Source organism: Salmo salar, chromosome ssa01 (assembly GCF_905237065.1).
Source record: "Salmo salar chromosome ssa01, Ssal_v3.1, whole genome shotgun sequence".
NCBI lineage: Eukaryota > Metazoa > Chordata > Actinopteri > Salmoniformes > Salmonidae > Salmo > Salmo salar.
The window spans coordinates 119,946,528-120,182,551 of NC_059442.1; the positions used below are offsets into that span (position 1 = coordinate 119,946,528).

The 236,024-nt window shown below is 41.6% G+C and overlaps 2 protein-coding genes across 11 annotated transcripts; one reads left to right on the forward strand and one right to left on the reverse strand.

The window, feature by feature from the left end:
* Window positions 1–22,047: 22,047 nt before the first annotated feature.
* On the reverse strand, window positions 22,048–148,347 carry LOC106560362 (mitogen-activated protein kinase 10). Of its 10 annotated transcripts, none has more exons than XR_006756964.1 (15): window positions 148,087–148,347; window positions 112,658–112,729; window positions 99,792–99,961; window positions 88,693–88,822; window positions 88,101–88,159; window positions 86,696–86,834; window positions 86,118–86,283; window positions 84,219–84,290; window positions 74,629–74,811; window positions 50,047–50,171; window positions 38,175–38,201; window positions 36,964–37,027; window positions 33,180–33,257; window positions 31,857–32,030; window positions 23,588–23,726 (listed from the first exon to the last, which is right to left on the reverse strand). XR_006756964.1 is itself a non-coding variant. In XM_045687903.1 (14 exons), exons 1-14 carry the CDS (start codon window positions 148,087–148,089, stop codon window positions 23,584–23,586), a joined length of 1,458 nt encoding a protein of 485 aa, XP_045543859.1. In that variant the 5' UTR covers window positions 148,090–148,347; the 3' UTR covers window positions 22,048–23,583. The 10 variants fall into 10 exon arrangements, 6 of the variants coding, with proteins under 6 accessions (XP_045543859.1, XP_045543838.1, XP_045543846.1 ...); XR_006756962.1 differs by having other exon boundaries at window positions 33,151–33,257; XM_045687903.1 differs by lacking the exons at window positions 31,857–32,030; window positions 84,219–84,290 and adding an exon at window positions 79,180–79,278 and having other exon boundaries at window positions 22,048–23,726.
* Window positions 148,348–184,325: 35,978 nt separating this feature from the next.
* LOC106560722 (kelch-like protein 8) lies at window positions 184,326–214,807 on the forward strand. Its single transcript, XM_045699135.1, has 6 exons — window positions 184,326–184,344; window positions 206,584–206,695; window positions 206,835–207,003; window positions 212,497–212,656; window positions 213,677–213,878; window positions 214,108–214,807. Exons 1-6 carry the CDS (start codon window positions 184,326–184,328, stop codon window positions 214,229–214,231), a joined length of 786 nt encoding a protein of 261 aa, XP_045555091.1. The 3' UTR covers window positions 214,232–214,807.
* Window positions 214,808–236,024: the final 21,217 nt, after the last annotated feature.

Consider the following 236,024-nt stretch of genomic DNA (forward strand, 5'->3'; position numbering starts at 1 on the left):
CTATGGACGACGTAGGAAGTGTCACGTTAGAGCAGAGATCCTTTGTAAAAGATAGAGATGGCAAAGAAGTTCCAGAAATGGTCAGACAGGCCACTTCCTGTAAAGGAATCTCTCAGGTTTTGACCTGCCATTTGAGTTCTGTTATACTCACAGACACCATTCAAACAGTTTTAGAAACTTTAGGGTGTTTTCTATCCATATATAATAAGTATATGCATATTCTAGTTACTGGGTAGGATTAGTAACCAGATTAAATCGGGTACGTTTTTTATCCAGCCGTGAAAATACTGCCCCCTAGCCATAAGAGGTTAAAATAGCTTTTCGGTGAAAGCACATTTTGCAATATTCTGAGTAGATAGCCCGGCATCACAGGGCTAGCTATTTAGACACCCACCAAGTTTAGCCCTCACCAAAGTCAGATTTACTATAAGAAAAATGTTATTACCTTTGCTGTTCTTCGTCAGAATGCACTCCCAGGACTTCTACTTCAATAACAAATGTTGGTTTGGTTCAAAATAATCCATAGTTATGTTCAAATATCCTCTGTTTTGTTCGTGCGTTCAAGACACTATCCGAAGTGTAAAGAAGGGTGACGCGCACGACGCGTTAAGTGACAAAAAAATTCTAAATATTCCATTACCGTACTTCGAAGCATGTCAACCGCTGTTTAAAAGCAATTTTTATGCCATTTTTCTCGTAAAAAAGCGATAATATTCTGACCGGGAAAGCGTGTTTACGTTCAAAGAGAGAGAAAATAAAAACATGGGATCCCCTCGTGCACGAGCCTCAGTCTGATGGTCCTCTGATAGAGCACTTACCAAAGGCGCCAATGTGTTTCAGCCTGGGGCTGGAATTACATCATTCTGTTCCTGGTTCTACATTTTTTGAATGGGGCATGCTTTTTTAATATGGTGAGGAAGGCACTATTAAAGAATATCCAGGAATCCTCTACTGATGGATGAGGTCAATATCCTTCCAGCATAGTGGTAGTGCATTGGGCCAGTAATCGAAAGTTGCTGTATCGAATCCCCAATCTGACAGGATAAAACTCTATTTTTCTGCCCCTCAGCAAGTCAGTTAACCCACTGTTCCCCAAGGCACCGAAGACGTGGATGTCGATTATGGCAGCCCCCCGCACCTCTCTGATTCAGAGGGGTTGGGTTAAGTGCGGAATACACATTTCAGTTGAATGATTTGTTGTAAAATGACTAGGTATCCCCTTTTCCTTTTCTATTTGGATGCCTCCATCTATTTCCCAAGAGCAACAGATCGGTAAGTGAACATTGCTGTCAACTTTGTAATCATCTGTAAAGTTGTTTTACATGCAATCACACTAGCTAGCTAGATACATATTTTGTTAAAAAGCCTGTATCACTAGCTAGCTAGATGGTTAATGTGGTGTACACTAGGGAACATTACCGTTACAGTATTACTGAATGACAACAATATAGCCTTGTCACTACTAGTTGGTAAGTTGGTTGATATGGGGTGCAGTAGGCTACAGTACAACATTATTAAACGATAATAACGTAGCCTAACCCTAACCCTAGCTAGTAGTTGGTTGATGGGTTTGGGTACAGTTGGCTACAATACAGCGACAATAGCCTTCCTACTGTTCTGTTATTCGTTGGGTCTGGAAATTGTTATATTAGCTAATATTATAGAAAGATCACACATTCATGCAGCTGTGGTGGTGTCCCATTGTATTTATCCATACCATAGCTGCTGCTATGGATATGCCTTTTACTTGAGAGCTCTGTCCTCTTTGCCAGGTCTGATGTTATTGATGTTATTTTTGACCTGGTAAAATAAGCGAACGGTTGTGTGCACTGTCACTAGATAGAATTGTGTGGTTCGGTGGCATATTTTTTTAAGAAAATAGACATACAGTATATCATCATGACCATGGTGATTGCCTACGGAGCTGTGAAGGGAACGGCACCTCCATACCTTCAGGCTCTGATCAGGCCCTACACCCAAACAAGGTCACTGCGTTCATCCACCAATGGCCTGCTGGCCCCCCTACCTCTGAGGAAGCACAGTTCCCGCTCAGCCCAGTCAAAACTGTTCGCTGCTCTGGCACCCCAATGGTGGAACAAGCTCCCTCACGACGCCAGGACAGCGGAGTCAATCACCACCTTCCGGAGACACCTGAAACCCCACCTCTTTAAGGAATACCTAGGATAGGATAAAGTAATCCTTCTAACCCCCCCCCTTAAAAGATTTAGATGCACTATTGTAAAGTGGTTGTTCCACTGGATATCATAAGGTGAATGCACCATTTTGTAAGTCGCTCTGGATAAGAGCGTCTGCTAAATGACTTAAATGTAAATGTAAATCATCAGCAATTCTCAATCAGATGAGATACACAGCCAACCCAAATTGAATTTCATTCTTTCATAAATGTGGGCACTAATTATTGTTAATATTCCAATTCTCTAGGCCCTCCATTGCCAAACCTGAAGCTCCCTGTCCCCAGCAGGAAAGACCAGGAAAAAGTGTTGGCTTAAAAGGTACAACTTCCTATTGAGGAAATGTAAGATGTCATATTTAGATTTAGAGTTACTGACATGAATAGAAGCATATATAAGAACTCTATCAAATGTATTTATAAAGCCCCTTTTACATCAGCAGTTGTCACAAAGTGCTTTTACCGATACACAACCTAAAACCCCAACGTGCAAGCAATGCAAATGTAGAAGCACAGTGGCTAGGAAAAACTCCCTAAGAAAGGCAGGAACCTAGGAATAAACCTAGAGAGGAACCAGGCTCTGAGGGGTGGCCAGTCCTCTTCTGGCTGTGCTGGTGGAGATTATAAAAGAGTACAGCCATTCAGGGCAGATCGTTCTTCAAGATTTGAAAAACTTTCATAGAGGGTGCAATAGTTCAGCACCTTAGGAATAAATGCCAGTTGGCTCTTCATAGCTGAGCATTTAGAGGTTGAGACGTGTAGGTCCGGTAGAGAGAGACAGGATCAAACAGCAGGTTTGGGACAAGGTAGCACCTCCGGTGAGCCCTGAGCAGATCAGGGTTCCATAGCTGCAGACAGAAACACTAGAGACTGGATCAGCAGCAAGACCAGGTAGACTGGGGACAGGGACAGCCAGGGAGTCCTGAGGTAGTCCTGAGGCATGGTCCTCATGTCCTGCATCCTTTATTTAACTTGAGTGTAGACAAAGCCTAGATTTAGCCTATTTTTCAATCCAGATCTGAATGTTTAATAACATTTTAACTGTACACTGTTGATAGTCATTTTTTCCAAAGCCAATCACTGAATGTCCTACTAGAAGGATGTGGTCAGGTTGACACTTCTAAGTCATAATAACACAGAACACACACACACACACTTTTTATCATCAATTTCTCTCAGTCAACCATCAGTCATTTGTGCTGTGTGCTGTGCATGTTAAATGTTCTTCCCTATAGGCATGCTGAAAGTCAAAAGTTTACTAAGGGTTGATAACAGGCTGCTTGGTCAGCTATTTGAGCCAGTAAAGGGGGCTTTTGTCACAGATCCCTCTGGAACTTTCATTGCGCACACCTGGCCCCTATTCCCACTGATTGTATTTGTAAAAATGTGACCTTTGTTCAACATGGTGGGGTTGATTATTGTTCCCATGTCCGTTGGTGGTGTGAGTACCTATGCGTTGGTGCAGCTGTTATCCTACGTGCTATATATACTGTGTACTATGGGTATCGTCCCGTGTCGGTTAACAAGATTTACCCTCGCTCTTTTGTTTGGGTACAGCCCAGTGTTTTTGTATACGTGTTTGTTTTGGGTGTATTCCTGCGCCTGTCTCCAAAATCCTTTATACCAGCGTAACAGCTTTACTATTCTTAAGTAGAGGAATGACTTTTGCTTAGCCCCAGGCCTGAGGGCACACACTTTCTAGATCAAATCAAATGTTCTTCGTTACATACACGTGTTTAGCAGATGTTATTGCGGGTGTAGCAGAATGCTTGTGCTTCAACTTTGGTTGCGAGAATACCAAGAGTGTGCAAAGCTGGAAAGGGTGTGTCGTGTCTTTGGGTTACCATTAAACGGAAGATATGTTTATCAATTAGCTCCCTGTAATTATTATCACGCGATTAAGCTGATTAATCGTTTAATTGTAATTAACTAGGAGATCGGGGCACCAAGGAGAATATTCAGATTACAAAGCTATAATTTTCCTAATATAACTTTCCTGTACAATAATATTATATTCTATTATAGTATAGGCAGATTATCTTCTAGTTTAATTGGTGTATTTTACCTCTAGTCCAGTCTCATCCCAAACGTCGTAAATTGTTGTATCTGCACGAACCCAGTCTTTACTAAAATCATCCATACATCAATTGTCTTAAAATCATTTATTTACTACACTAACCTGTTAGGGCTAGGGGGCAGTATTGACACGGCTGGATAAAAAACATACCCGATTTAATCTGGTTACCACTCCTACCCAGTAACTAGAATATGCATATACTTATTACATATGGATAGAAAACACCCTAAAGTTTCTAAAACTGTTTGAATGGTGTCTGTGAGTATAACAGAACTCAAATGGCAGGTCAAAACCTGAGAGATTCCTTTACAGGAAGTGGCCTGTCTGACCATTTCTTGAACTTCTTTTCCATCTCTATCTTTTACTAAGGATCTCTGCTCTAACGTGACACTTCCTACGTCGTCCATAGGCGCTCAGAGCCCGGGAAAAAACAGAATGTCGTCATCCCAGCCCCAGGCTGAAACACATTATCGCCTTTCTCAAGTGGCCGATCAAGGGACACTGGGCTTAGGCGCGTGACCCGACCGCCCCCGCCTTTGGGATTTTTTCCTCTGTTTGCCGAAAAGGAGATTCCCTGTCGGAATATTATCGCTTTTCTACGAGAAAAGTGTCGTAAAAATTTATTTAAAACAGCGGTTGACATGCTTCGAAGTACGGTAATGGAATACTTAGAATTTTATTGTCACGAATTGCGCCATGCGCGCGACACTTCTTTACTATTTCGGATAGTGTCTGGAACGCACGAACAAAACGCCGCTATTCGGATATAACGATGGATTATTTTGGACCAAACCAACATTTGTTATTGAAGTAGCAGTCCTGGGTGTGTATTCTGACGAAGACAACAAAAGGTAATCAAACTTTTATAATAGTAAATATGATTATGGTGAGTGCTAAACTTGCCGGGTGTCTAAATAGCGAGCCCGTGATGCCTGGGCTATGTACTTAGAATATTGCAAAATGTGCTTTCACCAAAAGCTATTTTAAAATCGGACATATCGAAGTGCATAGAGGAGGTCTGTATCTATAATTCTTAAAATAATTGTTATGCTTTTTGTGAACGTTTATCGTGAGTAATTTAGTAAAATGTTAGCGAATTCCCCGGAAGTTTGCGGGGGGTATGCTAGTTCTGAACGTCACATGCTAATGTAAAAAGCTGTTTTTTGATATAAATATGAACTTGATTGAACAAAACATGCATGTATTGTATAACATAATGTCCTAGGGTTGTCATCTGATGAAGATCATCAAAGGTGAGTGCTGCATTTAGCTGTCTTCTGGGTTTTGGTGACATTATATGCTGGCTTGAAAAATGGGTGTCTGATTATTTCTGGCTTGGTACTCTGCTGACATAATCTAATGTTTTGCTTTCGTTGTAAAGCCTTTTTGAAATCGGACAGTGTGGTTAGATTAACGAGAGTCTTGTCTTTAAATGGCTGTAAAATAGTCATATGTTTGAGAAATTGAAGTAATAGGATTTTTAAGGTTTTGAAAATCGCGCCACAGGATAGCAGTGGCTGTTACGTAGGTGGGACGAATTCGTCCCGCCTAGCCTAGAGAGGTTAATACATTCCATACACCCATATGATGCAAGTCTTAAACTGAGTCTATTATATAAACAGTTTTATGGTAATATGGCTATATTGTCTCTTCTGAGTATCACAAAATGGTACCAAGCAGATCAGTTCGTAGCTGGATTCTTCACCAATCTTCCATACCTTCTCCAGAACACAAAATGTCGTTTGGCTCTCCAATTCTATGAGTTGGAAGAATTTCCTGTGTCTCTCTATGGGCCATGTGGCCAGAGACTCTCCTGGAATTTTAGAGTTTTTACGACCCTTTACACACAGGGTGGATTGTGTGCAAAAGGGAGGGGTCAACTGTCCTCCCTGTACCAAAAGAGGCCAACGTCATGACAGGTGGGAAGGGAAAGAGAACAGGTGGCTACTTTGAAGAATCTCAAATATAAAATATATTTTGATTTGTTTAACACCTTTTTGGTTACTACAGGATTCCATATGTGTTATTTCATAGTTTAGATGTCTTCACTCTTATTCTACAATGTAGAAAATAGTAAAAGTAACAAAATCCCTTGAATGAGAAGGTGTGTCCAAACTTTTGACTGGTACTGAAGTTCAGCGTTGCAGCGCGATTGAAATTTAAAGGCCCCATTAGTGGAGACTACATTCAAGGTACTAAGCGTTGCATATGCAGTCTCAGTCAGAAATTACATTTACATTTCTATTGCACAATCTGTAACGCTTCAGCAATACAGATTGAATGGAGCCCCATCACTCCTCGCTTGGCCACATGTTAATGGGTAAAACACTCCAACACTCCTAGGTTGGTTCTATTAAGGATAACAAAGGTTGAAAAGGCTGTGGCAGTATGCCATTTTGTCAGCCTGTTATTGTCATGCAAAAGACTTCTGGTCTCACGGTAATTGACCGTTAATTAACATAACCATGTTCTCTAAGCCTCCAAGCATACAAGTAGTATACAAGCCACTGATGCACGCCTTTGGAACATCTACATTTAAAACATTTTAATAAATCAATTGAATAAACACCATCACAATAAATACATTATTTATTTTAGGCAGGTCTAAAGAAAAATATCTATTTCAGAAGAACAGAATATGAGTTGGCCTACTGCATGTTATCTGGCTATGCGCCATGCCATAGGCTGTAGGCTTGTTCGTTTAGCAAATAAGATATAAGATAAGTCCCGTGCCATTCTTTTAACTTAACTGAATAAAATAGAGAGGATATTTTTCCCATTCCGGAGCGAGGGGGCGCATATGAAGTGGCTATACTGAGCGTTTGAAACAGGTCCTATATGCTAGATTTAGAGTTATTTGGCAACTTTAGTTGTGAATGATACAAACTATAGAATGCCTTAGAAATCAAAAGGTATATGGGCTGCATGATGCATCTATCGGCTATTGATGATTTGGGAAAGTTGCAAATAAAGCTTGCGCTCTGTTCCTTGTCTCAGGTTGTACACACTGTTCTCTCATCAAGTGATCATATGTTCACCCATCAGACTATTCTCAATTTAATCTTGTCTTTAAATCAAATCTTATTGGTCACATACACGTGTTTAGCAGATTTTATTGCGGGTGTAGCGAAATGCTTGTGTTTCTAGCTCCGACAGTGCAGTAATATCTAACAAGTAATTTCTAACAATTTCACAACATATACAGAATACACACAAATCTAAGTAAAGGAATGGAATTAAGAATAAATGAATGTATGGATGAGCAATGTCAGAGCGACATAGACTAAGATACAGTAGAATAGTATGGAATAGTATTGAATACAGTATATACATATGAGATGAGTAATGCAAGATATGTAAACATTATTAAAGTGACTAATGTTCCATTTATAAAAGTGGCCAGTCTATGTATATAGGCAGCAGCCTCTAATGTGCTCGTGATGGCTATTTAACAGTCTGATGGCCTTGCTGTTTTTCAGTCGCTCAGTCCCAGCTTTGATGCACCTGTACTGACCTCGCCTTCTGGATGATAGCGGGGTGAACAGGCAGTGGCTTGGGTGGTTGTTGTCCTTGATTATCTTTTTGGCCTTCCTGTGACATCAGGTGCTGTCGGTGTCCTGGAGGGAAGATAGTTTGTCCCCGGTGATGCGTTTGGCAGACCGCACCACCCTCTGGAAAGCCCTGCAGTTGCGGAGGGTGCAGTTGCTGTACCAGGCGGTGATACAGCCTGACAGGATGCTTACAATTGTGCATCTGTAAAAGTTTGAGGGTTTTAGGTGCCAAGCCACATTTCTTCAGCATCCTATGGTTGAAGAGGCGCGGTTGCGGGTGGACTGTGTGGGTGGACCAACTGGAAGCTTTCCACCTTCTCCACTGCTGTCCCGTCGATGTGGATAGGGGGGTGCTCCCTCTGCTGTTTCCTGAAGTCCACAATCATCTCCTTTGTTTTGTTGACGTTGAGTGAGAGGTTATTTTCCTGGCACCACACTCCCAGAGCCCTTAGCCTACAGGGAGGAGCTGAGGGCTCTGGGAGTGTGGAATATTCCTGGTACCACACTCCCAGAGCCCTCACCTCCTCCATGTAGGCTGAGGGCTCTTTGAGTGTGGTGCCAGGAAAATAACCTCAACATCAAAAAACAAAGGAGATGATTGTGGACTTCAGGAAACAGCAGAGGGAGCACCCCCCTAATATGACCCATTATGAAATGGGCATGAACAAAAAAGACGTTATCCATATGCCCTGGAATAGCGAAAGGATGGCCACTTTCCCACCATTACGTTTTTCACTCATGTCAGGGCTACTCCTGTTATTTCGCTGTGCAACAGATGATATTCTGACCAAACTATGTATGCCATGGGCTCTCCAACCCTGTTCCTGCAGCTACGCAGTGCTTAATTTGGGAAACCAAGTGAAATCTGTATGGGAACATCGCTAGTAACATGTTTTCACAACTAAACATATTTCATTAAACTGTTGACAGACCCGCTGGAGAAAGGAATGGAGAGAGGGGATGAGAAATGCATGATGGTGAGATATTCTGTTGCTAAAGGTAATGTGTCAGCCTATTAATTATGAAAATATACAAAATTCCTTATTTTAGGCTTTTCAAAATTTAGGCTAGACCAATTTGTTTGTTTTTCTGCTGTTTCATTATATTAAGTTTTGAAACAACATCCACAAAAAACATGTTTTCCACTCAGTTTCAACCTGTTGTTGAACATTTTTCATACTGTTTTGATGATGTCAGAGTGGTTAGAGGGACAATAGAGCCCTGAGTACCAGGCCATTAGCAACCTGATGATTGTTAGCCAGTTGGGTACTACTAACGCATGTCCAGAGTGTATAAGAGGAGATTACCGTGACTCAGTGGTCATGTAGAATTTCACTGCAGTCATGACTCATGATAAGGTCTCCGCAACAACACTGGGTGCTATTTGGGACATACCAAACTCAACGAGAAACTTTGTTTCCATGCCAACTCCGCCCTGTTTCTAAGGGAGATTTGGGAGATGGACAGGAGGCAGCACTGTAAGGCCAACGACAATAGTGTGCACACACACACAGATAGAAACATTCTCTTAAAGCAATAATTAAAAAAAACATACTCATTCCCAAGTTCAAAGTTTGTTTATTTTCAATCACATACATATATACATTTTTACATATACTGTGCTTTTAAAATGTTAAGTGTTTTAAACAGGTTTCAGTATTTTTTTTTCTCTTTTTAACCATTTTCTTTGTGTTTGTTTTATTTGATTGGAATGCAAGCCTTGGAGCTTGCATTCCAAATTGTCCAAGTTCAACTTTTCCCCCGATGCCTTGAGATGGATGAAATCATACCTTGAAGGCAGAACTCAGTGTGTCAGAGTGAGCAATGAGCTGTCGCCCACTCTTAGCTATGATGTGGGCGTGCCCCAAGGGTCAATACTGGGGCCCCTCCTGTTCAGCCTGTACATTAATGATCTGCCTTCCGTCTGCACTGGGTCTGAAGTTCAAATGTATGCAGATGATACAGTGATATATGTGCATGCAAAGAGCAAACAACAAGCTGCACAAGAACTCACTACTGTAATGGTCCAGGTTACAAAGTGGCTCAGTGACTCGTGTTTGCATCTCAATGTCAAAAAAACAGTTTGCATGTTCTTCACAAAGATGGCAACAGATGCTACTGAGCTAGATGTCTATGTGTCAGGGGAGAAGCTCCAGGTGGTATCTGATTTTAAGTACCTTGGAATCATACTTGATTCCAACCTCTCTTTTAAAAAGCATGTGAAAAAGGTAATTCAAATAACCAAATTCAACCTAGCTAATTTCCGATTTATACGAAATTGTTTGACCACAGAGGTAGCAAAACTGTATTTCAAATCGATGATACTCCCCCACTTAACATACTGCTTGACTAGTTGGACCCAAGCTTGCTATACAACATTAAAACCTATTCAGTCTGTCTACAAACAGGCTCTCAAAGTGCTCGATAGGAAGCCCAATAGCCATCATCACTGTTACATCCTCAGAAAGCATGAGCTCCTGGTTTGGGAAAATCTTGTGCAATACACCGACGCATGTCTTGTATTCAAGATCCTAAATGGCCTGGCTCCCCCTCCACTCAGTATTTTTGTAAAACAGAAAACCCAAACATATGGCAGCAGATCCACAAGGTCTGCCATGAGAGGTGACTGTATAGTTCCGTAGGAAGTGTCACGTTAGAGCAGAGATCCTTAGTAAAAGATAGAGATGGCAAAGAAGTTCCAGAAATGGTCAGACAGGCCACTTCCTGTAAAGGAATCTCTCAGGTTTTGACCTGCCATTTGAGTTCTGTTATACTCACAGACACCATTCAAACAGTTTTAGAAACTTTAGGGTGTTTTCCATCCATATATAATAAGTATATGCATATTCTAGTTACTGGGTAGGATTAGTAACCAGATTATATCGGGTACGTTTTTTATCCAGCCGTGAAAATACTGCCCCCTAGCCATAAGAGGTTAATGCATTTGAGCCAGTCAGTTGTGTTGTGACAAGGAAGGGGTGGTATACAGAAGATAGCTCTATTTGGGCCAAGTCCATACTGCTATGGAGGATAAGTTCATGAGAGTTAGCTGCACTTCCGATTGCAGCCCAAATAAATTCAGTAACAGACACATCTCAACATCAACTGTTCAGAGGAGACTGCATGAATCAGGCCTTCGTAGTCGAATTGCTGCAAAGAAACCACTACTAAAGGACACCAATAAGAGACTTTCTTGGGCCAAGAAACACGAGCAATGGACATTAAACCCGTGGAAATCTGTCCTTTGGTCTGAGTCCAAATGAGAGATTTTTGGTAACAACCGCCGTGTCGTAGTTAGACGCAGAGTAGGTGAACGGATGATCTCTGCATGTGTGGTTCCCACTGTGAAGCATGGAGGAGGAGGTGTGATGGTGATGGTGCTTTGCTGGTGACACTGTCAGTGATTTATTTAGAATTCAAGGCACACTTAACCTGTTGGGTCTAGGGGGCAGCATTTGCACGTCTGGATAAAAAAAATGTACCCGATTTAATCTGGTTACTAATCCTACCCAGTAACTAGAATATGCATATACTTATTATATATGGATAGAAAACACTCTAAAGTTTCCAAAACTGTTTGAATGGTGTCTGTGAGTATAACAGAACTCATTTGGCAGGCAAAACCCTGAGACATTTTCTGACAGGAAGTGGATACCTGATGTGTTGTATTGACTTTAAACCTATCCCATTGAAAAACACAGGGGTTTAGGAATATTTTGGCACTTCCTATTGCTTCCACTAGATGTCACCAGCCTTTACAAAGTGTTTTGAGTCTTCTGGAGGGAGATCTGACCGAACAAGAGCCATGGAACGGTGATGTCCCATTAGACACCTGGCGCGCTAGTTCATGTTGGGTACCCTCGTTCCAATACGTTATAAAAGAGTATGCATTCGTCCACCTTGAATATTATTCATGTTCTGGTTAAAAAAGGCCCTAATGATTTATGCTATACAACGTTTGACATGTTTGAACGAACGGAAATATATTTTTTCCCCTCGTTCATGACGAGAAGTCCGGCTGGCTTACATCATGTGCTAACGAGACGGAGATTTTTGGACATAAATGATGAGCTTTTTTGAACAAAACTACATTCGTTATGGACCTGTGATACCTGGAAGTGACATCTGATGAAGAGAATCAAAGGTAATGGATTATTTACATAGTATTTTCGATTTTAGATCTCCCCAACATGACGTCTAGTCTGTATCGCAACGCGTATTTTTCTGGGCGCAGTGCTCAGATTATTACAAAGTGTGATTTCCCAGTAAGGTTATTTTTAAATCTGGCAAGTTGATTGCGTTCAAGAGATGTAAATCTATAATTCTTTAAATGACAATATAATATTTTACCAATGTTTTCTAATTTTAATTATTTAATTTCTGACGCTGACTTGACTGCGAGGTTAAGGAAAAGCACCTTTAGTAAATCCGCTTTCTCTGTGAGAGCTTCCCATGTCTGGAATACACTGCCATCAGACACACATAACTGCACCACATATCACACTTTCACAAAATGCATGAAGACATGGCTAAAGGTCAATCAGACTTGTGAACATAATCCCTAGCTGTGTATTGCCGCTTTCCATGTTGTCTGTTGTCTGTAGCTTGTGAGGTGTGGAAACACTTTGTTGTTTTTATGGATTTTGTCTTGTTGCTTTTTGTTCTATGTTGCTCTGTCTGTATGCTACATCTTGCTTGTCCTATGTTGCTCTGTCTGTATGCTATGTCTTGCTTGTCCTATGTTACTCTGCGTGTGCTCACTGTTCAATGATTGTCTATATTGTAATTGTTTTTAATAACCTGCCCAGGGACTGCGGTTGAAAATTAGCCGGCTGGCTAAAACCGGCACTTTTACTGAAACGTTGATTAATGTGCACTGTCCCTGTAAAAATAAAATAAACTCAAGTAAACTCAGATCGATCATCAGTGTGAACCAGATAAATTATTTTCAACGTGATAACCATCATGTCAACTAAATGGTTCACTAACTTACATCAGAAAAACGCCCTGATTCAGACGAACCAAATCACCTGTTTAGATTTCAACTTCACATAACAACTCTCAACATCAACTATAATCTGTTCTGTTCCTAACATTATTAGCTATTCACAACATCAGCCTCTTGGTTTAACTATAATAATTGTTTATTGCGCTGTTATAGTATGATCATCAAGAAGTAATAATGGACACTAGCATTGTTGTTTCAATGACTAGGATAGACTCATTTGATATGAGTCAAAGAGATTTTGGATGAATGTTATGCCAGATATGTTCCTATGACATCTTATGGCATAAAAACAACGGTTGAGCAATACAGACAGGCCTCGTGGACAATTAATTAACTGTAAAGGCAAGATTTAATTTTGTCCAAAAGCATTTGTGTCTTTCACAAAGACTTTCAGATCAAATGCACGTCATATTGAAGGGTCTTTAATAACAGAAATGATCATTCGGTATTGATACCCCTTCCCCAACCATAATGTCCCAACCAAGTCTAATTCTAGTTTTAATGTGACTATACACAAATACACTGTATATACCCCTGATCATTTTTCCAATGACATACTCTACCACGATACTGTTAAATGTACACAACAAGAACACCCAAACAAGGGCACTGCGTTCATCCAAATCTAGCCTGCTCGCCTCCCTACCTCTGAAGAAGCACAGTTCCCGCTCAGCCCAGTCAAAACTGTTCGCTGCTCTGGCACCCCAATGGTGGAACAAGCTCCCTCACGACGCCAGGACAGCGGAGTCAATCAACACCTTCCGGAGACACCTGAAACCCCACCTCTTTAAGGAATACCTAGGATAAAGTAATCCTTCTAACCCCCCCCCGTAAAAGATTTAGATGCACTATTGTAAAGTGGTTGTTCCACTGGATATCATAAGGTGAATGCACCAATTTGTAAGTCGCTCTGGATAAGAGCGTCTGCTAAATGACTTAAATGTAAATGTTAAATGTAAAGAAAACCCTTACATTGACTCCTCTGCCCTGAGGGTCCTCATAAAATAGTGTACAAAGTTAAGGCCCAAAACATCTGAGAACATTGTTAAAAATAACGCCCTTTGTCCACATGCCTTTTCCCATTAAATTCAGCTGACAAATACTGATTTATTTGAAGTCATAGGTGTAGTAGGAAACCACATCGTTTACATTCATGTCTGACACCTACAGTAAATACTGATGTGCTAGCTGTCTAAAATAAGCAGTTGGAATAAAATAGGCCCACTTCCAGCACTTTAGAACATGTACTTTTCTGAAGAAATTTGAAGATGTTTTTGTTATTGTATGCGTAGGATAAAAAGTTCACAAATAAACATTTTTTGCATTTAATGATCATCCCTGTACAGTTTTAGTTGTTAGTGAGAGATTCAGACTTTCAAAACAAGGACCCGCTTCACTTCAGTAATAATAATGACAAACGTATGGGTTCTTATATTTAAAAACATCCAGTGGATAATGTACAACAGCACATCAAGCTTCTGTCTGATTTGTGTGTAGTATGAACTAATTCCCACCATACTGCTCTACAAAGGCAAAATGCAGTATCTACACAATTGTTTTACTGCAAAATCTGACTTCAAAGTAGTTTTCTGTCTAGACAGATGGCAATTTCTGATACTCCATGATATATTCTGATCAACTGGCTTGTTCTTGTGTCAGGAAACGAAATACCACATTAAATCAGATAATATACCTGGCCATTTCAACAGATCAAAGATTTTTGACCAAATTTGTAGTTACTGGGTTTTGCCTTTGTAGGGCAGCATAAACCAGTGGTAAGAAAACTATGTTGTTAATTGATGTAAAATACTATATACATTAAAGTTCTACCCCGTTCTAAAACATTTCTTAGAGCTTGTGAACAGGAAGCCGAGCCCTATCCTGGATAAATCTCAGAACCCCAGTTTTGCACTTTATTAGCTCTTTAAAGTGTATATGACTGCACTGTACTGTATACAGTACTTACAAGTACTTGCCCACTTATTTACAGTATGGAGACATTAGAAATAAGGGTGTAATTCTAATTGAAATGTGACTATCAATATTACTTCTATAGGTTTTTATTAATTATGACATACTATCTATCTATTTACAGTATTTATATGTTATTGTCCATGTAAGCAAGAAAGTTATACATTTTTGCTAATGCACTGGCTTGCAACAAACATGCAGGAATACCTTAACAATTTGAATGTCATAACAAGACAAATACGCACAATGAAACATTGCTGCTATCCCAACCAATCTCCCAATGTTTCCGTAAACTGTGCTTAATCTAGAAGTGTAGTAGATTAAACTACCACGTATGGATCTCATGCTTATATACAGTATACAAACAAAAGTAAAACTGATTATTTCATCCCTTTATTGAAACGTAAGGACACTGATCAAATAAGACATTTACAGATACAAAACAAAACCATACAAATTAGGAGGTATTCTGCTCAGTTGCTAGGTAACTATATAGGTCAGAATAACATTTATATGATGATGACTATCTGATAACAAGTCCATTGTGTTTTAAAAAGTAGGTTTAAATTCTACATTATTTAGTTATTCAAAGATGCAACAATAACATGGTAATGGTCGTAGTATAGTTCCAATAGGGAGGACATGGGCATCGGTCACTAGTGGTGACTATGTGCATCTACAGTATGTGCAGACAATGGGTGTGACATCATGCGGAAACAGATTGAACAGGACACGCTAGACACTCGGGTTTCAACATTTCTGGTAACTTTCCAAAAAATGTCCAGGTTTTCCAGAAAATCCTGGTTGGACAAGGGAATTAGCAGTGAGGGAATCTTCCAACTGGGAATCCTCCAAATAAGATTTACGGAAAAACCCAGAATTTTGGGAAAGTTACCATAAATATTACAATCCTAACAGACACCAACTTCAGATTCTACTTCAAATAATACCTTAATTCAGCATCTCAGTAATGGGATCCATCGATCTTTAGCTTAATTTCAGTGCACGCATCGTTGTTATTACTGTATATCTAAGATGAGGAAACAGCATCATTCCAAACAAGGCACTTCCCATTATTCTGATTGAGTCTATGAAAATAATAAATAAATCAATAATAAATAAACTTCCAGTCAAAAATTATATTTAACATTACTGGTTTTATAGGTAGTCTGTATATCATCAGATTCCCTTTTGACAAAATATGGCATTACAGTTAGAGGTCGACCGATTAATCGGAATGGCCGATTAATTAGGGCCGATTGCAAGTTTTCATAACAATCGGTAATCGGTATTTTTGGCCACCGATTTGCCGAATTGTTTGTTATTTATTTATTAAAAATATATATTTAACACCTTTATTTAACTAGGCAAGTCAGATTAAGAACACATTCTTATTTTCAATGATGGCCTAGGAACGGGGGTTAACCTCTCTGGGCTAGGCGGGACGAATTCGTCCCACCTACGTAACAGCCACTTGAAGCCTGTGGCGCGATTTTCAAAACCTTAAAAATCCTATTACTTCAATTTCTCAAACATATGACTATTTTACAGCTATTTAAAGACAAGACTCTCGTTAATCTAACCACACTGTCCGATTTCAAAAAGGCTTTACAACAAAAGCAAAACATTAGATTATGTCAGCAGAGTACCAAGCCAGAAATAATCAGACACCCATTTTTCAAGCCAGCATATAATGTCACCAAAACCCAGAAGACAGCTAAATGCAGCACTCACCTTTGATGATCTTCATCAGATGACAACCCTAGGACATTATGTTATACAATACATGCATGTTTTGTTCAATCAAGTTCATATTTATATCAAAAAACAGCTTTTTACATTAGCATGTGACGTTCAGAACTAGCATACCCCCCGCAAACTTCCGGGGAATTCGCTAACATTTTACTAAATTACTCACGATAAACGTTCACAAAAAGCATAACAATTATTTTAAGAATTATAGATACAGACCTCCTCTATGCACTCGATATGTCCAATTTTAAAATAGCTTTTTGGTGAAAGCACATTTTGCAATATTCTAAGTACATAGCCCAGGCATCACGGGCTAGCTATTTAGACACCCGGCAAGTTTAGCACTCACCATAATCATATTTACTATTATAAAAGTTTGATTACCTTTTGTTGTCTTCGTCAGAATGCACTCCCAGGACTGCTACTTCAATAACAAATGTTGGTTTGGTCCAAAATAATCCATCGTTATATCCGAATAGCGGCGTTTTGTTCGTGCGTTCCAGACACTATCCGAAATGGTAAAGAAGGGTCGCGCGCATGGCGCAATTCGTGACAAAAAAATTCTAAATATTCCATTACCGTACTTCGAAGCATGTCAACCGCTGTTTAAAATCAATTTTTATGCCATTTTTCTCGTAGAAAAGCGATAATATTCCGACCGGGAATCTCCTTTTCGGCAAACAGAGGAAAAAAATCACAAAGACGGTGGCGGTCAGGTCACGCGCCTAAGCCCAGAGTCTCTTGATCGGCCACTTGAGAAAGGCGATAATGTGTTTCAGCCTGGGGCTGGGATGACGACATTCAGGTTTTTCCCGGGCTCTGAGCGCCTATGGACGACGTAGGAAGTGTCACGTTAGAGCAGAGATCCTTAGTAAAAGATAGAGATGGAAAAGAAGTTCAAGAAATGGTCAGACAGGCCACTTCCTGTAAAGGAATCTCTCAGGTTTTGACCTGCCATTTGAGTTCTGTTATACTCACAGACACCATTCAAACAGTTTTAGAAAATTTAGGGTATTTTCTATCCATATGTAATAAGTATATGCATATTCCAGTTACTGGGTAGGAGTGGTTTTTATCCAGCCGTGTCAATACTGCCCCCTAGCCCTAACAGGTTAACTGCCTTGTTCAGGGGGGATTCGGGGATTCGTTTTTGCAACCTTCTGGTTACTAGTCCAACGCTCTAACCACCTGCCTGACATTGCACTCCACGAGGAGCCCGCATGGCAGGCTGACTACCTGTTACGCGAGGGCAGCAAGAAGCCAAGGTAAGTTGCTAGCTAGCATTAAACTTATCTTATAAAAAACGATCAATCTTAACATAATCACTAGTTAACTACACATTGTTGATGATATTACTAGTTCATCTAACGTGTCTTGTGTTGCATATAATCGATGCGGTGCCTGTTAATTTTTCATCAAATCACACCCTACTTCGACAAACGAGAGATGATTTAACAAGCGCATTTGCGAAAAAAGCACTGTCGTTGCACCAATGTACAGTGGGGGAAAAAAGTATTTGATCCCCTGCTGATTTTGTACGTTTGCCCACTGACAAAGAAATTATCAATCTATAATTTTTATGGTATGTTTATTTGAACTGTGAGAGACAGAATAACAACAAAAAAATCCAGAAAAACGCATGTCAAAAACGTTATAAAATGATTTGCATTTTAATGAGGGAAATAAGTATTTGACCCCCTCTCAATCAGAAAGATTTCTGGCTCCCAGGTGTCCTTTATACAGGTAACAAGCTTAGATTAGGAGCACACTCTTAAAGGGAGTGCTCCTAACCGCAGCTTGTTACCTGTAAAAAAGACACCTGTCCACAGAAGCAATCAATCCATCAGATTCTAAACTCTCCACCATGGCCAAGACCAAAGAGCTCTCCAAGAATGTCAGGGACAAGATTGGAGACCTACACAAGGCTGGAATGGGCTACAAGACCATCGCCAAGCAGCTTGGTGAGAAGGTGACAACATTTGGTGCGATTATTCGCAAATGGAAGGAACACAAAAGAACTGTCAATATCCCTCGGCCTGGGGCTCCATGCAAGATCTCACCTCGTGCGGTTGCAATGATCATGAGAATGGTGAGGAATCAGCCCAGAACTACACAGGAGGATCTTGTCAATGATCTCAAGGCAGCTGGAACCATAGTTCCCAAGAAAACAATTGGTAACACACTACGCCGTGAAGGACTGAAATCCTGCAGCGCCCGCAAGGTCCCCCTGCTCAAGAATACATATACATGCCCTTCTAAAGATTGAATCATTCAGATGTTCATTGGCAGAGGACAACTGGTGAAAGTGTTGTGGTCAGATGAGACAAAAATGGAGCTCTTTGGCACCAACTCAACTTGCCGTGTTTGGAGGAGGAGGAATGCTGCCTATGACGCCAAGAACACCATCTCCACCGTCAAACATGGAGGTGGAAACATTATGCTTTGGGGGTGTTTTTATGCTAAGGGGACAGGACAACTTCACCGCATCATTTGACGGGGCCATGTACTGTCAAATCTTGGGTGAGAACCTCCTTCCCTCAGCCAGGGCATTGAAAATGGGTCGTGGATGGGTATTCCAGCATGACAATGACCCAAAACACACGGCCAAGGCAACAAAGAAGTGGCTCAAGAAGAAGCACATTAACTTGTTATGGATAGGGGGCAGTATTTTCACGGCCAGATAAAAAACGTACCCGATTTTATCTGGTTATTACTCCTGCCCAGAAACTAGAATATGCATATAATTAGTAGCTTTGGATAGAAAACACCCTAAAGTTTCTAAAACTGTTTGAATGGTGTCTGTGAGTATAACAGAACTCAAATGGCAGGCCAAAACCTGAGAAGATTCTGTACAGGAAGTACCCTGTCTGACCATTTCTTGGCCTTCTTTGTCATCTCTATCCAAAACAGAGGATCTCTGCTGTAACGTGACACTTTCTAAGGCTCCCATAGGCTCTCAGAAGGCGCCAGAACGTTGAATGATGACTCTGCAGTCTCTGGCTGAAAAACAGTAGCGCATTTGGATAGTGGTCGATCTGAGAACAATGAGACGGGTGCGTGCGTGCACGTGAAGGGTCCATTTTCAGTCTTTGAATGAAAACAACGACTCCCGGTCGGAATATTATCGCTATTTTACGAGAAAAATCGCATAAAAATTGATTTTAAACAGCGTTTGACATGCTTCGAAGTACGGTAATGGAATATTTTGAATTTTTTTGTCACGAAATGCGCCGGCGCGTCACCCTTCGTTACCCTTCGGATAGTGTCTTGAATGCATGAACAAAACGCTGCTATTTGGATATAACTATGGATTATTTGGAACCAAACCAACATTTGTTTTAGAAGAAGAAGTTCTGTGAGTGTATTCTGATTTAGAACAGCAAAGTTAATCCAAATTTTCTTATTGTAAATCTGAGTTTGGTGAGTACCAAACTTGGTGGGTGTCAAAATAGCTAGCCTGTGATTGCCGGGCTATCTACTCAGAATATTGCAAAATGTGCTTTCACCAAAAAGCTATTTTAAAATCAGACACCGCGATTGCATAAAGGAGTTCTGTATCTATAATTCTTAAAATAATTGTTATGTTTTTTGTGAACGTTTATCGTGAGTAATTTAGTAAATTCACCGGAAGTGTTCGGTGGGAATGCTAGTTCTGAACGTCACATGCTAATGTAAAAAGCTGGTTTTTGATATAAATATGAACTTGATTGAACAAAACATGCATGTATTATATAACATAATGTCCTAGGGTTGTCATCTGATGAAGATCATCAAAGGTTAGTGCTGCATTTAGCTGTGGTTTTGTTTTTTGTGACATTATATGCTAGCTTGAAAAATGGGTGTCTGATTATTTCTGGCTGGGTACTCTCCTGACATAATCTAATGTTTTGCTTTCGTTGTAAAGCCTTTTTGAAATCTGACAGTGTGGTTAGATAAAGGAGAGTCTTGTCTTTAAAATGGTGTAAAATAGTAATATGTTTGAAAAATTGAAGTTTTCGGATTTTCGAGGAGTTTTTATTTCGCGCCACGCCCTATCATTGGATATTGGGGCGGTGTTCTGCTAGCGGAACGTCTAGATGTAAGAGGTTTTTAAGGTCCTGGAGTGGCCTAGCCAGTCTCCAGACCTTAATCCCATAGAAAATCTGTGTAGGGAGCTGAAGGTTCGAGTTGCCAAACGTCAGCCTGTAAACCTTAATGACTTGGAGAAGCTCTGCAAAGAGGAGTGGGACAAAATCCCTCCTGAGATGTGTGCAAACCTGGTGGCCAACTACAAGAAACGTCTGACCTCTGTGATTGCCAACAAGGGTTTTGCCACCAAGTACTAAGTAATGTTTTGCAGAGGGGGTCAAATACTTATTTCCCTCATTAAAATGGAAATCATTTTATAACATTTTTGACATGCGTTTTTCTGGATTTTTTTGTTGTTATTCTGTCTCTCACTGTTCAAATAAACCTACTATTAAAATTATAGACTGATCATTTCTTTGTAAGTGGGCAAACGTACAAAATCAGCAGGGGATCAAATACTTTTTCCCCCCACTGTACCTAACCATAAACATCAATGCCTTTCTTTAAAATCAATACACAAGTATATATTTTTAAATCTGCAAATTTAGTTAATATTGCCTGCTGACATGAAATTGTGTCACTGCTCTTGCGTTCATTGCCTGGCTCGTTGCGAACTAATTTGCCAGAATTTTACGTAATTATGACATACCATTGAAGGTTGTGCAATGTAACAGGAATAATTAGACTTAGGGATGCCACCCGTTAGATAAAATACGGACCGGTTCTGTATTTCACTGAACGAAAAAAAAACGTTTTGTTTTGGAGGTGATAGTTTCCGGATTCGACCATATTAATGACCTAAGGCTCGTATTTCTGTGTGTTTATTATATGATAATTAAGTCTATGATTTGATAGAGCAGTCTGACTGAGCGGTGGAAGGCACCAGCAGGCTCGTAAGCATTCTTTCAAACAGCACTTTCGTGCGTTTTGCCAGCAGCTCTTCGCAATGCATTGCGCTGTTTATGACTTCAAGCCTGTCAACTCCCAAGATTAGGCTGGTGTAACCGATGTGAAATGGCTAGCTAGTTAGCGGGTGCGCGCTAATAGCGTTTCAAACGTCACTCACTCTGAGACTTGGAGTAGTTGTTCCCCTTGCTCTACATGGGTAACGCTGCTTCGAGGGTGGCTGTTGTCGATGTGTTCCTGGTTTGAGCCCAGGTAGGAGCGAGGAGAGGGACGGAAGCTATACTATTACACTGGCAATACTAAAGTGCCTATAAGAACATCCAATAGTCAAAGGTATATGAAATACAAATCGTATAGAGAGAAATAGTCCAATAATTCCTATAATAACTACAACCTAAAACTTCTTACCTGGGAATATTGAAGACTCATGTAAAAAGGAACCACTAGCTTTCATATGTTCCCATGTTCTGAGCAAGGCACTTAAACGTTAGCTTTCTTACATGGCACATATTGCACTTTTACTTTCTTCTCCAACACTTTGTTTTTGCATTATTTAAACCAAATTGAACATGTTTCATTATTTATTTGAGGCTAAATTGATTTTATTGATGTATTATATTAAGTTAAAACAAGTGTTCATTCAGTATTGTTGTAATTGCCATTATTACAAATAAATAAAAACAATCGGCCGATTAATCGGCATCGTCTTTTTTCGAACCTCCAATAATCGGTATCGGCGTTGAAAAATCATAATCGGTCGACCTCTAATTACAGTAGTACTCATTCAATGTAAATTAAAATGGATGCGATTTGAGGAACAAAACTAAAAACTAAACTATGAGGTAAACCCCCCCAAACTGTTCTGTGCTTCCGACAGTAACACACATATAAGGCGACTGTCTCCTGAACTTCTCTCCTTCACACCAAAGTAGTGACACAGAAACAGAATGAGTGACCTCCCTGGTTGGGGTTAGGTGACATTGGGAATGACATGCAAGGCTGTTGGTGGGTCTGTCCACCCACAGTATCTATAGTTGTAATTTATCATATAATTAGTGTTAGCTTTTGTAATCATGCAGCAGGACTAAAAGGCAAGGGGTCAAACTAAGGTGAAAGGTTAGGGGTCAAATGTCAGGGGTCAAGGTGGTGATGTCATGTGGCAAGGTGTGCTATAGAAGAACTTCCATTACTGGCCGTCAGTCCCTGTCTGTCTGTCTGTCTGTCTGTCTGTCTGTCTGTCTGTCTGTCTGTCTGTCTGTCTGTCTGTCTGTCTGTCTGTCTGTCTGTCTGTCTGTCTGTCTGTCTGTCTGTCTGTCTGTCTGTCTGTCTGTGTGTCTGTCTGTGTGTCTGTCTGTCTGTGTGTCTGTCTGTCTGTGTGTCTGTCTGTCTGTGTGTCTGTCTGTCTGTGTGTCTGTGTGTCTGTCTGTGTGTCTGGCTCACAGCTGTACAGAATTACATATTTACAAAGGGCGGGGGTGCTATGCAGTGTCGAGCACTAGCACTAACCCCTTTGGAAATAATTACATGAAAACACACCAATCTGTCAACCACACAGGAGACAACCCCAAGGACCAAACCTAGAGGTTATTAAAACATAGCAATACACTCACATAGGGGAAAGTGAATGGAGGTTTATATATTGCTGTACAGTAATGTATGAAAAGGGCCCACCTTGCCACATCGACTGACGCACAGGCGCTTGCAAGGAATTGGGTTACCAGCAGCCAGTCAATTTACACTTCACAGAAAGATGCCTGTCTCAGTGTTTTTTAAAACATTTTATGGTGCCATATTTTTTGGGGGGGATGGGGTGTATAAGTAAAGTAACTAGAAATTCATAAATGTATTATTTCAGTTTTTTCCTTATACTTTTGTGGTTTCTTTTTAAATGAAAATGCAGGCTTAACTTTCATAACCGTTATTCTTTGCATTTTCTAAAAAATCCCTTTTTTCATTTGAATAATCTTTGTTCTTTTTCAGGTTTCGGTGGGTTGGTTGGTTGTTTGGACATAGCGTTTCACCTTCTGAAGAACATTGGGTTGCGCAGGCAGGCTGCTAGTCACCTGCAACACCCCAGGGGTCCTGCGGAGGTCTCCAGGCTGCTGTCGGTGTCTGAGGCCAGGGTCTGGTCAGTGGACATGGAGGAGATATCGTTGACGGAGGGGGAAGGGAGGCTCTCACCACTGCTGTTCACGGCTGCACCTGTGCTGAGGGAATCAACAGATAACCGGGTTACAACGAACTAAGAGCCCCACAGACCAGAGTTGGGGTCAATTCCATTTAAATTCCAGTCAATTAAGGAAGTACACTGAAATTCAAATTCCAATTTACTTCAATGCTTTTCAATTAGAATAATTTTGAATTGGAATTCCGTTTGCTTTCTGAATTGACTGGAATTTTAATGGAATTGACCCCAGCCCTGCCACAGACACTACTGGGCAGTCTCAGTCAGTCACAACCCGTATTGTGACACATGACCCCACACAGAAACTGGACACTCGGTCACAACACAACCAAATAGTACACCCAGAACCCCACATACAAACACATCACAGTGTGTTACCAGACAGGTGAGAGGCGAGTTAAGGCTGGGGTACTCTGTCGGCTATCTCCTTAAATACAATAATATCATATTAGTGTAATAATAAGAATGTAAGACTTTTATGTTTAAAGATGTGGTTCCCTATCTACCTACCTGTTTTTGGAAACATTACAGACCAGGGTGACATTTCAGCATTCATGTGCAACTTTTTACCACTAGATGGTGTTGAATTTCTGCAAATATACAGACATACTTAGGCTACAGGACAGTATAGTACAGTACAGTATTTTAATGCACTGTAGGTACAGTATGGATAGTAGCCAGACCATTTCTAATACAATATAAATATATTTGAGGCAAATGTCTTTCAATAGGCAGACCTGTTTCAGTCTTAAGTTTCATCTTGGAAGCAAGAGTTTGGTGAGTGGACAGTTATACTTTTAAGATTAATAAACGTTTGCCAGTGTTTGCCGGTGTTCTGGCTTGTTAGGATGTTTAACCGAGGGTTACATTTATACAAATGTTGAATTATACTGAGTTTGTTTTCCAATCATTTTTTGAAATAGATTTTTTTAAGTCATCCCAAGTGGATGGGGTTGGTCATGGGGGATATATGCCTTCTTTTTTTAAATATATTTTTTATCATCCTTCAAATATGCATATTGCATAAGATACATAAGGTAACTGAGGTGGTTCCATCCAGAATCCCTTCCCTATGTGTAAACTTGATTATGTTCACCCTGGATAGAGCTCTACTGAGGTTCAGTTTAACATGGTAGTATTTTGCTCTAGTCTAGGAGAGGTAGATGCAGCCTTCCAACGGGGGGAAGGCCAGCATAGGGGTCCAAGGGGTCACAATCCGTATTGTGGATTTCTGGATGTCTTCTGGGTATTTTGTTGTTTTTAGCAGTTGTTTTTATTTTCTTTATATTTTATTACTCTGACCTTTCAGCACACTGGCCATGTGATTGTACTAACATTCATTTCTAATTATTATGCCTAATTCACATACTCTAAGCTCCACTTGCTTTATCAGCTGGAACTTTAATGGAATTAACCATGCGGTCAAGCGTAGCCGAGTGTATGCTCAAGTCCGGACAGCAACAATGATAAACTAAAGAGAGGATGGGTAGACCAAATATTTCAAATACTTTGGTGCTAAGGCCAGAGGGGCAGCCATCCTTATCAGAAAAGGCACCCCGTTTGTCTCCTCTAAAGTAATTTTAGATACTAATGGCAGAAATATTATAGTGATGGAGAAATATGTTTACACACAGGTTGTTCTGGCTAACCTCTATGGTCCTAATTGGGATGACGCTCAATTTTTCTCAGACCTCATTGCAACACTTCCTGACCTTAACTCTCATCATTTGATACTGAGTGGAGATTTCATGTCACGACTCCTACCGAAGGTGGCTCCCCTTCCTGCTCGGGTGGTGCTCGGCGGTCGTCGTCACCGGCCTACTAGCTGCCACTGATTCACTTTTTCCCACTTTCTGTTGATTGTTTGCACATGTTTTGTGTTGGGCTGATTAGCTGGGTTATTTTATCCAGTAGGCCCGCCTGCTCTGTGTGCGGGATTGTTTTGTGTATTTTGCTTCTGTGCACGCTCATGTTTGAGGTGCTGGTACGTGGTTTTCCTCGGACTGTTTCTGTCCCCAGTGTTTGGGGCAGTTTGTTTTTGTGTGCGCCCTGTATCTCCGTGGGGGTGGCTTGCGTTCGCCGTTGTGTACATTAAAGCACTACCCTGTACTCTCTGCTTCCTGCACCTGACTTCGCACCCACTACGCCCAGACTCTTACATTTCAATTGTGTATTACATTCAAGTCTAGGCAGATCCAGACCAAAGCCCAACAATGTAATTTCAAAATCAGGTGCAGTAATCAACTAATTTCTAGAATCCTATAATTTGTCTTATCCATGAAGCAGGAGCAATCCCACTGGTAAATATTACTCCTTTTTTTATCCAGTCCACCACTCATACAGTACGATTGACTTTTTCCTGCTGGACAATATAATTATTCCTTTTGTAACTAATAGCATCGTTTTCTCAGACCATAGCCCTGTCCAGCTAGATATCTGCTTTCCGGACAGTACAGCGTCCCAACGCGCATGGCGACTTGACCCACTACTGCTATACTGTAGTGCCTTTAAAAAATACATATCAACTCACATTGATGTCTTTTTACAGATCATCAACTGCACCCCTGACGTGTCTCACTCTACTGTGTGGGAGTCGTTAAAAGCATATCTAAGGGGCCAAATTATTTCATACACAGTATATGACAATAAACAGCGCATTAAACGCTTATGGTTGTTATCTCAACTCATTCTAGATGTGGACAACAGATATGCCTCTTCTCCAACTCCTGAACTCTACAAAGAGAGACTGCTACACCAATCGGAATTTCACAATCTTTCCACTGAACACATGGAGCAGCTTCTGTTTAAGTCAAGGCAGACATTTTATGAACACAGAGAGAAAGCTGGCAAGTTGTTACCTCACCAGCTTAAACAATCTGCAGCTAGCAGCACCATACCTGAAATGTGTGTTGCAGCTGATTTAACTTCTACCAATCCCAAAGAAATCAACAATCAATTTAAGCAATTCTACTCTGCTCTTTACTTGTCAGAGTTGTGACGACCCTCCCACTCTGTCTGCCGTATTCTCTCTGTTCTTGTTTCCTTGTTAGGATGCCGGTGGGCGGAGTTGGAAGGGTCGTCAGCTAAATGGGAAGCACCTGGGCCCAGCTGTGTCCCAGGATAAAGAGACCTCTTCCACAGTTATTGAGAGGACTCTCTCCATGCAGACACTTTGTTGATTTTGGTTGTGTAGTTTTGTGGCTTTTTGGTTATTTCCTTTGGCACCTTTCAACACCCTGCATTATTACATTCAGGTATGCAAAACACTCACTTACACTACTGATTACTGATTACACACACGCCATTGTTAATTATTTAGTTATTTTAGTTAATAAATATATATTTTGATACTCCTTGTCTCCACGTTGTCTCCCTTTTGTTGCGAACTCAGAGCCGGTTCATAACAGAGTAAAGAGCAGAATTTCTAGACAATCTGCATGAATGCATGAATTTCTAAACAATCTGGACATCCCCTGTCTCAATTCAGATGAACAAACTAACATGGATGCCTCAATAAGTGATGACGAAGCTACTCTGGCAATCCAGTCCATGCAGAGCAGTAAAGCTCCTGGGCCTGATGGCTTCCCTATTGAATTTTATTAAGCATTCTCCTCTAAACTATCCCCTAGGCTCAGCTCAATATACAATGAAATCCTTTCTAGTCAGAAACTGCCCCAGACATTTACCCAGGAGACCCATTCTGTTTTGCTTAACCTCTCTAGGGTAGGTGGCACCAAATCGTCCCACCTACGCAACAGCCAGTCTAATCCCGTGGCGCGATATTCAAATACCTTAAAAATGCTATTACTTCAATTTCTCAAACATATAACTATTTTACAACATTTTAAAGACAAGACTCTCCTTTATCTAACCACACTGTCCGATTTCAAAAAGGCTTTACAACAAAAGCAAAACATTAGATTATGTCAGCAGAGTACCCAGCCAGAAATAATCAGACACCCATTTTTCAAGCTAGCATATAATGTCACATAAACCCAAACCACAGCTAAATGCAGCACTAACCTTTGATGATCTTCATCAGATGACAACCCTAGGACATTATGTTATACAATACATGCATGTTTTGTTCAATCAAGTTCATATTTATATCAAAAACCAGCTTTTTACATTAGCATGTGACGTTCAGAACTAGCATACCCCCCGCAAACTTCCGGGGAATTTACTAACAATTTACTAAATTACTCACGATAAACGTTCACAAAAACCATAACAATTATTTTAAGAATTATAGATACAGAACTCCTCTATGCACTCGATATGTCCGATTTTAAAATAGCTTTTTTGGTGAAAGCACATTTTGCAATATTCTCAGTACATAGCCCAGCCATCACGGGCTAGCTATTTAGACACCCAACAAGTTTAGCCTTCACCAGAATCAGATTTACTGTAACAAAAATGTTATTACCTTTGTTGTTCTTCATCAGAATGCACTCCCAGGACTTCTACTTCAATAACAAATGTTGGTTTGGTCCCAAATAATCCATCGTTATATCCAAACAGCGGCATTTTGTTCGTGCGTTCTAGACACTATCCGAAATGGTAAATCAGGGTTACGAGCATGGCGCATTTCGTGACAAAGAAATTCTAAATATTCCATTACCGTACTTCGAAGCATGTCAAGCGCTGTTTAAAATCAAGATTTTATGCAATTTATCTCGTAAAAAAGCGATAATATTCCGACCGGGAATCTGCGTTTCGGTAAATAGAGGAAAAAAAATAAAGACGGGGGCGACCTGTGCACACGCCTAAGCCCACTGTCCCCTGATCGGCCACTTGACAAAGGTGATAATGTTTTTCAGCCTGGGGCTGGAATGACGACATTCAGCTTTTTCCCGGGCTCTGAGAGCCTATGGGAGCCGTGGGAAGTGTTACGTTACCGCAGAGACCCTTTGTTTTGGAAAGAGATGTCAAAGAAAGCCAATAAATGGTCAGACAGGACACTTCCTGTAAAGGAATCTCTCAGGTTTTTGCCTGCCATATGAGTTCTGTTATACTCACAGACACCATTCAAACAGTTTTAGAAACTTTAGGGTGTTTTCTATCCATATCTAATAAGTATATGCATATTCTAGTTACTGGGTAGGAGTAGTAACCAGATTAAATCGGGTACGTTTTTTATCCGGCAGTGTAAATACTGCCCCCTAGCCCTAAGAGGTTAAAAAGGACAAGAACCCCCTAGACTGTGGCTCATACCGCCCTATAAGCCTTTTTTGCTGCGATTATAAAATTCTCACTAAGGTCCTCTCGTGCCGTTTAACCTGTTAGGGCTAGGGGGCAGTATTGACACGGCCGGATAAAAAACGTACCCGATTTAATCTGGTTACTACTCCTGCCCAGTAACTAGAATATGCATATAATTATTGGCTTTGGATAGAAAATACCCTAAAGTTTCTAAAACTGTTTGAATGGTGTCTGTGAGTATAACATAACTCAAATGGCAGGCCAAAACCTGAGAAGATTCCATGCAGGAAGTGGGCTGTCTGAGAAGTTGTGTTTCATCTTGGCTCTTTTTATTGAAGACTGAGGATCTTTGCTCTAACGTCACACTTCCTACGGCTCCCATAGGCTCTTAGAGCCCGGGAAAAAGCTGAACGATATCGAGGCAGCCTCTGGCTGAAACACATTATCGCTTTTGGCAAGTGGCCGATCACAGTACTATGGGCTTAGGCGCGTGCCCGAGTCGAACGAATGCTTTATTTTCTTTCATCTGTTTACCTAAACGCAGATTCCCGGTTGGAATATTATCGCTTTTTTATGAGAAAAATGGCATAAAAATTGATTTTAAACAGCGGTTGACATGCTTCGAAGTACGGTAATGGAATATTTAGAATTTTTTTGTCACGAATTGCGCCATGCTCGCCACCCTTATTTACCCTTTTGGATAGTGCATTGAACGCACGAACAAAACGCCGCTGTTTGGATATAACTATGGATTATTTTGAACCAAACCAACATTTGTTATTGAAGTAGAAGTCCTGGGAGTGCATTCTGACGAAGACAGCAAAGGTAATAACATTTTTCTTATAGTAAATCTGACTTTGGTGAGTGCTAAATTTGCTGGGTGTCTAAATAGCTAGCCCTGTGATGCCGGGCTATCTACTGAGAATATTGCAAAATGTGCTTTCACCGAAAAGTTATTTTAAAATCGGACATATCGAGTGCATAGAGGAGTTCTGTATCTATAATTCTTAAAATAATTGTTATGCTTTTTGTGAACGTTTATCGTGAGTAATTTAGTAAATTCACCGGCAGTGTTCGGTGGGAATGCTAGTCACATGCTAGTCACATGCTAATGTAAAAGCTGGTTTTTGATATAAATATGAACTTGATTGAACAAAACATGCATGTATTGTATAACATAATGTCCTAGGGTTGTCATCTGATGAAGATCATCAAAGGTTAGTGCTGCATTTAGCTGTCTTCTGGGTTTTTGTGACATTATATGCTAGCTTGAAAAATGGGTGTCTGATTATTTCTGGCTGGGTACTCTGCTGACATAATCTAATGTTTTGCTTTCGTTGTAAAGCCTTTTTGAAATCGGACAGTGTGGTTAGATTAACGAGAGTCTTGTCTTTAAAATGGTGTAATATAGTCATATGTTTGAAAAATTGAAGTTTTTGCATTTTTGAGGTTTTTGAATAACGCGCCACGGGATTACACTGGCTGTTACGTAGGTGGGACGATTTGGTGCCACCTACCCTAGAGAGGTTTAAGACAGTGATGCCTAATATAATTAACTCTGACCAAACCAGTTTTATCTCAGGTAGAAAATATTTCTATGATATGCGACGGATATTTAAGTTCTTTATTCTGCCCACTCAACTCAACAGCTAGAGGTCGTCATCTCTCTTTATGCTGAGAAGGCTTTCGACCGGGTTGAGTGGGAATATCTTTTACAGTGCTAGAGAGATTTGGGTTTGGCCCGTCATTCCTTTCCTGGATTAAGATTTTGTACTCATTCCCAGTGGCTTCTGTTCGCACCAAGAATGTTAACTCAAGCTACTTCCCTCTCCCACAGGGTTACGAATTGGTTAATTTGAAATGACTCATTCAGACATCTTATTGAAATATGCAGAACTTAATATTTCCTTTAGAGGATTAGATAGAGCCATTTGCTCTGAAGTTAAATGAAATAGCACTATCTGTCATTTCTTGTAGATTAAAATCTGATTGAGCTCGTTCTGTTTTCCCGGGCTGGATTCTACACCAGCATAACATGGTATGGCAGAATGGGTAACCCCTTGCCCCCTATGACATGGTTGTCTAAAAACATTAGCAGAAAACAAATAGATGAGGGGTCACCTAGTTCAGGGTGTCCCACACAGCTGATTCAAATAATCAAAGCTTGATAATGAGTTTGTTATTTGAATCAGCTGTGTAGGCTGGAGCAAAAACCAAGACGTGCACCCATGGAGGCCCCAGGACCGAGTTTGGGAAACTGACCAAGTTAAAGAGCAGAATTTTAAACTAAAGATACAAATATTTAAGCAAGTAGGAACACAAAAGGTGTTTGGTTCTTGTAAAAGCCCTATGCTCGCATAGCAATAGAATAGTTGTATTTCTTTGTATGCTCCTATCTTCCAAGGGGCAGACATTTAAGCTTCCTGTTGAATCTGGGGCGTTAAACTACAGTAGGTAGCTAGCAAACCTCAAGTCTTTGTCCTAGACAAAGCATCAGACAGCGAAGAATTAGAAAGATGACCAGATACAAAAGATCGACTGTACCTGGTCTTGTGTGGCTCACTTGGTAACGCATGACACTTGCAACACCAGAGTTGTGGGTTTGATTCCCAATGGGGGACAAGTATGCAAAATGTATGCACTCACTACTGTAAGTTGCTTTGTATCTGTCTGCTAAATGACTTAAATGTAACAAGCCAGTTAAGAGAAAGTGAGTTTGCAAAGGCTTTGCTAAAACGATCCCTCTTGGTCCAGAGCATGCCAATGGTGCGGTGATATGTAGGCAGCCCATCAATCTCATTTTTATGTGTCTGTAGCAGTGGGAGGCGGGTGATTAAAGGACAGTGGAAGACATTTCATCTGACCTCCAATAAAACAGGGAGAAAAAAAATCACAATTTATGGCTCAAACATAGATTGTATTCAATAACAGAATAACATGCTTACTCTAATGCTATCCATCTATGTAAGCCCTGAGCCAAGTGGTGCTGAAAGGCAGTGCTTTAGAGCCTGGTACTGTTACTGCTGTGAAATATTGCCATCTGGGGCTCTTCAGCTGCACTGCGTCTGTCCTCTGCTCTCCTCAGCAATAGGAATACCCATCTGCTTAATTGCAGAGTTCTAGAGAGGAAGGGAGACAGAGAGAGGGAGAGGTAGAGAGATGAGGGACAGAAAGAGAGGGGGGGGTGAAGGGAGAGAGCTACAGTATCGCACTGCGTATTAAATCAATCCCAAGGAAGCAGTTTAGCCTTATCACTAGATCCCAAGCCATCCCCGAATACAGCATACATAAGGAGACTTTGTACAGTATGAAAACGTTCTCTGCAGAAAATTGCTGAGGAGAACGACCGAGGCAAGTTTTTTTCCTCTCTCAGCAACACTAGACTCTGGACGGACGCCATAATAATATTACCAATACTGTGCATATCATGATTCCACACTGCTCCACAGTGGCCATACAGGTGAATGACACGCAGCTGCCGCTTTGGTAAACACCGCAATATTAAATGTTTTACTGAAAATGAGATTAATTCTCGTGCTATCTAGAAGAGTATGGACCAAGGACCCCAGCCTTAAATCATGATATGTGACAGTGTATACACAGATGTGAAAAAACATATACATAGCCTACATGACCTTTTGCATAGAGTAGGTGGATAGCAACCTTTTTAATCAATACACATTAACACTGCTCTGTTACTCCTATATAGACTGGAGTCACAGATATGTCTTTCTAAACACTTAATTGCATACAGTAATACCATTCAAATAAAGATGAATCACTGCACATACACAAAACATGCAAGTTTGGTGAATAATGACCAAATCTACAGTTTAGATCAGGGGTGGGCAATTCCAGCAACCCGAGGGACTGATTGGTGTCACAGTTTTGCCCCAGCCCCAGCTAACACACCTGACTCCAATAATCACCTATCATGATCTTCAGTTTAGAATGTAATGTGATTAATCATCTGTGTTTGCTAGGGATGGAGAAAAAGTGTGACACTAATCACGCCCCTAGTACTGGAGTTGCCCACCCCTGGTTTAGATGGATACTTTTACATACAGATATAATTACTCATGTACAAATTCCTACAGATATAACACTTATGTAGCCTATCAATTATATTTGTCTCGGGAAAACAAGATGGGAGACAAAGACGCATGGGTCAACGCACAGATGGATTTCTCTGTTATAAGAAGAACACAGTGATTATACAGTATTATTAAATCAACTTACAGAGGGACTAGGTTATGCACTGAGAGTACCTGAGGGAGAGGGTTGTCCCTTCATCACCCCGTTCTTCGTCCTCTCCTCAAAGTTCATCACCTCTTTGTAGATTAGTTCTGAAAAGTGAGAGAAGGAGCGAGCATGAGAGAGAGGAGATAGAGAGAGAAAGAAAAGGGGAGGATAAAACGTTAAAATACCAGCACAGAAATCTATTCTCTGCTCTAGCTGTCTGTTGTAAGTCTAATTACCATGGGAAGGCTACAAGGTCATTGGAAAAGTTAATATAGAAAGTTAGTAAACAGAAACAAATAGAAAACAGATAGGAAAACTTAATTGTTGACAAGCTTCTACAGTAGGTAACTAGATAGAAAAGAGAACAGCAGTGAATGTAAGTTGGGAATTGTCTAAATAGACACCACAAACGTTACAACTTACAAATAATTGAGCCTTTATTAATAGATACTCCAATTGTCACGACACCTAAGGGAAGGTGGCGCCCCTCCTCGCCCGGGCGGCGCTCGGTGGTCATCGTCGCCGGCCTACTAGCTGCCATCGATTTATGTTTCACGTTCTGTTAGTTAGGCCTAGGTTAGTTGCGCACCTGTTTTGTGTTAGTTGTTAGTGGGGAGGGGTATTTAGGCTAGTTAGTTAGGTTTGTTGTTTGTGCGGGATTGTTCGTTTGTCAGGGTGTGTTTCATGTGGTTCTGTATATTTTGGAGTTACGCTATTCCTTTTGGGCTGTGTCCCTGGTTACGTTCTTTTAACCTCTCTATGGTCAGCCAGTTGAATCCCGTGGCGCGTTATTCAAATACCTTAGAAATGCTATTACTTCAATTTCTCAAACATATGACTATTTTACAACATGTTAAAGACAAGACTCTCGTTAATCTAACCACACTGTCCGATTTAAAAAATGCTTTACAACGAAAGCAAAACATTAGATTATGTCAGCAGAGTACCCAGCCAGAAATAATCAGACACCCATTTTTCAAGCTAGCATATAATGTCACATAAACCCAAACCACAGCTAAATGCAGCACTAACCTTTGATGATCTTCATCAGATGACAACCCTAGGACATTATGTTATACAATACATGCATGTTTTGTTCAATCAAGTTCATATTTATATCAAAAACCAGCTTTTTACATTAGCATGTGACGTTCATAACTAGCATCCCCCTGCAAACGTCCGGTGAATTTACTAAATTACTCACGATAAACGTTCACAAAAAAATAACAATTATTTTAAGAATTATAGACACAGAACTCCTCTATGCACTCGCTATGTCCGATTTTAAAATAGCTTTTCGGTGAAAGCACATTTTGCAATATTCTCAGTAGATAGCCCGGCATCACAGGGCTAGCTATTTAGACACCCACCAAGTTTAGCACTCACCAAAATCAGATTTACTATAAGAAAAATGTTATTACCTTTGCTGTCTTTGTCAGAATGCACTCCCAGGACTTCTACTTCAATAACAAATGTTGGTTTGGTTCAAAATAATCCATAATTATATCCAAATATCCTCTGTTTTGTTCGTGCGTTCAAGACACTATCCGAATGGTAAAGAAGGGTGACGCCACGACGCATTTCGTGACAAAAAATTTCTAAATATTCCATTACCGTACTTCGAAGCATGTCAACCGCTGTTTAAAATCCATTTTTATGCAATTTTTCTCGTAAAAAAGCGATAATATTCCGACCGGGAAAGCGTGTTTAGGTTCAAAGACGAAAGAAAATAAAACATGGGGTCGACTCGTGCACGCGCCTCAGCCCATTGTCCTCTGATAGAGCACTTGCCAAAAGCGCTAATGTTTTTCAGCCAGTGGCTGGAATTACATCATTCAGCTTTTTCCCGCCTTCTGAGAGCCTATGGGAGCCGTAGGAAGTGTCACGTTACAGCTAAGATCCTCAGTCTTCAATAAACAGAGTCAAGAAGCTCAAGGAATGGTCAGAGAGGGCACTTCCTGTACAGAATCTTCTCAGGTTTTTGCCTGCCATATGAGTTATGTTATACTCACAGACACCATTCAAACAGTTTTAGAAACTTTAGGGTGTTTTCTATCCAAAGCCAATAATTATATGCATATTCTAGTTTCTGGGCAGTAGTAATAACCAGATTAACCTGTTGGGTCTAGGGGGCAGCATTTGCACGTCTGGATAAAAAAAATTTACCCGATTTAATCTGGTTACTAATCCTACCCAGTAACTAGAATATGCATATACTTATTATATATGGATAGAAAACACTCTAAAGTTTCCAAAACTGTTTGAATGGTGTCTGTGAGTATAACAGAACTCATTTGGCAGGCAAAACCCTGAGACATTTTCTGACAGGAAGTGGATACCTGATGTGTTGTATTGACTTTAAACCTATCCCATTGAAAAACACAGGGGTTTAGGAATATTTTGGCACTTCCTATTGCTTCCACTAGATGTCACCAGCCTTTACAAAGTGTTTTGAGTCTTCTGGAGGGAGATCTGACCGAACAAGAGCCATGGAACGATGATGGCCCATTAGACACCTGGCGCGCTAGTTCATGTTGGGTACCCTCGTTCCAATACGTTATAAAAGAGTATGCATTCGTCCACCTTGAATATTATTCATGTTCTGGTTAAAAAAGGCCCTAATGATTTATGCTATACAACGTTTGACATGTTTGAACGAACGGAAATATATTTTTTCCCCTCGTTCATGACGAGAAGTCCGGCTGGCTTAGATCATGTGCTAACAAGACGGAGATTTTTTGACATAAATGATTAGCTTTTTTGAACAAAACTACATTCGTTATGGACCTGTGATACCTGGAAGTGACATCTGATGAAGAGAATCAAAGGTAATGGATTATTTACATAGTATTTTCGATTTTACATCTCCCCAACATGACGTCTAGTCTGTATCGCAACGCGTATTTTTCTGGGCGCAGTGCTCAGATTATTGCAAAGTGTGATTTCCCAGTAAGGTTATTTTTAAATCTGGCAAGTTGATTGCGTTCAAGAGATGTAAATCTATAATTCTTTAAATGACAATATAATATTTTACCAATGTTTTCTAATTTTAATTATTTAATTTGTTACGCTGACTTGACTGCCGGTTATTGGAGGGAAACGATTTCCTCAACATCAATGCCATAGTAAAACGCTGTTTTTGGATATAAATATGAACTTGATAGAACTAAAAATGCATGCATTGTCTAACATAATGTCCTAGGAGTGTCATCTGATGGAGATTGTAAAAGGTTAGTGCATCATTTTAGCTGGTTTTATGGTTTTGGTGACCCTGTCTTTGACTTGACAAAACATTACACACAACTCTTGTAAATGTACTGTCCTAACATACTCTAAATTTATGCTTTCGCCGTAAAACCTTTTTGAAATCGTAAAACGTGGTTAGATTAAGGAGATGTTTATCTTTCAAATGGTGTAACATAGTTGTATTTTTAAAAAATTTGAATTTTGACATTTATTTGGATTCAAATTTGCCGCTCTTGAAATGCACCTGCTGTTGATGGAGTGCACCACGGGTGGCACGCTAGCGTCCCACCTAGCCCCAAGAGGTTAAATCGGGTACGTTTTTTATCCGGCCATGTAAATACTGCCCCCTACCCCCAACAGGTTAAAGGTGGTGCGTTACTTTTGCACACCTTGCACTCCATACCTTGTATATTTTCCGCGTGGATATTTTTATTAAATTCATTAACGGAATCTTTCTGTCTCCTGCGCCTGACTCTTCGGAATCCACAAGCCACCCATTGTGACACCAATAGAGGCATCCATAGCAATAGAATTAGTAAGTATAAAGGAATATGACATGTTTACCTTTCCATTCATCGATAGAGTGTTCTCTCTCATCCAGCTGTTTGTCGTAGATAGCAGGAGGAGGCTGGAGGAAAATAAATCAGCTGTTTGCTGAACCTGGTTTTAGCAATGTCTAAGACATTGGTGATATCTAAGAACTGCCAGTATCATGACAGCATTTAAATTATCCCTTGAAAACAATACAATTTAAAGTTTCAACTATAAATTAAATGACACAAGCTCTAAATATATGCAACACTAGCCATCTTTACAAAATAAGTAGTAGCCGTACGCACGCACAAAATGAATGAGAGTTCTGTAAATCAGCAGAGGGGACATAACATACACTCTCAGCATCAGTTGCATGAGGTGTTTGAACAGCCAAACCCATTCACTGCACAGAACAAGTGTAAAGGACGAGTAAAAGTAGAACAGAGATAATGATGAGAACAAAGAATGGTAAGATACAGAGGTGGGTTGGGATGACAATAGGCTACCGAATTGAGATGAAGAATGAAAGAAAAGGAAGATATTTCTTACAATAATTTACAATGCCTCTTTCATGACAATGAATCTCTGAACAACTAAGACAATCTACTCTAGTTTTCCTTTATGATTAGAAGATTGACAGGAAGAAGGACAACACCTCCTCTGGGGATGTAGTAATAATAATAATATTTAACTTGTAGAGCCTACAGACCAGGCCCTTCAAATATTTCCATATGATTATGTTGTTTAACATCCTATAGGCATGCCAGCCTATATTGCTTTCCATTAGTGAGGAGAAAGCCACACAGACACAGCACACATACATTCTGCCACATCATCTCTGTAAGAGTTGTTCTAACAACTTAAAGGAAGTGTTATAATGCACCATAAAATGTAATATAACTCATTATAAATTCCCTTAAAGTCATTATGTGTGTGCCTCATAGAACATGTTACTGAGGGGTTTCTTCGGATGGTGTAACTTTGGTCATATTATATTTGTAAAGCTCTATATGCTGTACAGTTTTTATATGCTGTTCTATATACTGTACACTTACAACCAAAAAGGTAGCACCATTTTTCTAAGAGGTCATTGAAAAAGAGCTGAAGATTGGGTTTTGGACAGCCGTCTCAAAATATATGTAGTACAGTTTTGTACAGTCATATCTGGTCATATCATGTTTGCAATGCTCTATATGTTGGATGATATATATTTCTCTTGAGGTAAGACAGTTTTTATTTACCATTGATATTTGGACGGGATCCCTGGCCTTCATCAGCATGAAATGACAATAGAGAGGGGGGAAAAAACAGTACAACATTAGTTTGAGGGAAATTGTAATGCCATAGATGACCAATATAATATATATACTGTATATCACATCTATACATCCTCATATATGCTACATCAACTAACATCATCATGTAGGGTATCACTTTTTGGTAATATTTGCTATGATAAACTAAAATGTATGTTTTAACAAAAGAATGAGGCATGCTACAAATTAAATATATACATTAACACAGTCATATAATACTTTAAAACACATATTCCTATTTTCAAAGAAAGATATTATAGTGAAGGAGTGTGATTCGATCTCAAATAAGGAAGTAGCAATAAACTTGATCAATTTATTAATTGATCTTGTTGAGATGCATTGATACACTTCTTTTTATATAAAGTCGTAGCCTGAAATCCAAACTAATATACACTGCATTCAAAAAGAATTCTATTGTTACAGCCTTATTCTAAAATGGATTAAATATTTTTTTGTCCTCAATCTAAACACAATAATCCATAATGATGAAGAGAAAACAGTTTTTTTGATATTTTTGCTAATGTATTAAAAATAAAAAACATAAATACTTAATTTACATAAGTATTCAGACCCTTTGCTATGAGCATCGAAATTGAGCTCTTGTGCATCCTGTTTCAACTGATCATCCTTGAGATGTTTCTACAACTTGATTGGAGTCCAACTGTGGTAAAATCAATTAATTGGACATGATTTGGAAAGGCACACACCTGTCTATATAAGGTCCCACATTCGAAAACATAATGTTAAATTTCACTGCTATGTGGATGACACACAGCTGTACATTTCATTGAAACATGGTGAAACCCCAAAATTGCCCTCGCTAGAAGCCTGTGTTTCAGACATAAGGAAGTGGATGGCTGCAAACGTTCTACTTTTAAACTCGGACAAAACAGAGATGCTTGTTCTAGGTCCCGAGAAACAAAGAGATCTTCTGTTGAATCTGACAATTAATCTTGATGGTTGTACAGTCATCTCAAATAAAACTGTGAAGGACCTCGGTGTAACTCTGGACCCTGATCTCTCTTTTGTAGAACATATCAAGATTGTTTCAAGGACAGCTTTTTTCCATCTACGTAACATTGCAAAAATCTGAAACTTTCTGTCCAAAAATGATGCAGAAGAATTCATCCATGCATTTGTTACTTCTAGGTTGGACTACTGCTATGCTCTACTTTCCGGCTACCCGGATAAAGCACTAAATAAACTTCAGTTAGTGCTAAATACGGCTGCTAGAATCCTGACTAGAATAAAAAAATGTGATCATATTACTCCAGTGCTAGCCTCCGTACACTGGCTTCCTGTTAAGGCAAGGGCTGATTTCAAGGTTTTACTGCTAACCTACAAAACATTACATGGGCTTGCTCCTACCTATCTTTCCGATTTGGTCCTGCCGTACATACCTACACGTACGCTACGGTCACAAGATGCAGGCCTCCTAATTGTCCCTAGAATTTCTAAGCAAACAGCTGGAGGCAGGGCTTTCTCCTATAGAGCTCAATTTTTATGGAATGGTCTGCCTACCCATGTGAGAGATGCAGACTCGGTCTCAACCTTTAAGTCTTTACTGAAGACTCATCTCTTCAGTAGGTCCTATGATTGAGGTTAGTCTGGCCCAGGAGTGTGAAGGTGAAATGAAAGGCTCTGGAGCAACGAAACGTCCTTGCTGTCTCTGCCTGGCCGGTTCCCCTCACTCCACTGGGATTCTCTGTCTCTAACCCTATTACAGGGGCTGAGTCACTGGCTTACTGGTGCTCTTCCTTGCCGTCCCTAGGAGTGGTGCGTCACTTGAGTGGGTTGAGTCACTGACGTGGTCTTCCTGTCTGGGTTGGCGCCCCCCCTTGGGTTGTGCCGTGGCGGAGATCTTTGTGGGCTATACTCGACCTTGTCTCAGGATGGTAAGTTGGTGGTTGAAGATATCCCTCTAGTGGTGTGGGGGCTGTGCTTTGGCAAAGTGGTGGGGTAATATCCTGCCTGTTTGGCCCTGTCGGGGGGTATCATCGGATGGGGCCACAGTGTCTCCTGACCCCTCCTGTCTCAGCCTCCAGTATTTATACTGCAGTAGTTTATGTGTCGGGGGCTAGGGTCAGTCTGTTATATCTGGAGTATTTTTCCTGTCTTATCCGGTGTCCTGTGTGAATTTAAGTATGCTCTCTCTAATTCCCTCTCTTTCTCTCTTTCTTTCTTTCTTTCTCTCTTGGAGGACCTGAGCTCTAGGACCATGCCTCAGGACTACCTGGCATGATGACTCCTTGCTGTCCCCAGTCCACCTGGCCGTGCTGCTGCTCCTGTTTCAACTGTTCTGCCTGCTGCTATGGAACCCTGACCTGTTCACCGGACGTGCTACCTGTCCCAGACCTGCTGTTTTCAACTCTCTAGAGACAGCAGGAGCTGTAGAGATACTCTCAATGATCGGCTATGAAAAGCCAACTGACATTTACTCTTGAGGTGCTGACTTGTTGCACCCTCGACAACTACTGTGATAATTATTATTTGACCATGCTGGTCATTTATGAACATTTGAACATCTTGGCCATGTTCTGTTATAATCTCCACCCGGCACAGCCAGAAGAGGACTGGCCACCCCTCATAGCCTGGTTCCTCTCTTGGTTTCTTTCTAGGTTTTGGCCTTTCTAGGGAGTTTTTCCTAGCCACCGTGCTTCTACACCTGCATTGCTTGCTGTTTGGGGTTTTAGGCTGGGTTTCTGTACAGCACCTTGAGATATCAGCTGACGTAAGAAGGGCTATATAAATACATTTGATTTGATTTGATTTGAACAGTGCATGTCAGAGAAAAAAACAAGCCATGAGGTCGAAGGAATTGTCCGTAGAGCTCCGAGACAGGGACAGATCTGGGGAAGAGTAACAAAACATTTATGCAGCATTGAAGGTCCCCGAAGAACACAGTGGCCTCAATCATTCTTAAATGGAAGAACATTGGAACCACCAAGACTCTTCCTAGAGTTGGCCGCCCGGCCAAACTGACCAATCAGGAGAGAAGGGCCTTAGTCAGAGAGGTGACCAAGAACCTGATGGTCACTCTGACAGAGCTCCAGAGTTCCTCTGTGGAGATGGGAGAACATTTACATTTTACATTTACGTCATTTAGCAGACGCTCTTATCCAGAGCGACTTACAAATTGGTGCATTCACCTTCTGATATCTAGTGGAACAAACACTTTATAATAGTACATCTATATATTTTTTTGGGGGGGTGGGTAGAAGGATTACTTTATCCTATCCCAGGTATTCGTTAAAGAGGTGGGGTTTCAGGTGTCTCCAGAAGGTGGTGATTGACTCCGCTGTCCTGGCGTCGTGAGGGAGCTTGTTCCACGATTGGGGTGCCAGAGCAGCGAACTATTTTGACTGGGCTGAGCGGGAACTGTGCTTCCGCAGAGGTACGGAGGCGAGCAGGCCAGAGGTGGATGAACGCAGTGCCCTTCTTTGGGTGTAGGGACTGATCAGAGCCTGAAGGTACGGAGGTGCCGTTCCCCGCACAGCAGTGCGGAAAGCCTCCGTGACACAGAGAAGAGCGGTCTCAGTTGAATGGCCTGTCTTGAAACCTGACTGATTTGGATCAAGAAGGTCATTCTGAGAGAGATAGCAAGAGAGCTGGCCAAGGACGGCACGCTCAAGAGTTTTGGAGAGAAAAGAAAGAAGGGATACTGGTCTGTAGTTGTTGACATCGGAGGGATCGAGTGTAGGTTTTTTGAGAACGGGTGCAACTCTTGCTCTCTTGAAGACGGAAGGGACGTAGCCAGCGGTCAAGGATGAGTTGATGAGCGAGGTGAGGTAGGGGAGAACATCTCCGGAAATGGTCTGGAGAAGAGAGGAGGGGTTAGGGTCAAGCGGGCAGGTTGTTTGGCGGCCGGCCATCACAAGTCGCAAGATTTCATCTGGAGAGAGAGGGGAGAAAGAGGTCAAAGCATAGGGTAGGGCAACGTAAGCAGGACCAGCGGTGTCTTTTGACTTAACCTGTTAGGGCTAGGGGGCAGCATTTGCACGTCTGGATAAAAAAAATGTACCCGATTTAATCTGGTTACTAATCCTACCCAGTAACTAGAATATGCATATACTTATTATATATGGATAGAAAACACCCTAAATTTTCTAAAACTGTTTGAATGGTGTCTGTGAGTATAACAGAACTCATTTGGCAGGCAAAACCCTGAGACATTTTCTGACAGGAAGTGGATACCTGATGTGTTGTATTGCCTTTAAACCTATCCCATTGAAAAACACAGGGGCTGAGGAATATTTTGGCACTTCCTATTGCTTCCACTAGATGTCACCAGCCTTTACAAAGTGTTTTGAGTCTTCTGGAGGGAGATCTGACCGAACAAGAGCCATGGAACGATGATGTCCCATTAGACACCTGGCGCGCGAGTTCATGTTGGGTACCCTCGTTCCAATACGTTATAAAAGAGTATGCATTCGTCCACCTTGAATATTATTCATGTTCTGGTTAAAAAAGGCCCTAATGATTTATGCTATACAACGTTTGACATGTTTGAACGAACGGAAATATATTTTTTCCCCTCGTTCATGACGAGAAGTCCGGCTGGCTTAGATCATGTGCTAACAAGACGGAGATTTTTGGACATAAATGATGAGCTTTTTTGAACAAAACTACATTCGTTATGGACCTGTGATACCTGGAAGTGACATCTGATGAAGAGAATCAAAGGTAATGGATTATTTACATAGTATTTTCGATTTTAGATCTCCCCAACATGACGTCTAGTCTGTATCGCAACGCGTATTTTTCTGGGCGCAGTGCTCAGATTATTGCAAAGTGTGATTTCCCAGTAAGGTTATTTTTAAATCTGGCAAGTTGATTGCGTTCAAGAGATGTAAATCTATAATTCTTTAAATGACAATATAATATTTTACCAATGTTTTCTAATTTTAATTATTTAATTTGTGACGCTGACTTGACTGCCGGTTATTGGAGGGAAACGATTTCCTCAACATCAATGCCATAGTAAAACGCTGTTTTTGGATATAAATATGAACTTGATAGAACTAAAAATGCATGCATTGTCTAACATAATGTCCTAGGAGTGTCATCTGATGGAGATTGTAAAAGGTTAGTGCATCATTTTAGCTGGTTTTATGGTTTTGGTGACCCTGTCTTTGACTTGACAAAACATTACACACAACTCTTGTAAATGTACTGTCCTAACATACTCTAAATTTATGCTTTCGCCGTAAAACCTTTTTGAAATCGTAAAACGTGGTTAGATTAAGGAGATGTTTATCTTTCAAAGGGTGTAAAATAGTTGTATGTTTGAAAAATTTGAATTTTGACATTTATTTGGATTCAAATTTGCCGCTCTTGAAATGCACCTGCTGTTGATGGAGTGCACCACGGGTGGCACGCTAGCGTCCCACCTAGCCCATAGAGGTTAACCTGTCTGGGAACCTGGGACGCTTGCACCCTAGTCAACAGCCAGTGGAATCGCGTCGCGCGAAATACAAATACCTCATAAATGCTATAACTTCAATTTCTCAAACATATGACTATTTTACACCATTTTATAGATACACCTCTCCTGAATCGAACCACGTTGTCCGATTTCAAAAAGGCTTTACAGCAAAAGCAAAACATTAGATTATGTTAGGAGAGTACCCAGCCAAAAATAATCACACTGCCATTTTCAAAGCAACTAGCATGCATCACAAATACCCAAAACACAGCTAAATGCAGCACTAACCTTTGACATCTTCATCAGATGACACTCCTAGGACATCATGTTACACAATACATGCATTTTTTGTTCGATAAAGTTCATATTTATATATAAAAACAGCAGTTTACATCGGTGCGTGACGTTCAGAAAATATTTTCCCTCAAATGCTTCCGATGAACCAGCGCTACAATTTACAAAATTACTATTCAAAAACATTTTTAAAATGTAATATTGTCATTCAAAGAATTATAGATTAACATCTCGTGAATGCAACCGCATTGCCAGATTTAAAAATAACTTTACTGGGAAATCGCACTTTGCAATAAACGAGGTGCTATGCTCAGAAATATAGGCTAGGCGATACAGGTTAGCGCCATCTTGGAACCATCTAAAATCAAATACACTATTGTAAATATTCCCTTACCTTTGATTATCTTCATCAGAAGGCACTTCCAGGAATCCCAGGTCCACAACAAATGTAGTTTTGTTTGAAAAAGTTAATAATTTATGTCCCAATAGCTCCTTCTTGTTAGCGCATTCCGAAGGCTACTCATAATGTATGAGGCGCGCCGGACTTGTCATCACAAATGTGCAAAAAATATATATTTACGTTCGTTCAAACATGTCAAAGGTTGTATAACATAAATCTTTAGGGCCTTTTTCAATCAGAGCTTCAATAATATTCAAGGCGGACGATTGCATTGTCTTACTAAACGTTTCGGAACAAAAGGGTACCCATGGGCGCCCGCGTCATAGTAGTAATGGCCCTCCCCATATGACCAACTTTCCAGGGCCTCTCGTTCGGTCAGTTTTTACCGGAGAAGACTCAAACCACTTTGTAAACACTGTTGACATCTAGTGGAAGCCTTAGGAAGTGCTAAATGAATCCTAACTCACGGTGTGTTTCATAGGCAAAGTGTTGAAGGTGGTTCCACAAATCAGATTTCCACTTCCTGCATGGAATCTTCTCAGGTTTTGGCCTGCCATATGAGTTATGTTATACTCACAGACACGATTCAAACAGTTTTAGAAACTTTAGAGTGTTTACTATCCAAATCTACTAATTATATGCATATTCTAGTTACTGGGCAGGAGTAGTAACCAGATTAAATTGGGTACGTTTTTTATCCGGCCGTGCATATATGCACTCTGCTGACATAATCTAATGTTTTTGAAATCGGACAGTGTGGTTAGATAAAGGAGAGTCTTGTCTTTAAAATGCTGTGAAATAGTCATATGTTTGAAAAATGGAAGTTTTTGTATTTTTGAGGAATTTGTAATTTGCGCCACGGCTATCATTGGATATTGGAGCAGGTGTTCCGCTAGCGGAACGTCTAGATGTAAGAGGTTAAAGTCACCCAGAACTGTGAGGGGTGAGCCATCCTCAGGAAAGGAACTTATCAAGGCGTCAAGCTCATTGATGAACTCTCCAAGGGAACCTGGAGGGTGATAAATGATAAGGATGTTAATCAGCGTCTCATCCCGTCAGCGGGATCAAAATCCAGCGAAAAATCATATCGCCAATTAGCATAAAAAAAAATCATAATTTTTCTTTTTTTTTAATTAATAATTTAATTTTTATTTTTTATAGATACACCTCTTCTGAATCGACCCACGTCGTCCGATTTCAAAAAGGTTTTACAGGAAAAGCAAATCATTAGATTATGTTAGATGAGTCCATCGTAAAAAGCAGCAACATAGCCATTTTCCGACCAACCACTTGCATCACAAATAACCAAAAAACATCTAAATGCAGCACTAACCTTTTACAAACTTCATCAGATGACACATCTAAGACATCATAGTTACACAATGCATGCATTCTTTTGTTCAATAAAGGTCATATTTATATATAAAAACAGCATTTTACATCGGCGTCTGACGTTGACTAAATAATTTCCCCTCAAATGCGTCCCGGTAAACAATGCTACAATTCTCTAAATTACTATAACGATTTTTTAAATTTATATTGTCAATCTAACATTTATAGATGAATATCTCTTGAGAACACCTGTCATACCAGATTTTAAATTAACTTTACTGGGTAATCACACTTTGCGATAAAAGGAGATGCGATACTCAGAAAATGAGCTAATATACAGAGCTCGGCGCCATCTTGGAACAATCGCATGTCACATCTCATCTTGTATAATATTGTCAATAATCGCCTACCTTTAGTTGTCTTCATCAGAAAGCACTTCCAGGAATCCCAGGTCCATAACAGATGTATTTTCGGTCGAAAAAGTCCATACTTCACGTTCCATTAGCCTGCTGTTGGTAGCGCGTCCTAGGGCTCTCTCCAAGCGCAGGGCTGAAGTTCCGGAAAAAATGAGATTCTCCCGCCTGTAGGTTCGTTCAAACATGTCAAACGTTGTAAAACATTAATCTTCAGGGCCTGTAACACCAAGAGAGCCAATAAGATTCGAGGGGGATGATTTCATTGCCTTTCAAACCGTTTCCAAAGGTGGGGGTAGACATGGCCGCCGGGCGTCATAATGGTGATGGCCCATCCCCTGTGACCAATTTCCAATGAGTCTCATTCACTGAGTTTCGACTGTATAAGGCTCAAACCACTGTGAAAAGACTGGCGACATCTAGTGGAAGCAATAGGAAGTGCTCACTGAACCATGGTTAACGGTGTGATTTATAGGGAAAGATGAGAAGTCGAGTCCACAATTCTGAATTCCACTTCCTGTTTCAATCGGTCTCGGGGTTTTGACTGCCATTTGAGTTCTGTTATACTCACAGACACCATTCAAACAGTTTTAGAAACTTTAGGGTGTTTTCTATCCATATATAATAAGTATATGCATGCCCTAGCTTCTGAGTTTGATTAGTAGGCCGTTGAAAATGGGAACAATTTTTTTTCAAAATGCGCTGTGGCGCCCCCTATCCTAGGGTATCCTCAAGAGGCTAGTGACTGTGACAGCATGGAATTCAAATGAGGAGATAGACAGATGGGTCAGGGGAGAAAGAGAGAATGTCCACTTGGGAGAGATGAGGATTTTAGTGCCACCACCCCGCTGACCAGATGCTCTCGGGGTATGCGAGAACACGTGGTCAGACGAAGAGAGAGCAGTAGGAGTAGCAGTGTTTTCTGTGGTAATCCATGTTTCCGTCAGCGCCAAGAAGTCGAGGGACTGGAGGGTAGCATAGGCTGAGATGAACTCTGCCTTGTTGGCCGCAGACCGGCAGATCCAGAGGCTGCCGGAGACCTGGAACTCCACGTGGGTCGTGCGCGCTGGGACCACCAGGTTAGAGTGGCAGCGGCCATGCGGTGTGAAAAGTTTGTGTGGCCTGTGCAGAGAGGAGAGAACAGGGATAGGCAGACACATGGTTGACAGGCTACAGGAGAGGCTACGCTAATGCAAAGGAGATTGGAATGAACACTCAATGACACTCAATGACACTCAAATATAACTTTCCAACTTCCACTTTAGAAATTATAATTGATGTAAACTACAGTGGTTCAATGTTACCAGGAATAGGCTCAAACTTAGTTTATTCAGCTAGATAACTTGGTAGAGTATTCTTCCAGCTTCTTCCAGTGCACCGTGTCCTATGACGCTGTTGCTAACTAGCATGCTAGCATCCAATAACACACGGTTAGCCCCAATACTTGGTTACAACAAACTACCAATGGATCATTCGTGTCCGTGTCTGGTACCTTTCATAACACAGAAGTGATTAAACTTTGGCTAGCTAACACAAAGTCAGTCCTGCTAGCTACACAAGTGGACTACACATCTCGAATGTTCAGAAAGTTAAGTAGGATAACCATCTCTGCAGCACTCCATCAATCAAGCCTTTATGGTAGAGTGGCTAAACGGAAGCCACTCCTCAGTAAAAGGCACATGACAGCCCGGCTGAGGTTTGCCAAAAGGCACCTAAAGGACTCTCAGACCATGAGAAACAAGATTCTCTGGTCTGATGAAACCCAAGCATCACTTCTAAAGGAAACCTAGCACCATCCCTACAGTGAAGGATGGTGGTGGCAGCATCATGCTGTGGGGATGGTTTGCAGTGACAGGGACTGGGAGACTAGTCAGGATCGAGGGAAAGATGAACGGAACAAAGTGCAGAGAGATCCTTGATGAACATCTGATCCAGACTGCTCAGTACCTCAGACTGGGGCGAAAGTTCACCTTCCAACAGGACAACAACCCTAAGCACACAGCCAAGAAAACACAGGAGTGGCTTCGGGACAAGTCTCTGAATGTCCGTGAATGGCCTAGGCAGAGCCCGGACTTGAACCCGATCGAACATCTCTGGAGAGACCAGAAAATAGCTGTGCAGCGACACTCCCCATCCAACCTGACAGAGCTTGAGAGGATCTGCAGAGAAGAATGGAAGAAACTTCCCAAATACAGGTGTGCCAAGGTTGTAGCGTCATACCCAAGAAGACTCGAGGCTGTAATCGCTGCCAAAGGTGTTTCAACAAAGTACTGAGTAAAGGGTCTGAATATTTATGTAAATGTGATATATCAATTTTTATTTTTAATACATTTGCAAAAGAATCTCAAAACATGTTTTTGCTTTGTCATTATGGGGTATTGTGTGTAGATTGATGAGGGGGAAAAACAATTTAATTACATTTTTAGGTTGCAGGGATGATCTGAGAACGATTTACTCTGGTTGATTGATTGTTTTCCTTTGAAGTTTTATTAATTGAATAACTTCCGTAAAACATTTATTGAATATTTCAATAAGTTTTGCTGATGCTAAGAACGGAATGTCTTTAAATAATAAGTTCCTTAAATGTGCTGAGAATTTTCCAAAGCCAAACAACTATCCTGTACCATTCCCAGAAAGTTGTGGGAAGGTTGTATGCAAAATACAACCATGCTTTCACAAAGCTCTAAGAAACATATGGTTCTCAGAACATTACAGTACCAGTCAAAAGTTTGGACACACCTACTCACACATATGGAATCATGTAGTAACCAAAAAAGTGTTAAACAAATCAAAATACATTTAATATTTCAGATTCACACTCTTGGCATTCTCTCAAGCAGCTTCATGAGGTAGTCACCTGGAATGCATTTCAATTAACAGGTGTGCCTAGTTAAAAGTTAATTTGTGGAATTTCTTTCCTTCTTAATGCGTTTGAGCCAATCAGTTGTGTTGTGACAAGGGAGGGGGGTATACAGAAGATAGCCCTATTTGGTAAAAGATCAAGTCCATATTATGGCAAGCACAGCTCAAATAAACAAAGAGAAATGACAGCCCATCATTACTTTAAGACATGAAGGTCAGTCAATCAGGAACATTTCAAGAACCTTGAAAGTTTCTTCAAGTGCAGTCGCAAAAACCATCAAGCGCTATGATGAAACTGGCTCTCATGAGGACCACCACAGGAAAGGAAGACCCAGAGTTACCTCTGCTGCAGAGGATAAGTTCATTAGAGTTAACTGCACCTCAGATGTGAACAGATGATTTCTGCATGTGTAGTTACCACTGTGAAGCATGGACAAGGAGGTGTGATGGTGTGGGGGTGATTTCCTGGTGACACCGTCTGTGATTTATTTAGAATTCAAAGCACACTTAACTAGCATGGCTACCACAGCATTCGTCAGTGATATGCCATCCCATCTGGTTTTTCAACAGCCCAATGACCCAAAACACACTGTGTAAGGGCTATTTGACCAAGAAGAGTGATGGAGTGCTGCATCAGATGACCTGGCCTCCACGATCACCCGACCTCAACCCAAGTGAGATGGTTTGGGATGAGTTGGACCGCAGAGTGAAGGAAAAGCAGCCAACAAGTGCTCAGCATATGTGGGAACTCCTTCAAAACTGCTGGAAAAGCATTCCTTATGAAACTGGTTGAGAGAATGCCAAGAGGGTGCAAAGCTATGATCAAGGCAAAGGGTGGCTACTTTGAAGAATCTCAAATATAAAATATATTTTGATTTGTTTAACACTTTTTTGGTTACTACATGATGTATGTTATTTCATAGTTTTGTAGAAAATAGTAAAAATAATGAAAGACCCTGGAATGAGTAGGTGTGTCTAAACTTTTGACTAGTACTGTATGTGCTAGCTGGGTACAGACTCATCCACATAGAATGATGTCATTCTAATTCCTTCATTGCTTTTCCTACTCACCGCCTCCACCTCGGCTGGGTCGTACCAAACGTTGATGTAGGGATGCTGTAAGGCTTCGTCCACTTGTATCCGCTTGGCTGGATCAATAATCAACATCTTAGACAACAGATCTCTGGCCTGGCTAGCTGTGAAGACAGAAATAGAAGCAGATTCAGGTTCCATACCAGGGTCAGAGTCAAGGCAAAGGACATGAGAGAGGAAGAAAATCAATCAGAAATAACACACTGTATCCAACAGATTGCATCTGAAATGGCACCTTATACCCTATGTAGTGCACCACATTCGAATAGGGCTCTGATCAAAAGTAGTATGCAATATAGGGAATCGGATGCCATTTCAGACACAGCCATGGTGTGAGACAATAGTTTACAGTGCCTTTAAGATTCTCCCTCTATTTCCATAGCCACCACAGTCAAGGCTTAAAGGGGAATGGAAACACTTTAGGAAGTAAATCTAACCTGTTGGGGATAGGGGGCAGTATTTACATGGCCGGATAAAAAACGTACCCGATTTAATCTGGTTACTACTCCTGCCCAGTAACTAGAATATGCATATAATTATTGGCTTTGGATAGAAAACACCCTAAAGTTTCTAAAACTGTTTGAATGGTGTCTGTGAGTATAACAGAACTCATATGGCAGGCAAAAACCTGAGAAGATTCTGAACAGGAAGTGGCCTGTCTGACAAGTTCTTGTTCATCTTGGCTCTTTTTATTGAAGACTGAGGATCTTTGCTGTAACGTGACACTTCCTACGGCTCCCATAGTCTCTCAGAACCCGGGAAAAAGCTGAATGATATCGAGGCAGCCCCAGGCTGAAACACATTAGCGCGTTTGGATAGTGGCCTGTCAGAGGACCATTAGACTGGGGCTCGTGCACGAGGGCACGAGATGTTTTTATTTTCCCTCTCTTTGAACGAAAACCACCACTCCCAGTCGGAATATTATCGCTTTTTTACGAGAAAAATGGCATAAAAATTGATTTTAAACAGCGGTTGACATGCTTCGAAGTACGGTAATGGAATATTTAGAAATGTTTTGTCACGAATTGCGCCATGCTCGTCACCCTTATTTAGCCTTTAGGATAGTGTCTAGAACGCACAAACAAAACGCCGCTATTTGGATATAACAATGGATTATTTGGGACCAAACCAACATTTGTTATTGAAGTAGAAGTGCTGGGAGTGCATTCTGATGAAGAACAGCAAAGGTAATAACATTTTTCTTATAGTAAATCTGACTTTGGTGAGTGCTAAACTTGCTGGGTGTCTAAATAGCTAGCCCTGTGATGCCGGGCTATCTACTGAGAATATTACAAAATGTGCTTTCACCGAAAAGCTATTTTAAAATCGGACATAGCGAGTGCATAGAGGAGTTCTGTATCTATAATTCTTAAAATAATTGTTATGTTTTTTGTGAACGTTTATTACATTTACATTACATTTAAGTAATTTAGCAGACGCTCTTATCCAGAGCGACTTACAAATTGGTGCATTCACCTTATGATATCCAGTGGAACAACCACTTTACAATAGTGCATCTAAATCTTTTAAGGGGGGGGGGGGTTAGAAGGATTACTTTATCCTATCCTAGGTATTCCTTAAAGAGGTGGGGTTTCAGGTGTCTCCGGAAGGTGGTGATTGACTCCGCTGTCCTGGCGTCGTGAGGGAGCTTGTTCCACCATTGGGGTGCCAGAGCAGCGAACAGTTTTGACTGGGCTGAGCGGGAACTCTGCTTCCTCAGAGGTAGGGGGGCCAGCAGGCCAGAGGTGGATGAACGCAGTGCCCTTGTTTGGGTGTAGGGCCTGATCAGAGCCTGAAGGTATGGAGGTATGGAGGTGCCGTTCCCTTCACAGCTCCGTAGGCAATCACCATGGTCTTGTAGCGGATGCGAGCTTCAACTGGAAGCCAGTGGAGAGAGCGGAGGAGCGGGGTGACGTGAGAGAACTTGGGAAGGTTGAACACCAGACGGGCTGCGGCGTTCTGGATGAGTTGTAGGGGTTTAATGGCACAGGCAGGGAGCCCAGCCAACAGCGAGTTGCAGTAATCCAGACGGGAGATGACAAGTGCCTGGATTAGGACCTGCGCTGTTTATCGTGAGTAATTTAGTAAATTCACCGGTAGTGTTCGGTGGGAATGCTAGTCACATGCTAGTCACATGCTAATGTAAAAAGCTGGTTTTTGATATAAATATGAACTTGATTGAACAAAACATGCATGTATTGTATAACATCATGTCCTAGGGGTGTCATCTGATGAAGATCATCAAAGGTTAGTGCTGCATTTAGCTGTGGTTTGGGTTTATGTGACATTATATGCTAGCTTGAAAAATGGGTGTCTGATTATTTCTGGCTGGGTACTCTGCTGACATAATCTAATGTTTTGCTTTTGTTGTAAAGCCTTTTTGAAATCGGACAGTGTGGTTAGATTAACGAGAGTCTTGTCTTTAAAATGGTGTAAAATAGTCATATGTTTGAGAAATTGAAGTAATAGCATTTCTAAGGTATTTCAATATCGCGCCACGGGATTACACTGGCTGTTGAGTAGGTGGGACGCAAGTGTCCCACCTAGCCCAGAGAGGCTAAGCAAAGAGATGTATTCAATCCAGAAATACTAAACATGTGCATTTAACATAAAAAACATCTCTATATTCAGCTTTTTTGATTGTCAACAAGGTTTATTTGTGCTATGGTCAGCACCCTTTTTTAATTGTCATAGTAACGACTGACGCCAGTGCGTCACTGGCAGGAATTAGCAAATTGTCTGTGGTATTGAGTTTTCGCGCGGAGAGTGAACCGAAGAGAGTAAGGTTAGGTGTGGACAACGAAGATGACAACAACAAGTAGTAATTCTATATGAATTGGCAACAAAAAAATTCCTTGGTAAACTACCATCCTGCCCAAGGACCCACAACTTTTGAAGAACTGGCTCCATGTCCTGAAGAGGAAGGACGTGCCAGCTCGAGCTAGAAGGATCTGCAGACAGCACTTCGCGGAGGCAGACTTCGTGATGAAGGGCACTTTTGATCCAGCAACCGGGAGTTTCCGAATGGAAAGGAGTCATAGGCCTACGCTGAAGCCCTCTGCTTGCGCCTCCATTTGACATTTTGATGGTTATGGTATTTTTTTTATTCATTTCACCTTTACAGTATTTAAAACCTGTTGGGGATAGGGGGCAGTATTTGCACGGCCGGATAAAAAAACGTACCCGATTTAATCTGGTTACTACTCCTGCCCAGTAACTAGAATATGCATATAATTGTTTGATTTGGATAGAAAACACCCTAACGTTTCTAAAACTGTTTGAATAGTGTCTGTGAGTATAACAGAACTCATATGGCAGTCAAAACCCTGAGACAAATCCTGACAGGAAACTGAAATCTGATGTGTGGATATCACTTCAAACATTTGCCATTGAAACACACAGGGGCTTGTGAATCATTTAGCACTTCCTATGGCTTGCACTAGATGTCCCCAGTCTTTACAAAGTGGTTTGAGTCTCCTACTATTAAAATTGACTGAAAGAGAGGCTGTTTATCTTGGTCACAGGGGATGGGCCATTACCATTGTGACGTCGGCGCCCATGGGTACTCTCCCTTTTCGAAACGTTTTGAAAGACAATGCAACCGTCCCAATGGAATATTATTGAAGCCCTGGTTGAAAAAGCCCCTAAAGATTTATGTTATACAACGTTTGACATGTTTGAACGAACTTAAATATATATTTTTTGCTCATTCCTGACGACAAGTCAGACGCACACGGTACATTTTCACTAGCCTTCGGAGCGCGCTAACACTATTGGGACATAAATTATTAACTTTTTTGAACAAAACTACATTTGTTTATGGACCTGGGATCCCTAGAAGTGCCTTCTGATAAAGATAATCAAAGGTAAGGGATTATTTACAATAGTATTTTTGATGGTTGATCGTTCCAAGATGGCTCCAACATTTATAGCCTAGACTTTTTTTCTGGGCATACCACGTCGTTTATTGTGATTTCCCAGTAAAGTTCTTTTTAAATCTGGCAAAGAGATGGCATTCAAGACATGTTAATCTATAAGTCTTTGAATGACAATATTACATTTTAACAATGTTTTCGAATAGTAATTTTGTAAATTGTAGCGTTAATTCACCGGAAGCATTTGAGGGAAAAGATTTTCTGAACGTCATGCGCCGATGTAAAATGCTGTTTTTATATATAAATATGAACTTTATCGAACAAAAAATGCATGTGTTGTGTAACATGATGTCCTTGGAGTGTCATCTGATGAAGGTTGTCAAAGGTTAGTGCTGCATTTAGCTGTGTTTTGGGTATTTGTGATGCATGCTAGTTGCTTTGAAAATGGCTGTGTGATTATTTCTGGCTGGGTACTCTGCTGACATAATCTAATGTTTTGCTTTTGCTGTAAAGCCTTTTTGAAATCGGACAACGTGGTTCGATTCAGGAGAGGTGTATCTATAAAACGGTGTAAAATAGTCATATGTTTGAGAAATTGAAGTTATAGCATTTATGAGGTTTTGCATTTAGCGCGACGCGATTCCACTGGCTGTTGATTAGGGTGGGACGCAAGCGTCCCACTGGCCCAGACAGGTTAACCAGGTAGGCTAGTTGAGAACAAGTTCTCATTTGCAACTGCGACCTGGCCAAGATAAAGCATAGCAATTCGACACATACAACAACACAGAGTTACACATGGAATAAACAACACATAGAATCAATAATACAGTAGAACAAAAGAAAACAAAAAGTCTATATACAGTGAGTGCAAATGAGGTAAGTTAAGGCAATAAATAGGCCATGGTGGTGAAGTAATTACAATATATCAAATAAACACTGGAATGGTAGATGTGCAGAAGATGAATGTGCAAGTACAGATTCTGGGGTGCAAAAGAGCAAGATAAATAAATAAATACAGTATGGGGATGAGGTAGGTAGATAGATGGGCTGTTTACAGATGGGCTATGTACAGGTGCAGTGATCTGTGAGCTGCTCTGACTGCTGGTGCTTAAAGCTAGTGAGGGAGATATGAGTCTCCAGCTTCAGAGATTTTTGCAGTTCGTTCCAGTCATTGGCAGCAGAGAACTGGAAGGAAAGACGACCAAAGGAGGAATTGGCTTTGGGGGTGACCAGTGAGATATACCTGCTGGAGTGCGTGCTACGAGTGGGTGCTGCTATGGTGACCAGTGAGCTGAGATAAGGCAGGACTTTACCTAGCAGAGACTTGTAGATAACCTGGAGCCAGTGGGTTTGGTGACGAGTATGAAGCGAGGGCCAACCAACAAGAGCGTATAGGTCGCTATGGTGGGTAGTGTATGTGGCTTTGGTGACAAAACGGATGGCACTGTGATAGACTGCATCCAGTTTATTGAGTAGAGTGTTGGAGGCTATTTTCTAGATGACATCACCGAAGTCGAGGATCGGTAGGATGGTCAGTTTTACAAGGGTATGTTTGGCAGCATGAGTGAAGGATGCTTTGTTGCGATATAGGAAGCCGATTCTAGATTTAATTTTGGATTGGAGATGCTTAATGTGGGTCTGGAAGGAGAGTTTACAGTCTAACCAGACACCCAGGTATTTGTAGTTGTCCACGTATTCTAAGTCAGAGCCATCCAGAGTAGTGATGCTGGACGGGCAAGCAGGTGTAGGCAGTGATCGATTGAATAGCATGCATTTAGTTTTACTTGCGTTTAAGAGCAGTTGGAGACCACGGAAGGAGAGTTGTATGGCATTGAAGCTCGTCTGGAGGTTAGTTAACACAGTGTCCAAAGAGGGTCCAGAAGTATACAGAATGGTGTCGTCTGAGTAGAGGTGGATCAGAGAATCACCAGCAGCAAGAACAACATCATTGATGTATAAAGAGAAGAGAGTTGGCCCGAGAATTGAACCCTGTGGCACACCCATAGAGACTGCCAGAGGTCCGGACAACAGGCCCTCCGATTTGACACACTGAACTCTATCAGAGAAGTAGTTGGTAAACCATGCGAGGCAATCATTTGAGAAACCAAGGCTATCGAGTCTGCCAATAAGAATGTGGTGATTGACAGAGTCGAAAGCCTTGGCCAGGTCGATGAATACGGCTGCACAGTAATGTCTCTTATCGATGGCAGTTATGATGTCGTTTAGGACCTTGAGCGTGGCTGAGGTGCACCCATGACCAGCTCTGAAACCAGATTGCATAGCGGAGAAGATACAGTGGGATTCGAAATGGTCGGTAATCTGTTTGTTAACTTGGCTTTCGAAGACCTTAGAAAGACAGGGTAGGATAGATATAGGTCTGTAGCAGTTTGGGTCTAGAATGTCACCCCCTTTGAAGAGGGGTATGACCGCGGCAGCTTTCCAATCTTTGGGAATCTCAGACGATACGAAAGAGAGGTTGAACAGGCTAGTAATAGGGGTTGCAACAATTTCGGCAGATAATTTTAGAAAGAGAGGGTCCAGATTGTCTAGCCCGGCTGATTTGTATGGGTCCAGATTTTCTAGCTCTTTCAGAACATCAGCTATCTGGATTTGGGTGAAGGAGAAATGGTGGGGGCTTTGGCGGGTTGCTGTGGAGGGTGCCGGGCAGTTGACCGGGGTAGTGGTAGCCAGGTGGAAAGCATGGCCAGCCGTAGAGAAATGCTTATTGAAATTCTCAATTATAGTGGATTTATCGGTGGTAACAGTGTTTCCTAGCCTCAGAGCTGTGGGCAGCTGGGAGGAGGTGCTCTTATTCTCCATGGACTTTACAGTGTCCCAGAACTTTTTTAAGTTAGTACTACAGGATGCAAATTTCTGTTTGAAAAAGCTAGCCTTAGCTTTTCTAACTGCCTGTGTATATTTGTTCCAAACTTCCCTGAAAAGTTGCATATCACGGGGGCTATTCGATGCTAATGCAGAACGCCACAGGATGTTTTTGTGCTAGTCAAGGGCAGACAGGTCTGAGGTGAACCAAGGACTATATCTATTCCTAGTTCAACATTTGTTGAGTGGGGCATTCTTATTTAAGATGGTGAGGAAGGCACTTTTAAAGAATAGCCAGGCATCATCTACTGACGGGATGAGGTCAATGTCATTCCAGGATACCCCGGCCAGGTCGATTAGAAAGGCCTGCTCGCAGAAGTGTTTTAGGGAGTGTATGACAGTGATGAGGGGTGGTCATTTGGTCGCAGACCCATTACGGATGTAGGCAATGAGGCAGTGATCGCTGAGATTTGGATTGAAAATAACAGAGGTGTATTTGGAGGGCGAGTTAGTTAGGATGACAGCTATCAGGGTGCCCGTGTTCACGAATTTGGGGTTGTACCTGGTAGGTTCACTGACAATTTGTGTGAGATTGAGGGCATCAAGCTTAGAGTGTAGGATGGCCGGGGTGTTAAGCATGTCCCAGTTTAGGTCACCTAGTAGCATGAACTCAGAAAACAGACAGGGGGCAATAAATTCACATATGGTGTCGAGGGCACAGCTGGGGGCAGAGGGAGGTCTATAGAAAGCGGCAACAGTGAGAGACTTGTTTCTGGAAAGGTGAATTTTTAGAAGTAGAAGCTCGAATTGTTTGGGTACAGACTTGGATAGTAATACAGAACTCTGCAGGCTATCTTTGCAGTAGATTGCAACTAAGACACGACTAAGACATCCAGGTTGGCAGAGTGTTCTAAAGCAGTGAGTAAAACAAACTTAGGGAGTAGGCTTCTAATGTTAACATGCATGAAACCAAGGCTTTTACGGTTACAGAAGTCAACAAATGAGAGCACCTGGGGAGTGGGAGTGGAGCTAGGCACTGCAGGACCTGGATTAACCTCCACATCACCAGAGGAACAGAGGAGAAGTAGGATAAGGGTACGGCTAAAGGCTATACGAACTGGCCGTCTAGCACGTTCGGAACAGAGAGTAAAAGGAGCAGGTTTCTGGGCACGATAGCATAGATTCAAGGCGTAGTGTACAGACAAAGGTAAGGTAGGATGTGATTACATTGAAGGTAAACCTAGGCATTGAGTAGTGATGAGAGAGATATAGTCTCTAGAGACGATTAAACCAGGTGATGTCATCGCATATGTAGGAGGTGGAACAACATGGTTGGTTAAGGCATATTGAGGAGGGCTTCAGTGAAATATGACAGTAATCACTAACCAGGACAGTAATGGACGAGGCATATTGATATTAGAGAGAGGCATATTGATATTAGAGAGTGGCCCGACTGCCCGGAGCTTCCAGAGTGGCCCGACTGCCCGGATCAGCCAGAGTGGACCGACTGCCCGGATCAGCCAGAGTGGCCCGACTGCCCGGATCAGCCAGAGTGGCCCGACTGCCCGGATCAGCCAGAGTGGCCCGACTGCCCGGAGCTGCCAGAGTGTCCCGACTGCCCGGAGCTGCCAGAGTGGCCCGACTGCCCGGAGCTGCCAGAGTGGCCCGACTGCCCGGATCTGCCAGAGTGGCCCGCCTGTCCGGATCTGCCAGGGTGCCCCGCCTGTCCGGATCTGCCAGGGTGCCCCGCCTGTTTGGATCAGCCAGAGTGGCCCACCTGTCCGGATCTGCCAGGGTGCCCCGCCTGTCCGGATCTGCCCGAGTTGCCTGCCTGTCCGGATCTGCCAGGGTGCCCCGCCTGTTTGGATCAGCCCGAGTGGCCCGCCTGTCCTCCGGCCCAGCCCGAGTGGCCCGCCTGTCCTCCGGCCCAGCCCGAGTGGCCCGCCTGTCCTCTGGCCCAGCCAGAGTGGTTCGTCTGGCAGGGTCAGCCCGAGTGGCCCGTCTGCCCGGCGCCGCCGAAGGTGGAGCGAGGTCCACGTCCCGCACCCGAGCCACCTCCAGGATAGGTGGGTTGGGGAGGGAGGGTGTAGCACAGTGCCGTCGTTGACGGCAGCCACCCTCCCTTCCCTCCCTTATTGTTTAGGGGGTATTGTTTATTGGTTTTGTTGGGGTATTGGGGATTTTTTGTGTTTCCTTATACACCAAGTCACTTGGCTCTGTCATATCCTCACATGGTCTCTCATATCATTGCTATGCAGATGACACACAATTAATCTTCTCCTTTCCCCCTTCTGACAACCAGGTGGCGAATCGCATCTCTGCATGTCTGGCAGACATATCAGTGTGGATGACGGATCACCACCTCAAGCTGAACCTCGGCAAGACGGAGCTGCTCTTCCTCCCGGGGAAGGACTGCCCGTTCCATGATCTCGCCATCACCGTTGACAACTCCCTTGTGTCCTCCTCCCAGAGTGCTAAGAGCCTTGGCGTGACCCTGGACAACACCCTGTCGTTCTCCACCAACATCAAGGCGGTGACCCGATCCTGTAGGTTCATGCTCTACAACATTCGCAGAGTACGACCCTGCCTCACACAGGAAGCGGCGCAGGTCCTAATCCAGGCACTTGTCATCTCCCGTCTGGATTATTGCAACTCGCTGTTGGCTGGGCTCCCTGCCTGTGCCATTAAACCCCTACAACTCATCCAGAACGCCGCAGCCCGTCTGGTGTTCAACCTTCCCAAGTTCTCTCACGTCACCCCGCTCCTCCGCTCTCTCCACTGGCTTCCAGTCGAAGCTCGCATCCGCTACAAGACCATGGTGCTTGCCTACGGAGCTGTGAGGGGAACGGCACCTCCGTACCTTCAGGCTCTGATCAGGCCCTACACCCAAACAAGGGCACTCCGTTCATCCACCTCTGGCCTGCTCGCCTCCCTACCTCTGAGGAAGCACAGTTCCCGCTCAGCCCAGTCAAAACTGTTCGCTGCTCTGGCACCCCAATGGTGGAACAAGCTCCCTCACGACGCCAGGACAGCGGAGTCAATCACCACCTTCCGGAGACACCTGAAACCCCACCTCTTCAAGGAATACCTGGGATAGGATAAAGTAATCCTTCTAACCCCCCCCCCTTAAAAGATGAAGATGCACTATTGTAAAGTGGTTGTTCCACTGGATATTATAAGGTGAATGCACCAATTTGTAAGTCGCTCTGGATAAGAGCGTCTGCTAAATGACTTAAATGTAAATGTAAATGTAATTGTTTCTGTTCAGTTGTGTTTCAGCTGTCAGTGCTGTTGAGCTGTCAGTTTTTTCTTGTTTTGTAGTGTTCCAGTATTCTTTTTTGAATTAAATCATGAACACTAACGCCGCTGCACCTTGGTCTTCTTCTCTCCATGATGACAGCCCTTACAAATCGGTCCGTTATACTCCGGTTTGAGTCACGTTGTTCGAACTGGCGAGAGCTTTCCGAGCTAAAGGTGAGCTGATGACCGCTAGCAATGGTTTGCTGACTGATAGCTGGTAGGTAGTTAGCTGGCTAGCTTCAGTTGAGGGATTCCAGATCCGAAGTAAATAGAAATACTTTGGGGAAAAAAACAGATCCACGCCACATTGGGTGAGGCAGGTTGCAGGAGAGTATTTAGAAGTTGGGGTTTAGGAAAATATTTTTAACCTCTATGGGCCCAGAAAAATACGCGTTGCGATACAGACTAGCCGCCATGTTGGGGAGATCTAAAATCGAAAATACTATGTAAATAATCCATTACCTTTGATTCTCTTCATCAGATGTCACTTCCAGGTATCACAGGTCCATAACGAATGTAGTTTTGTTCAAAAAAGCTCATCATTTATGTCCAAAAATCTCCGTCTTGTTAGCACATGATCTAAGCCCGCCGGACTTCATTTCATGAACGAGGGGAAAAAATATATTTACGTTCGATCAAACATGTCAAACGTTGTATAGCATAAATCATTAGGGCCTTTTTTAACCAGAACATGAATAATATTCAAGGTGGACGAATGCATTCTCTTTTATAACGTATTGGAACGAGGGTACCCAACATGAACTCGCACGTCAGGTGTCTAATGGGCCATCATCGTTCCATGGCTCTTGTTCGGTCAGATCTCCCTCCAGAAGACTCAAAACACTTTGTAAAGGCTGGTGACATCTAGTGGAAGCAATAGGAAGTGCCAAAATATTCCTCAGCCCCTGTGTTTTTCAATGGCATAGGTTTAAAGGTAATACAACACATCAGGTATCCACTTCCTGTCAGAAAATGTCTCAGGGTTTTGCCTGCCAAATGAGTTCTGTTATACTCACAGACACCATTCAAACAGTTTTAGAAACTTTAGGGTGTTTTCTATCCATATATAATAAGTATATGCATATTCTAGTTACTGGGTAGGATTAGTAACCAGATTAAATCGGGTACATTTTTTTATCCAGCCGTGCAAATACTGCCCCCTAGCCCCAACAGGTTAAAAGATATACGAAGAAAAATATGTAAAAAGATATATACAAGGGACACGACAGGACAAAGACAAAGATGTCTGACTGCTACGCCATCTTGGATTCATAATGGTTACCGACCGACCATCATCAACATCGCTGACTTTGGAGTCAAGCAAAAGCGACTGAATGGAGGGGTCAATGCAACGGAGCCTGAGGTAACGTTATTAACCAGTCATGACTGTTGTTGACTAGGCTAGTGTTAGACACTGGAAACTTTGTTGCAACTCTAGTTCAAGGTACCTAATTGCGTCTGAAGTGTTTTGTGTAACACCCCCCAGCAAATAACGTTAGCAAGCAACACAACTGCAACTAAAATTGCAACAGTTTCTCCTTGTACCCCTGTTATTAGGTAGTTACTGTAGCTAATGTAGCTTCCACCTCAGATTGTCAAGTACTGTAATACATTTTGTTGACAGATTTGTTTTTGTAATGTTTTGTTAGCTCCACCTCATTTAGCTAGACTGAAGTTGACATAGTTAATGTTTGCTGAAAAATAAATGTCCCTGTATTTGCTGTGTGTGTGTGCATGTGTGCGTGTGTGTGTGTGTGTGTGTGTGTGTGTGTGTGTGTGTGTGTGTGTGTGTGTGTGTGTGTGTGTGTGTGTGTGTGTGTGTGTGTGTGTGTGTGTGTGTGTGTGTTGACAAAGTATATGAGACAGAGAGCTTGTTAATGCTGATATATTGACTGATATATTTGGGTTGAGTTGTTTTAGGATGACATCTTCATCCCTGAAAATGTTTTCATCCTGGAAGAGACTGTGCAGGTTAGTGCAGCATGCCAAACTGACCCCTAGGTGCCAGTGTTCCTGTTCCCCGAGTGTTCCTGTGCTGCTGTGGAGAAGAGGTCCACCATCACTAAAGAGCCCAGCAGGATTGCGCTCACAACCATCAGTATACAACCGAGTAATGTCCCTATACGCCACAGATGGAGCTGACGGAGAGTGAGATCAGTGAAGACCAGAACTCGCTGTATGAACCTGAGAGCTCAGAATCACAATCATCACAGTGCGAGCCAAGATGTAGTATCGATCACTTTGGGGGAGCAGCTGGTGTTCCGAAAATGAAGAAAGAGCAGGCCATTCAACAGCGAATTCAAAGATACACATCGGAGTGGAATTGTTTTTCCACATCAACAGATGTGCTACCTTGTCCCAGTCCCGCTGTTTCGATTCTCTCTCTCAACCTGTGAATACTCAGCTATGAAAAGCCAATTGACATTTATTATTTTCATGTAAAAAGGGCTTTTGTAAAATACATTTGAGTGATTGATTGTTTGCTGTGCTGGATGCTGTGTATTCACTAACTGTCTGAGTAATGGGACATTTTTATAGTATCTGCAACATATTTTGGTGTGTATTTAATCTGCATCCTAACTTCTTAAATGGCAATCAGCAGTAGAAACAATAACACAGTGTCTCCCTGCTCCTCTTTCGGTAAAGAGCTGAGGGATGGGGCTGGAGAAATGTAACCACTTTCAAATTCATAGACAGAGCCATAGATGCAAGGTCTGACCATCCATAATATCAAAATTGCAATCCTGTTCCTATGATCTGTACCCAGTTCGCTTTGGATACAGGCGTCTGCTAAATGGCATATATTGTTAAAGTCTACTTTGACTCTGCCAACTAGTGTAGCTGCCCAGTGTAGTTACCATTCCTTTCCAATAGATGGCATCCAAAGCTAGTTGAAGTCACTACTCTAGCAACAGTTACACGGTATTAGTGCGTGTTGAAAGTAGTTTTATCTTCAAAGCAAGTGTATCTGGTGACGCTTGAACCTGTTGTTATAGTGGACAAGCTAACTAATACTATTTTTACATAACCTGTTAGGGCTAGGGGGCAGCATTTGCACGTCTGGATAAATTTTTTTTACCCGATTTAATCTGGTTACTAATCCTACCCAGTAACTAGAATATGCATATACTTATTATATATGGATAGAAAACACTCTAAAGTTTCTAAAACTGTTTGAATGGTGTCTGTGAGTATAACAGAACTCATTTGGCAGGCAAAACCCTGAGACATTTTCTGACAGGAAGTGGATACCTGATGTGTTGTATTGACTTTAAACCTATCCCATTGAAAAACACAGGGGCTGAGGAATATTTTGGCACTTCCTATTGCTTCCACTAGATGTCACCAGCCTTTACAAAGTGTTTTGAGTCTTCTGGAGGGAGATCTGACCGAACAAGAGCCATGGAACGATGATGTCCCATTAGACACCTGGCGCGAGTTCATGTTGGGTACCCTCGTTCCAATACGTTATAAAAGAGTATGCATTCGTCCACCTTGAATATTATTCATGTTCTGGTTAAAAAGGCCCTAATGATTTATGCTATACAACGTTTGACATGTTTGAACGAACGGAAATATATTTTTTCCCCTCGTTCATGACGAGAAGTCCGGCTGGCTTAGATCATGTGCTAACAAGACGGAGATTTTTGGACATAAATGATGAGCTTTTTTGAACAAAACTACATTCGTTATGGACCTGTGATACCTGGAAGTGACATCTGATGAAGAGAATCAAAGGTAATGGATTATTTACATAGTATTTTCGATTTTAGATCTCCCCAACATGACGTCTAGTCTGTATCGCAACGCGTATTTTTCTGGGCGCAGTGCTCAGATTATTGCAAAGTGTGATTTCCCAGTAAGGTTATTTTTAAATCTGGCAAGTTGATTGCGTTCAAGAGATGTAAATCTATAATTCTTTAAATGACAATATAATATTTTACCAATGTTTTCTAATTTGAATTATTTAATTTGTGACGCTGACTTGACTGCCGGTTATTGGAGGGAAACGATTTCCTCAACATCAATGCCATAGTAAAACGCTGTTTTTGGATATAAATATGAACTTGATAGAACTAAAAATGCATGCATTGTCTAACATAATGTCCTAGGAGTGTCATCTGATGGAGATTGTAAAAGGTTAGTGCATCATTTTAGCTGGTTTTATGGTTTTGGTGACCCTGTCTTTGACTTGACAAAACATTACACACAACTCTTGTAAATGTACTGTCCTAACATACTCTAAATTTATGCTTTCGCCGTAAAACCTTTTTGAAATCGTAAAACGTGGTTAGATTAAGGAGATGTTTATCTTTCAAATGGTGTAAAATAGTTGTATTTTTGAAAAATTTGAATTTTGACATTTATTTGGATTCAAATTTGCCGCTCTTGAAATGCATCTGCTGTTGATGGAGTGCACCACGGGTGGCACGCTAGCGTCCCACCTAGCCCATAGAGGATAAGGCGCAGGCATTAGGTCTTTGACTTGAAAAAAATGACAGCAGGCTAGATTTACTAAATTAACTTTGCCTTTGCTTCTGGGTATGCGCGCTTTATGGAAGAAACGACACTCGCAGGGATGAGACGCCATACACCTTGTCCAACTCTCCCTTGTGCCCATAGGGTGAACTGGCAATAAACTGTTAGCCTGTATGCTCTGCAAAAAAATCACAAGAAAAGTTAGTCTGATACCGAAACTAAATCACAATGTATGATTGTGTAATGGAGCACGCCCCATTATTGGTTAGAATGAGATTTCATGAATCATGATGCTGTCTGCGATTTGAACTCCGGTCGTCTAATCTAAAAGGTAAATGTCTTACCATCGCGCTGAACAGCGCTGGGGATAAACATCATTATAGGATACTGATTGTATATATTGAGCACCTATCCATCTATCGATATTAACCTTAAACAATTTATAATCAAGCAACATTTCACCAATTATTTAACTGACATATCGGCTGCTGACTGGTTGAGTAACCTCTTCTGCCAGGAAGTCCTTCATAAGTATTAGTGACACGTCCAATAAATACATTGCCATCCAGACTTCCAGGAACCTCTGACTGGATGTAATACAGCCACCATCCGCTGGGGTTTTGTAGAGAAATGGTGGTGATACAGCACAACACACACACTCCAACCCTAGCCATTATCTGGCAGCATCCCCACTCACACCTGTTTGTGTTTGGTTACGCAGACCCTCTAGCTGAGGTGATTCAGGCGGCATATCTGTGTTGTTCCTACTACAAGAATTAAGTATTTGTTCTGGGGCAACGATTAGCTCAAACATGAACGGCTTCAGTAGGTTTATTGGTTCCCTAACTACCGTAAATTCCGGGCTATAAGCCGCAACTTTTTCCCCACGCTTTGAACTTCGCGGCTTAAACAATGACGTGGCTAATATATGGATTTTTCCCGCTTTCAAATTTGTGGGTCCTGACAGCATGGAGCATTGTCAAAAAATCTACTATCATCAACGGGTTTCAAAAGGCTGGACTGCTGCGTGTTGAAGAGGGCTCAGCGAGGGATTTGCCTCCGGATGAAAGTGACGAGAGCGACAATGAAAACGATCCAATATCAGATGAAGCAATTCTGAGGCTATTCAACTCCGACATCGAAGGAGATGGTTTCAGTGCACAGGAGGAGGAAGATAGTGACCAATGACTTTCTTGGTAGGCTACTGTTTACTGCTATTTTTTTTGTTTGTTAGAAGCCGTGTTTTGTTAAAGCCTATTTATTTTTGTTACAAACCGTGTTTCATTAACCTCTTGGCGTTCCCCTAGGATAGGGGGCGCTAAAGCGATTTTTGAAAAAAATGTGTGCCCATTTTAAACGGCCTCCTACTTAAACTCAGAAGCTAGGATATGCATATAATTAATACTTGTGGATAGAAAACACCCTAAAGTTTCTAAAACTGTTTGAATGGTGTCTGTGCGTATAACAGAACTCATATGGCAGTCAAAACCCCGAGACAGATGGAAACAGGAAGTGGAATTCTGAATTGAACTCAACTTCATCACGTTGCCTATTAATCACACCGTGAGCTATGGTTCATTGAGCACTTCCTATTGCTTCCACTAGATGTCCCCAGTCTTCACAAATTGGTTTGAGCCTTCTACTGTTAAAATTGAATGAATGACACGCTGTGGAACGTGGTCACACGGAGAGGGCCATCACCATTATGACGCCGGCGCCCCTGGTTACCCTCCCCTTTCGAAACATTTTGAAACACAATGCAATCGTCCCCCTCGAATCTTATTGGCTCTCTTCTTGAAAAACGCCCTGAAGATTTATGTTATACAACGTTTGACATGTTTGAACGAACCTAAATGGGAAAAAAATTAATTTTTCTCGAAATGGCTGTCCCGTGGCCGACTGAAGTCTTGGAGCAGCCTTCAGACGCGCTAACAAGAACAAGCTCTTGGAACATAAAGGAGTATTTTTTTCGAATGAAAATACATTTGTTGTGGACCTGGGATTCCTGGAAGTGCTTTCTGATGAAGACAACCAAAGGTAAGGGATTATTGACAATAGTATACAAGACTAGATGTGATATGCGATTGTTCCAAGATGGCGCTGAACTGTAACGTTAGCCTATTTTTCAGAGTATCGCATCCCCTTTCATCGCAAAGTATGATTACCCAGTAAAGTTCATTTTAAATCTGGCATTACAGGTGCTTTCAAGAGATATTCATCTATAAATCTTAGAATGACAATATTACATTTTTAAAATGTTTTCGAATAGTAATTTAGTAAATTGTAGCTCTGTTTCATCGGATGCATTTGAGGGAAAATAGTTAGTCAACGTTACGCACCGATGTAAAATGCTGTTTTTATATATAAATATGAACTTTATCGAACAAAAGAATTCATGTATTGTGTAACATGATGTCCTAGTTGTATCATCTGATGAAGATTGTCAAAGGTTAGTGCTGCATTTAGCTGTTTTTTGGTTATTTGTGATGCATGTGGTTGGTCGGAAAATGGCTATGTGGCTACTTTTACGATATACTCCTCTAACATAATCTAATGTTTTGCTTTTGCTGTAAAGCCTTTTTGAAATCGGACAACGTGGTTCGATTCAGGAGAGGTGTATCTATAAAACGATATAATTTGAAATATTATTATTTTTTTAAATTATTAAATTTTGTTATGCTAATGGCGATATGATTTTTCGCTGGAGGCCGCACAGGGGTTAAAGCCTATTTATTTTTGTTACAAACCGTGTTTCGTTAAAGCCTATTTATTTTTGTTACAAACCGTGTTTCGTTAAAGCCTATTTATTTTTGTTACAAACCGTGTTTCGTTAAAGCCTATTTATTTTTGTTACAAACCATGTTTCGTTAAAGCCTATTTCTTTTTGTTACAAGCCGTGCTTCGTTAACCTGTTGGGGATAGGGGGCAGTATTTGCACGGCTGGATAAAAAACGTACCCGATTTAATCTGGTTACTACTCCTGCCCAGTAACTAGAATATGCATATAATTATTGGCTTTGGATAGAAAACACCCTAAAGTTTCTAAAACTGTTTGAATGGTGTCTGTGAGTATAACAGAACTCCTATGGCAGGCCAAAACCTGAGAAGATTTCAAGCAGGAAGTGGCCTGTCTGAGAAGTAGTGTTTCATCTTGGCTCTTTTTATTGAAGACTCAGGATCTGTGCAATAACGTGACACTTCCTACGTCGTCCATAGGGTCTCAGAGCCCGGGAAAACGTTGAACGATATCGAGGCAGGATCTGGCTGAAACACTTTATCGCTTTTGGCAAGTGCCACTCATGGTAATATGGGCTTAGGCGCGTGCCCGCTTCGACCGAATGGTTTCTTTTCCTTTGTCTGTTTATCTAAACGCAGATTCCCGGTCGGAATATTATCGCTTTTTTATGAGAAAAATGGCATAAAAATTGATTTTAAACAGCGGTTGACATGCTTCGAAGTACGGTAATGGAATATTTAGAATTCTTTTGTCACGAATTGCGCCATGCTCGTCACCCTTATTTAGCCTTTAGGATAGTGTCTAGAACGCACAAACAAAACGCCGCTGTTTGGATATAACGATGGATTATTTTGGACCAAACCAACATTTGTTATTGAAGTAGAAGTCCTGGGAGTGCATTCTGACGAAGACAACAAAGGTAAGAACATTTTTCTTATAGTAAATCTGACTTTGATGAGTGCTAAACCTGCTGGGTGTCTAAATAGCTAGCCCTGTGATGCCGGGCTATCTACTGAGAATATTGCAAAATGTGCTTTCACCGAAAAGCTATTTTAAAATCGGACATATCGAGTGCATAGAGGAGTTCTGTATCTATCATTCTTAAAATAATTGTTATGCTTTTTGTGAACGTTTATCGTGAGTAATTTAGTAAATTCACCGGCAGTGTTCGGTGGGAATGCTAGTCACATGCTAATGTAAAAAGCTGGTTTTTGATATAAATATGAACTTGATTGAACAAAACATGCATGTATTGTATAACATAATGTCCTAGGGTTGTCATCTGATGAAGATCATCAAAGGTTAGTGCTACATTTAGCTGTGGTTTGGGTTTATGTGACATTATATGCTAGCTTGAAAAATGGGTGTCTGATTATTTCTGGCTGGGTACTCTGCTGACATAATCTAATGTTTTGCTTTCGTTGTAAAGCCTTTTTGAAATCGGACAGTGTGGTTAGATTAACCTGTTTGGGCTAGGGGGCAGTATTGAGAATTTTGGAAAAAATATTTGCCCATTTTTAACTGCCTCCTACACCAACTCAGAAGCTAGAATATGCATATTATTGTTCAGGTTTGGATAGAAAACACCCTAAAATGTCTAAAACTGTTTGAATGGTGTCTGTGAGTATAACAGAACTCCTATGGCAGGCAAAAACCTGACAAGGTTTCATGCAGGAAGTGGCCTGTCTGACAAGGAGTCGTGCGTCTTGCATCTGTTTATTGAAGAGTAAGGATCTTAGCTGTAACGTGACAATTCCCAGGGCTCCAATAGGCTCTCAGAACCCGGGAAAAACCTGAACGATGACGAGGCAGCCTCTGGCTGAAACAGATTATCGCCTTATCCAAGTGGCCGATCACAGGACCATTGAATGAGGCGCGTGCACGATTCGCCCCCGTGGAGAAATTTCATTCGGCTGTTTAGCTTATTGCAGATTCCCGGTCGGAATATTATCGCTTTTCTATGAGATAAATGGCATAAAAATTGGTTTTAAACAGCGGTTGACATGCTTCGAAGTACGGTAATGGAATATTTAGACATTTTTTGTCACGAATTGCGCCATGCGCACGACCGTTATTTACCATTCGTATAGTGTCTAGAACGCACGAACAAAACAGAGGATATTTGGATATAACGATGGATTATTTGGGACCAAACCTACATTTGTTATTGAAGTAGAAGTCCTGGGAGTGCATTCTGACGAAGAACAGGAAAGGTAAGAACATTTTTCTTATAGGAAATAGGATTTTGGTGAAGGCTAATCTTGCCGGGTGTCTAAATAGCTAGCCGTGATGGCTGGGCTATGTACTTAGAATATTGCAAAATGTGCTTCATCCGAAAAGCTATTTTAAAATAGGACATATCGAGTGCATAGAGGAGTAATGTATCTATAATTCTTAAAATAATTGTTATGCTTTTTGTGAACGTTTATCGTGAGTAATTTAGCAAACTGTTAGTAAATTCCCCGGAAGTTTGCGGGTGGTATGCTTTTTCTGAACATCACATGCTAATGTAAAAAGTAGTTTTTTGATATAAATATGAACTTGATTGAACAGACATGCATGTATTGTATAACATAATGTCCTAGGTGTGTCATCTGATGAAGATCATAAAAGGTTAGTGCTGCATTTAGCTGTGGTTTGGGTTTTTGTGACATTATATGCTAGCTTGAAAAATGGGTGTCTGATTATTTCTGGCTGGGCACTCTCCTGACATAATCTAATGTTTTGCTTTCGCTGTAAAGCCTTTTTGAAATCGGACAGTGTGGTTAGATAAATTGAAGTAATAGTATTTCAAACGATTCAAAAATCGCGCCACTGAATTCAGGTGGCTGTTACGTAGGTGGGACGAATTCGTCCCGCCTTGCCCATAGAGGTTAACGAGAGTCTTATCTTTAAAATGGTGTAAAATAGTATTATTTTTGAAAAATTGAAGTAATAGCATATCTAAGGATTTGAATAACGCGCCACAGGATTCAACTGGCTGTTGAGTAGGTGGGACACCTAGCCCATAGAGGTTAAAGCCTATTTATTTTTGTTACAAACCGTGTTTCGTTAAAGCCTATTTATTTTTGTTACAAGCCGTGTTTCGTTAACCTGTTATGGCTAGGGGGCAGTATTTTCACGGCCGGATAAAAAACGTACCCAAATTAATCTGATTATTACTCCTGCCCAGAAACTAGAATATGCATATAATTTTTAGCTTTGGATAGAAAACACTCCAAAGTTTCTAAAACTGTTTGAATGGTGTCTGTGAGTATAACAGAACTCATTTGGCAGGCCAAAACCTGAGAAGATTCTGTACAGGAAGTACCCTGTCTGACCATTTCTTGGCCTTCTTGATTATCTCTATCCAATACAGGGGATCTCTGCTGTTACGTGACACTTCCTACGGCTCCCATGGGCTCTCAGAAGGCGGCAAAAAGCTGAATGATAACGAGGCAGCCCCCGGCTGAAAAACAATAGCGCGTTTGGATAGTGGCCAGTCACAGTACTATGAGACTCAGGCTCGTGCATAAGGGGATCCCATGCTTTTATTTTCTCTCTCTTTTGTACGTAAACACGCTTTCCCGGTCGGAATATTATCGCCTTTTTACAAGAAAAATGGCATAAAAATTTATTTTAAACAGCGGTTGACATGCTTCGAAGTACGGTAATGGAATATTTAGAATTTTTTTGTCAGTAAATTCACCGGCAGTGTTCGGTGGGAATGCTAGTCACATGCTAATGTAAAAAGCAGTTTTTTAATATAAATATGAACTTGATTGAACAAAACATGCATGTATTGTATAACATAATGTCCTAGGTGTGTCATCTGATGAAGATCATCAAAGGTTAGTGCTGCATTTAGCTGTCTTCTGGGTTTTTGTGACATTATATGCTAGCTTGAAAAATGGGTGTCTGATTATTTCTGGCTTGGTACTCTGCTGACATAATGTAATGTTTTGCTTTCGCTGTAAAGCCTTTTTGAAATCGGACAGTGTGGTTAGATAAAGGAGAGTCTTGTCTTTAAAATGCTGTGAAATAGTCATATGTTTGAAAAATGGAAGTTTTTGTATTTTTGAGGAATTTGTAATTCGCGCCACGCCCATCATTGGATATTGGAGCAGGTGTTCTGCTAGCGGAACGTCTAGATGTAAGAGGTTAAGAATTATAGATACAGAACTCCTCTATGCACTCGATATGTCCGATTTTAAAATAGCTTTTTGGTGAAAGCACATTTTGCAATATTCTAAGTACATAGCCCAGCCATCACGGGCTAGCTATTTAGACACCCGGCAAGTTTAGCCTTCACCAAAATCAGATTTACTATTACAAAAGTTTGATTACCTTTTGTTGTCTTCGTCAGAAGGCACTCCCAGGACTGCTACTTCAATAACAAATGTTGGTTTGGTCCAAAATAATCCATCGTTATATCCAAATAGCGGCGTTTTGTTCGATGCGTTCCAGAAACTATCCGAAATGGTAAATCAGGGTCGCGCGCATGGCGCAATTCGTGACAAAAAAATTCTAAATATTCCATTACCGTACTTCGAAGCATGTCAACCGCTGTTTAAAATCAATTTTTATGCAATTTATCTCGTAAAAAAGCGATAATATTCCGACCGGGAATCTCCTTTTCGGTAAACAGAGGAAAAATCACAAAGACGGGGGCGGCCAGTGCACGCGCCTAAGCCCACAGTCCCTTGATCGGCCACTTGAGAAAGGCGATAATGTGTTTCAGCCTGGGGCTGGAATGACGACATTCAGGTTTTTCCCGGGCTCTGAGAGCCTATTGGAGCCGTGGGAAGTGTCACGTTACCGCAGAGATCCTTTGTAATGGAATGAGATGTCAAAGAAAGACAATAAATGGTCAGACAGGCCACTTCCTGTAAAGGAATCTCTCAGGTTTTGACCTGCCATATGAGTTCTGTTATACTCACAGACACCATTCAAACAGTTTTAGAAACTTTGGAGTGTGTTCTATCCAAAGCCAATAATTATATGCATATTCTAGTTACTGGGCAGGAGTAGTAACCAGATTAAATCGGGTACGTTTTTTTATCCAGACGTGAAAATACTGCCCCCTAGCCATAACAGGTTAAGGAGCAGCGCAGCTTGGCGGGTCATGTTTCGGAGGACGCATGACTCGACTTTCACTTCTCCCGAGCCCGTTGGGGAGTTGTAGCGATGAAACAAGATTGTAATTGGATCGCAATTGGATATCACAAAATTATATCTTCAACTGAAGATGGAGTGTAATGTTGTTTTAGAAATCAAACCAAAAACCTGTTGTTTTCAAAGGATTGGAGTATCAAACTGCTCTTCCTAGAAAGAGTGGAATATGTGTGTCAAGGCAACCAATTTTCCAAATGAAAATGGTATGGCTTCATTGATTTTAACTATAGTTCCCATCTGTGAGATTTAATGAGGTCTACAAACAAACAGTTTCTCTTTTCTTTCCCTTAACTTTTTCCTCTATTCTGTTGGAATTGCTGCCAGTAACTGATTGTTTTTATAATTTGTACATACACTTAGTTGACAGTTTATTAGGTACACCACCCCGTTCACAAAAATGGATCGCTCCTACAGACAGTGAGTCATGTGGCCGTGGCTTGCGATATAAAGCAGGCAGACAGGCATCAAGGCATTCCGTTACTGTTCGATTGAATGTTAGAATGAGCAAAACGAGTAACCTAAGCGACTGAGCGTAGTATGATCGTCAGTGCCCGGCACGCCGGATCCAGTATCTCATAAACGCCCTCCTGGGCTTTTCAAACACAACAGCATATAGGGTTTACAGAGGATGGTGCGACAAACAAAACACATCCAGTCAGTGGAAGTTCTGTGGGCAAAAACATCTTGTTGGTTAGAGAGGTCGAAGGAGAATGGCAAAACTCGTCGATCCACTCCTAGAAGCGGCTCCAGTGGGCATGCGATCACCAACAGTGGACAATTGATGAGTGGAAAAACATTGCCTGGTCTGAGTCCCATTTCCTGTTGCATCATGCTGATGACAGTGTCAGGATTTGGCATAAACAGCATGAGTCCATGGACCCAACCTGCCTGGTGTCAACGGTATAGACTGGTGGCGGTGGTTTAGGGAATGTTTTTCTGGCACACATTAGGTCCCTTGATACCAAGTGAGCAACAATTGAATGCCACAGCGTATTTTAACATTGTTGCTGACCAAAACATTGTTGCTAACCATAGGGTATCTTTGGGATGAGATCGAACGGGCTGTTTTCAGCATGAATGTCCCGTGGTCCAATCTGCAACAACTGCATGATGTCATTGCGTCAACATGAACCAACATTCCTGTGGAACTTTTTCGACACACTGTAGAATCCATGCCTGAAAGAAATCAGGCTGTTCTGGGGGGTCCGATCCAGTACTTGATGGGTGTACCTAATAAACTGTCTGTTTCTATACATTGTGCAGTGTTTGAAATTAAAATTCCCATTACTGTCAATGATATCATTTTTAAATCAAATCAAATTTTCCATCATCTGCATATAAGGACATTTTGGTTTCAAGACCATCGATACATAGAGCTACTATATTACAATTGTTCCTGATTCTGATGGCCAGCAGATTGATAGCCAATTAGAATAAATAAGGCAATAGTCCGACTCCTCTAAATAACTAAAAGTTGTCAGATAAATACCCATTATTCACTAACTTACTGACTGTATTTGGATATAAGACTCTAAACCATTGAATAAACAACCAAAATGTTAATACTGAAGGCATCCATAAATGAAATCCCATTTTATCTCATCAAAAGCCTTCTCAAAAGCTGCAATAAACATCAAACCTGACTTTTCTTCCTTTTCATAATGTTCAATAGTTTCAAGAAAATAATTAATATTGTCACTAATGTAGCCAGATTCCTCACTTTGGTTAATTCTACTCATAACTTTCTTAATTCTAAGTGCTAAACATTTTGATAGAATACGGGAGACACAGCACAATTCAGTGAGTGGTCTCCAGTTTTTGAGGTATACATGGCTTTATATTGACCATTTGCATCCTGCTTCAATAGTAATGTAATCATCCCATCTCTTTGGGTGGTTGATAGTTACCCCCCATTGAAATGAAAAATGTAAGCAGGCGAGAAAAGTTTATTTAATTTCTGTAAAAAAACAAAAAAACAAACAAAAAAAATTGCTATAACATCAAAGTCAGGAGATTTGCCTGAATTCATCTAACCAATTTAAGTGAAGCTATATTACTTAAATTAGGCTGGCCCCTAGCGAGCCACATTGCCTCAAACTGCACAACCTCCACACACATACTCTAAGGGCTGTAAGCATAGAATTAGAAATACCAGAATTATTAGGCTATAGAATACTTTATTGTCTCACTTACCTTTGAGTTTGTTGTGCTCTGAGTCTGCAGGGAAGAGGCAGTCGGGGAAGAGCTTGGGAAAGGTGAGGCCTGCGTATTTGGGTCTGTTCTCTACATAGTTACGGACAGTGGGCTGCAGCTTCTTCATAAACTCTGGTGAGGGCGTGCCCAGCTGCTCAATCACCTTATTCCATTGGTCGATATCTGAGAGGGGGTGGGGTTAAAAAAAAACACAACAAACCTGGACAGGACAAAACTCTGGCTGTCTCAAATTAAAAACATATAGGCTTTAACATACAGCACTAACCAATTGAAGGGGATAATTGCATAGGCCTACAATAGTCCTACAAGCAGACGCATAAGAGCCACATTGGGACATATCACTAAATGGAGGGACATGAGCAAAGTGTAACAGTAACAGACAACTTTTCTATAATCTGCCATTTCTTAAACAAGTTCTCTCTTCCATATTTAATTAGTTCAATCGCAGTAAACCAGCAGATTTCTTCCTATTCTGAGAGTCAAACAGATGTTGATCAACATTGTGCAATATTGTGCAGTGGCGGTATGGACTGTGAGTGGGTTCACAAATGAACAAGGCCTTGTAAATTCTATGAATCACTGCAAAAAGGCGTCAACTTGGTAGGGAGGGATTTCCAATGGAGTTTGCCAATTTTGCAATATGTGTTGTGCATGGTCCCTGACAAATAAACATATTAAATAGATAATAAAAGATCTACATTGTCGACAATAAACACTAGTATAGTACCTTCTATACTGACGCAAAACTCTCCAGATGTACGTGTCAGAACAATGTATAGAGAGTCCTGTCTGAATGTACTATTGGTCAGAGACTTCATCCCCCTCTCCTCATCTCATCTGCAATGGTAATTCCACTGCTTTAGTCTGCTATAAGAAAGACCCTATTAACCTGTTAGGGCTAGGGGGCAGTATTGACACGGCTGGATAAAAAACATACCCGATTTAATCTGGTTACCACTCCTACCCAGTAACTAGAATATGCATATACTTATTACATATGGATAGAAAACACCCTAAAGTTTCTAAAACTGTTTGAATGGTGTCTGTGAGTATAACAGAACTCAAATGGCAGGTCAAAACCTGAGAGATTCCTTTACAGGAAGTGGCCTGTCTGTCCATTTCTTGAAATTCTTTTCCATCTCTATCTTTTACTAAGGATCTCTGCTCTAACGTGACACTTCCCACGTCGTCCATAGGCGCTCAGAGCCCGGGAAAAAACAGAATGTCGTCATTCCAGCCCCAGGCTGAAACACATTATCGCCTTTCTCAAGTGGCCGATCAAGGGACTCTGGGCTTATGCGCGTGACCCGACCGCCCCCGCCTTTGTGATTTTTTCCTCTGTTTGCCGAAAAGGAGATTCCCTGTCGGAATATTATCGCTTTTCTACGAGAAAAATGGCGTAAAAATTGATTTTAAACAGCGGTTGACATGCTTCGAAGTACGGTAATGGAATATTTAGAATTTTATTGTCACGAATTGCGCCATGCGCGCGACACTTCTTTACCATTTCGGATAGTGTCTGGAACGCATACGAACAAAACGCCGCTATTCGGATATAACGATGGATTATTTTGGACCAAACCAACATTTGTTATTGAAGTAGCAGTCCTGGGTGTGGATTCTGACGAAGACAACAAAAGGTAATCAAACTTTTATAATAGTAAATATGATTATGGTGAGTGCTAAACTTGCCGGGTGTCTAAATAGCGAGCCCGTGATGCCTGGGCTATGTACTTAGAATATTGCAAAATGTGCTTTCACCAAAAAGCTATTTTAAAATCGGACATATCGAGTGCATAGAGGAGGTCTGTATCTATAATTCTTAAAATAATTGTTATGCTTTTTGTGAACGTTTATCGTGAGTAATTTAGTAAAATGTTAGCGAATTCCCGGAAGTTTGCGGGGGGTATGCTAGTTCTGAACGTCACATGCTAATGTAAAAAGCTGGTTTTTGACATAAATATGAACTTGATTGAACAAAACATGCATGTATTGTATAACATAATGTCCTAGGGTTGTCATCTGATGAAGATCATCAAAGGTGAGTGCTGCATTTAGCTGTCTTCTGGGTTTTGGTGACATTATATGCTGGCTTGAAAAATGGGTGTCTGATTATTTCTGGCTTGGTACTCTGCTGACATAATCTAATGTTTTGCTTTCGTTGTAAAGCCTTTTTGAAATCGGACAGTGTGGTTAGATTAACGAGAGTCTTGTCTTTAAATGGCTGTAAAATAGTCATATGTTTGAGAAATTGAAGTAATAGGATTTTTAAGGTTTTGAAAATCGCGCCACAGGATAGCAGTGGCTGTTACGTAGCGTCCCACCTAGCCCATAGAGGTTAATACTAAAGCTTTTGTTATTACGTTATAGCCCTCCCCATTTCCCATAGCCTTAAAGGGGTTCCAAATGGCAGCCTATTCCCTATATAGTGCAGGGGCCACTATATATGTAAGGACACACGCTGGAGACGAGAAGCAGGTACAGAGAATGAACATTTAATGGAAAACGGACTTCAAACAAAACAAGAACAGTGTCTGGACAGGGTGAACAAAACAACATTACGACAATAATGCTGACACAGGGAACAAAACTGAGGAACAGACAGATATTGAGGGAGCAATCAACAACGTGAACGAGTCCAAGTGAGTCCAATGAGCACAGATGCGCGTAATGATGGTGACAGGTATGCGTAATGGAGGGCAGCCTGGCGCCCTCGAGCGCCAGAGAGGGGAAGCGTGAGCAGGTGTGACAGTACCCCCCCTCTAGGGGCGCCACCTGGGCGAGCCTGACGGGCCAGCTGAGGCATGGGCGCTGGACTAACCGGCTGAGGCGTAGAAGCGCGACGAGCCGGCTGAGGCGTGGGAGCCTGACGGGCCGGCTGCAGCATGACGTGGGATGGGAGCCTGCCGAGCCAACCGAGAAAAGGAAACCTCTCGAGCCAGCTAAGGCGTGAAAGCCCGACGAGCCAGCTGAGGTACCCCCGGTTCCATCAGCGGCAGCACCCGGACCCGACGTCACCACCAAAAACAAAAAACAAGAACTACCTGATGCTTCAAATAGTGATGTCAGCATTCTATAAGGACAGACACTGGAGACGAGAAGCAGGTACAGGGAGTGAACATTTAATAGAAAACGGACATCAAACAAAACAAGAACAGCGTTTGGACGGGCGGAACAAAACGACATTACGACAATAATGCTGAGACGGAGAACAAAACTGAGGAACAGACATATAAAGAGGGGTCAATCAACAACGTGAAGGAGTCCAATGAGTGCAGCTGCGCGTAATGATGGTGACAGGAGTGCGTAATGGAGGGCAGCCTAGTGCCCGAGGGGAAGCGGGAGCAGGCGTGAGAATATAGGGAATAGGGTGCCATTCGGGACATAGTCACAGTGCTAGTGAGCGAGGCCAACACTTCACTGGTGGGAATGATTTCCTCATTGGTTTCCTAGCCCTTTAAATGATTTAAACTGTTTCCTAATGCTGGGTTAAATACATTGCAAGCACATTTGTGTTTAATGTGGGTTTTACAACTAGCAGATAGCAGATTGAAACAGCTCCTAGTTCTCTCTCTAATTTATAACCAATGCTTTATGAATATGCAGATTATTGTACTGGTACTGTACAAAGTTCCAAATGCCAATTGGTGTGATTTTGTGTTAGATTGCTGTTTTTAATGCTGTTTTTATTGGGAGAGATCGATTTCCATTTCCTTTATTACAAATGGCAAATAAACTTGAAACTTGATTTGAATTATCACCACTATTTTGGGATAGGAACAGAGGGGGAAAGGATGGCGTGTGTGTTTGTGTGTGAGGGTGGCCAGGCTGGGGGGGTCTATGTCTTTTTTCTCTCCATCTCGCACAGGTGGGTGCCAGTTCAAAGAGAGTGCCAGCAAGCCAGGACATCCAGAAACACATGACCTCATCCTGCTGGAATGCCGTTTTCATTTCCTCTTTGTCTACATCACACTTTGGGAATCACATCTACACAATGCAGGAAAAGGAGTCCAATCTACACAATGCAGTGAGAGGAGCCTTGGCTTTCATTCCTTAACATTATTCTACATGGCTGTCTAATTTGATTTAAAACATTGCTGGAATTAAAACAGTTCTATATAGATAAATATGTTAATTTGTGTTTAATTAAAAATAAAGTATTGTTTTTTTTATACATATGAGTATCCCTCATCATGAAATTAGGCTATTTTCTAAATGTTCAGATTTTATGATGGTGTTCAAACTGCTCATCTCGATGACAGACCCGATATATTGTAAAGGCTGGAAGAAGGCCAGAATGATGTACGTGTAGCCGATGTGAAATCACTAGCTAGTTAGCTGTGGTGAACTAGTAGCACAGCCAATGTGTCGATGTATTGATACGAGTTACAGTCTACAGACGGAGGCAAGGCTACCTCTCCAAATGTTCTATATAGAACTGCTTTAAGGGCCATGTATGACGCTAGCCATTTAACCCTATACAGTATTTGGTTCTTCTAGCAGTGTACAGTATAGTGTTGATGACAGTACCAGAAGGAGACAAGGAGGCAAGGATATGGTCGGTGCCTGGGAACAGCACTGTTCCTCTTATCACCTCTCCAAAGATGCAGCCCACAGACCACATGTCCACTGCAGCCAGACACAGTCCCATACCAGTAACCCAGCATACATGACATGCAGATACATACATGACACATGTCACGCAAACTCCATAAACCACACACTGCACGCAGACATGCAAAACAATGCCACGTCTTTGTGAGTCCTGTCTGTCATGTAATTGCAAACAAGTTATGTTTTGTGTACCACAACAATGGCTGTTAAACTTAAGACACTGCTGTCTTTGTCAGTTATTATCTAGCAGAGGTCACCAACCGGTCGATCGCGAGACATTCCTAGTCGATCACCAAACATTTCTTTAGAAAAGCCAACGATAAAGTCAATTTTTTTACTTATTCGTGTTTTGCGCTGTTGGCGGTAGATGCACCTGATTCAGAAGCATTGCGAACTGGGTAGGCGAGGTGTTCACATTTGGGACCATTTCATTTGTCTTAAAAGACAAACTCCGCCTACCCGGTGGACCGGGAGATCTGTGGCTAAATAATGTGTGCCTACTGCCCTGGAGATCTGTGGCTAAATAATGTGTGCCTACTGTGCTGGCCAATCCGATAGCTCAAACCACTGTACCTACAGGTTCCAAGACTCTGGCCACAGCAAAGTTTGATACTAGCCTACCTAAGATTTAATAACTTTTAAAACCATGACCAGAGAGAGAATGTCAAAGAATACAGCAAAGAGCTGCTGTTTTTATGAGTGAGTCCACATTTAAGTTTTTATTAAGCACTGTGAACACTATTACAAAACATTATTACAAAACATAAAACACGCTTCTCCCTACTTCCGCTCGCGCTGCAATGAATGAGTAGCCAAGTGTATCGATAGCCCTGCATTTTTATTATTAGCAGCTCATCTTGTCTATTTTAATATTGAGGAATATTATACTTTCTCTGGTCATAGGAACAACATTAATTTGTGCATGAGGCAGATGCGGATGCGGTGCAACTCGAGTTTCTCCAGGTGGAAGACGGTGTCCCCTCTGTCTGGCCAGTCTCACCAGAGGAAAGGAAGGAGAGCAGGGACCGTGAGAGGCGGACCCTCTGCTGCTCTCTCCCTCCCTTTGCTGAGACTAATGTCGTGTTCAAAACAACTGGGAACTGGGAAATCTCAGACATCCGCCTTCAGAGCGTTTAAGACAACTGGGAACTGGGAATTTTGTTTTTGAACGATCATCCAACTCGGAATTCCAAGTCAGAAACTCATCTTTCTGAAGCGCAGACTTTCCGACCTGAAGATCACTGACGTCATGATTTGAGCTCATTTGTTTTTTGTTTTTTAGTTCCCAGTTTATGCTCAGCTGTGCCTCGCAAGTGCTACACCAACTGATCTATTTTGTTATCAAAGCTTTAGTTTTGAAATATATTATTGTCGGGGAGAACAAAATTGGCAGGCCAGGCATATAACCAATATGCTGTGATAATGTATTAGGGCTACTGCACAAACCTTATTCCTAAAGAGCTGTTTTTATTAGGTTAATGTTAAAAAATGTAATCATGTAAAAAAAAACTCTGAGCAATAGATCTTGCTTTTTGACTGCGAAAGTGATCTTGACTCAGAAGAGGTTGGTGACCACTGATCTTGCAAGAGTATGTGAGTAACGTCACACTGTCCTTACAGGGCTTTTCTTAAAGTACAAATCATGCAGAAGAGAACTGTAGGTTCTCGTAACTTCCAGATTTCACTCTGCTGGCGTCTTGATTGGCATTGACTATCATGTTAGGATGATGACACATTGGCCTTACAGTGCATTCTGGATTTCAGCATGAATACAGGTTTCTGAAGGGGTTCAACTCAATTCACTGTTGGTGAATAAATTAATACTTATGATTGATTATTACTTATGACTGATTGTCTAAGAGCCACCCAATATCCTTGTTTTGTCCTGGCATACACCCTGATAGATGCACGCACGCACGCACACACACACCCTCAAAGCTAGAATGCTAAAAATCGGTAATTATCGGCACGCATGTTGCTCTCCCATTAGCTCCAGGGGGTGGCCCGGTGTCTGACCCCACAGTGTATGCAACACACTCCAGGAAGACGCACACGGCGCCAGAAATATTCCAATAAATATTCAGAGTGAGGGATGTCTCATTCTGCCAAAGGGGTGCCAAAATAAAATAGGTTAAATACAGGATGGATTCCCATAGAAATATAATTAGTCATTCCATGATGGATCCATGGCTTTGTCATCACATACTTCAAGTAATTCCTTTATATAAACAGGACTTGGAGAAAAACATTTTTTTTAGGGGTTAATGAATTTATGGTGAATTATTGAAATAGTGATATATTATTATTAAATATATTATTTGAGCTATTAGAGGTGTTGTGAAGCCAGCCAGTACAGTAGCAAGATTGGTTAGAGACAATAGAGCTACGCGGAAACCATTGTACCTAACAGAGGAGTACAGGCCACGTATTGATTTGATTCACCTTCAGAGAGTCTGAGAGTCATAGGGCTCTATTTTCGGCTGCCATTAACGCACGCTCTTTGGCAATTTTGACTTGTAAAAGCCAGGCGCCAGGGTTGGTAATTTACTTGTCTTATATCAGCTTACTTGTGCTGAGGAGGGAGGGGTGGAAATATTTTAGTTGTGTCCTTAAAAACGTGCACCAATGTGCAAATTTCAAGCAGCGCCACTGGTGATATTTAAGACTCACAAAAACCTGTTCTTAGCTGTAACTCAATTGGTTATGGCATCGATTTTTCCAGTGGAGGCGCACAGTAGCCTGATTAATGATTATATGCTAATGTTTTATTAAAATATCACCAGCAGCAAAACAGTCAACAGACATTACATTTTTTTCTTTATATTGGACATTATTTTTGTCCATGCAGCTTCTGTGAAAAGCTTGGACTCATTATGCCCATTGAATGAAAGTTGTCAGTGACTGTAGGGAATCTGTTTAGGCACATCAAGTTATTACAATAGACTGCTTATTGTTTTCCCTTTGTAATTTTGTTAACAAAATGGATCTTCCACTTTCGTCTGTTGGACGTAACTGTCAAATCACGGGAATAGTGGAGCAGGTTGAGAGTTTCAAGTTCCTTGGTGTCCACATCACCAACAAACTAACATGGTCCAAGCACACCAAGACAGTCGTGAAGAGGGCACGACAAAACCTATTCAGGAGAAAAAATTTAGCATGGGTCCTAAGATCCTAAAAAGGTTCTACAGCTGCACCATCGAGACGATCCTGACTGGTTGCATCATTTCCTGGTATGTCAACTGCTCGGCCTCCAACCGCAAGGCACTACAAAGGGTAGTGCGTACGGCCCAGTACATCACTGGGGTGAGCTTCCTGCCATCCAGGATCTCTATACCAGGCGGTGTCAGAAGAAGGCCCTAAAAATTGTCAAAGACTCCAATCCACCCTAGCCATAAGACTGTTCTGCGCTAAGATGTACCATTGCATTAGGTTTGTTAAAATAGAGCTCATAGTAATAATCTAAAAATAAATAGATTTGTCTGCATTTATTTTTCAAAATGTTCAGTATCAGTAGAAAAAGTGCACTGCATGCATTGAATATGTATTTTTTGTGATACAAATAACTTCCATAATCTAACTGTTCATACACTATATATACAAAAGTATGTGGACACACTTTCAAATTAGTGGATTTGGTTATTTCAACCACACCCGTTGCTGACAAGTGTATAAAATCGAGCACACAGCCATGCAATCTCCATAGACAAACATTGGCAGTAGAATGGCCTTACTGAAGAGCTCAGTGACTTTCAACGTGGCGCCGTCATAGGATACCACCTTTCCAACAAGTCAGTTCGTCCAACAAGTTAATTTCTGCCAAGATAGAGCTGACCCGTGAATTGGAAGCATCAAGGAGCAACAACAACTCAGCCGCAAAGTGGTAGGCCACACAAGCTCACAGAATGGCACCGCCGAGTGCTGAAGCACATAGCACGTAAAAATCTGTCCTCGGTTGCAACACTCACTACCGAGTTCCAAAGCTTGCCGCTATTGAACTATGGAGCAGTGGAAACGCGTTCTCTGGAGTGATGAATCAAGCTTCATCTGGCAGTCCAACGGACAAATATGATTTTGGCGGATACCAGGAGAACGCTACCTGCCCCAATGCCTTGTGCCAACTGTACATTTTGGTGGAGGAGGAATAATGGTCTAGGGCTGTTTTTCATGGTTCAGGCTAGGCCCATTAGTTCCAGTGTTGGGACATTTTAGCACTACAGCATACAATGACAATCTTCCAACTTTGTGGCAACAGTTTGGGGAAGGCCCTTTCCTGTTTCAGCATGACAATGCCCCTGTGCACAAAGCGAGGTCCATACAGAAATGGTTTGTCGAGATCGGTGTGGAAGAACTTGACTGGCCTGCACAGAGCCCTAACCTCAATCCCATTGAACACCTTTGGGATGAATTGGAACACCGACTGTGAGCCAGGCCTAATCGCCCAACATCAGTGCCCGACCTCACTAATGCTTTTGTGGCTGAATGGATGCAAGTCCCTGCAGCAATGTTCCAACATTTAGTGGAAAGCCTTCCCAAAAGAATGGCGGCTATTATAGCAGCAAAGAGGGGACCAACTCCATATTAATGCCCATGATTTTGGAATGAGATGTTCGACGAGCAGGTGTCCACATACTTTTGGTCATGCAGTGTAAAATCCAAACATGATTGCAAACACGACATGCACAACTCTTGTTGAAACATTTTCATACAACAAAGACACCTTCCCTGTAAACTAACACAATGTAAGATTTTAAATATACAGAACGTGTGAAATTATAATCTGCAATGCGATTTATGTAACTTTTTTTGAACAATTTCTGTGAGGTCGTACTTTATCGGAGCTCCCGTGTATTAAACATTTTACAGTGTGTTCACAGCTGTCTTTGCGAGGGGAAAATTGCACCCTTATTCTTTGAACGAGATCAACGGCCATTATTTACTTATCTGAATAAGGATACAGTCACGGCCAGGGAACAGGATTTTGTGACGCACCATTTCTCCCATAATGCACCCCACCGACCATATATCCACTGCAGGTACAGAGAGAGAGTGAGAGATAAGTCAGAGGTTAGCATTAGAAAAGAAAACGTAGGCTCTTTCTCAGTTCCTTTATCCTCGATTCCTTGCATCCTTTCTCCTCTCTTCTTTCTCAAAACAAATTAGAGGTGAAGATTCAAGGTCCCTCCCCTTGGACCTTCAAGTTCTCCTCCGATGCGTTTTCAGAATGAGGTGAGGATATGATAGAGGGTGCAAGGAATCGAGGAATTGAGAAAGAACCCTTGTCGGTAGAGAGCTATCGGAAACAAAGTAATTTGAATGTGGCGGATGATTATTCAGACTGAGAAATAATTAGTGTGAGAGAAGAGAGGTAGCATGCAGACAAATGACTATTCCACTAATAAAGAGTAGCAGTTAGAGTCTCCAGGGGCTTTGCTGGTGGCAGGAAATCCATGGTCTGCTCTCTCTGCCTACATCTAGTCTAGTTTTATATTTAACCAGGTAAATTGACTGAGAAGATATTCTCATTTACAGCAACAACCTGTGAAATAGTTACAGGGGAGAGGATGAATAAGCCAATTGGAAGCTGGGGATGATTAGGTGGCCATGAAGGTATGAGGGCCAGATTGGGAAATTAGCCAGGACACCAGGGTTAACACCCTTACTCTTACAATAAGTGCCATGGGATCTTTAGTGACCACAGAGAGTCAGGACTCCCATTTAACATCCCATCCAAAAGACAGCACCCTACACAGGGAAATGTCCCCAATCACTGCAGCATATATATTTTTTAAACCAGAGGAAAGGGTGCCTCCTACTGGCCCTCCAACACCACTTCCAGCAGAATCTGATCTCCCATCCAGGGACCAACGAGGACCAACCCTGCTTAGCTTCAGAGGTAAGCCAGCAATGGGATGCAGGGTGGTATGCTGTGAACCATACAGCTATTCAGTAATCACCAAGGTCAACAGTTAAATACACAAAGAGTACAGAGCTATAAACTGGAGTTGGAGACCTACATTTCCCTCACTAACTTTAAACATCAGCTATCTGAGCAGCTAACCGATCGCTGCAGCTGTACATAGTCCATCTGTAAATAGCCCACCCAATCTACCTACCTCATCCCCATATTGTTTTTATTTACTTTGCTGCTCTTTTGCACACCAGTATTTCTACTTGCACATCATCATCTGCTCATCATCATCTGCTCATCTATCACTCCAGTGTTAATCTGCTAAATTGTAATTACTTGCTACTATGGCCTATTTATTGCCATACCTCCTCATGCCATTTGCACACACTGTATATAGACTTTCTTTTTTTTCTATTGTGTTATTGACTGTACGCTTGTTTATTCCATGTGTAACTCTGTGTTGTTGTTTCTGTCGCACTGCTTTGCTTTATCTTGGCAAGGTTGCAGTTGTAAATGAGAACTTGTTCTCAACTAGCCTACCTGGTTAAATAAAGGTGAAATATATATATTTTTTTAAATAAAGGTTTATTTACGCATTCATTTACTCAATCCATGCAGTGGAGGCTAGAGTTGCTACCGGAAGTAACTTTATCTCATTTTCAAAAGGGTACGCTGATTCGAAACACAGTGCATAAAATTAGGTGTTCAAGGCACACACTTCAGTAATAGATAAGGTGACAAAGAAGAAGATATGCTTGTGTTCTGTGTTACCAGAGGTGTCAGTGAGTTATGGGTGTTAATTGACCTCAACCCTGGCTGTTAGTGCAAGTGCATGTTACAATGTTAGAATGCACCCAGCAGAGGTGTGTTACAGTATTAGAATACACCCAACCAGCAGCATGTTACAGTGTTAGAACACCAGAACACATTCTCGAACCTGTCTTACCGTTCTCTTTGTACCCCATGCCCAGAATGACCTCTGGAGCTCTGTAGTACCGTGTCACCACGTACGGGGTCATCATGAAGCTGGTGCCTGCAGTCCTGGCCAGGCCAAAGTCCAGGATCTTCAGCGTACAATCAGACTTCACCACTATATTGCTAGGTTTCAGGTCCTTCAGAGGGAAAGCAACATCAAAGAGATGAGGATTATTGAGTAAAAGTTTAACGGGTGATGCTAGCTACTACAGTATTTTTATTTTAAATGTCGACAGATGGCGTTTCACAGCAGACAAAACCGGTTGCAACGACGTAATTTCCACCACCGCTGCCCACTGGGTTATGAGCAATGCAAGGTTGAGCATGAGTAATGTTTACTATATCCAGAACATCCTAGTACATAATATCAATGACTAGGGTTACTGCTGGAGACCTGACGGAAAATTTGATTAATTATATTTCTAGGTTGGAGGACGTCTCACCATGTGAATGATGCCAGCGGAGTGCAAGTGTTTGATGCCACACACACACATACGTACAGTACACGTAAAGGCACACGCACTCACACACACACATAAGCCTTCTCACCCTGTGTATAATTCCAGCTGAGTGCAGGTGTTTGATGCCACACAGCATCTGGTAGAGCAGGTAGGACATTCTCTCATGGTCTAGCTCCATCTGAATCACCTGGCATAGGTTGGCATCCATCAGCTCCATCACCAGGTACCTGGGATGGTGATACATACAGTTATAGTATGTTTTCACAACTGGTAATGCACTGAGGCTGAGACTGGCTTTCTGGACACAGATTAAGACTAAAAAGCATGTTCAATGGAGAATATGGCTGTAGTAAAATAATCTCCAGAATGTCACTGTCATCTTTGCTTCAGAAAACCCTCTGAACACCAGAGAGAGACGGGGTAACAAGGAGAGGTTCTAATAGCCTACACTTCGGCATAACTCTTATAATAACTTTCACTGGAATAGAGGTCTAATAAAAGAGATGAGATGCTTCAACCCAAGAGGCCCTACTCTGATGTGGGCTCCCGAGTGGCGCAGTGGTCTAAGGCACTGCATCTCAGTGCTAGAGGTGTCACTACAGTCCCTGGTTTGATTCCAGGCTGTATCACAACCGGCAGTGATTGGGAGTCCCATAGGGTGGTGCACAATTAGCCCAGCGTCGTTAGGGTTCGGCCGGGGTAGGCTGTCATTGTAAATATAAATGTGTTCTTAAATTACTTTCCTAGTTAAATAAAAAAAATACTTATGATTTCCTCCCTACCACATCTCTTCTCTCCTTCCTCCTTTATTCCCCCTTTACATCTATTCTCAACACAATGGACACCACACAGCAGAACATCAATGGGAATCTACATACACTTTGTTTTACAATGATTAATGACTGTCATCGTGCTCGTTACCATATTGAGCATCTTGTCATCTTATCATAATGCCTTGACACACATAATTGACTGAATTCGCAGGTGTATTTCTCCTTTTCTGTACATACAAAAATCTACATACTTAAAAATTATTTTACTGTACATAGAAAAGTCCATACTTTTTTAAATTGCTGTAATACATTTTTTATTTCAAGCACATACTTTGTTTAATTTTTTGCAGTTTTGGATTGAAAACAAACTCCATTCCTCAGAGACACACCATTCCTTGCACTGCCTTAGACAAGCATGCTGCCTTCCATTCACTGCAGTATCAGCAACCTACACATTCATGAATCATTCAGTACAAAGACACAGAGCCTGAGGCTTCAAATTATACTACACTAATATCACTTTCTCTGACATCACTCTTAGTGGTTATTTTCTCACACTGAGAATAATTTAACAAGAGTATTGTAGGTAGGTAATATAATCTTGCTCATCTGAAATCAGATTTAAAAGTCAGATGAAACTAGAAATGTATTTGCCTACATAAAGTAAATATAATCTCACAATTATTCCTTTTTCCTCTGAATATTGTTTACTGTACTTACACATCCTGAAAGTCTTCTAGTGATTTCTGTGGTGTGAAAACATTTAATAAACTGATGATCTGAAAAAGAAAGACAACAGAGAAAAAAACTGGGTCAACATTCAGTATCAGTTTAACCGAGTCTATCTACAGTAACAACAATAACAGCACATTGATTTCTTTTGCCATTTTGAAAACTGGATATAGGGACAGAGACAGAGAAAGAGAGAGAGACAGAGAAAGAGAGGGACATCTGCCCTGTGAGGATTATATCCATGGGAAAAGAGCTCTCTCTCTCTCTCTCTCTCTCTCTCTCTCTCTCTCTCTCTCTCTCTCTCTCTCTCTCTCTCTCTCTCTCTCTCTCTCTCTCTCTCTCTCTCTCTCTCTCTCTCTCTCTCTCTCTCTCTCTCTCTCTCTCTCTCTCTCTCTCTCTCTCTCTCTCTCTCTCTCTCTCTCTCTCTCTCTCTCTCTCTCTCTCTCTCTCTCTCTCTCTCTACGGGGAGGGGACTCACTCTATCAGCACCACAGAATGGGCCAATAAAAGACGACAAAACACAAGCTAGACTATCATCTTGTTATTTGTTTAGCCATAGAGACAGGACATTGTATCTCACATTTTTGTGATTGACACATTTCATGAGCACCAGTTCCCTGTATGCCCTCTTGGCATGGGTCTGGTTCTGAAAGGGTCTGCTGAGCTTCTTGATGGCCACGTTTCTGTCGAGGACTGCATCGTACCCGGCACTGCAGAAAACACAGGACAAAAACATTGAATTAGAACCACAGGAATGTACCAGTCAACTTCCTATCGTATGGGGGGCTTTGTCCATTCTAGTCATTCTGTTTCTATATGACAAAACAGGAAGTGAGTCAGAGACTGCACATGGCAGACAAATGAGAATGATAAGTGAAGTCCTGTGAAAGATTGAAGGGTTTGCTATTGATCAAGATCGGTGGTCCTGGGCTCTTCCAGGGCCTTTCTGTCTGTTCTGACCATGATTGGAAACTAGCCTGGTCCCTGATCTGGTTCTGCTGTATAGCCAACTTCTATGGTAGTTGGCATGCCAAACAGCACATACAGATGTGGGACCAGGCTAGGGTGTAACCATATCAAGCCATTTCTGCTGATAATAGAATTACATAGGGAATACCTGTAGATTGACTTTAATGCAGACTTTTGATGCCAGAGAAAATCCACCAGAACCACCAGTGTAGACATATCCTTTGGGGCCCTGGTCAAAAGTGGTGCACTATATACAGTGCCTTCGGAAAGTATTCAGACCCCTTGATTTTTTCCACATTTTGTTACGTTACAGCCTTACTCTAAAATGGATAAAACAAAAATCCTCAGCAATCTAGACACAATATCCCATAATGACAAAGTGAAAACAGGTCTTTAGACATTTTTGCTAATTTATTAAAAATAAAAAACAGAAATACCTTATTTACATAAGTATTCAGGGCCTTTGCTAGGAGACTCTAAATTGAGCTCGGTGCAACCCAATGGTCACTGTGGAGATGGGAGAACCTTCCAGAAGGACAACCATCTCTGCAGCACTACACCAATCAGACCTTTATGGTAGTGGCCATAAAATAGTTGTGCAGCAAAGCCCCCCATCCAACCTGACAGAGCTTGAGAGGATCTGCAGAGAAGAACGGGAGAAACTCCACAAATACAGGTGTGCCAAGCTTATACCCAAGAAGACTCGAGGCTGTAATCGCTGTCAAACATGCTTCAACACAGGACTGAGTAATGGCTTTAAATACTTATGTAAATGTGATATTTCAGTTGTATATTTTTTTATACATTTGCAAAAATGTAAAAAACCTATTTTAGCTTTGTCATTATGGGGTATTGTGCGTAGATTGATGAGAAAAATGTTTAGAATAAGGCTGTAACGTAATATACAGTACTCATTCAAGCGTTTTTCTTAATTGTTTACTATGTTCTACATTGTAGAATAATAGTGAAGACATCAAAACTATGCAATAACACATATGGAATAATGTAGTAACCCAAAAAGTGTTAAAAACAAATCCCCCCCCCTCCCCCGGAGGTGGATCAGCTTTAATATCGCGGATAGATTGTTGCTTCCATCAATGTAATTGTCTGCATCATTTCCAATCACCCATATATTTTTGGGGTAAATATATATCTATATATATACGAACATACGTACATACACACACATACCCATATACAGTTGAAGTCGGAAGTTTACATACACCTTAGCCAAAAACATTTAAACTCCGTTTTTCACAATTCCTGACATTTAATCCTAGTAAAAATTCCCTGTCTTAGGTCAGTTAGGATCACCACTTTATTTTAAGAATGTGAAATGTCAGAATAATAGTATAGAGAATGATTTATTTAAGCTTTTATTTCGTTCATCACATTCCCAGTTGGTCAGAAGTTTACATACACTCAATTAGTATTTGGTAGCATTGCCTTTACATTGTTTAACTTGGGTCAAATGCTTCAGATAGCCTTCCACAAGCTTCCCACAATAATTTGGGTGAATTTTGGCCCATTCCTCCAGACAGAGCTGGTGTAACTGAGACAGGTTTGTAGACCTCCTTGCTCGCACACGCTTTTTCAGTTCTGCCCACATATTTTCTATAGGATTGAGGTCAGCGCTTTATGATGGCCACTACAATACTTTGACTTTGTTGTCCTTAAGCCATTTTTCCACAACTTTGGAAGTATGCTTGGGGTCATTGTCCATTTGAAAGACCCATTTGCGACCAAGCTTTAGCTTCCTGTCTGATATCTTGAGATGTTGCTTCAATATATCCACATAATTGTCCTACCTCATGATGCCATCTATTTTGTGAAGTGCATCAGTCCCTCCTGCAGCAAAGCACTCCACAACATGATGCTGCCACCCCCGTGCTTCATGGTTGGGATGGTGTTCTTCAGCTTGCAAGCGTCCCCCTTTTTCCTCCAAACATAACAATGGTCATTATGGCCAAACAGTTCTATTTTTGTTTCATCAGACCAGAGGGCATTTTTCCAAAAAGTACAATCTTTGTCCCCATGTGCAGTTGCAAACCGTAGTCTGACCTTTTTATGGCGGTTTGGAGCAGTGGCTTCTTCCTTGCTGAGCAGCCTTTCAGGTTATGTCTATATAGGACTCGTTTTACTGTGGATATAGACACTTTTGTACCTGTTTCCTCCTTCAACTTCACAAGGTCCTTTGCTGTTGTTCTGGGATTGATTTGCGCTTTCGCACCAAAGTACGTTCATCTCTAGGAGACAGAACATTTCTCCTTCCTGAGCGGTATGACGGCTGCGTGGTCCCATGGTGTTTATACTTGCGTACTATTGTTTGTACAGATGAACGTGGTACCTTCAGGCATTTGGAAATTGCTCCCAAAGATGAACCAGACTTGTGGAGGTCTACAATATTTTTTCTGAGGTCTTGGCTGATTTCTTTAGATTTTCCCATGATGTCAAGCAAAGAGGCACTGAGTTTGAAGGTAGGCTTTGATATACATCCACAGGTACACCTCCAATTGACTCCAATTGATGTCAATTAGCCTATCAGAAGTTTCTAACGCCATGACATCATTTTCTGGAATCTTCCAAGCTGTTTAAATGCACAGTGAACTTAGTGTATGTGAACTTCTGACTTCATCTGTATACACAGGGTGCTTTAGCAAACAAACAGCAGAGACCTGAAGACACCATACAACCTGGAACTGAGCTTGCTAGGACAGACCAGAATAAATGTTGTGGATCTTAATGTTTTTCCTCATAACCCTGGACTATCGGACCACCATTTTATTACGTTCGCAATCGCAACAAATAATCTGCTCAGACCCCAACCAAGAAGCATTAAAAGTCGTGCTATAAATTCTCAGACAACCCAAAGATTCCTTGATGCCCATCCAGACTCCCTCTGCCTACCCAAGGACGTCAGAGGACAAAAATCAGTTAACCACCTAACCGAGGAACTCAATTTAACCTTGCGCAATACCCTAGATGCAGTTGCACCCCTAAAAACTAAAAACATTTGTCATAAGAAACTAGCTCCCTGGTATACAGAAAATACACGAGCTCTGAAGCAAGCTTCCAGAAAATTGGAACGGAAATGGCACCACACCAAACTGGAAGTCTTCCGACTAGCTTGGAAAGACAGTACCGTGCAGTATCAAAGAGCCCTCACTGCTGCTCGATCATCCTATTTTTCCAACTTAATTGAGGAAAATAAGAACAATCCGAAATTTATTTTTTATACTGTTGCAAAGTTAACTAAAAAGCAGCATTCCCCAAGAGAGGATGGCTCTCACTTCAGCAGTGATGAATTCATGAACTTCTTTGAGGAAAAGATCATGATCATTAGAAAGCAAATTACGGACTCCTCTTTAAATCTGCGTATTCCTCCAAAGCTCCGTTGTCCTGAGTCTGCACAACCCTGCCAGGACCTAGGATCAAGGGAGACACTAAAGTGCTTTAGTACTATATCTCTTGACACAATGATGAAAATAATCATGGCCTCTAAACCTTCAAGCTGCATACTGGACCCTATTCCAAACTAAACTACTGAAAGAGCTGCTTTCTGTGCTTGGCCCTCCTATGTTGAACATAATAAACGGCTCTCTATCCACCGGATGTGTACCAAACTCACTAAAAGTGGCAGTAATAAAGCCTCTCTTGAAAAACCCAAAATCTTGACACAGAAATTATAAAAAACTATCGGCCTATATCGAATCTTCCATTACAGTCTGGCCACTCTGGCAGCTCAGGGCAGTCTGGCCACTCTGGCAGCTCGGGGCAGTCTGGCCACTCTGACATCTCTGGGCAGTCTGGCCACTCTGGCAGCTCCTGACTAGTGGGTGGCTCTGGCGACTCTTCACTGACGGGCGGCTCTGGCGATTCCTCACTGACGGGCGGCACTGGTGACTGTTGACTGGCGGGCAGCTCTAGTGACTGTTGACTGGCGGGCAGCTCTGGTGACTGTTGACTGGCGGGCAGCTCTGGTGACTGTTGACTGGCGGGCAGCTCTGGTGACTGTTGACTGGCGGGCAGCTCTGGTGACTGTTGACTGGCGGGCAGCTCTGGTGACTGTTGACTGGCGGGCAGCTCTGGTGACTGTTGACTGGCGGGCAGCTCTGGTGACTGTTGACTGGCGAGGCTGGGTTTACGCACTTGAAGCCTGGTGCGTGGTGCTGGTACTGGGCGTACCAGATTGGGAACACGCACCTCCAGGCTAGTGCGGGGAGCGGGAACAGGACGAATGTCCATCCCTAACTATAACATTTTCCGACAAGATAGAACGGCCAAAAGGGGCGGTGTTGCAATCTATTGCAGAGATAGCCTGCAGAGTTCTGTCTTACTATCCAGGTCTGTACCCAAACAATTCGAGATTCTACTTTTAACCTCTTGACGGTCGCCTAGGATAGGGGGCGCCACAGCGCATTTTGAAAAAAATGTGTGCCCATTTTAAACGGCCTACTACTCAAACTCAGGAGCTAGGATATGCATATAATTAATACTTGTGGATAGAAAACACCCTAAAGTTTCTAAAACTGTTTGAATGGTGTCTGTGAGTATAACAGAACTCATATGGCAGTCAAAACCCCGAGACAGATCAAAACAGGAAGTGGAATTCTGAATTGCGGACTCAACTTCATCACGTTGCATATTAATCACACCGTGAGCAATGGTTCATTGAGCACTTCCTATTGCTTCCACTAGATGTCCCCAGTCTTTACAAAGTGATTTGAGTCTCCTACTGTGAAAACTGACAGAATGACACGCTGTGGAACGTGGTCACACGGAGAGGGCCATCACCATTATGACGCCGGCGCCCTTGGCTACCCTCCCCTTTCGAAACGTTTATAAAGACAATGCAATCGTCCCCCTTGAATCTTATTGGAGCTCTGGTTGAAAAAGGCCCTAAAGATTTATGTTATACAACGTTTGACATGTTTGAACGAACCTAAATAAGAAAACATGCATTTTGTTGAAAGAGTAGCCCCGCGCACGTCGGAACTTTTGGTGCAGCCTTCAGAACGCGCTAACAACAACAAGCTAATGGAACATAAAGGATGAACTTTTTCGAACGAAAATACATTTGTTGTGGACCTGGGATACCTGGAAGTGCCTAAGGATGAAGATAATCAAAGGTAAGGGATTATTGACAATAGTATACAAGACTAGATTTGATATGCGATTGTTCCAAGATGGCGCTGACCTGTATTGCTAGCCTATTGTTCTGAGTATCGCATCCCCTTTTATCGCAAAGTGTGATTACCCAGTAAAGTTAATATTAAATCTGGCATTACAGGTGCTTTCAAGAGATATTCATCTATAAATCTTAGAATGACAATATTACATTTTAAAAATGTTTTCGAATAGTAATTTAGTAAATTGTAGCGCTGTTTCATCGGATGCATTTGAGGGAAAATAGTTAGTCAACGTTACGCACCGATGTAAAATGCTGTTTTTATATATAAATATGAACTTTATCGAACAAAAGAATGCATTTATTGTGTAACATGATGTCCTAGGTGTGTCATCTGATGAAGATTGTCAAAGGTTAGTGCTGCATTTAGCTGTTTTTTGGTTATTTGTGATGCATGTGGTTGGTCGGAAAATCGCTATGTGGCTACTTTTACGATATACTCCTCTAACATAATCTAATGTTTTGCTTTTGCTGTAAAGCCTTTTTGAAATCGGACAACGTGGTTCGATTCAGGAGAGGTGTATCTATAAAACGATATAATTTGAAAAAAATAATGAAAAAAATAAATTATTACATTTTGTTATGCTAATGGTGATAGGATTTTTCGCTGGATGTCCGAGGCCGCACAGGGGTTAAAAATACACCTTTCCAGGAACAAGTCTCTCAATGTTGCCGCTTGCAATAGACCACCTTCTGCCCTCAGCTGTGCCCAGGACACCATATGTGAATTGATTGCCCCCCATCTATCTTCAGAGCTCATGCTGCTAGGTGACCTAAACTGGGACATGCTTAACACCCCGGCCATCCTAAAATCTAAGCTTGATACCCTCAAGCTCACACAAGTTATCAATGAACCCAAATCCGTGAACACGGGCACCCTCATAGATATCATCCTAACCAACTTGCCCTCCAAATACACCTCTGCTGTTTTCAACCAAGATCTCAGCGATCACTGCCTCATTGCCTGCATACGTAATAGTTCTGGTATCCTGGAAGGATATTGACCTCATCCCGTCAGTAGAGGATGCCTGGTTATTCTTTAAAAGTGTCTTCCTGACCATCTTAAATAAGCATGCCCCATTCAAATAATGTAGAACCAGGAACAGATATAGCCCTTGGTTCTCTCCAGACCTGACTGCCCTTGACCAGCACAAAAACATCCTGTGGCATTCTACATTAGCATCGAATAGCCCCTGTGATATGGACCTTTTCAGGGAAGTTAGCAACCAATACACACAGGCAGTTAGGAAAGCTAAGGCTAGCTTTTTCAAACAGAAATTTGCATCCTGTAGCACAAACTCAAAAAAGTTCTAGGACACTGTAAAGTTCATGGAGAATAAGAGCACCTCCTCCCAGCTGCCCACTGCACTGAGGCTAGGAAACACTGTCACCACCGATAAATCCACTATAATTGAGAATTTCAATAAGCATTTTCTACGGCTGGCCATGCTTTCCACCTGGCTACCCCTACCCCGGTCAACAGCCCTGCACCCCCCACAGCAACTTGCCCAAGCCTCCCCATTTCTCCTTCACCCAAATCCAGATAGCTGATGTTCTGAAAGAGCTGCAAAATCGGGACCCCTACAAATAAGCCGGGCTAGACAATCTGGACCCTCTCTTTCTAAAATTATCTGCCGAAATTGTTGCAACCCCTATTACTAGCCTGTTCAACCTCTCTTTCGTATCGTCTGAGATTCCCAAAGATTGGAAAGCTGCCGCGGTCATCAAGGGGGAGACACTCTAGACCCAAACTGCTACAGACCAAAATCTATCCTACCCTGTCTTTCTAAGGTCTTCGAAAGCCAAGTTAACAAACAGATTACTGACCATTTCGAATCCCACCGTACCCTTCTCCGCTATGCAATCTGGTGTCAGAGCTGGTCATGGGTGCACCTCAGCCACACTCAAGGTCCTAAACGATATCATAACCGCCATCGATAAGAGACACTACTGTGCAGCCGTATTCATCGACCTGGCCAAGGCTTTCGACTCTGTCAATCAACACATTCTTTTAGGGGGAGACAGCCTTGGTTTCTCAAATGATTGCTTCGCCTGGTTCACCAACTACTTCTCTGATAGAGCTCAGTGTATCGAATATAAGGGCCTGTTGTCCGGACCTCCAGCAGTCTCTATGGGGGTGCTACAGGGTTCAATTCTCGGGCCGACTCTCTTCTCAGTATACATCAATGATGACGCTCTTGCTGCTGGTGTTTCTCTGATCCACCTCTTCGCAGATGACACCATTCTGTATACTTCAGGCCCTTCTTTGGACATTATGTTAACCTCTTGACGGTTGCCTAGGATAGGGGGCACCACAGCGCATTTTGAAAAAAATGTGTGCCCATTTTAAACGGCCTACTACTCAAACTCAGAAGCTAGGATATGCATATAATTAATACTTGTGGATAGAAAACACCCTAAAGTTTCTAAAACTGTTTGAATGGTGTCTGTGAGTATAACAGAACTCATATGGCAGTCAAAACCCTGAGACAGATGGAAACAGGAAGTGGAATTCTGAATTGCGAACTCAACTTCATCATGTTGCCTATTAATCACACCGTGAGCTATGGTTCATTGAGCACTTCCTATTGCTTCCACTAGATGTCCCCAGTCTTTACAAAGTGATTTGAGACTCCTACTGTGAAAACTGAATGAATGAGACGCAGTGGAACGTGGTCACACGGAGAGGGCCATCACCATTATGACGCCGGCACCCCTGGTTACCCTCCCCTTTCGAAACGTTTTGAAACACAATGCAATCATCCTCCTTGAATCTTATTGGCTCTCTTGTTGAAAAACGCCCTGAAGATTTATGTTATACAACGTTTGACATGTTTGAACGAACCTAAATGGGAAAAAAATGCATTTTCTCGAAATGGCTGTCCCGTGGCCGACGGAGCATTTGGATCAGCTTTCAGACGCGTTAACAAGAACAAGCTCTTGGAACATAAAGGAGTAATTTTTTCGAACGAAAATACATTTGTTGTGGACCTGGGATACCTGGAAGTGCTTTCTGATGAAGACAACCAAAGGTAAGGGATTATTGACAATAGTATACAAGACTAGATGTGATATGCGATTGTTCCAAGATGGCGCTGACCTGTAAAGTTAGCCTATTTTTCAGAGTATCGCATCCCCTTTCATCGCAAAGTATGATTACCCAGTAAAGTTAATTTTAAATCTGGCATTACAGGTGCTTTCAAGAGATATTCATCTATAAATCTTAGAATGACAATATTACATTTTAAAAATGTTTTCGAATAGTAATTTAGTAAATTGTAGCTCTGTTTCATCGGATGCATTTGAGGGAAAATAGTTAGTCAACGTTACGCACCGATGTAAAATGCTGTTTTTATATATAAATATGAACTTTATCGAACAAAAGAATGCATTTATTGTGTAACATGATGTCCTAGGTGTGTCATCTGATGAAGATTGTCAAAGGTTAGTGCTGCATTTAGCTGTTTTTTGGTTATTTGTGATGCATGTGGTTGGTCGGAAAATGGCTATGTGGCTACTTTTACGATATACTCCTCTAACATAATCTAATGTTTTGCTTTTGCTGTAAAGCCTTTTTGAAATCGGACAACGTGGTTCGATTCAGGAGAGGTGTATCTATAAAACGATATAATTTGAAGAAAAAAAATGAAAAAATAAAATTATTAAATTTTGTTATGCTAATGGCGATATGATTTTTCGCTGTATGTCCGTCCCGCATACGGGACGGAGGCCGCACAGGGGTTAACTAACCTCCAGACGAGCTTCAATGCCATACAAATCTCCTTCCATGGCCTCCAACTGCTCTTAAATGCAAGTAAAACTAAATGCATGCTCTTCAACCGATCGCTGCCCGCACCTGCCTGCCCATCCAGCATCACTACTCTGGACGGTTATGACTTAGAATATGTGGACAACTACAAATACCTAGGTGTCTGGTTAGACTGTAAACTCTCCTTCCAGACTCACATTAAGCATCTCCAATCCAAAATTAAATCTAGAATCGGCTTCCTATTTCTCAACAAAGCATCCTTCACTCATGCTGCCAAACATACCCTCGTAAAACTGACCATCCTACCGATCCTCGACTTCGGTGATGTCGTTTACAAAATAGCCTCCAACACTCTACTCAACAAATTGGATGCAGTCTATCACAGTGCCATCCGTTTTGTCACCAAAGCCCCATATTCTACCCACCACTGCGGCCTTTACGCTCTCGTTGGCTGGCCCTCGCTTCATACTCGTCGCCAAACCCACTGGCTCCAGGTCATCTACAAGTCTCTGCTAGGTAAAGCCCTGCCTTATCTCAGCTCACTGGTCACCATAGCAGTACCCACCCATAGCACGCGCTCCAGCAGGTATATCTCACTGGTCACCCCCAAAGCCAATTCTTCCTTTGGCCGCCTTTCCTTCCAGTTCTCTGCTGCCAGTAACTGGAACGAACTGCAAAAATCTCTGAAACTGGAAACACTTATCTCCCTCACTAGCTTTAAGCACCAGCTGTCAGAGCAGCTCACAGGTCACTGCACCTGTACATAGCCCATTTTTAAATAGCCTATCCAACTACCTCATCCCCATACTGCATTTATTTACTCATCTTGCTCCTTTGTACCCCAGTATCTCTACTTGCACATTCAACTTCTGCACATCTACCATTACAGTGTTTAATTGCTATATTGTAATTACTTCGCCACCATGGCCTATTTACTGCCTTACCTCCCTTATCCTACCTCATTTGCACACACTGTAAATGTACTTTTTCTACTGTATGTTTTTTTTATTCCATGTGCAACTCTGTGTTGTTGTATGTGTCGAACTGCTTTGCTTTATCTTGGCCAGGTCGCAGTTGTAAATGAGAACCTACCTGGTTAAATAAAGGTGAAATAAATAAATAAAAAATAAAAAAGTATGGTTCAGTTTGGCTGCATGGTGGCTCTGTGGACAGGAAAAAACATTCATGCAAGCTCATTGGCTCATGGCGGCCATATTGTTTAAGCTACAGTCCTGCATTCAAAAACATGGGTACATTGATGTTACGTACCAAATTTGGTAGTGATCATTTAAGCGGTTCTGGAGAAGAAGACGTTTAAAGTAGTCAACATTAATACAAATGGTCCAAAATACATCAATCGCATATTGCATGATCTGTTTGATGTTGAGTTCTAATATTTGGCAAGCATGGTAAAATGACAGAAGTAGCTCATCCTAGGGCGATGTGCCCTATTTGTCCTAATGGTGGCACAGTGGGCCCACAGCTTGAACCCCAGCATTGCTGCTTGCAGCTTTAATAATCCATTTGGTATTCTTCTATGACTCTTCATTAATCAAACTCATGGTTTTTATCTCACACATACTGTACAAACACATATACAAATACATGTGCCACCTTGATACACAGTATAAATCTTTGCAAAGACCATAATGCAACGACCAAAAATTAAGTTATACAGTTGGTTTTTCCTCTATAATGTACATTTTAATTCACTACACTATAAAGAGTGTAAAATGAGGATTCCAGTACTCACCAGACGATTCCCTGAGCTCCAGAACCGATGGGTTTTAGATTCTGGTAACGTTTGAGAACTGTGAAGGTGGAATCTCCTACTTCCACACTGTAGAACTGGTTGTCCACTTTGCATTTGCTCATGTTGTAATGCTTACCAATGTATGACACATCCAATTGTTTACCAAAACCCTGCAGTAAACAAACAAACAAAGGTCAGTGACGTAATGTTCACCTCTTTGACTGGCTCTACCACCAGTTGAATTATTACATTTAAGTAATTTGTTGGTCCATTTGTTTGTGCGTTTATTTGTTCATTCAAATCAAATCAAATGTTATTAGTCACATGCGCCGAATACAACACAGTGAAATGCTTACTTACGAGCCCCTAACCGACAGTGCAGTTTAAAAAAATACAACAAATACGCTATATATACAAAAGTAAATTAGTGGATTCGGCTATTTCAGCCACACCCATTGCTGACAGGTGTAAAGAAAAATTTAGCACACCGCCATGCAATCTCCATAGACAAACATTGGCCTTATTGACGAGTTCAGTGACTTTTAATGTGGATGCCACCTTTCCAACAAGTCAGTTTATCAAATGTCTGCCCTGTGTGGTGGATCAATCAGAATTAGTTGGGTAACATAGATAATTAACCTCTCTCGGGTATGTGGGACGAAATCGTCCCACCTAGTCAACAGCCAGTGGAATCCCGTGGCGCGATATTCAAAAACCTTAAAAATGCTATTACTTCAATTTCTCAAACAGATGACTATTTTACACCATTTTAAAGACAAGACTCTCGTTAAGTGCTTTTGCAAAAGTATCTTAAGTATTAAAGATGTAGTTTAACTCCGACTGGTGTGTTTGTAACTCTCCTCATTTGGTAATGCAGAAATTAGCCACCACACCTGCTAGAGCTACCCCAGTCAACTAAGTGATGTTATTGTGCTGTTTTGCTCAGCCGCAAAGTGGTAGGCCGCACAAGCTCACCGAACGTGACCGCCGTCTGCTGAAACATGTAAAAGGATTCAACTGGCTGTTGATAGCCCTGAGAGGTTAAGCCATTTTGCAAACAACTTTGGAAGTATGCTTGGGGTCATTGTCGATTTGGAAGACCCATTTGCGACCAAGCTTTAACTTCCTTACTGATGTCTTGAGATGTTGCTTCAATATATCCACATAATTGTCCAACCTCATGATGCCATCTATTTTGTGAAGTGCACCAGTCCCTCCTGCAGCAAAGCACCCCACAACATGATGCTGCCACCCCTGTGCTTCATGGTAGGGATGGTGTTCTTCGGCTTGCAAGCCTCCCCCTTTTTCCTCCAAACATAACAATGGTCATTATGGTTAACAGTTCTATTTTTGTTTCATCAGACCAGAGGACATTTCTCCAAAAAGTATGATATTTGACCTCATGTGCAGTTGCAAACCGTAGTCTGGCTTTTTTATGGCGGTTTTGGAGCAGTTCGTTCTTCCTTGCTGAGCGGCCTTTCAGGTTATGTCGATATAAAACTAATTGTATAGATACTTTTGTACCTGTTTCCTCCAGCATCTTCACAAGATCCTTTGCTGTTGTTCTGGAATTTATTTGCACTTTTCGCACCAAAGTACGTTCATCTCTAGGAGACAGAACGCGTTTCATTCCTGAGCGGTATGGTAGCTGCATGTTCCCATGGTGTTTATACTTGGGTACTATTTTTTGTACAGATGAACGGGGTACCTTCAGGCATTTGAAATTGCTCCCAAGGATGAACCAGACTTGTGGTCTACAATTTATTTTCTGAGGTCTTGGCTGACTTCTTTTGATTTTCCCATGATGTCAAGCAGAGGCACTGAGTTTGAAGGTAAGCCTCAAAATACATCCACAGGTACGCCTCCATTTGACTCAAATAACGTCAATTGGCCTATCAGAAGCTTCCAAAGCCATGACATAATTTTCTGGAATTTTCCAAGCTGTTTAACCTCTGGGCGGGCTCCATCCCGTATGCGGGACGGACATCCAGCGAAAAATCCTAGCACCATTAGCATAACGAAATTTAATATTTACATTTTTTCAAATATAGGACTATGTTATATCGTTTTATTGATACACCTCTCCTGAATCAAACCACGTTGTCCGATTTCAAAAAGGATTTACAGCAAAAGCAAAACATTAGATTATGTTAGAGGAGTATATCGTAAAAGTAGCCACATAGCCATTTTCCAACCAACCACATGCATCACAATAACCAAAAAACAGCTAAATGCAGCACTAACCTTTGACAATCTTCATCAGATGACACTCCTAGGACATCATGTTACACAATACATGCATTCTTTTGTTTGATAAAGTTCATATTTATATAGAAAAACAGCATTTTACATCGGCGCGTGACGTTGACTAACTATTTTCCCTCAAATGCATCCGGTGAAACAGCGCTACAATTTACTAAATTACTATTCGAAAACATTTTTAAAATGTAATATTGTCATTCTAAGATTTATAGATGAATATCTCTTGAAAGCACCTGTAATGCCAGATTTAAAAATAACTTTACTGGGTAATCACACTTTGCGATAAAAGGGGATGCGATACTCAGAAAAATAGGCTACCGTTACATGTCAGCGCCATCTTGAAACAATCGCATATCAAATCTACTCTTGTATACTATTGTCAATAATCCCTTACCTTTGATTATCTTCATCAGAAAGCACTTCCAGGAATCCCAGGTCCACAACAAATGTATTTTCGTTCGAAAAAGTTCATCTTTTACGTCCCAATAGCTTGTTCTTGTTAGCGCGTTCTGAAGGCTGCTCCAAAAGTCCGTCGGCCGCGGGACTACTCTTTCAATAAAATGCTTTTTTAAAATTTTATTTAGGTTCGTTCAAACATGTCAAACGTTGTATAACATAAATCTTTAGGGCCTTTTTCAACCACAGCTCCAATAAGATTCAAGGGGGATGATTAAACGTTTCGAAAGGGGAGGGTAGCCAGGGGCGCCGGCGTCATAATGGCGTCATAATGGTCATGTGACCACTTTCCACAGCCTCTCATTCTGTCAGTTCTCACAGTAGGAGACTCAAACCACTTTGTAAAGACTGGGCACATCTAGTGGAAGCAATAGGAAGTGCTCAATGAACCATTGCTCACGGTGTGATTTATAGGCAAAGTGATGAAGTTGAGTCCGCAATTCAGAATTCCGCATCCTGTTACGATCGGTCTCGGGTTTTTGACTGCCATATGAGTTCTGTTATACTCATAGACACCATTCAAACAGTTTTAGAAACTTTAGGGTGTTTTCTATCCACAAGTATTAATTATATGCATATCCTAGCTTCTTAGTTTGAGTAGGAGGCCGTTTAAAATGGGCACAATTTTTTTTCAAAAATCGCTGTAGCTCCCCCTATCCTAGGCGACCGTCAAGTGGTTAAAACACTCCATGCGATCCCAGTGGCCGGTGTGGTCCAGCCGCTGACCCGGCACATACATATGCCAGAGTCGGCATGGGTTCAAATACAGCCCAATACCCTTTGACTCATGCTCCTCCTATCTCCCCTGTCTTTTCAACATTTTACTATCTCTTCAATAAAGTAACAAAATTACAAAAGGAGTGGGACTGCTCCACTCCATGTGATCCCTGCAAGAACTGAACCCACGGCCTTGGTATTGCCAGCGCCACGCTCTCACCAACTGAGCCACATAGGACCCACTCATGACTCTGTGTGCATATCAGTATATGTCCAGTCCAATCTAGTAATTGATTGTCCAAAGATGCATACATAATCCATGACAAATCACGCCCGCATAATTCTGGATAAGAGAGCTGTGAACTTGCACTACAGAGATACTGTATATAGCGCTTTAATTATATTTCTATGCACAGCACACTGTGGGCCCTGGTCAGAAGTAGTGCACTACATAGGAATTAGGGTGGCATTTGGGTCACATGCAATATCTAAAGAGAACTAGACTAAGGGAAAAAAATCTACAGTCAGTCCATTAAATCCAGTTCTATCAAGAGACCTGCTTTTCATCCTAAGAGCCTACTAACAATTAAACTGACAAGGCTAATTTGATCGTAATTAATAGAAATGTTATATAATTGCAATATTTTACTGAAGTTAGTGGGGGGCTCTAGACAGCTTTTATTAACTACAGGTTACATCCCAGAGATGTATCCATCCATTCATCGTTGACTATGCTGCAAATGATCAAAATCTTATTTCTATATATTTTACACAATTGGACGCCATTTATGATATGATGCCAGTGGTTAGAATCGGAACAAATAACAAATAATCAACCCCAATCAGTTTCAGTCTAACATAAGAATCTTCCATTGGTTCGTTATCAACACTAGCACCAGTAGTGTAACATTGTCCCATACTGTATGTGATGTAGCTAACTCTTGGATGACATGACAACTATAATGATAACAATCTATTACAGGGCTTCCCAAATTATTTTGGCTCACAACCCCATTTTGATATTTGAAAAAACTCATGACCCCAACCATGTGAAAAAAAGTATTTAATTAACAGCCAATGCTAACTTTTTTATTTGGGGCTATGGCAGTCAATTAAAAACATTCTAACAGTATTTCTGATGGTCTTCTCAACTCACCATCACATACTTTTAATGTGGGGTTATGACAGTCAATTGCAAATTTGTCTGACAAAATGTATTTTATCTCACCACCACAAATGAGATGGGTGTGCTAGATGCATGTCGCGTCAGAGCTTCTCAAAGTCAGGGGGTGCACCTCATCTCTGCTGTCATATCCAACCTGGATCGATATTTGGTTTTAATGCAGATGAGAGCACTGATGGTACTTTCAAGACAAATGGGAAATCTTAAAAAGAGGTAAAATCATGACATCAGTGATCTTCAGGTCAGAAAGAGTTCCAGAGTTGGAATTCCGAGATGTATGTCCATTCAAAACAATTTTTTTCCAGTCAGAGCTAGATTTCCCAGTTGTCTTGAATTCACTGATGTCTGAAGTCTGAGATTTCCGAGTTCCCAGTTATCTTGAAAGCGGCATTAATGCCCAGAGGGAGACGGCAGGGTATTTATTCCCTTTGAGTCAGGAACCAAATCTCCCCCGTAGAGACCCGTGAATGCATTCGGTCACATGACAGCTCAATCAGCTGTCCGATTTCACTTACCGGCATGTCAACTGAGCCAGGATCACAGTCAAATGGATTGAGAAGTAGGTACCAAAGTGCTCTTCCAAGCGTTGGCGGTGAGCAGTCATCACTCATGTGGGACACTTACTGACGCTGTTTTCTGTTAGAATCTTGGCATGGTTCGCTTTTGAAAGACTCTCTCTCCAATAATAATAATTTCCTCTGAATCCACTGATTCGGTCACTCATCTGTAGAATGTTTTTGTATTTCCCCTGCATGCTTGCGTTCAGTTCATTCAGTTTCTCAAATATATCTGTTACATAGGCAAGGAGACATATTTCATTTTCATTACACAGAAAGTCAATCAGGTTTATTATTTATTGCTTTACATCCATTGTGAATGACAACAGGTCCACTCTCAATGCGAAAAAATCTTTCCAACACTCCCCCTCGATAACCACCAAGGTGTAAAATAAAACATTGTCATGCTCTGATCAATATCTCCACATAGTTTTGCGAATAGGCGAGCGCGCAGTGGATGTGGTTTACAATCAAAGTTACCTGCTGCAGTATATCTCAGAGTTCTGTGCTCAGCTCTTTCATACAATGTGTCCATATGGCAGAGGGAGACACATTCATGACTAGAGTGCAGACGCCTGCCCGCCCTCCCGCCATAGATGGAGCCCCATCTGTGCAAAAGCCCACCATTTGATCCCATGGAATTTTTCGGCAATATAGCCACACAGCACACTGAATATCCCCTGTGCCGTTGCATGCACAGGAATCGTGAGACAGAACAATATGTCGTTGTGAATAGCAGTCCCGACGTAAAGTATAGCGAATAAAAGTCAATGCATGGGCATCTCGGCCCTCACAGCTAACGTCCATTTGGGGAGTTTTTGAGTTGTTCAGTCAGAGTTTCCTCTTGATTCCTAGCAATAGCATACATTCTTTGTTTAACCTGTTATGGCTAGGGGGCAGTATTTTCACGGCTGGATAAAAAACGTACCCGATTTAATCTGGTTACTACTCCTGCCCAGTAACTAGAATATGCATATAATTATTGGCTTTGGATAGAAAACACTCCAAAGTTTCTAAAACTGTTTGAATGGTGTCTGTGAGTATAACAGAACTCAAATGGCAGGTCAAAACCTGAGAGATTCCTTTACAGGAAGTGGCCTGTCTGACCATTTCTTGAACTTCTTTGCCATCTCTGTCTTTTACAAAGGATCTCTGCTCTAACGTGACACTTCCTACGTTGTCCATAGGCGCTCAGAGCCCGGGAAAAACCTGAATGTCGTCATCCCAGCCCCAGGCTGAAACACATTATCGCCTTTCTCAAGTGGCCGATCAAGGGACTGTGGACTTAGGCGCGTGCCCTGGCCGCCCCCGTCTTTGTGATTTTTCCTCTGTTTGCAGAAAAGGAGATTCCCGGTCGGAATATTATCGCTTTTCTACGAGATAAATTGCATAAAAATTGATTTTAAACAGCGGTTGACATGCTTCGAAGTACGGTAATGGAATATTTCGGAATATTTTTTTTGTCACGAATTGCGCCATGCGCACGACCCTGATTTACCATTTCGGATAGTGTCTGGGAAGCACGAACAAAATGCCGCTATTCGGATATAATGATGGATTATTTTGGACCAAACCAACATTTGTTATTGAAGTAGCAGTCCTGGGAGTGCATTCTGACGAAGACAACAAAAGGTAATCAAACTTTTATAATAGTAAATCTGATATTGGTGAGTGCTGAACTTGCCGGATGTCTAAATAGCTAGCCCGTGATGGCTGGGCTATGTACTTAGAATTTTGCAAAATGTGCTTTCACCAAAAAGCTATTTTAAAATCGGACATATCGAGTGCATAGAGGAGTTCTCTATCTATAATTCTTAAAATAATTGTTATGCTTTTTGTGAACGTTTATCGTGAGTAATTTAGTAAATTGTTAGCAAATTCCCCGGAAGTTTGCGGGGGGTATGCTAGTTCTGAACGTCACATACTAATGTAAAAAGCTGTTTTTTGATATAAATATGAACTTGATTGAACAAAACATGCATGTATTGTATAACATAATGTCCTAGGTGTGTCATCTGATGAAGATCATCAAAGGTTAGTGCTGCATTTAGCTGTCTTCTGGGTTTTTGTGACATTATATGCTAGCTTGAAAAAATGGGTGTCTGATTATTTCTGGCTTGGTACTCTGCTGACATAATCTAATGTTTTGCTTTCGCTGTAAAGCCTTTTTGAAATCGGACAGTGTGGTTAGATAAAGGAGAGTCTTGTCTTTAAAATGCTGTGAAATAGTCATAAGTTTGAGAAATTGAAGTTTTTGTATTTTTGAGGAATTTGTAATTCGCGCCACGCCTATCATTGGATATTGGAGCAGGTGTTCCGCTAGCGGAACGTCTAGATGTAAGAGGTTAATAGTGTTATCTGACAAAGGTATTGATCTGAGTTTCTGTGCCTCTACTTCCGCACACATTGTTTCACCATATCAATTGCGGCCGGCAGTGGCGGACTGGCCGTCGGGAATACTGGGACATTTCCCGGTGGCCTGAGGGTCACTTTGGCCTGCCGTGAATAGTCAACTTGACCAGCTATAATATAGCAAGCAGGAATGAGTTGACGGAGAATCCACGCATCAGGCGCGACTCTCACTCTCTCGCTGCAGTGTCCCCGCACGAGGGTACGCGTGACAAAAATGACATCAGGTCTCTCCGCAACGCACATAGCAACCGTCTACCTGCTTCTCTACTGATAACATTTTAGACAAGTCGCACGGTGAAATGGACGATTAGAAAAGGAAAGGTGGAGCAGAGAGGGAGAGAATAAAAAAGAGAAAGGTCCTTGCCACAGACGCAGCTAAATGTTGCAAAATAAGCGACATGTTCGCCAGGAAGGGACCAGGTCAGTCAAAAACACTAGCTAAAACACACACGCCACCCAGCTAAGTAGCCTAGCTAATAATTTTATTTAAAAAATTTTATATTTATTTAACTAGGCAAGTCAGTTAAGAACACATTCTTATTTTCAATGATGGCCTAGGAACAGTGGGTTAACCGCCTTGTTCAGGGGCAGAACGACAGATTTTTACCTTGTCAGCTCAGGGATTTGATTTTGCAACTTTTTGGTTACTAGTCCAACGCTCTAACCACTAGGCTACGCTGCCGCCCCCAATAATAGTGACACAACAGCCGGTAGGCTAAACAGTTTGAACGTCTTATGTTTTCGTGGAGGAATTATATCATAGCAATGAGTGCAACATAGCGATCAACTAGTAAAAAATTGTAAACCTAGACTATGGACTTGCCAGCATTCGGTCATGACTCATGCTACATAAGCTAGGGAAAGTGCACATACACTGTACAGCGAAACAGGCTACAGTAACGTATCCATAATACATTCATGAACATAACACAGTACTGCCTGTGTGACACAGCACAAGCAATGACAAAGATAATTAGCACCATTAGTACCAGAATTACAAGTTACTACAATAATATACAGCTCTGGGAAAAATGAAGACCACTCCAAATTAAGAGACGACTCTTAATTTTTTCCAGAGCTGTATTAATGAAGCCTACTGATACACTAATGATAGTGTGTATGACAATAGAGTATTTTCTTTGCAAAGGTGGAGAAGGAAGCAGCAGCAGCACTAGAGCTTCAGGTGCTCCTGCAGAACTGGAGATGGTGGTCAGTTCAGAGTCAGACTCAGAGCAGGAACCTTCAGGTACAACTTAAGAGCACAAACCTAAACATGTAGGCTATGATTTTAGATTAATATGTGCTTTATTTATGAGATTATCAGTAGGACTGTAATCGGGGGGCATACAATCGATAACTGCAAGTAATGTAAATGTAAATCTCATTCTGCATAGCAACCAGATGTGCAGAGAGAGAGAAAGAGAGAGCGAGAGGTTCAGAGCCCAGTACAGGGAAAATAGAAAGGGACAGCAAAAGCACTGTAAATCCATTTTGTTATTTTTCCAGTCCTCAATCCAAGGATTTTGACTTATTTTTTCAGTACCACCCAAAACAAACCCCTCAATGTGTCATTCCCAATGTATCCCACTCCAAAGATGGCACAAACAGAGGATGGCTGACATACAATAAAGTAACTCACTTCTGCTCAGTATGTCTTGCATTCGCAAAACCTTCAGCCAGTGGTAGTGCATTTGTCAAAGGAGGCATGCAGGCCTGGAAACATGCCCATCAGAGTACAGGAACATGAGAGAAGCAAGACCCATAGAGAAAGTGCAGAAGCCTTTTTCCACAGAGCCAGCAAGCAGACATCTGTACCTTTCTGAGTGATAAGCAAATGTCACTTCAACAAGACCAGGTCAGAAAGAGGAGGCAGGTCATGGAACGTGTGATTGATGTAGTTAAAGTTATTGATAAATGTGGGCTTAGCTACACAGGCACAAAGCTGCATATAACTTGGAAAATATGGCTGTCAATCATGGCAAATTCCTTGAGCTTATATTGTTGTTAAGCAAATATGATGTCTGCCTACAAGAGCATGTTATTGATTGCATTGAGAAGAGCAAGACGCAGATGGGAAGTAAAGGAAGAGGGTCCTTGGTAACTATGATGTCCAAAACAACAGCAAATAAAGTAATTGAAGTCAACAGAATGTTGATTCAGCAGACAATTGCTGTTGAAGTGAGAAAGGCAGGGATGTTCTCGATACAAATGGACACAACACAGGATTTAACATCCAAAGACCAGTGTGCAGAAGTTCTGCAATATGTCACTGATGTTGTCCACGAGAGACTGATTGCGGTCATTGACTGTGAGTCATCGACTGGACAGTACTTAATGGACCTTGTGAAACAGACCCTTGAGAAGATGGACATAGATATCAAACAGTGTGTTGGTTAATGCTACAGACAGAGCAGAAAATATGCAGGGACAATACAGGGGCTTCTCTGCATTGCTCACAGTAGAGTCTCCTAACCAAGTACACAAATGGTGTCACTCACATGTCCTCAACCTTGTGCTAACTGACACCACTGGGGTTGTTGTGGCAAGTGAATCCCTTTTCTCACTACTGAATGACATTGCAGTGTTCGTTCGTGATTCCTGCAAGTGCATGAAGCTATGGGAGGAAACCAGTCAGGACAGGAGACACAGACGGCTTGATGTATTTTGGTGAAACACGCTGGTGGGCCAAAGACGAGGCCTTGAGGAAAGTATTTGGAAGCTTTGCAAAGTCTGACCGTGCACTTTACATAGATGTGGTAATCACTTTGGAAAGAATTGAAAAGGATGTGACCATAAAACCTGCCTTCTGAAGCAAGGCCCAAGGGTACAAGGATGCTCTCCTAAAGTATGAAACCATACTTACAGCTGAGGTTTTTCTCAGGATATTTGAGCAGACGTCCCCTCTCTCTAAATACTTGCAAACAAGTGGCATGGATATTGTAACAGCACAGCACTTGGTGACCGGAACAGAGGATAACCTGAGAAATTGTGCCCGAGACTTTGAGGGTGTGAAGAAGGCAGCAGACAACTTTGTTGAGAGGGCCAATGGCATTCTGGAGGAGTAGCAGGACTGTGATGCCAAAGCTCAGACTGCTCTCCCAGAGAAGAGAACAAAAAAAGAAGAGAAAACCAGGTGAGTTGGCAGAAGACGAGCCCATTGCTACTGGACACTGTTGTTGAAAGTATTCACTGCCTTTATGCAGCAAATGCAGTGCTGTGAGCAGATGTCTCCTGCATGAATCCAAAGCATTTTCCTGAGATCAGAGAAAAGGGCCTTCCAAAGATAGCCATGAAGGAGCTCAGCAAATGCTTACTGGAATTTGATGAACATGCCACTGTTGAGGCATTGCAGGTTAAACTGATCAGCCTTGCACAACAGTGGGAAAGACTGAAACAGTCAGCATTGGAGGAGTACAACACCAGGGCCGCCGCCACCAGTGATGAATCAGTGGAAGGCTTTGAGGATCCTGATGAAAGTGTAGAGTTGGTGAGCAGAAGTTGTTCCACATGTAAAAACTGCCCGATATGCTGCTATCTTCTCCTGTCTCAGTACAATCTGCTCACGGATCCGTATCACATCATTGGTTTGGGCTACAAGTTCCTCCTCACCCTATCCATCACTCAGGTGGCTAGTGAGAGGACCTTCTCCACCCTGAAATTCACGAAGAACCGCCTAAGAACCTCCCTCACTCAAGAGAACCTTGAAGCGTTCCTTATGATGGCAACAAAGAAGGATATTCTTATGGGACTTGACAAAGATGACATCATTGACAAGATGGCAGAGAGCAGTGAGTTACTTCGCCGCCTACTCGTTTACTAGTGGTCATTTCTTACTGGTTACTCTGAAGTAGCTATGCTGTGACTATTCCTTAACAGGCTGACATGGGTGAAAGAAAATTTGCTGTTGACTTAAAGCTTTTGTACAGAGGCATGTTTTTGGACTTTCGTATTATACTTGCAGTTATGTAGCCAATGTTCAATTTCATTGACTCAGTGTATAGATGTGTTTATTTTTGTGCTGTTTGCTTTATGGACACCAGTGAGTGAACATTGTAATCAAAAAAAATTTGTTGAGGAGTGCTTTTTCGACTTTTGTATTATACTTACTTACATTGTTGTAGCTTATGTTCAAGTTCAGTGAATGTGTGTGTGTGAAGTTTTTTGATACTTTTGAAATGCTTGATGCTTGAATATAAAGATAATCATTTGAACATTTGCGCTAACTCTGTATATCTCCTCTTTTAAAAAGTGTAGGCTAATAGTTTTGTGTGTCTAGCCTTGTACATTTGTATATGCTATGATTGGTGTACTCCTAGTGAGTTTTTGCCATAGCATACCTTGAAAACTCAGTGTTCAGATAGGCTACTTGTTGGTCTGTCCCAAATGTTTGTATTTTGCAATGTGCATGACCTTCTTCCCAGATGAACATAGTGGCCAAATGTATAACAGTTTGGTACCCGTTACATCAACAAATAGGGTTAGCCAACAAAATTAGCAGTCTGGTGGTTTGCGTGAACAGGGTGGCCTGGGATGGAGTCAAATTCCCGGCCTGAATTATTGTTTCAGTCCGCCCCTGGCGGCCGGTAATGTCAAAGTCTCTGCAATAGTGTGTGGTTTCATAGCATAGCGGGCCTAGCCATGTGTGGCCTTTTCCCGTTATCTAAGGGCGCTCTCTGATTGAATTTCTCTTTAAGATTTGGATAATTCTCATAAAATGTTTTAAGGCTAACCACATTAGAATGATTTTTAGATACAAAGACGATATTATAATATATATATTTTTTTGTATGTATATTTTTTCGGAAATTCTGCCGGGACCCCGTTTTCACAATAGGTGGCCCAACATGGGGTCGTGACCCCTGGTTTGGGAATCGCTGATTTATTAACACTAACGCTAACAAAAAGTAGTTCGCTACAGCACATACAGTATAGGACAAGGCTACAGTGGTGTGTTTGTGTCTCATATGATGACCCAACAGGTCTCATATGATGACCCAACAGGTACTACAATGGTGTGTTTGTGTCTCATATGATGACCCGACATGATGACCCATGATGACCCAAAACCATTGATTTGGATAGATGGTACACTTGCCACAAAGCCTGTTTTAGCATGGGTGGCCCCGTAGAAGGCTTTCACCACCACCATTTTAAGGCAGACCTAGTCCCTCAATAGTGCTGACCCTCTTTCCAGCTCTATGAAACAGACATAACACTAATGAAGAGGAAATGGAAGTGAATGAATACTGTACCTTATTTTACCTGTAAGGAACACACACCTGACAAAAGGCTATTTTCACATCTAGGACTGGTTCACTGCAGTAATAGAAGAAATGCCTGCTCATAAATACCTGCAAAACACAAACAGAGGAGAGAGGAGAGGTTAGAGATTAGAGGTTCATTCATTTATTAATCCTTGTTTTACCAGTTAGGTTGCCTAAGAACACATTCTCTCCAGCAACAACCTGTGGAAAGCAGAGGAGAGGGGGCGTCTTTCTAGACTTTGGCAGTGTAGCCTGGTCTCAGATCTGTGCGTACGGTAGCCTACTTGTATGTTTTTTTTATGACAATACAGTGGGGGGAAAAAGTATTTAGTCAGCCACTAATTGTGCAAGTTCTCCCACTTAAAAAGATGAGAGAGGCCTGTAATTTTCATCATAGGTACACGTCAACTATGACAGACAAAATGAGAAAAAAAATCCAGAAAATCACATTGTAGGATTTTTTATGAATTTATTTGAAAATGATGGTGGAAAATAAGTATTTGGTCACCTACAAACAAGCAAGATTTCTGGCTCTCACAGACCTGTAACTTCTTCTTTAAGAGGCTCCTCTGTCCTCCACTCGTTACCTGTATTAACGGCACCTGTTTGAACTTGTTATCAGTATAAAAGACACCTGTCCACAACCTCAAACAGTCCCACTCCAAACTCCACTATGGCCAAGACATTTTTTATTTTTTTTTGTCATTTTAGCAGACGCTCTTATCCAGAGCGACTTACAGCAGTGAATGCATACATTTCATAGATTTTTTTTTCTGTGCTGGCCCCCCGTGGGAATCGAACCCACAACCCTGGTGTTGCAAACACCATGCTCTACCAACTGAGCTACCAAAGAGCTGTCAAAGGACACCAGAAACAAAATTGTAGACCTGCACCAGGCTGGGAAAACTGAATCTGCAATAGGTAAGCAGCTTGGTTTGAAGAAATCAACTGTGGGAGCAATTATTAGGAAATGGAAGACATACAAGACCACTGATAATCTCCCTCGATCTAGGGCTCCACGCAAGATCTCACCCCGTGGGGTCAAAATGATCACAAGAACGGTGAGCAAAAATCCCAGTACCACACGGGGGGACCTAGTGAATGACCTGCAGAGAGCTGGGACCAAAGTAACAAAGCCTACCATCAGTAACACACTACGCCGCCAGGGACTCAAATCCTGCAGTGCCAGACATGTCCCCCTGCTTAACCTGTTATGGCTAGGGGGCAGTATTTTCACGGCTGGATAAAAAACGTACCCGATTTAATCTGGTTACTACTCCTGCCCAGTAACTAGAATATGCATATAATTATTGGCTTTGGATAGAAAACACCCGACAGTTTCTAAAACTGTTTGAATGGTGTCTGTGAGTATAACAGAACTCAAATGGCAGGTCAAAACCTGAGAGATTCCTTTACAGGAAGTGGCCTGTCTGACCATTTCTTGAACTTCTTGGCCATCTCTATCTTTTACAAAGGATCTCTGCTCTAACGTGACACTTCCTACGTCTTCCATGGGCGCTCAGAGCCCGGGAAAAAACAGGATGTCGTCATCCCAGCTCCAGGCTGAAACACATTATCGCCTTTCTCAAGTGGCCGATCAAGGGACTGTGGGCTTAGGCGCGTGACCTGGCCGCCCCGTCTTTGTGATTTTTCCTCTGTTTGCCGAAAAGGAGATTCCCGGTCAGAATATTATCGTTTTTTTACGAGATAAATTGCATAAAAATTGATTTTAAACAGCGGTTGACATGCTTCGGAGTACGGTAATGGAATATTTAGATTTTTTTTGTCACGAATTGCGCCATGCGCACGACCCTGATTTACCATTTCGGATAGTGTCTGGGACGCATGAACAAAACGCCACTATTCGGATATAACGATGGATTATTTTGGACCAAACCAACATTTGTTATTGAAGTAGCAGTCCTGGGAGTGCATTCTGACGAAGACAACAAAAGGTAATCAAACTTTTATAATAGTAAATCTGATATTGGTGAGTGCTAAACTTGCCGGGTGTCTAAATTGCTAGCCCGTGATGGCTGGGCTATGTACTTAGAATATTGCAAAATGTGCTTTCACCAAAAAGCTATTTTAAAATCAGACATATCGAGTGCATAGAGGAGTTCTGTATCTATAATTCTTAAAATAATTGTTATGCTTTTTGTGAATGTTTATCGTGAGTAATTTAGTAAATTGTTAGCAAATTCCCCGGAAGTTACATTAGCATAGTTCTGAACGTCACATGCTAATGTAAAAAGCGGATTGGGAGAATGTCATATGGTCAGATGAAACCAAAATAGAACTTTTTGGGAAAAACTCAACTTGTCGTGTTTGGAGGACAAAGAATGCTGAGTTGCATCCAAAAAACACCATACCTACTGTGAAGCATGGGGGTGGAAACATCATGCTTTGGGGCTGTTTTTCTGCAAAGGGACCAGGACGACTGATCCGTGTAAAGGAAAGAATGAATGGGGCCATGTATCGTGAGATTTTGAGTGAAAACCTCCTTCCATCAGCAAGGGCATTGAAGATGAAACGTGGCTGGGTCTTTCAGCATGACAATGATCCCAAACACACCGCCCGGGCAACGAAGGAGTGGCTTCGTAAGAAGCATTTCAAGGTCCTGAAGTGGCCTAGTCTCCAGATCTCAACCCCATAGAAAATCTTTGGAGGGAGTTGAAAGTCCGTGTTGCCCAGCGACAGCCCCAAAACATCACTGCTCTAGAGGAGATCTGCATGGAGGAATGGGCCAAAATACCAGCAACAGTGTGTGAAAACCTTGTGAAGACTTACAGAAAACGTTAGACCCGTGTCATTGCCAACAAAGGGTATATAACAAAGTATTGAGATAAACTTTTGTTATTCACCAAATACTTATTTTCCACCATAATTTGCAAATAAATTCATAAAAAATAATACAATGTGATTTTCTGGATTTTCTTTTCTCATTTTGTCTGTCATAGTTGAAGTGTACCTATGATGAAAATTACAGGCCTCTCTCATCTTTTTAAGTGGGAGAACTTGCACAACTGGTGGATGACTAAATACTTTTTTCCCCCACTGTAACTATAGTAGTTGTCAAGACACTGGGTGAAAAGGGATATCTTTACATTACACGTTTTTTTTATATTCTAAAGAATACAGACCATTTTCAATGCATAATTTGAGTTTTGTGGATATGCACCATATCCTATATCTGAATCCAGATATGTCTTTTAGACATACAGTTCCAGTCAAAAGTTTGGACACACCTGCTCATTCAAGGGTTTTTCTTTATTTTCACTATTTTCTACATTTTAGAATACTAGTGAAGACATCAACTACGAAATAACACATATGGAATCATCTAGTATGTTGCATTTATATTTATGTTCAGTATAGATAAAAACACAAATTATGTTACAACTTCCTCCAGTCTCCTCCTATTAATAGTGAGCGTGCAACTTTAAAACAATGTCCCCCACTCTTCCTTAACAGCAAATCAAGGAAATTCTGATGAGCACGACAATTTTTGGGGGATATTTTTCATCAAAAGTAAAGGACAGCAATGTTATGAGTAAAACAGGAAGCCCAGGTTTCAATAGGCAACAAGATATTAATGTATCATGAAAGGAGTGTGGACATATGGCCTGGCGAAGCGGTTTTTAGGTACTGATAATTATGAGTTTTTCACTCTGCTGGTCTTGGCAAGAAATTACGAGTCCTCGTTGTCCGAGACCAAGACAAAACCTAGGGACTCAATATGTGGTGTTGAGACTGGATTCAGGACTGAGACCGGTCTCAAGTCCTGCAACACTGCAAAGAAGCACACATAAAAAATGAAAGTAAATTGCAGCAGCAGCAGACACATAAAAATAATGACGATGGGCTGAAACCCTGGAAATTTTACTCATGTCGCTGTCTGGTATTATGATGCAATAATTTCCATGGTAATGTAAAATATTCATTCAAATTGTTAACTGATGTGGCTTATGCAACGGAATGTATTTTTTGTAAGGTCAGTTGAGTTGAATCAACAAATCACAGCACATATTGATAAGTACACTTGCTTTTACTTCCTGCCTTGCTCCTATGGATACACTCGCAATGGCCGCCAGTCCACCCATTATGTCATTGTGTAGTTAGCTGTTTTCTTTGGCAACTGTGGTATGCGCGGGATAAACGCCTCCATTCTGTACATTAGCTTGGAAAAATGAACTCCCTGAAGGGACTCAGCACTGCGTCGTCTATTATTTCCAAGGTAATTTACAGAACGTCTATATCCCTTACATAGTATAGTGGTTGAGCATTGGGCAGCATATTACTAAAGTAGTGATCCTTTATTTGGCCTGAATATCTCTGGCCATCCTATTCTCCCCAGTAGGATCCTACACTATATATACAGGTTTTATCTCTGAGATTAGAGTACCTCATGATAAGCTGTAGACCACACTACCTACCAAGAGAGTTTTCCTCTATATTTTTCGTAGCTGTCTATTTACCACCACAAACCGATGCTGACACTAAGACCGCACTCAACGAGCTGTATAAGGCCATAAGCAAAATGCTCATCCAAAAGCGGCGCTCCTAGTGGACCTGGACTTTAATGCAGACAAACTTAAATCCATTTTACCTCATTTCTACCAGCATATCACATGTGCAACCAGAGGAAAAAAAACTCTAGACCAGCTTAACTCCATGCACAAAGACATATAATTCTATCCTCCTGATTCCTGCTTACAAAGAAAAACTAAAGCAGGAAGTACCAGTGACTCTCTCAATAGGGAAGTGGTCAGATGACGCAGATGCTACGCTACAGGACTGTTTTGCTAGCACAGACTGGAATATGTTCCGCAATTCATCCAATGGCATTTAGGAGTATAGCACCTCAGTCACCGGCTTCATCAATAAGTGTATCGACGACGTCGTCCCCACAGTGACCGTAAGTACATATCCCAATCAGAAGCCTTGGATAGCAGGCAACATCCGCACCAAGCTAAAGGCTAGAGCTGCCGTTTTCAAGGACTGGGACACTAATCTGGGCGCTTATAAGAAATCCCGCGGTGCCCTCAGATGAACCATCAAACAGGCAAAGCGTCAAACAGGACTAAGATTGAATCCTACTACACCAGCTATGACGCTCGTCGGATGTGGCAGGACTTGCAAACTATTACGGACTACAAAGGGAAATCCAGCCGCGAGCTGCCAAGTGACGCAAGCCTACCAGACGGGCTAAATGCCTTTTATGCTCGCGTCGAAGCAAGCAAAACTGAAACATGCATGAGAGCACCAGCTGTTCTGGACAACTGTGATCACGCTCTCCGTATCCGATGTCGATGTAGCCGATATGAGCAAGCCCTTTAAACAGGTCAACATTCACAAGGCCGCAGGCCAGACGGATTACCAGGACGTGTACTCCAAGCATGCGCGGACCAACTGGCAAGTGTCTTCACTGACGTGTTCAATCTCTCCCTGACCGAGTCTGTAATACCTACATGTTTTAAGCAGACAACCATAGTCCCTGTGCCCAAGAACGCGAAGGAAACCTGCCTAAAATAAGCGCTTTCAAAGGCTGGTCATGGCTCACATCAACACCATCATCCCGGAAACCCTAGACCCACTCCAATTCGCATACCACCCCAACAGATCTACAGATGACGCAGTCTCAATTTCACTACACACTGCCCTTTCCCACCTGGACAAAAGGAACACCTATGTGAGAATGCTGTTCATTGACTACAGCTCAGCGTTCAACACCACAGTGCCACCAAAGATCATCACTAAGCTAAGGACCCTGGGACTAAACACCTCCCTCTGCAACTGGACCATCCTGACGGGCCGCCCCCCGGTGGTAATGTCATCCTGACGGGCCGCCCCAGGTGGTAAGGGTAGGCAACAACACATCTGCCACGCTGATCCTCAACACAGGGGCCCCTCAGTGGTGAGTGATCAGTCCCCATCCTGTACTCCCTGTTCACCTACAACAGCGTGGCCAAGCACGACTCCAACACCATCATTAAGTTTGCTGATGACACAACGGTGGTAGGCCTGATCACCGACAACGATGAGACAGCCTATAGGGAGGAGATCAGATACCTAGCAGTGTGGTGCCAGGACAACAACCTCTTCCTCAATGTGAGCAAGACAAAGGAGCTGATCATGGACTACAGGAAAAGGAGGGCTGAACACGCCCACATTCACATCAATGGGGCTGTAGTGGAGCGGTGTTCACATCACCAACAGACTATCATGGTACAAACACACTAAGACAGTCATGAAGAGGGCACGACAACGCCTATTCCTCCTCAGGAGACTGAAAAGATCCCAAAAAAATTCTACAGCTGCACCATCAAGAGCATCCTGACCACTTGCATCACCACCTGGTATGACAACTGCTTACTACCGTAAGGCGCTACAGAGGGTAGTGCGTACGGCCCAGTACATCATTGCGGCCAAGCTTCCTGCCATCCAGGACTTCATTACTAGGCGGTGTAAGAGAAAGGACCAGAAACACCCAAGTCATAGGCTGTTCTCTCTGCTTCCACACGGCAAACGTACCGGAGGGCCAATTCTAGGTCCAAAAGGCTCCTTAACTTCTCTAGGGCCAGTGGGAAGATTTCGTCCCACCTACGTAACAGCCAGTGGAATCCCGTGGCGCGTTATTCAAATACCTTAGAAATGCTATTATTCAATTTCTCAAACATATGACTATTTTACACCATTTTAAAGACAAGACTCTCGTTAATCTAACCACACTGTCCGATTTCAAAAAGGCTTTACAACGAAATCAAAACATTAGATTATGTCAGCAGAGTACCGAGCCAGAAATAATCACACACCCATTTTTCAAGCTAGCATATAATGTCACATAAACCCAAACCACAGCTAAATGCAGCACTAACCTTTGATCTTCATCAGATGACACTTCTAGGACATTATGTTATACAATACATGCATGTTTTGTTCAATCAAGTTCATATTTATATCAAAAACCAGCTTTTTACATTAGCATGTGATGTTCAGAACTAGCATACCCCCGCAAACTTCTGGTGAATTTACTAAATTACTCACAATAAACGTTCACAAAAAACATAACAATTATTTTAAGAATTATAGATACAGAACTCCTTTATGCACTCGCTATGTCCGATTTTAAAATAGCTTTTCGGTGAAAGCACATTTTGCAATATTCTAAGTAGATAGCCCGGCATCACAGGGCTAGCTATTTAGACACCCAACAAGTTTAGCCCTCACCAAAGTCAGATTTACTATAAGAAAAATGTTATTACCTTTGCTGTTCTTCGTCAGAATGCACTCCCAGGACTTCTACTTCATTAACAAATGTTGGTTTGGTCCCAAATAATCCATAGTTATATCCAAATAGCGGCGTTTTGTTCGTGCGTTCAAGACACTATCCGAAAGGGTAAATAAGGGTTACGCGCCCGACGCGTTTCGTGACAAAACATTTCTAAATATTCCATTACCGTACTTCGAAGCATGTCAACCGCTGTTTAAAATCAATTTTTATGCCATTTTTCTCGTAAAAAGCGATAATATTCCGACCGGGAATCTGTGTTTTAGTTCAAAGAGAGAGAAAGTAAAAACATGAGGTCGCCCCGTGCACACGCCTCAGTCTGATGGTCCTCTGATAGACCACTTACCAAAGGCGCAAAAGTTTTTCAGCCAGCGGCTGGAATTACATAATTCAGCTTTTTCCCGGGTTCTGAGAGCCTATGGGAGCCGTAGGAAGTGTCACGTTACAGCAAAGATCCTTAATTTTCAATAAACAGAGCGAAGAAGCCCAAGGAATGCTCAAGAGAGGGTACTTCCTGTTCAGAATCTTCTCAGGTTTTTGCCTGCCATATGAGTTCTGTTATACTCACAGACACCATTCAAACAGTTTTAGAAACTTTAGGGTGTTTTCTATCCAAAGCCAATAATTATATGCATATTCTAGTTTCTGGGCAGTAGTAATAACCAGATTAAATCGGGTACATTTTTTATCCGGCCGTGTAAATACTGCCCCCTAGCCCTAACAGGTTAACAGCTTCTACCCCCAAGCCATAAGACTGCTGAACAATTGTGACTCACCACCTGGATTCGGTCTTATGTAGCAAAATTTGAAATAGTTTTTTTTACGTTGGATAAAAGTAGCTAACAGCAAGCTTTGTGGAGCCCCACCACTACAGCAATGTTGTTATCTAGCTGTGCCGTGATTGGCTCAGTGTTCTGTCACTCATAGGGACACTGTCACCACAAAATCTACGGTTTGTACTGCCATAGATTTACATTAGAAGTTCCCATCCAAGAAGACTCAAGGTCATTGGCCACAGAAAAAATAACATCAAATCATGTTATATCATGTTAAATCATATTTACAAATATTAAGGACTAATTGGCCAATAAACTTTGTATGGAAAATAACAAACAGTAAGTTGACAAAGACTTGAATAAATCAAAGATATTCTCAGTATATACTATTCTGGCAACAACTGTAACGACCTGGCCATAGAGAGGGGTTTTTTGTTCTTTATTTTGGTTAGGCCAGGGTGTTACATTGGGTGGGCGTTCTATGTTCTGTTTCTATGTTTTTGTATTTCTTTGTTTTGGGCCATGTGTGGCTCCCAATCAGTCACAGCTGAAGTTCGTTGTTGTTGATTGAGAGTCACACATAAGTGCATGTTTTTCCGTTGGGGTTTCGTGGGTAATTGTTTCTGTCATTGTGTTGCATCTGACAGGACTGTTTGGCTGTCGGTTCTTTCTTAATTAAATATGACAAACACTAACTCCGCTGCGTTTTGGTCCACTCTCTCTCACAACAGTCGTTACAGAATTACCCACCAAACAAGGACCAAGCAGCGGAGGAAGGAGCAGCACCAGGAGAGCAGCATGATGGACTCATGGACGTGGGAACAAATACTGGACGGAGAGGGACCATGGACTCAGGCTAGGGGAGTATCGCCTTCCGCAGTGGGAGATCGAAGCGGAGAGGCGATGGTATGAGGAGAGAGAGCGCAACAGGCACGAGAGGCAGCCCCAAGATTTTTTTGGGGGGAGCACACGGGACAGTCGGCGGTGCCGAGGTCGGAACCAGAGCCAGTCGGGTTGACGTTGGAGGTGAGCGAAGGGTGCAAAGCAGAGACAGTGAAGGAGTTGATGGGGAGATTGGAGGAGAGAGAGATGAGAGACCTGCTGGTTTGGTGCATAAGGCACGGCATTCGCCCTATGGAGCGTGTCAGTGAATTGATGTCACCTGAGTCAGTTCTCCATACTCGTCCTGAGGTGCGTGCTGGCCGTCTGTTGAAGACTGTGCCTGCGCCCAGAAACAGGCCTCCTGCATGTCTTCCCAGCCCTGCACGTCCTGTGCCTACGCCCAGAAACAGGCCTCCTGCATGTCTTCCCAGCCCTGCACGTCCTGTGCCTATGCCCAGAAACAGGCCTCCTGCATGTCTTCCCATCCTGGTCAAGCCTGTGCCTCCTCCTCGGACCAGTCCTCCAGTGGGTTTCCCCATCTTGGTTAAGCCTGTGCCTCCTCCTAAGACCAGGCCACGAGTGGGTCTCCCCATCCTGGTCTGTCCTGTGCCTGCTCCTCGGACCAGGCCTCCAGTGGGTCTCCCCATCCTGGTTAAGCCTGTGCCTCCTCCTCGGACCAGGCCTCCAGTGGGTCTCCCCATCCTGGTCAGTCCTGTGCCTCCTCCTAGGACCAGGCCACCAGTGGGTCTCCCCATGCTGGTTAAGCCTGTGCCTCCTCCTCGGACCAGGCCTCCAGTGGGTCTCCCCATCCTGGTCCGTCCGGGGCCACCTCCCAGGACTAGGCCTCCAGAGTGGCCCGCCTGTCCGGAGCTGCCAGAGTGGCCCGCCTGTCCGGAGCTGCCAGAGTGGCCCGCCTGTCCGGAGCTGCCAGAGTGGCCCGCCTGTCCGGAGCTGCCAGAGTGGCCCGCCTGTCCGGAGCTGCCAGAGTGGCCCGCCTGTCCGGAGCTGCCAGAGTGGCCCGCCTGTCCGGAGCTGCCAGAGTGGCCCGCCTGTCCGGATCTGCCAGAATGGCCCGCCAGCCGGGCACAGCAAGGGACACCCGCCAGCCGGGCGCAGCCAGGTCATCCGCCAGTCGGGCGCAGCAAGGGTCGCACGCCAGCCGGGCGCAGCCATCGCCGCCCGCCAGCAGGGCGCAGCAAGGGACATCCGCCAGCCGGGTGCAGCCATCGCCGCCAGCCGGGTGCAGCCAGGGTCGTCCGCCAGCCGGGCGCAACAAGGGTCGCCCGCCAACCGGGCAAAGTCAGGGTTGCCCACCAGACCGTCGGCGCGGCCAGGTGCGCCACCTAAGAGGGCGACGCCAAGGGTGGGGGAGAGGCCACGTCCCGCACCTGAGCCGCCGCCGTAAGAAGGCCCACCCAGACCCTCCCCTTCAGTGTCAGGTTTTGCGGCCGGAGTCCGCACCTTGGGGGGGGGGTACTGTAACGCCCTAGCCATAGAGAGGGGTTTTTTGTCCTTTATTTTGGTTAGGCCAGGGTGTTACATTGGGTGGGCGTTCTATGTTCTGTTTCTATGTTTTTGTATTTCTTTGTTTTGGGCCATGTGTGGCTCCCAATCAGGCACAGCTGAAGTTCGTTGTTGTTGATTGGGAGTCACACATAAGTGCATGTTTTTCCATTGGGGTTTTGTGGGTAATTGTTTCTGTCATTGTGTTTCACCTGACAGGACTGTTTGGTTGTCGGTTTTTTCTTGTTTTGTTTGTATAGTGTTCTTTCTTAATTAAATATGACGAACACTAACTCCGCTGCGTTTTGGTCCACTCTCTCTCACAACAGTCGTTACAACAACTCTATTTTCTATAACAAAACTCTATAACAAAACTGGTTAACTCTACTCTAGCCAACCTGTTGCCTGCTCTCCCCCCAGGCAAAAGCCAACTGAGCACCTAAGTACTCTTTCCAGGAACTCCCTTCAGCTAGGAATGTTCCATCATGATAGCCCCAAAACACATTTCTACCATAAATGTGTAATTTCCCATGGACATATAACATCATAAACAACAGTTTTACCTACACACACACTTCAATAACTTGTGAAATAACTTCTTTAAGTCACACAATGCACATTCATGAAGTAATTCACCCCCGGGATAATTCATCACTTTGGATATTCTCATAGTCTAATTTGCCTCATGCGTAATGCACACCAGCACTTCAACAAGGAGACAGAGCGGGTCTTCAGACAAACACACAAGGTAGGTTAACTGATATGAATATACTCTACCAATACTTCGATCATTGTTCAAATAATATATTTCATATTGCTAGAGCATGTACATTTAAAATGGGCAGCTTTATACACGGTAGAAACATGGTTAACAAGTTACATTGTTTTAGTAACTGGCTTGCCCAACAAACAGTCGACTTTGTTGCCTTATGTCAAAGTATTGTTGGCAAACGAAATGCGCTACTCAATCCAATATATTCTCTTTTGTTTCAGGATTCTTGGCTATACATTGAAGAGATACAATAGTCTTTCTTCAACCAATAATTTGTTTCAGTGTCATTGTCTACAAGTCATGTACATATGCTCCATGACACCAATTATCCTACATATAAAAAAAATGCATGACACAATTCAAGGCCTTGAAGAGGTCATTTGAATTTGAAGAGGTAGAAATAGCAAAAACACAGCTTGAATAGCTTTTGTTATTCACAGACACACACACTTCACTCTCTATCTCCCTTTCTTCCAGCTCTCTCTCCACGTCTCTCTCTCCCTCCTCTCTCTCTCTTCCTCTATATCCCTCTCTCTGTCAGTGTGAACGAGGGCGGTGTAGGATGGAAATGGAAACTTGCTGATGCTGCATTTTCCCGAGGGCTGGAACGTGAACATGGATAGCCAGTCTATTTAGCACATTCTTAAATCAGCCTGAAACATAATCAAGCTGGATGCCAGAGCAGGAGCAACCCACTTTGAACATCTAGCCCTTCAGTGAGCAAGCAGTTCCCTGCACAGAGTTATCCACAGTCTTTGAACATAAATAAATCACTTGCAATTATCTGTAGTAATAATATTATATTTTTACTGCTAAACATTCTGGATTATTAAAACCTGTTACGGATAGGGGGCAGTATTTTCACGGCCGGAAGAAAAACGTACCCAAATTAAACAGGTTACTACTCTGGCCCAGAAACTAGAATATGCATATTATTAGTAGATTTGGATAGAAAACACTCTGAAGTTTCTAAAACTGTTTGAATGGTGTCAGTGAGTATAACAGAACTCATATGGCAGGCAAAAACCTGAGAAAAACCAAGCAGGAAGTGAAGAGTCTGAGAATTGTAGTTCTTTTGATTCTCTATCGAAGCTCCAGTGTCTGTGGGGTGACGTTGCACTTCCTAAAGCTTCCATTGGCTGTCTAAAGTCTTCAGAAAGTGGTTTGAGCATTTTCCTGTCACTGGGCAGAGTATAGGAGCTCAGTTACTGAGTGGTCTGCCTGGCAACAAAGGGATTGGATATGCTCGGTCCCGCGAGCGCACCCCTCCTTCTTTTTCTTCTTGAATGAATATGCTATTGGAATATTGGAATATTATCGCAATTTTACATTAAAAATACCATAAAGATTGATTTTACACAGCGTTTGACATGCTTCTAAGTACGGTAATGGAACATTTTTACTTTTTGTCTCTCGTTCCGCGCTCCCGCGTAACCCTTTGGATAGTGCTCTGAACGCACGAACAGAACGGAGATATTTGGATATAAATGTGGATTATTTGGAACAAAAACATTTATTGTGGAAGTAGCAGTCCTGGGAGTGCATTTTGACGAAGATCAGCAAAGGTAATACAATATTTCTAATACTAATTCTGAGTTTAGGTTGCCCCGAACTTGGCGGGTGTCTGAATAGGTCGCCATGATGGCTGAGCTATGTACTCACAATATTGAAAAATGTGCTTTCTCCGTAAACTATTTTAAAATCTGACACAGCGGTTGCATCCAGGAGTAGTCTATCTATAATTCTTAAAATAATTGTTATGTATTTTGTCAACGTTTATGATGAGTATTTTTGTAAATTGATGTGCACATTCACCGGTCGTTTTGGTGGGAATACATTTTCTGAATATTACGCGCCAATGTCAAATGCTGTTTTTGGATATAAATATGAACTTTATTGAACAAAACATACATGTATTGTGTAACATAATGTCCTAGGAGTGTCATCTGATGAAGATCGTCAAAGGTTAGTGCTTCATTTCGCTGTGTTTTGGGTTTTATTGACATATGTCCTTGCTTGGAAAATGGCTGTGTGATTATTTTTGTCTATGTAGTCTCCTAACATAATTTAATGTTTTGCTTTCGCTGTAAAGCCTTTTTGAAATCGGACAATGTGGTTAGATTAACGAGAAGTGTATCTTTAAAATGGTGTAAAATAGTCATATGTTTGAGAAAGTTGAATTATGACATTTTGTTGTTTTTGAATTTTCCGCCCTGATATTTCACTGGCTGTGTCCCGCAGGTGGGAAGTTAACCTGTTAGGGCTAGGGGGCAGCATTTGCACGTCTGGATAAAAAAAATTACCCGATTTAATCTGGTTACTAATCCTACCCAGTAACTAGAATATGCATATACTTATTATATATGGATAGAAAACACTCTAAAGTTTCTAAAACTGTTTGAATGGTGTCTGTGAGTATAACAGAACTCATTTGGCAGGCAAAACCCTGAGACATTTTCTGACAGGAAGTGGAAACCTGATGTGTTGTATTACCTTTAAACCTATCCCATTGAAAAACACAGGGGCTGAGGAATATTTTGGCACTTCCTATTGCTTCCACTAGATGTCACCAGCCTTTACAAAGTGTTTTGAGTCTTCTGGAGGGAGATCTGACCGAACAAGAGCCATGGAACGATGATGTCCCATTAGACACCTGGCGCGCGAGTTCATGTTGGGTACCCTCGTTCCAATACGTTATAAAAGAGTATGCATTCGTCCACCTTGAATATTATTCATGTTCTGGTTAAAAAAGGCCCTAATGATTTATGCTATACAACGTTTGACATGTTTGAACGAACGGAAATATATTTTTTCCCCTCGTTCATGACGAGAAGTCCGGCTGGCTTAGATCATGTGCTAACAAGACGGAGATTTTTGGACATAAATGATGAGCTTTTTTGAACAAAACTACATTCGTTATGGACCTGTGATACCTGGAAGTGACATCTGATGAAGAGAATCAAAGGTAATGGATTATTTACATAGTATTTTCGATTTTAGATCTCCCCAACATGACGTCTAGTCTGTATCGCAACGCGTATTTTTCTGGGCGCAGTGCTCAGATTATTGCAAAGTGTGATTTCCCAGTAAGGTTATTTTTAAATCTGGCAAGTTGATTGCGTTCAAGAGATGTAAATCTATAATTCTTTAAATGACAATATAATATTTTACCAATGTTTTCTAATTTGAATTATTTAATTTGTGACGCTGACTTGACTGCCGGTTATTGGAGGGAAACGATTTCCTCAACATCAATGCCATAGTAAAACGCTGTTTTTGGATATAAATATGAACTTGATAGAACTAAAAATGCATGCATTGTCTAACATAATGTCCTAGGAGTGTCATCTGATGGAGATTGTAAAAGGTTAGTGCATCATTTTAGCTGGTTTTATGGTTTTGGTGACCCTGTCTTTGACTTGACAAAACATTACACACAACTCTTGTAAATGTACTGTCCTAACATACTCTAAATTTATGCTTTCGCCGTAAAACCTTTTTGAAATCGTAAAACGTGGTTAGATTAAGGAGATGTTTATCTTTCAAAGGGTGTAAAATAGTTGTATGTTTGAAAAATTTGAATTTTGACATTTATTTGGATTCAAATTTGCCGCTCTTGAAATGCACCTGCTGTTGATGGAGTGCACCACGGGTGGCACGCTAGCGTCCCACCTAGCCCATAGAGGTTAAGGAGATGTTTATCTTTCAAAGGGTGTAAAATAGTTGTATGTTTGAAAAATTTGAATTTTGACATTTATTTGGATTCAAATTTGCCGCTCTTGAAATGCACCTGCTGTTGATGGAGTGCACCACGGGTGGCACGCTAGCGTCCCACCTAGCCCATAGAGGTTAACCTGTTGGGGCTAGGGGGAAGTATTTTCACGGCTGGATAAAAAAACATACCCGATTTAATCTGGTTACTAATCCTAACCAGTAACTAGAATATGCATATACTTATTATATATGGATAGAAAACACTCTAAAGTTTCTAAAACTGTTTGAATGGTGTCTGTGAGTATAACAGAACTCATTTGGCAGGCAAAACCCTGAGACATTTTCAGACAGGAAGTGGATACCTGATGTGTTGAATTACCTTTAAGCCTATGCCATTGAAACACACAGGGGCTGATTAATGTTTTGGCACTTCCTATTGCTTCCACTAGATGTCACCAGCCTTTACAAAGTGTTTTGAGTCTTCTACTTTGAGATCTGACCGAACAAGAGCCTTGGAACGGTGATGGCCGATTAGACTCTGGCGCGCGAGGTCATGTTGGGTACCCTCGTTCCAATACGTTTTAAAAGAGAATGCATTCGTCCACCTTGAATATAATTCATGTTCTGGTTAACAACCCTCCAGACGAGCTTCAATGCCATACAACTCTCCTTCCGTGGCCTCCAACTGCTCTTAACCTCTAGGGGAGGTGGGACGAAATCGTCCCACATTATTCAACAGCCAGTGAAAAATCAGAGCGCCAAATTTAAAACCACAAAATGTCATAATTCAAAGTTCTCAAACATAGGACTATTTTACACCATTTTATCGATACACTTCTCCTGAATCGAACCACGTTGTCCAATTTCCAAAAGGCTTTACAGCGAAAACAAAACATTAGATTATGTTAGGAGAGTACATAGACACAAATAACCACACAGCCATTTCCAAGCAACTAGCATGCATCACAAATACCCAAAACACAGCTAAATGCAGCACTAACCTTTGACGATCTTCATCAGATGACACTCCTAGGACATCATGTTACACAATACATGCATTTTTTGTTCGATCAAGTTCATATTTATATCTAAAAACAGCATTTTACATCGGCGCGTGACGTTCAGAAAATATTTTGCCTCCAATACTTCCGGTGAATCAGAGCTACAATTTACAAAAATACTCATCATAAACGTTGATAAAATATTAAACTGTCATTCAAAGAATTATAGATGAACATCTCCTTTATGCTAACGCTGTGAAAGATTTCAAAATAACTTTACTGGGAAAGCACACTTTGCAATAATCTGAGTACTGCGCTCAGAAAAATACACTATGCAATACAGAGCTGCCATTTTGGAGTCATCTAAAATCATAAATTGCATTAGAAAGATTCCCTTACCTTTGATGATCTTCATCATTTACATTTTAGTCATTTAGCAGATGCTCTTATCCAGAGTGACTTACAGTAGTGAATGCATACATTTCATACTTTTTTTTTTCTCTGTAGTGGTCCCCCATAGGAATCAAACCTACAACCCTGGTGTTGCAAACACCATGCTCTACCAACTGAGCCACACGGGACCATCAGAAGGCACTTCCAGGAAATCCCAGGTCCACAATAAATGTTGTTTTGTTCGATAAACTCCATAATTTATGTCCAAATAGCTCCTTGTTGTTCGCGTGTTCAGTTCAGCTACTCCAAATGTAGGAAGCGCGCCGAAAAGAAGAGTAAAAAAATGTTTTGTTTACGTTCGTTCAAACATGTCAAACGTTGTAAAGCATCAATCTTTAGGGCCTTTTGAACGTGAAACTTCAGTAATATTCCAACCGGACGGTTCCTGTGTCTTGAAAAACGTTTTGGAACACAGGTCCCTTCTCACATGAACGCGCGCCAATGAACTGATGGGTCTACAACTTCCCAGCCTTCTTGTTCGGTCTCTGTTCATCATAGACGCCTCAAACAACATTCTAAAGACTGTTGACATCTAGTGGAAGCCTTAGAAACTGCAAAATGAACCCTAACTCACTGTGTGTTCCATTGGCAATGACTTGAAAGGACTACAAGCACCAGAATTCTCACTTCCTGGTTAGATTCTTCTCAGATTTTTGCCTGCCATACGAGTTCTGTTATACTCACAGACATCATTCAAACAGTTTTATAAACTTCAGAGTGTTTTCTATCCAAATATACTAATAATATGAATATTCCAGTACCTGGGCCCGAGTAGTGGGCCGTTTAATTTGGGTACGTTTGTCATCCGGCCGTGAAAATACTGCCCCCTACCCTAGAGAGGTTAACCTGTTATGGCTAGGGGGCAGTATTTTCACGGCTGGATAAAAAACGTACCCGATTTAATCTGGTTACCACTCCTACCCAGTAACTAGAATATGCATATACTTATTACATATGGATAGAAAACACCCTAAAGTTTCTAAAACTGTTTGAATGGTGTCTGTGAGTATAACAGAACTCATTTGGCAGGCAAAAACCTGACAAGGTTTCAGGCAGGAAGTGGCCTGTCTGACAAGGTGTCGTTCTTCTTGTCTCTGTTTATTGAAGAGTGAGGATCTTAGCTGTCCCGTGACACTTCCTACGGCTGCCATAGGGTCTCAGAAGGCGGCAAAAAGCTGAATCGTGGCTTTGCAGGCTCTGGCTGAAACAAAGTAGCGCGTTTGGGTAGTGGCTGGTTACAGTACTGTGAGACTCAGGCTCGTGCCCGCGTCGACCGAAAGCTCTGTTTACTTTCCTCTGTTTAGCTAAAAGGAGATTCCCGGTCGGAATATTATCGCTTTTTTACGAGAAAAATGGCATAAAAATGGATTTTAAACAGCGGTTGACATGCTTCGAAGTACGGTAATGGAATATTTAGATTTTTTTTGTCACGAATTGCGCCATGCGCACAACCCTGATTTACCATTTCAGATGGTGTCTGGGACGCACGAACAAAACGCCGCTATTCGGATATAACGATGGATTATTTTGGACCAAACCAACATTTGTTATTGAAGTAGCAATCCTGGGAGTGCATTCTGACGAAGACAACAAAAGGTAATGAAACTTTTATAATAGTAAAGCTGATATTGGTGAGTGCTAAACTTGCCGGGTGTCTAAATAGCTAGCCCGTGATGCCTGGGCTATGTACTTAGAATATTGCAAAATGTGCTTTCACCAAAAAGCTATTTTAAAATCGGACATATCGAGTGCATAGAGGAGGTCTGTATCTATAATTCTTAAAATAATTGTTATGCTTTTTGTGAACGTTTATCGTGAGTAATTTAGTAAAATGTTAGCGAATTCCCCGGAAGTTTGCGGGGGTATGCTAGTTCTGAACGTCACATGCTAATGTAAAAAGCTGGTTTTTGATATAAATATGAACTTGATTGAACAAAACATGCATGTATTGTATAACATAATGTCCTAGGGTTGTCATCTGATGAAGATCATCAAAGGTTAGTGTTGCATTTAGCTGTCTTCTGGGTTTTTGTGACATTATATGCTAGCTTGAAAAATGGGTGTCTGATTATTTCTGGCTTGGTACTCTGCTGACATAATCTAATGTTTTGCTTTCGTTGTAAAGCCTTTTTGAAATCGGACAGTGTGGTTAGATAAAGGACAGTCTTATCTTTAAAATGCTGTGAAATAGTCATATGTTTGAAAAATTGAAGTTTTTGTATTTTAGAGGAGTTTGTATTTCGCGCGACGCCTATCATTGGATATTGGAGCAGGTGTTCCGCTAGCGGAACGTCTAGATGTAAGAGGTTAAATACAAGTAAAACTAAATTCATGCTCTTCAACTGATCTCTGCCTGCACCTCCCTGCCTGTCCAGCATCACTACTCTGGACGGTTCTCACTTAGAATATGTGGACAACTACAAATACCTAGGTGTTTGGTTAGAATGTAAATTCTCCTTCCAGACTCACATAAAACATCTCCAATCCAAAGTTAAATCTAGAATTGGCTTCCTATTTCGCAACAAAGCATCCTTCACTCATGCTGCCAAACATACCCTCGTAAAACTGACCATCCTACCGATCCTCGACTTCGGCGATGTCATTTACAAAATAGCCTCCAATACTCTACTCAATAAATTGCATGCAGTCTATCACAGTGCCATCCGTTTTGTCACCAAAGCCCCATATAATACCCACCACTGTGACCTGTACGCTCTCGTTGGCTGGCCCTCGCTTCATACTCGTCGCCAAACCCACTGGCTCCAGGTCATCTACAAGACCCTTCTAGGTAAAGTCCCCCCTTAGCTCGCTGGTCACCATAGCAGCACCCACCTGTAGCACGCGCTCCAGCAGGTATATCTCACTGGTCACCCCCAAAGCCAATTCCTCCTTCGGCCGCCTCTCCTTCCAGTTCTCTGCTGACAATGACTGGAACAAACTACAAAAATCTCTGAAACTGGAAACACTTATCTCCCTCACTAGCTTTAAGCACCAGCTGTCAGAGCAGCTCACAGATTACTGCACCTGTACATAGCTCATCAATAATTTAGCCCAAACAACTACCTCTTCCCCTACTGTATTTATTTATTTTGCTCCTTTGCACCCCATTTTTTCTATTTCTACTTTGCACTTTCTTCCACTGCAAATCTACCATTCCAGTGTTTTACTTGCAATATTGTATGTACTTCGCCACCATGGCCTTTTTTTTCCTTTACCTCCCTTATCTCACCTCATTTGCTCACATTGTATATGGACTTATTTTTCTACTGTATTATTGACTGTATGTTTGTTTTACTCCATGTGTAACTCTGTGTTGTTGTATGTGTCAAACTGCTTTGCTTTATCTTGGCCAGGTCACAATTGTAAATGAGAACTTGTTCTCAACTAGTCTACCTGGTTAAATAAAGGTGAAATAAAAAATGTTCAAGAATGGCCTTTTTCTCACTCATTTTACGTTATTTGAAAACTAAATAATCTCCAAAATATTGTTATTTTTTAAACAAAGTGATTATTATTATTGTTATTATTATTAATGATGAATTTAGAATTATATAAAAGCCCATTGGATATTCTCACAAATATATCATTAACCCTGTTATTAGCAGGATATATTGGTCATATTGGTCATGGCTCCCGAGTGGCGCACAATGGGATTGCCATTGCGCGCCACAGTTCAACAGCTGTATCCATTGAAAGTGCGCGAGGTTCAAGGCACGAGGGCAGGGGTAACGGGATGGGCCACAGAGCCACGCACAGAAGACCGACCTAGCCCATGGGGAAGGAAAGAGGAGGAAGGGGGAGGGGGGGTGGACCCCCACCCTGCCACACTGGCAACACTTTAAGGGGCATTGCACTAATAATGGCGCTGACTATGGAAACGTTCCTGCTGTTCTGTTCTTAGTGCCAGTCTGCACGTTCAAACTAAAACAATGTAACTAATAATGGCAGCTTTATGCTTTATTAACTTCTATGGGCTACGTGGGACGCTAGCATCCCACCTGCGGGACACAGCCAGTGAAATATCAGGGCGGAAAATTCAAAACAACAATAATTCAACTTTCTCAAACATACAACTATTTTACACCATTTTAAATATACACTTCTCCTTGATGTAACCACATTGTCCGATTTCAAAAAGGCTTTACAGCGAAAGCAAAACATTAGATTATGTTAGGAGACTACATAGACAAAAATAATCACACAGCCATTTTCCAAACATGTGACAATAAAACCCAAAACACAGCAAAATGAAGCACTAACCTTTGACAATCTTCATCAGATGACACTCCTAGGACATTATGTTACACAATACACGTATGTTTTGTTCGATAAAGTTCATATTTATATCCAAAAACAGCATTTTACATTGGCGCGTGATGTTCAGAAAATGTATTCCCACCAAAACGTCCGGTGCACATCAATTTACAAAAATACTCATCATAAACGTTGACAAAATACATAACAATTATTTTAAGAATTATAGATAGACTACTCCTGGATGCAACCGCTGTGTCAGATTTTAAAATAGCTTTACGGAGAAAGCACATTTTTCAATATTCTGAGTACATAGCTCAGCCATCACAGCGAGCTATACAGACACCCGCCAAGTTCGGGGAAACCTAAACTCAGAAATATTATTAGAAATATTGTCTTACCTTTGCTGATCTTCGTCAGAATGCACTCCCAGGACTGCTACTTCCACAAGAAATGTTGTTTTTGTTGGAAATACTCCATATTTATGTCCAAATACCTCTGTTTTGTTTGTGCGTTCAGGTCACTATCCAAAGGCAAACCGCGCGAGCGTGGTACCAGAGACGAAAAGTCAAAATGTTCTATTACCATACTTAGAAGCATGTCAAACACTGTTTAAAATCAATCTTTATGGTATTTTTAACGTGAAATTGCGATAATATTCCAACCGGCCAATAGCCTATTCATTCAAGAAGAAAAAGAAGGAACGGCGCGCTGACGTGACTGCGCATATCCAATCCCTTTGTCCACAGGCAGTCCACTCAGTAACTGAGCTGCTATTATCTGCCCAGTGACAGGAGAATTCTCAAACCACTTTCTGAAGGCTGTTGACAGCCAATGGAAGCCTTAGGAAGTGCAACGTCACCCCACAGACGCTGTAGTTTCGATAGAGAATCAAAAGAAGAACTACAATTCTCAGACTCTCTACTTCCTGATTGGATTTTTCTCAGGTTTTTGCCTGCCATATGAGTTCTGTTATACTCACAGACACCATTCAAACAGTTTTAGAAACTTCAGAGTGTTTTCTATCCAAATGTACTAATAATATGCATATTCTAGTTTCTGGGCCAGAGTAGTAACCTGTTTAAATTGGGTACGTTTTTCATCCGGCTGTGAAAATACTGCCCCCTACACCCCAACAGGTTAATAAAATAATGATAAAAATACTCTCAAAATGACAATGTTTATTTAATTACGTATCCATAACGAATTACTATGGGAATAAATATCACTGAATTACATAAATATCCTCCAATCCTCTATATGTAATTATTGGCGGAGAGTTACATCATATTTTTCGATATACTGTAGACCTACCATAGGCGAGTCCCACTAGTGTTGAGTATTTGAACCCCAGTGTCCCGCGTGCCTGCATTCTCTAGTACAGCCACTATTGAAGGCTATCAAATGCTTCTCAAAGATGTCCTCTGGTGGTCAAACTAGCACTAATGGTACCAGTGGTTCACACTTAAATAACTTGCCATAGAATTCTGCGTCACCGTGCAAGCTGCGCCACAGTACGCTGCAAATTTTAAAGGACAAACCACTGTATATAGGGAAAAGGGTGACATTGGGGATGCACACAACTACAATATGGCTACCTGGCTGGCTTAGCATTAGTCATCTGGGTGGGTGCATAGAGACAAAATAAAAACCCCATCCAGTATTTCCATCGGCTCAATCAATTTATGTAACCTAATAACTGTAGCTCTCTGCAGAGCATATTGCTTTGGTTCTCAACAGACAGTGGCTATCCTTACTGTATTCACATTTTATTGATCCCTTATTAGGGTCTCATTCACAAGGGTGCCCTGATCACAGTAATACAACAATCAATATAATATGAAACAAAACAGCAATCAATACAATGTTAAATAAAATTAATTTAGGGCTGGCCCCAATTAGTTGACTGGTCAATTATTTGGTTCATAGGCTGTTGGTCGACCAAACTTTTTTTGTCGAGCAGCAGTAGCAAATATATATATAGATATGTTTTTTTTATGGCACACGAGACACCTGTCTGATTCGCACCCATCTCATTGAAGAGGCTGAGACAAAAACCATTGTGGAGGCTGTGTGGATGGCATAGTCCAAGAAGAAGAGTGTCTAAAATGTACAATGTAAGTTTCTATAAAATGCACAATGCGCTCCCTCACGCCAATTTGTTTCATTGTGTGAATTGTTTGCCTTGATTGTTAGTGTCTATCAATTCCCCATTACATATGTAATCAGTAGTAGCCTACATGTACCGTTAATTACTATAATTTCTAATATACTGTATAATGTTTGTTTGGTTATGGTCATTTCTGTTAATGCATTCAATATACAGTTGAAGTCGGAAGTTTACATACACCTTAGCCAACTACATTTTAAACTCAGTTTTTCATAATTCCTGACATTTAATCCTAGTAAAAATTCCCTGTCTTAGGTCAGTTAGGATCACCACTTTATTTTAGGAACATGAAATGTCTGAATAATGGTAGAGAGAATTATTTTTTTCAGCTTCTAATTTGTTCATCACATTCCCAGTGGGTCAGAAGTTTACATACACTCAATTACAATTTGGTAGCAATGCCTTTAAATTGTTTAACTTAGGTCAAACGTTTCAGGTAGCCTTCCACAAGTTTTCCAAAATACATTGGGTGAATTTTGGCCCATTCCTCCTGACAGAGCTGGTGTAACTGAGTCAGGTTTGTTGGTCTTCTTGCTCGAACACGCTTTTTCAGTTCTGCCCACAAATTCTCTATTGGATTGAGGTCAGGGCTTTGTGATGGCCACTCCAATACTTTGACTTTGTTTTCCTTAAGCCATTTTTCCACAACTTTGGAAGTATGCTTGGGTTCATTGCTTGGGTTCATTTGGAAGACCCATTTGCGACCAAGCTTTAACTTCCTGACTGATGCCTTGAGACGTTGCTTCAATATAGCCACATAATTTTCCTACTTCATGATGCCATCTATTTTGTGAAGTGCACCAGACCCTCCTGCAGCAAAGCACCCACATAACATGATGCTGCCACCCCCGGGCTTCACGGTTGGGATGGTGTTCTTTGTCTTGCAAGCCTCCCCCTTTTTCCTCCAAACATAACGATGGTCATTATGGCCAAACAGTTCTATTTTTGTTTCATCAGACCAGAGGACATTTCTCCAAAAAGTACGATCTTTGTCCCCATGTGCAGCTGCAAACCGTAGTCTGGCTTTTTTATGGCAGTTTTGGAGCAGTGGCTTCTTCCTTGCTGAGCAGCCTTTCAGGTTATATCGATATAGGACTCGTTTTACTGTGGATATCCTCCAGCATCTTCACACGGTTCTTTGTTGTTGTTCTGGGATTGATTTGCACTTTTCGCACCAAAGTACGTTCATCTGTAGGAGACAGAAGGCATCTCCTTCCTGACTGGCGGGCGGCTCTGACTGCGCCGGACTGGCGGGCGGCTCTGGCAGCGCCGGACAGGAGGGCGGCTCTGGCGCAGGACGCACCAGGCTGGGGAGACTTGCAGGAGACCTGGCTCTGGGCGCAGGCACAGGACTCACCAGGCTGGGGAGACATGCAGGACGCCTGGCTCTGGGTGCAGGCACAGGACTCACCAGGCTGGGGAGACAAGCAGGAGGCCTGGCTCTGGGAGCAGGCACAGGACTCACCAGGCTGGGGAGACTTGCAGGAGGCCTGGCTCTGGGCTCTGGGCACAGGATTCACCAGGCTGGGGAGACATGCAGGAGGCCTGGCTCTGGGAGCAGGCACAGGACTCACCAGGCTGGGGAGACATGCAGGAGGCCTGGCTCTGGGAGCAGGCACAGGACTCACCAGGCTGGGGAGACTTGCAGGAGGCCTGGCTCTGGGCGCAGGCACAGGACTCACCAGGCTGGGGAGACATGCAGGAGGCCTGGCTCTGGGAGCAGGCACAGGACTCACCAGGCTGGGGAGACATGCAGGAGGCCTGGCTCTGGGAGCAGGCACAGGACTCACCAGGCTGGGGAGACATGCAGGAGGCCTGGCTCTGGGCGCAGGTACAGGATTCACCAGGCTGGGGAGACTTGCAGGAGGCCTGGCTCTGGACGCAGGCACAGGATTCACCAGGCTGGGGAGACATGCAGGAGGCCTGGCTCTGGGCACCGGCACAGGATTCACCAGGCTGAGGAGACATGCAGGAGGCCTGGCTCTGGGAGCAGGCACAAGACGTGCAGTGCTGGGGAGGCGCACAGGAGCTGGGGCTGGCACCTGGTGCGTGGGGCTGGCACAGTTTTCACCAGACAGCTAGCACGCACCTCAGGACGAGTATGGAGAGCTGACTCATGTGACATCAATTCGAGGACACGCTCCGTAGGGCGAATGTCGTGCCTCATGCACCAACACAGCAGCTCTCTCATATCTCTCTCCTCCAATCTCCCCATCAACTCCTTCACTGTCTCTGCTTCGCTCCCTTCGCTCACCTCCAACTTCACCCCGACTGGATCTGGTTCCATCCTCGGCACCGCCGACCGTCCCGTGTGCCCCCCCCCCAAAATAAATCTTGGGGCTGCCTCTCCTCCTCTTGCCGTGCCAGCCAATCCTCCCAGAAACGTCGTTCTGCCTTCCCTGCCTCTATCTCCTCCGGCGGGCGGCGGTATTCTCCAGCCTGTCTCCAGGGTCCCTTTCCGTCCAGTATCTCTTCCCAAGTCCAGGAGTCCTGAACCCTCTGCTCCTCCATACCACGCTGCTTGGTCCGTTGAAGGTGCGTGGTTCTGTAACGGCTGTCTTTGGAAGAAGAGGACCAAGGCGCAGCGTGGTGAGTGCTCATAATTTAATATATATTCTGAGAACACAATATAGGTAAGGGATTATTGACAATAGTATACAAGACTAGATGTGATATGCGATTGTTCCAAGATGGCTAGCCTATTACTATTGCTAGCCTATTGTTCTGAGTATCGCATCCCCTTTTATCGCAAAGTATGATTACCCAGTAAAGTTATTTTTAAATCTGGCATTACAGGTGCTTTCAAGAGATATTCATCTATAAATCTTAGAATGACAATATTACATTTTAAAAATGTTTTCGAATAGTAATTTAGTAAATTGTAGCTCTGTTTCATCGGATGCATTTGAGGGAAAATAGTTAGTCAACGTTACGCACCAACGTAAAATGCTGTTTTTATATATAAATATGAACTTTATCGAACAAAAGAATGCATGTATTGTGTAACATGATGTCCTAGGTGTGTCATCTGATGAAGATTGTCAAAGGTTAGTGCTGCATTTAGCTGTTTTTTGGTTATTTGTGATGCATGTGGTTGGTCGGAAAATGGCTATGTGGCTACTTTTACGATATACTCCTCTAACATAATCTAATGTTTTGCTTTTGCTGTAAAGCCTTTTTGAAATTGGACAACGTGGTTCGATTCAGGAGAGGTGTATCTATAAAACAATATAATTTGAAAAAAATAAATAATAATAATTATTACATTTTGTTATGCTAATGGCGATATGATTTTTCGCTGGATGTCCGTCCCGCATACGGGACAGAGGCCGCACAGGGGTTAACAGCTTGAAGACGGTAGGAAATTAAGGTCACAGTTATGAAAACTCGAGGCCTTTTTACTGACTCTGAAAAACAACAAAGAAAAATGCCCAGGTCCCTGCTCATCTGCGTGAACGTGCCTTACGCATGCTGCAAGGAGGCATGAGGACTGCAGATGTGGCCAGGGCAATAAATTGCAATGTCCGCACTGTGAGACGCCTAAGACAGCGCTACAGGGAGACAGGATGGACAGCTGATCGTCCTCGCACTGGCAGACCACGTGTAACAACACCTGCACAGGATCGGTACATCCGAACATCACACCTGCGGCACAGGTACAGGATGGCAACAACAACTGCCAGAGTTACACCAGGAACGCACAATCCCTCCATCAGTGCTCAGACTGTCCGCAATAGGCTGAGAGAGGCTGAACTGAGGGCCTGTAGGCCTGTTGTAAGGCAGGTCCTCACCAGACATCACCGGCAACAACGTCGCCTATGGGCACAAACCCACCGTTGCTGGACCAGACAGGACTGACAAAAATGTCCCTACACTGACGAGTCACGGTTTTGTCTCACCAGGAGGGATGGTTGGATTCGCGTTTATTGTCGAAGGTTTGAGCATTACACCGAGGCCTGTACTCTGGAGCGGGATCGATTTGGAGGTGGAGGGTCCGTCATGGTCTGGGGCGGTGTGTCACAGCATCATCGGACTGACCTTGTTGTCATTGCAGGCAAACGCAACGCTGTGCGTTACAGTCAAGACATCCTCCTCCCTCATGTGGTACCCTTCCTGCAGGCTCATCCTGACATGACCTTCCAGCATGACAATGCCACCAGCCATACTGCTCATTCTGTGCATGATTTCCTGCAAGACAGGAATGTCAGTGTTCTGCCATGGCCAGCGAAGAGCTTGTATCTCAATCCTTCAGGTCTGGGACCTGTCGGATCAGAGGGTGAGGTCTAGGGCCATTCCCCCCCAGAAATGTCCAGGAACTTGCAGGTGCCTTGGTGGAAGAGTGGGGTAACATCTCACAGCAAGAACTGGGAAATCTGGTGCAGTCCATGAGGAGGAGATGCATTGCAGTACTTAATGCACCTGGTGGCCACACCAGATACTGACTGTTACTGTTACTTTTGATTTTGACCCCCCCCCCCTTTGTTCAGGGACACATTATTCCATTTCTGTGAGTCACATGGCTGTGGAACTTGTTCAGTTTATGTCTCAGTTGTTGAATCTCGTGTGACGATGGTGACAGGTGTGTGGGATAATGAGCAGCATGATAACCTAGAGGACGGAGAGGCAGCACACGTGACACTGAATCAGGTTGTCCTCTAAGATTGTGCTTGTGCTTAGATTGATTCTGTTTATTTTTGTACATATTGTTTTATCTCCCTAGTCCTTGCCAATGACAAGCATACCCATAACATGATGCAGCCACCATGCTTGAAAATGTGAAGAGTGGTACTCAGTGATTTGTTGTCTTGGATTTGCCCCAAACATAAAGTGAATTGCTTTGCCAATTTTTTTGGGGCATTTGTTGCAAATAGGATGCATGTTTTGAAATGTTTTTATTCTGTACAGGCATCCTTCTTCTCACTCTGTCATTTAGGTTAGTATTGTGGAGAAATGACAATATTGTTGATTCATCCTCAGTTTTCTCCTATCACAGCCATTAAACTCTCTGTTTTAAAGTCACCATTGGCCTCTTGGTGAAATCCCTGAGCGGTTCCCTTCCTCTCTGGCAACTGAAATAGGAAGGACGCCTTTACCTTTGTAGTGACCGGGTGTATTGGTACACCTTCCAAAGTGGAATTAATAACTTCACCATACTCAAAGGGATATTCAATGCGTGCTTTTGTTTGTGTTACCCATCTACCAATACGTCCCGTTTTTTGTGAAGCATTGGAAAACCTCTCTGGTCTTTGTGGTTGAATCAGTGTATGAAATTCCCTGCTCGGCTGAGGGACCATACAGATAATTGTATGTGTGGGGTACAGAGATAAGATAGTAATTCTAAAATCATTTTAAACACTATTATTGCACACAGAGTGAGTCCATGCAACTTATTTTGTGACTTGTTAAGCACATTTTTACTCCTGAACTTATTTAGGCTTGAAAAAAGTAAAGGGGTTTGAATACTCTCTGAAGGCAGAATACTCTTATAGGCCTATGCACAGAACATTTTTACATGTTTTAGTCATTTTAGCAGACGCTCTTATCCAGAGCGACTTACAGTAGTGAATGCATACATTTCATACATTTTTTTTCTCCGTACCGGTCCCCCATGGGAATCGAACCCACAACCCTGGCGTTGCAAACACCATGCTCTACCAACTGAGCCACACAGAACATCTGGTTGTCAGTCAACCTACCAGGGTATTTACAAACAGCACAAGAATGAAATCATCAACATATTAATCACATCTTTACTAATGCTGCAGAAATTTGCTTTAAAGCAGTATACAAATAAATAGGATGTAGTGATCACAATATTAAAAAGGAGGACCGAGCACGCCCCCATTCTCATCGTAGTGGAGCATGTTGAGAGCTTCAAGTTCCTTGATGTCCACATGAACAAACTATCATGGTCCAAACAAAAAGTTCTACAGCTGCACCCGAGAGCATCCTGACTGGTTGCATCACTGCCAGGTATGGCAACTACTCGGCCTTCAACCGCAAGGCACTGGGGCCAAGCTTCCTGCCATCCAGGACCTCTATACCAGGCGGTGTCAGAGGAAGGCCCTAAAAATTGTCAAAGACTCCTGCCACCCTAGTCATACACTGTTCTCTCTGCTACCGCACGGCAAGCAGTACTGGAGCGCTCAGTCTAGGTCCAAAAGACTTCTTAACAGCTTCTACCCCCAAGCCATAAGACTCCTGAACAGCTAATCAAATGGCTACCCCCCTCCCCTCCCCCTATTTTACGCTGCTGCTACTCTCTGATGATTATTTATGCCTTAGCCACTTTAACTCTACCTACATGTACATATTACCTCAATTACCTCGACTAATTGGTGCAACTGCACATTTACTCTATACCGGTACACCCCGTATATAGCCTCGATATAGTTATTTTACTGCTGCTCTTTAGTAATTTGTTACTTTTGTTTTTTATTTATCCATTTTTTACTCAAGACTTATTTTTCTTAAAACTGCATTGTTGTAACACTCGTCGTTGAAGGGGGACCAAAACGCCGAAAACAGTCCAGTAAGGTGCATAGACTATACTAGAAACAACCACCCACAAAACCCAGCGAAAACAAACACAACTAAATATGGCCTCCAATTAGAGACAACAACAACCTAGCTGCCTCTAATTGGAGTTCACATAGAACTAGAAAAGCTAGACAAACATAGAAATAAGAAAACTAGAACCTAAACCCACAATACCCAACCACACAAAACAAACACCCCCTGCCACGCCCTGACCAACTACAATGACAAATAACCCCTTTTACTGGCCAGGACGTGACAATTGTTGGTTAAAGGCTTGTAAGTAAGCATTTCACTGTTGTATTCGGTGCATGTGACAAATACAATTTTATTTGGTATTTGATCTTGGAAAACTAAAGTTTCAAAGGCTGGGCCTAATATAGTGTATAAGAGGTCACACTAAGTTTTGTAGTGATTCATATGTTGATGATGTAAACAATATTTGCTGGTCTGTGGTGTGTAATGAGGAGAAACCAGACGCTGCAGACACATTTATGAAATTGCTTATTCCAGTTACTAATAAGCGCACACCCATTAATAAAATGACTGTAAAAACAGTTAAATCCTCTTGGATTGATGAGGAAATGAAAAATTGGATTGCACATCTTCCCTTTTTACCATGATCAACAGCTACACAGTATTCACCAGTATCGTATGCAATAGGTTGTAAAGTAACACACATTTTGGCCCATGATGCCGCCTCTTGGCATTGCACAGCATCCACTTCAGACATAGGCTATCTTTTTAGTAATATGTCCTCATGTTGCCATCGACATAGGTGACATATACAGTACCAGTCAAAAGTTTGGACACACCTACTCATTCAAGGATTTTTCTTTATTTTTACTATTTTCTACATTGTAAAATAATAGTGAAGACATCAAAACTACGAAAAAACTCATGGAATCATGTAGTAACCAAAAAGAGTGTTAAATATATTTGAGATTCTTCAAAGTAGCCACCCTTTGCCTTGATGACAGCTTTGCACACTCTTGGCATTCTCTCAACCAGCTTCATGAGGTAGTCACCTGGAATGCATTTCAATTATTTGAATAATAGGTGTGCATTGTTAAATGTTAATTTGTAGAATTTCTTTCCTTCTTAAAACCTCTTACATCTAGACGTTCCGCTAGCGGAACACCTGCTCCAATATCCAATGATAGGCGTTTTGCGCGAATGACAAATTCCTCAAAAATACAAAAACTTCAATTTTTCAAACATATGACTATTTCACAGCATTTTAAAGACAAGACTCTCCTTTATCTAACCACACTGTCCGATTTCAAAAAGGCTTTACAGCGAAAGCAAAACATTAGATTATGTCAGCAGAGTACCAAGCCAGAAATAATCAGACACCCATTTTTCAAGCTAGCATATAATGTCACAAAAAAAACAAAACCACAGCTAAATGCAGCACTAACTTTTGATGATCTTCATCAGATGACAACCCTAGGACATTATGTTATACAATGCATGCATGTTTTGTTCAATCAAGTTCATATTTATATCAAAAACCAGCTTTTTACATTAGCATGTGACGTTCAGAACTAGCATACCCCCCGCAAACATCCGGTGAATTTACTAAATTACTCACGATAAACGTTCACAAAAAACACAACAATTATTTTAAGAATTATAGATACAGAACTCCTCTATGCACTCGATATGTCCGATTTTAAAATAGCTTTTCGGTGAAAGCACATTTTGCAATATTCTCAGTAGATAGCCCAGCCATCACGGCTAGCCATTTAGACACCGACCAAGTTTAGCCCTGATCAAACTCCGATTTACTATTACAAAAGTTTCATTACTTTTGTTGTCTTCGTCAGAATGCACTCCCAGGACTGCTACTTCAATAACAAATGTTGGTTTGGTCCAAAAAAATCCATCGTTATATCCGAATAGCGGCGTTTTGTTCGTGCGCTCCAGACACTATCCGAAATGGTAAAGAAGGGTCGCGCGCATGGCGCAATTCGTGACAAAACAATTCTAAATATTCCATTACCGTACTTCGAAGCATGTCAACCGCTGTTTAAAATCAATTTTATGGCATTTTTCTCGTAGAAAAGCGATAATATTCAGACCGGGAATCTCCTTTTCGGCAAACAGAGGAAAAAATCACAAAGACGGGGGCGGCCAGGTCACGCGCCTAAGCCCACAGTCCCTTGATCGGCCACTTGAGAAAGGCGATAATGTGTTTCAGCCTGGGGCTGGGATGACGACATTCAGGTTTTTCCCGGGCTCTGAGCGCCTATGGACAACGTAGGAAGTGTCACGTTAGAGCAGAGATCCTTAGTAAAAGATAGAGATGGCAAAGAAGTTCCAGAAATGGTCAGACAGGCCACTTCCTGTAAAGGAATCTCTCAGGTTTTGACCTGCCATTTGAGTTCTGTTATACTCACAGACACCATTCAAACAGTTTTAGAAACTTTAGGGTGTTTTCCATCCATATATAATAAGTATATGCATATTCTAGTTACTGGGTAGGATTAGTAACCAGATTAAATCGGGTACGTTTTTTATCCAGCCGTGAAAATACTGCCCCCTAGCCATAAGAGGTTAATGCATTTGAGCCAGTCAGTTGTGTTGTGACAAGGAAGGGGTGGTATACAGAAGATAGCTCTATTTGGGCCAAGTCCATACTGCTATGGAGGATAAGTTCATGAGAGTTAGCTGCACTTCCGATTGCAGCCCAAATAAATTCAGTAACAGACACATCTCAACATCAACTGTTCAGAGGAGACTGCATGAATCAGGCCTTCGTAGTCGAATTGCTGCAAAGAAACCACTACTAAAGGACACCAATAAGAGACTTTCTTGGGCCAAGAAACACGAGCAATGGACATTAAACCCGTGGAAATCTGTCCTTTGGTCTGAGTCCAAATGAGAGATTTTTGGTAACAACCGCCGTGTCGTAGTTAGACGCAGAGTAGGTGAACGGATGATCTCTGCATGTGTGGTTCCCACTGTGAAGCATGGAGGAGGAGGTGTGATGGTGATGGTGCTTTGCTGGTGACACTGTCAGTGATTTATTTAGAATTCAAGGCACACTTAACCTCTTGGGGCTAGGTGGGACGCTAGCGTGCCACCCGTGGTGCACTCCATCAACAGCAGGTGCATTTCAAGAGCGGCAAATTTGAATCCAAATAAATGTCAAAATTCAAATTTTTCAAAAATACAACTATTTTACACCATTTGAAAGATAAACATCTCCTTAATCTAACCACGTTTTACGATTTCAAAAAGGTTTTACGGCGAAAGCATAAATTTAGAGTATGTTAGGACAGTACATTTACAAGAGTTGTGTGTAATGTTTTGTCAAGTCAAAGACAGGGTCACCAAAACCATAAAACCAGCTAAAATGATGCACTAACCTTTTACAATCTCCATCAGATGACACTCCTAGGACATTATGTTAGACAATGCATGCATTTTTAGTTCTATCAAGTTCATATTTATATCCAAAAACAGCGTTTTACTATGGCATTGATGTTGAGGAAATCGTTTCCCTCCAATAACCGGCAGTCAAGTCAGCGTCACAAATTAAATAATTAAAATTAGAAAACATTGGTAAAATATTATATTGTCATTTAAAGAATTATAGATTTACATCTTTTGAACGCAATCAACTTGCCAGATTTAAAAATAACCTTACTGGGAAATCACACTTTGCAATAATCTGAGCACTGCGCCCAGAAAAATACGGCGTTGCGATACAGACTAGACGTCATGTTGGGGAGATCTAAAATCGAAAATACTATGTAAATAATCCATTACCTTTGATTCTCTTCATCAGATGTCACTTCCAGGTATCACAGGTCCATAACGAATGTAGTTTTGTTCAAAAAAGCTCATCATTTATGTCCAAAAATCTCCGTCTCGTTAGCACATGATGTAAGCCAGCCGGACTTCTCGTCATGAACGAGGGGAAAAAATATATTTCCGTTCGTTCAAACATGTCAAACGTTGTATAGCATAAATCATTAGGGCCTTTTTTTAACCAGAACATGAATAATATTCAAGGTGGACGAATGCATACTCTTTTATAACGTATTGGAACGAGGGTACCCAACATGAACTCGCGCGCCAGAGTCTAATCGGCCATCACCGTTCCATGGCTCTTGTTCGGTCAGATCTCCCTCCAGAAGACTCAAAACACTTTGTAAAGGCTGGTGACATCTAGTGGAAGCAATAGGAAGTGCCAAAATATTCCTAAACCCCTGTGTTTTTCAATGGGATAGGTTTAAAGTCAATACAACACATCAGGTATCCACTTCCTGTCAGAAAATGTCTCAGGGTTTTGCCTGCCAAATGAGTTCTGTTATACTCACAGACACCATTCAAACAGTTTTAGAAACTTTAGAGTGTTTTCTATCCATATATAATAAGTATATGCATATTCTAGTTACTGGGTAGGATTAGTAACCAGATTAAATCGGGTACATTTTTTTTATCCAGACGTGCAAATGCTGCCCCCTAGCCCCAACAGGTTAACCAGCATGGCTACCACAGCATTCTGCAGTGATATGCCATCCCATCTGGTTTGTGTTTATTGGGACTATCATTTGTTTTTCAACAGGACAATGACCCACCACACCTCCCTAAGGGCTATTTGACCAAGAAGGAGAGTGATGAGTGCTGCATCAGATGACCTGGCCTCCACAATCACCCGACCTCAACCCAATTGACATGGTTTGGGATGAGTTGGACCGCAGAGTGAAGGAAAAGCAGCCAATAAGTGCTCAGCATATGTGGGAACTCCTTCAAGGCTGTTGGAAAAGCATTCCAGGTGAAGCTGGTTGAGAGCAAAGCTGTCTTCAAGGCAAAGGGTGGCTATTTCGAAGAATCCAAAGAATTTGTTTAACACGTTTTTGGTTACTACATGATTCCATATGGGTTATTTCATAGTTTTGATGTCTATACTGTTATTCTACAATGTAGAACATAGTAAAGATAAATAAAAACCCTTGAATGAGTAGGTGTGTCCAAACATTTGACTGGTACTGTAAAACTATAATGGTTGAAGGCCACTATTAAGACATATTCTAATGAGATCTTGTTTTCTCATTGTACCAAGATCACCACAACAACTTAATGGCTATACAGTATATTGACTACCTTAAAACTTATGAGTGTCTCATTCACATAGCATAACACAACTCAGCAAGAAGCTCCAATGCATATATTGACAACTCCAAAACAATCTGTGTGTTTTGCTGTGTTCAAATTTCAAGCACCTGTTACTGTATCAATAATGTATGCAATCTCTTTGCTGCATTATGATGCCTACTGCTCCTCACCCAAATAGCCTAGTTTTTCACACTCCAATCTTTCTATATCATATGGCACTGCCTTTACACATCTCATCATGCATTGTGAAATAATATGTCAGGTGGTCCATTCATTCATGATCTTTCTGGACTAATCATGAGTTTGTAAATGTGCACTTTTATAACTGAGATGCATTGATGCAAAGTCATTCTGTAGGTGATTGACACAAGGTGCAGCTGACATCTGAGAGTGGGTGCATAGGCCTATCTATAAAGTCCTGGCTGAATGGTCTACCGTTTAAATTGAACAAATGTAAGTTAAATGTAGCCAGGCCCAGATCTAGCCTTAAGTCCTATCGTGATGCCTTATAAACGCTAAATAATATACCATTCATTGATGTATTGCTATATTTATATTGCAACATTGTTGATATTATATTCTCAATTGCTGATAGGCCTACATAATAAGACATCAGCCTAGTGATAATGAAAGGGATGTTATGAAATGTCAGTGCATGTATATGACCATCAATCGAGGGTAGAAAAAAACATCCTCGTGGACAACATTTGTGTCCTGCATCAATAACATATCAAATCAACGCCTTATTAATTCCATCACTGACCACATATTTATAACAAACACTGGACAAGTCAAATCAAAAGAGGTTTGTTATTGTCACTGTCGCGTTCTAAGACAGAAAGAAACGCTATTAGTCGACGTCATTAACCTTTGAGCAGATCGATATTCATCACCCCATCCTTCAGCAGGTTCCCGCTGCATCAACATCACTGTTCCACCACACCACACCGAGCAAACCTACCATTCCGTGCCAGCTGACGACGATCCTTGGCCGGTGACAGTTCTGTTCAAAACATTCAGACGGGAGACATTTAACGACTTAGCACACACAGAAAAATAAACGTGAACATGGAGATAACTAAAAACAAATGCAGCGATGGAAGAAAAAAATAGCGGTATAGCCTAGAAATTACGATTGCAATGCTGAATCACTCCCCGTTTACCGTCTTGCAACCATTGTACTGCAAGATGCTGTCTGTACCATTGTGGACGTACCAGAAAGGAGGAGGGACAGAAAAAAGAACGGGGTTAGGGAAAGAAATTGCTATGGCAACCTAAGGGAGCACATGTGACGTCATACCCAAAGCATAGCCGGGCATGGATGGGAGGGGTGTGCATGAAGGAGAGAAGCTCGAGCTTCCCTCTCTCCGATCCTGCGACATCCTGCCAGTGCGCTCAAGATATGCGGGGAGGCGGGCAGGCGTGCTTAAGGTTCCACCCTCTGGCCATATCATAGGCCTCACTCACTCATTCCACACACACACACACACACACACACACAACATTATAAACATGTAAACATTAAAGGATGCATTGTGCACACATACAGATTATTTTTAAGGAATACTGATTTTATGTTTGTTTTTTTACCAGGTAAATTGACTGAGAATACATTCTCATTTACAGTTTGGGAATTTAGCCAGGACACTGGGGTTAAGACCCCTACTTTTACAATAAGTGTCATGGGATCTTTAGTGACCACAGAGAGTCAGGACACCTATTTAACGTTCCATCCGAAAGACAACACCCTACACTGGCACATGAGATGTTCAATGGTGATGTAGCCTACTGTCTTCCCTCCAAATGAACATTGACCAGACGCATCTCACCGAGATCCCTTGAACACGCACACATTTGCAAATCTGATAGTAATTAGTCCTTATGACCTCTTTGTGTCTGTACAATTCACATGTCCCTGAAAGGTATTCCACTCAAATGCAAGAAGGAAGTATGCCTCACTGAGCAAAATACACACCATCTCCACTATCACATCCTGCTTGCAATGATTCTACTATCACATCCTGCTTGCAATTATTTTTTTAATCCACTAGAGGGCAAATAGTGAGCTTGAAACAGGTGGCTGGGCCCAAACTGAGGAAGGAAGTCCTTGATGCTAAATTACTTCCTGACTGAATAGGATCAGAGTTCCCCAAAAAATTGTTGATGTGTCAGTGCTCATTGTTTCTATTTTTAACTGCTATGCTAAAAAGGCTTTTGTTGATAATATAGATACTTCTGAGAGACATATAGGGATATGGGCATCACACAATACAACTGGGGACCCCAATTCAGCCATGGGCCGAATTTTCCTTGAGCGGATTATCTGGGGGCTGGAACATAGTTATAAATAATTTGGACACTGCAGATTTACTGCAAGAAACCTAAACTGATAAAGTATTAATTGCACTATAATGGTGACAAACAGTGCCTACAAACTTTTAGGGCCTACATAAAGCTGTCCCTCTAGCAGAGTCCCAACAGCAGTCCCAACACCATACCACTGCTACACCTGGCTATCAGCCGAGCATTGTCTGGCAGCGAAACAGTTCATTCAGCCTCATTTACTGCCTTTAAAAAAATCATCATGACATAAATATTAATTTCCACAAAGTTTGCTGCTTCAGTGTCTTTAGATATTTAGGTCAGATGTTAGTATGGAATACTGAAGTATAATTACAAGCATTTAATAAGTGTCAAAGGCATTTATTTACAATTACATGAAGTTGATGCAAAGAGTCAATATTTGCAGTGTTGACCCTTCTTTTTCAAGACCTCTGCAATCTGCCCTGGCATGCTGTCAATTAACTTCTTGGTCACATCCTGACTGATGGCAGCCCATTCTTGCATAATCAATGCTTGGAGTTTGTCAGAATTTGTGGGTTTTTGTTTGTCCACCCGCTTCTTGAGAATTGACCACAAGTTCTCAATGGGATTAAGGTCTGGGGAGTTTCCTGGCCATGGACCCAAAATATCAATGTTTTGTTCCCCGAGCCACTTAGTTATCACTTTTGCCTTATGGCAAAGTACTCCATCATGTTGACAAAGGCATTGGTCGTCACCAAACTCTTCCTGGATGGTTGGATAGTTGCTCACGGAGGATGTGTTGGTACCATTCTTTATTCATGGCTGTGTTCTTAGGCAAAATTGTGAGTGAGCCCACACCCTTGGCTGAGAAGCAACCCCACACATGACTGGTCTCAGGATGCTTTACTGTTGGCATGACACAGGACTAATGGTAGCGCTCACCTTGTCTTCTCCAGACAATTTTTTTTCTGGATGCCCCAAACAATCGGAAAGGGGATTCATCAGAGAAAATGACTTTACCCCAGTCCTCAGCAGTCCAATCCCTGTACCTTTTGCAGAATATCAGTCTGTCCCTGATGTTTTTCCTGGAAAGAAGTGGATTCTTTGCTGCCCTTCTTGACACCAGGCCATCCTTCAAAAGTCTTCGCCTCACTGTGCATGCAGATGCACTCACACCTGCCTGCTGCCATTCCTGAGCAAGCTCTGTATTGGTGGTGCCCCGATCCCGCAGCTGAATCAACTTTAGGAGACGGTCCTGGCACTTGCTGGAATTTCTTGGGTGCCCTGAAGCCTTCTTCACAACAATTGCCATGGAAAAGACGACTGGGTGGACAAAGTGAAAAGGAGGGGAAATAATTCACACCATGCAGTAGGACACCTTCACCTGCGGGGTCTGTGTAATGCAGGTTTGATAGTTATATTTTCAATAATTAATGGTTAGCTGTTATGTGACAATTAGGTCAAAAACTCTATATTAGTTTTTGGTGTAGATGGCCAAGGAAGTTGCACAGAACTTCCCCAACATCTCCTCCAAAATTGATATAGAACCTTCACAAAAACACATGGAGAAACTGTGAAAAGAAATGGCTGAGGATATACTAAAAATGTCTGGTATGTAATGACATTTAATTCTAAGAAAATGCTCATTCTTTATTTTGATATAGTTGTGTGGGACAGCCATATGTTCAGTTCATGCCTATGATTTCAGAGTTCAACAAAGCCAACAACTGCTTCATGTGTGCCACTGATAAAGAACCTGGATTTGGCTCAAAGACTGTCTGGGTTAGTAACTTTATTTAACATGTATCTAATCTTTTGACAACAGTGACGGCATGTAAGACAATTTATGATATAACAATGGATGGCTAATTCGTCATACTGCATTGATATTTGATATTATTTATAACGTGTTACGCTTTGATTTGTTTAAGATTGAATGTTTTGCATGCCAACGGTAGTTCTATGTGCTGTGCCTAGGAATGAAGACAAAAGAGTTCAACAGAGTAAAGAACACAAACTGGAAGTGCTGTCTTTGTTGTTGAAAATGTATGCTATACCCCATCCACACCGAAGAGGCTCTGAAATGTACATCAACCAGGGATAAAGAGAAAGTTAACACTGAAATGTTTCGTACTTATTTGAAGTAAAGTGTCAGATGAAAATGGACAAACTAAAGGTTGTGCAATGTGTAGGCCCACTGAGTGGACATTCTGAACCTTGTTTGAAGTCAGTAGGTCACATGACCAAGGAGCAATTTACATTTTTAACCTCTTGGCGTTCCCCTAGGATAGGGGGCGCCACAGCGATTTTTGAAAAAAATTCATGCCCATTTTAAACGGCCTCCTACTTAAACTCAGAAGCTAGTATATGCATATAATTAATACTTGTGGATAGAAAACACCCTAAAGTTTCTAAAACTGTTTGAATGGTGTCTGTGAGTATAACAGAACTCATACGGCAGTCAAAACCCCGAGACAGATGGAAACAGGAAGTGGAATTCTGAATTGCGAACTCAACTTCATCACGTTGCCTATTAAACACACCGTGAGCTATGCTTCATTGAGCACTTCCTATTGTTTCCACTAGATGTCCCCAGTCTTCACAAATTGGTTTGAGCCTTCTACTGTTAAAATTGAATGAATGAGATGCTGTGGAACGTGGTCACACGGAGAGGGCCATCACCATTATGACGCCGGCGCCCCTGGTTACCCTCCCCTTTCGAAACGTTTTGAAACACAATGCAATCGTCCCCCTCGAATCTTATTGGCTCTCTTTTTGAAAAACGCCCTGAAGATTTATGTTATACAACGTTTGACATGTTTGAACGAACCTAAATGGGGAAAAAAATTCATTTTCTCGAAATGGCTGTCCCGTGGCCGACGGAAGTTTTGGAGCAGCCTTCAGACGCGCTAACAAGAACAAGCTCTTGGAACATAAAAGAGTATTTTTTTCGAACGAAAATACATTTGTTGTGGACCTGGGATTCCTGGAAGTCCTTTCTGATGAAGACAACCAAAGGTAAGGGATTATTGACAATAGTATACAAGACTAGATGTGATATGCGATTGTTCCAAGATGGCGCTGAACTGTAACGGTAGCCTATTTTTCAGAGTATCGCATCCCCTTTCATCACAAAGTATGATTACCCAGTAAAGTTAATTTTAAATCTGGCATTACAGGTGCTTTCAAGAGATATTCATCTATAAATCTTAGAATGACAATATTACATTTTTAAAATGTTTTCGAATAGTAATTTAGTAAATTGTAGCTCTGTTTCATCGGATGCATTTGAGGGAAAATAGTTAGTCAACGTTACGCACCGACGTAAAATGCTGTTTTTATATATAAATATGAACTTTATCAAACAAAAGAATGCATGTATTGTGTAACATGATGTCCTAGGTGTGTCATCTGATGAAGATTGTCAAAGGTTAGTGCTGCATTTAGCTGTTTTTTGGTTATTTGTGATGCATGTGGTTGGTCGGAAAATGGCTATGTGGCTACTTTTACGATATACTCCTCTAACATAATCTAATGTTTAGCTTTTGCTGTAAAGCCTTTTTGAAATCGGACAACGTGGTTCGATTCAAGAGAGGTGTATCTATAAAACGATATAATTTGAATTTTTTTTATTTTATTTTTTATTATAAAATTTTTCGCTGGATGTCAGGCCGCACAGGGGTTAATTTTGAAAAATGTATGTAAAATCATGTGAGATGAAAATTGACAAACTAAAGGGTGTGAAATGTGTAGGCCCACCGAGTGGACATTCTGAACCATGTTTGAAGTCAGTAGGTCACATGACCAAGGAGCTATTGAAATTTTAAATTCAGAAAAATTAATGTAAAATCTTGTAAGATGAAAATGGACAAACTAAAGGGTGTGCAATGTGTAGGCCCACTGAGTGGACATTCTGAACCTCATTTGAAGTCATTAGATCACATGACCAAGGAGCTATTGAAATTCAAATGTAAAACAAGTTTGTACTTTGTTTACGCTCCCTAACTAATTCAACTAGGAATACAAAATGCTGCAAACATTTCCACATGTTTATTAGCTGTAGAAAGCGAATTAATGTCCAAATAGTGAAAATAACACCTCTGCAATGTTGTGTGCAATTTTTCCAACATCATGACACTTATTTGGAGTCTGTGGCTCAAGTGGTTTGAAAGCTATTGAGGTTTGAAAGAGCGAATATCCGTTGAATATCCAACTTGAAACTGTCTTAAGCTCGGTTGTTGGTCAATGTGCGAATCAATCTTCCAAGCGCACAGTGACAGATAGTGCACAGTTCCACTAGGCTACTGATATTGCCTGGGGTTGTTCGGCATGCAAAATGACTTGCAGATTAATGACTCAACGCAGTTACATGCTTAGTTTGGACAGTGAAGGAGAGGACACATCAGTTCTCAAAAAATATGAGGTATTTTCAGAAGGTAGAAAGAAAGTGAACTGACGATTCGTAACGTTTGAATCAATTATATGACCAATACATGCTACATTTTAATCGATTTGGGGTCTCGCGGACCGATGCACTTGTATCTTAAAAGCATTTGAACCAGGGACCGATGTGAATAGGTACATCGTTACACCCCTAGTACCATACCGGTTCACTTTTTATGTGTTCGGTTCTGTTTCGATTTAGCACACTTTGGGTTAGCTGTGTGGATCAACTGTTGTGAGGTCTCCCGACAGCTGCTTCATCCAATAGAACATTTGTGGGCAGAACTGAAAAAGCGTGTGCGAGCAAGGAGGCCTACAAACCTGACTCAGTTACACCAGCTCTGTGAGGAGGAATGGGCCAGAATTCACTCAACTTATTGTGGGAAGCTTGTGGAAGGCTACCCGAAATGACCCAAGTAAAACCATTTAAAGGCAATGCTACCAAATATGAATTGAGTGTCTGTAAACTTCTGACCCACTGGGAATGTGATGAAAGAAATAAAAGCTTAAATCATTCTCTACTATTATTCTGACATTTCACATTCTTAAAATAAAGTGGTGATCGTAACTGACATAAGACAGGGAATTTTTACTAGGATTAAATGTCAGGAATTGTGAAAAACTGAGTTTAAATGTACTTGGCTAATTGAGGAAAGAAATTCTATAAATTAACTTTTAACAAGGAACACCTGTTAGTTGAAATGCATTCCAGGTGACTACCTCATTAAATTGGTTGAGAATGCCAAGATTGTGCAAATCTATCATCAAGGCAAAAGGTGACTACTTTGAAGAATCTCAAATATATTTTGATTTGTTTAACACTTTTTTGGTTACTACATGATTCTACAATGTAGAAAATATTTTGACCATGATAGCTTGATATCTAGGGTGGCACCCAGCAGTTTAGCCAGATTATTGTCACATCCTGACCAGTAAAGGGGTTATTTGTTATTGTAGTTTGGTCAGGACGTGGCAGGGGGGTATTTGTTTTATGTGGTTTGGGGTTTGTTAGTATATGTGTTTATGTAAAGGGGTGTTTGGTTAGAGTATTCCGGGGTTTTTGGGTTATGTTCTTTATTTCGTATTTCTATGTTCTGTCTATGTTGTGTATTTATTTGTTGGCCTGGTATGGCTCTCAATCAGGAATAGCTGTACATCGTTGTTGCTGATTGAGAGTCATACTTAGGTAGCCTGTTTTCACCTGACCCTTTGTGGGAAGTTGTGGTTGCATAGCTGTGTGTTTAGCCTGCAATCCTGTTCGGGCGATCGTTTTGTTTGTTACGTGTTCAATAAAGTCATTATGAGCACTCAACCCGCTGCGCCTTGGTACACTACGTACGACAACCGTTACAATTCTTAAATAATAGATCCAGATGAGGTTTAGGGTTGAGAGAGGGATTTTTCCCAAAATTTGTACTTTTAGTTTTTGTGATACCAGCCTATTGCTAGTTACACATTCTAAAACTGACTGGAGCTCTACATTTACATTTTAGTCATTTAGCAGACTCACTTATCCAGAGCGACGTACAGTAGTGAATGCATACATTTCATACAATTTCATACATTTATTTTATGTATTTTTTAATTCTGTGCTGGCCCCCTGTGGGAATCGAAACCACAACCCTTGCATTGCAAACACCATGCTCTACCAACTGAGCTACAGGGAAGGCTGTAGGGTGATGTTAATTTTACTGCAGCTGATGCATATACTGTTCAGTCAGTGTACATGGACACATGCTTTATTCAAGGTCAGTGGAAGGTCATTAGGAAACGCAGAAAATAATAATGGTCCAAGCCAGCTGCCCTGCAGTACACCACACTCAAGCAAATTTGCATTACAAAGGCTTCCATTTATGAAAAGCCACTGTGTTCTATTAAATAAGTTTGTTTTTTCAGCAATAGGTTATGATCAATGATATCAAAGGCTGCACTGAAGTCTAACAAAATAGCTCCCACAATCTTCTTATTATGATCATCTTCTTTCAGCCAATCATCAGTCATTTGTGTCAGTGCCGAGCATGTTGAGAGCTCTTCCCGATAAGCATACTGAAACTCTGTTAACTTGTTTTCTGTAAAATAACATTTATTTCGTTGAATCATTAACCTCTATGGGACCGGCGGGACGAATTCGTCCCACCTACGTAACAGCCACTGCCAGCCTGTGGCGCGATTTTCAAAATCTTCAAAATCCTATTACTTCAATTTCTCAAACATATGACTATTTTACAGCCATTTAAAGATAAGACTCTCGTTAATCTAACCACACTGTCCGATTTCAAAAAGGCTTTACAACGAAAGCAAAACATTAGATTATGTCAGCAGAGTACCAAGCCAGAAATAATCAGACACCCATTTTTCAAGCCAGCATATAATGTCACCAAAACCCAGAAGACAGCTAAATGCAGCACTCACCTTTGATGATCTTCATCAGATGACAACCCTAGGACATTATGTTATACAATACATGCATGTTTTGTTCAATCAAGTTCATATTTATATCAAAAACCAGCTTTTTACATTAGCATGTGACGTTCAGAACTAGCATACCCCCCGCAAACTTACGGGGAATTCGCTAACATTTTACTAAATTACTCACGATAAACGTTCACAAAAAGCATAACAATTATTTTAAGAATTATAGATACAGACCTCCTCTATGCACTCGATATGTCCGATTTTAAAATAGCTTTTTGGTGAAAGCACATTTTGCAATATTCTAAGTACATAGCCCAGGCATCACGGGCTCGCTATTTAGACACCCGGCAAGTTTAGCACTCACCATAATCATATTTACTATTATAAAAATGTCATTACCTTTTGTTGTCTTCGTCAGAATGCACACCCAGGACGTCTACTTCAATAACAAATGTTGGTTTGGTCCAAAATAATCCATCGTTATATCCGAATAGCGGCGTTTTGTTCGAATGCGTTCCAGACACTATCCGAAATAGTAAAGAAGTGTCGCGCTTGGCGCAATTCCTGACAATAAAATTCAAAGTATTCCATTGCCGTACGTCGAAGCATGTCAACCGCTGTTTAAAATCAATTTTTACGTCATTTTTCTCGTAGAAAAGCGATAATATTCCGACAGGGAATCTCCTTTTCGGCAAACAGAGGAAAAAAATCCCAAAGGCGGGGGCGGTCGGGGTCACGCGCATAAGCTAGTGTCTCTTGATGGGCCACTTGAGAAAGGCGATAATGTGTTTCAGCCTGGGGCTGGAATGACGACATTCTCTTTTTTCCCGGGCTCTGAGAGCCTATGGACGACGTGGGAAGTGTCACGTTAGAGCAGAGATCCTTAGTAAATGATAGAGATGGCAAAGAAGTTCCAGAAATGGTCAGACAGGCCACTTCCTGTAAAGGAATCTCTCAGGTTTTGACCTGCCATTTGAGTTCTGTTATACTCACAGACACCATTCAAACAGTTTTAGAAAATTTAGGGTGTTTTCTATCCATATGTAATAAGTATATGCATATTCTAGTTACTGAGTAGGAGTGGTAACCAGATTAAATCGGGTATGTTTTTTATCCAGCCGTGTCAATGCTGCCCCCTAGCCCTAACAGGTTAAAGGATGTTTTGCTATTTTTGGGCAGCGGAATGACCTTTGCCTCTCTCCAGACCTGAGGTCACACTCCATCTTCTAGCCTTAGATTGAAGATGTGGCAAATAGAATTTGCAATGTATTCCGCTATCAACCTCAGTAATTTAGCTTTCAGGTAGTCGGTTCCAGGTTGTTTGTCCTTATTTATAGATAGCAATAATTGTTTCACCTCTTCCACAGTAACGTTGCGGAATTCAGATACAGTGCTTTTCTTTCATTATTTGGTCTGTTATGCATGAATATGAAGGCTCAGCATTTGTTGTTTGCATGTCATGCCTAAGTTTGCTAATCTTGTCAACAAAAATGTATTACACGCATCAGACCAACAAATATTTTTCATGTCTTTAACATAGGAATCATTGCAAAATCTCTTGTATGATTATTTGCACACTATTTTAGGTCCAGTCTTTGGTTTTCCTAGATATGGCTATTATATTATGATCACTACATCCGATGGGTGTGGATAGTGCTTTAGAGCAGATTTCTGCAGCATTAGTAAAGATGTGGTCAATACAAGTGGATCATTTAGTTCCTGTTCTGTTTGTAAATACCCTGGTAGGTTGACTGATTGTTTGAAGCTTTTTTGTGAGTGGACAGCTTGATGAAAGCCAGTCAATATTTAGGTCACCCAGAAAATATACCTCTTGATATCACATACATTATCAAGTATTTCACACGTATTATCCAGATACTGACTGTCAGCTTGTCACGTCCTGACCAGCAGAGGGAGCAATTGTATTAGTTTTGGTCAGGACGTGGCAGGGTTTTTGTGTGTTAAGTGTTGTGTTGGTGATTGGACTCCCAATTGAAGGCAGGTGTGTTGAGTTGCCTTTGGTTGGGAGTCCTATATAGTAGTGTGTGTTTTCCTTTGGGGTTGTGGGTAGTTGTTTTTGCACTGCGTTAGTTAGCCTGCAAAACTGTTGCTGTCTTGTTTATTGTTTTTTCCTGTGAATGCCTTACTTGAGTATTAAAAAACTATGAGTATCCACATTCCCGCTGCGCCTTGGTCCATTCTTGAAGACAGTCCTTACACAGCTCTTGGTCTATAGCAACTTCCCACAAGAATAGGCTTTAGGTAAGGCAGGTGAACCTTTGAAATGAGATCCTCTAAGCTTTACAGAAATATGACTCTGCACTTAAACAGCAATACCTCCTCCATTGGCATTCCTGTCTCTTCTGTATATGTTATAACCATATATTGCTACAACTGTATAAAAAGGAATTATCTAAGTGAGTTTCAGATATGAATGCTTTCTGTTGCTAGCAAGTTATTGATTTCATGTACCATGTCTATTAGGCTAAATATGTTAATGTGGGCTATTCTTAGCACTTTTCTGGGATTCTTGATTGTTTGTATTGCTTTACTGGGAGGCTTATCAGAGGTAGACATGATAGTGATATTTATATTTGAGCTGATCATGCAGGATGAACTGCTCACAGTGGGCTTACTACTAGGGTAAAATGTCTCACTGCTAACAGTATAACTCAGGTTCATAGGCACATGATTACTGCTGACGATGGCTGTCGGCTTGACAAAGGCATTTAGAGGAACATAAATTAGGTTACTTACATTATGACTGCCAACACCCCTGGAAAAATGTACATTTGCAGCAGCACTATGACAGCTCAGCAACACAATGGTAGCGATTACTTGAGCAGGGCTTGGGTCACTGACATGTCATTTTCTCAACGCGGCCTTGAAATGAGAGGACAGGGTCCAGGCACCAAGATGATTTCTCAACATTCCTGTACAGCATCTTCTGTTCCCAAAAATGCCGAAGTTCTTTAAAATTCAGTTTCAGCAGTTCCGAGTTAGCCCTCCTAATGTCGTTTGACCCCACATGGACTACGACAGCGTGAGCCCCCAGCAGCTTTCATAGAACAATAGGAAGCAGCCTATTAATGTCCTCTACTAGTGCTCCAGGATAGCACAGGGTTTTTGCCCTGGGAATAGAGAGTTGCCGATGAGCTGCCAATGATAATGGTTGGTGAAACGGCAGAGGAGGTCCAGCAGTTTTTGCACCACGAGCCAGCCCCCCAAAAATATAGTGGCTGTCAGAGGAGCCGGTGCATCAAACACCCTTGATGTCTGGTAAGAGGAGGAAGGCAGCAGATCCGAGTCAGAATCCCCCTGAAAAAGGAGACAGGATAGGTGACGTTGGTGTGGGAACCTCCAAAGCCAGGAGGGCGAAACTGTTTGACAACAGGATTTGGGTCGGGCTTCCCAATGCTAAAGAAGCCCCACTCGCCAAAGGCCACTTCCCTCCGTTTGGCCTATGGCGGGCAACATGCTTCCATGGGAGTGGGAGACTTCTTTGCAGAGGGGTACCTGGAAGGTATTGGCCATTCAGTCAAGGAGTGTTGACATGGCGGTGATACTCTCAATATATCGGAGCGGTGATACTCAACACATCAGAGCATCATCCAGCCTTTGGTGTAGAGAAGGAGAAGGTGTTTCCCCAATAGATTGTGCAAGTTCTTAATCTGTTTGCTAAGAGTAGCCACTTCTTCCTTATAGTTCTCCATGAGTAAACAATTGTTGCATCGGAAATCCGGTCGGCCCACACTGTCCTCGAAAAGAGCATAGTAAATACAGCTCCTGCAACGCATGAAACGCTACATTTTTCCTCAATGGGGAAGCCTCCATGGAAAGAGACAGCAGCTAAATAAGTGTCGCAGAGACAGTGATTTACAGGCAGAGTAAAAAAAAAAAAAAAAAGGACGTATATAGGCCGTCGGTAAATATACCCAATAAATGTTTTAATAAAATAGACTCGAGCCTGTTAAACTTAACTTTCTGCGACAAACAATTCACTCAAACAAATTTGTGCACTCGGACTCCTTCCAGTCTAAGAGTGGGCATGTCCTGTTAAAAACTCTCGTGCCTGTCTGAGTAGTCCGGAATAAAAGGCCAGCAACACTCCGTATTATGATGAAGGGGAGACTATGTTGAATTCAATTTGAATTTCAACAATTGTCATGTTATGAAATTGGAAATGAATTAGATTTGTTTGGACTGTTTTAATATGAATTGGAATTGTAAAACCTTTGGAATTCAATATTTATACATTTTCCAGTTAAGGCCAGGTTGAAATGACATTTTCGAATCTACGTATACATTGAGATAATTTTTATATTTTGTTCCATTAACATTGTTTTCTTTTTGAAAATACTAGACATTATCATAATGTTTTTGATGTTTCTATGTTCTTTCGTTTATCATTCTACAGTCATCAACATTAATACATTTTATCCAGTTTAAAATAGACACAGTGCCTTCGGAAAGTATTCACACCACTTGACGTTTACCAGATTTTGTTGTGTTACATCCTAAATTTAAAATTGATAAAACTATTTTCTTTTTTTTCCACTGGCCTATACGCAATAACCCATTATGTCAAAGTGGAATAATTGAAGTTACCAAAACAAACACAAAAATTATTCAAAAAGAGTCAAAAAGTATTCAACCTCTTCGTTGTGGCAAGCCTAAATAAGTCACATCATAAGTTGCATGGACTCACTCGGTGTGCAATAACAGTGTTTAACATGATTTTTTACATTTTAGTCATTTAGCAGATGCTCTTAAGTGGCTTGCTCAAGGGCACATCAACAGATTTTTCACCTAGCTGGCTCAGGGATTCAAACCAGCGACCTTTTGGTTACGGGTCCAACACTCTTAGCCTGCAGGTAGCCTAGCAGTTATCTGACTACCTCATCTCTGTAACCCTACACACAATGTTTTGTAAGGTCCCTCAGTCAAGCAGTGAATTTCAAACAGATTCAACCACAAAGACCAGAGAGGGTTTCCAATGCATTGGAAAGGGCACCTATTGTTAGATGGGTAAAAATTTTTTGACATTGAATATCTCTTTGAGCATGGTGAAGTTATTAATTACACTTTGGATGGTGTATCAATTTCACCCAGTCACTACAAAGATACAGGTGTCCTTCCTAACTCAGTTGCCAGAGTGGAAGTTAACCGCTCAGGGATTTCACCAAGAGGCCAATGGTGACTTTAAAACAGTTACAGAGTTTAATTGCTGTGATAGGAGAAAACTGAGGATAGATCAACAACATTGAAGTTACTCCACAATACTAACTTAACGGACAGTGTGGAAAAGAAGGAAGCCTGTTCAGAATAAAAATATTACAAAACATGCATACAGCAAAAAATGATGCAAAGCAATTCACTTTTTGTCCTGAACATAAAGTGTTGTGTTTGGGGCAAACCAATACATTACCGAGTACTACACCCCATATTTTCAAGCATAGTGGTTATTTTCAAGCATCACGTCATGTGTATGCTTGTAATCGTTAAGGACTACAATGTTTTTCAGGATAAAAATAAATTGTATGGAGCTAGGCAGGCAAAATCCTAGAGGAAATCCTGTTACAGTCTGCTTTCCACCAGACACTGGGACATGAATTCGCCTTTCAGAAGGACAATAACCAAAAACACAAGGACAAATCTACACAAGTTGCTTACCATGAAGACAGTGAATGTTCCGGAGTGGCCGAGTTACAGTTTTGACCTCAATCTACTTGAAAATCTATAGCAAGACCTGAAAATGGTTGTCTAGAAATGATCAGCAACTAATTTGACAGAGCTTGAAGAATCGAGAAAATAATGTTTAAATATTGTACAATCCAGGTGTGGAAAGCTCTTAGAGACTTACCCAGAAAGACTACCAGGTGTATTCACTGCCAAAGGTGCTTCTACAAAGTATTGGCTCAGTGGTGTGAATACTTATGTAAATGAGATTTCTGTATTTAACAAAAACACTAAAAACATGTTTTCACTTTGTCATTATGGGGTGTTGTGTGTAGATGGGTGAGGATTTGTTTAGTTTTTTTAATCAATTTTGAATTCAGGCTGTAACAACAAAATGTGGAATAAGTCAATGGGTATGAATACATTCTGAAGGCATTTCAAAGCTCACTACATTAAATGAATTACACCATTTTAAAGCCCATTTTTATAGAGCGTTAGAAACTACTATAATGATGTATGTCCATATTTAGTATCTTTGAAGAGATGGCGATTGGGTCTAAATAAGCGTTTGGTAGTCTAAATTTAGTGTTAGCGTCTTTAACTGCCATTTCCCGAAAGTCAGACTCTTCCGACACACCACCTACACTTAATAACAAAAATATAAACACAACATGTAAAGTGTTGGTATCATGTTTCATGAGCGGAAATAAAATAACAGAAATGTTCAAAAAAAGCTTTTCTCACTCAAATGTTGTGCACAAATTTGTTTACATCCCTTTTAGTTAGCATTTATCATTTTCCAAGATAATCCATCCAGCTGACAGGTGTGGCATATCAAGAAGCTGTTAAACAGCATTATCATTACAAGCATTTCGCTACACTCGCAATAACATCTGCTAAACCTGTGTATGTGAACAATAATATTTGATTTGACTTTACAGGTGCACCTTGTGCTGGGGAAAATAAAAGGTCACTGTGCAGTTTTGTCACAACACAATGCCACAGATGTCTCAAGTTTTTGAGGGGAGAGTACAATTGGCATGCTGACTGCAGGAATGTCTACTAGGGCTGTTGCCAGAGAATTCTGTTAATTTCTCTACCATAATCCGTCTCCAACGTAATTTTAGAGAATTTGGCAGTACATCCAACTGGCCTCACAACGGCAGACCAAGTGTAACTACGCCAGACCAGGACCTCCGCATCTGGCTTCTTCACCTGCGGGATCATCTCAGACCAGGATAGCTGATGAAATTGTGGGTTTGCACAAACTAAGAATTTTCTACACAAATGGCTCATCGTCCTCACCAGGGTCTTGACTGGACTGCAGTTCGGCGTTGTAACCGACTTCAGTGGGAAAATGCTCACCTTCGATGGCCACTGGCACACTGGAGAAGTGTTTCAACTCTACCGGGCAGATGGCAGACAGAATACATGGCGTCGTGTTTGCTGATGTCAACATTGTGAACAGAGTGCCCCATGGTGGCGGTGGGGTTATGGTAGGGGCATGCATAAGCTACGGACAATGAACACAATTGCATTTTATCGATGGCAATTTGAATGCACAGAGATACCGTGACGAGATCCTGAGCCCCACTGTCATGCCATTCATCCGCCGCCATCACCTCATGTTTCAGCATGATAATGCATTGCCCCATGTTGCAAGAAACTGTGCACAATTCCTGGAAGCTGAAAATGTCCCAGTTCTTCTATGGCCTGCACACTCACTAGACATGTCACCTGTAGAGCATGTTTGGGATGCTCTGAAACGACGTGTACAACAGCGTGTTCCAGTTCCCGCCAATATCCAGCAACTTCGCACAGCCATTGAAGAGGAGTGGGACAACATTCCACAGGCCACAATCAACAGCCTGATCAACTCTATGTGAAGGAGATGTGGGTTCCCGAGTGGCGCAGCAGTCTAAGGCACTGTATCTCAGTGCTAGAGGCGCCACTACAAACAGCCTGGTTCGATTCCAGGCTGTTTCACAACCGGCTGTGTTTGGGAGTCCCATAGGGCAGCGCACAATTGGCCCAGTGTCGTCCGAGTTTAGCCGTTGTAGGCTGTCATTTTAAATAAGAACAAAATCTTAACTGACTTGCCTAGTTAAATAAAGGTTAAATTTAAAATTTAAAAAGAAAGTGTCACACTGCATGAGGCAAATGGGTGTCACACCAGATACGGACTGGTTTTCTGATCCACGTCCCTACCTTTTTAAAAAAGATATGTGTATTCCCAGTCATGTGAAATCCATATATTAGGGCCTAATGAATTTATTTAAATTGAGTGATTTCCTTATATGAACGTAACGAAGTAACATTTTTGAAACTGTTGCATGTTGTGTTTTATTTTTGTTGAGTATACATATCTACCTCAATTTCCTCGTACCCCTCCACATCGACTCAGTACTGGTAACCCATGTAAATAGCCAAGCTACCATTGCTCATTGTGTATTTATTACTCATGTTACAATATTTATCTATTATTATTATATTTTTGGGAAGGGCCTGTAAGTAAGCATTTCACTGAGTCTAGACATGTTGTTTTACGAAGCATGTGACAATTAAAATTGTATTTTATTTAAACTGCTTATAAGCATTAGTAAACACCCCCGCTAATAGGTCAAGTTTATCTACATGAAAATAAAGTTATTAAAATAAAGAAATTAATGTAGTTCTATTTAAACATGTTGAAAGGTTTTTATTTTCATGGCGGTCCTCATCCATACCTGTCAGTTACTACACGTTTATTCAATTACCATCACAGCACCAGCTGGCGTGTGTGCGAGACCGTGTGCTGTGTGCAAAAAGTAGAATATACAAATAGCAAAGGAAAATAAATAAATATAAATATAGGCCTAGGTTTTATTTAGTTTGGTGTTTTCCACTGGTTAACCTTATCGCAATTGGTATCAAATGTTGCTGCGATGATTGATTGCACACTGCGGTATTTCACCTAACCGATACAGGCCACAATCAACAGCCTGATCAACTATGTGTCGCGCTGCACGAGGCAAATGGTGGTCACACCACATACTGACAGGTTCTGATCCATAGCCCTACCTTAAAAAAAGAACAAAATAAAAAAAAAGATATCTGTGACCAACAGATGCATATCTGTATTCCAGTCATGTGAAATCCATAAATTAGGGCCTAATTTAATTATTTCAATTGACTGATTTCAACGAAGTAAAATCGTTTAAATTCACCACGTTGCGTTTATATTTTTGTTCAATGTAATTTCTCACCTTCAGAAGTGTCTGTACTCACCACATGTTGTGTGGTTATCCTTAGATATATTCTCAAAACCTGTCAAGAGGGAATTGTTGATATGTTGTACATTTTTTATTCTAGGTCATTTTCTTCTGAAAAATGCACCAAAAAAATATTTTATTTTATAGATTAAAAAAAGCATTTATCCACAATCTGATCTGGACAATATAATCCTGTCAGTGTCTTAAAATTAAACCAACATCTTTAGGCTGACTACATCTAGTGTCCAGAAAAATGAGTTTGTGCAATATGTGTCACGTCCTGGCCAGTATAAGGGTTAATTGTTATTGTAGTTTGGTCAGGACGTGGCAGAGGGTATTTGTTTTATGTGGTTCGGGGTGGTGTTTTGGTAAAAGGGTGTTTGATTTAGTATTTCCGGGTTTTTGGGTTATGATCTATGTTTATGTAATTCTATGTTTAGTCTAGGTAGTCTGTTTCTATGTAGAGTTAATTGGGGTGGACTTCCAATTGAAGGCAGCTGTGTGGTGTTGCCTTTGATTGGAAGTCCTATATTAGTTGGGTGTGTTTGTCTGTGTGTTTTGTGGGAGATTGTTCTGTGTTTAGCCTTGTGCCTTGCCAGACTGTCTGTATATCGTTTGTTCACTTGTTTTGTTATTTTGGTGTTCATTTTGGGAAGTTAATAAACGTCAAGATGAGCTTACACATACCTGCTGCGTTTTGGTCCTCCATTACCGACGACAACCGTGACAATATGCAAATACAGTGCTTTCGGAAAGTACTCTGACACCTAGATTTTTCCAAATTTTGTTACATTATAGCCTTATTCTAAAATGGATTAAATAAATAAAAATCCTCAGCAATCTACACACAATCACCCATAATGACAAAGCAAAAACAGACGTAGAAATGTTAACTAATTCCACGACCCTCGCAAGTGTCACAAGACTCAGGGGTTAAATGTGTAATTTATATAGGTATGTAACACATACCTATATATACAGTGCATTCTGAAAGTATTCAGACCCCTTGACTTTTTCCACATTTTGTTACGTTACAGCCTTATTCTAAAATTGATTAAATTCTTTTCCCACACTGAATCTACACACAATCCCCATAATGACAAAGCAAAAACAGGGTTTCATAAATGTTTGCAAAAGAAAAAATAAAGAAAAAAATATCACATTTACCTAAGTATTCAGACCATTTACTCAGTACTTTGTTCAAGCACCTTAGGCAGTGATTACAGCCTCAAGTCTTCTTGGGTATGACGCTACAAGCTTGGCACACCTGTATTTGGGGAGTTTATCCCATTCTTCTCTGCAGATCCTCTCAAGCTCTGTTGGGTTGGATGGGGAGTGTCGTTGCACAGCTATTTTTAGGTCTCTCCAGAGATGTTCGATCCGGTTTATGTCCGGGCTCTGGCTGGGCCACTCAAGGTCATTCAGAGACTTGTCCTGAAGCCACTAATGTGTTATCTTGGCTGTGTTCTTAGGATCGTTGTCCTGTTGGAAGGGGACATTTCGCCCCAGTCTGAGGTCCTGAGCAGGTTTTCATCAAGGATCCTGCTGTACTTTGCTCCGTTCATCTTTAACTCAATCCTGACTAGTCTCCCACAGCATGATGCTGCCACCACCATGCTTCACCACAGAGATGGTTGCAGGTTTGCTCTAGACATGACACTTGGCATTCAGGCAAAATAGTTAAATCTTGGTTTCATCAGACCAGAGAATCTTGTTTCTCAAGGTCTGAGAGTCTTTAGTTGCCTTTTGGCAAACTCCAAGCATGCTGTCATGCACCTTTTTCTGAGGACCTCATGGCTTGGTTTTTGCTCTGAAATGTGGGACATTATATAGACCGGTGTGTGCCTTTCCAAATCATGTCCAATCAATTGCATTTACCACAGGTGACCTCCAATCAAGTTGAAGAAACGTTTCAAGGATGATCAATGGAAACAGGATGCAGCTGAGCTCAATTTCGAGTCTCATAGCAAAGGGTCTGAATACTAATGTAAATAAGATCATGTTTTTTAAATATTTAATACAGTTGCAAAAATTTGGAAAAACCTGTATTTGCTTTTGTCATTATGCGGTATTGTGTGTAGATTAATGAGACATTTTAAAGGCCGTAATGTAACTCAATGTAGAATAAGTCAAGAGGTCTGAATATACACACACACAATCAGTCAAAAGTTTGGACACCTACTCATTCAATCATTTTTCTTTATTTTCACTATTTTAAATAATAGGGAAGACATCAACACTATTAAATAACACATATGGAATCATGGAGTAACCGAAAAAGTGTTAAACATTTTTCAAATAGCCACCCTTTGCCTTGATGACAGCTTTGCACACTCTTGGTATTCTCTTGACCAGCTTCCCATGGAATGCTTTTCCAACAGTCTTGAAGGAGTTCCCATATATGTTGAGCACTTGTCGGCTGCTTTTTCTTCACTCTGCGTTCAAACTGATCCCAAACCATCTCAATTGGGTTAAGGATGGGTAATTGTGGATGCAGCACTTCATCACCCTTCTTGGTCAAATATCCTTACACAGCAGCACTTCATCATCCTTCTTGGTCAAATATCCTTACACAGACTGGAGGTGTGTTGGGTCGTTGTCCTGTTGAAAAACAAATGATAGTCCCACTAAGCACAAACCAGATGGGATGGCGTATCACTGCATAATGCTGTGCTAGCCATGCTGGTTAAGTGTGCCTTGAATTCTAAATAAAATCACTGACAGTGTCACCAGCAAAGCACCCCCACACCATCTCCTCCATGCTTCACGGTGGGAACCACACATGCGGAGATCATCCATTCACCTACTCTGCGTCTCACAAAGACACAACTGTTGGAACTAAAAATCTCTCATCACAACATAAGGACAAATTTCCACCAGTCTAATGTCCATTGCTCATGTTTTTTGGTCCAAGAAAATCTCTTCTTATTGGTGTCCTTTAGTAGTGGTTTCTTTGCAGCAAATATATGTTGATTTGTTTAACAGTTTTTTGGTTACTATATGATTCCATATGTGTTATTTCATAGTTTTGATGTCTTCACTATTATTCTACAATGTAAAACAATTTCAAAATAAAGAAAAACCCTTGAATAAGTAGGTGTGTCCAATGTTGACTGGTACTATATATATTTCCTGAGCTTTCTTATATCTCCTACATATAGGACAGACACTTCAAAACCTTGTTAGAATTTATTTACTTCTTATTTTTGCCATTTTTTTTATTTTGTAAATGTATGAATGTGCTATTTAATGCTTTTTTTCTGGCCTATAGTAGTAATGGTCAAATTCAATATTTTATCAAATAATACATTTGAAAGTAATACCTAAAGGGGTCCTAAAATTATCCATAGTATGATCATTGTAATGGCTGTCGTGGTGAATGGACCAAAATGCAGAAGGGATGTGGATACTCATCTTTTTAATGTAAAGAATAAAGCAAACACGAAAAAACAAGAAACACTAGACCGACAGGAACAGTATAGCAGGCTAACATAAAGCAGTGCTAAAACAACAACCCACAAACCCCAGGTGAAAAACACACTCCTAATATATGACTCCCAATCAGGAACAACGATATCCAGCTGTTCCTGATCAGGAGTCACAAGACTAACACAGAAACAGACATACTAGAAAACACATACACACTTCTTCTGCCACGTCCTGACCAAAATACTACACAACTACTCCCTCTGCATGTCAGGACGTGACAATCATAGCTAAATGATCTATAGTATGACCAATATATATATTTTTTTATTACATTTGAAAGCATTGTTTGTATTGCTGGCTTAATGCCTCGATGCTCGTTTGTTGCTAGATTCACACCTCTATTTATTTGGCTCGGATTTGACTTAAGAAATCTGCGCAGCAACAACTAGTGGTGGGCAGATTTTCATGTGAGCATTAACAGAAATACTTTCCTCCTGTTGCACAATGGTCATAATTTCCTGCAATTAGCCTATGAAACAAATTAGTCCTTACACAGGCCGACACATTTTTATTATAATGTTCAGCGGTTATGTCAAATCAGAAATTATGTTTTAAAGGATGAAAGTTCTCTAGATGGAATTGTTATTGCTACAGTTAGATTGACAAGACTTATTTGTAATACTTGTAACAGGCTGATATTTATGCAGTTGTATTTTTTTTTATTCCAGAGTAAACACTAAAGGGAGACTGGGGAAAGTGGGAAGGTAGAGGGAGAGAACAAATTCAAAGACAGCTTGCTTTTCAATGCTCAAGGAGAAAGACACAATAGATAGACTATTTCACTTTTAAACTCAATACTATTGTTTTCAATTTCATGAAGCAGTTTGTTTCTTAACCAGGCAAAGCTAAAGAGAAGGCTGGCTAAATAGTAGGCTTACGGGGAAGCAAGCGAGTCGCTTCCTTGATGTGTAGCTTATGATCGGTGTGGAGCCTCTGTCTGCCCACACTCATAGGGTGTGGCCGTCTTTCCCACTGCTAGCTAAAGAACAGAACCCTCGCTGCTCTGCACATCCAGTGCTGCTAAGATTCTGTTTATCATACTAGCCTTTCCAGTCAAAGTGCAAGTACAAGTCACGGGAAGGCGAGTGAGTCACCAATGGTCGAGTTAAAGTCGAGTCACAATTCATGAAAATCGGGACTCGAGTCCTATAACATTTACAGAAAAGACAAATGCCAGTGGTGGTGTTGCTGTTTATACTCATAACCACATTCCTGTAAAGATTAGAGGATTTCATGTTAAATACTGTTGAAGTAATGCAGCTACAGGTTCATCTGCCTCACCTAAAGCCTTCTTGTGGGAACCTGCTATAGACCACCAAGTGCTAACAGTCAGCCATACAACTGCTGAACAACTAATCAAATGGCCACCGGACTATTTAGATTGACACCCCTCCCCACCATTTATTTTGTACACTGCTACTACTTGTTGTTTATTATCTATGCATAGTCACTTCACCCCTACCTACAAATTACCTTGTCTAACCTGACCCACTGTCACGTCCTGGCCAGTATAAGGGTTAATTGTCATTGTAGTTTGGTCAGGATGTGGCAGAGGGTATTCGTTTTATGTGGTTCGGGGTGGTGTGTTTGTTGAAGGGGCATTTGATTTAAGTATTCCGGGGTTTTTGGGCACTGTTTGATTTTATGGATTCTATGTTTAGTCTAGTGTGTCTGTTTCTATGTTTGGTTAATTGGGGTTGGGACTCTCAGTTGAAGGCAGGTGTTGTCTATTTGCCTTTGATTGAGAGTCCCATATATTAGGGTGTGTTTGTCATTTGAGGGAGATTGTTCTGTGTTTAGCCTTGTGCCTTGCCAGACTGTTTTGTTGATCGTTTGTTATTTTTGGTGTTCATTTTGAATGTATTAAACGTCAAGATGAGCATACACATACCTGCTGCATTTTGGTCTCATCACTACGACAACTGTGACACCCACCGCACATTGATTCGGTACCCCCTGTATATAGCCTCGTTATTGTGTGTTACTTTTTACTTTAGTTTATTTGGTAAATATTTCCTTAACTCTTCTTGAACTGCACTGTTGGTTAAGGGCTTGTAAGTAAGCATTTCACGGTAAGGTCTACACCTGTTGTATTCAGCGCATGTGACAAATAACATTTGATTTGATTTTGATGTTGATCACATCTTTACTAATGCTGCAGAAATGTGCTTGAAAGCAGTATCCAGAGCCATCGGATGTAGTGATCACAATATAGTAGCTATATCTAGGAAAACCAAAGTTCCAAAGGCTGGGCCTAACAGTGTATAAGAGGTCATACAATACATTTTGTAGTGATTCCTATGTTGTTGATGTAAAGAATATCTGTTGGTCCATGATGTGTAATGAGGAGTAAACAGACTTTGCACTTGACACATTTATGAAATTACTTCAGTTACCAATAAGTACGCACCCATTAAGAAAATAACTTTAAAAACTTAAATTGATGAAGAATTGAAAAACGGTATGGTTAAGAGAGATGAGGTAATGGCAAATAAGTCTGGCTGCACAACCAATTGGCAAACTTACTGCAAATTGAGAAATGTGACTAAACTGAAAAAGAAGAAACTACACTACTAAACAAAGATAAATGACAAAGAATGATAGTAAAAAGCTTTCGAGCACCTTCAATTCTGGGGAAAAAAAGGGAAACTCAGCGCCATCATTCATTATGGCTCATTCATTACAAAACCGACTGATATTGCCAACTACTTTAATACAATTTTAATGGCAAGATTAGCAAATTTAGCCATGACTTGCCAGAAAAAATATACTTGGATGTGTAGTGTCAGTGTATCTGACCAAATTATGAAAGACAAAAATTGCCATTTTGAATTCTGTGAAGTGAGTGTGGGAAGAGGTGAAAAAATGATTGCCTATCAACAATGACAAGCCACTGGGGTATGACAACTTGGATGGAACACTGATGATAATAGCCGACGATATTGCCACTCCTACTTGCCATATCTTCAATACCTTCTGAATTCTGATAAGGTTGTTAATCCAAACAGTTCCATAATGAGGAAATTCTACATGGATGTGTGTGTCAGACTCCCTGCTCTCTCTCAGTAGCGATGAGTGTGTAACATCACTGAGGAAGCGAAACAAGTAAAAAAAGCCTTATTGTAACCCGTTATAATTGCACCACCATGATATACAATAAGGCAGCGACAACAAAAAGAGAGTAACACAGTGGCGGAATAAATTCAACTACACATACATTTGTTTGATCATAAAGCAAAATCTGTCCGGTGAAGTCAGCAAAGCAAATATTGCATGTAACAAACAGTTATATCATCTGCAGCATGGTCAAGCAAGTTAATGTTTGACAGTTCACAAAACTGCTAAGGAGCACTGCCTCCGCTATTCAAGCACAACTTAAAACATTTAAACATTAAATCAACAACTTCATCAGAAAGTATTCAGACCCTTTGACTTTTCCACATTTTGTTACGTTACAGCCTTATTCTAAAATGTATTAATTTGTACAGTTGAAGTCGGAAGTTTACATACTGTGGCAGACCAGGGGGTTTGGTCAAGACGTTTACCCATATCAGACACAGACAGAGAAGGATTAGCTCATTTTCAAGGGTGTTTATTTAAATAGATCAAAAAGAAAAGGATAGGTCTCCCCTATGAGACCCTCTCCGGGATGCCGTCTTCTGGTATTCCGGATCTGGCTGTATCCTGTCGGTAACAAAAATGAACTCCCTCTTCTTACCTCTGCAACGAGCAATACCATGGGAGTCCTTACTTACTTACTTACTACTACTACTACTACTACTACTACTACTACTACTACTACTACTACTACTACTACTACTACTACTACTACTACTACTACTACTACTACTACTACTACTACTACTACTACTACTACTACTACTACTCCTCCTCCTCCTCCTCCACCACCACTCCCTATTCCCTCTTGGGTGCTGCCCTTCTGGCAGCTTTATGGGCCTTGCACAGCTGGTGAGTAATCCACCTTTGATTACTCACCAACTCCCAATTAACCCCCTTGAGGTGTGTTGGGTCATTGTCTTGTTGAAAAACAAATGATAGTCCCACTAAGCACAAACCAGATGGGATGGCATATCGCTGTAGAATGCTGTGGGAGCCATGCTGGTTAATTGTGCCTTGAATTCTAAATAAATAATTGACAGTGTCACCAGCAAAGCACCCCCACACATCACACCACCACCTCCATGCTTCATGGTGGGAACTACACATGCAGAGATAATCCGTTCACCTACTCTGCGTCTCACAAAGACACGGCAGTTGGAACCAAAAATCTCTCATTTGGACTAATCAGACAAAAGGACAGATTTCCATGGGTCTAATATCCATTGAATCTGTTTCTGATTCTGTTTCTTGGCCCAATTATTGGTGTCCTTTAGTAGTGGTTTCTTTGCAGCAAGTTGACTATGAAGGCCTGATTCACGCAGTCGCCTCTGAACTGTTGATGTTGAGATGTCTGTTACTTGAACTCTGTGAAGCATTTATTTGGGCTGCAATATGAGGTGCAGTTAATTCTAATGAACTTATCTTCTGCAGCAGAGGTAACTCTGGGTCTTCCTTTCCAATGGCTGTCCTCATGAGAGCCAGTTTCATCATAGCGCTTGATGGTTTTGCGACTGCACACGTTCAAAGTTCTTGAAATTTTACGGCTTGACTGACCTTCATGTCTTAAAGTAATGCTTATTTGCTTATTTGAGCTGTTCTTGTCATAATATGGACTTGGTCTTTTACCAAATAGAGATATCTTCTGTATACCACCCCTTCCATGTCACAGCACAACTGATTGGCTGAAACGCATTAAGAAGGAAAGTAATTCCACAAATGTACTTTTAACAAGGCACACCTGTTAATTGAAATGCATTCCAGGTGAAGTTGGTTGACAGAGTGTCCAAAGTTGTCATCAAGGCAAAGGGTGACTACTTGGAAGAATCAAAAATCAAAAATATATTGTGATGAAACATTTTTTCTGTTATTTCATTGTTTTTATTGTCTTCACTATTATTCTACAATGTAGAAAATAGTAAACATAAAGAAAAACCTTGGAATAGGTAGGTGTGTCCAACGTTTGTACTGGGACTCAATATATAAGCAACATTTCTGCTGAGGTTTATTTCTGTCTGTGATAATCCATAGATTAGGGCATAATGAATTTATTTCAATTGACTGATTTCCTTCTATGAACTGTAACTCAGTTAAGTCTTTGAAATGGATGCCTGTTGCATATATATTTTTGTTCATTATATACTGCTCAAAAAAATAAAGGGAACACTTAAACAACACATCGTAGATCTGAATGAAAGAAATAATCTTATTAAATACTTTTTTCTTTACATAGTTGAATGTGCTGACAACAAAATCACACAAAAATAATCAATAGAAATCCAATTTATCAACCCATGGAGGTCTGGATTTGGAGTCACACTAAAAATTAAAGTGGAAAACCACACTACAGGCTGATCAAACTTTGATGTAATGTCCTTAAAACAAGTCAAAATGAGGCTCAGTAGTGTGTGTGGCCTCCACGTGCCTGTATGACCTCCCTACAACGCCTGGGCATGCTCCTGATGAGGTGGCGGATGGTCTCCTGAGGGATCTCCTCCCAGACCTGGACTAAAGCATCTGCCAACTCCTGGACAGTCTGTGGTGCAACGTGGCGTTGGTGGATGGAGCGAGACATGATGTCCCAGATGTGCTCAATTGGATTCAGGTCTGGGGAATGGGCGGGCCAGTCCATAGCATCAATGCCTTCCTCTTGCAGGAACCGCTGACACACTCCAGCCACATGAGGTCTAGCATTGTCTTGCATTAGGAGGAACCCAGGGCCAACCGCACCAGCATATGGTCTCACAAGGGGTCTGAGGATCTCATCTCGGTACCTAATGGCAGTCAGGCTACCTCTGGCGAGCACATGGAGGGCTGTGCGGCCCCCCAAAGAAATGCCACCCCACACCATGACTGACCCACCGCCAAACCGGTCATGCTGGAGGATGTTGCAGGCAGCAGAACGTTCTCCACGGCGTCTCCAGACTCTGTCACGTCTGTCACGTGCTCAGTGTGAACCTGCTTTCATCTGTGAAGAGCACAGGGCGCCAGTGGCGAATTTGCCAATCTTGGTGTTCTCTGGCAAATGCCAAACGTCCTGCACGGTGTTGGGCTGTAAGCACAACCCCCACCTGTGGACGTCGGGCCCTCATACCACCCTCATGGAGTCTGTTTCTGACCGTTTGAGCAGACACATGCACATTTGTGGCCTGCTGGAGGTCATTTTGCAGGGCTCTGGCAGTGCTTCTCCTGTTCCTCCTTGCACAAAGGCGGAGGTAGCGGTCCTGCTGCTGGGTTGTTGCACTCCTACGGCCTCCTCCACGTCTCCTAATGTACTGGCCTGTCTCCTGGTAGCGCCTCCATGCTCTGGACACTATGCTGACAGACACAGCAAACCTTTTTGCCATAGCTCGCATTGATGTGCCATCCTGGATGAGCTGCACTACCTGAGCCACTTGTGTGGGTTGTAGACTCCGTCTCATGCTACCACTAGAGTGAAAGCACCGCCAGCATTCAAAAGTGACCAAAACATCAGCCAGGAAGCATAGGAACTGAGAAGTGGTCTGTGGTCCCCACCTGCAGAACCACTCCTTTATTGGGGGTGTCTTGCTAATTGCCTATAATTTCCACCTGTTGTCTATTCCATTTGCACAACAGCATGTGAAATTTATTGTCAATCAGTGTTGCTTCCTAAGTGGACAGTTTAATTTCACAGAAGTGTGATTGACTTGGAGTTACATTGTGTTGTTTAAGTGTTCCCTTTATTTTTTTGAGCAGTGTATATTACTTTCCATAGAATGAAGCAGGTATGATATGGAGCAAAGTTTATTTTGCAGAGTGCAGACTGTCATGTGAAGCTTTATATTTAGCTATCAGCACGTAAGTAGGACTTTACATGCGCAATTGTCTAATGCCTGTCAGCAACAGCGCTATGCATTCGTCATCAACTTAACCACCCCCATAGTTCATCAGCGGACACAGATTGGTCTGATGCAACTGTGATGGGAAAAGGTGGGGCTAATGCTCACGCCTTCGCAGCCCTACCAGACTGAGATCCTTGCAGCAACATTCCTGTAAGCTTGCGAGATCAGGCAGCTTAGCGAGGTTAGCTTTATTGTCCACTGTGTGAATTCTGGATTGACATGGAGGAGATTCAAAAGGCCCTGCTGCCTGCCTTCTCTGTGTGACTGGATGCCAGCCTTTTTGACTATACATAGAATGATTCATCTATGCAAATACTGATGTCATTATTAGACTGGTTACTGTAGAGAGAGAGATTAGAAACTGTGCAGATCAACTTAGTCACTGAGGTCATTGGACAATCCAAGTCATTGGACAATTCCCAGCTTCTGCAGATTCTGAGTAGGATTACACAATTCTGGTAACTTTCCCAAAGTTATGTTTTTTTCAGAAATCCTGCTTGGAGGATTCCCTTCCTGCTTATTCTTTCCTTATTTCAGGAATTCTCCAACTGGGGATGACATAGCCGGTTTGGGGCATCTGACAGCCGGTTTGCTATGGGTCTTCAGAAACGCTACTGTCCTTGGTCAATCAATGTGATGTCAAGTCTAGCCTTGGTCTAGGCCCCTGTCTGAGCATTCATGAGAAGCTTTCTTTTTTTCACTTCTAGATTTAAGAAGTTCACAGTTAAAGGGCATTTATAACTCAGCTCAGAAATATGCCTGTCATTCTAAGGTCCACTGCAGCGTTCTAAAACCTTGTAAAATTCCAGATTTTTTTTTCTCATACTTCACTTTCATGTACGTATATCCCAAGACCCATCAACTGCTGTAGAATATGTTGTTTTACTAACAGTGGCAATAACTGAAAGTTTGAGCTGCATTTATTTAAGCAAAGACTGAAGTCAGCTACTACTTTTTATGGTTAAACTCTTGAGTATGAACTTCCTACTCATATTGAATATATTGTGGGCTAATACTCATGCACATGGTTATGGAATGCTGAGTGAAGGATTTGCTATGCGAACCAGATGTGATCGAATAAAACTTCTTACACAGCTCCAGAAATTTCTCCTACCACCGTCAAAACAACAAACACTAACATTGAAATGCACGCTCTACTGGTTCCTTGGTTAGCCAAAAGGAATGCCAAAGAAGATCCACTGCAGCATTCTAAGGACCTTGTAAAATTCCTGGAAAAGGTTTCTCATACTTCACTTTCATCTACATAAACTCAGCAAAAAAAGAAATGTCTCTCTTTCAGGACCCTGTCTTTCAAAGATAATTCGTAAAAATCCAAATAACTTAACAGATCTTCATTGTAAAGGGTTTAAAAACACTGTTTCCCATGCTTATTCAATGAAACATAAACAATTAATGAACATGCACCTGTGGAACGGTTGTTAAGACACTAACTGCTTACAGAGAGTAGGCAATTAAGGTCACAGTTGTGAAAACTCAGGACACTAGAGAGGCCTTTCTACTGACTCTGAAAAACACCAAAAGAAAGATACCCAGGCTCCCTGCTCATCTGTGTGAACATGCCTTAGGCATGCTGCAAGGAGGCATGAGGACTGCAGATATGGCCAGGGCAATAAATTGCAATGTCTGTACTGTGAGATGCCTAAGACAGTGCTACAGGGAGACAGGACGGACAGCTGATCATCCTCGCAGTGTCAGACCAAGTGTAACAACAATTGCACCGGATCGGTACATCTGAACATCACACCTGCGGGACAGGTACTGGATGGCAACAACAACTGCCCGAGTTACACCAGGAATGCACAATCCCTCCATCAGTGCTCAGACTGTCCGCAATAGGCTGAGAGAGGCTGGACTGAGGGCTTGTAGGCCTGTTGTAAGACAGGTCCTCACCAGACATCACCGGCAACAACGTCGCCTATGGGCACAAACCAACCGTTGCTGGACCAGACAGGACTGGCAAAAAGTTATCTTCACTTACGAGTCGCGGTTTTGTCTCACCAGGGGTGAAGGTCGGGTTCGCATTTAGCAGGCAAAAACCTGAGAAGATTCCTTACAGGAAGTGGCCTGTCTGACCATTTCTTGGGCTTCTACATTCTCTTTATTGAAAACTGAGGATCTCTGCTGTAACGTGACACTTCCTACGGCTCCCATAGGCTCTCAGAAGGCGGCAAAAAGCTGAATGATGTCTTTGCAGCCCCTGGCTGAAAAACATTAGCGCATTTGGTAAGTGGTCGATCAGAGGACAATGAGACACGTGCACGAGGCGACACCATGTTTTTATTTTCTCTGTCTTTGAACGTAAACAGGGTTTCCCGGTCGGAATATTATCGCTTTTTTACGAGAAAAATAGCATAAAAATTTATTTTAAACAGCGTTGACATCAGATGACAACCCTAGGACATTATGTTATACAATACATGCATGTTTTGTTCAATCAAGTTCATATTTATATCAAAAACCAGCTTTTTACATTAGCATGTGACGTTCAGAACTAGCATACCCCCCGCAAACTTCCGGGGAATTCGCTAACATTTTACTAAATTACTCACGATAAACGTTCACAAAAAGCATAACAATTATTTAAAGAATTATAGATACAGACCTCCTCTATGCACTCGAAATGTCCAATTTTAAAATAGCTTTTTGGTGAAAGCACATTTTGCAATATTCTAAGTACATAGCCCAGGCATCACGGGCTAGCTATTTAGACACCCGGCAAGTTTAGCACTCACCATAATCATATTTACTATTATAAAAGTTTGATTACCTTTTGTTGTCTTCGTCAGAATGCACTCCCAGGACTGCTACTTCAATAACAAATGTTGGTTTGGTCCAAAATAATCCATCGTTATATCCGAATAGCGGCGTTTTGTTCGTGCGTTCCAGACACTATCCGAAATGGTAAAGAAGGGTCGTGCGCATGGCGCAATTCGTGACAAAAAAATTCTAAATATTCCCTTACCGTACTTCGAAGCATGTCAACCGCTGTTTAAAATCAATTTTTATGCCATTTTTCTCGTAAGAAAAGCGATAATATTCGACCCGGGAATCTCCTTTTCGGCAAACAGAGGAAAAAAATCACAAAGACGGGGGCGGTCAGGTCACGCGCCTAAGCCCAGAGTCCCTTGATCGGCCACTTGAGAAAGGCGATAATGTATTTCAGCCTGGGGCTGGGATGACGACATTCAGGTTTTTCCTGGGCTCTGAGCGCCTGTGGACGACGTAGGAAGTGTCACGTTAGAGCAGAGATCCCTTGTAAAAGATAGAGATGGCAAAGAAGTTCCAGAAATGGTCAGACAGGCCACTTCCTGTAAAGGAATCTCTCAGGTTTTGACCTGCCATTTGAGTTCTGTTATACTCACAGACACCATTCAAACAGTTTTAGAAACTTTAGGGTGTTTTCTATCCATATGTAATAAGTATATGCATATTCTAGTTACTGGGTAGGAGTGGTAACCAGATTAAATCGGGTACGTTTTTTATCCAGCCGTGTCAATACTGCCCCCTAGCCCTAACAGGTTAAAATGGTGTAAAATAGTCATATGTTTTAGAAATTGAAGTAATAACATTTCTAAGGTATTTGAATAACGCGCCAATTGATTCCACTGGCTGTTGAGTAGGTGGGACGATTTCGTCCCACCTACCCTAGAGAGGTTATGTTCAAAATAATATAGATTTTTTTTAATTCAGTGGGTGCGGCTTATATTCAGGTGCGCTCAATAGACCGGAAATTACGGTAGTGTACCACATTTGACCAGAACTAAGTCTCCTAGTGGGCTGTCATGATAACAGTCTAACAGCAGCCTACTGCTGGCTGGCTGTAGTGCTGTAGTGTGGTGTTGTATGTTAATCAGTTTGATTTCATAATTGATATTGTGTGAAGGCAGAAAGAGAGAGAGGGCACAGGGCCACAGAGTGGATCCACACACACCAAATGGCTGGGTCGGGTCACATGCCTGTGCACAGAGGTCACTGTGATGTATGAACCCTATTCAGCACTGATCTGACTCTAATCTTTGGCAGCACATAGCGTGTGTGTGTCTCAATTTAAATCGATAACTCCATGCAAAGTGTTGACAGTAACACCAGCCCAAACTGGCCGTGACACGGATGCTAAAATCATGGCAGAACAATTATCCTCTGTCCTAGTGCCATTTTGTTTTTTACTGATATGTTCTGGTGCTTCAGATTTTCACATTAAACCTTCACCTTTTAAAGCTGTTCAGATTGGAATTAATTTTGACATGATGAGAGGCTTAAAATGGTATTTTATGTGACTCAATGCTTTAGTGTAACATTCAGTGGTCATGGTCATATGACATCAATTAAAGAGTGTCTTCTCCTTTCCATAAAACCAATGATGCATAATATAATGAGTTTACACAACCTTTCTCAGGCATTAAACCTTGTCACCATGTCCAGATAGATATGTCTAATGTAGAACAGATATGCTTGTCTGAGTCATTTAGAATAAGGAGTCAGGGCAGTTCTATTTATTGCATTTCTATCTGCAACATTTCGTCATCCCTGTCTTCTGCAGACTGTATGAATGTGCAACCACAGAATTATAATTCGATTTTTTTTAATAAATATATATTTAAGGTATTAAGTAAAATGCGTTTATTTGAATGGCACTCCCTGACGAAGGCCATGCAGACAAATGCACCAGAGTTATTTAATCTATGCATTATAATTATTACACTACCATTCAAACATTTGCGTTCACTTAGAATTGTCCTTGTTTTCCATGAAAGCATACATGAAATGAGTTGCAAAATGATTAGGAAATATAGTCAAGGTTATAAATAATGATTTTTTTTAATTGAAGGCCAGCTTCCCGGAGTCGCCTCTTCACTGTTAACGTTGAGACTGGTGTTTTGCGGGTACTATTTGTCATGACGTTGGCCTGTGGGTAAGGTTTATGACCCCCCCCCCATAAATACCTTTCTCTCTTCCCCTCTCTGAATCTACTGAAGGACGTGAATAGCCTGTGTTAAATATAGAGAGTCTGGGAACATCAAACAAATGGGGAAAAGGAACCATATTTTGTTAATAAAACCAGTTGGAAATATGCTTGATAACGTAATGAGTATGGATTTCATTTCAGTTGTCATATGAGACATTATGATTGATGACAGGACGACATAAACTGTACCTGGGAAAGTATCCACCCTCTAGTTATCAGAGTCACATGGAATTGTTATGCAATTGAAATGTTTGATATTGAAAATGTTTGTTAGGAGATTAAATGTAATTTTAGCTTCCAAACGAGAGAATTGGGTTTTCATAAGGAAAGTGCCCTGCTCGATCAGTGGCCCAACCCTGTGAAGAGACAGCGGTTATAAACAATGAAACACCTCCCTCCCCCTCTCCACTATATAATCCTTTGACGAAAAGATAACCAGGTAGTTCCAGTACGGGAGGTCTGCAGCCTCTACGTTAGAAGGACACACATGTCAAGTACAGAACTAAGCCAACCTCGGCGTGAGCTTTGGTGGCGAATGGTATGAACTTTGAGCTTATTCACTACAGAAGTGCTACTTCCTAGCCGTTGAGTTAGCAGCGGCCGCTGCTTACGTGGGCTAGGAAAGGACGGACGACGGATCCAGTCTAACAGACGGACGAAGATACCACCACTTATCCAATTTACCACCAGAGACATTCTTAAGAGTTTACAGGAAGATCTGTTGGCCAACCCGGCCAGCATCTACGACCAATCTACCGAAGCGCAGCTCAGAGTAAATATTTATTGCATTTTCCTTTTCCAAATGGGCGGTAATTTAGAATGCATAAGATAATGTATTTACGATAGCATAGCTGCTGTTTCTCTGTTCCTAAATCTTCCCGCTCTTTCATTCAAGCCCAACCCCCTTTCCTTTGTGTAACCAGCTTTCATACAGGTTCCGTTCACCAGGGACGTTTTCTGTATGACATCATTGTATTCTGTGTATTTGTAATTCTGTGTGATTAGTTAGGTATTTAGTAAATAAATAATTAAACCCAATTTGGTATTGCTGATTCAACTTGTTAGCCAGGGTTCGTGAAGATAACCAAGAATTTACAACTTTCATTATGAGACTGAAAATAAGACAAGGGTTAACATTGACTGCTATCGATGTAAAATATTACTAAGTATTTTAAGAGTTTATTCGGAAGATAACGGCTCTATAAACGTTCTTCCGTGGTGCCCCGACTTTCTAGTTAATTACATTTACATGATTAGCTTAATCAGGTAATATTAATTACAGAGAAATCATTTTATAAGTTAGCATGTCATATCACTTAATCCGGCATAGCCAAAGACACGACATATTTAATGAAGGTGCCAGTTGAGGACTTGTGAGGCGTCTGTTTCTCAAACTAATGTCCTCTAGCTCAGTTGTGCACCGGGGCCTCCCACTCCTCTTTCTATTCTGGTTAGAGCTGTTCTGTGAAGAGAGTAGTACACAACGTAGTATGAGATCTTCCATTGGTTGGCAATTTCTCACATGGAATAGCCTTCATTTCTCAGAACAAGAACAGACTGACGAGTTTCAGAAAAAAGTATTTGTTTCTGGCCATTTTGAGCCTGTAATCGAACCCACAAATGCTGATGCTCCAGATACTCAACTAGTCTAAAGAAGGCCAGTTTTATTGCTTCTTTAATCACAACTACAGTTTTCAGCTGTGCTAACATAATTGCAAAAGGGTTTTCTAATGATCAATTAGCCTTTTAAAATGATAAACTTGAATTAGCTAACACAACGTGCCATTGTAACACAGGAGCGACAGTTGCTCATAATGGGCCTCTGTACACCTATGTAGATATTCCATTCAAAATCAACCATTTTCCAGCTACAATAGTCATTTACAACATTAACAATGTCGACACTGTATTTCTGATCAATTTGATATAATGGACAAAAAAAATGTTTTTCTTTAAAAAACAAGGACATCTCTAAGTGACCCCAAACTTTTGAATGGTAGTGTATATGAAGTTATTATATGGAGAGTGCCTTGATCCTCTTCTGTTTTTGATGACCAATTTGCCCCTTTTACCTTTTATCTACATAGACCTACTATTGTGTACCCTAGCAGCACTTCCCTTTATTCATTTTTCTATAAGGTTTTAAAGGTCCAATGCAGTAATTTTCATCTCAATATATTATTTCTGGGTAACAATTAAGTACCTTACTGTGATTGTTTTCAATTAAAATTGTAAAGCAATTTACAAAAATAGCTTTTTAGCAAAGAGCAATTTCTCAAGCAATAATTGTGCTAGGACTGTCTGGGAGTGGTCTGAGCGGGGAGGGTAAAACTGGCTGTTGGTGGCAGAGAGAATTGGAACTCTTTCTTATTGGTCTATTAACTACACTGAACAAAAATATAAAAGCAAGATGCAACAATTTATATGATTTTACTGAGTTACAGTTCATATAAGGAAATCAGTAATTTTAAATAAATTCATTATGCCCTAATCTATGGTTTACACATGACTGGGAATCCAGATATGCATGTGATGGTCACAGATACCTTAAAAATATAGGTAGGGGTGTAGATCAGAAAAACAGTCAGTATCTGGTGTGACCACCATTACCCTTATGCAGCGGGGGGCAGGTAGCCTAGCCTTTAAGAGTGTTGGGCCTGTAACCAAAAGGTTGCTGGTTTGAATCCCAGATCTGTTGATGTGCCCTTTAGCCCTTAACCCATTTGTAAGTCACTCTGGATAAGAGTCTCTGCTAAATTTACTCAAATGTAAAGCTAAAATGCAGCGTGACATATCTCCTTCGCATAGAGTTGATCAGGCTGTTGATTGTGGCCTGTGGAATGTTGTCCCACTCCTCTTCAATGGCTGTGCGAAGTTTCTGGATATTGGCAGGATCTGGACTACTCTGTCGTACACGTTGATCCAGAGCATCCCAAACAAGCTCAATGGGTGACATGTCTGGTGAATATGCAGACCATAGAAGAACTGGGACATTTTCAGCTTCAAGGAATTGTGTACACATGATTGTGACATAGGGTCGTACATTACCAAATCAAATGTTATTTGTCACATGCGCCGAATACGACAGGTGTAGGTAGACCTTACAGAGAAATGCTTACTTACAAGCCCTTAACCAACAATGCTTTAAGAAGTTAAGAAGAAAAACGTGTTAAGTAAAAAATAGATAAGTAAAAGTTACAAATAATTAAACAGCAGCAGTAAAATAACAATTGCGAGGCTATATACAGGGGTTACCAGTTCAGAGCCAATGTGCGGGGGCACCGGTTAGTCGAGGTAATTGAGGTAATATGTACATGTAGGTAGAGTTAAAGTGACCATGCATGGATAATAAACAGAGAGTAGCAGAAGCGTAAAAGAGGGGCCAGGGTGGCCCTTTGATTATCATGCTGAAACATGAGGTGATGGCAGCAGATCTTTGTGCATTCAAATTGCCATTGATAAAATGCAATTGTGTTTGTTGTGTGTAGCTTATGCCTGCCCATAGTATAACCCCACCGCCCCCATGGGGCACTCAGTTTCACAACGTTGACATCAGCAAACCGCTCACCCACACGACGCCATACACGCTGTCTGCCATCTGCCCGGTACAGTTGAAACCGGGATTCATCCTTGAAGTGCACACTTCTCCAGCATGCCAGTGGCCATCGAAGGTGAGCCTTTGCCCACTGAAATTGGATACGACGCCGAACTGCAGTGAAGTCAAGACCCTGGTGAGGACGACAAGCACGCCGATGAGCTTCCCTGAGGCTGTTTCTGACAGTTTGTGCAGAAATTCTTTAGTAATGCAAACTCACAGTTTCATCAGCTATCCGGGTGGCTGGTCTCAGACGGTCCCACAGGTGAAGAAGCTGATGTGGAGATCCTGGGCTGGCGTGATTACATGTGGTCTGTGGTTATGAGGCCGGTTGGATGTACTGCCAAATTATCTTAAACGACGTTGGAGGTAGTTTATGGTAGAGAAATTAATATTAAATTCTCTGACAACAGCTCTGGTGGACATTCCTGCAGTCAGTGTGCCAATTGACGGCGGTCATCTCCTGGGTAGAGGGAGGCTCGGGACAGACTGTTAGCAAGGTGAGCATGGAGCCTCAGACTGTCGCTGGAGCATCAGCTCTGCTCCTACCAGCCCCTAGTCTGCTGCACCTTTATACAACATGCATGGGAAGGATATAGAAATTAGATACATAGAACTGAGTTTCCAGTGTCTCCTGATCCATCTGTCTCAGCCTACAGTATTTATGCTGCAGCAGTTTGTGTCCGGGGGCTAGTGTCAGTCTGTTATATCTGGAGTATTTCTCCTGTATTATCCAGTGTCCTGTGTGAATGTAAGTATGCTATCTCTAATTTTCTTTCTTTCTTTCTCTCTCTCAGAGGACCTGAGCCCTAGGACCATGCCTCAGGGCTACCTGGCCTCATGACTCCTTGCTGTCCCCAGCCTACCTGGCCGTGCTGCTGCTCCAGTTTCAACTGTTCTGCCTGCGGCTATGGAATCCTGACCTGTTCACCGGATGTGCTACCTGTCCCAGACCTGCTGTTTTCAACTCTCTAGAGACAGCAGAAGCTGTAGAGATACTCTGAATGATCGGCTATGAAAAGCCAACTGACATTTACTCATAAGGTGCTGACCTGTTGCACCCTCGACAATCACTGTGATTATTATTTGACCCTGCTGGTCATCTATGAACATTTGAACATCTTGGCCATGTTCTGTTATAATCTCCACCCGGCACAGCCAGAAGAGGACTGGCCACCCCTCATAGCCTGGTTCCTTTCTAGGTTTCTTCCTAGGTTTTGGCCTTTCTAGGGAGTTTTTCCTAGCCACCGTGCTTCTACACCTGCATTGCTTGCTGTTTGGGGTTTTAGGCTGGGTTTCGATACAGCACTTTGTGACATCAGCTGATGTAAGAAGGGCTTTATAAATAAATTTGATTTGATTTGCTCACATCCACTATCACACTCACTATCACACCTCAAATCTAAGGTAGCCTCCCTACCTCTCAGGCTTAGAGCTGGATCAAAGCTGTCTCCTTGAATTGTGTCTTTGTGAAACACAGCTACTGCATGATTCAGATAGAACACGTAGGCCTAATTTACAGCACAACACAGTACAGTATGTGTTTGTAACTCAACCTCTTCTTACTCTGTAGACTGTTTTCCTTCCCCACTGTAGAATTTATTTTGTCCTGAATTTGTGAAGATGATGAACGAGCCATGTGCTGCCTTAACTGTTCCTTCTTCAATAATGGTGAGACTCATTACATCGATGCGTTTCACACAGGCTACTAGAGCGAACTGATTAGAGACTGGTTGTGGAAGTGAGGGTTATGTCAGTGGAATGGAATGGGTCTTTCCTCTCCTCTTCAGATCTGGGTTCAAACCGTATTTGCTTTTATTTGAATCATTTAGCTGTTCATACATACAGTTGAAGTCAGAAGTTTACATACACTTAGGTTGGAGTCATTAACAAAACTCATTTTTCAACCACTCCACAAATTTCTTGTTAACAAACTATAGTTTTGGCAAGTCGGTTAGGACATCTACTTTGTGCATGACACAAGTAATTTTCTCCAACAATTGTTTACGTAGAGATTATTTCACTTATAATTCACTGTATCACAATTCCAGTGGGTCAGAAGTTTACATACACTAAGTTGACCGTGCCTTTAAACAGCTTGGAAAATTCCCGAAAATGATGTCATGGCTTTAGAAGCTTCTGATAGGCTAATTGACATAATTTGAGTCAATTGGAGTTGTACCTATGGCCGTATTTCAAGGCCTACCTTCAAACTCAGTGCCTCTTTGCTTGACATCATGGGAAAATCAGAAGAAATCAGCCAAGACCTCAGAAAAAAGTCTAGTTCATCCTTGGGAGCAATTTCCAAACGTCAGAAGTTACCACGCTCATTTGTACAAACATAATACGCCAGTATAAACACCTTGCTTTGCTGCAGGAGGGACTGGTGCACTTCACAAAATAGATGGCATCATGAGGGAGGAAAATTGTGGATATATTGAAGCAACATCTCAAGACATCAGTCAGGAAGTTAAAGCTTGGTCTCAAATAGGTCTTCCAAACGGACAAACACCCCAAGCATACTTCCAAAGTTGTGGCAAAATGGGCCGGTCATCCTGCTAGGCTAACACGTCTGTCTGTTGTTTTGTCTGTTGCCGTCTATTGCTGTAGCGACAATGACGACAATCTCTACGGTTATTGGTATAGGTATGATGCCTCTGGGTCTGTACATCTACACACACTCCTGTGTGGAGGCAGGCACCATCAGAATGCCTTACTTTAATATTGGTAGTGACCTTTTGGTTCTTTCACATTTCAATAAATTGCAGTTTTATTATTTTTTTGCCGTCTTGATGTTTTGAATCTTCTCTCTCTTCGGACTCACTATTTACTTCTCTCTCTTTCTCTCGCTCTCATTCTCTCTCAGGTTTTCCATCTGACTCTTTAACTATTTAACACTGGGGAGTGCAGTGTGATAAACTCCGTAGGTCAGAAATTGTAAGATTCTTCAAATGCATTGGAATGGAATAAAAGTTCACCAGCAGTCTATGATTAGGGCTTGAAACGAGGGCTACGTAACATGTTGGACATTTGGAGTCATACTTCTGGTCTGATGTTATTCAATATGTATTAACTGCCATGTAGGCCTATGTATAAACATATTTTTTTAGGCATCACTCTGATCACCTTGGTAGTCCCTGTAGCGTTGGGTGTTTTTGTGAACTACAAGTGGCCCAAAGCAGCAAGGAAGATCTTCGAGGTATGTCTAATCTGTCTACTTTTTAGTATCTTATTGTCATGCTACAAATCCTCAGACATTGGCCCTTTACTGGCATCCCTGTCTGTCTATCTCACGCTCTCTGTAGGTGGGTACTGTGGTTGGAAGTCTTCTCCTGACGGTAGTAGGAATTGAAGGGGCTGTTTTCTACCGAGGGTCATGGCATACCTCCATTCATTTTATGAGCCATCTTCCTTCTGATAGGCTACAGTGCCTTGTTCATCATCGCTGTCATCGTAAGGGAGCCATGGCAGAGGTGAGAGGTCAGAAAATATCAGGGCCCATATTCACAAAGTGTTGTAGTGTATGAGTGCTGATCTAGGACAGGGGTCACCAACCTTTTCTGAGTCAAGATCACTTTCTGAGTCAAAATGCAAACTGACATATACCTCTAAGATGTTCTATTTATAAGACTTAAACTTAAGCCTATGCAACATTAACCTATTAAAAACAGTACTGTATCAATGAGGTTTGTGCAGTAGGCTATAGGCCCAATACATGATCACTGCATATTGGTTTTAATTCAATTTCCCTGCCAATGCATTATTGTTCTGGCCATTTACAAAATATACACTACCGTTCAAAAGTTTGGGTCACTTAGAAATGTCCTTGGTTTTGAAAGAAAAGTAAACACTTTTGTCCATTAAAATAACATCAATTTGATCAGAAATACAGTGTAGACATTGTTAATGTTGTAGATGACTATTGTAGCTGGAAATAGAAGATTTTTTATGTAATATCTACATATGCGTACAAAAGGCCCATTATGAACTACCATCACCCCTGTGTTCCAATGGCACGTTGTGTTAGCTAATCCATGTTTAGCATTTTAAAAGGCTAATTGATCATTAGAAAACCCTTTTGCAATTATGTTAGCACAGATGAAAGCTGTTGTCGGGATTAAAGAAGCAATAAAACTGGCCTTTAGACTAGTTGAGTATCTGGAGCATCAGCATTTGTGGGTTCGATTACAGGCTTAAAATGGCTAGAAACAAATAACTTTCTTCTGAAACTCGTCAGTCTATTCTATTCAATGCTAGAAATTGCCAAGAAACTGAAGATCTCATACAACGCTGTGTACTACTCCGTTCACAGAACAGCACAAACTGACTCTAACCAGAATAGAAAGAGGAGTGGGAGGCCCCGGTGCACAACTGAGCAAGAGGACATTAGAGTATCTAGTTTGAGAAACAGACACCTCACAAGTCCTCAACTGGCAGCTTCATTAAATAGTACCCATAAACACCAGTCTCAATGTCAAAAGTGAAGAGGCGACTCCGGGAAGCTGGCCTTCTAGGCAGAGTTGCAAAAAAAAAGCCATATCTCAGACTGGCAAACAAAAAGAAAAGATGAAGATCTTGCCATGTGTGATAGCAAGTGGCATATTATTCATAAGAAACTCGGTTTCCTACTATAGGTAGTTGGCTGCATAGTGATAGCAACATTGTAACTCCTTAATGCAATTACAATTCCCTTCTGCCTGGTAAGGGACCTCCTATATGTGCACATGTGCACCAACATTTTTTATGGGCAAAATCATAGAATTACATATATAATTGGTACCTATTTATTCCTATTCCAAAAAATAAGTGGTAAGCCTACCTGTTTGATAGACACAATTATGCTATCCATAGATGTGGGTATAGCCAAATACTACAATATCATGTCATGCACTGATGAAATATCTATGTGTCTGGGAAGGGCTTGGTGTGTTCGGTTAAAACCAGGGATTGAATTGAGTGAGGGTATCACATACCCTTTGTTAAAGAAAAGGGAAAAAATTATATATTTTGTTTGCTTTATATTTTGAAATAAATACATGAAACGTATCCAAATTATATTAAGCGTTCTATAACAATGCTTAACTCGGTGATGCCTTATGGTAGAAACAACCTCTAAAATGCCCGTGGAAGACGTGACTCCGATGCATATGGGGATATATTGATTCCCCTCTATGACATTCTGAAGCTGAGCTGCAGCGTATAATATTAGAGGAGATTTTAAAAAAATACTTTGCTATTCTGTCCCTATTAATTTAGCTTTTCTCTTTCTGAAAAGAGAAGATGTTTGTTTAAACCCAGGCAGCTTTTAGGGAAGCACTTCTGTTGTTGTGTTATACAACGAGTAGCCAGCAGTTGAAGCTTACATTTTTCTGCGTCAGTAGAGCCTGTCTGGGTGGAAAGTTCACTTTTGAAAATACCATGCTTAAATTCATTAGGATGTCTAAGATGTAATTATTTGCAAACAAGACACTCTGGTTTGACATTGAGAAATATGGTAAGAATGCCTATATATCTGTCCATTATTTCCTGAAACTTCTATTTTGTGTGGGGTAGGGGTATTCATATTTTTGTCTTGCCAAGGGCGGCAGAACGTCCAGGACCGGCCCTGTCTAGGACCTTATTTACTGTATCTTACAAAGTCAATGATGACAACTGCGCTGTGGTGGAAGTCGACCACATCTCCCATAAAGCATTGCAAATTACAACATCTTTGCCAAAACGAATCGAATTGGTTATTTCTTCACTGCAAGAAATGAGTTTGGATTGAAGTGTGCATGGATTTGTACAAGCTAAGGTAACAGAAAAAATACATTTGTTTCATGTAGATTTTCTCAAAGTGTCCATGTATTAAATGTGCAGCAAGGCTGACATTAATTAGTTTCCTCCACATCTTGCATGAGTGATTTGATGTCAACAAGTTCAAGATATTGTCAGTTAGCAAGCTAACGTTAGCCAACTTTCCTTGTTGTTAGCTAGCAAAAATATACGGCAATAGCTAACTATTTTAGGATTCCCATACTACTACTGACTTACTTGCACTGCAAAATAAGAGAGACGCAGACTTTCTGACATCCAACGTTAGACGCTTGCAACCTGTAAAGTTAGTTAGCCAATGAAGGTAACGTTTGCTAGCTAGTTAGCTCTAGCATCCTATTTACCTAGCTAGCATTAGCATGTTAGCTAGCGTAACAATAAACATAACTAGGTGAGTTTATTTGGTTGAACACATAAATATGAAACAGGTGGATAGTTGGCTAGCTATGGTTTGGTTGGTTGCCAAAGACTAACTAGCATAGTAAGCAAGGTGTAGCTTGTTGGTTGTCTGCTAAATGACGTAAATGTCCAGAATGTCAACTTTACCTTCTCAATGCCATTTGTCTATAAGCCCTGAGACATGCTGTAATTGCTCTCTGGCCATGTGTTACGGAACATACGGTCATACTGTAACAACAGTGCTGTTTTTTACATATTCAGTCTTCAACCTCATTCAGAGAGATATCTATTGTTGGATGGGTCAGGGTAACTTTAACACATGGCAATGGGACACATCTGTTTAGTAAAATCATGGTGGATGAGACAGGGCAGCCTAATTTAACCTATTGCAGAGAGACTCACAAAAGTAGGTTGCTATGGTGGCGTGTTTGCTTTGTGTGCGTCTCATGGCTACACATGTCACTTTGCACAGTGGAAATCCCTGATTCACTGCTGGCACACTGTCAAACAGTTGGCAATGAGCCTAGTCTCTTGCTCGCACACACACACGGATAGAAAACCCCAACTGTTGGTGGACTGAATTTCAATAAGGGTATGGGTGCAGTGCACTTGCTTTCAACCCCAGTACCAGTCAAAAGTTTGGACACACCTACTCATTGAAGGGTTTTTCTTTATTTTTACTATTTTCTACATTGTTGAATGAAATCAAAACTATCAAAGCTATGAAATAACACATGGAATGATGTAGTAACCACGAAACTGTTAATCAAATCAAAATATATTGTTATTTTAGATTCTTTAAAGTAGCCACCCTTTGCCTTGATGACAGCTTTGCACACTTGGCATTCTCTCAACCAGCTTCACCTGGAATGCTTTTCCAATAGCCTTGAAGGAGTTCCCACATATGCTGAGCTTTTGTTGGCTGCTTTTCTTTCACTCTGCGGTCCAACTCATCCCAAACCATCTCAATTGGGTTGAGGTCGGGTGATTGTGGAGGCCAGGTCATCTGATGTAGCACTCATCACTCTGCTTCTTGGTCAAATAGCCCTTACACAGCTGGGAGGTGTGTTGGGTCATTGTCCTGTTGAAAAACAAATGATAGTCCCAATAAACACAAACCAGATGGGATGGCATATCGCTGCAGAATGCTGTGGTAGCCATGCTGGTTAAGTGTGCCTTGAATTCTAAATAAATCACTGACAGTGTCACCAGCAAAGCACCATCACACCTCCTCCTCCATGCTTCACGGTGGGAACCACACATGCAGAGATCATCCGTTCACCTACTCTGTGTCTCACAAAGACATGGCGGTTGGAACCAAAAATCTCAAATGTGGACAGATTTCCACCAGTCTAATGTCCATTGCTTGTGTTTCTTGGCCCAAGCAAGTCTCTTCTTATTGGTCCTTTTAGTAGTGGTTTCTTTGCAGCAATTTGACCATGAAGGCCTCATTCACGCAGTCTCCTCTGAACAGTTGATGTTGAGATGTCTGTTACTTGAACTCTGAAGTGTTTATTTGGGCTGTAATCTGAGGCTGGTAACTCTAATAAATGTTTCCTCTGCAGCAAAGGTAACTCTGGGTCTTCCTTTCCAGTGGTTGTCTTCATGAGAGCCAGTTTCGTCATAGCGCTTGATGGTTTTTGTGACTGCACTTGAAGAAACTTACAAAGTTCTTGACATTTTCCGGATTGGCTGACCTTCATGTCATGCCTGTTGTTTCTCTTTGCTTATTTGAGCTGTTCTTGACATAATATGGACTTGGTCTTTTACCAAATAGATCAATCCTCTGTATATCATCCTGATTGGCTCAAATGCATTAAGGGAATTCCACAAATTAACTTTTAACAGGGCAAACCTGTTAATTGAAATGCATTCCAGGTGACTACCCCATGAAGCTGGCTGAGAGAATGCCAAGTGTGTGCAAAGCTGTCATCAAGGCAAAGGGTGGCTACTCTCAAATATAAAATACACTTTCTTTGGTTACTACATGGTTTCATAAATTTTATTATATAATGTAGAAAATAGTAAAACATAAATAACTCTTGAACGAGTAGGTGTCCAGACTTTTGACTCGTACTGTATGTAATTTTCAATACACTCATTGCCCATAGTTTTATCAGTATATGTCTTTTAGACAGACTTAGATGGGATGGTTTCTAGATTTCATGAGTTGTCAAGGAAATAAAGAGCCTTTTTAAAATGTTTTATTTAACTAGGCAAGTCAGTTAAGAACACATAGTTATTAACAATGACGGCCTACACCGGCCAAACCCGGATGACGCTGGGCCAATGACTTCCAATCACGGCCGGTTGTGATACAGCCTGGATTCGTACCAGGGTGTCTGTAGTGACACATCTAGCGCTGAGATGCAGTGCCTTAGACCACTCTACCACTCGGGTGCCCTTTGCCCACATTGTCTCTGCAGTATATGTCTTCTGCCCTTTTAGAGCTCGGTAAAATACTGAGGGGGGGGGTGTTGTCACATGGAATCTATTCAGCGCTAGAAAGCTCACTAGAGGCCAGATAATCTGTCAAGTGTGGGTGGAAATGTGTTCTCGTTTGTGATGCTCCATTTTCAAGCTGTGCCATATCTGTTTGGCAGGAGAGAGAGACCTCACACTGGGCTGGGGCTCAATGGCATCTGTCCTACATCTCTCTATTGCCAACAGTGTCATCATACATTGAGCCTCCTGTGAGAATTAGCCTGACCTCTTTTTCCATTGAGTGTGCACTTGTGAGGGAGAGAACAGACTCAACTTGAACATTTGGTTAGTTGTAGGCCAAATGTACTGTTCTAAAGTCCTCTACCTTCTCACAAGCTTTCTGAATTGTCCTGATAGGGCAATTCGATAGTAACAGAATTGTGCTGAGACTCAGATTGTTCACTTTTAAAATGTATGCCAAACAAAAACTATTGATTTCAAAGTTCAACAAACCATACAACTCCATGCACAAGGACTAGTTTTAACAATTTACATTTTACAAAAACACATTTACACAGTTCTTCCAGTAATGTAAAATGTGGTAAAACAATTTCTGTAAAATCTCTCTGTGACCACGTTTTTCCAATTAAAGATTCAACGGTGTCTGCAGAAATAATGGGGTGTCAGCCAGGATGTCAGTTAGCCGGCAATTTAGCCGGCTTTGACTTTTTAATTAAAACTGTTGCCGGCCAAAGTACTGGCAGGAAAGAAAATACTATTGCAAAATAATGTTTTTTATTTATTAATAGAAAACCAGTTGACCTAAATACCATCATGCTTATTGGTCTAATTTGCATAATTTAGTGGAGTTAAATTGGTCTGTGTATTTTTGTTAGTCATCATGTCCCATTCAAGTGCATGCAAGAAGCTATTAGTGCGTCACCCACTACTACAATGTGAGCTGGAGGCAGTATGTATTTTGAGATCATTCTTAATTGTTTGAAACTTGAATGTTTTATTTCATGTTATGAGGCATGTCTTACCTTGTTTAAGGAAGGATCAAATGACTCCAACTGGGTCATCGAGAGGGATCAGCCAATGAATTATACTTGTGAAGAAGAAAATTGGAGATGGCCTCAATGGCATTGTCCATGCTCTGACGCCTTAATTAGACAGTTTTTTACTCATTCTTTTTTTCTGCCTTATTCCAAAAATACTTATTATTGAATTGATGCGTCCTCCTTCAGCTTATTGAACTTTTATGCATGTAACTGCGTATGACATTGATCTACAAGTCAGATAACTGTTTGCACAGTGCGGGAGATGCAGCTGCTCGAGCCAACGAGAGGTAGGCCTATCATATCCCTTTTTCAAATATTCGTAGGCTACGTCTGCACGGCACCTTTAGCATTCAGATGTTTTTAAAATGGCTTTTGCAATAGTAAATCATGGGGTTTATTTATTGAGGGACAACCCATGTAATTTGCTGAGTCATTGTTACCAAAATGCTGTGTAGGCTACTGGAGTGGACACATCTCACATCTTGCTGATTGCACTTCTAACTACTGATTGGGGCTTTTTGACTGCCAGATTCGCCGCATGAAATGTTTTTGGTAGTTCTCCCTTAAACAGTAATTTTTACATGAACAGGGTAAAGGTGTAATTTCATAACAAGGGCAGCAATACTTTTTGCGAGCCGTACCGTTGGGAACTGTAAAGTTCCAAACGGTCAAAACCATTTGCTTTTGAGACGGGTGAAATCTGAAGCTGTTATAAAAATTGTCTATTACCAGTCAAAGTTTGGACACGCCTACTCATTCATTTTTTAAATTTTTTTTTTTTACTGTTTTCTACATTGTAGAATAATAGTGAAGACAAACTAAGAAATAACATGTATAGGAATCATGTAGTAACCAAAAAAGTGTTAAACAAATCAAAATATATTTGAGATTCTTCAAAGTAGCCACCCTTTGCCTTGATGACAGCTTTGCAAACAATTGGCATTCTCTCAACCAGCTTCATGAGGTAGTCACCTGGAATGCATTTCAATTAACAGGTGTGCCTTGTTAAAAGTACATTTGTGGAATTTCTTTCTTAATGAGTACACACATTTTCATTTCCCCACTGTATCAGACCAAAAAAAACCATATCAGTATGGCTCTAGTCATAGATCATTTCTCAAGATAAATGATGACATATTAATAGGTCAAAAACGTTTTATCTGCTACATGACAAGTTAACCTGTTACGGCTAGGGGGCAGTATTGACACGGCTGGATAAAAAAACATACCCGATTTAATCTGGTTACCACTCCTACCCAGTAACTAGAATATGCATATACTTATTACATATGGATAGAAAACACCCTAAATGTTCTAAAACTGTTTGAATGGTGTCTGTGAGTATAACAGAACTCAAATGGCAGGTCAAAACCTGAGAGATTCCTTTACAGGAAGTGGCCTGTCTGACCATTTCTTGAACTTCTTTTCCATCTCTATCATTTACTAAGGATCTCTGCTCTAACGTGACACTTCCCACGTCGTCCATAGGCGCTCAGAGCCCGGGAAAAAACAGAATGTCGTCATTCCAGCTCCAGGCTGAAACACATTATCGCCTTTCTCAAGTGGCCGATCAAGGGACACTGGGCTTAGGCGCGTGACCCGACCGCCCCCGCCTTTGGGATTTTTTCCTCTGTTTGCCGAAAAGGAGATTCCCTGTCGGAATATTATCGCTTTTCTACGAGAAAAATGGCGTAAAAATTGATTTTAAACAGCGGTTGACATGCTTCGAAGTACGGTAATGGAATATTTAGAATTTTATTGTCACGAATTGCACCATGCGCGCGACACTTCTTTACTATTTCGGATAGTGTCTGGAACGCACGAACAAAACGCCGCTATTCGGATATAACGATGGATTATTTTGGACCAAATCAACATTTGTTATTGAAGTAGCAGTCCTGGGTGTGCATTCTGACGAAGACAACAAAAGGTAATCAAACTTTTATAATAGTAAATATGATTATGGTGAGTGCTAAACTTGCCGGGTGTCTAAATAGCGAGCCCGTGATGCCTGGGCTATGTACTTAGAATATTGCAAAATGTGCTTTCACCAAAAGCTATTTTAAAATCGGACATATCGAGTGCATAGAGGAGGTCTGTATCTATAATTCTTAAAATAATTGTTATGCTTTTTGTGAACGTTTATCGTGAGTAATTTAGTAAAATGTTAGCGAATTCCCCGGAAGTTTGCGGGGGTATGCTAGTTCTGAACGTCACATGCTAATGTAAAAAGCTGGTTTTTGATATAAATATGAACTTGATTGAACAAAACATGCATGTATTGTATAACATAATGTCCTAGGGTTGTCATCTGATGAAGATCATCAAAGGTGAGTGCTGCATTTAGCTGTCTTCTGGGTTTTGGTGACATTATATGCTGGCTTGAAAAATGGGTGTCTGATTATTTCTGGCTTGGTACTCTGCTGACATAATCTAATGTTTTGCTTTCGTTGTAAAGCCTTTTTGAAATCGGACAGTGTGGTTAGATTAACGAGAGTCTTGTCTTTAAATAGCTGTAAAATAGTCATATGTTTGAGAAATTGAAGTAATAGGATTTTTTATGTTTTGAAAATCGCGCCACAGGCTGCAAGTGGCTGTTACGTAGGTGGGACGAATTCGTCCCGCCTAGCCTAGAGAGGTTAATCAGTGGGTGATGAGGATTTCAGATAAAAAGTGGGAGGGATAAACAACTTGCCCATCTGATAGTGGTAGATGGTCAGTCTGCCCTATTGCATCATACATGCAGGCGCAGCATATGTTTTACTATTGTTACAGGCTTTGGTTTTTCATTTATGTTTTGAGGTTGGACTTTGGCATCACCTTGTTAGTCATTATGTGGTTGCGTCTTTGAAGCCTATTCCTGCTTTTGACAAACCTTTCAGCAGGGTTCTGGTGGATTGTGTTGGTCTTTTGCCCAAAGCCAAGACGGGTAACCAGTTTCTCTTAACCATTATGTGTAACCAGTTTCACAATAAATGTTCGATAAAGTTCCTCTTTATATAAAAAAACCTCCATTTGGATGGCACATTTTGTTCAGTAATCAACTGGCTCCAGGGCTGGCACAACAGGCAGCCGAAAAGTAAAAAAAGTACAGGTAAAGTTTGTAGAAACATGTCAAACGATGTTTAGAATCAATCCTCAGGTTGTTTTTGTCATAAATAAGCAATAATATTTCAACCGGACAATAGCGTTGTCAATAGAAAAGGAAAAATAACACACGGCGCTCTCGGCCACGTGCAACAAACAACTCTGACAGTCCATTCACTCTCAGTGCTCTTACTCACTCATTTTTCACAATGCAAGCCTGAAACAAGTTCTAAAGTCTGTTGACATCTAGTGGAAGCCATAGGAAGTGCAATCTGACCCCACAGCCATCGGATACTGTGTAGACATTCAATTGAAAACTACGAACTTCAGAAATCCCACTTCCTGGATGGATTTTTCTCAGGTTTTCGCCTGCCATATGAGTTATGTTATACTCGCAGACATTATTTTAAGTTTTCTATCCAAATCTACCAATTAATATGCATATCCTATCTTCTGGACCTGAGTAACAGGCAGTTTACTCTGGGCACGCTTTTCATCCGGATGTCAAAATACTGCCCCCTACCCTAGAGAGGTTAAGTCCCTGGTGACATTATTTTCAACGATTGGACTCCCGCAGGCAGTGCAGTCGGACCAAGGTTTGAATTTTATGTCAAAGGTCTTCCAGCAAGTGCTACAACAGTTGGGTGTAACCCATTGCCCCTTTAGTGCCTGCCACCCAGAGTCTCAAGGTGCTCTTGAGAGATTTCATCAGCCTTTGAAGTCTAACTGTTTGCAGCGTAGGAAGTTGTTCAGGGATCTCTCAGTTTTAGTCCGAATTAACTTGTGTTTGGACATCATGTCAGAATTTCAGCATGCTTATAGACAAGGACATTCATCATTTACAGCACTTCCACAAGTGAGTGATGATTGTCTGAGAGAAATTGATGATAAAAAGATTGTGGGAGCTGTTTTGTTGACTTCAGTGTGGCTTTTGACATTATCGAGTAGTCTGCTGATGGAAAAACGTATGTGTTAACCTGTTAGGGCTAGGGGGCAGCATTGACACGGCTGGATAAAAAACATACCCGATTTAATCTGGTTACCACTCCTACTCAGTAACTAGAATATGCATATACTTATTACATATGGATAGAAAACACCCTAAATTTTCTAAAACTGTTTGAATGGTGTCTGTGAGTATAACAGAACTCAAATGGCAGGTCAAAACCTGAGAGATTCCTTTACAGGAAGTGGCCTGTCTGACCATTTCTGGAACTTCTTTGCCATCTCTATCATTTACTAAGGATCTCTGCTCTAACGTGACACTTCCCACGTCGTCCATAGGCTCTCAGAGCCCGGGAAAAAAGAGAATGTCGTCATTCCAGCCCCAGGCTGAAACACATTATCGCCTTTCTCAAGTGGCCCATCAAGAGACACTAGCTTATGCGCGTGACCCCGACCGCCCCCGCCTTTGGGATTTTTTTCCTCTGTTTGCCGAAAAGGAGATTCCCTGTCGGAATATTATCGCTTTTCTACGAGAAAAATGACGTAAAAATTGATTTTAAACAGCGGTTGACATGCTTCGACGTACGGCAATGGAATACTTTGAATTTTATTGTCAGGAATTGCGCCAAGCGCGCGACACTTCTTTACTATTTCGGATAGTGTCTGGAACGCACGAACAAAACGCCGCTATTCGGATATAACGATGGATTATTTTGGACCAAACCAACATTTGTTATTGAAGTAGACGTCCTGGGTGTGCATTCTGACGAAGACAACAAAAGGTAATGACATTTTTATAATAGTAAATATGATTATGGTGAGTGCTAAACTTGCCGGGTGTCTAAATAGCGAGCCCGTGATGCCTGGGCTATGTACTTAGCTTTTTGGTGAAAGCACATTTTGCAATATTCTATTTTAAAATCGGACATATCGAGTGCATAGAGGAGGTCTGTATCTATAATTCTTAAAATAATTGTTATGCTTTTTGTGAACGTTTATCGTGAGTAATTTAGTAAAATGTTAGCGAATTCCCCGTAAGTTTGCGGGGGGTATGCTAGTTCTGAACGTCACATGCTAATGTAAAAAGCTGGTTTTTGATATAAATATGAACTTGATTGAACAAAACATGCATGTATTGTATAACATAATGTCCTAGGGTTGTCATCTGATGAAGATCATCAAAGGTGAGTGCTGCATTTAGCTGTCTTCTGGGTTTTGGTGACATTATATGCTGGCTTGAAAAATGGGTGTCTGATTATTTCTGGCTTGGTACTCTGCTGACATAATCTAATGTTTTGCTTTCGTTGTAAAGCCTTTTTGAAATCGGACAGTGTGGTTAGATTAACGAGAGTCTTATCTTTAAATGGCTGTAAAATAGTCATATGTTTGAGAAATTGAAGTAATAGGATTTTGAAGATTTTGAAAATCGCGCCACAGGCTGGCAGTGGCTGTTACGTAGGTGGGACGAATTCGTCCCGCCGGTCCCATAGAGGTTAAGGCTTTACACCCCTTGCTATATTGTGGTTAAAGAGCTACTTGTCTAACAGAGTACAGAGGGTGTTGTTTAATGGAAGCCTCTTCAACATAATCCAGGTAGAATCAGGAATTCCCCAGGGCAGCTGTCTAGGCCCCTTACTTTTTTCTATCTTTACCAATGACATGCCACTGGCTTTGAGTAAAGCCAATGTCGTGACTTTACTTTCATTAATCCAATGGCTGTTATTTATCGAATCAGCAAACTATTTTAAATTAGTCATGTAATAATTAACTCATTTGGAATTTGGGGCACCACGAGAGCGGTTGTTTAAAGAGTTACCATCTCCTAAATTAAACTCTAAAGGTCTTTACTTATCACATCCATAAAAAAGTAAATGTATTAATCATGATTCTGAACAGTCGTAACCTCCTGCATCTGCAAAATCCCTAGCCTTACTTATGATTCAGTACTACACAAATTGGTTTAATTACACTGCTCAAAAAAATTAAGGGAACACTAAAATAACACATCCTAGATCTGAATGAAATAATCTTATTAAATACTTTTTTCTTTACATAGTTGAATGTGCTGACAACAAAATCACACAAAAATAATCAATGGAAATCCAATTTATCAACCCATGGAGGTCTGGATTTGGAGTCACACTCAAAATTAAAGTGGAAAACCACACTACAGGCTAATCCAACTTTGATGTAATGTCCTTAGAACAAGTCAAAATGAGGCTCAGTAGTGTGTGTGGCCTCCACGTGCCTGTATGACCCCCCCTACAACGCCTGGGCATGCTCCTGATGAGGTGGCGGATGGTCTCCTGAGGGATCTCCTCCCAGACCTGGACTAAAGCATCCGCCAACTCCTGGACAGTCTGTGGTGCAACGTGGCGTTGGTGGATGGAGCGAGACATGATGTCCCAGATGTGCTCAATTGGATTCAGGTCTGGGGAACGGGCGGGCCAGTCCATAGCATCAATGCCTTCCTCTTGCAGGAACTGCTGACACACTCCAGCCACATGAGGTCTAGCATTGTCTTGCATTAGGAGGAACCCAGGGCCAACCGCACCAGCATATGGTCTCACAAGGGGTCTGAGGATCTCATCTCGGTACCTAATGGCAGTCAGGCTACCTCTGGCAAGCACATGGAGGGCTGTGCGGCCCCCCAAAGAAATGCCACCCCACACCATGACTGACCCACCGCCAAACCGGTCATGCTGGAGGATGTTGCAGGCAGCAGAATGTTCTCCACGGCATCTCCAGACTCTGTCACGTCTGTCACGTGCTCAGTGTGAACCTGCTTTCATCTGTGAAGAGCACAGGGCGCCAGTGGCGAATTTGCCAATCTTGGTGTTCTCTGGCAAATGCCAAACGTCCTGCACGGTGTTGGGCTGTAAGCACAACCCCCACCTATGGACGTCGGGCCCTCATACCACCCTCATGGAGTCTGTTTCTGACCGTTTGAGCAGACACATGCACATTTGTGGCCTGCTGGAGGTCATTTTGCAGGGCTCTGGCAGTGCTTCTCCTGCTCCTCCTTGCACAAAGGCGGAGGTAGCGGTCCTGCTGCTGGGTTGTTGCCCTCCTACGGCCTCCTCCACGTCTCCTGATGTACTGGCCTGTCTCCTGGTAGCGCCTCCATGCTCTGGACACTATGCTGACAGACACAGCAAACCTTCTTGCCACAGCTCGCATTGATGTGCCATCCTGGATGAGCTGCACTACCTGAGCCACTTGTGTGGGTTGTAGACTCCGTCTCATGCTACCACTAGAGTGAAAGCACCGCCAGCATTCAAAAGTGACCAAAACATCAGCCAGGAAGCATAGGAACTGAGAAGTGGTCTGTGGTCCCCACCTGCAGAACCACTCCTTTATTGGGGGTGTCTTGCTAATTGCCTATAATTTCCACCTGTTGTCTGTTCCATTTGCACAACAGCATGTGACATTTATTGTCAATCAGTGTTGCTTCCTAAGTGGACAGTTTGATTTCACAGAAGTGAGATTGACTTGGAGTTACATTGTGTTGTTTAGGTGTTCCCTTTATTTTTTTTTAGCAGTATATTTCAAAAACTAAAACATATCATTCACTAAACCTCATAAATCTTGTAATAAATAATGTGGCAGTTGAGCGAGTTGAGGAGTAACCCTGGATTGTAAACTGTCAGTGTAGACATTGTTAATGTTGTAAATGACTATTGTAGCTGGAAACAGCAGATGTTTTTATGTAATATCTACATAGGCTTACAGAGGCCCATTATCAGCAACCATCACTCCTGAGTTCCAATGGCACGTTGTTAACCTCTCTAGGGTAGGTGGCACCAAATCGTCCCACCTACGTAACAGCCAGTGGAATCCTGTGGCGCGTTATTCAAATACCTTAGAAATGCTATTACTTCAATTTCTCAAACATATGACTATTTTACACCATTTTAAAGACAAGACTCTCGTTAATCTAACCACACTGTCCGATTTCAAAAAGGCTTTACAACGAAAGCAAAACATTAGATTATGTCAGCAGAGTACCCAGCCAGAAATAATCAGACACCCATTTTTCAAGCTAGCATTTAATGTCACATAAACCCAAACCACAGCTAAATGTAGCACTAACCTTTGATCTTCATCAGATGACAACCCTAGGACATTATGTTATACAATACATGCATGTTTTGTTCAATCAAGTTCATATTTATATCAAAAACCAGCTTTTTACATTAGCATGTGACTAGCATGTGACTAGCATTCCCACCGAACACTGCCGGTGAATTTACTAAATTACTCACGATAAACGTTCACAAAAAGCACAACAATTATTTTAAGAATTATAGATACAGAACTCCTCTATGCACTCTATGTCTGATTTTAAAATAGCTTTTCGGTGAAAGCACATTTTGCAATATTCTCAGTAGATAGCCCGGCATCACAGTGCTAGCTATTTAGACACCCAGCAAGTTTAGCACTCACCAAAGTCATATTTACTATAAGAAAAATGTTATTACCTTTGCTGTCTTCGTCAGAATTCACTCCCAGGACTTCTACTTCAATAACAAATGTTGGTTTGGTCCCAAATAATCCATCGTTTTATCCAAATAGCGGTGTTTTTTTCGTGCGTTCAAGACACTATCCGAAAGGGTAAATAAGGGTGACGAGCATGGCGCAATTCGTGACAAAAAAATTCTAAATATTCCATTACCGTACTTCGAAGCATGTCAACCGCTGTTTAACCTCTTGGGGCTATGTGGGACACTAGCGTGCCACCCGTGGTGCACCCTATCAACAGCAGGTGCATTTCAAGAGCGGCAAATTTGAAACCAAATAAATGTCAAAATTCAAATTTTTCAAACATACAACTATCTTACACCCTTTGAAAGATAAACATCTCCTTAATCTAACCACGTTGTCCGATTTCAAAAAGGTTTTACGGCGAAAGCATAAAGTTAGATTGTTAGGAGAGTACATTGACAATAGCTGTGTGTAATGTTTTGTCAATTCAAAGACAGGCGTCACCAAAACCATAAAACCAGCTAAAATGATGCACTAACCTTTAACGATCTCCATCAGATGACACTCCTAGGACATTGTTAGACAATAAATGCATGTTTAGTTCTATCAAGTTCATATTTATATCCAAAAACAGCGGTTTACTATGGCGTTGATGTTCAGGAAATCGTTTCCCTCCAATAACTGGCAGTCAAGTCAGCACCACAAATTAAATAATTAAAATTAGAAAACATTGGTAAAATATTATATTGTCATTTAAAGAATTATAGATTTACATCTCTTGAACGCAATCAACTTGCCAGATTTAAAAATAACCTTACTGGGAAATCACACTTTGCAATAATCTGAGCACTGCGCCCAGAAAAATACGCTTTGCTATACAGACAAACGGCCATGTTGGAGAGATCGAAAATACTATGTAAATAATCCATTACCTTTGATTCTCTTCATCAGTTGTCACTTCCAGGAATCCCAGGTCCATAACGAATGTAGTTTTGTTCAAAAAAGCTCATCATTTATGTCCAAAAAGCTCCGTGTTGTTAGCACATGATCTAAGCCAGCCGGACTTCTCGTCATGAACGAGGGGAAAAAATATATTTACGTTCGTTCAAACATGTCAAACGTTGTATAGCATAAATCATTAGTGCCTTTTTTAACCAGAACATGAATAATATTCAAGGTGGACGAATGCATTCTCTTTTATAACGTATTGGAACGAGGGTACCCAACATGAACTCGCGCGCCAGAGTCTAATCGGCCATCACCGTTCCATGGCTCTTGTTCGGTCAGATCTCACAGTAAAAGACTCAAAACACTTTGTAAAGGCTGGTGACATCTAGTGGAAGCAATAGGAAGTGCCAAAACATTAATCAACCCCTGTGTGTTTCAATGGCATAGGCTTAAAGGTCATTCAACACATCAGGTATCCATTTCCTGTCAGAAAATGTCTCAGGGTTTTGCCTGCCAAATGAGTTCTGTTATACTCACAGACACCATTCAAACAGTTTTAGAAACTTTAGGGTGTTTTCTATCCAAAGCCAATAATGATATGCATATTCTAGTTACTGGGCAGGAGTAGTAACCAGATTAAATCGGGTACGTTTTTTATCCGGCCGTGTCAATATTGACACGGCTGGATAAAAAACATACCCGACATGCTTCGAAGCAAGCATCCCACCTAGCCCATAGAGGTTAACTAATCCAAGTTTATAATTTTAAAAGGCTAATTGATCATTAGAAAACCCTTTGGCAATTATGTTAGCACAGCTAACTGTAGTTTTGACTAAAGAAGCAATAAAACTGGCCTTTAGACTAGTTGAGTATCTGGAGCATTATCATTATCATTAGTCTCAAAATGACCAGAAACATAGTACTTTCTTCTGAAACTCATCAGTCTATTCTTGTTCTGAGAAATGAAGGCTATTCCATGTGAGAAATTGCCAAGAATCTGAAGATCTCGTACAATGCTGTGTACTACTCCCTTCACAGAACAGCGCAAACTGGCTCTAACCAGAATAGAAAGAGGAGTGGGAGGCCCCGGTGCACAACTGAGCAAGAGGACAAGTACATTAGTGTCTAGTTTGAGAAACAGGGGCCTCGCAAGTCCTCAACTGGCAGCTTCATTATAAATAGTACCCGCAAAACACCAGTCTCAACGTCAACAGTGAAGAGGTGACTCCGGGATGCTGGCCTTTCAGACCGCTTTTTTCCACATTTTGTTACGTTACAGCTTTATTCTGAAACGTATTACATTTTTTTCCCTGAATCTACGCACAATACACCATAATGAAAAAGCAAACATGATTTTTACGATTTTTTGCAAATGTATTAAAAATAAAAACAAATGCCTTATGTAAATAAGTATTTAGACCCTTTGCTATGAGACTCAAACTACTTGTTTGAGGTCTAGCTGTGGTAAATTCAATTGATTGCACATGATTTGGAAAAGGCACACACCTGTCTATATAAGGTCCCACAGTTGACAGTGCATGTCAGAGCAAAAACCAAGCCATGAGGTCGAAGAAATTGTTCGTAGAGCTCCGAGACAGGATTGGGTCAAGGCACAGATCTGCGGAAGGGCGCCAAAACATTCCTACAGCATTGAAGGTCCCCAAGAACACAGAGGCCTCCGTCATTCTTAAATGGAAGTTTGGTACCACCAAGACTCTTCCTAGAGCTGCCGCCCGGCCAAACGGGGGAGAAGGGCCTCGGTCAGGGAGGTAACCAAGAACCTCATAGTCACTCTGACAAAGCTCCAGAGTTCCTCTGTGGAGATGGGAGAACCTTTCAGAAGGACAACTATCTCTGCAGCACTCCACCAAATCAGGCTTTTATGGTAGAGTGGCCAGACTGAAGCCACTCCTCAGTAAAAGGCACATGACTGCCTTTTGTCTGATCTTCCCTGTTTTAGTTTTGCTCCACCATTTTGGTTTGCTTCCTGTCTTAAGTTTGGTGTGGGTTTTTATTTTTAATCTGCCTCTTCTTGGGCAAATTTAGTGGGTGCTCATGATGGGTGTCGTTTTAGGTTCCAGTTGTTGTTGCTAGTCAACTTTCAGTTGGCACCCCCGTGAGTGTCTTACAGAACCCCTCCTAATACTCCACCTGTTTTTATTGTTGTCAGTGCCTCTTTGTACCTCCTAGCCTTTGTCCACGTGGGGACCTGGAGAATCTTCCTTGTTTTCGTTTCCTTTTGGGGATTTCCAATACCCATGAGGATAGTATACAGGCTCAGAGAAGTCAGCTCAGACAGATTCCGCTCAGCTCCTGAGCTCCATCAGTATCAGATATTAATTTGGAATGGAATGTGTTTGCATCCAATCAAACCGAATCGCATCAATTTGTTCCGCTAATCAAATCGCACCGAATGGTTTCAAACTAAAAATATCGTTCCTGTATTGTATCAGAGCCCATGTACAGTATCTAGATGTGTATCGAATTGTGCTTGTATGGCGAGATGCACATCCTTAGAGAATAGCCTTCATATGATGGATACATGTTGGTTCAGTTCAGTAGTGTGTTTTCTCGTAGGTCTCTTTTCTTCATTAGGTTTGGAGTGCATTATAGAATCTCCCAGGGATGGTCTGAGCACAGAGACTGATGGTTTAGCTTGCTTCCACTCTGAAAAGCCTATTCCCTTGAAATAAACTAGCTTCAGGTTATGAACAAAACAGGAGAAAAGCATCTAGAGCTCTTCTTTGGTTTCATTCCACACTAGAAGCTTTTCTTAAACACTTTCAGGGAAGTCAGATTTGTGGTAATCCAGATATAATCATTGACTAGTACCTGTCTTGAAATGTGATCAGTTGGCCTACCATAAATTCTATGTCCTAAACCGTAGGGGTTTCCATAGTTAGGATTGTTTCCCCTGCACAGTTGAGTTCAGTCTTGGATGGATGGATAGTCGGGTTATGAGGGTCTAGTAGTCCTAACCTAGCGTACCTTGTGTTCATCTTGGTCCTCTGTAGCTAAGTTAGAGCATGACGCTTGGAACAACAGGATAGTGAGTTTGTTTCCCGGGACCACCTGTACGTAAAATGTATGCAAGTATGACTAAGTTGCTTTTGATTATACAACAATTCATTATTTATTATATCCCTCCTCAGGTAAAGTGTATGCAGTAGGGGGCCATGATGGTAGTGAACACCTGGGCAACATGGAGATGTTTGATCATCTCACCAACAAGTGGATGATGAAAGCTTCCATGAACACTAAAAGGTATGTAATGTCTGGCAAATTAAGTCTCTAATATGAGTTAGAGATTTTGTTATAGAAATGTACTTTTACAGTCAAAAGATACCTAATTATACTCACACTCGTACTGCTCATACTGAATTATTTTCATTGCTGTGTGAAGGAGAGGCATAGATCTGGCAGCTCTAGGAGGTCCTATCTATGCCATCGGTGGTCTAGATGACAACTCCTGTTTCAACGATGTAGAGAGATACGACATCGAGAGCGACCACTGGAGTGCTGTGGCACCCATGAACACACCCAGAGGTGGAGTGGGCTCTGTGGCCTTAGGGGTGAGAACAAGACACTCTAGACACCTGGCTAGACTGATCATATACTAAACTCAGGAAGAAAAAAAAAAAGAAACGTCCCTTTTTCAGGACCCTGTCTTTCAAAGATAATTCATAAAAATCCAAATAACTTCACAGATCTTCTTTGTAAAGAGTTTAAACACTGTTTTTCATGCTTGTTCAATGAACCATAAACAATTAATGAACATGCACCTGTGGAATGGTCGTGAAGACACTAACAGCTTACAGACGGTAAGCAATTAAGGTCACAGTTATGAAAACTTAGGACACTAAAGAGGCCTTTCTACTGACTGAAAAACACCAAAAGAAAGAGGCCCAGGGTCCCTGCTCATCTGCGTGTTCGTGCCTTAGGCATGCTGCAAGGAGGCATGAGGACTGCAGATGTGGCCAGGGCAATAAATTGCAATGTCTGTACTGTGAGATGCCTAAGACGGCACTACAGGACGGACAGCTGATCGTCCTCGCAGTGGCAGACCACGTGTAACAACAATTGCACCGGATCGGTACATCTGAACATCACACCTGCGGGACAGGTACAGGATGGCAACAACAACTGCCCGAGTTACACCAGGAACGCACAATCCCTCCATCAGTGCTCAGACTGTCCGCAATAGGCTGAGAGAGGCTGGACTGACTGCTTGTAGGCCTGTTGTAAGGCAAGTCATCACCAGACATAAGCGGCAACAACACCGCCTATGGGCACAAACCCACCGTTGCTGGCCCAGACAGGACTGGCAAAAAGTGCTCTTCACTGGCGAGTCGTGGATTTGTCTCACCAGGAGTGATGGTCGGATTTGCATTTATCGTCGAAGGAATGAGCGTTACACCGAGGCCTGTACTCTGGAGCGGAATCGATTTGGAGGTGGAGGGTCCTTCATGGTCTGGGGCGGTGTGTCACAGCATCATCGGACTGAGCTTGTTGTCATTGCAGGCAATCTCAACGCTGTGCGTTACAGGGAAGACATCCTCCTCCCTCATGTGGTACCCTTTCTGCAGGCTCTTCCTGACATGACCCTCCAGCATGACAACGCCATCCGCCATACTGCTCGTTCTGTGTGTGATTTCCTGCAAGACAGGAATGTCAGTGTTCTGCCCTGGCCAGCGAAGAGCCCGGATCTCAATCCCATTGTGCACGTCTGGGACCTGTTTGATCGGAGGGTGAGGGCTAGGGCCATTCCCCCCCAGAAATATCCGGGAACTTGCAGGTGCCTTGGTGGAAGAGTATGGTAACATCTCACAGCAAGAACTGTCAAATTTGCTGCAGTCCATGAGTAGGAGATGCACTGCAGTACTTAATGCTGCTGGTGGCCACACCAGATACTGACTGTTACTTTTGATTTTGACCCCCCCCCCTTTGTTCAGGGACACATTATTTAATTTCTGTTAGTCACATGTCTGTGGAACTTGTTCAGTTTGTCTCATTTGTTGAATGTTGTTATGTTCATACAAATATTTACACATGTTAAGTTTGCTGAAAATAAACGCAGTTGACAGTGAGAGGACGTTTCTTTTTTTGCTGGGTATATTATGGATCAAGTGTTCATTAGGGCACACCATAGCAACATTTTTTCAAAACATTGTGCAGCAGAAAACAAGTGTCTTTCATTCAGATGGTTCTTCCCTGTTTTGTGCCTAGTTGACACGACCCAGGTGTTACATCGCATTTATTCGTACACTCATCACACATGACATCCTCAGATGCTTTTATAACCATTTTATATCGAGTAAAGAGATTTTATCCCCTGAGCTGTTTGTTTGATTTGAAGTCTGATGTGTTCGTGTGCATAATACCAGGCCATAATAACAGTTAACCTCTATGGGCTAGGTGGGACGCTAGCGTGCCACCCGTGGTGCACTCCATCAACAGCAGGTGCATTTCAAGAGCGGCAAATTTGAATCCAAATAAATGTCAAAATTCAAATTTTTCAAACATACAACTATTTTACACCCTTTGAAAGATAAACATCTCCTTAATCTAACCACGTTTTACGATTTCAAAAAGGTTTTACGGCGAAAGCATAAATTTAGAGTATGTTAGGACAGTACATTTACAAGAGTTGTGTGTAATGTTTTGTCAAGTCAAAGACAGGGTCACCAAAACCATAAAACCAGCTAAAATGATGCACTAACCTTTTACAATCTCCATCAGATGACACTCCTAGGACATTATGTTAGACAATGCATGCATTTTTAGTTCTATCAAGTTCATATTTATATCCAAAAACAGCGTTTTACTATGGCATTGATGTTGAGGAAATCGTTTCCCTCCAATAACCGGCAGTCAAGTCAGCGTCACAAATTAAATAATTAAAATTAGAAAACATTGGTAAAATATTATATTGTCATTTAAAGAATTATAGATTTACATCTCTTGAACGCAATCAACTTGCCAGATTTAAAAATAACCTTACTGGGAAATCACACTTTGCAATAATCTGAGCACTGCGCCCAGAAAAATACGCGTTGCGATACAGACTAGACGTCATGTTGGGGAGATCTAAAATCGAAAATACTATGTAAATAATCCATTACCTTTGATTCTCTTCATCAGATGTCACTTCCAGGTATCACAGGTCCATAACGAATGTAGTTTTGTTCAAAAAAGCTCATCATTTATGTCCAAAAATCTCCGTCTCGTTAGCACATGATCTAAGCCAGCCGGACTTCTCGTCATGAACGAGGGGAAAAAAATATATTTACGTTCGTTCAAACATGTCAAAGCGTTGTATAGCATAAATCATTAGGGCCTTTTTTAACCAGAACATGAATAATATTCAAGGTGGACGAATGCATACTCTTTTATAACGTATTGGAACGAGGGTACCCAACATGAACTCGCGCGCCAGGTGTCTAATGGGACATCATCGTTCCATGGCTCTTGTTCGGTCAGATCTCCCTCCAGAAGACTCAAAACACTTTGTAAAGGCTGGTGACATCTAGTGGAAGCAATAGGAAGTGCCAAAATATTCCTCAGCCCCTGTGTTTTTCAATGGGATAGGTTTAAAGGTAATACAACACATCAGGTATCCACTTCCTGTCAGAAAATGTCTCAGGGTTTTGCCTGCCAAATGAGTTCTGTTATACTCACAGACACCATTCAAACAGTTTTAGAAAATTTAGGGTGTTTTCTATCCATATATAATAAGTATATGCATATTCTAGTTACTGGGTAGGATTAGTAACCAGATTAAATCGGGTACATTTTTTTTATCCAGACGTGCAAATGCTGCCCCCTAGCCCTAACAGGTTAAACCTATCAGTCCAGAGACCCCAGCAAAAATCTGCTTTTAATTTATCTGACTTTCATTTATCTGCATGTCCAGCCCTTATACTGTATTTAGCCTCACAATGAAGAGTTTTAGCATTTTCTTTTCAGGACAACCAGGGCTCAAGTGGAACACAAAACAAATTGACATAAACGGTTGCATGCATGAGTTTGATTGACCAATGTCAATAAACAAATAAGGTCCCCCCTGATAGATGAAGGTACAGAAATTGTTTGCTCAGTGGGAAATTAATCTACAACTAGTCAGTGACAAGTTTGTGGAGTTTGACAGCAACTATGTGATCTTATTACAGTATTTTAGACTCTATGTCCTTGGATTTCCTATGGTCTTTTATGTAGAAGAACCCATTAACGTCTAACGACTCTTGTGTAGCTTGTGAGCATCATTAGTTAAATGTGCATGTTTGTGCATCTTTTCATACATAGCTTTTAACCTCTTAGGGCTAGGGGGCAGTATTTACACCGCCGGATAAAAAACGTACCCGATTTAATCTGGTTACTACTCCTACCCAGTAACTAGAATATGCATATACTTATTAGATATGGATAGGAAACACCCTAAAGTTTCTAAAACTGTTTGAATGGTGTCTGTGAGTATAACAGAACTCATATGGCAGGCAAAAACCTGAGAGATTCCTTTACAGGAAGTGGCCTGTCTGACCATTTATTGGCTTTCTTTGACATCTCTTTCCAAAACAAAGGATCTCTGCGGTAACGTGACACTTCCCACGGCTCCCATAGGCTCTCAGAGCCCGGGAAAAAGCTGAATGTCGTCATTCCAGCCCCAGGCTGAAACGCATTATCGCTTTTGTCAAGTGGCCGATCAAGGGACAGTGGGCTTAGGCGCGTGCACTGGTCGCCCCCGTCCTACTTTTTTTTCCCTCTATTTACCGAAACGCAGATTCCCGGTCGGAATATTATCGCTTTTTTACGAGATAAATTGCATAAACATTTATTTTAAACAGCGGTTGACATGCTTCGAAGTACGGTAATGGAATATTTAGACATTTTTTGTCACGAATTGCGCCATGCGCGTAACCCTGATTTACAATTTCGGATAGTGTCTAGAACGTACGAACAAAACGCCGCTATTTGGATATAACGATGGATTATTTGGGACCAAACCAACATTTGTTATTGAAGTAGAAGTCCTGGGAGTTCATTCTGACGAAGAACACCAAAGGTAATAACATTTTTGTTATAGTAAATCTGATTTTGGTGAAGGCTAAACTTGCTGGGTGTCTAAATAGCTAGCCCGTGATGGCTGGGCTATGTACTTAGAATATTGCAAAATGTGCTTTCACCAAAAAGCTATTTTAAAATCGGACATATCGAGTGCATAGAGGAGTTCTGTATCTATAATTCTTAAAATAATTGTTATGCTTTTTGTGAACGTTTATCGTGAGTAATTTAGTAAATTGTTAGCAAATTCCCCGGAAGTTTGCGGGTGGTATGCTAGTTCTGAACGTCACATGCTAATGTAAAAAGCTGTTTTTTTATATAAATATGAACTTGATTGAACAAAACATGCATGTATTGTATAACATAATGTCCTAGGGTTGTCATCTGATGAAGATCATCAAAGGTTAGTGCTGCATTTAGCTGTCTTCTGGGTTTTTGTGACATATGCTAGCTTGAAATATGGGTGTCTGATTATTTCTGGCTGGGTACTCTGCTGACATAATCTAATGTTTTGCTTTCGTTGTAAAGCCTTTTTGAAAGGGGACAGTGTGGTTAGATTAACGAGAGTCTTGTCTTTAAATAGCTGTAAAATAGTAATATGTTTGAGAAATTGAAGTAATAGCATTTCTAAGGTATTTGAAAATCGCGCCACAGGATTCAACTGGCTGTTACGTAGGTGGGACGATTTGGTGCCACCTGCCCTAGAGAGGTTAATGTGTAGCTCAAACCATCCCGACTCTATAGGCATTTTTGTAAAAAGACCTGGCCCCAGGTCCTTGTCTCACAAACGCCACTCTAGCTCAGCCCCAGTTAATCACACATACTAATGAATGCAGAAGAAATAGATGAATCCAATGGTACAACCCAGAAGTCTGTAGTTCAAACACACAATGTTTAAAAGGGGTTAGAAGTCCAAATCACACTGGTGTCGCGGTGTAACTCAATGGATTAATCCTCTCCTCCCCTGTCAGTTAGGCCTATATTTTAACACTCTCCTGTCCTGTCAGAGTCACGTGTATGCTGTGGGGGTTAACGATGGTGTGGCCTCTCTATCTAGTGTGGAGAGGTTTGACCCATATCTCAACAAGTGGACGGAGGTCAGGGAGATGGGCCAGAGACGGGCAGGGAACGGAGTCGGCGAGCTCAACGGGTGCCTCTATGTAGTGGGTAAGAACACAGCTCAGCACCACTGCATTTACATTTTAGTCATCGTGGGGGGGGGGTTGGGGCTATGGATCTGTCTCTGTATGTACTTAAGTCAAGCGATATCTGGCATCAGCTGGCCCGATTTTTACGAAACTTGAGTGAATGATGCGTCATGCCATAGAGAGCTGGCATTTACAAAATTACACTGATTTGCCCAAGGGGGGACGCTAGAGTAATCAACTGGAATTCCATACTTAGAACAAGCATTTCTCCTGTCCTGTTGAATAATTGTCACTAATTGGCTCATCTGCCTGAGAGGGCGCTGCATAATTTGTGGGGGACGACATGTTTACTGTTTAGCAAATGGTCTTATCCAGAGTGACTTACAATCCGTGCATTCAATCAAAGTAGGTAAAACAACCACATATCGATTCACCACATCATTGGAAACAAAACTTTCTTCTCATACTTCACATCATTCCCTCCCACTCACACACCACTACACACAATAGTTGTTGGCTTGTAAACATGAAACAGGAGGGAGAAAAGTTATTGTTTTGTCAAGTTGGTTGCTAATTAAAATCGATCCATAAGGATGGGGTAATTGTATTGTGTTGCTGAATTTGAAGAGTCATCTAAGGCTGTTTCAGAGCTTTGGCCTGACTTTTAGCTCACCCTAGTTTGCATGAGTCAGCATTGGTGTGTTTGGAGGAGGAAAAGCTACTGATAACCTCAGTCTATGCATTGACCTCAGTGGATGGAGTAGCTCTTTATTGAAAGTCTGCAGCTTCACTGACTGCATAATGCTATTCAAGACTTAAATAAGATATCACACTGTGGATTGATATGCGACTTAGACTCTGTTATTCAAAGCAATTTACAGTGAGTGCATAGATTTGTAGTATGTTTGTGATCCCTGTGGGAATTCAACCCACAACCTTGGTGTTTCTAGCACCACACTCTTACCAACTGAGCCAGCTTTACAAGAGTACAACTTTGGCGTGTATTTGATTCTGTCTTTCGGTCTGTCTTCGCTGTCAGGTGGTTTTGATGACAACTCCCCACTGAGTTCTGTGGAGCGTTTTGACCCCCGTCTGAGTTGCTGGGACTACGTCTCTGAGCTGACCACGCCCCGGGGCGGAGTGGGTGTGGCCACGGTTATGGGCTGCGTGTTTGCGGTCGGAGGTCACAACGGGAACATCTACCTCAACACAGTGGAAGCCTTTGAACCCCGCATGAACAGGTGAGATGGAGAGGGAGGATGGGAAGGGATGCTGTTCAGGTGAGACAGATGGGTTGTATCGGGTCAGCTAAATCAAGCGAACCCATTTTTATAAAAGAGTATCTCTGGCCTACTACACCTTCACAGTATCCTGTTTAGGTTTTTTACAGTTGAAAGGAAAATCTACGTTTTGGAGCAGCTAGTATGATGTTGACATTTATATTGATATGTGTTGTGTGTGTCTCCTCAGATGGGAGCTGGTGGGGTCGGTGTCTCACTGCCGGGCTGGCGCAGGAGTGGCTGTCTGCTCCTCTCACATCAGCCAGATCAGGGACGTGGGCCAGGGCTCCAGCAACGTGGTGGACTGCATGTGACCTGTCTTCCCTGAGCTGACTGCACGAGCAGCCCAACCCAAGCACTCAACCACACTGTCACTGAACAGGAGCACTAGTGGTTGTTCCTTTAAGCACTGACTGGAGGGTTCTCCCCAAAGAATGTAACAGGAGCGCTGCACCACCTTGTGAACTAGCTGCGCCACTTTGAGAAATAAAATACTTAATTGTTATCATATAAGGCAACTGTTTTGCTCTAGATTGCAGGAAATGGCACTTACAGGTGTTCAAAAACCTTTATCAAGAGAAAATGGCAGATAGTTGAGCTTTAGACATCATATTTAACAGGCCTTGAATATCAACTTGTATTTTAAGAGCAACAAGTTAGTACTTACAGTGAATTCGAAAAGTATTCAGACCCCTTGACTCTTTCCACATTTTGTTACATTACAGCCTTATTCTAAAATGGATTAAATAGTTTTTCCCCCTCATCAAGCTACACAACATACCCCATAATGACAAAGCAAACCATTTTTGAAAATGTATTAAAAATAAAACACAGAAATATCACGTTTACATAAGTATTCAGACGCTTTGCCCAGTACTTTATTGAAGCATCTTTGGCAGCGATTACAGCATTGAGTCGTCTTGGCTATCTTCTTGGCACACCTGTATTTGGGGAGTTTCCCATTCTTCTCTGCAGATAATTCCAAGCTCTATCAGGTTGGATGGGGATCGTCGCTGCACAGCTATTTTCAGGTCTCTCCAGAGATGGTCCGATCAGGTTCAAGTCCGGGCTCTGGCTGGGCCACTCAAGGACATTCAGAGACTTGTCCCGTAACCACTCCAGCGTTGTCTTGGCTGTGTGCTTTGGATCATTGTCCTGTTGGAAGGTGAACCTTCGCCTCAGTCTGAGGTCCTGAGCACTCTGGAGCAGGTTTTCATCAAGGATCTCTGTACTTTGCTCCGGTCATCTTTCCCTCGATCCTGACTTGTCTCCCAGTCCCTGCCGCTGATGGTGCCAGGTTTCCTCCAGACGTGACGCTTGGCATGCAGGCCGAAGAGTTCAATCTTGGTTTCATCAGACCTGAGAATCTTGCTTCTGTCTGGCCACTCTAAAGGCCTGATTTGGTGGAGTGCTGCACAGAAGGGAGAACCTTCCAGAAGGACAGCCATCTCCACAGAGGGACTCTGGAGCTCTGTCAGAGTAACCATCGGGTACTTGGTCACCTCCCTAACCAAGGCCCTTCTCCCCCAATGGCTCAGTTTGGCCGGGCGGCCAACTCTAGGAAGAGTCTTGGTGGTTCCAAGTTTCTTCCATTTTTAAGAATGCTGGAGGCCACTGTTCTTGGGGACCTTCAATGCTGCAGAATGGTTTTGGTACCCTTCCCCTAGTCCTTGCCGCTACACGGACAATTCCTTCGACCTCATAGCTTGGTTTTTGCTCAGACTTGCACTGTCAATTGTGGGACCTTATATAGACCGGTGTGTGCCTTTTCAAATCATGTCCAATCAATTGAATTTAACCACAGGTGGACTCCAATCAAGTTGTAGAAACATCTCAAGGATGTTGAGGGTCTGAATACCTAAATAAGGTATTTTAGTTTTTTATAACATTTCTAAAAACCTGTTTTCGCTTTGTCATTATGGGGTATTGTGTGTAGATTGAGGTAATCAATTAATTTCATACATTTTACAATAAGGCTGTAACGTAACAAAATGTGGAAAAGTCAAGATCTCAATTTCACATTCATCACTGTCTGGTAGATAAACTGAGAGCTCTTCATAGGTTCACAGCAGTCTCATAAAACAGTGAGAGAGAGTGGATTGTGGAGCTGTTTAGTAAAGACTCAGTAAACAGACCCGTGTTTAGGATAGAAATCAGTTGACATTCTTTTGATTCCAGTTAAACCACAGAGACTATGGTTTTATTTTCAGTTTGTTTTTTGATTTCTGGGCTTTCTATCAGTTCCATCTGCATAGGCTCAGTGATGCTAAAAACTCTTCCGTGTTAGCATTAGCTAGCTGTAGCCTTTTTGCGTTTGAACAATCATTCCTGACAGACTGAGTCTCATTGGGATGTATAAAACTATGGAAGTCTTTTGCAGAGTTAGATTAACTTGTGCTGCAATAAAATAGGTTTTTCAAATGGCTGAGGGACTAGAGCTACCCCTCTGTACAGACAGTCTGCGGTCTTAGAAGATTAATCTTCACAAGTCTGAAAGCACACTTGTTTACTGACAGCCCAGCTATCTGCCAAATGGTTAATATATATTTTAATATATGGAGTTGTGTATTACGAAATCTGTGTATCTTTGGTGTTATTCTTTACCAGGTATCTTTTAATTTATTGTTGTGCACTACCTTCCTGCAATAGTCAGGGGGTTGAACATACAGTATTTTGTCCTATGGCAATTTTGATGCTATTTTCAAAATGTTTTGACAGTGTCTGCTCTTTTTTGAGGCTTTGAGTTTGAAGCTTGTTCCTCACCCTCATTTTCTTGTTTTTCCTCCTGGTCATGTTAAAGCATTTCAGGTAATTCTGGATTTTATTGTAAAACTGCTGTTGGTCAAAACATTGACTGAAGATTGAGATTTTTAAAACAAAAATGTTTGAAGAGATGTATACAAAACATTAAGAAAACCTGATCTTTCCATGGTAGACTGACCAGGTTTATCTAGTTGAAAGCTATGAACCATTATTGATGTCACTTGTTAAATACACTTCAATCTGTGTAGAGATGAAGGATTTTTATGCCTTGAGACAATTGAGACATGGATTGTGTATGTGTGCCATTCAGAGGGTGAATGGGCAAGACGAAAGATTTGTGCCTTTGAACGGGGTTTGGTAGTATGGGGCCAGGCGCAACTGTTTCTGTCAAGAACTGCAACGCTGCTAAGTTTTTCATGTGTATCAATATTGGTCCACCACCCAAAGGATATCCAGTGAACTTGACACAACTGTGGGAAGCATTAGAGTCAACATGGGCCATCATCGCTGTGGAACGCTTTCGACACTTTGTAAAGTCTATGCCCCCATGAATTGAGGCTGTTCTGAGGGCAAAAGGGGGGGCTGCAACACAATATTAGGAAGGTGTTCCTAATGTTTGGTATATTTGCTCTTGTACCCTCCATTAAGGGAATATTGAATTGTTGCACCATTGCTTTGCTATATTCTACAATTCAACTGTAACTGCTGCCTCGTATCATACATTACACCAGGGGTGTATACTGACTTGCCAACCATAACATAGAATGTGAAAGATCGTGCTTTTTTTTGAACATTTGTTTATTGCTTCAGCTGTATGCTGTCTCGTCATTTCCTCCCCTTTTTTACAGCTTGAATCTTAATTTACCGTTAATTTAGTTGGTATTACTATAATAAAGCTGTCAATGTATAGATTTTAATGTTATTGCACATTTATTGAAAATGAAATACAGAATTATATCTAATTTATGTAAGTCAATTACATGTTATGAATTTCAAAGATGTTATGAAAGATGAATTTGTCTCCCAGTGTTGTTGGAAAGCAGACTGAACCAGGTTTTTCTCTAGAATTTTGCCTGTGCTTAGCTCAAGCATACCCATTACATGAGCAAGCCACTACCATGCTTAAAAATGAAGAGTAGTACTCAGTGATGTGTTGTGTTGGATTTGCACCAAACATAACGCTTTGTATTCAGGACAAAGTTTTTAAAAAATGCTACGTTTTTTACTATTATTAAGCGATTAAAACAGTCAGAGTTGAATGGCTTTAGTCTCCACTGGCCTCATGGTGAAATACCTGAGTGGTTTCCTTCCTATCCAGCAACTGAGTTAGGAAGGACTTATGTATGTTTTTAAAAATACATTATAAGTGACCCATACACTGAGAAGACCTTATCTGTTTTATAGGCTTACTGCAAGTAGGCTATACACAGACAAGACAGAAAGATAAATGCGGTAAGAGACCCACTAAAGCAGCACCGCTCCCTTAAGATTCTGAGCCTGCCTTGCAGGGTTGGTCTTACAAATCCAAAGCCCCTGGATTGGTGAGCATAATATACAAGGAATTTCTCAGAGCTGCTAATGAGAACATTGACGACCTTGCACCTAGCGGTGGGAATTCCGGTGGGGTGCCCACGCCCAGGTAGTGGCAGTGCTGGCAACACTAGCTGCAGTAACCCATGGGGCGGGCATCACAATCAGAGAGGGGGCAAATTATTGTGGCCCTGATGGCACAAAATAATCAAAGGACTGCACAGAAATGCTTGGGAAAATGGTCACAACGGGAGACCTGTGTGTGTGGTGTATAAAGCTCCATCAGCTAGGACTTGACATTGGTTAATAAAATATCCCCATTATTGCAAAATGTTGCATGACTCTCAAACTGCTACAACTGTATATGCATTCACACATCAAGTCCTTTCTTGAGTTGGGCTCAGGAATGGAACAACTTGAACATCTGAGCTTGGGGTTGTTTATGGGGGAAGGGTGGGGAGTGTGTGTGTGTATTCCACATCTGTTGCTATGGAGTAATGATGTTAAGGACAAAATAGGATGAATCACAATAATTGCTTGCCAAAAATGTAATTGTTGTAATGGAAATCCTGGTTACAGGTAACAATCCTTAGCATGAACTGCCAACATTATTAAGCATATTATTTTTTTATTGTGGAAATAAATTAAGATATGCAATATTTTTATCTTATAACTGTATATAATACAATCGAGGTGAGGGCATTGGAAATGCTTTTGGCGGTTGATCTGCTACTGTTCTGTGGGTGGAACTGTGTGCTCTTTCCAAAGGATGGGTCCCAATCTTTAAAAGGCCCTAGGATCCAGGCACCTCATTTATAAAAAAAAATCTTAGATTTATACTTGAACTTAGTTGTAAGCTCATTTCCGACGGTGTGCTTACGTTTGATTCATAAAAGATACTGAGCATAAAAACCCTTGCTTACGCAGGTTCTAAGAAGCCCATTTGTAACTTACGTACCTGTGATATATCAATCTCAAATTAACTTAAAATTGACGGCACTTGAACGTGCCTTACAATCAGCGATTCCCCTTATAGAATGCTAACACAAATGAGGATTTAGTCAGGAATAGCCATGGACCACATGAGAAAAGCAAACTTTTTGGAAGACGAGATCACAGCGACGGTAGAGGAGATTGAAGACGGGCAACACGTATTATTCAGTGGGTTGACAAACAAAGCCAACAGGTAGCTTGGGAGTGTGTCGCCGCTGCAGTGAACGAGGTGGGGCAGCAAGACAGAACTGTGGCAGGAACAGCTCAAATAAGCAAAGAGAAATGACAGTCCATTATTACTTTAAGACATGAAGGTCAGTCAATCCAGAAAATGTCAAGAACTTTGAAAGTTTCTTCAGGTGCAGTCACAAAAACCATCAAGTGCTATGATGAAACTGCCTCTCATGAAGACCACAACAGGAAAGGAAGACTCAGAGTTACCTCTGCTGCAGAAGATAAGTTCATTAGAGTTATCAGTCTCAGAAATTGAATATAATGTATATAATTAATATATATAATAATATATAATGAATATGAATTCAGAGGGCAGAAATTATTCAATATTAGACCTCTCACTAAAAATATTAATATTAGACCTCACTAAAGGCTTCAGTCAATCAAAAGTTGTATTTAAATCTGAACTGGTTCTCTAGCAGATTAGTTAAAATTGTTAAAGAATTGACTTTTTCCTCTTTATTCAGATTACAACTTCTCACTTTCGGTTATTTAAAAATGAAATCAGCTCCAAATTAGGCTGTTTTTAAAACAAGCCATAGAAAGTTTTTGCAATTTCAGTTTAATCCACCAAATAATACAGCAAATATTATGGTTAAATTCAAATACACTAATTGATCAACAACAAAAAAATTGGGGGAAAGAATGTTTAAGGTATAATCTTTGTAAATGATATAAATAGGACTGGTGGAGTTATGTCACACAGGCAGCTAACAAAAATATATGGAAATGTCGGCTATAGCCAAAACTACAACCAACTAATTGCAGCATTACCGGAAAAATCGTAGAGGAAAGTAAAAGGGGAATAAAGTAAGGAACTTGTCTGTCTGCCCTGCATTAAAGACCAAAATTGGTTAAAGAAAATTGTGCTAAATAAAAAAGTATACCAGTTTCATTTAAGGACTATATGTGCCATATAGATTGCAAAATAGTTGGGAAGAGATTTTCGATGTACCGATTCCATGGCATATGGTTTATGAGCTGATAGACCAAACGACGCCGGATTCATAACTTAGAATTTTACAATTTAAATTATTATAGAAAATTATTGCAACCAATATAATGTTATATATATTGGGGATACAACCATCCCACCTCTGCAGATTTTCCTGCAAAGAGAGAATGATTAGATCATTTGATTTGGTACTCTCCATATGTTTTTGGTCGCAGGTTCAGGAATGGCTGAAGAATTGCAACATTTACCTGGAGCTAACTCTGAAAATAGCACTGCTGGCTGATTTGAAAAGTTATAGTCAATCGATCAATAATATAACACTTTTAGCAAATTTGTATCTTTAATTTACAATGTTTTGAAACTATGAGAATGAAAATGTTCACAACTTTTGTGAAACAGCACAGTTGAAAAATATACAAATCAAAACTGAATCGTGTTGAGAAATACATGTGAGGGGTTGAGTGGAGCTGAAGGGTGGTAATAAAAACAACAAGATAACTCAGGTAAAATAGAGTGAGTCCGTAAAATCTATATACTGTAGATTAAAAACTTTGGTGAAGAAGCACAGTTAAAAATATATGGCAAATAGAAATCAATACTGGATGTTCTAGAAATAGATGGGAGGAGTTGAGGGTAGCTGAATGATTGAAAAAATAAAATACATTGTAAAATACATTGTGTCTGTAAAATGCATATAGTATTTATAAGCTGGAAGTAGAAGCATAAGTGTTGTCAATTTTTTGTTTACTCCAATTAGGGGAGGGGTGGTAGGATTAGGGGAACATAATAACAGAAAATGTATTAAAAAATAAAATATACAGTACCAGTTAAAGGTTTGGCCACATCTACTCATTCAAGAGTTTTTCTTTATTTATTACAATTTTTTCCATTGTAGAATAATAGAAGACATCAAAACTATGAAATAACACAGATGGAATCATGTAGTAACCAAAAAAGTGTTAAATATATAATTAACCTGTTAGGGCTAGGGGGCAGTATTGACATGGCTGGATAAAAAACGTACCCGATTTAATCTGGTTACCACTCCTACCCAGTAACTAGAATATGCATATACTTATTACATATGGATAGAAAACACCCTAAAGTTTCTAAAACTGTTTGAATGGTGTCTGAGTATAACAGAACTCAAATGGCAGGTCAAAACCTGAGAGATTCCTTTACAGGAAGTGGCCTGTCTGACCATTTCTGGAACTTCTTTGCCATCTCTATCTTTTACTAAGGATCTCTGCTCTAACGTGACACTTCCTACGTCGTCCATAGGCGCTCAGAGCCCGGGAAAAACCTGAATGTCGTCATCCCAGCCCCAGGCTGAAACACATTATCGCCTTTCTCAAGTGGCCGATCAAGGGACTCTGGGCTTAGGCGCGTGACCTGACCGCCCCCGTCTTTGTGATTTTTTCCTCTGTTTGCCGAAAAGGAGATTCCCGGTCGGAATATTATCGCTTTTCTACGAGAAAAATGGCATAAAAATTGATTTTAAACAGCGGTTGACATGCTTCGAAGTACGGTAATGGAATATTTAGAATTTTTTGTCACGAATTGCGCCATGCGCGACCCTTCTTTAACATTTCGGATAGTGTCTGGAACGCACGAACAAAACGCCGCTATTCGGATATAACGATGGATTATTTTGGACCAAACCAACATTTGTTATTGAAGTAGCAGTCCTGGGAGTGCATTCTGACGAAGACAACAAAAGGTAATCAAACTTTTATAATAGTAAATATGATTATGGTGAGTGCTAAACTTGCCGGGTGTCTAAATAGCTAGCCCGTGATGCCTGGGCTATGTACTTAGAATATTGCAAAATGTGCTTTCACCAAAAAGCTATTTTAAAATCGGACATATCGAGTGCATAGAGGAGGTCTGTATCTATAATTCTTAAAGTAATTGTTATGCTTTTTGTAAACGTTTATCGTGAGTAATTTAGTAAAATGTTAGCGAATTCCCCGGAAGTTTGCTAGTTCTGAACGTCACATGCTAATGTAAAAAAGCAGTTTTTTGATATAAATATGAACTTGATTGAACAAAACATGCATGTATTGTATAACATAATGTCCTAGGGTTGTCATCTGATGAAGATCATCAAAGGTTAGTGTTGCATTTAGCTGTCTTCTGGGTTTTTGTGACATTATATGCTAGCTTGAAAAATGGGTGTCTGATTATTTCTGGCTTGGTACTCTGCTGACATAATCTAATGTTTTGCTTTCGTTGTAAAGCCTTTATTGAAATCGGACAGTGTGGTTAGATTAACGAGAGTCTTGTCTTTAAATAGCTGTAAAATAGTCATATGTTTGAGAAATTGAAGTAATAGGATTTTTAAGGTTTTGAAAATCGCGCCACAGGCTTCAAGTGGCTGTTACGTAGGTGGGACGAATTCGTCCCGCCTAGCCCATAGAGGTTAATAATGCCAGATCATCAAAGGTTAGTGCTGCATTTAGCTGTGGTTTTGGTTTTTGTGACATATATGCTTGCTTTGAAAATGGCTGTGTGATTATTTTTGGGAGGGTACTCTCCTGACATAATCTAATGTTTTGCTTTCGTTGTAAAGCCTTTTTGAAATCGGACAATGTGGTTAGATTTAAAATGGTGTAAAATTGAAGTTTTTGCATTTTTTAGGTATTTGTAATTCGCGCCACGCTATACCATTGGATATTGGCTAGCGGAACGTCTGTCCCTAAATTAACCGCTAGGAGTTCTCGGTTCCCAACGTCATAGTTCCTTTGCCTTGGGTTGAGGCGCTTGGCAGTGTGGAGGTATTCTAAATTCTTATGGTCCGTCCATACCAAACATGGATGATCCACCCCTTCCAGCCAGTGCCTCCACTCCTCCAGAGCCATCTTAACTGCTAGGAGTTCTCGGTTCCCAATATCATAGTTCCTTTCCGCAGGGTTGAGTCGATGGGACATGAAGGCACAGGGATGAATCCTTTGGTCCTGGACGGATAGCTGGGAAAGGACGACCCCTAATCCTACGTCGGAAGCGTCAACCTCAACCACAAACTGATGAGTCAGGTCCGGATGGATGAGGATGGGGCAGTAGTGAATCGCTGCTTTAGATCCCCAAAAGCCTTGTCCACTGCTGGAGACCATGCGAACGTTACCTTGGGAGAGGTGAGTGCAGAGAGGGGGGCCGCCAGGTTGCTGTAGAAATTAGCAAACCCCAGAAACCATTGTAGCTGCAACCTGGACGTGGGTTGGGGCCAATCCACCACCACTCACCTTTTCCGGATCCATCTGAACATTCCCTTCAGCGATAATGTATCCAAGAAAGGAGTTAGGGGAACGGTGGAACTCGCACTTCTCATCTTTTACAAACAACTGATTTTCCAGGAGGTGCTGAAGGACCTGTCAAACATGAAGAATGTGTTCCTGGGCAGAACAAGAGAAAACCAGGATGTCGTCGATGTAGACAAAAACAAAATGATTCAACATGTCCCGGAGCAAACCGTTGACCAGGACCTGGAAGATAGCGAGCGCTTTGGTGAGTCCAAACGGCATGACCAGGTACTCATAGTGTCCACTGGCAGTGTTGAAAGCCGTCTTCCACTTGTCTCGTTCGCGTATCCGCACAAGGTGGTAGGCATTCCGAAGGTCCAGTTTGGAAAAGATGGTAGCCCCCTGGAGAGGTTCGAAAGTCGAGGAGAGGTAGAGGGTACCGATTTTCGATTGTAATGTCATTGAGGCCCCCGTAATCAATACATGGATGCAGGCTCTTGTCCTTCTTCCCCACTAAGAATCCTGCACCAGCAGGAGAGGCAGAAGGACAAACACTCCCAACAGCCAGAGAGTCCTCGATGTACTCCTCCATGGCCTTGGTCTCAGGACCAGACAGGGAATATAGCCGGCTTCGAGGCAGTGTGGTGCCCGGGAGGAGATCAATAGCGGAATCGTAAGAACGGTGTGGAGGAAGGGAGGTAGCACGAGCCTTGCTGAAAACCTCCAGGAGGTCATGGTACTCTGCGGGAACAGCAGAGAGATCCGAGGCCATACTCAACCCTGGAGGTAGACATTCCGGGGAAGGCTGCGCCGCCTTAAGGCAGTGTAATTGGCAGAACGGGCTCCAACCCAGGATTGACCCCCGTGGTCCAGTCAATATCGGGGTTGTGCCTTCTGGACCCAAGAAAATCCCAAAACAATATGGATGTGGGGAGACTCAATGAGGAGAAGTTGTATTGACTCACCGTGGTTTCCAGATACCCGCGTATTAATAGACCTGTGCTGTGCGTGACTCTTCCAATGGAGCGGCCATCCAGTGCCCTGACATCCATGGAAATGGAGAGGAGTTGAGTAGGGATACTTAGTTCTGATACCAGGGTAGCGTCCATGAAACTCATCTGCCCCAGAGTCAATGAGCACCCAGAGAGACTGGTCACCCCACAACAAGATCCCATAAAAAATACATTTGGGTAATGGGAATTAGAGGGTTCCCAGTCAGGATCACCAGTGTACCTGTACCTACTAAGGATTCAGGTCTCTTCACTGTGACAACTATTGGAGCTTAGCTTGCGTGACCATTTCTTAGGCGATAATCTAGCGCTTCCCAGTTGCACAGGTTTCGGTGTATCCGACTCACCCTTTGTCGACGATTCTCGAGTCCCTAAAGGCTGTTTTTCCAAGAGGATCCAAGGCCACCCGAGCTCCTTCAAGAATCGTCGGCAAAGGGTGAGTCGGATACACCGGAACCTGTGCAACTGGGCAGAGCTAGATTATCGCCTAAGAATAGGGACTCCGGATTTCAGGCACTCTCGGTGGCCAACGTGCGAAAGACTACAGCGTAGTCTGCCACACTACGGGAGTCTTGACATAATTCCAGTCGTTTTCGGGCCGACTCTCTCCCGGATACCGGAGAATCGAATACCTTCCTCACCGCTGCCATGAAGTTTTCCAGATCACAACAAATAGTGGATTGTTGCTCCCAAACTGCTGTAACCCAGGAGAGCGCCGTTCCCGACATTAGCATAATAATATACGCTATCTTCGACTGAGTGGAAGGGAACGAAGATGGCTGTAGCTCAAAGATGAGGGAGCATTGAGAAAGAAAACCCCGGCAGGTTCCAGGATCCCAAGAATATCGCTCCAGAGGAGGTAAGCGGGGTTCTCGGGGTGCTGGGGTTGGCTGTACAAACCCACCACTAATAGTAAAAAGGTTACTGGGTGGTTGGGAGGTCTCAGAGGTAGCGGGCTGCCTATGAGCTAACTCACTGATTTGCACCATAATAGCCTTGAACCCTTGGTCGTGGCGTTCCATCAGGGAACGAAGCCCTTCCAAAAGGTCCAGCAGTAGCTCCTCATGCCTCCCAATAGTGGATCCCTGCAGGGAGACAGCGTGGCGGAGCTGGTCCAAGTCTGCTGGGTCTGTCATGGCCAGTTCGTACTATAAGGGCACAGGGCGAAACCCAGATGCAGACACGAGAGGCAGATGGTTAGAGTCTCTGATATTTATTATAATCCAAGGGGCAGGCAAGAGAATGGTCGTGGACAGGCAAAAGATCATAACAAGGTCAGAGTCCAGGAGATACAGAGTGGCAGGCAGGCTCGAGGTCAAGGCAGGCAGTCTGGTTAGGCAGGCATGTTCAGAGTCATGGCAGGCAAGGTTCAGAACCAGGAGGACTAGGAAAAGAGAGATCAGAAAAAGCAGGAGCACGGAAAAACATGCTGGTTGACTTGACAAGACAAGACGAACTGGCAACAGACAAACAGGGAACACCGGAATAAATACCCAGGAACTAACGGGGAAAACGGGTGACACCTGGAGGTGGGTGGAGACAGTCTCAAAGACAAGTGAATCATATCAGGGCATTACACGTAACTGCTGAAAATTTGATTTTAAAGAACTGATTCTAGCTCTGAAAGATTCCAATTATTTCAGGCCCAGTACCATTGCTGGGCCGCGGCTGTGAAAAATTCAGCAGGTCACCAGCATTACACTCTTGGCTAAAAGACTTCTGTAGCTCTGTTGGCGTAACTTTTATAGATAAGTTATAGATAACACCTTTTGGAAACAGAAGATGCTCTACAAGAATGTCGGAGTCCATCCAAATCATCTTTGCTCCTGGACCCTATCCTCATATTTCAAGGTTGTGTTGAGACTGATTTATCAGTGACCCAAGCCCTGCTCAGATAATCCCAGCCATTTTGTCACTGAGTTGTCATAGTTCTGCTGCAAATGTACATTGTCCCGGGGCATTGGCAGTCATAATGTAAGTAAGATTTTTTGTCCCTCTAACTCTTTTGAATGCCTCTGTCAATCCTACAGCTATTGTATGCAGTAACCATGCACCTATGAACCTGAATTATACAGTTAGCACTGAGGAGGTGCACCCTATTAGAAAGTCCACTGCGTGCAGCTCACCCTGCAGCTCAAACATAAAAATCACTGTCATGTCTACCTCTAATAAGCCTCCCAGTAAAGCAATAAAAACAATCAACTGCTAAAAAAGTCCACATTAACACACACTAAGAAATAAGGTTAATGAAATCAAGAATTTGGTAATAACAGATAACAATATTTACAGTTGAAGTTTACATACACCGTAGCCAAATACATTTCAACTTAGTTTTTCCACAATTCCTGACATTTAATCCTAGTAAAAATGCCCTGTTTTAGGTGAGTTAGGATCACCACTTTATTTTAAGAATGTGAAATGTCAGAATAATAGCAGAGAGAATGATTTTTTTCAGCTTTTATTTTTTTCATCACATTCCCAGTGTGTCAGAAGTTTACATACACTCAATTAGTATTCGGTAGCATTGCCTTTAAATTGTTTAACTTGGGTCAAACATTTTGGGTAGCCTTCCACAAGCTTCCCACAATAAGTTGGGTGAATTTTGGCCCATTCCTCCTGACAGAGCTGGTGTAACTGAGTCAGGTTTGTAGGCCTCCTTGTTCGCACACGCTTTTCAGTTCTGCCCATAGGATTGAGGTCAGGACTTTGTGATGGCCACTCCAATACCTTTACTTTGTTGTCCTTAAATTTTGCCACAACTTTGGAATTATGCTCGGGGTCATTGTCCATTTGAAAGACCCATTTGCGACCAAGCTTTAACTTCCTGACTGATGTCTTGAGATGTTGCTTCAATGTATCCACTTAACTTTCCAACCTCATGATGCCATCTAGTTTGTGAAGTGCACAAGCCCCTCTTGCAGCAAAGCACCCCCACAACATGATGCTGCCACCCCCGTTCTTCACGATTGGGATGATGTTCTTCGGCTTGCAAGCCTCCCCCTTTTTCCTCCAAACATAACAATGGTCATTATGGCCAAACAGTTCTATTTTTGTTTCATCAGACCAGAGGACATTTCTCCAAAAAGTACAATCTGTCACGGGTATCGTCGGTGAAGGAGGACCAAAATGCAGCAGGACTGTGTTTATTCATTTTGAACATTTATTTAAATCCAAACGAACACAAAAACAACAAACAAGAGAACGAACGATCCACTGACAGTCTGGCAAGGCACAAGGCTAACACAGAACAATCTCCCACGAATGACAAACACAAACACACCCTAATATATGGGACTCTCAATCAAAGGCAAATAGACAACACCTGCCTTCAACTGAGAGTCCCAACCCCAATTAACCAAACATAGAAACAGACACACTAGACTAAACATAGAATACATGAAAATCAAACAGTGCCCCAAAACCCCGGAATACTTAAATCAAATGCCCCTTCAACAAACACACCACCCCGAACCACATAAAACGAATACCCTCTGCCACGTCCTGACCAAACTACAATACCAATTAACCCTTATACTGGCCAGGACGTGACACAATCTTTGTCCACATGTGCAGTTGCAAACCGTAGTCTGGCTTTTTTATGGCGGTTTTGGAGCAGCCTTTCAGGTTTGCTGAGCAGCCTTTCAGGTTATGTCAATACAGGACTCGTTTTACTGTGGATTTAGATACTTTTGTACCTGTTTCCTCCAGCATCTTCACAAGGTCCTTTGCTGTTGTTCTGGGATTGATTTGCACTTTTCGCACCAAAGTACGTTCATCTCTAGGAGACAGAACGCATCTCCTTCCTGAGCGGTATGACGGTTGCGTGGTCCCATGGTGTTTATGCTTGCGCACTATTGTTTGTACAGATGAACGTGGTACCTTGAGGCATTTGGAAGTTGCTCCCAAGGATGAACCAGACTTGTGGAGGTCTACAATTATTTTTCAAAAGTCTTGGCTGATTTCTTTTGATTTTCCCATGATGTCAAGCAAAGAGGCACTGAGTTTGAAGCTGGGCCTTGAAATACGTCCACAGGTACACCTCCAATTGACTCAAATGATGTCAATTAGCCTATCAGAAGCTTCTAAAGCCATGACATCATTTTCTGGAATTTTCCAAGCTGTTTAAAGACACAGTCAACTTACTGTATGTAAACTTCTGACCCACTGGAATTGTGATACAGTGAATTATAAGTGAAATAATCTGTCTGTAAACAATTGTTGGAAAAATTACTTGTGTCATGCAAAAAGTAGATGTCCTAACCGACTTGCCAAAACTATAGTTTGTTAACAAGAAATTTGTGGAGTGGTTGAAAAACGAGTTTTAATGAATCCATCCTAAGTAAATGTAAACTTCCGACTTCAACTGTATGTGAATGACAATTTTATTTTTACTGTGTCTAAACTTTCAAGATTTTGGTGGAGGTGTTGGTGGAGCCTCATACTTTCCCTCTCAGTTGATAAGACCATCTCGTCCTCAAATGTTTTGTAAATGTATGTACTGTTGTATGTGCTGTTTTGAGTACAGCAGGTCATTTATATTGACATGTGTAGTCTCACCTCAATTACTGTATTGTATTCTGTTTGCCTATACTAATTAATGTATCCGTTAATTGTCTCATTTTCCAACTTATTTAGTCTAGCAAAAAAATAATTCAATTAATTGTTCATGGTTTTGCGTTCATTTACAAGCAATTGGGCACTTGACGTTTCTGAGCTCAATGACCATTCAGAATGAGAATATGGTAAACTGACTGTTGATTAAGACTTTTGTTGATATAGGATTGGTATAATGGTTAGAGGGGAATTTCACCCTGGGGGAATCTGGGTAAGTCAGTGAGATGTGTTTCACACATAATTGCCCAGGAGGAAGGCAGGTCTAGGCCTAGCGGACTGAATGATACGCAATATGACGTCTTCCGGTGTATTTGTGATCTGAAAATAAATGTAGCCCTGTTTTGTGGCATTTCGTGAAGACTTTATGTGATGCTGACCACACTATATGTTTTTGTGCGTTTGTCCTTGTTCGATAGGAACATTACTTAAAGATGTCCAATGGCTCTATCAGTGGATTCATTGCTAAATATACAAGCTGACACATTTTTCCCAGTCTGAAAGACTACAATGCATGTGGGGCAGTGCTTCATGTTCTGGCCCCGTCCTTTCCCCAAGGCAGGATTTTTTGAAAGGGAGGCGAACACTAACAACACAATCCTTTGGAAAAAACTGAAATAACTGACCAGACTGCAATAGCTTGTGAATGCTCTTATCAACACAAATTCGATGATGGAATATTTTTTATAGCTACAGTACATGGTGACATTCATCCATACATGTTTCAACCAGACTTAAGCGAAGAGGATTTGAAACAACGTGTTGGATTTAGCTAGTAGCTCAGCTACAGCCAATGCCAGCACCAAGAGGACAGATGAAAAATACGGTGGCTAGCTAAGTAAGTCATTTTTCCTGCAATACACCTAGCAAGCTAGCTAACTTTACTTTATCTACTGAATCCCATATTGTGTATTGCTGGCTGACATACTACTGTGTTATAGTGTGCTAACTTAGATAGCTAGAAAGCTAGCTAGCTGTCTAGTCTAGCCTGTTAGGGCTAGGGGGCAGTATTTGCACGGCTGGATAAAAAAAATGTACCCGATTTAATCTGGTTACTAATCCTACCCAGTAACTAGAATATGCATATACTTATTATATATGGATAGAAAACACTCTAAAGTTTCTAAAACTGTTTGAATGGTGTCTGTGAGTATAACAGAACTCATTTGGCAGGCAAAACCCTGAGACATTTTCTGACAGGAAGTGGATACCTGATGTGTTGTATTACCTTTAAACCTATGCCATTGAAAAACACAGGGGCTGAGGAATATTTTGGCACTTCCTATTGCTTCCACTAGATGTCACCAGCCTTTACAAAGTGTTTTGAGTCTTCTGGAGGGAGATCTGACCGAACAAGAGCCATGGAACGATGATGGCCCATTAGACACCTGGCGCGCGAGTTCATGTTGGGTACCCTCGTTCCAATATGTTATAAAAGAGTATGCATTCGTCCACCTTGAATATTATTCATGTTCTGGTTAAAAAGGCCCTAATGATTTATGCTATACAACGTTTGACATGTTTGAACGAACGTAAATATATTTTTTCCCCTCGTTCATGAAGTGAAGTCCGGCGGGCTTAGATCATGTGCTAACAAGACGGAGATTTTTGGACATAAATGATGAGCTTTTTTGAACAAAACTACATTCGTTATGGACCTGTGATACCTGGAAGTGACATCTGATGAAGAGAATCAAAGGTAATGGATTATTTACATAGTATTTTCGATTTTAGATCTCCCCAACATGACGACTAGTCTGTATCGCAACGCGTATTTTTCTGGGCGCAGTGCTCAGATTATTGCAAAGTGTGATTTCCCAGTAAGGTTATTTTTAAATCTGGCAAGTTGATTGCGTTCAAGAGATGTAAATCTATAATTCTTTAAATGACAATATAATATTTTACCAATGTTTTCTAATTTTAATTATTTAATTTGTGATGCTGACTTGACTGCCGGTTATTGGAGGGAAACGATTTCCTCAACATCAATGCCATAGTAAAACGCTGTTTTTGGATATAAATATGAACTTGATAGAACTAAAAATGCATGCATTGTCTAACATAATGTCCTAGGAGTGTCATCTGATGGAGATTGTAAAAGGTTAGTGCATCATTTTAGCTGGTTTTATGGTTTTGGTGACCCTGTCTTTGAATTGACAAAACATTACACACAACTCTTGTAAATGTACTGTCCTAACATACTCTAAATTTATGCTTTCGCCGTAAAACCTTTTTGAAATCGTAAAACATGGTTAGATTAAGGAGATGTTTATCTTTCAAAGGGTGTAAAATAGTTGTATGTTTGAAAAATTTGAATTTTGACATTTATTTGGATTCAAATTTGCCGCTCTTGAAATGCACCTGCTGTTGATGGAGTGCACCACGGGTGGGACGCCTGCGTCCCACCTAGCCCATAGAGGCTAGCTAAGTTAGCTGAACAACTACAGTTAGCTTATATCTATAGAAGAAGTTTTACAATCGGAGATCTATTGTATTTTGTTTCTAAAATCTCTTCTTTTTAGTCTTAGATATGGCTACTAAACAGCAAGCTATAATGTTACAACCAGCCACCTAAAGCTAGGTTTTCCAGAAAATGTTTGCTGCCGGCCCAGACGGAATCCCTTGCCGCGCCCTCAGATCATGCTCAGACCAGCTGGCTGGAGTGTTTACGGACATATTCAATCTCTCCCTATCCCAGTCTGCTGTCCCCAAATGATTCAAGACGTCCACCATTGTTCCTGTACCCAAGAAAGCAAAGGTAACTGAACTAAATGACTATCGCCCCGTAGCACTCACTTCTGTCATAACATGGCGCCGACAGAGATGGTTTCTTCGCTTCGCATTCTTAGCCTCTTACATCTAGATGTTCCGCTAGCGGAACGCCTCACCAATATCCAATGGTAGAGCGTGGCGCGAATTACAAATACCTCAAAAATGCAAAAACTTCCATTTTTCAAACATATGACTATTTTACACCATTTTAAAGACAAGACTCTCCTTTATCTAACCACGTCCGATTTCAAAAAGGCTTTACAACGAAAGCAAAACATTAGATTATGTCAGGAGAGTACCCAGCCAGAAATAATCACACACCCATTTTTCAAGCTAGCATATATGTCACAAAAACCAAAACCACAGCTAAATGCAGCACTAACCTTTGATGATCTTCATCAGATGACACTCCTATGACATTATGTTATACAATACATGCATGTTTTGTTCAATCAGGTTCATATTTATATCAAAAACCAGCTTTTTACATTAGCATGTGACGTTCAGAACTAGCATACCCACCGCAAACTTCCGGTGAATTTACTAAATTACTCACGATAAACGTTCACAAAAAACATAACAATTATTTAAAGAATTATAGATACAGAACTCCTTTATGCAATCGTGGTGTCCAATTTTAAAATAGCTTTTCGGTGAAAGCACATTTTGCAATATTCTGAGTAGATAGCCCGGCCATCACGGCTAGCTATTTTGACACCCACCAAGTTTGGCACTCACCAAACTCAGATTTACTATAAGAAAAACTGGATTACCTTTGCTGTTCTTCGTCAGAATGCACTCCCAGGATTTCTACTTCAACACCCAATGTTGTTTTGGTTCCAAATAATCCATAGTTATATCCAAATAGCTGCGTTTTGTTCTTGCGTTCAAGACACTGTCCGAAGGGTGACGCGCCGGCGCGTATCGTGACAAAAAAATTCAAAATATTCCATTACCATACTTTGAAGCATGTCAAACGCTGTTTAAAATCAATTTTTATCCGATTTTTCTCGTAAAATAGCGATAATATTCCAACCGGGAGACCGTTCAAACACTGAAATAACAAAATGGAGTCTTCACATGCACGCGCAGGTCAGTGTCATTGTTCTCAGAAGGAGCACTCTCCAAAACCCCTACTGTTTTTCGCTCAGAGACTGCAGAGTTATCATTCCACGTTCTGGCGCCTTCTGAGAGCCAATGGGAGCCTTAGAAAATGTCACGTTACAGCAGAGATCCTGTATTTTCGATAAAGAGGCTACAGAAGGCCAAGAAATGGTCAGACAGGGCACTTCCCATATAGAATCTTCTCAGGTTTTGGCCTGCCATATGAGTTCTGTTATACTCACAGACACCATTCAAACAGTTTTAGAAACTTTAGGGTGTTTTCTATCCAAATCTACTAAATTATATGCATATTCTAGTTTCTGGGCAGGAGTAATAACCAGATTAAATCGGGTACGTTTTTTTATCCGACCGTGAAAATACTGCCCCCTATCCTAAACAGGTTAATAAACTATGCAGTATTTTGTTTTTTTATGTATTATTTCTTACACTGTTACCCCAGGAAATCTTAATTCTTATTACATACAGCCGGGAAGAACTATTGGATATAAGAGCAATGTCAACTTACTAACATTACGACCAGAAATACGACTTTCCCGAAGCGGATCCTCTGCCTGGACCACCACCCAAGACAATGGATCGGATCCCAGTAGGCGACGCAAAACAATGGTGCCGCAGAAAGGGCAGACAGAGCGGTCTTCTGGTCAGGCTCTGTAGACAGGCACATCGCTCACCGCTCCCGAGTATACTACTCACCAATGTCCAGTCTTTTGACAAGGTAGACGAAATTCGAGCAAGGGTTGCCTTCCAGAGAGACATCAGAGATTGTAACATTCTCTGTTTCACGGAAACATGGCTCACTTGGGATACGTTATCAGAGTCAGTACAGCCACCCGGTTTCTTCACGCATCGCGCCGACAGAAACAAACATCTTTCTGGTAAGAAGAAGGTTGGGGGTGTATGCCTTATGATGAACGTGTCGTGGTGTGATCATAACAACATACAGGAACTCAAGTCCTTTTGTTCACCTGACCTAGAATTCCTTACAATCAAATGCCGACCGCATTTTCTACCAAGAGAATTCTCTTCGATTATAATCACAGCTGTGTATATCCCCCCAAAGCAGACACCTCGACGGCCCTGAAAGAACTTAGTTGGAGTAGAGTCGCAATTCAATGGCTCAGACACGAGACGTATGTGGCAGGGTCTACAGTCAATCACGGATTACAAAAAGAAAACCAGCCCCGTCGCGGACACTGACGTCTTGCTCCCAGACAAACTAAACAACTTCTTTGTGCGCTTTGAGGACAATACAATGCCACTGACACGGCCCACTACCAAACCTGCGGGCTCTCCTTCACCGCAGCCAACATGAGTAAAACATTTAAACGCGTTAACCCTTGCAATAGATGCACAGACGATGCAATCACCATCCATACTGCACACTGCCCTATCCCATCTGGATAAGAGAAATACCTATGTAAGAATGCTGTTCATTGACTATAGCTCAGCATTCAAAACCATAGTACCCTGCAAGCTCATCATTAAGTTTGAAGCCCTGGGTCTCAACCCCGCCCTGTGCAACTGGGTCCTGGACTTCCTGACGGCAGCCCCCAGGTGGTGAAGGTAGGAAACAATATCTCCACTTCGCTGATCCTCAACACTGGGGCCCCCACAAAGGTGCATGCTCAGCCCCCTCCTGTACTCCCTGTTCACCCATGACTGCGTGGCCATGCACGCCTCCAACTCAATCATCAAGTTTGCAGATGACACAACAGTAGTAGGCTTGATTACCAACAATGACGAGACAGCCTACAGGGAGGAGGAGACGTGGTGTCAGGCAAATAACCTCTCACTCAACATCAACAAAACAAAGGAGATGATCGTGGACTTTAGGAAACAGCAGAGGGAGCACCCCCCTATCCATATCGACGGAACAGCAGTGGAGAAGGTGGAAAGTTTTAAGTTCCTCGGCGTACACATCACTGACAAACTGAAATGGTCCACACACACAGACAGTGTGGTGAAGAAGGCGCGACAGCGCCTCTTCAACCACAGGAGGCTGAAGAAATTTGGCTTGTCAACTAAAACCCTCACAAACTTTTACAGATTCACAATTGAGAGCATCCTGTTGGGCTGTATCACCGCCTGGTACAGCAGCTTCACCGCCCACAAACGCAGGGATCTCCAGAGGCTGGTGCGGTCTGAACAATGCATCACCGGGGGCAAACTACCTGCCCTCCAGGACACCTACAGCACCCGATGTCACAGGAAGACCTAAAAATATAATCAAAGACAACAACCACCCGAGCCACTACCCGTTCACCCCGCTACTATCCAGAAGGTGAGGTCAGTACAGGTGCATCAAAGCTGGTACCGAGAGACTGAAAAACAGCTTCTATCTCAAGGCCATCAGACTGTTCAACAGCCATCACTAGCACAGAGAGGCTGCTGCCTACATACAGACTTGAAATAATTGGCCACTTTAATAAATGGAACACTAGTCACTTTAATAATGCCACTTTAATAATGTTTACATATATTGCATTACTCATCTCATGTGTATATACTGTATTGTACACCATCTATTACATCTTAGCCTATGCGCTCTGACATTTCTCATCCATTCCCAGCAGCACACCACTCTGCATCCCACTGCTGGCTTGCTTCTGAAGCTAAGCAGGCTTGTTCCTGGATGGGAGACCAGATGCTGCTGGTAGTGGTGTTGGAGGGCCAGTAGGAGGCATACTTTCCTGTGGTCTAAAAAAAAATATTCAATTTCCCTGTGTAGGGTGTTTCCTTTTAGATGGGATGTTCAACAGGTGTCCTGCCTCTCTCTGCGGTCACTAACGATCCCATGGTACTTATCGTAAGAGTAGGGATGTTAACACTGGTGTCCTGGCTAAATTCCCAAACTGGCCCTCATACCATCATGGTC

What these genes read in the sequence shown, in the direction of transcription:
- LOC106560362 (XM_045687903.1), bottom strand. An exon ending in TGAAAATAGCCTTTTGTCAG is followed by an intron (nt 99,962 to 112,657) that starts GTGTGTGTTCCT and finishes TGTTTACTGCAG; the next exon opens with GGTTTTGGTAAACAATTGGA. An exon ending in AATGTGTCAATCACAAAAAT is followed by an intron (nt 88,160 to 88,692) that starts GTGAGATACAAT and finishes TTTCTTTTTCAG; the next exon opens with ATCATCAGTTTATTAAATGT.
- LOC106560722 (XM_045699135.1), top strand. An exon ending in GCTTCCATGAACACTAAAAG is followed by an intron (nt 206,696 to 206,834) that starts GTATGTAATGTC and finishes TGCTGTGTGAAG; the next exon opens with GAGAGGCATAGATCTGGCAG. An exon ending in TTTGAACCCCGCATGAACAG is followed by an intron (nt 213,879 to 214,107) that starts GTGAGATGGAGA and finishes GTGTCTCCTCAG; the next exon opens with ATGGGAGCTGGTGGGGTCGG.